The following is a 239,100-nucleotide window of genomic DNA, read 5'->3' as shown; positions in this document are numbered from 1 at the left end:
AGCAGGTTGTTTCATGAACTTGGGGAAAGAAGTTGTACAGAATAAAGGAAAGTGTGAAGGGGAGAACCGGTTCATTCTAGACTCCTTGTGTGGATAGGTGGAATTTCTATCTACTTCTCTTAAAATGACAGAATTCCTAATGAAAATGTTCATATTCAAGTTGTTGAATCTGGGGGGGAAATTAGCACTTTGAGTGAGATTTCTGAGTTTTTCCTATTTCCAGAACACCATCTTCTCAAGGTTGTGGAAGTCTTTCATAATCTACCATCTCGATGCGCTGAAGGTCTGTCCTGGCTGTTCCTGTGCAGGCTTTTCCCACGGTATCTCTTAGCTGTCTACACACCAGTCCTTCTCAAACCATTTTCCCAGTAATCTCCCCACTCCAGGACCCTTTTTAGATAATTTTTTCCTAATAGCCCTCACCATGAAATTGTTTTGACCTTTTTTTTTTAATTCGTAGAACATAAAACTCACCATTTTAAAGTCTACAATCAGTGACATTTAGCACATTCACAGTATTGGACAACCACCACCTTTATCTAGATGACAGCATTTTACTGCCCCCAGATAAAACCCTGTCCCCATGAAGCAGGAAGCAGTCGCTCCTCATTTCTCCCCCTTCCCCACCCCCCGCCCATCCCGGTCTGCTTTCTATCTCTGTGGGTTTGTCTGCTCTAGGCATTTCATGTAAAGGGAATCATACAACGTATGGCCTTTTGGGACTGGCTGCTTTCACTTAGCATCATGTTTTCAAGGTCCGTCCACTTTGTAGCATGAATCAGTACCTAATTCCTTTCTATGGCCAAGTAACATTTATGCATAGACCACATTTCATTTATCCATTCAGCTGTTGATGGATACTTGAGTTGTTTTCACCTTTTAGCCCTCGTGAATAGAGCTGCTATGAACTGCCGTGAAATTTTAATACCACACTGTACATCCACTGAGACATTGTACGTGTACCTATGCTTTACATGTCAAAAGAGTAATCGTTTTTTCATCCCCCCCCCAACAATTAGTTTTGCCCCATTGAGAACTGAAGCCCCACCTGGGAGGCAGTATTGGGAAGAGCCGCTGTCTTTTCCTTCCTACTGGTTGACTACTGCTGTCTTATCTTGGAGTGTCTTTTACTGTGCCCACTTCTGTGCCAAGAGCTGTAGTGATTACCGAAGTACCTTTCTGTCACCTGCAAGTGCTAAAATGTATATTTCAAAGACCTTTTTAGGTATGTATTGCATCATCTTTGCTTAGTTTATTGACTTGACCCCAGAATCTCCTAGAACCTGTTCCTTTAAAAAAAAAACCCGATTAGAGTTATTTGCCTCGTATAAAAGAACTTTTAAAAGGTGCAGGTATAAGACTTTCCTGGGTAATGGCTACCTTTGTGTGAAACCATTTCCTAAATTGTCTCCGCAGAGAATTTGAGAGCTAAACGACTCCTTTAAGAATCAGCTGCTAGAGCCCTGGTTCCTGACATTTTACAAAGAGAAATAATGAGGCCCGTCGAGGTTAAAGTGACTTGATCTGGCATGGGTCTCAGAGCAGGGACTAGAGCCTGGGCCTTTGGACTTGACCTCAGAGGATATCTTGCTAGTAACACCATCCCTCATTATTTGGGATTTAGAACCTTATTTCTTCGCTGACTGTGCTGTGACAACTACCTGGCCTGGCCACCTTCAGCCACTCTAGTTCACTCGCATTGACTTTGTTGAGGGAAAATGAGGATGTGTTATCCCTCCCCATCCCAGCAGTGTGTGCTCTTGAAGTTTGGGAAACCGGATTCCAAGCCTGCAAAGACTTTTTAAAGGAGGTTGCTTTTCCCTCCTCCAGCTTTATTGAGGTATAGTCAGTATATATTAAAAAGCACATGCAATTCATATATACAACTTGGTGAGTTCGGATATGTGCATACATTTGTGTTCCCATCTCCACAATCCAGGTGATAAACAGATCCATCATTTCCAGAAGTTTCCCCGTGTCCCTTTGGGGTTTGGGGGTTTTGTTCCCCAAAACTTCAGCTTTGCTCACATGCGTGTTACCGAACCAAACTCAGTTCCGCTCACCTGCGCGCAGTAAAGCCCATCTACTGACACCAGGTAGTGGTGAAGGAAAGTGCAGTGTTTATTGTAGGTGCCTAGCAAGGACTTCCGGACAGCTCATGCCCCCAGACCCCAGACTCTCCAATGGGGTTCAGGAAAGCGTTTTTAAAGCCCAGGTGATGGAGGGGCGTTCCAGGGTATGTGATCAGCTCGTACACGATTCTCTGATTGGGTGATGGTGTGGCAACGGGTGATGTCACAGGGGTTGACTCTCAATCCTTAGGCTCCAGGAGGCCTGCGGGCTCCATGCTTGTGGTCATCAAGTCTGGCGGGAGTTTTAGCATCTGTGAAACAACTCAGGGAATGTGCATCAGATATTCTTTTCCAGGTACTTCGGAGAGGAGCTTCAGCAGAGGAGATGGGGGAGGGGTCCGCCCCAGGAAGGCCCCACAGGGTCCTGCTCCGTTACACGCCTTTGAACCCAGTGGGGCCCTTTGTCTTGTTAGCACGTGGGGCCGAGGTTCTCCATCCTGGCTAATCTGTTCACCCTCTACTTTCAGGATGTGGACTTCACAATGTGGAAAACATAGTCAGCCGTGACTTTGAACGGGACTCTCTTTTCAAGCCTGGGGTAACCCGGTTCCGTGCGTGGGTGATTGAAACCCAAGGTGGCCACAGGTGTAAGTCATGGCTGTTTAGCCCCAGGTGTGAGCAGGAGCTCATGCACCCTGGGCTGGCTGGCATCTTCTGTTCTGTTGGTGCAACAAAGCAGATTTTCCTTCTACTTTCCGGGAGACCTTACAAGGTCAGCGTTCGCACCTGCTCCTGTCTGGGTCCACAGGGGCTGACATGGAAGAGGCAGACAAATGCTTCTAGAATGTTAGATGAAGTCACTTTACCTTCCCGTGGCAGACCATTCTCCAAAACAGCATGAACATTCCACACTGTGTCAAAGCTCACACTCTTCTGAGCCTGTATTCTCTGCCAATCCTGAGGGTACTTGGAATATTCCCAGTTTTACACATGAGGAAACTAAGGCTCAGAGAAGTTGAGTAACTTGCCCAAGGTGACACAGCTACTAAGGAATGGGGCCCAGATCCCAACCCAGCTCTGCCTGACTCAAGCTGCCCTTTACAGCCTCTATACACTGAATGTTTGTGTGTCTCCAACCCCCTCCCCCCCCCCCCAATTGATATGTTGAAACCTAACCCTCTGGGTGTTGGTATTAGGAGGTGGGACCTTTGGGAGGCGATTAGGTCATGAGGGTGGAGCCTTCGTGATAGGATTAGTGCCCTTATAAAAGGAACCTCAGCGTCCCCTCACCCCCTCCATCATGTGAGGACACAGCAAGAAGCTGGCCACCTACAAACCAGGACACATGCCCTTCACCAGACGCCAGATCTGCCGGCACCAGGTCTTGGCCTTCCCAGCCTCCAGCAGGGTGAGAAATAAGCATTTGTTGTTTTAGCCACGCAGTCTATGGTGCTTTTGCTAAAGCAGCCCAAACTAAGATAACAGGTCTCCTGGTGGAGTTTAACTCCTTATCCTCCTGGAAACAGAATAAGCCAACCCTCCCACTGAAGATGTTGATAGCTTTCAGTGATGTGGCTTGTGAGAAAGTTTCAGCAAGAACAGGTGGGTGGGTGGAGTTAGTGAAAGTCAGAAGGGTAGACTCAGGGCTCACACTTTATGATCTTCCGGCAAAGCATGATTTCTGTGTGTGCCCGTCGTCCTTTTGCCTTTCCAGGGATTTGCAGCTGCCAGCCAAAGATGTTCAGAGGACCACCTGTCGAGTCCTTAGTTTCTCAAGATGGTGACTCAGTCACACGTTTATATGGGTGGGTTATTTATCAACAGCTAAGTTTCCTCCGTGTGTTTTAAGTCTTCCACCTGACTTTTCTCTTAATTAGAAGTCATCCAAGCACCACGTATCATTTATTGCTTATTCTAGTTTGGTTTTGCCCTCTGTTTGGAGCTGGGGGGCTGGGTGGGAGGGGAGACAGAGGGCTGGTTCCTGGGCTGAGATGCGCATTTCTGATGTGTGGAGCTGCAGCCGCTGCACAGTGAGCCCTGTAGGAGGGGAGGCAGAAGTCTCCCTCCCAGCAGCAGCAGCATGAGGTAATAGAGACAAACAGATGGTTCTGGGGTGAGGGGGGCCAGGGCCAATGTTTTGTTGTTTCCTCGGGGAGTGTCACCCCCGGTGAGGCTGCACAGCTCCCCAAAGCCAACTGCATCACTAGCCTTAAAAGCTCCTTAAGCTCCGGCACTGTGTGACCTGCCAGGGGAAGACGCAGAACCAGCACACAGAGAGAGCCAGAACAGAGCGGCCACCGGGCACGATGGCCCAGGGATCCTGCCAGCTGGTCGCACACCCCAGGCTCTGCTGTCCCCTCCGAGGAACTCGTGTTCCCATTTGGGAAAGAGAGAGAGGGAGAGTGGTAATTTTCCATTTTCCTTCCCCGGGTGACTCAGAAGAAAGCAAAATCTGTTCCCAGCTTGTTTTACTACTGCTGTCATTTCTCTTGCTGAGCAGCACACATTGAAGGCTGGGGGAGATTCGTCCACACCCACTCCACCTCCTGATCTGGAGTTCTTTCTGCGATCTGCTTCCCTCTCCACCTTCAGAAGCCTTGCATCTTCAGGGGACCTGCTCGTTCGCCTGGAGATGCTGCCTCTCTGTCGCGTCACTTTATTTTAAATGGAAGTGCCCCTCCCCCTTGGTGGCCCAGGGATGGGCTGCCTTGTGGAATGTGCCACAAATCCACAAGAACACAACAGGCTGGGGAGATTCACAGGAGAGAGGTCATGCCTTCCAAAACACTCTCTTCGGGATAGTGTTTGCTTGGCAAACCTGGCCTTCCTCGGCTCCAGTAAGTGACTTGGGGAACGAGGACACAGTTCCTCGCCCCCACCGACCAGGACAGGCTATGTCTCCCTTGGGCCTAGAAGCATGCAGGTGTCAGGAACGCTCTACCACCTCACTGTCGGTGGCTGGTCAGGCACAAGGAGGAGACAGGAGACTCACTGGGTAAATCAGAGGGATCTTAGGAGGGAAATTGGCTGTGTGGCCTCCCACCCCATGTTGGGGAAGTGTCTGCAGGGAAATGAGGACTCCTACCCCCTCAGGAGGAGTCTGCTGAGTCCTGAAATTGGATGAAGGGCTCTTTCACTCCCCATGTCTCATCCATCACCAGGTCCTGCGGAGGGGACCTGGGTGCATCCTGGCTGCCACCACCCTGGTCCAGATCCCTGCTGCCTCCTGCCTCGGAAGTTCAACTGCATCCGACCTGATCTTTCTAAAGTACAGATCTCCTCCAGTTACTGCCTTGCTTGATGGGAGTTGAAAGGATAAAGCCTGAACTCCTGATTGCAGCTTTCCACCCTCCAGCACGCAGACTGCATCAGTTCCCAAATCGCAGGCTCCCTGATTTCTCCACACATGCCTACCTCTGGGCCACCGCATGGGCTGTTCCCCCTGCAGGGACACCCCACCTCTGACATCGCACCCTGCCCTCGGCAGCTTCAACCTTCTCACTTGCTCCAGTGTGACCCCACTCCCTTAGCATCTTAAGCATAACCCTGTCAGAACTCTGAATGTTCATTTCTTGCCTGTGTCCTGCAAAATGCTTTGAGCAACTTAAGGGCAGACCCAGGGCTGGATCACCATGATGTGTGTACTTCCTGCACCTAGCTTGGTGCCTGGCATTTGCCAAACTCAATGAAAATATCTTCATAATATTTTGAAAGCAAGTGGCATTGGGTCAAAGAAATAATTTTAGAAGGAAAAGAGAAGTAGCCATCTATTTCAAGAGTTGCCCCCCAAAATGCTCCAGACATACAGACTCTAGTCATAGATGTACCTATTGTTTTCTCTTTTTGTGAATGTCATCTTCCCAGCCAGAGTATTGCCAACCTGAGGGCAGGCCCCACCTTTGTCTTTTAAATAGTGGGGCTTATCACACTAAGGCAGAGGTTGACAACTTTTTCTATAACAAGCCAGATAGTAAATATTTGGGGCTTTGCAGGCCAGTCTCTGTTGCAACTACTCAGCTCTGAAGACTGAATACTATCAAGAGAGGATGTGATGCCTGGTGCTGCTGCAACCACATTGCAGCCATGAGGGGAAGACCTAAAGGATTACAGAAATGCCAGCCCAGACTCCAACTTTGCTGAGCTTCTGCACCAACCTTGGAAATACTCATCACCAACTTCTTGATAAAAGAGGACAGTTGGTGATATTTACACCAAACATTCTTCACTCACATCTGACAGATCCTAAATAACCTAAATGATGCTTTATTATTACATTATCATCTAAATAAATGTTCATTAGCACAAAGAGAAGGCAGCTTAATACATTTCCTCCTGCTGTGTCTTCCCAATCTTAAGTCTCTCCCCATTCACTTTCCAACCAAATGTGCAGAATCCTTGAGAAGTTTTGTGGTGAAACCTAGACTCCAGGGAACTGGGGGGTGCTGAGGAGCTCCAGCTGGGGAGCATCATCCTTCCTCACGTCCATCTTAGAGAAGCCCACGTGCTCCCTTCTGCATTTTAGATCCAAGAACTAGCTGGACACAGTATGGTGTGAGTGAGGGGTGAGATGACAGAACCTTCTCGCCCAAGAACAGTCAGGGAAGAGAACTGGAGCATTGCCTTGGTGTTGTGCCCCCTGGCCGGCATGCACACGTGGCCCATCTCACTGACCCCCCAAGGCCACCCTGTGCAGTGGGTCTAATTATCCCCATCCTGCAGTTGGGGCTTGTGCTCTGAACCTGCCAGTGGCTCTGCTCTGAATCCTTCATTGCCTTTTGGTTCACTCAGCATTCAGCAGAGAGCATCTCACATCCCCACCAGTCACAGCTGGGGCACCAACAGCACAAACAAGACAGCCTTGCACCTTCTGCCAGTGAGCATCTTCAGTTCCCCCACCTTCGTGGAGAAAGCAAACGCCAAGACCCAGGCACTTTCAGTGAGGCTGCCTGGAGCCGTAACAACCAGCCTTTGATTGTCTGCAGTAAATGGAGGAGGGGTGGTCCTTGTCGTTGCCATCAGTATTTCTTGAGCACCTACTATGTGCACAGCTCTATGTGGGGAGGATGGAGGCCATAAAGGCAACCAGGCTATGAGGCCACATTGGGCATCAAACAGTATAATACAATCATCTCTACCACACGCCGCGAGCCTGCCGTGGGCTAGCCCTGCATGCATGTGTCTCTGACCCTCACAGCAACCTTGCAGGTACGTGCCCTTGTGTTATTCTCGTGCTGGAGCCAGGGGAGTTAAGGCCGGAAGAACGGCAGTAACTAACGAAGGCCACATAGCTAACGACAGTAACACCTGGCCTCTGTGTGTGGATCTAGTGCAACGGGTCCCAAAGTCTGGTCCTTAGTCCTCCAGCATCAACATCACTTGGGACCTTGTTAGAAATGCAGGATCTTGGGCCCCAGACCCACTGAATCAGGGCCTCTGGGGAGGAGCCCACGATCTGTATTTGAACTATCACTCCAGGCTTCAAATTTGGGAACCACTGGGACATGAGGTATCATATGTACAAATGGTTTGAAGGCTGTAAAGCACTTATTTGTCCACAGGGTGCCTGAAAGACTTTTTGTGTAAGATTACTCAGGGAACTCTTTGTTGGTTTTTTCCAACTCATGTTCCATCTATGACAAACACAAATTTGAAACACCAGTTGTTCCTAAGATTTTGCGTAGAATTTCTGAATCTTACTATTTTGCTTATAAATTGACTATATTTTACAACCACTTTTGTTTTTAAAACGAACAAATAAAAAAATGCTTAAATTCCTTTAGGTACTTTAAGTGCACAAATGCAATTCATATATTTGATTTCTCCTTAAGCACTTTTCAGAACCTTCCCAAGTGAACCATGAATTCTCATACGTCTACTAAGTTGAACTTTTAAACACAGCAAGTCTTCACAGTAGCATACTGTTTGCAGACTCAGTAAAATTCTCTTATAACTTTCAAGGTAAAAATCTAACAACAATACAACAACATGACTACACTCAGCAGTTCTGAAAGGTGCATTTGAAAATACTTAAGATGGTCAGTTTTACGTTATGTGTATTTTACCACAATTGGAAAAATAATCTGGCAGTAATTGACTACCCAATGCATATAAGATTGGAATCGTGACGCCTTTCTCTTAGATGATTCCAAATTCTTGCAAATGTTTGAAAGGCTTAAAATACAAAATATAAATGGATTATTTTCCAATATAATACAGGATCAAAACAAGTAAAAACACATGACTTTGCTTTACCTCCTCATCCCTGTACTATACTAATTCTGGGGTGATACTGTGCTGTCATAAGCAAGCCCTTGCTCCCCATCACGTGCAGAACGCTGCAAATTGCTCTTGGCCAGGAAAGAGGAATTGATTTTTCCAGGGACCTCAGCTGAACCCTAATTGTAGTCCCTCTGCTGACAGAAGATTCCAGGTTCCGTTCACCCTCCACACAGGGCAGTGATCTCAAAGCCCAGATTCCCTGGACCCGCTGACAAATACCCTAATTTGCCCCCAAGTTGAATCTCCAGAGCCGCCCACTGAAATGGGTTACGTGTCTGCACTGCTTCCTTCCTGGCTGAACCCCTGCCACCTGCCAGGCTCAGGACTTTGACAGGGAACTTTCAGTGCAGCCCGCTGGTGCTGCACCCCCGGCTCTTATCACTCTTACCGTGTAGCATTCCAGAGAGGGACGTGGGCCGGGGGAGGTGAGGACAGGGAAGAAGGACGTCCCAGAAAGAAGTTAGGACTGGTCTACGGAGGATGCACCAGCAGGAGGAGGGAAAACGTGTGAGGTGAGGGGAATTGATTCTAGTCCAGTAAGGAAACTAGTAGCTGGACACCCTGCTTTCTCTCCCCCAACCCTCTGAGCCGCCTCGCCCCCCTGTTGGGTGCATCACATTTGAGATGCTCTTCTTCCGTCATCGGTGGAGGGTGTGGTGAGGCCAAAAATGGAGTGAGGATCCCCCTTCCTAACTGGGAACTGCCAGGCTGGAGGGGCTGAGAAGAGGCTGCACCGTGGGTGTCGGGCTTTCTCCATTCCGCTCTCTCTCCCTGGAGCCGGTAAGAGGCACTGGCCCTGCGGTGAGTTCAACCAAGTGGGGTGTCCCTTCTCGAATGTGAAAAAAAATGAGGGAAACACCTGGATCAAGTCCCCAGATGGCACTTCTCCGTGCCAGGTGGGTGACTCCCTCATGCCCATGGGGTTGGGGTGAGGGGAGCAGGTGGAGATCAGCGTCATCCCAGTTCTCCTGGACACCTGCTTCTGGTGAGGACAGCCGCCAAGCCTCTTTCACCGCGGGAGACATTTATGCGAGGTCCATGGGGAGACCCAGGAAAAGACGTGAGTGTTCCCAGCCTTGGCACATCTTGGAGATCGGCTGGTCTTGAAGGGGGGGGCTGCCTCATCCAAGAGGCTGAAAATATTTATATTTACAGCCTCATGGGGCCAATAGTAGAAGGTGGGGGGCTGAGCCTTCAGAAAAGCCTCGTCATTTAGTCCTCATGCTACTCTGCAGAGTGCATGCTGTTGTTATCAACCCACTTTACAGATGAAGAAACTGAGGCTCCGCGACCGGGCACTCCAGGTCTCAGGGTGGAAAGAAACAGACAGGTAGAGGAGGATGGCTTCCCCGGGGCATGGAGTGGGGCTGATTTTCGGTTGGTCACAGGTTCAGAGAGGCCGGGAGCCTCATGATGGTGTCCGATTCCCTCCCATGCCCTAGGGGGCAGCAGAGTGTCATAACGGACCGTGCTTTGAAGTGGACCAGACCCAAGTTCAAGTGAGGCTTCTGTTACTAACCAGCGTGGGCTGGTCATTTAACCTGGAGGCGGGGGTCTCCGTTTCCTGTGGGTGGATGGTGAGAAGAGGACCCCCTGGAGTGTGCTTACTCATCACCGCATCAGGAGCAGCACAGACCCTGGAGAGCTCACCTGCCCTGCCTCAAGGCTCAGTGTTGAAGGTCTAGTAACCTTCATAGCAGCCCAGTGCCCTCGCAACTGTGAGTATCCTGGGTCCCTGGAGGCACAGAGGAGCAAAGTGATGTCCTTGTGGTCACATGATCAGTTAAGTGGCACAGGCGGGATTTGAACCCAGGATTTCTAGCTGCACTGTAACCACCGCACCGTACCTGCCTCCGAAATCACTCACACGCAGCTTGACAGGCAGGATGCACCCCCCTGTTCACTGTTAGTACTGAAGGGTGGCACGCAAGTTCAACTGATGGCAGTGATCATTGCTGATCTTACGACATTATCTATAAGGTTCCAGGGGGAGGGAGGGTGCGCCCACCCCGGAGACACTTTGAACATCCTGCATGCAAGAAAGAAGTACTTAACCAGCGCCCAGCAGGCTGCAAGTTTCTAAGTGATTTATAAAAAGCCTGCTGAAGTCTACAGACTTCTAACAGGCGGAGGTGTGTTCTCCAGACTAAGAATAGCTGCTGAGGCCTGACGGGAGATGCTTTCTGGTGACATCAGAGCAGAGCAGCTTGAGGGGATATGGGTTTTCTCCAGCTTGGTACCAGCTGCTGGTACAGCCTCACTGCCTTTGCCCCTCAGAGGCCCGGGGAATGGGGAATTTGATGAATGGGTAGGAGGAACGGGGCTGGGTGACCCGCAATGTGGGGCTTCTGATCTGTCACTTCTCCACCTCCTCACAACCCCCAATGCTTGCTGGACGCTGGCCACCTGACCAGTAGGATGGGGACAGAAAGCAGAGGGCAGCAGGCGAGGGGGCAGGGTGGTCCGTACACCCGGCTTTGGGTTTAGATGCTTCCCGGGCAACAAGAGGGCACAGGTGCCTCCATCCTGCTCGCCCCCGGCCTCACCGGCACCTGAGGGGCCTCACGCCAGCCCACTGCGCCAGACCCTCAGGGGATTCTTATACACACCCGAGTGTGGGAACTCCTGCCATTTAAGGGAAGACCTCCAATTTGGAACTTGCTCCAGGCCCCAGCAGGTAATCGCTGACTGTTTCTGAAGTTAATAAATTCTGGGGAGAGAGTAAGTTCAAAGATTAAGTCAAACTAAGGTTAAATTATGGTCCCCCGCCAGGAGCTGTGAGCTTTTAGTGGAAGTATTAGAGGAGTTGGGAAGAGGGGAGGAGAGAGAAAGGAAAAGGGAACAGTTATTTAAAATACTCTTTAAAATTATGTCTTGCCATGTGCAGGCGCTCGTGCACAGTATGTTACTGGACGTTTGCATATTTATACATTATGCATATTTATTTTGCAGGGTTATGTGTCTAAAACTATAAGGACCATGCTTTATGGCCACTGGGGGATTTTTTAGAGTAATTGTGGCTGCACATGATGTTGACCTTGCACCCTGGCTCCACGAAACTTAGCCCTCCAAGCCTCAGTTTCCCCCCTTGCTACACTACAGTTTTGTCTTCTGACATCTAGGAGGGGCTGGAGAAATCATCTTTTAAAAACTCATAGCACCTGACTTTCAAAGAGCCCAAAGCATTCACCCACACGCTTCAAGGAAGGACAAAGGGAGAGTCATCCTTTTTAAAAAACGAAGGAAACACTAAAGCCAGAGAGTGACTTGCCCAAGGTCACACTGACTTTCCCCCCACATTCCTAAGGCTTCCTTTACCAGGATTGTCCCTATAGAGAGTGGCTCAGCCCGTGAGGCCCCCAAACGTTCCCTGCGTTAAAGAGGCGGAGGGGAGGTGACCGGCAGCCTTGGAGAAGCAGTAACACAGTGCCACCCGTGAGCCATCCCTGGGTGCACTGGACTGCAGCCCTCCAGACGGATGTGCCCCTCTCGTCTCTGGGATACGGGGTCAGTGAGCTGCGTCTTTCCGCACAGCTGCCAAGCGACTGGGCTCCGCGCAAGGTCACGCTACCAGGACTTGCCAAGAAAGCACGGTGGCACAGGTGCACCGGTGCATCCAGGTGGTCGAGGAATCACAGCACCACGTCCATGTGAGTTGTGGTCCTCCACCCTGGAGGTACCTTTTTAAAAACACCAACACCTAGGCGCCCACCCCCAAGGGATTCGGATTCCAGGCTTTCACCTCCCCAGGTCGGTGGCTCTAACCACAGCTAGGATGGAGACGTAGGCCTCCAACTTGATAGCGTATGGGAATCACCTGGGGGGTTAAAATTCTGATACCCACCCCCCGCCCCCAAGCCTGATTTAAATGGGGTCTTGGGTGTGGCCTGAGCATTGGAGGCTGTAAACACTCGCACGTGGTTCAGAAGTGCGACCGAGGTTCAGTCTGCACCTGGTCTCTCGGCCACCACCCCCCGCCCCCAGCAGCCAGGGCTGCCCTGCCGTTCCCAAGTCCCCCCCAAAGAGATGGTAGCCTCCTGTGGCTGTTTCTAAATCCTGCATCTCCAGAAAGTTCTGTTCTTGACTTCTGAATGTCAAGAAGCAGATCCAAAGCAACGAGGCTTCTGATCACGTTCCTGAACGGGAAATAAAGGCTCAACCTGCGTGGCGTAAAGATGTGCCCCACCCTGCCCTGCTGTGTGGACGGAGACAGAGGGGAGAGGGACTGTGCTGTCGTCCAGCCCTCAGGCCTGACCACGCATCTCTGCAGGGTCCTGGCTACTCAGCCCCCCCGGGGTGCATACCACAGGATCTGAGCCCATGCACCTCCCTGTGGATTTGGGGGCAGCCCTGGTGCTGTCTCACGTGTGCCCTCACATTTGGCCCTGGCCCCCCGGGTGACTGAGGCCCCCTGGGAGGGATGCCTCCTTCCGGGAGCCCCTGCTGCTGGGCCCCTCCCCCGCCCAGACTCTCCTGTTCCTGCTGACCAGCAAGGCCTGGGACCCCACAGAGGGGAGTTCACTCCTGTCTGAACCTGTCTCCCTCTCCCCAGAAATCCACAGGCCCTCCCCTCCCCCTGTGACAGCTGGTGGTTGGGCTTGAGGTCCAGGGCCTCTCTGTGCTCCCTGCCTCTCTGGGGTTTAGACCTACGTGACCTTGACCTCTCTGAGCTTCCTCTCTGGTGAAAATGAAAGGGTCGAGCCTGCCAATTCCGAGGGGCTCTTTAATCCCCCCCACCCCGAACCCCTCCTAACTCGGCTCCCGCCTGATGCAATGTGGGGAGGGAGGGGGTGCTCCTCCTTTCTCCCCCCAGCAGTCCCCCTGCCAGGTCAAAACACCAAACCAGGATTGTTGCCTGCCTGTGCGTACAGTGGGGACCCAGAAGCCCCCAAAGCACCTTTCTCTCCCACCCCCCACCCACCCCACCCTGGAGTCTCTTGGGCAGAAGGCATGCTTCCTCTGCTTAGAGAGCCTTGAAAGAGCAGCTGGGAAGCGGCCTGTCTTTCCTTCACATCCACATCTTCCTCCATGAAGGGCAGCGCCAGATCTGGTTCCTATCTCTGCTGTCTGCAGCCAGCCCTGGGAGGGCGGAGGAGACAGCTGAGGGTGGACATCTGGGAATCGTGCCCAGTCAGCGGGAGCAGCCCCGGGCGCTGCCGAGTCAGCACAGCCTGGGGAGGGGGTATGTGTGGCAGGGCACCTGGGCCCACCTCTTACCTCCACCCTCACCCCCACCCCACACCAGCCTGCCTCTGTCCTCTGTCTGCCCCAGCTGGCCCAGATGGTAGGTGCCTGCTGCATCCTGTCCCAAATGAGCCCCAAATTACCAACTGTGACGACTCTGAACCCCAGCATATGTTTATCACCCTGCCTGCCTGGCACTCAGTCAGTCCCTCTTGTACTTGCAGCCATCCCAGGACTGCGTGGAGGGAGGGAGGGAGGAGACAGCTGTGCCTGCCCCCACTCCCACCCCCTGGCTGGGGAGGTGCTAAGATGAACCAGGTGGCAGGATCCCAGCCAGTGGTACTGCCCTGCTGGTCAGTTCACGGTCCCCCAGGTGGCCGGCTCAGCATCCAAACCTAACCCTGTCACCTCCTAGCCATTTCACCCTTGCTGAATCCTCTCTATAAAGGTGGATTCAGCAAGAGTGAAATGGCTGAATAAAGCAATGAAACTGGGACATTTGTAGAGACATGGATGGACCTAGAGACTGTCGTACAGAGTGAAGTGAGTCAGAAAGAGAAAAACAATCATATATTAACACATATATGCGGGCTATAGAAAAATGGTACAGATCAACCCGTTTGCAAGGCAGAAATAGAGACACAGATGTAGAGAACAAACATGGACACCAAGTGGGGAAAGCAGGGAGGGTTGGGGGGAATGAATTGGGAGATTGGGATACCAAATTGTACACTCTAAATATATGCAGTTTATTGTCTGTTAACTGTATCTCAATAAAAGTTCTTTAAAAAATCATAAAAGATTGAAAGCAACGTTTTCAGAGTAAAAAAAAAAAAAAGATGAGATTGTGGACCCATTATACAGATGAGGACATCAAGGTTCAGAGCTACAAAGGAACCAACCCACGGCCACACCCCCCAGGGAGTGGCAGAGCCGGGATGCAACTCAGATCTGAATCCACCTCCTACAGCGCACCGTCACCCAAGGTTAGCTTCAAAGATCAGGGTGCCTCGGGTAAGAAAGGTTTGCTTAAAAGAAAACCAAAAGAACAACTTTAATTCAAAATGCAAACTGGGGATGATTCGTCTCTGATTCCATTCACACTAAAACCAAGAGACTAAGACATATGAGCCCAGCATAAGGAGCTTAGATGAGCTTAACAGAAAAACTGTTTCAGAGTCAAGACACGGGTGTAGCCATTTCTGGGGTTTCCTTCCCTGGATGTATTTTACAAGAGCACCACTGATTCCTACTTGTTCCAAGTGGTTTAGGTGTGGTCTTCTCTAAGTCGAAGGCCAAGCAAGATGGCACTTGGCGTCCTTGTAACTTTCTTAGGGTCAGTGGCCCCTAAATTAAGAAAAGTGTCTTGTTGCTCCCAGAACATTGCCAAGCCTTGGGAACGCAGCCGCCCCCCCCAAGCTAAGTGATGAGAGGGACAGGGGAGCAATACAGGTGAATTATAGGACCTCCATTTACACCACTTGGTATGTATACCCTGATTCTGCTTTACCATGCATTCTGAACACCTTGGTTTTCCCCAAAATAAAATGGGCATGTATTAGGTACCCACCAGTGTACCCATTAGTGATGGTCTCTTCCTATCTCTTTCCTTCCAGACTGTGAGGTCAGAGACTACCTCATTGCAGTGTCTGAATTCCTGGCACTCAGTAGTGAATGAGTGAATGAATGGACAGATGAACAAATGAATAGTAATAACAGCCTACTCTGTAGTGGTGTGCTGCGTTGTCTCAGACTGGCTTGCAAGAACTAGTTGTTAAACATTCAGGAATTTTGCAAGCCCATTGTTCATTACTGGTAGCTTGAAATTGACCATGGTGGCAGTATTTACACCAGGGAAACCAGCAATGTTGCAAAGCAGAGCTTCCCCTCTGCTTTCTCACTGGATAGCACTTCCTGTGTCAGGCACTGTTTTAAGCCCTTTACATATATGAATCCACGCTTAACCCTCACAAGCATTGTAAAGAAGGCACCATTATCATTCCCATTTTACAGATTTTGGAAACTGAGGCCCACGGAGGCAAAGCCACTTGCCCAAGCGTGGTTCGGTAGTCTGCTTCCCTTTCATGAATGAAGACCATCCTCACCATCTCTGGGCTCAGCTGCCCTTGGTGGCCTCACAGGTACCAGTCATTCTCACCGCAGCCACTGTTTTTAATCAGCTCCCCTGGGAGAAGAGAGGCAGTTGCCTGGTGACCAGAGTGTTTCCTAGCTCTCCAAAGGTCACGCTGAATGAGGGGGAGGATAAAGATTACCACACAGGGTGCCCCCTCTTCCCCGGCTCCAGACAGCAGATCCAATCAGCCCAGCCAGACCCCCATGCCGTGCTGCAGACCTCCCTGGTGCTCTGACGCTGTTAGCAGGATTGAATTAAAGGCCTGACGTCGTGGAGCAGCGGCTGCAGGCTCGTGTGCAGAGAGCCCTGCCGTGTGTGTGCATCACTGCCAGAGAAGGAGGCAAAACCCAGGCAGAGGGTGGGTGACCGCAGGGCCCCCACACCTCACAGGCACTCTGTCCAGCCAGTATTTGCCTCTGGTGGGTCCCTTTGGGACTACAGTTGGGGACAGTCGTGGACTCCCCAAAGCTCAGCTTAGAGGTTAACAGTCTCCCCAGGGGCTGTTCCAGCTCAAACATTCCAGATCTCTGTGGGCTTTCGTTTACCCCCCTGCATTGTCACCTCCTGTGTGTCTGTCTCCCACTCCTCCGGGACTCAATTCCTAAGAGCAGAAGTGTAGCTCCAAGCCCCAGGCAGGCCCCTGTACACCGCGGGCCCTTGATAAATGGGCGATGAATAAGAGAATGAACAAGCAAGTCCGCACGTTGTGCCTTCCTGCTGCCACAAGGAGCCCCTAATTATTCCTCCAAGCCCTGCCCTCAGGAATAAAGTCCCTGTGGTCATTACACTGGCTGGTGGAGGTGGCTCGTTTGGCGGCAGACTCAGGCGAGCGGATGGGGGCCCTGAGAAGGACTCTCGGAGGAGGTGATATTTATGCTGAGATCTGAGGAGCCCCTGCCACGGGAGAAGGGAGGGCAGGGGAGTTCCTGGCGGGAAGGGACCAGCAGAAATGCTTGTCTAGGAGCTGACAGCAGCGGCGGCCGGCGGGGCTTGAGATGAAGTTGACGGTGTAGATAGGTGATGGACTAAAGACCACCTCCCTTCACCCCATACACTGGGGGTCTCTCTGCGATCACTCGAGGGGCAGAGCAAGGCCATGTGCCCCCTCCCTGCCCCAGGGCACTGCCCCAGGGTTTCTACCCCTACCCACCTGCACTGTACCAGCTCTGAGAGCAGCCATGCCAAGGGGGAGGAGAGGCAGTCATGAGAACATCATTTTCTATCTCCCCAGCAAAAAGCCCCAGCATTTAATCCTTGGATAATTTAATATAATAAAATTCCAGGAACAGATATTTTAAGTCGGAACAAAATCGTGTCCAGCAGTTGTGGGTAATTCCCAAGGGGCCCAGGGCCCCCTTTCCTGATCCAGAGGCCAGTCTGGGTTTCTAGATTCCTTCTGACCTGACATGCAGTCTCCCAGGCAGCCTTCCAGTTTGCTTGCACCAGCTGATGCCCGCAGCCAGCATGTCCCCAGCTTGGCGAGCTCTCTGCACGGCCCCTGTGCGCAAGCTTTGAAAAGGCGCATTCTCGGTGCTGCCCCAGCTACCTGAGTGCCTCTACTGAGTGTGAACGAGAGCTGAAGTTCCAACCAGGACGGGGCTGAATCTGCTACTCCGGCAGGTTTCAGGAGTGCCCTAATGGCTCTGAACAGCACCCCTGCCCCTGGGAAGGGCTATGACCCTCAGCTTGGACCTGTGGTCTGCAGGTTTGGGTAGCTGGTTCTCAGCACTGCCTCCCCAGCACCCTGTGATGTGGATGCAGGTGGGGGGCTCAAGTCTCCGTGAACCCCCACCCAGCACTATCAACGGAGCCTGGCACCTAGGACAGACCCTGAATACATGCCAACCCTTGATGGCCACGTCACCAGGCACCGTGGAGCACAGTGGTCTGAGCTTGAGACAGGGAAAGTGTTGACTTTGAATTTCTGCCCTGGCTGTGTGACCTTTCTGAGAACCAGTTCCTCTGCTGTAAAGTGGACTGCCTTATGCTGTGTCCCAGGCCAGGCCCTTCTGATCGGCGTCTCATTGACTATAATTATCCCCATCTTAAGGAGGAGGAATCATGGTTAGACAGGTGGCAGGACGGACGAGGGTCACCCAGCCTGGTTACGGAACCCAACTCCTTCAGCCAGCTTCAGGCAAAACTTCTCCCAGAAGGACTGCATTCTCTCTGGCAGTTTGAAATGCTGCCTCCTGGGCCCTGCCTGAGTCAGAATCCCTGAATCTAAAGTTTGAGAACATCCCCACCCTAAGCAACTAGGCTGAGTGGCTAGGACGGGCCAGTCTTGTACGTGTATGTCCACTTCATCAGGGTGGGCTTTTCTGGAATAAGCCAAACAAAGCCCCCCCCCCCCCCCCCCCCCCGCCACTTGAGCATTCAAGTTGGATTATTATTATTATTATATTATCTTTATTGCTGTTCGCCATAGAGCTAATTAACGCTGTCCTTCTCCACTGTTCCCAGGGAGTTTCCCTCCTGTGATCTGGGAGGATGTGTAGTGGAACCGGGGTGGGGGTGGGCACGGAACCGCCATGGTCTGACCCGCCTACCTATACGCCAACTCTGCTCACACCTGCTTCTTCCCCGAGGCTGCAGGGGTGCAGAAGGGGTGAGGCGCGATGAGCACGGCCGCCGTCGTGGGGAAGGGGGACCCACGGTCCCCCTGCTCTGCCCACCCCCCTCCCCGCCGTTTCCGGCCCGGGGCGGGGCATTTCCCTCCCCCCCCCACCCCCCGCACCCCGGCGATGCGGGAAGCCGGCGGGCGCTAGGACCGTGGCGCTCCGCCCGCCGCCGCTATAAGAGGCCGCGCTCGCGCCCCACGCGGAACCCGCGGCTCAGACCGGTTCCGGGCGTCCCGACTTGTGTCGGACCCGAGGCCGGCCCGGCCCCTGCGCAGCCGACGCCGGCCCAGGGCCCGGGAGGGACGAGCGCCCCGGGGACCCCGCCGCGGGCACCATGGGCGCTACCCACTCCGCGTCCGCGGAGGTGCGGGAGCTCGAGGGCAAGACGGGCTGTGAGTATCCCGCGGGGACGGGGGCGGGGACCGCCGGCCGGCTGGCACGAGAGCCCCCAGCCCACGGCCACCCGCTCGGCTTCGGGCCACCGCGCGGTGTGACCTTGGGCTCGTCGCCGGCTCTCTCCGCGCCTCAGTCTCCCCTTCTTTCGAATGGGTCCCCGCCGGCCACTTTGCCGGCTGCGGTGATGCTGAGTAAGTGTCGCGGCCGCTCTGCCTCGGCGCTCTGGGAGTTGGCTGGGAACCCCCGAGCATTGGGACTGCGGACCCGGGAGGGAGCAGGGTCCGGGCTTCCCCCACAACCCGCCCAGGGCAGGGCAGGCGCCCGGGCCCGGGAGAGCGAGCGCCCCGGGAGGCTCAGCCGTTGTACGCGTCCTGCACCTGAAAGTCGTTTGGATTCGCGATGCGCAGGGGGAGGAAAGTTTTGAAGTCGATGGGAGCTGGCTGGGAACCCGAGTGAGCGGATGTCTGCGCCTCCCGGCTGTAAAACGGGTCCAGGTGGGGCTCCCTCCGTGGGTAACTGGGAGGATGAAGCGAGGCAGCGTCCGAAGAGCACACTTTGTTGGAGCCCGGCGACCTTCCTGGAGCTCGCCCGGACTCCCCGGCTCTTCAGAGGCTGCGCGCCCCGCATCCGCGCGGGGCAGGGCGCACCCGGAGGCCGGGCCGCGGGGCCGAGGTGACCGCAGGGAAGTGATGGCGGAAGCGCCTGACCGCCCAAGTCCAGCCGGGCTGGGAACTTGACCCTGGGCCCTGACCAGAGGGCGCCTTGTTCTACTACGGGCTGTGAAGCGGGTGGGGGGTGGGGGTGTAGACTGAAGACCGCTAGAGGCCAGGTGAGTGGGCAGACCGGCTTTGGCAATGGGCAGACCGGGTGTGAACCCTGCCAGCGCCACTTCCTGGCTGTGTGACCTTGGGCTAGTCACTTTACCTCTCTGAGTCTCGGTTTCCTTCTCTTCAGAATGGGGTTTCTGCTAGTATCTGGTAGATAGATGCTCAAAGAAACGGGAGCTGCATATGTCATATCCAGGCGGGAGCTGGCTCCTGGTGCCTGCTTCCAGTAGTGCAGACAGTCAGCGTCCATGGTTGATCAGCTGGAGGGAGCAGCCCAGACATTTGTGCGTGGGCTGAAAAATGACCCCTCCTGACTCCCAGTCTAAACACCTCTTTCCAGGAGAATTGCGTGCAAAGTACAGAAAGCCCCTGATTATTGGTGTCTGTCTACACATGCATGCATGTACAGACATGTATGCAGACACTTTCCTGTGTACAAATATAGAGCTATCTTCAACTGGAGGGAAAAAAAGGTGTGGTGCATATATATAATATGGAGTCTTTTTTAAAGAGGGGGAGTAAGAGTATATTTTTGTAAATGTTTTATTTGCATCAAAGAAGTAAGAGTAATGAATACTTATTGGGGGATTTGGTAGAAGAGATGAAGGAAGGAGTGAGCTTTTCACTGTTAACTTTTTTTTATTTTCGTTTTGAACCGTGTATGACTATTTCGCTTATTCAAAAAGTTTCATAAAGTCTAGTTCAACCCCAAGGCTTGTGTGAGAGAGGAGGTAGGATTCCCCTCACCTGACTTTCTTGGATTTCCCCTGTTTTCATTATTTTTTGAGTGCCCTCTGGATGCCTTGAATCTGGATGGTTGGAAGTGGGGGTTCTCTGAGGCTGAGATCTCTGCAGAAGGGGTGGCCTGGTCACTGGCTGCAGTCTCTCAGGCAGCCGCCACAGCAGGCACTCTTGGGGAATTCCATCTGGTTATGGGTTTGACAGGAGACAGAGCTGCAGAGCATACTGGGAATCTTGCCAGTCTCCTGGGTCCAGCCTCCCACAGGGGATGCTAGATGCTGGGTGTTCCATGCTTTGTTGCTTTCCTAGGTGTAGCTGATGTGGCTTCCCTTTTTGCTGTTCAGAACTCAGATTTCACACCCCAAAGAGGGAGAGGAGACAGAGGAGGTCAGGGAAGGAGTTCTGAGGTCAGACTAGAGGGGAGGATAATGCCTTCGTCATCTAAACTTTAAGTAGGTGGAAACTTCCCCCGAGTCCTGTGAAAGGGGTTGGCACAGTCTGAGCACTGTTACCTATTCAGACCCAGAGAGGCTGATATTCCTAAGGGGAGATGCACAGTATAAACAAATCAGCCCATAGGTGTCAAGTTCTGTGAACGAGATACAATCCAATGGCATGGGTGTTGTGGGAGGGGCAAGACAGCATTTCTTTAGGGTGGATCGGGAGGGCTTCTCAGAGGAGGTGATAATGGAATAGACCCAAATAAGAAGGAGCCTACTGCGTGAAGACCAGTAGGAAGTGCATTGGAGCAGAGGGTGCCACAAATGCAAAGGTCCTTTGGCAGGAACAAGTTGAGGACAATGAGTGAGGTTTGTATGAGATGAGGACACGGACATAGTCAGGGCTCATGTTGGGGCGGGGGCCAGAGTTAAGGGATCTTGCTATGTACGTAGCCTTGGGCGTCATTTATGCCGCGAGTGCCTTGGTTTCATGCACTGTAAAATCGGGATAGAAGTGGTACCTTCCTCTGAGTTGTTGGGAAGGATTGAGTGAGTGAATACACGTGAAGTATTTAGGAGAAGCACAAGTGTTTCGTATTAACAGCCATGCTTTAAATACATCGATAGGTCCTGGTTGCTCAGAGCCACAAGTGACTGAGAGTTAAGTCTTGGTCCCACTTCTTCACAGCTGCATGACCTTAAGCAAGTCGTTTCACCGCTCTGAGCATTAGTGACCCCACCTGAACCCCGGGGTCGCCGTATAGATTCAGTAAGATGATGTATGTATGTCAGGCAGTGCTTGACTTGGTATGGGAACATGAGCTCCCAGCATCCTGCGGGCTGGGTGGAGTGTTCCTATAAGAACCCTTGGGAAGCATCCCTGAGAAGGGGGAAGAGCCTAGGACCAGGGCAGCCAGAGAACAGGCTGTGTCCACGGGCTTGCTAGGCTTCCCCTGCCTCTCTGAGGACCAAGATGGTCCCCGATTTGAAGAGTCAGCCTGGTCCCTTTGCATGCACTCTCGGGGAATCCTGATGCTAATCCTCCAGGGAAGGCGGTACTCTGGCCATTTTACGGATAAGGAAACTGAGGCTCAGAGGGGTAAAGCAACTTGCCTGCCGTCCCACAGCTCATAAACAGAGGAGTAGGGGACCCCAGGATCCCCATTCACTGTCCTGCCAGCGCTTGTGTCTTCACTATGTTTGGTTGCCTCTCAGATTTCTAGGAACCCAGAAGGGGTAGGAACAGCCTGCCCATGTATTTTTCTTACCTCCAGGCCTTTGCACAATCTGTTCCCTGTGCCTGCAGCACCCTTGCCATCTCACGTAATTCGGCATTTGCATAATGGCAGTACTTCTGCAACCACCACCCAGGTGAAGATCGCGCACCTTTTCATCTTTGCCCTCTCTTTACGAAACTCACGCTCTTCGTCTGGAGCTCATCTTAGCTATTGTTTCCTTCCAGAAAGCCACCCCTAGCTCCCCTCCTTCCAACCTCTGTGTGTTAAATGCCCGTCCTCAGCCCTCCCGCAGCCCCTGCTTTCCCTCCCATAGAGCGCACATCACACCCTGTTGTCCTTGTCAGCTTTGTCACATGCCACCCCCTCGAAACTTGGAGCTCCCTGAGAGCGTGGAGGATGTGTCTTGTTCACCTTTGCACTCAGAGCACAAAAGGTTCATGTTTAGGGGGTGAAGGCCCTGGGGACTTTATAACCCAAGGCGTATCACCCAGGGGCAAGCATCCGGTATAAAATCTAGTGCCAGCCTCACCAAAAATAGGCCTGAGCGCAAGCTCGCCCACACAGGGCATCCTCGGGTCTGCACACCCACTTCTCCTTGCCTGTAAGTCTCATCGATCGATGTAAAACATAAACAAGTATTCCCAAACATCTTCTCTGCACCAGGAAAGCTAACTACCTAGATTGTTAAAATTCATATTAAAAATACAAGCAGTGAGAGAGTAAATTGACATATATACACTACCAAATGTAAACTAGATAGCTAGTGGGGAAGCTGCTGCATAACACAAGGAGATCTACTCGATGATGGGTGATGACCTAGAGGGGTGGGATGGGGAGGGTGGGAGGGAGGCTCAGGAGGGAGGGGATATGGGGATATATGTATAAATACAGCTGATTCACTTTGTTGTACAGCAGAAATTGGCACAACAGTGTAAAGCAAAAATACTCCAATTAAAAAAAAAAATTAAAAAACAAAACCCAAGTGAAAGCATCCTGGTTGTATGTCTGAGTGGTGAGCTGGCCTTTCTCCTCAGCAGGCGTGGCGTCAAGCCCAGTGTGTGTCCCAAGGTGTGACTTGGGCCCTGGACAGGAAGAAAGCCTCCTTAGGACTCACTCACTGGAGCGTGTTGCCTGTCACCACCTTGAGCTGGCCTGGAGGTGGCCCTTGCTTCCTGTCCTCCCCACCCCCACCCCCCCCCCCGTGTCTGCTCCTGGAATTGGAAAGGAAATAATAAGAGGAGGATTCTGGGAAAGGTGGAGGGGTCTATTTTTTCCTTCAGGCTCCAAAAGAGCTCCACAGGCACGTCTGTGTAGATGCCAAGAAGCTGCCAGAAGGAAGAAGAAAAAACAGTCTCCCAGATCTGGAGTTCAGACCTTGTGATGGTTGGAGCTAATGTTTATCGGGCGCGTGACATCTGTCAAATGCTGGGCTGAGCTATGAGGTTTCCCCGCAGTGGCTCATGGAGTCCTTCCAGGAACACTGTGGCCTTCCCATTCCAGAGATGGGGAAATCGAGGCAGAAAGAGAGGATGTGACTGCCCAAGGCCACAGGCCACTGAGAAGCAGAGGCGGGATTCAATTCCTGGTCTGATGCCCGGACCTCATGCTTTGGGAGGGGACCAGAGATGTGGGGGGCCTGTGTGGCCTGGGCTGGCTCCTCGGGGTGGCACTACATTTTCCACTGGAATCTCCCCGCTGGGCAGTACTCTTGGGTTATAAGCAGCTCCAGGCCACAGCCTCGGCCCCGCTTCACCACGTGCCACGTTCCCCAGTGCACCAGACGCCTTCCCTGCCCTCCTGAAGCTCGGAACCTTGAAGGGTAAGGGCGGTCTAGCTAGTACTGCTGTGTTCTTCCTGTTGTCACTAAGGCTTGTCAGGTCCTAAACGGCCGCCAAGGCCTACCTGGCTCCCTTCCCGTTTCCTCTGGAGTGGACTCTGGTTTTAATCTGGGATCCTCGGGGAGTCTCTGAGCCCCATAAAGTGGGGCACAGACTTGTGTCCATGTGGCTTTGGGAAATGTGGACCCTTAGCTTTCATGAGATTCTCAAAACAGTGAGGATGTATTCCACTGTATGTAAATCCGACCCCAATAAGAAAGTAATGATAAGAGCACTTAAATTGTTTTAGAAAAATGAAAAACGGTGGCTCCCTGCAAAGGGAGGAACAAACATGCCTAGAAGGACTGGTCCCCAAAGGCTGAGCTCTCGGGGAGCCCTGGGCACAGTGGTCAAGACCACAGCACCGGGGACCAAGTGGCCTCAGCTCTCCGGAGCCTTTTCTGCCTTGGTCGGGTGGGGTGTCCAGACCTCTGCCCACTCCCTGGGTGCTCGCAGCCTGGAAACGTGGAGAGGGTTGGGTAGCAAGCGAGCTAATTCCTGGGCACCCAAAGCACCCTCTGCTCTGGCCCACCCTGGTATTTTGCACCCTGTTGAGCTGACCTGGTTGTCCCACGTTAGTAGCTGCAGAGCAGGGCCTGGAGGCCGGGCCATCGTCAGGCTTGCCCTGTGCGGCGGTGCTGAGACGCCTGCCCCAGGACGCAGCCCTCTCTGAGCCCCCAGTTCCATCCCTTTGAAGATGTGGCAGTCAGCCAGATGGTCTTGGGCTGCGGATGAGCTAACGGCTGTTCTTTCTCGGGCCTTTTCCATCCATCATCTTCCCACCCTCCTAAGAGCCCAGTGGGACTTTTGTTACCCGTTTACAGATGAGGAAACTGAAGCTCAGATACGCAGGTGATGGCTGAGGGCCACTTAGATGCATATGTAGAACTGAATTGCTTTGCTGTACACCTGAAGCTAACATGATGTTATAAATCAGTTATACTTCAACAAAAACAAAGAAAACATAATTTAGAAAAAGGTCACTTAGATGCTATGTGGGGGACGAAAATTCAAAACCAGGGCTCTTTTTCCAGTGCAAAGAGAAACTGCCTCTCCCCTGTGATGTAATATAGATGGAAAGCGTGTGTCCCCAAGTCTGTGTTATCTGGGAGAGGCAACACTGCTGCCTCATGACCTTGTTAATGGTGTTCCACACAGTTGTTTACCAAGTTGGCAAGGGGAAAATCAGACCTCGAGGCAGATAGGATTAGCTCTGGGTGATGTGGAAAGTTCTAGAACTGTGTGCCCCCCCCACCCCCACCCCACCAAATCCCCCAGGGAGGGCAAGCTTGGTGGTGGGCAGTGTGAGGAATGTGGGGAGGGCTAAGAAGAAGAGGCCCCCCTCCATTTCCTGGGTCTGATGGTGTGGCTCGCGTCTGTTTCAGAAGAAGAAGTTGTGTTTTCTCTGCATGAAAGCAACTGACAATCCACTCCAAGACTTTCCAGCTCCAGGGATTAGTAGTAATTAGATCCCTTATGCATCTTTCTTTCTCGCCTCTCCCACCCCCACACTGGCAGGATAATTTTTTTGTGAGTTAATGGTCCCCAGAATGCAGCATGGAATTTAATCACCACTCGGATATGCCATACGGCCCAGTCCTAGGGACAGAATGCTTTGTGTGTTGATAAGATGCAGCTACTTTTGCAAAGCACTTCAGTATCTGTTATCTCAAGCCTGGGGAACAAGGCATTTTCAGCTCAGGAGTGCCCACTTGCTTTGGAAGATAAGGCAGGGCCTCCTTTGCCCAGGCTGGAGAGGCTGGGGAAGGTGACAGGAGCCTGGCACCCTGGTCCTGCCAGCCATCCTGTCGCCGGCTCCACCTTTATTATTAATTCATAAAACCAGAAGGTCAAGTGGGTGATTTCCGCTGGTGGTGGCGGCCACCTTAAGCACGAGGACAAAAAGGCCCTTTGTTGTCCCGGCCGTGTGACCTTTGTGGACAGGCAGGCTGTCAGAAGTCGGCCTTCTGTTCTTGGCACAGCCCCCTGGGAGGCAAGAGGGAGCAGTCAGGTCTCAGGGCCCAGGTACCTCCGGGAGGGAGGGCAGGTGGCCAGGCAGGAGACATCAGTATGGTTGGTGTGGCTCAGTCACACAGTGATGGAAAGAGAAGCGGGGGGATCCTTTCCCACCTCCTGAGCATCCACACCAGGGTCCCAGTGATCAAAGTACCCCGGGTGAGCACCCGGCACATCATAGGCCTCGCCCACGTGATACTTCTTAGGATTTCCCGTATCTTGTCCTCTCCTGCATCTGAGACCTCAGCCAGAGTCTCATGTGGGCACAGACTAGCCTTTCACCACCTTGGCCTTTACCAGCAGATAGACGTGGGCTCGAATCACGGCGCTATGATTTACTGTCTAAGCAAGAAACTTTGCCTCCCTGAGTCTCAGTTTCCTCATCTGTAAAATGGGAACCTGCTTTGAGGATTAAATGAGAATTTGAGTAAAGCTCTTCATATATCATAAGTGTTCAATAGTTGCTGGTAGGTGCGAATCATTTTGATTGTAAACCTTTCAATATATATGTTGGCCACATACCTTCTTTTTAAGGGCATTCTGTTCTTCCTTCAGTACTTCATGTCATTCTTGACACGTCTGCCGTCTTTGACATGCCTCAAGTTAATCACTATCTTGCCCTTGTGCCGATGATCAGGGACCTTAGCAGGCTTTTAATTTGTACCACTCTGAAGCATTTTTTATTTCTAAAACCTATATGTTGTTTTTTACTGTTGTCTTATGCAGACTCTGTTAATTCTTGCAACCATTCTTCCTTACAGATTCAGTTTCTGCTTATGTAACATACCTTTCCATAGAGTTTTCAGTGCATCTCTGTGAATTGTGAGCTTTGTCTGAAAGTGTCTTTATTTTGCCAGCCTATAGGAATGATCACTTGGCTGGGTATAAAATTTGAGGTTGCTGCATGTTTTCTCTCAGCACTGAGTTTTTGGTCTGTTTTTTGCTGATGAAAAGTCAGCTCTTTTGTCTAATTGATGTTTCTTTGTAGAAATCTGCTTTTTTCCTTTGTTTAAAAATATTTGTTGCCGTTGGGTTTTTTTGTTTTTAAATTATGCTTCATCTAGGTGTGGGTTTAATTTACCCTGCCTGGGAATGGTTTATGCTGTATTGTTCTAAAAACGACTCATGTCTTCCATCTTGAAAATGTAATCTCTCCCCTTTTCCTTATCTTCTTCCTCAGAATTCCTTTAGAAAGACAATGAACCGTGTCATTCTGTACCAAATGCCTCTTTACCTTTCTTTCCTATTTCCAGTCTTTTTGTTGCTCTCTCCTGTATTGAGTTGTTTCCTTAGGTCTGTCCTCCAATTCACTAATTCATTCTTAACTATTACATCTTTGCTGCCTTAACCCAACTTATTTCTTTTAATGTCACAGATTAAAAAAAAAATTTTTTTTTTGTAAGTTCTCTTTGGTTTTCAAATTCACTGCTTTTGTCACAGGGCACTGTTCTTACATTATTTGAAATAATTTAAAGCTTACTATATAGTCTGTGCTGTCTCATCTTCTTGGAGTTCAGTTCCATTTATTGTGTTTGCAGATTCTCCCACATGGTGGTCATTCGCTTGTGTACTTTGGTTCTTGACTCTGAGCTTCTCTTTGGGCTGTCTCCTCCTGGTTTTCACAGCCTTCTAACTAACTTCATTTGCAGATTCATGCCAAGGCTAAACCAAGTGGAGATGGGCTTAATTGAAGTCCCTCCCCTATGAGAGTACTCTGTGCCCAGGGCTATAGCAGTGCCTCACACAGTGCTTTGCTTTTGTTGTTCTGGGTACCTTAGGGCTTCCACTGATCCGGAAACACTTTCCATTCATTCCTAAACTTGGCTTTCCTGCACCCTGGAGGTTTGGATTTTTTTCTCATGCGTGACGCAGGCTGGAGTTTGGATTCATCACAGAGTCCTCCTCCTCTCCGCTGCTCCCTGCCACTCTTCTACAGAGTCAGCTTCCTTGCTGATTCTCTGGGGCAGCAGGGAACATTTTTCTGTCCCATCTTACATGGAGAGGGAGCCCTTTGTGCTGTAGCTTTTGATAGGAATCTCACTTCTAACCCATATGGACCCAAGGCCAGTGCTGTCACTCAGTGGGCTAGGAGCCCTGCCCTTAGCTTTCAGAGCCTGGAACCATTCTGGTACCCCTGGACCACGTCCCCTACTGGGTCTGAGTCCCCTCCTTGATTCTGGCACCTGGGGATTTCCTTTTCTTTCAAGCTTAGTGCTGTCTTAAATTTTTTTTCTAATTTTATCCAGTGCTTCATTAATTCATAGTGGAATGGAAAGTCTGTTAACCCTTTGTAGCAAGAGTGCTTTACCTAAATGTCCTACCATAATAAAGCCATCATCCTTTTGGTAAATCTGAAGCTGAAGATAATTCTGGAAGGATGTGGAAACCAGTTCCCTAGAGGCTCTGAAAGGTACCCAAATCTCCACTGATTAATTGTTGCTTTTCTCCCTTCCTCATATTTAGTCTTTTTATTAAAACGGAGACATCTTTCTCTCTTTAGTGATGTAAATGGTATGTATCCATTGTCCCAGGCACTTCTTAGTTTTGGCAGACAGCACAGCAAGTGGTCATGAGAATAGATTCTGGAGTCACAGACCCGGGTTCAAATCCCGGTTCTACCACTCATATCTGTGTGACCTTCAGCGAGTGACTTAACCTCTCTGAGACTCAGTTTCCTTACCTGTACAGTGGGTGTGATAACCACCAGGAGAGGCAGGCATCGTGATGAGGACTAAATAAGAGACGATAATGTGTGCCAAGCATTTGGCTTGGTTCCTGCATCTGAGTAAACGCTGACACACGGCGGCTATGATTCCTGCTCTAAGGCAAATGGGAAAGACAGAGCTTAGCCGTAGGAAGGTGAGTTGGATGCACAGAGCATGGTCTGTGTGATTTTGAGAGTCATGCTTACCCACTCTTGACAGCTTTCTGAGTTGTCTCGGCTCTCGTGAGAGGAGAATGTTTTCTGAAATCACGTCACTTCATTCTGTCCCAGAGTTCCCTCCAGTCCTGAGATTTGGACAATTCATTCTATGCAGGAAAAAAAAAATCCTAACAAAACCCTTGTTACCTAAAGTAAATGCCATCCCCAGGCTGTTATGGGCCTGGGGCAGCTCTTCCTGGGAATCCCTCAGCTTCTGCATTTACAAAGTGGGTTGAAGTTTGCGAGGAAAGGGTTTAAAGCTGCTGGAGGAAGGCCAGCAATTAATCTTGTTGTTGCTTCTGCTTTGGAGAATAGAATTGAGTTTGAGAACGGCTTTCTCAAGGCCAAGTGCACCCAGGTGCATCTTTGGATTATTTTAATTTCCCAGCAGCAAGACAGGCACGCGTGCTCTGTAACGTGTACACACCGAGCATGTGGCTTCCAAGGGGCAGGCAGGTGGAGGAGAGGAGCAGGGCATCCTGCACCGGGAAGCATCTTGTGTGCGCCAGGCGTGCGAGGGCGGGTCCCTTCCAGGCTGTGGAGGCCAGTCCCTCTGCTCTCCCTCCCCAGGTCCCAGCTTAGTCATTGCTTTGGCTGTAGCCCCAGGCGGCCCACAACGAGTTTCCCCTTCCCTGGGAGCGTGGAGGCAGCTGAAGAGCTGAGTAGGTACCACGAGATTATTGCTTTGGGGGCATAATAATAGCAGTCGTGGCAACTCCAGGATCTCATGCTCCTCCTGCCAGGTCCAGAGCTGAGTGTGTATATGATTTTTTTTTTTTCAATTGGGGCAGAAATCACATAACGTAAAATTTACCATCTTAACCATTATATTTTATTTTTTTAAATTATGTTTTTGGTCACACCATGCAGCTTGCAGGATCCTAGTTCCCTGACCAGGGATCGAACCCAGGCCCCCAGCAGTGGAAGCCCAGAGTCCTAACCACTGGACCACCAGGGAATTCGCCCATCTTAACCATTTTACAGCATACAATTCAGTGGCACTAAGTGTATTCACAGTGTTGTGCCATCCTCACCACTATATTTCCAGACCATCTTTAACCCCCCAAAAAGAAACTTCACACCCATCAGCAGTCACTCTAATCTCCCAACTCGCAGCCCCTGGCAACCACTAACCTACTTTCTGTCTCTCTGGGTTTGCTTACTTTGGGTGATTCATACAACAGGAAGCATATACAGTCGTGGCCTTGCGTCTCTGGCTTCTTTAACTTAATGTCGTGTTTTCAAGGTTCATCCAGGTTGTAGCAAATGTTGGTACTTCAGTCCGTCTTGTGGTGGAATGATGTTTCATTGGATGGAGATGCCGCATTTTGTTCATCTGTTCACAAGTGGATGGATGTGTGGGTTCCCACGTGTTGATGAGTGTGCATGTTGTGTGTGTAATTTGATTGATTTTCGTGGTACGAGTAGGCTCATGTGGGCGGTGCTGTTATTATCTCTGTATTACTGAGGAGGAAGTAACAGCCTCGGGAGACAGTTTAGTAAGAGGAGAAGCTGGGGGTTGAACCAGCAGCTCTCGGCGGCCATGGGGTTAGCTCACCTTTCTGTCTAGCCAGCTGTGCCACTGTGTTCCAGGACTTTGGCTGATGCCTGGGTTGAGTCCTGGTCAGTCTATTGGGACACAGCAAGCAGGAGAGCTTTGGGGGCCCCGGAAGCCTGCATCCAGCCTGGAACTCCTGGGGGGAACGGAGAGAGGCAGAGTGGCTCTGGGACATCCCTGGAGAAAGCCAGCATGCGTTCAGCCACCCTTGTTTCTCCCACGTGTGTGTTGAGTGCCTTTCGCTACCTGGACTGCTACACCTGCTGGCCTGTCAGCGGGTACCCAGCCCCATCCTCTGCATCTGCCCTCCATTCGGTTGCCAGGCACACGGGATCTTGTTCCGTGGCTTAGCATCCTCTGGAAACTTGAGGCAAAGTCTAAATGCCTTAGTCTGATGTGTGTGCCCCCTACCTCTGCCTGTGCCCCTGTACCTAGTCTGCCTTCCACCTGTGCTAAAGGGCTTGGGGCTCCCCAAGTTCTTCGCACTCTACTTCCACCAGCCCCTGGGATCCCATTGGGTGTAACCTCCCACCCCATCCCTGTGGACTGGAAGCCCCACTCCAGCCTCGGTGCTCCTTGGCAAGCGGCCACCACACTTAGGGTCCTGGATCACAGCGAGGTGAGGGCTCTGCCTTTTGCGTCTACATCCCTGGCATCTGGCATGTGCCCAGCAAACCAGAGGTGCTCAGTAAATCTCTCTTAATGAGCAGAGGGGGCACCTGTCGGGGGTTGAGCAGACAGAGGTGTGCCGTGGGGGAGTCCGTCAGGCCCCCACACCCCTGAGAGCAGCCCAGATTCTGGAAGGAAGGAGGAAATGGTATTCTTTATGCCCCTCGCCCAGGCTCAAACAGCCCTGACCACCCTGTAGCGGACGTGGGCAAATGTGGATCTTCCGTTTCCTCCCGAGTCACGTGAGGGAGGCTGGACCTTGGGGGGGGCCTGTTTCTCTGCCCCTAGTCTCCTCCTGCCCTCTTTCCTGAGTGTTGTCTCTGACCCACGGGTCTGTGCCACTCTCCTTCCCCAGGGACCCCTTGCTTAGCATAGCAGGGCGGCAGCCGGACTGTGAGGCTGGGGCCAGGCAGAGACCCCTTATCCACGAGCGGCCGCTCCTCACTCCTCCCCACCCCAGCCCCTGGCAACCACTCACCCACTTTCTGTGTCTGTAGATTTGCCTGTTCTGCGCATTTCATACAAATGGAATCACACAGGATGTGGCCTTTTGTGTCTGGTTTCTTTCCCTCAGCAGGACATGTTCAAGGTTCATCCAAGTTGTAGCATGTATCAGTACTTCATCCTTTTTCGTGGCTGAATAATATCCCATTGATGGATAGAACTTTTTTTTTTGTTAAATCAATGTTAATAAAATATTCTTTGTTTCCTTAAATATGTAGTTTTTTTTTTTTCATTTTCACCAAGAACTTTATTTATTTATTTATTTTGGGGGGGGTACACCAGGTTCAATCATCTGTCTTTATACACATATCCCCGTATTCCCTCCCTTCCTTGACTCCCACCCCCTCGAGTCCCCCCCACCCTCCCCGCCCCAGTCCTCTAAGGCATCTTCCATCCTCGAGTTGGGCTCCCTTTGTTATACAACAACTTCCCACTATTTTACAGCTGGTAGTATATATATGTCTGTGCTACTCTCTCGCTTCGTCTCAGGTTCCCCTTCACCCCCCGCCCCCTCCCATACCTCAAGTTCTCCAGTCCATTCTCTGTATCTGCATCCTTGTTCTTGTCACTGAGTTCATCAGTACCATTTTTAGATTCTGTATATGTGAGTTAGCATACAATATTTGTCCTTCTCTTTCTGACTTACTTCACTCTGTATGACAGATTGTAGTTCTATCCACCTCATTACATATAGCTCCATCTCATCCCTTTTTATAGCTGAGTAATATTCCATTGTATATATATGCCACATCTTCTGTATCCATTCATTTGTTGATGGGCATTTAGGTTGCTTCCATATAAACAAGCAAACTGAATGTGGGCAGAAAAAAACTATTTGTGCTGCCTGTCTTTTTTTCCCTTCCGGTTATGTGTGTGTGTGTATATATATATTTAAAGTATTCTACCATTTAAAAGGTTTTTTTGTTTATATATTTTTATTTTTGGCTGTCAGTTCTTAGTTGCTGCACGCGGTATCTTCATTGAGGCATGCGAGGTCTTTCATTGCGGTGCACGGGCTCTTCCTTGTGTCCTGTGGGCTTCTCTCTGGTTGCACCATGCAGATTTTCTCTTTTCTAGTTGTGGTGAGCAGCCTCCAGAGCACGTGGGCTCTGTAGTTTGCGGCACGCGGGCTCTCTAGTTGAGGTGCATGGGCTCAGTAGCTGTGACATGCAGGCTTACTTGCCCCGCGGCATGTGGGATCTTAGTTCCCTGACCAGGGATTGAACCCACATCCCCTGCATTGCAATGTGGATTCTTTACCACTGGACCACCAGGGAAGTCCCCTCTTCCAGTTATATTGAGATATAATTGGCATACAGCACTATATAAGTTTAAGGTATACAGCATAATGATTTACATACATCATGAAGCTTAGTTAACTTGCATCATTTCATATAGATACAAAACTAAAGAAATAGAAAAAAATTTTTTTTCTTGTGACGAGAACTCAGGATTTACTCTTAATAACTTTCATATATAACATATAGCAGTGTTATATTTATCGTACATTACACCCCAGTACTAATTTTTTTAGTTTAATTTTTAATTTCTATTGGAGTATAGTTGATTTATAATGTTGTGTTAGTGAAGAGGAAAATTAGAAACTTGCGCTCAGCTAAAAATAACTCCATGCTTGTTCTGCTTTTGTAAAATATGCTTGCTGCCCCGAGAAAAACAACAACAAAACGGGATGACCTAGCAACCCAATGTAACCATAAGATGTTTTGCTAAAAATGGAATGTTCTGCACCTGCTCTAGTAAATTTCTGTTTGGAAACTTCCATGCTCTGTAAACCAAGTAACCACTCTACCCATGCTAACTGTAAACATGTGCACTGACCCCTATAAAAGTAAAGCTCACCCTGAGCTCGGGGCGCAGAACTCTGGAGCATTAGCTGGTCTGGGGCTGCCGGCTTAATAAACCTGAGCTCTCTAACCCTCCGAGTATGGTGCTTGGTTTCTCGAGGGACCTATTTCTGCAGATTTCTGCAACGTTAGTTTCTGCTGTACAGCAATGTGATTCAGTTATACATGTATCAGTACATATATCAATTCTGTTTTTAGATTCTTTTCCCATGTAGGTTATTACAGAATATTGAGTAGAGTGCCCTGTGCTATACAGTAGGTCCTTGTTGATATATAGTGTGTATATGTTCATCCCATATTCCTAATTTATCCCCTGCTCACATTCCCGCTTTGGTAACCATCAGTTTGTTTCTGAAGTCTGTCTGTTTCTGTTTTTTAAGTAAGTTGGTTTGTATCATTTTTTTTAGATTCCACGTATAAGTGGTATCATGATATTTGTCTTTCTCTGTCTGACAACTGTAGTATGATAATCTCTAGGTCCATCTGTGTTGCTGCAAATGGCATTATTTCATTCTTTTTTTTTATGGCTGAGTATATTCCATTGTATATATGTACCGCAACTTTATCCTGTCCTTTGTCGGTGGACACTTAGGTTGCTTCCATGTCTTGGCTATTGTAAATAGTGCTGCAGTAAACATTGGGGTGCATGTATCTTTTCGAATTATGGTTTTCTGCAGAGTTATGCCCAGGAGTGGGATTTCTGGATCATATGGTAGTTGTATTTTTAGTGTTTTAAGGGACCCCCCCCCCCAGTTGTTTTCCATAGTGGCTGTATCAATTTACATTCCCACCAGCAGTGTGGGAGGGTTCCCTTTTCTCCACACCCTCTCCAGCATTTGCTGGTACTTTCTGCTGATGGTCATTCTGACGGGTGCGAGGTGATACCTCGTTGTAGTTTTGATTTGCATTTCTCTGATTAGGGACGTTGAGCAGCTTTTCATGTGCTTTTTGGCCATCTGTATGTCTTCTTTGGAAAAATGTCTGTTTAGATCTTCTGCCCATTTTTTGATTGGGTTGTTTGTTTGATATTGAGCTGCATGAGCTGTTTTTTTTAATCCATTCACCTGTGGATACACATCTGGGTTGTTTCCACCTTTTGGCTGTTGTACATAGTGCTCCTGTGAACATTAATTTATGGGTTTTTGTGTGGACGTATGTTTTCATTATCTTGGATAGATAGGAGCAGAATTTCTGGATCGTATGGTAAATCTATGTTTAATTTATTGAGGAATCACCCAACTGTTTTCCACAGCAGTTGTGCGATTTTCCATTCCCATCAGCAATGTCTGTTTCTCCACAGTGTTACCACGCTTGGTATTTTCTGTTTTAGTTTTCATTATAGCCGTTGAAGTTAAAACATTGTTAATTTAAGTAAGATCACACAGGTGGTCCCTGTTAATTGCAGAAAAGTTAAAGGACAAATAAGCAAAAATAAGGAGCCAGAGGAGGGAAATGTTCCGTCATTTCTACCATCTGGAACAATTTACTATTTTGTCGTAACCCTTTCCCAGTTTTTCTTGTGCACACACTTATATCAATATGAAGTTTCATGTGAATGAGATCTTTGTTGCCTGTTGGTTTCTCTGTGTGATGACATTCCATGAACAGTTTTCTATGTCCCGTGAGGTCTTAAACATATTTTTTCAGGCTGTGTAGGATGAACCAGGATTTATTTAACTAGTTTCCTGTGGCCCAGCATTTCCCCAATTTTTTACTGTTTGAAACAGGCAGCGATCATTACTCTTATCTGTTTTCTTGTTTTTTGGTTTTAAATTGATTGATTGATTGGCTGCGTTGGGTCTTCATTGCTGCGCGCAGGCTTTCTCTAGCTGCGGCGAGTGGGGGCTCCTCTCCATTGAGGTATGCGGACTTCTCAGTGCAGTGGCTTCTCTTGTTCGGGTGCACGGGCTTAGTAGCTCTGCAGCACGTGGGATCTTCCCAGACCAGGGCTTGAACCCGTGTGCCCTGCATTGGCGGGTGTATTCTTAACCACTGCACCACCAGGGAAGTCCCTCTTATCTGTTTATCTTTGTACACTTGTGTCGTTTCCTCAAGATTCATTCCTAGGGATCAAACTGCTGGTTCAGACCACATATACCAAGCACCATTCAGGACAAATATGATGCCAGGTGGAATAATTCTAAATTTTCAATGACCCGTAAATGGAATATAATTCTAGATTTTCTATTAGCCACATTAAAAAAAAAGTAAAGAAACAGGTGAAGTTAATTTTAATAATATGTTTTATTTAACCCATTATATCTAAAATATTATTTCAAATATAATTAATATAAAAAGTATTAAGACAGTTTATATTTTTTTCATAAGTCTTTGAAAGCCAGTATGTTTCTTTACACTTCAGCACATCTTAGCAGCTACATGTGGCTGGTGGCTCTGTATTGGGCAATGCAGGTATATACTTTTTTGTTTAAGCTTTTGATAGAAAGTGACAAGTCACCCCCTCCCTCAAGATTGGGCAGATTAAACTCCCACCAGCCCCATGGAAGGGTGTACATTTCCTTCAGGTTGAAATCTAATACCGAAAATAACAAAGGCGAAGAGGAGGCTCTGCCTCTCGTTCCCATGGCAACTGTGACCTCACAGGGGCCTGAAGAGAGGGCTCAGACTGAGGAGCAGCAAAACTGGAAAAGCTTCCATCCTAGGAACCCTTGAGGGGACAACAGACAGGGTCTTCCAGGGTGTGACATAGGCACAGGTGTATTAGGTGCTCATGAGACAGACCTTAAAAGGGGCTCAGGGTCAGCCTGGGGGACCAGAGCTGAGGGCACATGGAGCTTAGCTAAGTGCTGAGCTCTTGGCTCTGGGAATTTGGGTGTCAAAAAGAGGGGACCAGAGTTGGGGAGGTTGTCCTCCTAATTCCTCTGCTTTCAATCAAGCAGGACAGAAAGGTGTGTGTACACATGTGTAAGTATCATGTGTGCATACACTTTGCATGCAGTTAGCTGGAAACTCTTCGTTAGAGAAATCTGGTCTGTTTATTAGTTTAGACACCGTTTCCTGTCTGAGTGACTTCAGTCAAGTCTCAGTGTTTCCATCTCTAGATTGGGGAGAAAACTGTCCCTACTTGATAGGACTGATTGAGGATTATGTGAGCCAAGGCTCATCAAGAGTAGAGTCGAGCACAGTGCCCAGGACACAGCTTGATGACTGCCTATTGCTAATTAACAGCTATTGTTATTGATTATGTACTAACTCATTTTTTAATGTCTTTATTGAGATATAACTCACATCCCCGGCATTTCATCCATGTAAAGTGTACTCAGTTTGTAGTATAATCACAGAGTTGTGTCACAATCTAATTTTGGAACATTTTCATCCCCTCCTCAGAGAAACTCCTTTGCTCTTAGTGATTCCCTCTCTCCTTCCACAGCCCCAGACAACCACTGGTCTACTTTCTGTCTCTGTGGCTTTGCCTCTCTGCGCGTTTTGTATAAATGGAATCCTGCCAGACGTGGGCTTTGTGACCGGCCTCTCTCTCTTATTTCATGGAGTTGTTTTAGGAGCACGTGGTTGACTGTAATTTCTGATCATTATTTTGCAACAGATGAGTGTATTTTTTAAAAAATTTTATTGAAATATAGTTAATTTACAATGCTGTGTTAGTTTCAGGTGTATAGCAAAATGATTCCGTTATACATATGTATCTCTCTATTCTTTTTTAGATTCTTTTCCATTATAGGTTATTATAAAATAGTGAGGGTAGTTCCCTGTGCTATACAGTAGGACCTTATTGTTTATCTATTTTATATATAGTAGTGTTTGTATGTTAATCCCAAACTCCTGATTTCTCCCTCCTTCACCCCTTTCCCCTTTGGTAACCACAGATTTGTTTTCTGTGTCTGCGAGTCTGTTTCTATTTGGTAAATAAGTTCATTTGTATCTTTTTTTTTTTTTTAGATTCCACATGGTAAGTGATCTCCTGATAATCTGTCTTTCTCTGACTTCACTTAGTATGATCATCTCTAGGTCCATCCACATTGCTGCAGATGGCATCGGTATAATTTTTTGATCTGTGGGTCAGAGCTGAGAGCTCCAATTGGCAGTGTAATCTGACCACCCAAAGCGAGGCAGTCTGGGGTGTCAGTTCAACCGAAACTAAACCACATGTATGCTGCCAAACTAAGTTCAGATCGTGGGTCTGCCTCTTTCAAGCTTAGGGACCTTGAGCAAGTTCCTGATCTCCTCAGAGCCTCTGTGTGCTTGTCTGTAAAACGGGCATCATCTGTGGGTCAGAGGCTCATGGGGCGGATGAAATAAGCACACATGTGCCCAGGATGCGGTACTTGATTCACCGTTAACAATATTTTTGGGATCCCTCGGCTATCCCATGTGGGGTGTGTTGCGTGCTTACAGTAGTCATTACATGACTAATAAATATACGTTGTACGTTAGAGAAGATTTGGAAAACATACGTGAATCAAAGCAAAACAACCACAGTCTTTAATCTCAGCATTGAGAGATAATTGCTGTTATTTGGGGAAAACAAGGCAATTCTCTTTCATTACTTACATACATTTGTATATATTTAGATGTTTTCCCACGTGGGATCATGTTCTTTTCGTAGCAGGTTGTTTTTAGACAACATTATGTTGGGATGTATGTTCACATTACATACACAACTGTCACTTTTTAAGGCAGCATCTTGTTTTTTAATTGGCTAACCATACCAGAAAGTATTTAACTGATCTGCTTTTGGTGGGCACTGAGGTTGAGTACGGTTTGTACACTACTGTAGAGACTACAACAGTGAACACACTCACATACTTATCTTGTTGTATCCGTTGGATTTGTTCTTCAGGATAAATCCCTGCTAAGTAGAATTACTGAGCTTCTCAAATACATGTTTTATTGCGATATCACATACAGAAAAGTGCATCACTCATGAGCATACAGATGTGAAAACTTCCTGAGAACAGATATATGTAACCCACAGCTGTGTCGAGAAAGAAAACATTTCCAGTCCCCAGAAACCCTCTCATGCCCCATTCAAATTACTATCCCATCAAGGGCAACTGCTATCCTAACTTTTTTTTTTTTAATAAATTTATTTATTTATTTATTGGCTGCATTGGATCTTCGTTGCTACACACGGGCTTTCTCGTTGCAGTGAGCGGGGGCTACTCTTCATTGTGATGCACGAGCTCCTCATTGTGGTGGCTTCTCTTGTTGCAGAGCACAGGCTCTAGGCACGCAGTCTTCAGTAGTTGCAGCACATGGGCTCAATAGTTGTGGCTCATGGGCTCTAGAGTGCAGGTTCAATAGTTGTGGTGCACAGGCTTAATTACTCAGCAGCGTGTGAGATCTTCCTGGGCCAGGGATCGAACTGTGTCCCCTACTTTGGCAGGTGGATTCTTAACCACTGGGCCATCTAGGAAGTCCCCTAACTTTTTTAAAAAAAATTAAGACTGTTATTATGAGCCATTTTAGGTTCACAGCAAAACTCAGGGAAAGGTACAGAGATCACTCATGTACCCCTACCCCCACACAAGCACAGCCTCCCTCTCTATCAACATCCCCCGCCAGAGTGGGATACTTGTTACCACTGATGGACCGACACTGACACCTCATTACCCAGAGTCCATGGTTTACATGAGGGCTCTCTCTCGGTGCCCTACATTCTGATTTGGACAAATGTGTGATGACGTGTATCTAGAGTTACAGTATCATACGGCGTAGGCTCACCGCCTTAAACATTCTCTGTGCCTCAGCAGCTCATCCCTCCCCTGGTAACCGCTCACCTTGTTACTGTCTTAGTAGTTTTGCCTCTTCCAGAATGTCATGTAGTTAGAATCATACCGTATGTAGCCTTTCTATCCTGACTTAACACTGCAGATGAGTTTTGCCCATTTTTGAGCTTTATGTAAGTGGAATCATAAAGTATGTACTCTTTCACATCTGGCTTCTTCTGCTTGTTATTATGTTTTGTTTTGTTTTAAATTTATTTATTTATTTATTGGCTGCGCTGGGTCTTCGTTGCTGCACACAGGCTTTCTCTAGTTGCGGAGAATGGGCTACTCTTCATTGTGGTGCACGGGCTCCTCATTGTAGTGGCTTCTCTTGCTGCGGAGCACGGGCTCTAGGCACACGGGCTTCAGTAGCTGTGGCACGTGGGCTCAACAGTTGTGGCTCACAGGCTCTAGAGCGCAGGCTCAGTAGTTGCGCATGGGCTTAGTTGCTCCACAGCATGTGGGATCTTCCTGGAGCAGGTATTGAACCCGTGTCCCCTGCATTGGCAGGCAGATTCTTAACCTATGTGCCACCAGGGAAGCCCTTGTTATTACGTTTTGAAACTCACCCAGGTTATTGTCCGTACTATTTGTTCATGTTCACTGCTGTATACTGTTGCATTACTTGACTATACCGCACACTTCATCTGTTCTGCCATTGCGGGGCATTAGGGTAATTTCCATTTTAGGGCTCTTCAAATCATACTGCTGTGAAATCTTCTACGCATTTTCTGATGAGTGCAAATATGCGTTTCTGTTGGGTACATACCTAAGAGTGGAATGGCCAGACCTTGGAATGCACGAATGTCCGTGCTGACATACATGTGATGTAAATGGCTGTATTTTCCTCCAGAAAGGTGACAACTATCCCGATGAGTTACCTGACCTTTCCAAGTGTCAGTTTCTACATCTGTAATGTGGGATGCCGCCTCCTCCCAGGGTGTCGTGGGGAACAGATGAGCTAATGTGTGGAGGTATACACCACTCCCCCAGCATATAGCAGGCCTTCAGGATGGGTTGGTCATTGTAATGAGTATTTTCTAGCCGACAACAGCTTCTAGAAAGGCATGAGAATTCTGAGTTGCAGATTTTTTTTTTAATATTTATTTTAGCTGTGCCAGGTCTTAGTTACTGTATGCAGGATCTTTTGGGCATGTGAGATCTTTTTTTTTTTTTTTTAAGTTGCGATATGTGGGACCTTTTAGTTGCAGCATGCGGACTTCTTAGTTGCGGCATGCATGGTGGATCTAGTTTCCTGACCAGGGATTGAAGCCTGGCCCCCTGCATTGGGAGCGCAGAGTCTTACCACTGGACCTCCAGGGAAATCCCCTGAGTTGCAGATTCTTTTTTTTTTAAATTTTATTTTTTGGCTGTGTTGGGTCTTTGTTGCTGCTCACGGGCTTTTTCTAGTTGTGGCGAGTGGGGACTACTCTTTGTTGTGGTGCGTGGACTCCTCATTTTGGTGGCTTCTCTTGTTGCAGAGCACAGGCTCTAGGCACATGGGCTTCAGTAGTTGCAGCATGTGGGCTCAGTAGTTATGGCTCTCAGGCTCTAGAGTACAGGCTCAGTATTTGAGGCACATGGGCTTAGTTGCTCCGCAGCATGTGGGATTGTCCCGGCCCGGGGATCAAACCTGTGTCCCCTGCATTGGCAGGTGGATTCTTAACCACTGCGCCACCAGGGAAGCCCAAGTTGCAGATTCTTAAAGAGATCACAGCTCGATCCTGAGGCTGAAGAACAGACAAAACAAACAGAACATAAAGTGACCAGTTGGCCCCAGAAATTAGCTGCTTCTGGGACAGGAAGAGAAAAGATGCTTAAGGGATGAGAAATGCTGAGAGGATGATGGGGGGAGAGAGCCCTTCCCCAGCCCAGCCACTGTTTTGGAAAGTTTTGCCTGAACTGTACGTAGTCCCCAGGCACCAGACCTAAGGGCCTCGAGCACCAGGATATCCTGGGAAAAGAGGCAATGTTGTGTAGCGCTTAAGGGCAGGCTTTGGGGTTGGGGAGACTTGGCGTTGAATCCCAGCTCTACCAATCACAGCTGTGTGATCAGAGCACCCTACAAGCTGCACTTTTCAAATGATGCAACAGAGGGAAAAAGTATCTATTCACAGGGCTGTTTTGAAGAGGAAGTGAGAAGTACACGTAAGTGTTTGTTATTGTGCGTTTCATAAAATAAGCACTTATATGTGGGTGGGACCCCTTCTAAAGCCTGGAACCCACCAGGTCCAGTCCTAGCTGTGGAAGAAACAGGGCCTACCTGCCAAAAAGAGGAATTGAAAAAACAACTGTGCATAGATTTTCTAAAACAATTGGGGATGGGGAGAGGGGGACTTGGATGAAGGCAGTCAGAAGGTGCAATCTGCCAGTAATAAGATAAATCAATAACAGTGATGCAATGTACATGATAAACATAATTAACACCATTGTATGTTATACATGAAAATTAAGGGAATAAATCCTAACAGTTCTCATCGCAAGGAAAAAACTATTTTTTCTCTTTATTTCTTAAATTTTATTGGAGTAGTTGATTTCCAGTGTTGTGCTAGTTTCAGGTGTACAGCAAAGTGATTCAGTTATACATATACATATTTTTATTCTTTTTCAGACCCTTTTCTCACATAGGTTATCACAGAGTATTGAGTAGCATTCTCTGTGCTATGCAGTAGGTCCTTGCTGGTTATTTATCTTGTATATAGTGTGTGTATGTTAACCCCAAACTCCTGATTTATCCCTCCCCTGCTTTGGTAACCATAAGTTTGTTTTTGATATCTGTAAGTCTGTTTCTGTTTTGTAAATAAGTTCATTTGTGTCTTTTTGGGAGAGGCTGTGTTGGGTCTTCCTTGCTGTGTGTGGGCTTTCTTTAGTCATGGCGAGCGGCGGCTACCCTTTGTTGTGGTGTGCGGCCTTCTCTTGTTGCGGAGCACGGGCTCTAGGCATACAGGCTTCAGTAGTTGCGGCACATGGGCTCAGTAGTTGTGGCTCGCAGGCTCTGGAGCGGAGGCTCAGTAGTTGTGGTGCACGGGCTTAGTTGCTCCACGGCATGTGGGATCTTCCTCGACCAGGGATCAAAAACCCATATCCCCTGCACTGGCAGGCAGATTCTCAACCACTGTGCCACCAGGGAAGTCCTGTATCATTTTTGAAAAGTAGATTCCACATATGAGTGATATGGTATTTGTCTTTCTCTGTCTGACTTACTTCAGTTAGTGTGATAATCTCTAGTTGCAACCATGTTGCTGCAAATGGCATTATTTTATTTTTTATGGCTGAGTAATGTTCCATAGTCTGTATGTATCATGTCGTCTTTATGCTCATGTCGTCTTTATGCATTCTTCTGTTGGTGGACATCTAGGTTTCTCCATGTCCTGGCTATTGTAATAGTGCTGCAATGAACACTGGGGTGCATGCCTTTTCAAATTACGGTTTTCTCCAGATATATGCCCAGGAGTGGGATTCCTGGATCACGTGGTAGTTCTATTTTTAGTCTTCTGAGGAACCTCCATACTGTTTTCTGTAGCAACTGAACCAATTTACACTCCCACCAACAGTGTAGAAGGGTTCCCTTTTCTTCACACCCTCTCTAGCATTTATTGTTTTTAGACTTTTTGATGATGGCCATTCTGACTGGTGTGAGGTGATACCTCACTGTAGTTTAGATTTGTATTTCTCTGATCGTGATGTTGAGCATCTTTTCATGTGCTTTTTGGCCATCTGTATGTATTCTTTGGGGAAATGTCTATTTAGGTCTTCTGCCCATTTTTTGATTGGGTTTTTTTTTTTTTTTTTTGGTATAGAGATGCATTAGCTGTTCATATTTTGGAGATTAATCCCTTGTTGATTGCTTCATTTGCAAATATTTTCTCCCATTCTGTGGATTGTCTTTTCATTTTGTTTATGATTTCCTTTGCTGTGTGGAAGCTTTTAAGTTTAATTTGTTCTCATTTGTTTATTTTTGTTTTTATTTTCATTACTCTAGGAGGTGGATCAAAGGAGATATTACTGCGATTTATGTCAGAGAATGTTCTGACTATGTTTCCCTCTAAGAATTTTATAGAGTCTTGCCTTACATTTAGGTCATTAATCCATTTTGAGTTTATTTTGTGTATGATGTTAGAGCATGTTCTAATTTCATTTTTTTTTACATGTAGCTGTCCAGTTTTCCCAGAACCACTTATTGAAGAGACTGTCTTTTCTCCATTGTATATTTTTGTCTCCTTTGTTATAGAGTAATTGATCATAGGCGTGTGGGTTTGTTTCTGGGCTTTCTATCCTGTTCCAGTGATCTGTATTTCTGTTTTTGTGATCTGTATATACTGTTTTGATTACTGTAGCTTTGTAGTACAGTCTGAAGTCATGGAGCCTGATTCCTCCAGCTCTGTTTTCCTTTCTTAGAATTGCTTTAGCTATTTGGGGTCTTTTGTGTCTCCGTACAAATTTAAAAATCTTTTGTTCTAGTTCTGTGAAAAATGCCATTGGTAGCTTGATGGGGATTGCATTGAATCTATAGATTGCCTTGGGTAGTATAGTCATTTTGACAATATTCTTCTTCCAATCCAAGAACATGGATCTCTCCATCTGTTTGTATCATCTTTTATTTCTGTCGTCAGTATCTTATAGTTTTCTGAGTACAGGTCTTTTGCCTCCTTAGGTTTATTCCTAGGTGTTTTATTCTTTTTAATGTGATGGTAAATGGTATTGGTTCCTTGATTTCTCTTTCTTTCGTTGTTAGTGTATAGGAATGAAGAGATTTCTGTGTATTAATTTTGTATCCTGCAACTTTACTGAATTCATTGGTGAGCTCTGGTAGTTTCCTGGTAGCATCTAGCATCTTTAGGGGTTTCCTTTTTTTTCTAAAATTAATTAATTAATTTATTGGCTGTTTTGGGTCTTCGTTGCTGCCCCCAGGCTTTCTCTAGTTGTGGTGAGTGGGCTTCTCATTGCAGTGGCTTCTTTTGTTGCGGAACATGGGCTCTAGGCACACGGGCTTCAGTAGTTGTGGCACGTGGGCTCAGTAGTTGTGGCTTGCAGGCTCTAGAGCACAGGCTTAGTAGTTCTGGCACATGGGCTTACTTGCTCTGAGGCATGTGGAATCTTCCCGGTTCAGGGATCAAACCCGTGTACCCTGCACTGGCAGGTGGATTCTTAACCACTGCGCCACCAGGGAAGTCCTAGGATTTTCTATGTATAGTATCATGTCATCTGCAAGGAGTGACAGTTTTACTTCTTTTCCAATTTGGGTTCATTTTGTTTCTTTTTCTTCTCTGATTGCCATGGCTAGAACTTCCAAAATTATGTTGAATATAAGTAGTGACATTGGACATCCTTGTCTTGTTCCTGATCTTAGAGGGAATACTTTCAGCTTTTCACTGATGAGAATGATGTTTGCTGTGGGTTTGTCATATATGGCCTTTATTATGTTGAGGTAAGTTCCCTCTGTGTCCACCTTTTGGAGAGTTTTTATCATAAATGGGTGTTGGATTTTGTCAAAAGATTTTTCTGCATCTTTTGAGATGATTATGTGGTTTTTACTCTTCAGTTTCTTTAGTGTGGTGTATCACTCTGATTTGCAGATACTGAAGAATCCTTGCATACCTGGGATAAATCCCACTGTATCATGGTGTGTGATCCTTCTAATGTATTGTTGGATTCGGTTTGCTAGTATTTTGTTGAGGAGTTTTGCATCTGTGTTGATCAGTGATATTGGCCTGTAATTTTCTTTTTTTGGTGACATCTTTGCCTGGTTTTGGTATCGGGGTAATGATGGCCTCGTAGAATGAGCTTGAAAGTGTTCCTTCCTCTGCAATTTTTCGGAAGAATTTAAGAAGGATGAGTGTTAACTCTTCTCTAAATGTTTGATAGAATTGGCCTGTGAAGCCATCTGGTCCTGGACTTTTGTTTGTTGGAAGTTTTATCACTGTTTCAGTTTCAGTGCTTGTGATTGGTCTGTTCCTATTTTCTATTTCTTCCTGGTTCAGTCTTAGAAGGTTGTACCTTTCTAAGAATTTGTCCATTTCTTCTAGGTTGTCGATTTTATTGGTGTATAGTTGCTTGTAGTCGTCTCTTATGCTCTTTTGTATTTCTGTGGTGTCCGTTGTAACTTCTCCTTTTTCACTTATAATTTTATTTCAGTCCTCTCCCTTTTTTCTTGATGAGTCTGGCTGAAGCTTTATCAGTTGTGTTTCTGTTTTCACAGAACCAGCTTTTAGTTTCCTTGATCTTTGCTCTTGTTTTCTTCATCTCTATTTCATTTATTTCTGCTCTGATCTTTATGATTTCTTTCCTTCTAAGTTTGGATTTTGTTTGTCCTTCTTTCTCTAGTTGCTTAAGATGTAAGTTTAGCTTGTTTATTTGAGATTTTTCTTGTTTCCTGAGGTAAGGTTGTATTCCTTCTCAGAACTGCTCTTGCCGCATCCCATAGGTGTTTTAATTGTCATTTGTCTCTAGGTATTTTTTGATTTCCTTTTTGATTTCTTCAGTGATTAATTTTGCATCTGAGATGATGGACAGTCACTAAACTTATGGTGGTCATTGTTTCATGATGTATGTGAGTCAAATCGTTATGCTGGACATCTGAAACTTCTACAGTGCTGTACATCAGTTATATCTCAATCAGACTGGAGGGAAGAATGAAACAGTTGAGGTTATCTAAATACATTGCCCACAACAGCAATGATCAAAATTCTTTTTCTTTTCCTTCCACTTCTCGTTTTACCAGATTCCCTGTACGTCTTACTACAGGTCTCCCAGATCACCTCTGACACCAGCCTGAACCACTTTGCCTCTTCCCTCCTCCTCTGTCTCTTTTAATGTGACGCACGAAACCCCTTTCTCAGTGGGGAAGACACCCATCTCCAGGAGTGGGAGGGGAGGACGTCAGACAAGCAGGTGCGATCTCCTTAATGGGCTGAGGAAGGAGAAGGTGACCTGGTTCACGTTGGTCCTGTCCCAGGAGCTGTTATTAGTAGTAATTGTCTTATTGCTAAGGGGGCAGAGCTAATAACCCCAGAGCTGCGTTACCAGGAGGAGTGGCAAACCCTTTCTCTGCGTCTTCATCCCGAGCTCCGTTTTGCCTTGGTAGGTGACGGCCCTGAGAATGACTGGAACAGGAGGGTGGGGGTGAGGGTCCAGCCTCCCTCCTGGAGCTCTGAGTTCAGAGGTCAGTGATGCCTTTCTCACTTTTCTTTTCTGTTTTTTTCTCTCCTACTCCTTAGTCTCGTCAGACCAGATCGAGCAGCTCCACCGGAGGTTTAAGCACCTGAGTGGAGACCAGCCCACCATTCGGTAAGATTGGCAGCTGGGGTTGGGCGTCGGGCAGGGCCGTGGCCCTTGGGGGTGTGCCTTTCCATTTATCTACCCCCCGAGTGTTGGCTGCCTCTGCCAGAGCCCCTGGGTGGCCCCGTTTCCTGAGACAAACCTGTAGTTGTAATGCTTTTGGTCCCTTCTAGACAAGAGGTCCACGGCTGGGAGGGAAAGAACCCCACCTGGGGTTCTGGGGTCAGAAAATTATAACTGGAGGGAAGATGGGGGCGGGGACAAAGAGCTGGTCCGCCATCCCTACGTCACCCTGCCTGCCCTGGACCCCCAGACACATACGGCGGGCCTGTGGAAGGCCAGGATCACACCCTGTGCTGATGAATCGGTTGTGGTGCAGCTCTGCTCAGGCGCTTGGATGCTGTCACGGGGCCCCGGCTCTGGACTCTGCTTCCTCTAGTTGGTGGTTTCAGCCTCAGGCGAGATGGTGGGCGGCAGCCTCAGATTTCTGTCAGGGAAAATCACCATGTTACGTTGGGTTATTTAAGGAGAATCTCTGAGGAGCTGGGTGGGTTACTTTTTTGTGAGAAGGAATGCCTTGGACTGTGTGCCTTCTTCTAGGAGAGTGTGTTCAGTCTCAGGTGGCAGTTGTTATTTAGAACTAGGTTAGTGAGAGGTCCTAGTCAGTGAGTTGATCACAGAGTTGGAGAGGAAGCCTTGAGTTGAACTATAACAAGCAGTTTCCAATGTAAAGTGAATGCTGTTCTACCAGAGACTTTCTAACAGATGTAGTTGCCTAAAATAGACATTCAGAGTCTCAAGGTTACAGTCTTGGAACTTTAAAATAAACCGTTTAATGGTCCAGGAAAATGTCTTTTTTTCTCCCCCTTAGGTCAATTTTAAGTCTGTTTCCTAAGTTTTTTTGGAAAGCAACATGTAAATACTATCTGCTTTCTCTCATCTGTCTGTACAAAGACATGTTGTTCATCCAATGCATTGTATTCTCAGGGCATCTGTTTCCAGAGCTCAGAGTCTAGTGGTCTCAAGGTTCTGGTGGCCTCTGGTCTCAATTTGATTATCCAGGGCCGAGGTAAATTAAATCAGGACCGACGTCTTGAATTCTACATATCTCACCTCGCTAAGCCCGGTGAAGAGTCCAGCAAAAGGTCCCCTGGCTTCTCCTTGGCTCTGATGGGGTCACAGGCCCAGGGCTGAGCCAGTCACCATGGCCAGGGGTTGGAAATGCAAACTTTTTTTTTCCCCAGAGCTGTGGGTGAGCGGGGCTGGGTCATCTCTCAAGGGAGAGTGATTCCCCAGGGCAAGGTGGGACCAGGGAGCCGGTGTAGGTGGGAACACCTCAGTTGGGCAGGTCTCAGAGGATGGGACACCTGTGCACCTGGATTTTGGAAGATGGACGTGTCAAGGGCATCCCCCATTCCTTTAGGAGTTCACAGGCACACGCTCTGTGCCAGGTGGGCAGTACCTGTGCTGATAGGCAGGACCACCTCGCAGCTTACGGTAGGGGGTGTATGAAGGCGGGGCTGCCCTTCTCAAGATAATTTTCCAGCAAACGGTGCCCCCAACCCCTTCGCAGGCCACCTTGGGCTTCTCGTTGTTATGGGTCTGGGGTCTGTGGGTCTTGGCTTGGTGAGACGCTTCCTGTTCAAAGTCCACATGTGTTTTCAGACTTGGGGGAAACAGAGGCAAAACCCAGACTTGGGAAACGAATCGTATCTGCATCATCCGTATCCCTGGCTGGTTGGCTTTGGCTTAGTTGCTCTGTTTCTCTGAGCCTGTCTCCTCCGTCAGGTGAGTGTGGTCACTGGGGATCTGATTTGAGCATGAAAGACGAGCGGATGCGGATGCTTCTGCTCTGAGCTGGGTTCCTTGGCATTTGGCGTACAGGACCGTCTTCATTCCACCGTCGGTGAGGTCATGAGGACCCACCTGGAGCTGCCCCAGCAGTGGCCGTTGATTGCAGGGCTGGAGAGGAGGTGCAGAGCCCGGTGCTGTGTGAGCAGGGGGTGGCAGTGCGGGGGGGGGGGGGCCTCCCACTTTGAGGTTCCAGCATTGGAGCTTTGACTCTGTGGCCCAGTGGCCCCTCATGGGCCTTTGCAAGGATCTATTAAAACATTGAGCTCTGCTCTGGTTCTTTCTTTCTTTTGTTTTTTTTTTTAATGTTATTGAGGTATAATTGATTTACAGTGTTGTGCTGATTTCTGCTATACAGCAAAGTGGTTCGGTTACACACACATCTGTATATGTGTGTGTATATATATATTCTTTTTCATTTTCTTTTCCATTATGGTTTATTACAGATTATTGAATATAGTTATCTGTGCTATACCATAGGACCTCGTTGTTTATCCATTATTTTTTTATTGACGTATAGTTGATTTACAGTGTTGTGCTAATTTCTGCTATACAGAAAAAAGTGACTCAGTTATACACGTATATACATTCTTTCTTAATATTATTTTCCGTTATGGTTTATCCTAGGAGATTGGATGTAGTTGGTGGGAATGTAACCGACTTTTCTCCACACCCTCTCCAACGTGTGTTATTGGTAGACTTTTTAATGATGGCCATTCTGACTGATGTGAGATGGTACCTCATTGTAGTTTTGATTGGCATTCCCCGATAATTAGTGATGTTGAGCATCTTTTCATGTGCCTACTGGCCATCTGTATGTCTTCTTGGGAGAAATGTCTATTTAGGTCTTCTGCCCATTTTTTAATTGGGTTGTTTTTTTGTTTTTGAGTTGAATGAGCTGTTTGTATATTTTGGAGATTAAGCCCTTTTGGTCACATCATTTGCAAATATTTTCTCCCATTCTGTAAGTTTTTTTTTTTAATGGTTTCTTTTGCTGTGCAAAAGCTTATGTTTGATTAGTTCCAATTTATTTTTGTTTTTATTTCTATTGCCTTGGGAGACTGACCTAAGAAGACATTGGTATGATTTATATCAGAGAATGTTTTCCTTATGCTCTCTTCTAGGAGTTTTATGGTGTCATTTCTTATGTTTAAGTCTTTAAGCCATTTTGAGTTTATTTTTGTGTATGGCGAGAAGGTGTGTTCTAACTTCACTGATTTACATACAGCTGTTCAACTTTCCCAGCACCACTTGCTGAAGAGACTTTCTTTTTCCCCTCCACTTTGTATTCTTGCCTCCTTTATCGAAGGCTAATTGACCATAGGTGTGTGGATTTATTTCTGGGCTCTCTATTCGGTTCCATTGATCCTTATGTCTGTTTTTGTACCAGTGCCACACTATTTTGATTACTGTAGTATTGTCGGAAGTCTGGGAGAGTTATGCCTCCTGCTTTATTTTTTTCTCAGGATTGCTTTAGCAGTTCTGTGTCTCGCTGTTCCATGTACATTTTTGGATTATTCTAGTTCTGCAAAAAATGTCATGAAAATTTGATAGGGATTGCATTAAATCTGTAGATTGCTTTGGGCAGTAGTGCCATTTTAACAGTATTCTTCCAATCCAAGAGCATGGGATATCTTTCCATTTCTTTGAATCCTCTTTAATTTCCTTTAGTAATGTTTTATAGTTCTTAGTGTATAAGTCTTTGACCTCCTTAGTCAGGTTTATTCCTATGTATTTTTTTGTTGTTGCTGTGATTTTAAAAGGTATTGTTTTTTTACATTCCCTTTCTGATATTTCATTGCTAGTGTAAAGATAACTGATTTCTGAATTTAATGTTGTAGCAGCTACTTTGCTGAATTCATTTATCAGATCTAGTATTTTTTATGTGGAGTCTTTAGGGTTTTCTATATATAGTATCATGTCATTTGCATATGGTGACAATTTTACTTCTTCCCTTTCAATCATTCTGTATATAATAGTTTGCATCTGCTAACCCCAAACTCCCAATCCCTCCCTCCCAACCCCCTCCCTCTTGGCAACCACAAGTCTGTGGTCTATGTCTGTGAGTCTGTTTCTGCATTTTAGATAAGTATATTTGTGTCATATTTTCGATTCCACATATAAGTGATATCGTATGGTATTTGTGTCTTTCTGACTTACTTCACTTAGTATGATAATTTCTAGTTGCATCCATGTTGCTGCAAATGGCATTATTTCGTTCTTTTTTATGGCTGAATAGTATTCCATTGTATATATGTTCCATATCTTCTTTATCCATTTATCTGTTGATGGACATTTAGATTGTTTCCATGTCTTGGCTGTTGTGAATAGTCTACACTGGTTCTTTCCCAGCGTGCGTGTGCGTGCAAATCACCAGGAATTTTGTTAAAATGCAGGTTTCGAGTCACAGAACTGGGGTGGGGCCTGGGACTCTGCATTTATAACTAGCATGGGCAGTCTTGGTGAGGTTGGCCTTGCCTAGCACCCTGGGATGGCATGCAGTGGGCCCTCCAGGCTTGGGTGGGCAGAGGCTGCACCGCACCCCTGCCCAGGTGCTGAGGGGTCCGTGTGCCGCCTCCTACTTGCTCCGCCTCGTAGGTCAACCCAGGACTTGGGAAGGTGTGAACTGGTGACTCTGCCCACCACCCTGCACCCCACTTAGCCATCTCCTACGCACCCGTGCCCGGGAGCACCACGTGCATTGCCCTTTCCACCCCTGCCCTCGAGCAAGCCCGGACTATATCTCCCTGGAACCAGGGAGCAGCCCCTGCTCCCCAGCCCTCGAGGGCTCCCCAGTCAACGTCACATCCATGCTCTTTCGCCGGGGTCCACCAGGGTCTTCAGCTGCTGGGTTTTGCTTTGCCGAGATCTCAGTGTGGACACCGCCTCCTCCAAGACAGCCTCCTGCCCCCTCCTGGGGTGCCCCAGCCCAGCATCTAGAGCACAGAATTGTCACTGCACCCCTTCCCGCCACCTCGCCTAATAGTCGGCCCCTTGGGGACAGGAGCTGGGTCTTTTCCCCTGGCTCTAGTGCTGAGTCTCGGGCTTGTAAACAGGGTAGATGCTCTGGGAGTCGTTGAATGAATGAATGGACGAGAGAGCAAAGTGAGGAACGAGTGAGGGAGCCTCTTGACTGGAAGAGCTCTCTGCAGTGCGTCGAGCGTGGTATAGGTGAGACCCATTGTCATGAATAGTCCTCCCCTCACAGGGTTTACGTATTTCTGAGAAAAGAATTTATCTGGGGGCCTGGCACACGGGGACTGTTCACAGATATAAGCTATTATCGTTTCAGCACGTTTTGTGCTGCACAGTCTGTTACATCTGCCTTATACAACCCCACAGGGAGTGGTAGGAACCCCTGTCCTCCCCATTTGACACATGGGGAAGTGAGGCTCAGAGAGGTCACATACCTGACCCCTGGTCACACAGCTCACAAGTGGAGGAGCTGGGACGTGAACCTGGTGCTGAGATCCCTCTGTAAGGAAGCCGGGGCATGGCTTTGACTTACAAGTGTCCTGTGAGGACTTTAGTCTCCCTGCTCTGCTATCTGAGGACCCTCCACGCTTAATGTCCTGGGATGGGGGCGGGGGTGTCATCCCCAACACCACAGTCCCTGCTGCAGAGCCTGCAGTCTCTGCTGGGTGGGTAGTGTCAGCGACACGTGGGGACAGTCCAGCCCAGCCTGCAGGAAGGAGGTGACACCACATGACCACAGCACTTATGCAAACAGGCCTGCAGGAAGGGCCTCCTCCCAGCCTCCTGAAACTGCTTTGCCTAACCCTAACCACCCTCTGGGGCCTGGAGAAGGGTGATGGGGCAGCTTTTCCAGCACTCCTGGGCTTTCCTGCGCATCCTCCCTGGAGAAGGGTTGAGCGGCCCTGGACCGTGATCTGGTCCCGACTCTGCCAAGGGTTTCCTGTATGGCCCTAGACTGGGCCTTCAACCTCTCTGATCCCTGGGCACGTCCAGGGGAACGTCCAGGAGGCCCTGGGCCACGCTGGGGTTTCGGAGCGTAGAGAAGAGCTTCGTTTCTTTAGTGTCGAGATGTGTGAAAGCTGTCTGCTAGGGTCCCCGGAGAGAGGCCCGCAGCACCCCCGCCTGGGAGGGCTCTGGGGTGCATCCCCCCTCCGCCCCCTCCCTCGCTGCCGAGAGCTAGCTGGGGTCCCACAGGGGGACTTTGGAATACTTCCAGTGCAAAATGCAGGCTTTATCCATGGACGCGCAAGATTTGTAAGTTGCATTTAAAGTCTTAATGAAGAATTGGGTTTCTGAATTTGTGACTTTAATAAATTGAATACAGCTTCAAAAAAAAAAAGCTCACGAGGTAAAAACTGCCAACATTGACTTTAATTTTAACCCACCACTTCCTACCCGTGTTTGGTTGTGTCCCCTCTTTTTCTGAAAATCATGTAAGGACATCCAGGGGTGACTTTACCCTGAGGCTTTCAAAGCCAGCTTGTCAGGGCCCCACTCTGTATGGGTTCCCTACAAGGCCCAGCACCCATTTTTTAAAAAAAAATTCCTAATGTTACATTCTTTTTCCTTAAGAGAGCCCCCCAAATTATGTGTTTCAGGACCCGCCCCCCCCCCCCCCCATACCAATCCACCCTGATCACAAAGCACTTTGTTCTAAGGCCTCTTGATGAAAAGTGCTTGGATAGAAAATGTTCATCTGACTCGTGAATTGAGCACCTACTATGCAGAGACGTCTGTCCTCAAAAGCTTTTCTTCCAGCAGGGAAGACCCTCCATAGGCAAGCTCGTTGAACGATGCTGATTTTAGACAGTGAAGAAAATACAATAATGGCTTCTCGCACGTTTTCTTTCTTCAGTGCAGCCCCTTAAGCATCAGCTGTTTTCAGCAGCAGCCTTTGACTTTCTGATAGCACTCTGGCAGGCTCACCAACCCCCAGAAATAGATGCGATGGAATCCTTCAGACCTAGCGATGCCGAGTGCCTGATTAGATAGAGCTGCATTACAGAAATATTTTTAGATGCATCGAGCCACCACCTGTAGAGTGATTCTTGAGATGGACATGACCACAGACGTACACAGGGAAGGAAGAGTATGCAGTTGGCCACTGTCCAGCGCCACCAAAGCGCCGAGCAGTGTTCTGCTGGGCCAGAGCCCGTGGCACCAGCCAAAGTCCCAACCCCAGGGCTTGTTTTGCGTCCCTCGGCCGTGCCTCCCGCGGCTTTATCCAGTGAGAGGTTAGCTCGGGGTCAGGAGCTGCCACTAGTGGGTGCCAGGTGCTGGGCTGAATGCTCATGTGAGTGGTCTCGAGGGTCTTGGGGACCGTCCGAAGCTCATACTGTTATCCCATTTGACAGATCAGGAAAATGAGGCTAAGAAGGTTAAGGTCCCACAGCAGGGCTGGCTGTTGGAATAGCCAGAGCCCCGAACCGCTGTGATCACATCGCTTTTCTCCAAATTAAGTCACTTTTCAGTCCAGTCGCTTTGCTTTTCAACCTGTCAAATAGCTAAGGATTTACTTTTTTTTTAAAAAAAAGATGAGACGAAGCGAGAGAGTAGCACAGACATATATATACTACCAACTGTAAAGTAGATAGCCAGTGGGAAGTTGTTGTATAACAAAGGGAGTTCAACTCGAGGATGGAAGATGCCTTAGAGGACTGGGATGGGGAGGGTGGGGGGGAGTCAAGGGAGGGAGGGAATATGGGGATATGTGTATAAAAACAGATGATTGAACTTGGTGTACCCCCCCAAAAATAATAAATAAATAAATAAAAAATAAAAAAATAAAAAATAAAAAGTACTCACAACAGTGAAAGAGTTGAGGCCCCACGTAGGTCATGAGGCTGTTTTTCTGTTGGTATTTAACGTATTCCAGGAGTTAACCAGGCCTCCTATTAAAGCCTCAGCTAGGATGATGCACATTCACTTAAAAAGAAAAACCCACAGTTACTTGTAAAACTGCCCAGGAAACAGCAGGTGTGAGTGGCCCCAGGGCTCTCACACCTGCTCAGGTGAGCACGGAGGTGTCAGTTTGGTGTGAAAGGGTGCCCAGGTGTCCCCGGAGCAGAAAGAAGCTTCCTAAGTGGCCTTAGATTCATTGGTGGGGACTCAACATAAAAAAAAAAAATTAAAGAGTTTCTTTTCCCAAAATGATAAATACCGCACTCAGTCCTTGCTTTACAAAAACAGGTATCCGGACCTTCCGAGGCGGGTTCTAGTGCCGGGGACACCGAATGAGAAGTGAGGCTCCCTCTGCCCCTCGGAGGGGCTTCTGTTCAGGTGTGTGTGTGAGCGTAAGAGAGGTAACTAGCATATAAGCCAGCTCATTATGTATGGTGACAAAGGAAGGAAACGGGGCAGAGAGGGTGCGTCCCTTGGGACCTCTATGGGGAGAAGGACCTTGGAACAGGTGGTCTGCAAAGACCCCTCTGAGGTGGCCGCCTGGGGCTGAGAGCAGAATGGAGAGGAGGGGCTGGTGCATGGAGGGAAGCGGGAAGGGTGCTCCAGGCAGAGGTGGGACCGAGCTTCATCAGCCCCAGTGAGGAGAGGACTGGAGAGCTGGGGGCAGGTCACGGAGGCCCGCCTTGGCTGTAGGAAGGACCCGAAATAAAAGACTCAGTACCAGCTCGAAACACCTCCTGGATGTTAGCTGCCTAACTTGCATCCCTGGCCAACCGTCTCCTCTGAACTCCAGACTCAAGGAGCCACTGCCCGTCCCCTTGATGTCCCAAAGGCATCGCATGCTTCATGCGTCCCAAGGCGAGCCCCCCCCTCCCCCGCCATCGCCTTCCCAGACCTACCCCCTGGGTTATTGCAGCAGCCCCTCCCGCCACCCTGCCCAGGACCTGCTCGTGTTCTCACCGCTCCTCCCACGTGTAGACCCACAGTGATGGGCGGGACTCCAAAAATGGCACGTCTCTGCTAAGAATGTTCCACCCCACCGAGTAAAATAAAGTCAAAGCCGGCTGGTCAGGGCATGCCCTGCAGATCCCTGTGCCCCAGCACCCCTCCGACCTCCTGACCCTCTGCCTTTTACTCCTCCTGTTCCAGCCGTGTGGACATTCTTACTGTTCCCGCCTCAGGGCTCTAACACGCCCCGTTCCTTCTTTCTAGAACGCTTTTCCCCAGAGCAGGGTTTCCATTGGCACGTGGAGCTGGGTCGTTCTTGTTGGGGGGTGGGGGCGCTGTCACGTATGTTGTAGGATGTTGAACAGCATCCCTGTGACAACCAGGAGTGTCTCCAGGTGTTGCCAGGTGTCCCCTGGGGTTGAGCACTCACCTCCTGCAGCACTGTGCTCTCGTGTCACCTTCACTGTGAGGCTCTCCCTGACCAGCTCCCTGCCGCCTCCTCCATCCCCTCTGCTCGGTGTGTCTGCGAAGGGCTTGTCGCTGCCGGAGAGGCTCCACTATCGTTTCCCCCATTGGAAACCCAGGAGGGATGGTGTCTGTCCCATCATGGCTGAAGCCAGCCCCCAGAACAGGGCCTGCCACCTGGAAGGCGCTGGAATACCTGTCGCTCCCCCTGGAATGAGTGCGTGGCAGGTGTTGGGGGCGGCCAGGCCCAGGCGTGGAGCAGCTGCAGGAGGAGGGGGGGGTGTGCAGGGAGAATCACTTTGCTGACGATGCCCCAGCTTTTGAAAGAGGCTTTTGCCTGGGGGCTCGGGGACCAGGGCTGTCCTGCCAGAATCTTTTGTGCAGAGACACGTGGATGGGAGAACCTCCTGGTGCAAGTAGGGAACTCTTTTTCTTTTTTTTAAGCTCTTTGTTGGAATTTAATTGCTTTACACTATTGTGCCAGTTTTTGCTGTACAACAAAGTGAATCAGGTGTATTTATACATATGTCCCCATATCCCCTCCCTCCCGTGACTCTATCCCACCCTCTAAGTCATCACCCATCATCGAGTTGATCTCCCTGTGCTCTGCAGCAGCCTCCCACCAGCTGTTTTACAGTTGGTCGTGTATATACGTCAGTGCTGCTCTCTCACTTCGTCCCAGCTTCCCCTTCCCCCTCCACCCCGTGTCCTCAAGTCCGTTCTCTACATCTGCATCTCCACTCTTGCCCTGTCACTGGGTTCCTCAGGACCATTTCTTCAGATTCCATATATATGAGTTAGCATACGGTATTTGTTTTTCTCTTTCCGGCTTACTTTGCTCTGTATGACAGACTCTAGGTCCATCCACCTCACTACAAATAACTCAGTTTCATTCCGTTTTATGGCTGAGTAATATTCCACTGAATATATGTGCCACAGCTTCTTTATCCATTCATCTGTTGATGGGCATTTAGGTTGCTTCCATGTCCTGGCTATTGTAAATGGTGCTGCAGTGAACATTGTGGTACATGTTTCTTTTTTGGATTATGGTTTTCTCAGGGTATATGCCCAGGAGTGGGATTGCTGGGTAAGCAGGGAGTTTTTGACACTTCTCAAACACGAACTTGCGCACAGATCCTGCGGCTCGTGGTCAAATGCAGGTTCTGATTCAGCAGGTCGGGCCAGCCAAGACTCAGCATTTCTCACGAGCTCCCGCGTGATGCGGCTGCTGCACTGGTCCTCGGCACTGCCCGGGAAGACACGCGCCTCTGTGGGCCCCAGCTTCCCCACTGTTTAACCATCACACGCTGAGCACTAAGCCCCAGGAGGGGGTCCGGGAGTGTAGGGCAGGCGGCGCGCGGAGGAGAGAGCCCCGTGGCCTTCCTTGCTGTGGGAAGACCTGGACCAGCAGAGAGCAGGAGGCCAGGATTCCAGGCTGAGAACCCTCCCCAAACCCGCACAGAGAAATTTGCAGTTGAGCTGAGCCTCAAAGCCTCCGGAAACCAACCCACACCACAAGGCAGGAGGAAGTGCCCAGCCCACCCTCCTTTGTGGTTTTTTAGTCTTTCCTTCCTTTGTGGGCTGGACGCTTGTCTTGCCCTCTTTCTGGGTCCCGGATGGGGCCTCTCGGGGCTGGATGGGAGCAGATGCCCCCGTGAAGATCTCTCTCATCCTCTCTCTTTAAATTAAAACCTACAACTCAAAGGAAGTCGCGAGTGTGAGAGACTCGGGGTGGTGAAAGCCGGATTCGAAGCTCTTCTACTAGCTGTGTGACTACAGCTTAGTCACTTCACCTCTCTGGGCCTCATTTTCTTGCCTGTAAAATGGGGGTCATTGGTGTCACCCCTCATTGGGTTGTGGGGGGTGATTAAACATGGCTGAGCTCACAGAGTGCTCAGCCTGGCACGGAAAACACGAGGGGAACTCGAGGGCGGAAGTTTAAAACCCGCGGAAGGTGTGTGCCCCTGGACCCCTCCCCGCTGTCACCGGGGTAGCATCGCTGGACCGCTGGCCACCGTGTGTCGGCTCCGGCCCCCAAGGAGTGCCTCACCCCCAGCCCTGGGCTCAGGGTGAAGCAGAGCCATTCCCATGGGTGGTGGGGAGGGCTTTGGCTTAGCTGGTTTGACCAGCCCTGTGGGCACCTGGGGGCAGGAGGGGAGGAAGAAAAATGAGACTGAAACTGGCCTTCATCGGACTATTGAATCAGAACCTGCATTTTACCGTGATCCCCAGGATTTGTGAGCAAGTCATGTTTGAGAAGCACCAAGAATTCCCTATTTTTTTTTTTTTTTTCTGTTTGGCCACGCCACGTGGCTTGCAGGATCTTAGTTCCTCAACCAGGAACTGAACTCAGGCCCTAGCAGTGAAAGCACTGAGTCCTAACCACTGGATCAGCAGGGAAGTCCCAAGAATTCCCTACTTGCACCAGGTGGTTCTCCCATCCACATGCCTTGGCACTAAAGATCCTGGCAGGAAAGTCCTGGGCCCCCCAGACAAAGGCATCTTTCAATGCCTTAAACTGTGGTTAGCCTTTCCCAGGCTCCAGGCTCAAGCCCACTTGCTGAAAAGGCAGGTCAGCAAATATCTGGGAAGCCCACCCCGCTCCCCAGGACCAGACAGAGCTCAGGAGAAGCTGCTCCCGGGCTGGAGCTTCCGTGCACCGTGTAAGTCAGGGGCATCGTTCCTAGCGATAAGACGTTTCCTCACCTCTTTGCCTCGGTTTTCTCATCTGTAAGGTGGGAATGTGTTCCTACTTTGTAGGGTAATCATGTACAGCTCTCAACAGAGCAGTACCTGACACCTCGGGAGCAAGTAGAAGGTTAGCTGCTGCTGTTACAGTCACCACCATCATTTTTTTTAATATAAATTTATTTATTTATTTATTTATTGGATTTATTTTTTTATTGGCTGTGTTGGGTCTTTGTTGCTGCACACGGGCGTTCTCTTGTTGCAGCGAGCAGGGGCTACTCTTCATTGTGGTGCACGGGCTCCTCATTGTGGTGGCTTCTCTTGTTGTGGAACACAGGCTCTAGGCATGTGGGCTTCAGTAGTTGTGGCACACAGGCTCAACAGTTGTGGCTCACAGGCTCTAGAGCGCAGGCTCAATAGTTGTGGTGCACAGGCTTAGTTGCTCCGTGGCATATGGTATCTTCCTGGGGCAGGGCTCGAACCTGTGTCCCCTGCATTGGCAGGCAGATTCTTAACCACTGCGCCACCTAGGAAGTCCCTCACCATCATCATTTTAAAACAAAGAGCTCACTGCGCGTCAGGCATTACGCTAAGCACCTTACCTGCGTTTATCTCCTTTAATCATCTCATTAACCCCATGATACTGCCTGAATATTCCCACAATCCCCATTTTACAGATGAGAAATTGAGGCTCTGGGACATGCAGTGGCTCACCCAGAACCACTTCCCTGATTAGGGGCAAAGCCTGGACCGGACCTCAGATGTGCTTGACTTCACTTCCCCTTTGATACAGGTGGTGGTGCTTGGTCTGTACCCAGTTCACAGATGAGGAAACTGAGGCTTAGAGAGTCAGTAAGGTGCCTGTGGTGAGGACCAGTGTGATTCTAGCTTATAGAGAAAGGCAGCTGGGCTTCAGAGACACCCGCACAGACCTGCCAGGGGCTGTGAGGCCAGGACCTGGGGACACTGTGTGCCCAGCTCAGTTCCTAGCATCTGCCTCACCTCTGTCAGTAGGAGGTCAGGCCTCTTTTCTGTTGTTAATTTTCTCCTCCAGACACATGGTCGGGCTTCTCAAGGTCCTTCTGCCTCTCTCCTCCTCCTGAGATGTGCCATCTGCTCTCCCTCCCATGTCAGCCCAGGGTCCCTCTGGCCCTTTATGGGGTCTCATGGTGCCCGGGGGCCTGCTAGTGGGCCCCTTCTTGCCACCTTCATAAGCATGGGGACCGGGTGTCTCCCAGCCGCCCTAGAACCTGCAGCTTCCCCAGTTTTGGCTTCTGTTCCCTCCTGGGGAGTTAGCCAAACCCACTTCCCGGGTGTGTCCCCGAATGTGGTCCTTCCAGCAGCCCTGGGACAAAGCTCCTCTGAGGGCCCCTTCTAGGGCTCGGCAAAGGAGAGCGGGGTGGTGAGGCTCTCCAAGGATGTGTGGATGGAGAACTCCTGAGGGTGCTGAAGGGTGTGGATGCCTGGGAAAGCGGCTGAGCCTGGGGGCCAGGTGCCCCGCCAACACCCGCCGACCCTTCCGCTCAGCTGTTCCATCCGCACTCTGTTTTGAGCCCCCGCCCCGTTGTGCAATGTCTTGAGGACGTGGTGCTGTGGAGACGAGAGTCCTGTGCCTGTGCTCTCGGGCACCTGAAAGTCTCCATCCGTGGAGCCCTTGCTCCTCACCGGGCACCGTGCTGAGTGTGCATGTGTTGCATGCGTGGGGTGAAGTTCCAGACTTTCTTCCACTCCAGCACCCGACAGCCCTCTGAGGCTCCTGTGTGCAGAGGAGCAAGTGGAGGCTCAGAGAGGCTAAGTCACTTGTCTCAGGTGGCAGAGCTGGTAGAACCCAAGTCTGATTCCAGAGGCTGTGCCCACTTCACAGATGAGGAGACTGAGGCTGAGGAAGGGTTAGTAGTAGCCAGGAGCCCCGGCCAGTGAAAACCAGAGAGGGCTTGGGGGATCTTGTGCTAATTAGCTGCTGACTTCCTTTTCTTTCTCCCCAAACCCCCTCTTAAGCTGCATACGGTCAAGCTCTGGGTTTTCTGTCTGTTTCCTCCTGTGGCCACTGCCCACTCAGGAGGAGGAAGGGGAGGGCAGGGGCCCTTGCGACGCGACTGTCACATGTGTGGAGAAAAGTGACCAGGCCACTGAGATGATCTTTCACAGACTGAACACACCCGTGACCCCAAACCCAGAGCAAGAGCAGAAGAGCCCCAAGGGCCCCCTCATGCCCCCTCCTAGTCACCATCCCCAGAGAGAGCTGGCCGTGAACCTGACTCCGAGCGGCACAGGGTAGCACCTCACTTTCTGTTCTTTATATCGATGGAGCCATAGTGTAGCGGTTCTTTGCTTTTTGGTTTTGAAAAGTATTTTAGGGATATTTTTAAACAGCCTTATTGAGACATAATTCACATGTGATACATTCCGCCCACTTAAAGTCTCCAATCATAGAACATTTTTATCACCCCCAAAAGAAACCCTGTGCTTACTAGCCATCAGCTCTCCCCACGCCCCGCCCTTGGCACCCACCAGTCTACTTTTTGTCTTTGTGTATTTGCTTATTCTGTACATGTCATGTAAATGGAATCATACGCTATGTGGCCTTTTGTATCTGTCTTCTTTTACGTAGCATGGTGCTTTCAAGGTTCATCTGTGTTGTAGCCGGTGTCAGTGCTGCATTCCTTTTTATGGCCAAATAATGTTGCATTGCTGCAGGCCAGCTGCTCGGCGTGTGTCGCCTCCTTCAGAACGGGGCCCTGAGGAATCTAAAATGTTGGGGTCCCCTGACGCCAGTTCCTGAGTTTGGCCAGATGCTGAAAGCAAGCCAAGCTGGGAGTGCTGGGGGGTGGCAAGCGGCGGAAACAGCCCAGAGGTGGGGAGAACTCAGAGGCGTCCGGGCCCTGGGGGGTTCCTGCTTCTCCTCGCTGAGCCTCAGCCTCCCCATCTGTAAGGTGGGGGCAGGACAGGGGTCAGCTCTGTAAGAGCAGAACCTTCCAGCTCTGACGGTGCCTGACTCTCCGTGTATGTGGCACTTCCTCCTTCGCAGCATGTGTTGGTTCTCATTTCAAGTCCTGAATCTGAGGACCCCTGGACATTCTCATTTTCAGTGGCTAATATCCTTCCTCCTCCCCACACTGGGTGTGCCCCCTTGTTCCCCGGGATTACCAGCCTGTGCCCTGGGTCCCTTCCAAGGCCGCTGCCTGTTGAAGTCCATGGAGCAGAAGAAAAGGTGAGCAGGAAGCAGATTCCAAGAACAAAGGACGGCCTAATGGAGAAAGGTCAGGCCCGTGAGGGACTTAGCTGCCTCCACGCCTGCAAACCCACAGCCTCTAGGACCCAGCGACACCTGTGCCCAGCACCAGGGTGGCTGTATTTGAAATTCACCCCCTCCTGCAAGCATCTCTCTCTCTCTCTCTCTCTCTTTTTGGCTGTGGCATGCAGGATCTTAGTTCCCTGACCAGGGATTGAACCTGTGCCCCCTGCAGTGGAAGTGCTGAGTCTTAACCACTGGACCACCAGGGAAGTCCCTCTCTCTCTTTTTTTAAACAGCTTTACTGAGAAATAGTTCACATATCCTACCATTCACCCACTGAAATGTGCAATGCAGTGGCTTTTTGTGTGTCTACAGTTGTGCATCCATCACCACAGTCAATTTTACAACATTTTCATCATCCCCCAAAGAATCCCCGTACCGTTAGCCACCATTCCCCATCACTCCCAACCCCCCCAGCCCTGGCAACCACTCATCTACTTTCTGTCTCTATGGATTTATTTATTCTGGACATTTCATATAAATGAAATCATACAGTGTGTGGCCTTTTGTGTCTGGCTTCTTTCACATAGCACCGTGTCCTTAAGGTCCATCCATGTTGTAGCTTATATCTGTATTTCATTCCTTTTTATGGCTGAATAATATTCTGTTCTATGGATAGACCATATTTCTCCAGATATCTGTTGGCAGACACTGGGGGCATTTCTACTTTATGGCTGTTAGGAAGAATGCATCTGTGAATACTTATGGGCAAGTTTTTATGTGGATGAATATTTTCATTTCTCTGGGGACATACCCAGGTATATACCTAGGAGAGGACTCACTGGGTCACATGGTAACTCCATGTTTCTCACCCGGTGAGGACCTGCCACACTGTTTCCCAGATCTCCAAGCCAGCATCCTGCTGTTCCAGTTCCACAAGGGCCACCTCAGGGTTTCCCAGCCGGGGGTCTCTGACCCCTCGGAGTAGGGTGCACATCTTGTGTTGCTGCATCTTCCGGGGGTGGATGTCCAGGACATTTATCAGATTCACAGGGGCATCTCTGCTCCTCCAGACCCTCTGTGGTCCCACCAGTCCGAAGGTTGGAGGAGGAGAGAGGCCAGTATTCCAGTCCTGTCTCATCATTCTGGACTGTCCTCGTGGGGCCTGCTCAGGATGAAAAAGCACAGCTTGAGAAGTAAAGAATATGCTCTCTGACGTCTGTTTCTTTTCTCTTTTCCTTGTGCCTCTCCTCCTTGGGACTCAGGAAGGAGAACTTCAACAATGTCCCTGACCTGGAGCTCAACCCAATCCGATCCAAAATTGTCCGTGCCTTCTTCGACAACAGGTGGGCCCTCCTCCCAGAACTGCCGGTGGTGGGTGACTTTGGGGGAGCATTTTGCCCTTGTAACTTCTTGACTCACGTGCTCGGATCAGCCCCTTAAGCTGATGCAGAGAAGAGGGGGCTGTGTCGGGTAAGAGCTATGAGCACAGGTCTGGGGTCTGGCAGTTTTGGATTCATGGCTGGGTGACAGTTCACTTAATCTCTCTAGGCCTCTGTGTTAGTTAGCTATGGCTGCGTAACAACTTACCCCCAAACTTAGTTTGAAACAACACATTTTTATTATCTCATCATTTCTGTGGACCAGGGATCTAGGTTTTTGGGCTCAGGTAGGTCAGCTGGGGCTAAGGTCACCTGAAGGCTCAACAGGGAGAGGTTCTGCTTCCGAGCTCAAGCTCATGGCTAGGGGTATCTCATGGACCAGTCCCCAGGGTTACCATACCTGGCAGCTGGCTTCCCCCAGAGTAAGATGCACCAGTGAGAGAGGGAGAGAGAGATTGGGCACCTGAGATGGAGGACACCATCTTTTGGTAACTTCATCTTGCAGATAACATCTCATCACCTTTGCTGTACTGTCTTCATCAGAAGTGAGTCACTGGGTCACCCCACACTTGGAGAGGGGACTACATGGGGCATGAATACCAGGAGGCAGGATCACTGGGGCCCCTCTTGGAGGCTACCTCGCTTTCCTTATATATAGAATGGAGGTAATAATAGCACCTGCCTTGTGGGGTTGCTGTGAGGCTCTGCTGAGATGATGTATGTTAAAGAGCCAAGGCTGTCATTATTCTCAGCACCCTGGCTTACAGACGACGGAGAAACTGAGGTAGAGAGAGGCACCGTGGACAGTATCCCAAAGCTGAGTCTGAGACCAGACCTCACATCCCCAAACATCCAGTGTTGTCGGAGCTAAAAGACTCAAATGTCCGGATGGCGCTCACTGGGTCTGAGGCTTGATGAGGCGGGGGATGTGCCCTCCCCAGGCTGCTGAAACCTGTGGACAAACATACTGGGGACCCAGGCCTGGCACCCTGTTCCTGCAGAGATGACTGAGAAGCAGGGAGAGCTGGCAGAAGAAGGAAGGAACGGAACAGGCAGGTAGGGATCATATGATGGATGGGGACTCCTGGATGAGTTTCAAGTTGTGTGAGCCTGAACTGCCCAGCTCTGTTTCTGCCAGGCCAGTGGGGCCCTAGAGCAAGATGCTGGGTCTCACCTGTTCACAGGGTGGGGCTAGGGTGTCCTCAGGCTGTCCCAAAAAATGCAGAGGGCTTCCTCCAGGGCCTGCAGGGCGAGACCTGAAGAGAGAGTGCCCAGGAGTCAATTAGGCAAAGCAGAGAGAGAACAGAACTGCACATGCAAAGGCCCTGTGGCACAGAGAGTACAGGTGTGTGAGTGACAGAGAGGGGACCTGGCTGGAGCATGATAAGTGTGGGGTGGGCATGGGTGCATCATGCAGCCCTTAGACCAGCAAGAGGGGTCTTGACTTCAACCTAGGAGAAGCAACAGGGGGCACTGTTAGGCTTTAAGAGAGGTGTGGAGCGTGAAGCAGATTGGCACCTTGCAGAGGTCACTCTGGCTGCCAGTGAATTGTTGGGGATTGAGGCCTGGGTCCCCCAGGCAGGATCCAGGGCTCCTGAGTGGGGAAGGATTGCAGTGGGCAGCTTTGCGACACCTGGGAGTGGGTAACAGATGATGGAGGGAAGGTGAGAGAGCCGGTACCAGAGGAATCATCCCAGCAAATTGTCACATTTGCCAGAGAGGGAAGGTTTGAAGTCACGTGGTCAGTAGCGAAGATGGGAGTGGAATTCAGTGCGCCCCATCTCCTTTTTATTTTTATTTATTTAATTTTTATTTTATTTTAAAAAAAAATTTTATTGAAGTGTAGCTGATTTATAATGTTGCTAGTTTCAGGTGTACAGCAAAGTGAATCCGTTATGCATATACATATATCCACTCTTTTTTGGATTCTTTTCCCTTATAGGCCATTACAGAGTATTGAGTACAGTTCCTTGTGCTATACAGTAGGTCCTTACTAGTTATCTATTTTATATATAGTAGTGTGCATATATCCATTCTCATCTCCCAGTTTATCCCTCCCCACCCCTTTCCCCCAGTAACCATAAGTTTGTTTTCTACATCTATTTCTGTAACTCTGTTTCTGTTTTGTAGATAAGTTCACTTGTACCCCCTTTTTTTAGATTCCATATGTAAGCGATATATATTTGTCTTTCTCTAATTTACTTCACTCATTATGATAATTTCTAGGTTCATCCATGTTGCTGCAAATGGCATTATTTCCTTCTTTTTATGGCTGAATAATATTCCATTGTATATATGTACCACATCTTTATCCATTCCTCTGTTGATGGACATTTAGGTTGCTTCCATGTCCTGGCTATTGTAAACAGTGCTGCAATGGACACTGGAGTACATGTATCTTTTCGAACTACGGTTTTCTCTAGATATATGCCCAGGAGTGGAATTTCTGGATCATATGGTAGTTCTATTTTTAGTTTTTTAAGGAACCTTCATACTGTTTTCCATAGTGACTGTACCAATTTACATTCCCACCAACAGTGTGGGAGGATTCCCTTTTCTCCACACCCTCTCCAGCATTTATTCTTTGTAGATTTTTTGATGATAGCCATTCTGACTGGTGTGAAGGACTACCTCATTGTAGTTTTGATTTGCATTTCTTTAATAATTAGTGATGTTGAGCATCTTTTCATGTGCTTTTTAGCCGTCTGTATGTCTTCTTTGGAGAAATACCTATTTAGGTCTTCTGCCTATTTTTTGATTGGGTTTTTTTTTTTGATATTGAGCTGCATGAGCTGTTTGTATATTTTGGAGATTAATCCCTTCTTGGTTGCTTTGTTTGCAAATATTTTCTCCCATTCTGAGGATTTTTTCATTTTGTTTACGGTTTCCTTTGCTGTGCAGAAGCTTTCAACTTGATCGCAATTGTTCTTGTTTTTATTTTCATTGCTTTAGGAGGTGGATCAAAAAAGATCTTGCTGAGATTTGTGTCAAAGTGTGTTCTGCCTATGTTTTCCTCTAAGAGTTTTATAGTATCTGGCTTTACATTTAGGTCATTAATCCATTTTGAGTTTATTTTTGTAGATGGTGTTAGGGATTGTTCTCATTTCATTTGTTTACATGTAGCTGTCCAGTTTCCCCAACACCACTTATTGAAGAGACTGTCTTTTTTTTTTTTTTTGGCATATCAGTATTTTATTATCATCTGTTTTTCTGAATGATGTTTTTTTTTGGGGGGGGGGTACACCAAGTTCAATCATCTGTTTTGAAGAGACTATCTTGTATCCATTGTATATTCTTGTCTCCTTTGTTGTTGATTAGGTGACTGTAGGTGTATGGGTTTATCTCTGAGCTTTCTATCTTGTTCCATTGATCTATATTTCTGTTTTTGTGCCAGTACCATACTGTTTTGATTACTGTAGCCTTGTAGTATAGTCTCAAATCAGGGAGCCTGATTCCTCCAGCTCTGTTTTTCTTTCTCATGATTGCTTTGGCTATTTGGGGTCTTTTGTGTTTCCATAGAAATTTGTAAAATTTTTTGTTTTGTTTCTGTGAAAAATGCCATTGGTAATTTGATAGAGATCACATTAAATCTGTAGATTGCTTTGGGTAGTATAGTCATTTTCACAATATTGATTCTTCAGTCTAAGAACATGGTGTATCTCTCCATCTGTTTGTGTCGTCTTTGATTTCTTTCATCAGTATCTTATAGTTCTCTGAGTACAGGTCTTTTGCCTCCTTAGGTAGGTTTATTCCTAGATATTTTATTCTTTTTGATGTGATGGTAAAAGGGATTGTTTCCTTGATTTCTTTTTCTGATCTTTTGTTGTTAATGTATAGGAATGCAGGAGATTTCTGTGTATTAATTTTGTATCCCGCAAAATCTACCAAATTCGTTGATAAGCTCTAGTTAGTTTTCTGGTAGCATCTTTAGGATTTTCTGTGTATGGTATCATGTCATCTGCAAAGAGTGACATTTTTACTTCTTCTCCAATTTGGTTCCTTTTGTTTCTTTTTTTTCTCTCATTGTTGTGGCCAAGACTTCCAAAACTATGTTGAATAATAGTGGCAAGTGTGGACATCCTTGTCTTTTTCCTGATTTTAGAGGAAATGCTTTGTTTTTCACCATTGAGGATGATGTTTCCCGTGGGTTTGTCATACATGGCCTTTATTATGTTGAGGTAGGCTCCCTCTGTGCCCACTTTCTGGAGAGTTTTTATCATAAATGGGTGTTGGATTTTGTCAAAAGCTTTTCTGCATCTATTGAGATGTTTATATGGTTTTTATTCAATTTGTTGATATGGTGTATCACACCAATTGATTTGCGGCTATTGAAAAATCTTTGCATCCCTGGGATAAACCCCACTTGATCATGGTGTGTGATCCTTTTAATGTGTTGTTGGATTCAGTTTGCTAATATTCTGTTGAGGAGTTTTGCATCTATGTTTTTCAGTGATATTGGTGATACTCTAGTTTTCTTTGTTGTGTGATATCTTTGTCTGATTTTGGTATCAGGATGATGGTTGCCTCGTAGAATGAGCTTGGAAGTGTCCCTTCCTCTGCAGTATTTTTGGAAGAGTTTCAGAAGGGTAGGTGTTTAATTCTTCTCTAAATGTTTAATAGAATTCACTTGTGAAGCCATCTGGTCCTGGACTTTTGTTTGTTGGAAGATTTTTAATTGCTGTTTCAATTTCAGTACTTGTGATTGGTCTGTTCCTATTTTCTGTTTCTTCCTGGTTTGGTCTTGGAAGGTTGTACCTTTCTAAGAATCTGTCCATTTCTTCTAGGTTGCCCATTTTATTGGCATACAGTTGCTTATCGTAGTCTCTTATGATCCTTTGTATTTCTGTGGTGTCCATTGTAACTTCTCCTTTTTCATTTCTAATTTTATTGATTTGAGTCCTCTCCCTTTTTTCTTGAGTCTGGCTAAAGATTTATCAATTTTGTTTGTCTTCTCAAAGAACCAGCTTTTAGTTTCATTGATCTTTGTTATTTTTTTCTTTGTCTCTATTTCATTTATTTCTGCTGTGATCTTTATGATTTCTTTCCTTCTAACTAACTTTGGGTTTTGTTCTTCTTTCTCTATTTGCTTAAGGTGTAAGGTTATCTTATTTATTTGAGATTTTTCTTGTTTCTTGAGGTAAGATTGTATTGCTGTAAACTTCCCTCTTAGAACTGGTTTTGCTGCATCCCATAGGTTTTGGATCATCATGTTTTTGTTGTCATCTGTCTCTATGTATTTTTTGATTTCTTCTTTGATTTCTTCAGTGATCCATTGGTTATTTAGTAACATTGTTCAACTCCGTGTGTTTGTGTTTTTTACAGCTTTTTTTTCTTTTTTGTAGTTGATTTCTAATCTCATAGCCTTGTGGTTGGAAAAGATGCTTGATATGATTTCAGTTTTCTTAAATTTACCAAGACTTGATTTGTGACCCAAGACGTGATCTATTCTGGAGAATGTTCCATGTGTACTTCAGAAGAAAGTGTATTCTGCTGCTTTTGGATGGAATGTCTTATAAATCTCAATTAAGTCTATCTGGTCTAATGTGTCGTTTAAGGCTTGTGTTTTCTTATTAATTTTCTGTTTTGATGATCTGTGCATTGGTGTATTTGGGTGTTAAATTCCCCACTATTATTGTGTTACCTGTAGATTTCCCATTTTATGGCTTTTAGCATTTGCCTTATGTATTGAGGTGCTCCCATATTTGGTACATATATATTTACACTTGTTGTATCTTCTTCTTGGATTGATCCCTCAATCATTATGTCACGCCCTTCCTTGTCTCTTGTAACAGTCTTTATTTTAAAGTATATTTTGTCTGATATGAGTATTACTACTCCAACTTTCTTTTGATTTCCATTTGCATGGAATATCATTTTCCATCCCCTCACTTTCAGTCTGTATGTGTCCCTAGGTCTGAAGTGGGTCTCTTATAGACAGCGTATATACAGGTCTTGTTTCTGTATCTATTCAGCCAGTCTGAGTCTTTTGGTTGGAGCATTTAAGCCATTTACATTTAAGGTAATTATCAACATGTATGTTCCTATTGCCATTTTCTTCATTGTTTTGGGTTTGTTTTTATAGGTCTTTTTTCTTCCCTTCCTCTTTTCTTCTCTTCTCTTGTGGTTTGATGACCGTCTTCAGCATTGTGTTTGGGTTGCTTTTTCTTTATTGTGTGTGTATCTACCATAGTTTTTTGGTTTGCATTTCCCATGTGGTTTTGGTAGAGCAGTCTCTATATATACAAGGTTAAGTTGCTGGTCTCTTAATTTCAAATGCAGTTCCCACTTTCTGCATTTGTACTCTCCTCACAGTTGCTAGTTTTGATATCATATTTGTGTGTGGATGATTTCCTGCTTTTACTGTATGTTTGCCTTTACCAGTGAGGTTTCCCATTTGTGGTTTTCTTGTTTCTAGTTGTGGCCTCCCCCCAACCTAGAGAAGTTCTTTTAGCATTTGTTGTAAAGCTGGTTTGGTGGTGCTGAGTTCTCCTAGCTTTTGCTTGTCTGTAAAGCCTTTGATTTCTCTGTTGAATCTGAACGAGAGCCATGCTGGATAGATTATTCTTGGTTGTAGGTTTTTCTCTTTCATCACTTTAAATATATCATGCCACGCCCTTCTGGCCTGCAGAGTTTCTGCTGAAAAATCAGCCAATAACCTTATGGGGATTCCCTTGTATGTTATTTGTTGCTTTTCGCTTGTTGCTTTTCATGTTTTTCCTTTGTGTTTAGTTTTTGTTAGTTTGATTAATATGTGTCTCAGCATGTTCCTCCTTGGGTTTGCCCTGTGTGGGACTCTCTGTGCTCCCTGGATGTGGGTGACTGTTTCCTTTCCCGTTTTAGGGAAGTTTTCCAGAAGGTATCCAGAAGGTGGATGTTGAAACAAGCCTTCAGGTTCCTGAGGAGGGGAGGGTGGCGGGAAGGGGTGGCAAGGGCTGGGTGGCTGGGACCAAACCTCCTGGGCCTGGGAGACCCGGTGGGGGGCTTAAGGGCCATCCAGAGAGCTGAAGGAGCTTCCAGGGGGCGTCAAGCAGGGGAGCGACAGAGTCTGATTTGTTTTTTGCAAAGCTTATTCTGGCCACAAGTGGAGGCTAGACCAGGCTGTCCCAGGAGAGAAGAGGAGGGGTCCCAGAGAGAGCAGAGGAGTGAAACTGGTGATTGATTGGCTCTGATGGGGACAGAGATGAGGGATTCCTGGGCCTGCAGTGTGGGCGGCTCACAAAGCATGTGCCCTGGGGAATTGCCATCGGAAGATGACACAGGATAGTGAGCAGGAGGGGGAGGGCAGAGGCCAGTAAAGGGTGGTGAGGACCTCCCCTGTGGGTCCTGGGGCCTCAGCCTTGGGTAGCTGCTTAGAGACACAATGTGGAGAAAGGGAGGCCCCAGGTGATTCGGTGGGCGGTCCTGAGGTCACCAAGGCGGGGAGGATTAAGGAAAGGCTTTCCCAGCCTGGACCCATATGCTCCCCATGTGCTCAGTGCCTGTGCATCCTTCACCTCTCATCCTGTAAGTTCTGACAAGGAGATGGGGGAGGACTCGGAGGAGGGGCTGGAGACGCGATTTTCCTTTCAAGAAATACGAGCATCCACCTTGCTTCCTAAGATGTTTTGAACCGAGAAACTGGTCTTGGAGGGCAGTTTTGAGCCAGGTGCGTCCCTGCCTCCAAGGGCTCTCCGATCCTTACAGGGCCATCAGAGTTAAGGAAGAGAGAATACTGCTCTAAATCAGGCATCCTTGCAAATAGAATGCTCTTGTGTTGGGTTGCAGATTTGGATTAGCCCCTGTTCTTCTGTCCCCTGACCCTGGTCTTGGGTGCCTTGTTGTGCACATGGAGTGCAGTGCAGGTGGGTCTGGCTCCAGGTGCTGTGTCTGGGTTTCCTTGGCCTCTGCACTCTGGTCGCCTTTCGAGACCGTGATGCTGGCCCTTGGGGAGCTCCCAGGGACACTGGGATGGGAAGGGACGCCTCGCCTCTGAACTGGGTCCTGACGCTGAAGCAGCCAGGTCTCGACCTTCCCTGAGAAGGACACATACCTGGCCAGCCTGCCCCAAGGCCTAGCACGGATCCCCCGAGCTTGTCTTCATCCCTCTCACTGCAGCCTGAACCCGTTGAGAAGAACGTGCACCCCAGCCGCAGCGAAAAGTACCTCCAAGGAGCCCGGTAGCTCCCAGTGCTATTTTCATGCCTGTAAATTTGGTCTGTGCCCCTGACAGCAAGGACTCTGAGATTATTAAAAATCTGTCCAGAAGAGCAGAGGGAAAACTTTTTAAGAGAGAAGATTTCAAGGAAGATTGAGAGAAAACACTCAAAGACTGGGCTTCCTGAGTCCAGGGGCGATCTTGCCTTACCTCTCAGATTTGTGGTTTCACAGTCTACCTTCCCTGTTCCAGGCTTGCGAACCACCTCTTTTTGGAAGATCTCCTGGAATGGAGGGTTGGGAATAGCAAGATCTCTAAACTGTCACGTGTGGTGCACACTTCAGGGGCAGTATTCAAAAGGGAGTAGACGGGCCCCTAGAGAGAGAACTGCGAATGTATTCCTTTAAACGGAGATATGGTCCTGGGACCCAAGCGCATTTGACAAACACTGGCCATTGACCGTTAGTCATCCCAGGCCAGCGGAGAGCTGTCCCTTTGCAAGGACGCACAGTGAGGACCGGGGAGCCCTCAGCCCGCCAGCCCGCTGGCCTCCTGCCCCAGCAGAAGTCGGTTAGGTGATGAGGGCTGGGCAGCAGTGGTTCAGGAGCCCGTGTTTGGATGGAGTCGTGTCCAGGCTGTTTCCTCAGCTCTTCTTCCCTGCCAGGACCCGCCCCCCATGGTCTTGCGATGCACTCTCGGGCATTTGCTGAGTACCTGCTGTGTGCTAGGCGCGGCGCAGACCCAGCCTTGGGTACGCTCCCCGAGCCCCGCCTGGAACACGAGCCCTTTCTTGCCTCTTCAAAAGCACATCCATAGGGACAACCTCAGGACAGCGTGCCCTGATCTATTAGAAAACCAGCAGTCGTTGGTGAACTTTGCACTTTGGTAGAGAACAGATGACTCAGAGCTCCTCGCAAGTGTCACTGTGCTCGAGTTTCAAACAGCTGGTAGAGAGCAGAAGTCGGCAAACTGCTTCTCTAAAAGGCCAGAGAGTAAATATTTTAGGTTTTGTGGGCCACGTGGTCTCTGTCACAACTGCTCAACTCCGCCTCTGTAGCTTGAAAGCAGCCACGGATGCTGTGTAAATCAGCGGGCCTGGCCGTGTGCCAATAAAACTGTATTTATGGACGCTGAAATTTGAATTTCATGGAATTTCCACTTGTCATGAGATGCTATTCGTCTTTTTTCTCCCCCTAACATTTTTTTCCAACCACATTAAAACTCTTCTCAGCTTATGGGCTGTATAAAAATAGGCAGCAGGTGGGATTTGGCCCCCGGGCTGCAGTTTGCTGACCCCCTGATCTAAAGGAAAGGGGCAGGAGACGTACCTGGGTGAATGAGCGCCTCGGTTTCCCTGTGTTTGAGCGCCCAGCTCCGCGCACCGCAGCAGGCCCGGGCAGCCCTCCATCCCAGCGGGCAGCCCTCCATCCCAGCGGCTGTGCGGTTGCCTGTGTCTGTCCCCAGCCCCCCAGGTGGTGATTTCTGGTGGGGAGCGCTGGGCAGGGGCTGAGCTAAACCACCCAGGGGGCCGCGGTGCCCCCATCAGCACGTTGTTGGGAAACAGAACCCAGGGCTGGGACAGCCGCGGAGGTGAAGCGTGTGCCCGGGAGGGCTGGGTTCTTGAGGGCTGTTGGTAGCAGAAGGACAAAATTCTGCTTTTAATGCATTTCCGACACCCCTCGTCGCTCCTGTAGGAACCTGCGTAAGGGATCCAGTGGCCTGGCCGACGAGATCAACTTCGAGGACTTTCTGATCATCATGTCCTACTTCCGGCCCATCGACAGCACCATGGACGAGGAGCAGGTGCAGCTGTGCCGGAAAGAGAAGCTGCGATGTGGGTGTCCCGGGGCCCCTCGCCAGTGCGCGCCTGGCCGCTTGCGTGTCCCCGCGTCCTGCTGTGCCCCCGCCGGGGGAGGGTCGGGTCAGGGAGCACCCGCCCAGGCCTTGGGTAGGCTGGTCCCCATTTTCACAGCACAAAGGGTGGCGCTGGTACCTCCCTCTCCTCCAGGGCTGCTCCATGGTGGGCTCCTTGTTTACGCTTCTCAGCAGCTGGTGGTTTTCTGGGAATGGAAGGTGATGGGAAAGGATTAAGGCCCTTGGTTTGGACAGACATGGTGTAGTCTGGCCTCTTCACTGAGCAGCTGTGTGACCCTGAACCTGACGGTGGGGATGAGGACTGAATGTATCGGTGATTCTGACACTACGCTGAACGAGATCTCGGGGGTGCTTCCTGGAAGCTCCTTTCTTCCCTTCCCTGGCCCATGACCTGTTGCCATTGGCAGCTTCACGGGGCAGCCTCTGCGGGGCCCGTCCGTCCCGGAGGAGCCTCGGCCGGCCCTGGGCTCTGAGCGAATTTAGTTGGGATCTGGCCGTGGGCGGGCGGCCCAGGGTCCCAGGGTGGCGTGCGTCACACCTCCCTTCCCTGCGCACGGTCCCGTGGCTCCCGCACCCCTCTCCACCCTGCCCGAGGCAGCAGCAGGGAAACGTAAACGCGGGGCTGGGCTGTGCTGAGCTCGGGATGTGTCCTGGGGGCTGCTGGGGGCCGGGGGTGCCGCCCGGTGTTGGCCCAGCTTCCACATGGCTCCAGGGGCCATGTCAGGGGTCGCTGGGGCTGTGGGATTGGATGGACTCTGGTTCAACCCACCGGCTGCCCCTCCCTTAATGGGATGGCTGTGGGCAAATGCCTTAGCTTCTGCGAGGTGACAGGCTCGTCTGTGAAATGGGCTCAGGGCAGCCCTGCGCTCACGGGGTCGTGTGAGGATGAGGGGAGATGTTAGCACAGCGCCGGGCTGGACAGATGCCAGGGCCGAGGACTTCAGGCGCTTCAGGTTCCCTGAGGCTGAGCCGGGGGGTGGAGGGGTCACCTCCCCTTCAGCTCCTGGCTGTTGGGCTGCGGGATGCCGAGTGATGGCAGTAAAGGAACCTGTGATGTCACTAAGAGTGAAATAACCAGAGCAGGTGTGACTGCCCCTTGTACCATCAGGGGCCGGCTCAGTTCAGCCAGGAGCGGGCTGTAGGCAGCAGGGTCCATGACCTGCCACAGGCCCGGGAGGACAGCCTTCCTCTTGGGTATGCCAGGAATGACACTTCGAAGTAACACTGAGCTGGCTCCCTGTTACTGAGACGACCACGTCGTCGGCACTCGCAGCGTGCCAGGCGTTCGCTGGCCCTGGTCCACCAGCCTTCGCTCACCTGGCAACACCATGAGGCAGACGTGTGGTTATTCCCATTTTACAGATGGGGAAGCTGAGGCCCAGAGAAGTTAGGTCACTTGCTCAAGGTCACCCACCAGAAGTGGTCAGTCTGGCCCCGTGGCCTTTAGGTTTCCTTACTGGGGTCTTCTGCTCAGTTTGAGGGAGGGGAAGGTTGGGGGAGCGGGGGACCCGGGGCTCCCACCAGCTCGCCTGACTCAGCCCCTCTCTCCCCGCTGCCGCCTCCAGTTCTGTTCCACATGTACGACTCGGACAGCGACGGCCGCATCACCCTGGAAGAGTATCGAAATGTAAAGTATGCTCCCGCGCCCGGCGGGGCCCGGCGCCTCCCCTGCCCTGCGGCCTGGACGGAGGCCCGAGGTCATGGTGTGTCTGCCCCGCCCGGCAGGTGGTCGAGGAGCTGCTCTCGGGAAACCCCCACATCGAGAAGGAGTCGGCGCGCTCCATCGCCGACGGGGCCATGATGGAGGCGGCCAGCGTCTGCGTGGGGCAGATGGTGAGCGCTGCCTGGGCCGGGACCCCCGCGCCCCACCCTCCCCCTCCCGTGCTGACCCCGCCACGCCACGCTCTGGCCCACCCTGGTGATGGTCTGTTTCTGGAAGGCCCCAGAGGGCAGAGGCCACGCGTGTTCCGCTCGCCACTCTAACCGATGTGGCACAGAGCCCTGTTCAGACGCCTCTCACTGCTCCCCCGTCCCCCGGAAGACTGACCCGAGATCCCAACCCCTGGGGGGTCGTGCCACGCAGGGAAGGCTGGGCTTTGGGGGCCAGAGACCCCGCTGTGTAGCCTCCCTGGGCCCACGGGGAGCGCCTGGCACAGGGCGAGGCCCGGTCCGCGTGCAGCGCGGACTTGCTCTCACTTATTTGTTAATGAGGGGATCCGTGGCCTGGAGGGCAGAGGTCAGCAGGGAGCTCTCTTTAGGGCCCACGATCTGCGGTCCAGTGAGGAGCTGGGCGCAGCTGCGGGGGGCCATGTGTAGATGAAACAGAGGAGGTGAACCGGGCTGGGCCATCAGGGCTTGTGTGTGCTGACGAGGTTGGGAGGCGCCCCTGCTGGCAGAGACCAGAGAGGATTCCACCAGAGGCACTTACAAGGCTGCCACCATGGCCCAGGTGGAGGGCCGGGCTCCAGCTGTGATGGGGAGGAAGGTGGGTGGGACCACGTGAGCAGGAGCTGGACCACGGCCGGACACAGCTGAGGCCTGTCAGGGTCCCAGTGGCATGGAAGCGGCTGGGTCATTTTTGGGAACCGTGAGGTCAGGCCTGGGGTGATAGTCAGTGAGTCAGAGCAGGATTTCTCCGTCTGGCCGTGTTCACATGTGAGGCCGTCCTGGGGGTTGGGCAGCATCCCTGGCTTCCAGCCACTAGATGCCAGTCACACCCTCCATGTCGTGACAACCAAACGTGTCTCCAGACCTGGCCCACTGTCCCGGGGTGGGGGAGGGTTGCGAGATCAGCGCCAGTGCAGAACCACTGGCGCAGAGCACACAGGAACGAAGTCAGTGGAGTGGGGGCGGGCAGGTCGAGTGAGCGGTCACTGTCAGCTTTTATGAGCTCGGCTGGCGCTGTCGTCAGGGTAGGGGCTGGGGAAAGGGCCCCTGGCAGGTTTCCCCCGGAGGTTCCAGGTAGCCAGGTGCCCCTAGGATCTCCCATAGGGTGACCACACAGCGTGTGCAGGCATTGTGCATCACTTCATAAACCTGTAGCCTTGTTTAACTGGGGGGGAAACTGAGGCTCAGGGATCTAAAGAATTTTCTGGACGTTGGGGGCAGCGGTGCTTGGTAGACTTGCTCTTGCAGGGCCGCGTCCAGCCCAGCTGGCCCGACACAGGGGCTCTGAGCCGCCGGGAGCCGTGCAGGCAGGCACGTGACCGTCTCCGTGGACTTTGTTCCCTGAGGGTTTCGGGTGGGCCCCTGGGACCGTCCCCTCTGGCTCCTGTGTATTTACGGTGGCCGCGGCTCCAGACGCCATCGTGGCTTTGGGGTGACCCCAGCCCAGATGGAGGGGTGTTTTCCTGCTGGAACCTGCTGTTTGCGCCCAGGCCTGTCGTCAGGAGATGGGGGGTCCAGGCCTGCCCCCGGGGCCGGGGGGGCTGAGGTCACTTTAAGTGGCCTGTATATTCTCGCTCTGCTTCGGCGGCCCAGGGGGAGGCTGCTGGCTCTGGTGAAACCGCCCCACTCGGCGAATTAACCGCCGCAGAAAGGGCTGGTGAGCTGGGTGGGGGGCGCAGGGATCCCCGCGGGGTCGCCCCAGCCGCGTCCCGTTTGATTTAATGACGCCCCCTTTCGTTAACTTGCTCCCCGTCCCACTCCAGCTTCAGTCGGCGACAGTTTTCTTAATTTGCTGTAGTGAAATGGTTGGCCGCTGGCAGCTGCTCATCCGCACAGAAGCCGCACCCCCTGAGAGGCGTTCCCGGAGCCCGTGCCGGCTTCCCGGGTGCGCGTCCCCCTCGCCGCGTGCGGCTTTCTTTACTTAGGGGTCCCCTTTGTGCTCTTACAAGGTTTTCTCGTGTGATGGCCGACCAGGTAAACACCGAGGCACAGGGCGAGGGGCGGCCGTGTCAGTTCACAGCCTGCGGCCCCTGAGGATGTGTCACATTTCTGCCCGCGCCACCCGCCAAAGACAGAGGACGCCTGGCCCCACTGTAGTGGACTTCCAAAGCCGGCTGTTGACTGCGGCAGCGATCTCCTTCCAGAGCGTTTCTCTGCAAAGCCTTGTTGTGGCTGGAGGGGGGGGCAGCTCTGCTGGGGTCTCAGCCTGGGGTGCTGCCCTGACCCCCCCAGCCCCTCTGCGTGCCTTCCTTCCGCCGGGTGCCCACCCTCCAGCCTGGGTGTGGGGTCCGCGGGGCCTTGTCTGTAATTAGCTTTCCTCAGCTGCCCTGGGCATCCAGGGTTGGTGGCAGGGAGGGGGCAGACCCTCTGTGCCCCTGGGAGGAAAAAGCTGGCTCAAACCTTTTAAAAATTGGTACTTTTCATAAAATTAAAAAGTATATCCAGGGGACTTCCTTGGCAGTCCAGTGGTTAAGACGTCACCTTCCAGTGCAGGGGGTACGGGTTCGATCCCTGGTCGAGGAGCTAAGATCCCACATGCCTCGCAGCCAAAAAAGCAAAACATAAAACAGAAGAACTATTGTAACAAATTCAATGAAGACTTTAAAAATGGTCCACATGCCCCCCCCCCCAAAAAAAAGTATATCCAACATTAAATGAAGAACAGAACCCACCTCTGGGAACTGTTGTGAGATTTGCATCAGTTCATGGTGATAACATTTGTAAAGAACACATAGCAAACAGAGTGCCCGCTGGTGTTTATTTTATTTTTTTAATTTATTATTTACTTATTGGCTGTGTTGGGTCTTCGTTGCTACGCATGGGCTTTCTCTAGTTGCGGTGAGCGGGGGCTACTCTTTGTTGTGGAGTGAGGGTTTCTCATTGCGGTGGCTTCTCTTGTTGTGGAGCACGGGCTCTAGGCACGCAGGCTCAGTAGTTGTGGCTTGCCGGCTCTAGAGCACAGGCTCGGTGGTTGTGGCACACGGGTTTAGTTGCTCTGAGGCATGTGGGATCTTCCCAGCCCAGGGCTTGAACCCGTGTCCCCTGCATTGGCAGGCAGACACCTAACCACTGCACCACCAGGGAAGCCTTGCTGTTTTCTTAAATACACGAGTGGTGCAGAAAGAGAAGCGCATCTCTCCTGGCCCTCCTCGCATCAGCCCTGATCCTTTTCCCTAAAGAGAACTGCCCTTGATGGGGTTTTTCCCCACATAGACCAGTGTGTACATGTGTGTCTTTTAGTCCTGATTTGCACAAAACGGCGTTGAACTGCTGGGGTTTCCTCTCCCGGTGCTGACCCCCCGTGTCCACGGGGCAGGTGGCGGCTCTCTGGTGAGCATTGTAGGAAATAATCTGCAGACATCTTTCTGCTCCTTGTTTGTTTTTTTCCACCATATACATATCTTGGAGCCTCTTCCATATCGGCATGGCTGGATAGACCCCTGCTTCCTGGTAATCAGTAGCCCCGATGACCATGATTTATAAACGCTGGTCTCGTGTTGACGAGCAGTGGGATGTCAGCCTGGCCTTTGCTGTCACAGAGGGTGCTGGGGGCAGGGGTGAGGGCTGTGGGGACATGGTTGTGAGGGTCGCAGCATCGGGGTAGGGGTATCATGCGTTCTCCCGTGTGCGCAGAGACTGGCACTGCCCCTAACTCGGCAGGTGGGAGGCTCCCGGGCCACATGTTATCAGGGTGGCTCACTTGGCTCTTCCCCCCGTGTCTGGAGCACAGGTTAGCCCAGAACTGGTCTTACTGATTTGAGGAGGCAGGACCAGGAAATGGCAGGAGGTGTCTGTGGGTGGCTGTGGCGCTGGGAACTGGCGGGAGGTGGCTGTGCTGGGTCGGGGGAGCCCTGCCTCTGTGCGCACCCTCTTCCTTTCCCACCCTCGTCCTCCCTGAGGGGCGTGGTTGGGGCCCCGGTGAGCCTGCGCCACCTTCCGTCCCACCGTCAAGCCCGTGAAGGGGACGCTGGAGTTCAGGGCGACGGGCCTCGAGCTGGAGGCGGACCATCCCGAATGTTCTCCCCGTTCTCCTGATCCTAAACGGCCCCACCTTCCGTGCTGGGGGGGGGTCAGGGGAAGATGAAGAGTCTCCGGGCGGAAGCCACTCACTCACCGCACCCTGTGCTCTGTCCCCAGGAGCCTGATCAGGTGTATGAAGGGATCACCTTCGATGACTTCCTGAAGGTGGGTGCCTGGGGGTGGGGGTGGGCACCGGGGCTGCACTGGGGGCTCAAGGGGGCCCCTGCTGGTCAGGAGGTGACGTGCGTCTCCGTGGAAAGGGGGCAGGCCTGGGCATGGCCTTTAAAACAGTTTAAAGTGATTTTACTTATTGTTATTGGAAGGGTGATGATGGTCACACGGGGTCAGGACAACTTAGCAAGTTCAAAAGGGCCTGTGAGGAAAACCCCATTTTTCTCCCCTGCGAGTCCCTGGTCCCCCTGCTCAGAAGCACCCTGTTGACAGTTGGAACCAGGGTTCTGGCATGTTCTGTGCCTGCACGAGAGCCGCTCTTCTCAGAAGCACACACTGGTGGGCGCTGCCCGTGTGTGGCGCTGCCCCTGCTGGTCCCCCGGGCCTCGTGGTCAGTGCTGTGTGCCTGGCAGCCCACCTTCCGCCCCTGCGCGTGGACACCCAGGCCTCGCCAGCCCTCACCGCCTGCAGGACGGGGCCAGGGGCCCCTCGCTGCTCTCATAGGCAAGGAGTCGAGCCCCTTCCAGGAGGTGAGGAAGATGGGAGGTCGGGGGAATGAGACCCAGGGCGGCTCCCAGGCCAGCCGCCAGCTCCCCAGGGCCCCCGAGGGAAACAGGCCTGTGCCTGGGGTGGGGCCGGGGACGCGGGTGGCCCCGGCCCCAGGGAGCCGAGGGGCAGCTCAGCCGGGCACTCCCCTCAAAGTCCGCGCCCCCAGCCGGGCCAGTCGTGGCCCAAGGAAGGGGGCAGGTGGCACAGCCCCAGAGCTGAGGGAGAGACTGGAAGGGCCTGCTGGGCTGGAGGAGGGCAGGCACCTCCCTCCCTCAGAGACGCACCCCCTCCACACACACCCAGCCTGAGCAGGGCAGGTGGACCGGGCGGGAGACGTCAGAGTTGGCGTTTGTGCCACAGGTCACCTTGGCTTGCGCTGAGGCCTGCTCTCCAGAAAAGTGATGACGTCCGGTCAAGAACCAGAATAAGGAGTTAGATGATCAGGGAGCCAGCGAGGGTTAGGGAGGAGGGGTGGCTGCTTTAAGCCAGAAGATAGGATGAACTCCATTTTTGGCCCCAGAAACCAAGCTTCTTCCCCAGAGGGCTGCCCGCCCCCTCCCCTGCCTCTAGTGCTCCCACGCTCCCGTTGCCTCTGCACCGTGGGGGCTTTTCTTGACCAGCTGTCCCCTCCCACTCTCTGAGCCCCACCACAACCCTCTTGCCTCCTGGCATTTGGCAGAAATTACCCTGGGCATCCAGGTATCTTTTCCTGGGAACGTCTTGTCCACCTAACACAGAAAGCACCTGGGGGACTGTGGGCATGTGACCGTGGCAGGAAACATGCCGAGGCCTCCCTGCTGCTTGGGTGCCCACAGGGCTCTGCTTCCCCCAGCCTCATGGCTGTCCCTGGAGCTGGTGAGGGTGACAGCTTGAGGGTTTGAAGTTCTTACATAAGCAGGGAGACAGTGGCAAGTCACCGCCCACCACGTCCCTCCGTTCCTGTTCGCATCCTTCCCGCCATCTCTCCATCCGTGGTCCTCTTGGGCCCCAAGTGGCCAAGGAGCTGGGGAGCGCACAGTCCTGCCCGAGCCAGGGCTTCGTAGTGTGGCAGATATAGGGTCTGGTGGCCTGAGTGTCCACTAGGGCCCTGGCCAGGATGGACCGTGACGGCAGTGCTAGCAGCAGGTATGTGGCGATAGACGTGGCCTTTGGCAGAAATTACCTTTCCTGGGCATGAGCCTGTCCGTCTGGAACACGGTGACCTCCTACCCTATAGCTGGGAGGTTGTAAAGACCTAACTGTTGTGACCTTCTAATTGATGACGATGGCTTAACGAAACCTTACAATTGCACAGCCCTTCATAGTTTACAAACCGTTTCTGTGCCTGATTCCACTGGAGCCCCCACGACATTCCGTGAGTGGGCAACACATGTGGTGGTCTCGACATTTTTCTGGTGAAAAGAAGGTTTAATGGGGTTATGGAATTTGCATGAAAATCACAGAGCCTGAAGTGGTGGGTGGGATTCGAGTGACTTCAGCTAAGAGCTTGGATTCCATACTTAATAATAACTTGCTGTGACAATCCGGAGAGAATCCAAATGTCAGAGCCCAATTAACCAGCAAAAAGGCAGATGGAAGTTTTCTCCTCCACACTTCTCTCTGGATTCCCCCGGCAGGAGCATCTTGGCGGGTGGTGGCGGAGGAGGGCGGGTTGGGGAGGTGGTTCAGGACGCCGGCGGGGACGCCTGCTCACGCCGCTCCGTCCGTTCCAGATCTGGCAGGGAATAGACATCGAGACCAAGATGCACGTCCGCTTCCTTAACATGGAAACCATGGCCCTGTGCCACTGACCGCCCCTCCCCCACGAAGAACCCGCACTTGGACCCGGGCAGCAAGGCCCGCGGGGGCCCTTTTGCTACAGCTCTTGTAAATAGTCAACCCTCCTCGCTCATCTCGGTTTCCCGCAGGGTATGGTATGTGGGACTTTGCTGTTTTTATCTCTAATAAAAAAGAAAAAGGGTTTGTTAATGAAGGTGGCTCCTGTCTGTGCCTCACGTCCGTGCGCGTGGCCCGGCCACCTGGGGGCCCGAGGCTGGCCGCGAGGAGCAGGCGGCAGCGGCTAGTCTTCAAAGCCTGGTTTGCAAGAGGGGATTTTTTTCCCCTTCTTCTCTGGTTTATTTTGGGTTGAGTAAATAAGTGCCGTTATCCCCGCATAAGTGCTGGGAATTCATCTGCTTTCTCAAGCCTCAGCAGGAAAGTAAGGAAAAGCAGCTGCTCGCTCCCAGGGGCTGGGACTTGGGTGGTGGGACTTGGCGTCCTCCGTGTCACGACCAGATGTGCAGCCCCGAGGAGAAGACGCGAGGAGCCCTGAGCCTGGGCCAGCTGCGGTGACCGCCCGAGCGCGCCCCTCGTTGCCGGGGGCGCCGGCGGTCAGGGCCTGGCGGGGTCAGGCTGGGTGCGGCCGCGGCCCTTGCTCAGCCCCTCCCCCGGCCAGTGTAGCAGCAGGGGCGGGACCGCCCCAGGTGAGCATCTCCCGCACCTCCAGTTGTCACCTTCCAGCAGTGGGGGGGTTGAGGGGAGGAGGGAACAAAGGTCATTCATCTCGGTTGGTGGCTGTGGCCCGTGCGTCAGCAGAGGGCTGGCAGCCGGTGGTGCCCAGGCGACCTGCGGACTCGCTCGGGCCGACCCTCCATGGCTGTGGTCACTGGTCACTGTTTACGTGCCAGGCTTCCTCCGGTAGTTGCTTCCATCGGCACTCACTTGGGGGCACCTTCCTAGCCTTCCAGGAAAGCTCCCCTGATACTGTTCCCCGGGTAACTGGCTATTGCTATTCTGTGCATTCTTGAATTTGTAATTCACTTTTTGGTAAAGTAAGTGTGCTTTATCTTATACTCACATGTTGGGGTTCAGAATGCAGCAGGCACGCCCTGGAGCCTTCATCCAATGCCCCGTGCCCGATCTTCCCTTCCTTGAGGGGGTCCTTCCTCTGACATCCTCCCAGAGCTGTGTCGTGCACACACAAGCAGATACGCTGTTTAGGGCGAGGTTAATGTAGGTATTTAAAAGCCAAAACAGAGCAGCGAGGCGAGTTACGGGAAGTGTGAACAGGTAGCACAGAGGTCAGTGTTGAATAGCAGGCGTCCCGAGGGCGGCAGTGGAGCTGGGAAACTGTCATCATTTAGATGGTGAGAGCTGGCCGCGGGCATCCTGCCCTACTGAGCGCAAGGCAGGACTGGGCCGCCAGCCCCAGCCATGCCTGAGGAACGGCAGCCTCCACGATGCACAGACAGAGAGGCGGTCGGGGCAGCGCGGCACCATCTCTGGTAAGTAGCGGTTTGGTCACTTCCAGAGCTCTGCTTCTTTAACTTTTATTTTTTAAATTGAAGTATAGTTGATTTACAATGTTGTGCTAATTTCTGCTGCACAGCAAAGTGACTCAGTCATACATATATATACATTATTTTTTTAATATTCTTTTCCATTATGGTTTAGCCCAGGAGATTGGATATAGTTCCCTGTGCTACACAGTAGGATCTGCTTGTTATTTAGACTTGTGCTTAGTTCCACAAATGTATTAATTTTTTTTAAATTTATTTGTTTTGGCTGTGTTGGGTCCTTGTTGCTGCACATGGGCTTTCTCTAGTTGTGGAGAGCGGGGACTGCTCTTTGTTGCGGTAGGCGGGCTTCTCGTGGTGGTTTCTCTTGTTGCGGAGCATGGGTTCTAAGCATGTGGGCTCAGTAGTTGTGGTGCAGGGTCTTAGTTGCTCTGCAGCATGTGGGATCTTTCTGGATGAGGGATCGAACCCATGTCCCCTGCACTGGCAGGCGGATTCTTAACCACTGCGCCTCCAGGGAATTCCTCCACAAATGTTTTGATATTTTCAAAGCAGTAGGTCAGGGTGAAGGTCCAGGCCACTGCTTCTTACCCTCCAGGTACTGGCAATTGGGTGGGAAAGTGGGATGTGATCTCCCCCTCCTTCCTGTCCCCCCCTTCCCCTGCTGCTGGGATCGGTTGCTTACATCCCTGGTGCCTGGCTGCCAGCAGACGGAATCTAGAAAGTCCTGGTATTGGGAGAGCTGGTCCTGTTGAGGTGCTAGTTAGCTCTTCTCCAGGACAGGTCTCCAGTGAGACCCCTGGAGCCTGGCAGAAGTGTGCATCCCACCCCCGCTCCCCGTGCCGTGTCCTTCCCGGCCCTGCACAACAGCCAGGGACCCGCAGAGTCACAGAGCAGCAGGACTGCTGGTGTGGCCACCGTAGGCTGGATTTTCTGGAATTCTCCCAATTTGCTTCTGTTTTGTACTTCTCAACAAAGGCAGTTCATTAATATAAAGTGTTTTTTTTTTGTTGTTTTGTTTTTACAAATAATCAATCTGCCACCAGCCCCCCTGCCGAGCTTGGGAGACGTGGCCCGTGTGGGCACACAGCAAGCGTTTGCACTTGTTCAGACCACTGAGGGCTGGCCTCATGTCTTTAAAGCTTTGGGCCTTGGCTTACCTACACCACTAATTAGAATGAGATTTATTCACCCTGAGCCTGGTCCATGCTGCTCAAAAGTGAGCTGATTTGTTCACCATCACTGAGGATGCTGTCTGATCAGCAGGGTTGGGGCTCATTTCCACCAGAGCGTGGGCCAGAGTCCGCCTGGGGCTCCCCCGCCGGCTCCCAGGGCACTGTGTGTGTGATGTGGTGTTTTCACTCATTTGGTGGTTCAGGGGGTGATCAGGGTCGGCTCTTAGTTGGTACAGGCCTGCTCCTAGGCAGAGTGGTTCTTCCCAGTCTGCTGGCCTTTGATTAGAAAGAACAGGTTCACTGCTCTGGGCACGCCTCTCAGGATGGCTGTCTGGGCAGTGCGGTCTGCAGAGGCTGGAGGCTGGGAAACGGCTCCTGTTACCTGCTGGACCAGTGGACGTGCCCAGGAGGGGCTTTCTGGCTGCAGAGACCCTGCGCGAGTGTAGCAGCCTCTCCTCACATCTGAAGCAGCCCAACGCAGGTGATGTGTTTGTTCTAAAATAGGGACGTTGAGAAATCAACAGATGCACTTGTTTTACAGCTTTCCTTCTATTAGGAATTATACCCGTGCCTAACCAGTGCTAAGTTAAATATTTGAAGTCAGTGCTTCGAGGACCTCAGGCCGTGGTTGGAGGAGACGGAGCAGGGACAGTGTCCGCAGTCTGCGGGCTGAGGGTGAGGTCCCCTCTCTCCACCTATATCCCAGGAATCGGCCGAAAGCATATTACCAAGGGCAAAAGTTACCAGAACTCAGCTTTTGGCTGTTAAAAGAATACGGCAGTTTGACACAAACATGGCAATGTGGTAGGTGTACAAAAGGGCTGTGTAATGGAAATCTAATATGAGAAGCTCAGGGGAAACCTTCTGCAGCCACGTTAAACATGAATTATGGATAAGCGAATGGAGTAAGTAACAGCTTCCAATTTTGGCCAAGCACCCTCTGAGGGAACGCATTATTGCTAGACTTCACCAGAACAAGTGTTATTTTCTGATCCCAGGGACTGGAAAGATCTTGGTGCGCTTTGCTCATGGGAGGCAGGTCATGTATGGATCTGGTCCTTGTTGCTGAGCTGCTGAACCTGTCTCCGCTACCTGAGGTCCACCAGGCTGGAGCTGAACTGCAGACGGCACAGTGACTTACATAGGCTGATGGAGAGTTAAAAATACAAGTTGCCTTGGCAAGGGTTCTGCAAACACCAGCTTTGCAAGCTGTCCTCCCACACCGTGACCTTGGGAAGGCCTTGGAGAGTTGAGTGGGAGGAGCCGGGTGTCACTGTTGCCTTTGTCTCTGGGCTTCTCCAGAATCAGTGAACAAGTGCCAGCAGGGGTTCAGTGGTGGATGAACTTGGCCCCAGGACTGAGGACTCTGAAGGGCCCATGGTGGCTGCTCTTCTTTCCAGTCCCCATGTGGAACAGGTCAGCAAGGGACTAGGTTTCTGGTCGTTACCCCAGGAGTGGTCCACAGGGCAGCAGTAAGGTCAGAGGATGTGCTGTTCTCAGAGGAGCAGTTTATGGTTGCCGCATCCCTGACAAACAGGCAGCGTTTGTGCTGGCACCAGGCAAGGGGAGAGGAGATACAGGAGTGGGTGGAGGGGAGCCTGCCCTGCCCTCCTAGGGGAAAAAAGGTCCCCGGTGCAGAAACTCTGCTCGGAAGCCCCCGCCCACCATCAGAGGTGGAGAGCAGACTGGCGCCCACGTGGCACCAGCAGGAGCCCAGTGAGAGGAGCTGTGCCATCGCCCCTTCCAGGCAGCCTCTGTCCACATCACCGCGGGCCCCGCCGCCACAGCCAGGGAGCCATCTGGCCTGGCCGCGGGTGAGGCGGGCAGATCCCAGGTCTGCATGGCTGGGGGCACCGTGGCCGGGCGGCCAGCACCACACGCTCCCAGCTGCCGCAGCTGCTGCTCAGAGGAAAGTCGGAGTCGGGAAGGCTGGCCGGCCCCCGCCGCAGCCACTGTCACAGACCGGCCTGTCCTGACAGGCTGTGGACGGTCGTAACGAGAAGGCTGTGCCCCCTACCAGGAAGCGCTTCTCTCCAACGGTGAGCACAATTGGTTTGCAGTCGCCGGTGTCTGTCATCTGCACAGAGAATGGGACGCGCCGTCCCCTCAAATGTGGGGCCTCTGGTGCTGAGGAGGGGTACGGAGGAGGTACCTGGTGTGGTCAGCTTTCCCTCGGGAGGGGAAGGTGATGTCGGCCCTGGGATGTCTCTTCAAACGAATTGCTGCCTGGGCAGCGGCGGCACCAAGGCAGCACAGGGCCGCGATTGCAAAGCACAGTCTAGCGGCCACAGAGGACATTCTCAGGGGGGCCGTGGTTCCCTTGGAGAATCTGATGAAAGAGCCATACGTCCTCCCAGAAAATGCCCTTATGCAGTTTCACATATGGTTGTGTGGGTTTCTTGGATCCTGGGCTAAGAACCCCTCTAATAGTGGTTTTGGGAAAACCTATTCAACATGCCAGGTGAGATTTCCAGGGTGGGGGAGAGCTGGTAAAGTAGTATGCCAGGATGACAAGTAATTTCAGCAATAAATACACTTTAAAAATTTAATACCAGAACCAACATGGACATGTTATAAAGTAGAAAGCGAAAGTCATACAGTGGTTAAGGTAAGACAAAGATTTCTGGTGTCTGGCCCTCTGGCTCCCCCAGCGGGATATCCAAGTCTCTCTTGTCTTTAGGGGAGACCCGGGGCTGAGGCTGAAAAGCAGAAGAGCCACAAAAGGAAAGTAGATGCTACGTCAGCTAAGCACTCAGAACTTGCGAGGCTCCCACAAAATAGCCAGTGGAGACAGAGGTGAGGTTGGGATGAGCAGGAGGGGGTGGACGTGGGCCAAGATTTTTTTAAGCCACTGGTAACTGCTGGTTCATAAAAGAACTTTGATCCTTTCCCATCAGGGCGATTTCTGCCAGGATGTAAGGTTTACAGCAAAAAATGCTGACTGAGCTTGGCGTGCTTGGAGATGATAATTTGGGTCCAATAAACTCTCCTTCACAAAACTCAGGTGGTTTTCATGAATGGAAGATATTGTCAACAGGCTGGGACCAAAAACCCCACACTTGTAACATTTTACACTGGACCAGCAGTTGGCAGTGAATGAAAGTAGTTTAAAACTATTTTTACTTTCAGTAAAATTTTCTGGGTCTAATTTCTTTTGAACTCTTCCATTATCCTTAATTTCCTGCAAAGCTAGGAGGGAGAATGCATCTGCAAAATGAACTGTGGAATCAGACTGAAAGGGACTGCTTCTTAAAAGAGAAAATAAACTTTCCCCAGTGGTCCAGTTGCACTAAGTCTGTGAGAGGTGAAAACCGTCTAAAGCAAGGTCACTAGGGGGTCAGAGCGCCACACGGCGGTGAGCGTAAATAAAACACATACTGCATTTGCCAGCTGCAGACTGACTTCATTTATGAAGAAATGGGGTTTGCTGAAAGGAAGCAGAAAACTCTCCTGCCACAGCCACCTTCCCGGGAAGGCAGCCTGAGGGAAAGCAATGCTCTCGGGACTGTGGGCATGGTTCCCACTCTGGGCTCTCCCTCTGGCTCTGTCATCCTGTCTAGTTGGATGTGGATTTTTTATGACTGAGGATCTCAATCTGAAAAGCCTTCCAAAACCCTCACCACTCAAAAGTTCTAGGCCTCCGAGGAATGGTGTATTTCCCAACCGTTCGCACCCGTGAACAGCAGGAAAGTTTCACTTTGCTCTTGGATCAGAGGGGACATTACCCCCACGCTGAAGATACTGTTTGATTATGCCGTCTTTTTTCCCCTTATCAAGAGTTGTATATTTTGTCTTTTCAAAAAACTGCTTTTGGCTTTATGATCAACTTCACCACTTGTTGGTTTCCTAGTTCATTAATGTGTTTCTATCCTGATTTAACTCCTTTATACTTTGTTTAGGATCACTGTGATCTTTTTTAAGCTTTCTGGGGTGACAGCTTGGCACATTGATTTAAAGTCACGACGTCTCCCCACCCCATTCTTTCCTTGTCCCCTGAGTCTTGGTGTTCAGGGCTCCCACTGTCACCTTGGGCTAGAGAGTTCCTATTTTCCATTTTTCTTTCCCTCTTTGAAACCAAGTTAATTCAGGAGTGCCTGGAGCTTCCAGGTGTTTTTGTTTAGTTTTTTGTTAATTCTAATTGTATCACATTGGGATTGGGGCACTGGATTGGGCCTGTCTGGTATTGCTTTGTGTAACTGAGGTTTTCCTAGTGGCCTTTCATACATGGTCATTTTTTGTGCATGGTCCATGGGGTATTTGAAAAAGGACAGAATCCTATCTACATCGTGTCTAGCTTATAAGTTATACTAAATCCTCCAAATGCTTACATATTTTTATTGATTTGATCACCCACCATGTACATGGGTTTTGTTTCTCTGTGTGGTTCTATCAGCTTTTTGCTCTGATGTTTTGAAGGTAGCTTAGGTGGCTGCTGCTTACAATAGTCTAAATCAAGAGTAATGCAAGGGTTTGCCCTCTTAATCCTCTGGAAATGGAAGCTTTTTATGAACTGGTCTCTCGTGTTGCCCTAGTTTATCTCAGTGGTTTAACATGACGGATCCTCCGATGTCTCTCTCCTCTCATTCTCTACTCCAGAATCCATCATCTTCCACCCCACATGGAGGATGGCTGTGTATTCAATATGTAGAAAATGTGTTTGTATCGTGTGTCATAGACACAATAGGAAGCAAAACAGTTGTTAATGAAGTAATTGTATAAATATATAATTATAAACCATGTTAAAAGCTACCAGGAAAAAGTACTGTTCTCCCAGGTTGGGTGGTGGTGGTTGGGGGTAGTGGCAGAGAAGACAACCCAGAGTTGAGTTCCTAATCTCAGATCCAAGGGCTCAGTGGGTGTCGGGGCCTTGTAGGCTCAGAGACCAGCATTTCCAAAGGCCCCCAAAGAAGACAGGGTTTGGAGACTGGGAAGAGGGGGAGTGGGCTGCAGAAGGACCTTACATGAGAGCAGTAGCAAGGCCTGTGAGTAGTGTGCAGAACGATGTGGGGAGACCCCAGGGTGACCCTCATGAGACAGGTGGGGAGCAGAGGCAGGGCTAAGGGGGAGGAACACAGAGGAAGGCGGTACAAACTTGAGCCATCAGTGGCGGTACTCAAAGCCATGGGAGAGAGAACAGGGTAAGATGAAACGAGCCCTGACAAACGCAGCTGGAGAAACATGAACTGGCAAAGGAGAAAAGCAAAGGCAGTAGAGGAATGTGCGCGGCCACACGAGTGCGCCTGGGGCTGCTTTCTTCCCCCGACACCTAAAACCCAGTGTGGTGCGCCTCTGCAGCTCCAGACTTCACAGAGTTGCTGCTTCCCATGCGTCTCCTTGCTCCCAAGTGAGGCGATTCCCTAAACACTGTCGTAGGGAAAAGCAAGTGCCAGGTCGTAGCTGTAACCCGGTATGGTGTCACAGGACGAACGGCAGATGGGAACGGTGCTCTGAAAGGCCAGCCGGTCCACTGCAAACTCGTAGGCCTGGATCAGCCCCTGGTGTCTAGAGAGAGCACAGAGACGGTGGCGGGGTCAGTGTTGGTTCCCAGCCCCTGCCCCCCGTGACTTCTGTCTCTGCAGCAGGCATTTGCTTGACACAGGAGAGGGATTCATCGTGACAAACGTTTGTTTTGAGCCCACAGTGTGTCGGACACTCCAGATCCTGGGACTGGAGATAAACAGGTGAGCAGACAGATCTGATGGAGGGAATGGAGTGCTGGGAGGCACCTGGGTGAGCAGGGAGGCAGGCGGGGAAAGCTTCACGAAGAGTCACTCGGAAGCCAGGCCACCAGTAATAAGGGCCCCTGAGCCTCCTGCAAGGGCCTCCCCTCTGGCAGCTGTCACCCAGCAGGCTGAGCACGAGGACTGGGCTTTGCCACTGTCGCTAGGATTCTAACACCACAGGTCCCTGAGCCTTTTGTCTCGGGCTCTTGGCACGTGTGGCCCTCCCCGTGTCCCTACTGCCCCCCGCACCGTCCTGCTGAAGCGCCTGAAACAGGCACTCAGCAATTGTTATTGGCTAATATCACTCTGCCGCATCTACATGTATATTCCTGACTTCTGTGAAAAGAACAGCTGGGCCGAGGGTACGTCAGGTAGGGAACAGTGTGGCCTGGGGTGTTCTAATAGCCAAGCTAAGAGCGTCTCTTCGGCCCTCCTACAAACCCAGACCAACCCAACCCAAGCACTGACCTCCGGTGGGTGGCGAAGTTGTCTAGGTCAGCGTTGCGCACCACCCGCTCGTAGGGCACGTGCGCTGTGATGAGGCTGTGGCTGTTGAAGGAGAGGTGCCGCACGGGGTGTCTGGAACACACAGGGAGGGAACGCTCGTCAAGGTAGGTCCCACTGAAACTCAGCACATCCGACCTTTGCTACTGCGGTCCTGGAGGTTTGGAGCTGCAAGGGACTCTAGAAGCGTCTAAGCCAGGCTTTTCCCTTACAGAGGAGGCAACCAGGTCCCCAGAGGGGCAGTGTCTGGCCTCAGTTCCCAAAGCTAGCAGAAGCAAGGCCACTCGCCGAGCCTACTCCAGAAGCACGTCTCAAAGGCCCTGTGCTCCCTGGCTGATGCCCTAAACGTACTGGTACGCTGGGACATAAAAGATGAAACACCTGAGACAATTCAGACACACGTGCTGGAGAACAGCCCCATTTTGCCCCCCTGGCTGGCTGGCCTTGGATGAGTGACTCCAGCTCTGAGCCAGGCTCCCCAGCTGCAGGGCGTGTCGAGTGGTGCCCCACAAAGGGCCGCCAGTCCTGAAGTCAGAGGGCTACAAATGACACGTGTACTCTGGGTTGTGAAAACACACTCAGGAAGCTTTGGAACAAAATGGCTTGCAACCTATGTAGCAAGGGCTTTTGTTCATTCTACAAACTTTTTTCCAGTGGTGCACTGAGCCAGGAGACACAGGATAGAAAGATGTCTAATGCAAGCAGCTGCCTGCCATCAGAGATCCCCAGCTGTTAAGAAGGTGAGATCCATTCCCACAAAAAAATAGCATTTCTACAGCACGAGAGATGTTAAGCTACAAGATGAGACACAGAACTGAGCACTTGGGAAGAGCAACAGGAGACGTTGGCACAGACTGAAAAGGTCTGCCAGGCCCCAGGAGACGCTGGCCCATCAGCCAGGCCCTTTCAGAAGGGCAGAGGGTGGCATGGAGGGGATTGGGGGGGGGGGCATCCCTTCAGGCTGAGTTGCAGCTGCACTGGGGACAGGTGTCTTGGCCAGAACAGAGGATTCTCTCAAGAGTAATGAAAGTAAGGGAGCGCCTGAGTCCAGGGTCTGCGGCACCAGTTGAGAAAGTGTGGCTGGAGGACTTCGCTCAAGGCCCAGTGAGGCAGGAGGGATGGAAAACAAAGCCACAACGAGAACAGGGAAGGGAGAGGTCGGGGCTCAGTCCCAGGCTTGCAGCTGGCTGACTGCCAGTACCAGCGACAGAAAGGGGAGGTCAAGGGAGAGCTGGCTGAGGAGGGATGCGAGGACCTGGGGAATGTGGCCGAAGGGGCAGAAGGCTGAGCAACAGCAGGATCAGAGCTCAAGAGGGAGTCGGGATTGGCAGCGGGCAGGGCCGCGAGGACTCAAGTGAGTACCAGAATCCTGGCAGGAGATGGACGAGGCATCAGCCTTGCTTTGGTGACCTTCTCTGGGACAAGCCACTCTGCACTGGTGAGAACTGGATGTGCGTTTGCAAACGAGTCAGGAAGGCTGGGACAGGATGACAGTTCTGGGCACGACCTTACCCTGGCTTTACCTGAATGACCCGTCCAAGGGAGTGCAGCTTTTCAGGGAGAGAAAAATGATATCTGGAGAGCAGGCCTAGTGAACTAAAACAGAGCTGCTGGTGGCAGTCCATGGAGGCCTGGACTGCAGTGGAAGCTGTCCTAGAGGCCAGGTTGAAGCCAGGTCTTTAGAACAAATTAAAGGGTGTCCCTGAAGGCAGGTAAGAGAATTCAGACTTCCAAGGTGTGAGTTTTAGTTGCCTTTTGGCACCACCTGGTGGCAATTTGGTGCATCACCACGGCAGGCAGGGCTGGACAGAGCCAGGTGGCGTAGAGGGCACCCTGGGCTCTGGTCTGAGGAAGCTGCAGGCCCAAGCACTGGCTACTCCTGCCCTCGGAGAGAGAAACCAATTCCTCTTTTGACCTCAAACTAGACCCATGAGCAGTGTTTACATCATGCCTTGCAGTTAGTGGGGACACGTCTTGGTGTGTATCTGGCCTCCTGCCCTAGAACATCTTGTTAGAGCGGTGCTGAGGGACAGGCAGGGGTGGGAGGGACTCGTGGTCTGTCTCCCACAGACATGGGGGGGCTGGGGGGCCGTGAGCAAGGTGAGAGGGCCTTGGGTCAGCTCCAGCTGATCTCCAGGTGAGGCCACCTCTGCTTTAAAGGTTAGAAGCAAACTTGAAATGTTTTACCACTTAGGCCCCTTTAGTATCCATTTACCTACGTCTGTGAAGCCAGCTGCTGTGCTTGGGAGAATATCTCTCCCCTGAATTTTAGAGCTAAAGGTTAAAGTTACAAATGCTTCCTTAGTTGAAGCCTAATTACTTTTAGTCCAAAGTGCCCTTGTAAATGGTAAGGAAGGTCAAGACTCCCTGGAGTAGAGGATGGGGGGCCTGGGCCCAACCCACCTGGGGGCAGACGGACGACCTGCAGCGCCCCTACACGCTGTCTGGCCTGTCCCATTGTGGTCTCTACCTGAGCTGGTATGAGCTGTGGCAGTCTGAACAGTGGAACGGTGACCAGCTCCATTTCTGAGCCCATTCCCTCATCTGAGACGTGGGTATGACAGCAGCTGGCTGGTAGGGTTACAGTGAGGACCACGAGGTAACAGTGCCCGGCTCAGAGGCTGGCTAATACCGTCACTGCTGCTGCTGTGGTTCCTAGACGCACCCGAGGAACACCCGTACCTGGAGTGCACCTCCCACAGCTTCTGGTTCATCCGGTAATCCCACACAGAGACCAGGCCCTCCTCGCCCCCGCTGACAATCTTCCAGTCGTCCATCTGGACTGCGGAGACTCCACGTTGGTGGGCAGAGACGGACAGGGCGATCGTGTCAGTGCGGAGGTCGTGGATCCTCACCCTGTGGGCCCGAGGGGAGCACAGAGGTGAGCACTACGGCCTGGACTGACAATCCCGCCTCAGCCATGCTGCTCGGTGCACAGCAGCCCTACGAGACAACGTGAAACCCCTTCCGTTACAAACACCCAGACACTGATACTGAACTTTCACCTCCTCCTTAGTGTACTCTCACAGGAGGCCAAGAGGCACAAAAAATGAACTAATTTAGAGCACCCACAACCGCTGCAAGCACAGAGCAAAGACGACTCAGGACAAATACACCAGCTACCCTGCTGCTGGCTTCATGTGCTCCACAGGGGAGACGCCTGGCCTGGTGCCTCTGGGGGGACGCTGGCCCGAGAAGCCTGTCCAAAGGGTAAGTGTACTGCCCAGTGTGGCAGTTTTGTTGTTCGTGTAAAAGTCTGTTAAGAGCAAGATGTAAAACAGCTACATCTGCCTGCAAACCGAACCCTTACCTGGTGGGAAAACACCACTTTTCGGGTATTTAACTCAGCTTTTTTCATCCCCACCTTGCTGACATTTGGAAAGGGGACTGCACCTACGGCTGACTAAGCACAACAGCATCGTGGTCAGAGCATGTGGATACTGGGCAGTCACTTATCTCAAGTCTTGAGATAAGTACTTACCTTGTAATAATCAGAATTTCTTTAAGGATGTCTTTAAAAGCTACTTTTTGTACAAGTATATGCTGAATTTCCATATAAGCATAAATTAGACAATCAGAACTCTCTTATCCACTGGAAACATGAACACAGTTCCTGAAATAAGCCACAAGAGCTAAAATTGTGGCAACATTTCAGTGAAGGTGAATTTAACAGCCCCTATGGTGCACAGAGAGGAAGAGATGATCGCTGCCCTGAAAAGATGCCACCGGCGAGCAGGGAGCTGAACAAACATGTCTGGCACAAAACACGTGGAAAGACGGGATTATATCAAACATGTTCTAGGTCCTAAACTCTTACAGGTACAGGAGTGCCTATAAGAGTTTATAGCACAAATTATGTTCAGAGTTCTGAGAGGAAATTACTTGAACTGGAAATTCTATACCTAGCTTACCTACCAAGTTTGAGGGCATAATGAAGAGTTTTCTTTGCTTTTGTTTTTAACAGAAAAGGATTCAAAGTGAGCTACCCGTGGATGCTCTCAAAGAAAGTGATGTGGCAAAATATCAGAAGGACCATGAGGAGCCGACGCACAGGCCACAGAGTGATGTATGAAACAAACACTGGATGTAGCAGACAGCTTAGAAAGACCTAACACGTCACCTGGGTGGACAGAGCCATGAAAGAAGCTCAAATAGGTCACAAAGCAAAACTGAATATATGCTACACACAAAAGGCACATTTGCAGTTGACAAGGAAGAGAGGAGACAATTTTAATACCTGAAAAGGTAGATTTCAGAGCAAAAAGCATTAGCCTAAGAGTACTTCATAATGATGAGAAGGGTACAGTTTACTACATGCTTGATAAAACTTGCCAGGAAAAAAACAAAAAACTCCACATGATACCTGAAACTAATATAGAATTATAAATCAACTATATTTCAATTTAAAAAACCCACATAGACCTAATTTCTTTTCTGTAGGTAGATTCCCCCCTTTTTTTTTAATAATTTGGTTTCTTTCATCATTATACTCTACTCAGGTTTTCTGTTTCTTGAGTTATTTTAAATCTCCAAATTTTAAGACCTAGATGAATAAATGACTTCCCAGGAAAATAAGAATTATCAAAGCTGACCCCCAGGAGACAGAAAATCCAAACAGATCAAAGAACTCGGGGCAAGCTGGGAAAGCTGTCAAGGAGCAACCCGTCCCTGCAAAACAAGAACAAGCGAAAGGGGCCCAACCTGGAAGGAACAGCCCTCCCCGCAACCTGGGCTACATCCACTGAGCCACAGCACAGCAAAAAGAGGAAAGCTTCTGCCTCTTTACATGCAGCCAGCATTCTGTTATTACCCAAAACCTGACACTGCGAGCACGATAGAAGACAGCTACAGATCTGCACCAGTGCCAAGACCTGAATAAAATATCAACTAATAGAATTCACAGCAACATGTTACCAGCAAGTGGACTCCATCTAGGATGTCCATTCCTGTGGTCCACCACGCCACTATGACAAGAAACCCATAGCCAGGGTCACTTCCGTGGACGCTAAAGAGAGATTAGATTAAATAGGACACTTATTCCTAATGAAAAGTCTTAAAGAAAAAAAAAAATAGTAATCTACTTTTACCAATATTATTTAACATTATTTTAAAAAATCAGATACCATTAGATAAAAGAAGAAAATGAGAAGTGGACAAATTTATCATTAGGGTTGACAATCCAAGGTAATTCAGTAATAATTCAAATGTATTTTAATGTCAAAATCAATAACTATCCTTTGTACAAACAACCACTAGTTTTAAAAAATGTAATTGAAGAAAAGATCCCACTTAAATTAGAATTATAGGCAAAATACCCTGTAATAACTTGCTCAGTTTGGAGCACTACCATATACATTATACCAACATTAATTATAGAGGGCTCCAAGAGTTAAACAATTTAAAATATTCAGGATAGGAAGGCCTTTGTAAACATTTTTTTAAAAAACAAAAAAAGAAGTCAAGGTAAATGGAAAACTGGGGAAAATACACTGGAGAGACTGGCTGATTTCTTGAAAAAAAAAAAAAATCCTTCAAATTGATAGTAAAGATTGATAACCCATTATTAAACTGAGAGAAAAGATAAACAGTTCACAGGAAAAGAAATACTAACGGCTTTTAAACACATGGAAGATGTTCAAGTTCACTGGTAATGAGAGAAATTACACACTAAAACTATTGATACAATACAGTAATGTCACTTGTCTACCTGTCTCCCTAGCAAAGGTAAAGTTTGGTAGTCTCGGTTGTCTTTGGTCTCTGAGACCTTCCACACTGGTGAGCCCTGGATGGAGGAGGTAATTCTGTACGGCTGATGTGACCACTAGCCTCTCTCTGGGAAGTGATTTGGCAATATCCAACAAAAAAAATATACTTCACTTTGACCTAGCAATTCTGCTTCTAGGATTTTATATAGGCTATATTGTGTACATCCACACACATATATACAAGGCCATTAGCCACAGTACTTTTTCCGTAGCAAAGATGAGGCTTCTGTTTCAGGCACCCTGTTGACCCCTCCCACTGAAAATCACTTAATACTGCCGGATAAGATAGAAGTACATCCTTTTAAATGCACTGCTGAGCTCACAGAGTAAGCAACTTCCCTAGGGCCCACACAAAACCAGCCTGGAGAGCTTTGAGCTGCAGTTTTGGTTGCCTGTATGCTTGTGTGGTGGGAGTGAGGCTGTTGGCAGGTGCCAGTCTCAGGAAGCAATGGGACTGGCTCCTCCTGTACCACAGGGGCCAGACTGGAAGACTGGAGTCTACCCGAGGGGAGTACTGAGACCCTGCTTTATAAAAAAAAAAAGCAGTACAGACAAGAAAACATAATCCCTGAAAGTAAACTCATTAGGTAGGCTAGAAGCAGATTAGACAAAGCATTTGTAAATTAGAAAATCTGAAACGTTACCTAGAATGGAGCACGAAGAGAGAAACAGGTGAAAAATGTGAAAGAAGGGTTAGGATTAGGAGACAGGAAGGATGGAAGGGGATGCCCAAAAGAAATTCCAGAAGGAAAAAAATACAGTGTATGGCAAAGAAGCAATATTCAAAGTGTTAATTGCGGAAATTTTTCCGAAATGAAAGCTGGGCATACTCACACTCATGAGCACCAATCAGAATAAATTAAAATACACATCAAACAGTATCATAATAAAGTGGGAACCTGCAAAAGACAAAAGAGGTCTTAAAAGCAACCTGAGACCAAAAGACATTATGATAATTAGACCAACGGGAAAAATGAGAAACAGTATTTACATCGTCATGAATCTGAATGACTCAATGGGGAAGGCACGTCACCTAGCTCCATCAGCTGATGCCACGATGGTGCATCTGCACCGTGGAGACCTGCACAGGCATCAGAGGCTGAGGCAGAGCTACACACACGGAGGGCAGCCGTCGCCCTAACACGGCCACACACCAAGTGCCCTGGGCCCAGCTGTGTGACCCGGGGGGGCGGGGGGGATGCGTGGTGCACACATCTGCATGTAACACAGCCTCCGCTGAGGAAAGACAAGCCCCCAGGAGACAACCTCTCCCTACACATCCTTTTTTGTGCTTTTGAATTCAGTTTTAAAGGTGTAGGTTACCTGTTTAAAAAAAATTTAAAGATAAAATTCTGGAAGGACATACTTGAAGTGGTACAGCAGTTATCTTGGGGAAGAGTGTTAATGGAGGCATGAGGAGAAGAAAGGTGGCTTTCGCTTTTTATTCTAGACACTGCCATGTTGTTTAAGAAACAAGAACTCATTCCTGACTGGGAGGGGCACTCACAGGCCTTCACAAGTACTGGTCCTGCTGCTGCTTAAGTGGGCAGGGGAGGGGATGCCCAGGCTTTCTGTTCTTCTTTAAATTGTACACAACATACCTTATATACACTCCCATGTGGATGTTTTGTTTCAAATAAAACAGGGTTTTAGAAATCTATAGTCAGCACACAGAGGCGAGGTCCGTGGCTGCTTCTAAGCGTGCAGCAGCATGGAGGACCGAGAGGCGGTCTCCCGCCCCCCTTCCCAAGGAGGGGTCTGTGACCAGGAGCTGCAGAGCGAGCATGAAACGCACTGGAGACAAAGAGCTCCCCTGGTCAGCATTTAGAGACACTAATCTTCAGGCATTTGAGGGTGAGAGAAGAGAGAAAAGGTAAAGCTGCTGTGAAAGGAACGCTGCCTGGAGGCTACAGCTGCACTGCTTACTAATGGGAACTTGAAAAGGAAGGGGGGGTGGGAGAAATGTTTAGCTCGAGTACTTTTCAGTGCATATTTGGTTAATAAGGGTCTATTTTGTTCTGGTGATTTTCATAAAGAGCTCCTCTGTTGAATATTTATACTCCATAATTTACAGTTTGGCTGTTAAGGAGACAAAGGCAAACACAAATTTGGTCCAGAAGTTCAAAGTTTGCCATCTGTTTTCCTATTGTATTTAGATACCAGCATGGATGGCTCCAAACAAAATACACAGATACACCGAAAGATACAGCATTAGTGTACTGTATCACTAAGGAAAACAAAAATGGGCCAAAAACAGACTCGAACTTCTCCCCACAGGGAAAAAGGAAAAGCACTCGGAAGAATCTCCTTAGAGAGGCATCGTTCTGGTTTCTGGCTGACAGACGGAGATAGCAAACAGCACGGGGTGTGAAGTCCACACAAACCATTCACATTAAGAAATGCTGTCTGCCTCACACACCTGACAGCGCAGCCCCAATCTGAACAGCAGCGTTCCTTGGCAGAGCCCGTACCCTCAGCGCGCAAATCAAATGCCTGACGTGGGGAAACAGGTAGGACAGCAAACGGGCGCAAACATGCCAAGACAACTGATTCCAGGGACAAAAAGAAGCCAATAGTAGACGTGAATCCCCATCCAGCGTGTGTTTCATCAACTTTGCCCGTTGCAAAGAAAAAAATAATTGGTCTGAGAGCTGTAATTGTATTATGTTTAATATTCATGGTTGGGTTTGGAGGGCTGTTCCAACACTCCCCCTCCTCCAGCCCCTCTCTAATGAAAATCACACCATGGGAGTCGGCTAGAGCCCGCCAATTAAAACAAAAGACACCAGAACCTTCCAAAGACTCCAACAGAGGAGCATCCATCTGATGGGCAGGAAAACGTGCTGGAACCGAGAGGGAGGCACGCTCTGGTTGGTCCTGTGCTAAGAGCTCTGAATAACTTATTATAACACTTGCAGATGGAGCAAATGTAACATTTACGCCCCACTCACTCTCCCTAACAGCCGGCGGCAGCACCAGAAGCCACCACAACTTTATACTTGTCAGAGCGAGAAGCTCCGAGACTCTTTAATTAGGGGTCACAACTCAGAGCTTGCTTCCCATTGGTCTGGATTAAATGGTCCCGTATAATAATAAGGCAACTGTATCGATGGCAAAGATGAAGCCTATTCAGACTCTGGCTCGGCGGTTTCATTAAGAAGGACCTGACCTCCAGCTATATTTCTGTCCAGAAAATAAAGGTAACAAGCAAGACGGCATTAAAATGCAGTCTTTTCTTAAATGACCAAATTAATCAAGAAAACTCATTTCTTTTTTTAAGAAATCAATAACATGATTCTGTTTTATGTCACTGAACCAGGGCTATTAAAGAGGATTTTTAAATATAACCTTACATGCCAAAATCAGTAGCTATACCTGTAATATCTATACAGCACTGACAATGGCCTTTGGTGAGTGATTTCATTTTGAATAGCAACTAGAAAAACATTTTCAGGTAGAACTGCCCAGTTTAATCCAACTAGGCTGTGGTTAGAGCTCTATGTATTGAAAGCTCTACTCTAAAGTTTAGAGCTCTTTGTATATTGCCCATAAGGAATAATAAGCCCCTTGGACTGATCACCTGACCTTTCTGGACCTGTTTCCTTAGCGGGGCCAGCATTCAGTGGTCTTAAAGAGCTCTGCTGAGGACTTCCCTGGTGGCACAGTGGTTAAGACTCTGAGATCCCAATGCAGGGGGCCCAGGTTAGACCCCTGGTCAGGGAACTAGATCCCACATGCATGCCGCTAGCCGCGACTAAGACCAGGCGCAACCAAATAAATAAATAGCGAGCTCTGCTAGACTGAACATTCTGCGATCCTTACAAGCCAGCCCGTGACACGACCTGCAGACAAAAATGATGATGTATATAACACCAAAATAACAAGGCACACTGGAAACATGGAAACATTTAGCTTTCTTTAATATCCTTTTAAATTTTAATCAGATGAAGATACCTAGAATAACCTATTTTATGGTCAATTGATTTTCAACAGTGGTGCCAAGACATTTCAATGGAGAAAGAATAGTCTTTTCAACAGATGATGCTAGGACAGTGGATATCCACATGCAAAAAGAATGAGGCTGGACTCCCACCTCGCACCATATACAAAAATGAACTCCAAATGCATCACAGACCTCAGTGTAGGAGCCAAAACCATAACAATCCTTTTAAGTAAACACAGGAGTAAATCTTTGTGACTCTGGTCTAGGAAACGGCTTCTTCAATATACCAGTAGCACAAGCGACAAAGGAAAAATGTATAAATCAAACTTCATCAACATTAAAAACTTATGTGCTTCAAAGGACACTGTCAGGAGCATGAAAAGACAACCCACAGAATGGGGAGAAACATTTACAAGTCATATCCAGATTATGTGAACAACTCTCACAACTCAATAAACAAAAAGACAGCCTAATTAAAAATGGGCCAAGGATCTGAACAGACATTTATCCAAAGAGGCCAAAAAGCACATGAAAGGATGTTCAACATCACACCCTGAGGACAGCTATAATCAGAGACAGCAGCAGGTGCGGGTGAGGATGTGGAGAAACTGGAACCCCCATACACTGCTGGGGGGAGGAATGTACAGTCACTCTGGAAAAGAGTCCGGCAGTTCCTCAAACAGAGTTATATAAGCCAGCAATTCCACTCCTAGGTATACATCCAAGAGAAATGAAAACATATGTCTACACAAACATTTGTAGTTGAATGGTAGCAGCAGCATAATATTCATAATAACCAAAACATGAAAACAACCCAAATGTTGGCTGATGAATGAATAAGTGAATGTGGTATACTCATACAATGGAATATTACTTTGGCCATAAAAAGGAATTAAGTGGTGATTCAAGCTACAATACAGGTTTATCTTGGAAACATTATTCTAAGCGGAAGAAGCCAGTCACAAAAAGATCACATGTTCTATGATTCCATTTATATAAAATGTCCAAAAGAGAGCCACAGAGACAGGAAGTGCTTAGTGGTTGTCTAGAGCCAGAGGAGTCGGGGGACACAGAGAATGACTGCTAATGGGTGCAAGGTTTCTATCTGGGGTGATGAAAATGTTCTAAACCTGACTTAGTGATGGTTGCATAGCCTCGTGAACTTTACACTGGATTGTATGATTTAAGTTGATGAATTATAGGTATGTGAATCCTATCTCAAAGCTAAAATTTTAAAAAATCAATTTAAGATTACACGAGGAAAAAGCAGTGGGATTTGTTGGTTGCCTTAGCAACCCACCAACAACCTGATATATGCCCTTACTGCTAACTTTTTTTCTTTTCTTTTCACCCTGCCGCACAGCTTGCAAGATCTTAGTTCCCTGACCAGAGACTGAACCCGGGCCATGGCAGTGAAAGTGCAGAGTCCTAACCACTGGACCGCCACCCTTATCACCAACTCTTATTTTGATTCTCCCCAGCAGAGCATTCTCTAGTCTAGATTCCTGATTTCATTCATTAGAGAGGAATGAGCAGATGCCAGATGAGCAGACTGAGAGCAACAGAATAGGAAGGGATCCCATTTAATACAGCCCTCTACTGCCAACTAGAGAGTTGATTTAAATAACTTAAAGAGAGTAGGAGTTCTGATTCTGACCTAGAGTAAGCCCACTACGGCTCTGTCTTCTGCCGCTAAAACCAAAACCTCTGGACAAAACACAAGAAGCAAATACTTGAGGACCCTGCGGAGTGGACTCAATACAGCGGATTGTGGAGGAAGTGAACGTGGGGAAAGGATATTTTCTCTCACAGCCTTACCCCGAGTATGAGCTCCTGTAGCAGAGCTGTGTAGTGGTGTGGGAGCTAAAACTTTAACAGAAACACCCACTTTCTGAAGAACCAAGGAGAGAAGCCCCGAAGTCCCAACAATGTGGGTATGGGTCTTTGGCGGTTCTCCGCTCTCTTGTGTCTGTGGTTTTGTCCAAAGGCAGTCCCAGAGCTGCACAGCGGCAGGGATGCCAGCAGGTGAAACTCGGAGAGAAACCCCATCTTCTGGTCAGAAGCCCAGAGGAAAGGGGCCCTGAAAGCTAGGAAGCGTAGGGATGAAGAGAGTGGAGAACTGGAGACGAGGAGGCCCATGATCCGTGCGTGACCCCGCACGTGGCCCAGGCGCGGATGCAAAGCAGTGCAGCAAAGGCTCAAGTAAGATTTAAACCACTGCCATCTCAGACTAACCTCTGGGTGGTACACGTGCAGGACAGACTCAGAGAAGCACAGCAAAGGCTACGGAAATTGAACTGACACTAGAATCACCACCCAGGGAAAGCAAGACACAACTTGCAGTCTGCACCTAACCAGGGGGACTGCCTGCTGAAAACAAAACCAAAAGCAAAACTCAACATCCTCCAGAGGGTTATGTAACAGGATCCAAAGTGGACACAAAATGTCCAGGATGCATCCAAAATTACTTGACATACCCCCATCCCAAAAGCCCCAGGAAAATGTGACCGATTCTCAAGGGAAAAAAACGTCAACCCTAAAATAACCCAGACTTTAGGAATCATCAGCGATTTTAAAGCAGCTATTGTAACTATATTCCATGAGGTGAAGATGCAATGATAAGAAAGAAAAATTCTGAGCAGAGAGACAGAAACAATGGAAATTTTGAACCAAAAAGTATAAAATCTGAAATAAAAAAATTCACTGGATGGGCTCAATAGCAGAATGGAGATGACAGAGGAAAGAGTGAACCCAAAGTTAAATCAATAGATGTCTGCAACTTGAAGAATATGAGGCTTTGGAAAGAAAATGAATAGAGCTTCAGTGACCTGTGGGGTAATTCAAAAGGTCTGTCCTTCACATCACTGAAGTCCCACAGGAGAGGGGACAGGGATCAGTGTGGGAAAAAAATATTTGAAGAAATAATGGCCAAAAATTTCCCAAATTTGGTAGAAGCCATAAATGTACAGATTCTAAATATTCAGTGAACCCAAGACAACAGTTAAACTAAAATAACAACAATGAAAAAAAACCTCACAGTCATCTATTTCCTACAGACTTTATCTTGAAAACCCATTTAAGTTTCTCATAACTGCTCCAATTCCTAAGCTATGGATTTATTTTTGCCTTCTTGAACAAATACAGACTTTTATTTAATTGAAAACACCATCCAACGTAAGGAGCACCATTACTTTACATAATACTTTAACATGCTGCCAATTATTTGTAAGATGCTATTGTAAAAGAAGTCTCAATTTCACAGATGTGAAAATGTGAGGGAAAAAAAAGTGCATCTTAGAATACATGCAAAACATACAGAGTTAAGCCCTCTCTGAGCACTACACAGACATTGTGGTAATACACAAGTATCCAGTCCTGACACCGGGTGCACACCCTTCCTCCTCTAATGTTACTACTCTTTCTTCTCTGCTTAGCAGGAAAGGGCAACATATTCATTAAAAACCTCCTTGATCTATAGTGTTAAAACTCTTGTGCAGAGCCCCACCTATATAACCCCACTTTATAACCCTTCCCTCCCAACAAGGGAAAAGTACAGTCCAACAATAACTCAGTTCTCACCCTGATCATCCTCTTAATCTTATCAGACTCTACTCAACCTCTAGGGACCAGCTAGGTGAGCTATTTTTTCATTTTTAATTTAAGCCTGTATACACCCCCCCCCCCCCAAAAAAGCCCAACTCCTTATAAAATTCCACCCATGTTTTGCAAAGTTACTCAAGCTGATTTCCTTACTTTAATGAAACATTTTTATCTTAACCTTGGACAGTTTTATGTACCTTTAGAGTCCATTTCGTTCAAGTTGCTTATAAAGTATTGAGAATGCAATAGAAATTCAGTTTTTTAAATAAAAAAGGATGTTCCAAGGGTTTTAAACTGTATCTGTCATTAACTGATAGCCACATGGCTCACTTCATAGTATTTGCCCCCTTACTCCCACTTTTGAAATAAACATAAGCTGTACAAGCCTAGGCGTGCATCTCTAATGAGATCCTACTTACAACTATTAAGCTTTTGGAGAAAAACCCCACAAAACATGCCTGTATACAGTTAAGAGTCTAGAGTCCTTATTCCTTCCTTTTCCCAGATGTATAATATTTTAAGCCCCACGTTTCAAATTCATATTGCTAACACTGTTGATGTGATTCATAAAGAACAACCTCACACATGATGGTGAGCCTGACGTACCGGCAGTGGTCAAACAGCTGGACACAGAGCTGCAACTGGTCCTGATTAAATGCCACTTTGGAGAGCCCCCTCCCCAACTCCACGTCCCGAGTCTATGTCATCCATAAAGACAAAGGGTTTAAAAAACCCATAACTTTGGTTTACTAACAAAATGGATTTAACGTGGTCAGATCTGGCCTTCAGAATGACCAGAGAGCCCCTTCACATTGTGCATTCGGCTTCTCCTCTGGCAATGGGGACACAGGCAGGCAGCCCTGCTCCAGAGGAAAACATCAGCTTTTCCGAGTATGTACAGGTCTCCTCACTGACAGCAGGATGTGCAGCTGACAATGGTCCTGACAATGGGGCTGTACCTGTGCTTCTAGAGCTAATTAGGCTAAGTTATGCAGAGAGCAGAGGTCTCTTCTCTGGAACACCATTTTGGTTTCCTGGGAGCCCAGTTGCGGTTAAACACCTAAATGCTCATGCTGTCAACAAGCTCTGAAGCATAACTACAATCCCAATCCCTTCCATCTGGATGCCCCGCAGAGCCCTCTGCGTTTGCTCTCCTGGAAAGCCAGGAGCTGCTAAGTCCCTGCGGGGAGATCCTATCAGATAAGCTTGGAGCCTTTGTAGAGCTCAGTCAGAAACGAAAACGGCGAGTAAAACTACAAACTGACTTGTTTTGTCTGCTGTGCCACAAGTGGGGCCACTTACCAACCCTAGTTTTTTTGTTTGTTTGTTTTAAAGAGAAAAACTGCCTGGACATAAACCGAGGAGTTCAATTCTCAAGCATGAGAAGTATCAGCTGTCTCAGGAGGCCTTGAGGAAAAAAAGATCCGGCACTTTCTTTCCATGAAGCATCCTCACATTATCTTCTTGCTCTACGGGAGGGGGTAGCAGTAGTGAAGGTCAGAATTTGAAAATATTATCTGACAGAATAATTATTTTTGCAAGCTGCTGCACTGGTGCAACAGAGGTCTGGGGTTTGGCACAAAGGAGGACCCGCCTCACGATCTGATACCCCTGCTGAGCAGCCTGCCACCTGCAGCCCGGGGCCGGCTGGAGGGAGAGGGTGCCGGCCGAACCTGGCCTCCAGCCATGCTACCTCTCTCTTCAGGGCACTGGATCAGACACGACAGATAACCAGCCAAAAAAAAAAAAGAAAGAAAGGGAGAAGGAAAAGACAAGGGGGAGAGGGAACAGAAAGGAAAAAAACCTAAAATTTGGACTCGAGAGTCTTTTCAAGCACTCTAATCCTTTCATGCTGATGGGTCCTGGAGCGGCCGGAGCTGGCACTGGACCCTGTACCGGGAAAATCCGACTCCCTGAGCCAATACGTTAAAGGGAAGACTGCTAATCAGCTAAATAGAAACTGGAATCTGTTCACATGAAGTCTCTTTTCTCCCCCATCACCAGAGGGACACCATAGTGTTCTGAAACACACTCTTGACATCATTTGGCAGGCAAACCTATTTTGCTGAACATGATTCATCCCTTAGGTTATTGTTTTTAATATTAGAAAGTGAGCTTTTAAATGCCAAACAAATTTTACAGCAGGGGGACAAAAGATATTCCAAGTGGTCTCACTGGACCTTCCACCAACTGCGTCCACCAAATGGCCTAAAAGACAACCCTCCCATGGTGTTTCAGAAATGAGGCAGAGACGCAACTCCATCCAACTATCACCTAATACAAGACTTTGTTCTCCAGGTTCACAGGGTTGGTATTTATGGCACCAGGGCTGAACTCAGGTGCGCAGAGCTGTGGTGAGACATGAGGAGGGTGAGCCGTGGAGGAAATCAGCGAGCTCAGTGGAGGCTGAGCCCCCAGGCCTCCAGAAAAGCTGCTTGTGGCTACAAGATGCGACTCTACTGAGACCTACCTCCTGTCCATGTTGCCACTGACCATGAGGTTGGGAGGGCTGTCCCGGAGGTTGACACAGGTGAAGTCTCCAAGCGCGTTGCCCAGCTTCGAAAGGCAGCGTTCTGCTTCCAGGCTGTACACCAGGATCTGTGGGGGTGGGGTGGGGGAGAGAACATGTGGGTGTGCTTCAGGGGCAGTGGGCCCACACAAACACTTTCCCCCCAGCATCGCCCTGGGCACGGTCCCACCACCAGCTCTCCTTAGAGAAGAGGCTCTGCCACTTCATTTCCTGACCCCTTCCCGGTAACGACAGCGTAAGGACGTGGCTGTGAGAACGACAAAAGGAAGCACAAAAGAAAAGAAAGTCCAAAGAATTCCAGGCTAAGGTACAAACTCCTAGGGTACACAAAAAATGCCAAATGGGGAAACCAGGTATCCCAATTTCCTACCACAGAAAAACAAGCATAGAGACTAAGGGTCACTGAATGCTTCCGACTGGTTACTGGGGGAGGCTGACAAGAAGTCTGCAGGGACTCTCCAATTCTCCCCCTCTGTATTTACAGCACAGGAGGGGAAAGAGCCAACAGCACAAGCATCCAGGATGGTGAAGCTTGCGGAGTTAGCCACTAGATGATCCCTTCAGATTAAACTACAAAACACACGTCTTATTCCCAAACGTTAACGTGTTTCTAAATTGAGGTATAACTGATATTCCCCAGCATCCCTCTCCTCAGTCACACTCCGCGTGCTAATCATAGCAATTAGCATACTTCTGTTCCGTAAAGTATGGAGGCAAGTAAAGTATCCTCCATCTTTAGACAATGTATTCAATATACCCGAACACCGCCTTTCCTCTAGCAAAAAGGGAAAAAATGATGATTCATATGGAATCTTTCTGAAAGTTATTTAAGTCTTTTACTAAAAAAAACTTAGTAATTCAATTAATATTAATTGAATTGATTGAATGGAATGCTTGCCATGGGTAACTTTAAGTACTGAAGACAGTCTTTGCCCCCAAATTCACTGTTCAAAAGCCTCATTTACACACACACACACAAGCATACATTATATTCTGTTGATCATGTGGTTAAAATTAGTCACTGAACTCAAAAGTTTTAATGTTAATATTTTGTAGAGAGTTTCCTCTTAGCACACACACACGAAAATGATGTGCTGTTTTTTCTTGTTAACCTATACATTTATCAGTTATCAGTACACAGATCCTTATTTTAGCACTGAGAGGTTAATAAATTGACTCCACCTTGAAAATCGTTGATCTCACTGTCAACACATTTCTAACAATTGAATCTTTGGAAATTCCTAATAGCTAAAACAACACTATAATGTTAAATAACTACTGCTCACAGTATATGAAAGGAAAGAGGGCAATTTCAAAATGTAAAATGCCTCTTAATCCATAAAGACGATAGAGAACATTTTTTTTTCATGCAGTTGAAAATTAAAGTTTCTGAGAAAATTTCAACTCTAAAATATCCAAAATAAGATTATTCTTCCAAGTATGAGCATACATTATATTCTGTTGATTAAATCAAATAAATCAAATCTTCTATCTACAGTGAATATCCTAAAAATTGCATAAAAATCAGTTTTTGGAGAAAAAAAAAAAATCAGCAATCTCATGGTCTACCCTGAGAGTAATCCTCTGCACTTATCTACTACCACTATAGAGTTTTCAGTAGGGCTCTTGGGCTCAATCTCTTCTTGTTTTACTTCAAGTAAATAAGATAAGTAATACTTCAACATCTATAGCAAGAAGAAATGTCCGTGGTAAATATAAGTTTTAAAATCTGATACTCAGTCTGTTCCTGTATCTTTACTTTTTCTAGAAGTTCTTTTTTTGACAAGAGGATAGATCATTTCTGAATGAAACAGTGAGAGCTAATCCCTCTCCAAAAAGACTGCAAATTCATCATAAAGACGTGTAAGTTAGTAGTCAGGAGTCAAGTATTTTCTATAATGTTTAATAATTCAATGAATCAGAACTATCCAAAGAGTACCTTGACCATTACGTTTAGTTAAAGACCGCAGAGATTAGAAAACACATTACCCATCTCAGAGGCAGTTCTTCCCATGTTACGAGTCCCTAAACGACCTTTACCATCTTTCTCCCCCCTTCGCGCTCTCTCTCTTTTAATAAGGTTGAGCAAATGGGACTTCATTTTATCTGATTGCCACAGACTAGTGAGATTAATTATTCATGCTCACACTCTCCCTCTTGTTAAGACCATGCATTAGACTAATTTTTCTCTTTATTGCCCTAGTTGGGTGAGTCCCAGCCCACGGCCACTTGACTCTCTCTCAGAGGTGTATGGCAGATGCTGGCAAGAAGGAAAAAACGACCCGTAGCTAAAATCTTGGAGAAAATGTTCTTCACTAATGTGACCGCCAAATCAATAGATGTTGCTGGGGATTTTTTTCTTTTATGTACCATGTGTATATTACAAAAGGGCTTAAATAGAGATTACAGAGCAAATTTTTATAGGAATTGGGTGTTTCTTTAAGAATTATCTAGAATGACTGAACCGTAGTTTTACCTTTGTGAAACCATATTTTACAAAGGTAATTAACTGCAGGGGATGCAGTGTGTAGCCCTGGGACACTGCGGGGTCCACTCCTCTCTCTCTGGCTTCCAGGTAGATCTAAGAGGGCGTCACCTGGTGGAAGCAAGCAGTGTTTAAAAAGAACTTTTTGTTTTTTCCTTTTTGGAGATGTCTGAGTATTTTCACAAATCCTAGTCTTTCATTTTTGTCAATTATTCAGACCTCTCTGAAATTTCTAAAAAAAAAAAATCTGTTTTTTTCTGATTTCAAACATAATATATCTTGTAACAAGTTCTAACATCACAGAATTACATAATAAAAACTTGTAACCTTCTGGACATCCATCTCTCAGAAATAACCACTTTAGTGTGGTGTGCTCCAGGGACAAAGGGCAAGATAGACTCAAAGGGCCAATATTGCCAGAACAAAGAGCTACAGGACTCCTATCACTCTGTACTATGCAACAGTTGCAATGTCCCAAACTTTCCCAAGCAGCATGCCATGTCCCTTGCCCATCCCATATAAGGAAAGATATTTGCCCCATTTTTCTCCCGCTCAGCACACTAAAAGTATACATTCTCTGCCCAGTCAGCAGATAACTGCAGGTTCCCTGGCTATAAAAACAGGCAAGCAGCCCATGCTCAGAGTCGGCTTTCCCTGGCTACCAGGAAGTCAGCCCACTGTTCTAAACAGCGACCTTCTCTCTAATAAACTCTATCTTCCCTGCATTCTGCCTTGTGTCTGGAAATTCTTTTCCAACCCGCACTCGGACCACGACATTTAGTGTATACAGTTGTCCCTCAGTATCCATGGGGGTTTAGTTCTGTGACCCTTCAGATACCAAAGTCTGCCCACGCTCAAGTCCCTCATATAAAAGGGTGTAAGATTACTTATGCCACCTAATACAATGTAAATGTTATGTAGATAGTTACAGGTGCTCCGTAAATTCGTTTTGCTTTTTTTTTGGAATATTTTTGACCCGCGGTTGGTAGAATCCGTGGATTCAGAACCTGCGGATATGGAGGGCTGTGTACTGCTAGACTTTTTCTATACATGTCTGTCTGGTCTGTTGCGCTCTGTCTGTGAGCGTGTATAAAATCGTTCTTTTCTCTCAATGGGATTGTTGTTCTACAACTTGTTTTTCCTACTAAATAACATGGGCGTTCTTTCTTTGTCGGTATCTATACATAGATTTTGTTCTTTTTAAGGGCTGCACAGAATTTGTCCGTGGATACATGATTCCATATTGATGGATATTTGGGTTGTTTTTAAGTTTTTAGACAAAATAAATAATGCTGTAATTCTTTCAACAGCCAGTAAACAAAGGTTTATGACTCTTCTTCTGTGCAGCAGGCCCCGGAATGAACAGGGAGGGGGATGAATGTGCAAGAGTCTCGGCTGGCTGCCCGCTGAAATAATCCGCCTCTTCACCAGCTCGTGCGCGGCCACCAAGTGTCCTGCTCCTCCATTTGTGGGACTCGCCTCTCTAAGCGGAGCCACCTTACAGCCAGGCCCTGCTAGGTGGGGGTGTAACAGCAGGGGCAGCTGTGTAGAGTCCGGATGGAGGTGTGGCCACAGCCCCAACATCTGGGAAACAACAGCAATGTCCTGGTGCAGGCAGGCCCTGCCCCTTCCAGGTGTGACCTGGACCATTTAATGTGCCTAGGACTGGCTTTCCAACCAAACCATGAAGGAAAGGAATGAGAAATGGCTACTGTCCCTGCGGTGGGGTGAGCTCAAGGCAGGCCAACTTCCTCCTTCATCCAGTAAGAACTGGATTTAGCACTACAAACATTTCCTAAATCTGAGACTGCTGTTACCCTCATAATGAAACAGGAAGCACTGTATACAGAAATAGCTATGAAGAGATTATGCCTTGCAGTCCAAGACTTTTGGTCATGTGCTAATGACTGAAAAAAGGAACTCCATTTGTGTTTTCTTTGAGTTTACCAAAATAGTGAGTCTTCTTCACAATCCTATATGTTGTCTGCCAAAGGCATTAAACCACCAACAATGTCAGCCTGAGCAGTGGGCTCACCTCCTCAGGACCCCAGGCACTGCCTTTCCAAAGGGGTGAGGAGTGGTCAGAAGGCTTCCTTGCAAGACTATAGCTTTTTAAAGGGCACTGTGAATTAACGATAATTTGCCACCATCTTAAAAAAAAGGGAAGTGACAAAAAGAGAAAAGGTTAGGAGATGCTGTGCTGGACTGCAGCTAAGTAAAAGATAAAAGGCATGGAGAGGAAGATTTGGTTGAAATTCTTGGAGATGACAAAGTCTACCTACTTTCTTTTCTGATTTCTAACAACCCACCTCCATCACCACCACATATATTCTGCCCTTCGGAGGAGGTAAAGTCATGATAAGAAGCCAAATTCTAGAGAGTAAAGAAAATAATCCACGTGTTCTCTCCTCTTCCATCCCAATTAAGCTTATTTTGTGTTCTCTTTGAACCCTTAGCAGAGTTTATTCCCTCTTGTCAGTGCTGAAGGCATTTACCATCTACACACCCCATCTGGTGTCCTCAAGGTGCCATCTTAAACTATACATTTGCTTCCTCCAACTTTTCCCCAGACCTGTGGTTCTCAAACACTGGGGGGAAGGAGGGTCACCAAGGAGACTGTGATTTTAACAGGCCAGCTGAGCTTACCAAGTGCCATGCCACGTGTTGTAAAACACTGTCCTAGACTTAGACTATAAGTTCCTTGGGGCTGCAATCCTATCATTCATTCCTGCAGCACTGACTAAGGGCCAGCACATGCCGGGTACTCAGTAAGTGCTTGTAGATTAACTGACTGGTACACGTTTATCTGGCAAACCCAGGGCTTACCATGGTCTGGTACATAATAAATACTCAGATAGTCCTTGTTTTGCTTAACACATTCCCCCATTTCTGGATGTCTAATCTTACTGCTGGCCTGTACAAAAGAACCACTTCCTTGCTCTCAAGACAGAAGGTTCCACAGATCTCTCTCCACACTACCCAGATTCCAGAACTCCCAAACTGTATCCAGGCCCAAGGTTCCACCTCTGACAACACAGCACACTAGAATGTCTGGAAAACCATCCTGCTTAAAACACTGAGGATGGCTGGTTAAGATTCAGCCTGTTAAACATTGCTGCAAACATTCTGTTCAACTCCTAAGAAATCTGAGAAAGTCCAAGGAGCTGAAAATGAAGAGAGCACTACAACCAGAAAGGGAAGTAACACTCATGTCACAGGCTGCTCTGGGGACATCTACCAGTGTCAGGAGCCTGGAACACTGGGGAAATAGGAGGCAAGCTTTCCAGCCAGTGCCCAGCGGAGCCAGAACTGAGAGGGCTGCCTAAAGCTGGGCCCCTTGGACGGCCACGTACACCTGGCAAAAAGCAAGCTAGGAACAAAAAATCTACCCACTGGTGAAGAGAGCCTACCTGGCAACTTGTCTGTCTCAGGTTCAGCTCACGATGGAAAATGTTTGCCCTCGGGTCTGCAACGCTCACGCAGGTTGGGAGTTTGAAGTTATACTACCTGCAAGGCCAGAAGACCTCAGGCCTAGCTAGTAATTAAAGTATTTTCATGTTGGTAACATGCTTCCTGGTACCTGGCAGAATCTCCTTAGGATGAACACCCTCTCAACCCAGGTCCCGTAGGAGATCTACAAATCAAGATCAGCCAAATATGAGCTCACAATTTAAAAAAAATTTTTTTTCCCAAAGACAGAAACAACTCATCATAAGTGAGAGACAGAAAACAGAAGAATGAGGCTTCCAAGGATATCAGATGTTTATCAGATGAAGAAAAATATGCATGCTGGAAATGTTTACAGAAATAAAGGAGTGTGAGGGGTGAAAAGCAGCAAAGCTGATTAAGTAGGTCTGAAAAACAAAACAAATAGAATTTCTAGAAATTAAAAAAAAAAAAAAAATCAATGGATGAGTAACAATTAGAATCCAAGAGAGAATCTGTGAACTGGAAGACAGAGATGAAGAAATTATTCCAGACGCAGCACAGAGAGATGGAGATGGGAAAGGTGAGTGACTGGGGCAGCCCAGGAGGGAGAACAGGTTGGTCTAATACACGTCTAACCTGAGTTCTAGACAGAAACAACAGAGAGCATGAGAGGAAATTTCAACAAGACAATGGCTGAGAACTTTCTGCAACTGAAAGGAAAGAAGTACAAGAAAATCCTAAACAGGGATAATAAAACTGAATCCATATCTAGAGACAGAAGAGTGAAACCACAGAAAAGTAAAGACAAGGAAAAAGCAGCCAAAAGAAGAGAAAGAGTCCTAAATGGGAAAGACAAACAATTCCGTAGTATCAGTGGAAGTCAAAACCAACCATCTCTTCGAAGGTCTGAAAGAAAATACCTGTCATCTTGGAATTATAAAGCACTAGTAAAACCACCTTTCAAGAATGAGTATGCAGACCTCCCTGGTGGCACAGTGGTTAAGAATCCGCCTGCCAATGCAGGGGACACGGGTTCAAGCCCTGGTCTGGGAAGATCCCACATGCCTCGGAGCAGCTAAGCCTGTGCGCCATACCTGCAAGCCACAACTACTGAGCCTGCGTGCCACAACTACTGAAGACCGTGTGCCTAGAGCCGGTTCTCCACAACAACAGAAGCCACCACAATAAGAAGCCTGCGCACTGCGACGAAAGAGTAGCCCCCGCTCGCTGTAACTAGGGGAAGCCCAAGGGCAGCAATGAAGACCCAATGCAGCCATAAATTAATGGATTAAAAAAAAAAAGAATGAGTATGAAATAAAGATGTTCTGAGATAAAAATACAGAGAGCACTTGTGGCCAAGAGACCCTCACTAAAGAATATACATTTGGAAGACGTAAAATCATTCCAGAAAAAAAAGTCCGAAATGCTGGGAGGAACAGTGAGCAAAGGTTCAGGTAAATGTGCACAAAAGTACACAAAATACTGACTGTACACAACAACACCAGTGCTGATTTGGAGTTAAATAAATAGAACAAACTCTATCTAGTCCTTATTGTTCCAAACAGTCAAGTGCCATGCATCAGGGCAAAGTACCAGGAGCACAAAGATGCCAGGCGCATGGGGGACCTCCAGCATCATGGTCTGGAGTTAACAGATACTTTCTTGGATACCTGTACCACGTTTGGCACAAAGGATGGACTCAGAATATATACGATGAAAGAATGGATAAGTGCTACACATTTCTGCCTGTGTCAATTACAGGCAAATGGTATGTCAGCCTTACATTAAAGATATGCCCAGTGCACACAAGTGAACACATTAGGTCAATTTGCTTTCCACCAACAGTAACGTATTTAGCTGGTTCATAAGTGGGAGGTACAATTTTTTCCATAAAGAACTTGAAGTACAAGACTAGTAATGCTCACTTTAAAAAAAAAAAAAAAAGATACAAAGAAAAAAACCTCTCAGTCTTTGGGGTAGAATTTACTCATGTAAACGACCCAAGTTGCTCTTCTGATCCAACATAAACATGACCCACAAAAATGTGGTCAAAAATTTTACTACAAAAAATGCAGGGTCTGCACATCGATGTTCACATACAAAGCTAAGTGAACAGCCTCTATAGATTCACAGATGAGCTAAGATTTAAAAAAACAATGAGAAAGACAATTGGGGAGGGAGGGAGGGAGAGCTACTGAGAAAAGAGTAAATCATACACAAAACAGCCAATAAAAAATAAAAAAGCAGTTAATATACATGAATAATGGATGCCTGATTTAAAAGCAGTTTACTCCGATATGATGTAATTTTTGACAATCAGCCAGAGAGACTATTTTGTAAGTCCCTGCCAGAGATAAGTCAGCGCACAAGGCTTGGTAACGCGGCGCTATCGGTGAACATGTGGAAAATGACTTTCACCACCATCCCAAAGGTGACTCTCTGTTGGCAAACAAAAACTTGCCTCTCAGGTGCTTTTAGCAGCGGCAACCAGCAAGATGCAGGGCTGAAGAAATGGACCCCTGACACGAGCACAGCTCCCTGAAACGCAGCAGCCCCTCAACAGTTTCCATGACATGCTTCTGGCACAGTCCACCCTCACACGCAGCACAAAGGGAGAAGCAGCCTGGGCTGCTTTCATGTTTAAGTTTTAATTAGAGTGACAAGCCCACGAGGCCAAGATATTTCAGGGATGGGACGGTGTTGCTGAGCGTCGCCAGGCGCCGGGTAGACAAGGCCCGTGTGCTCCCCGCCACCACGTGCCAATGCACCTGCAACCCCCGCTGTTCCAGGACTGGACTCTGCCCGGGAAGGCACTGCCAATCACCGCAGACCGTGCCAAACGTGGGGCTTTGTGATGTGGGCAGATGTCTACAAAGGACCGGAGCGAGGCCAAACCAACACCTATTGCGACCTAAGCCTGAAAAAAACCCAGAGGGCAAGAGCACACTTGGGTGAAAATGCAGGCCAACATGATCCAATCTCTCCCCACCCCCACCCTCCCACATCCATAGGTGCTGGAAACAGTAAAGGAAGGCAGGAGTACTTTGTGCAGTGAGCGGAACATGGCTCTCTGCTTTGTTTCAGGATCTCTTTAGACAGTCTCTGTCTTCGTGCTGGAAGGATAAAAGGTATGACTAACAAAGAACGGATTAATGGGGTACGTAAAATGAACAGGAAAGTTCACTGTCAGAGCATTTAGTGCAATGAAGAGATTATAATTATTACCCAAATGTATAACTCAAAGCTGAAAATCCTCACGTTCTCCTTTCATGTTCCCAACAGGCCTCATCATAATAAAGAGCATGGACAGTTTCAGAGCACTTCACAAACACTAACTACATGTAACTAATTACAGTCCCCATGAGAAAGAGATTATTAAATCTACGTTATACAGGGAGGAAAACTGAGGCTGCAAACTATGAAATGAATTCTTCAAAATTAAAGACAACTTGGACATTATTTTTTAAATGGGAAGACTGCAAGTGAGATGCTGGTAGTGTAACAACACCTGTGAGCCTGTAGACTTCACACTGCATATGCAGTTCATGGTATTCTGTGGCTTGGGCAACTTTTCGTTTGGCCCTATAGACTGAACGAAGGCTTAGAAGTGGGTAAACAGGCAGAACGTGGCAACAATCAGATCACTGAAACAAATGACAGCTGATGGAGGAGCGTTGAAAACTGCAGTGAACTACTGGGGCCTTTGGTGTAGGGCACACCGTCCACCCCAGTCCCCTTCACACACTTAAGGGCGTAACGAGCTTCCACTATATGGTACTACGTGGTACCTGACAGTGTCGGCACAAACGTGCTCAGCAGTGTCTTGCACATGAAGAACACTACAAATATCAGCTGTTAATCATCATCACGATATTCCCTTCACACAAATCCTTTCAGAATATCACTCCATCTGATTCTCACAACCAGCAAAGGAAGACAGACACTACCGTCCATGTTTTATGCATAAAGAAACTGAGGCCTAAAATAATTTAAATAACTTGCCCCAAATTACAAAGGTAACAACAGCAGCTGAGGATGCACTAGGCAGAGCCCAGCTAATCTCATTTCTAGGTCAGTGTCTGCCACCATATGACAAGCCTCTTCCTGAGTCCTGGCAAAAATGGTTATAATAATGGCTAATATTTACAGTGTCCTCTTATGTGCAAAACACTGTGAGGATACATTCTCTCACCTGATCCCCACAATTCCGTAAGGTGGGTATCATGAGTTTACTCACTTCATATATGAGGAAGCAGAGGTGTAGGGCGCTCAAATCACTTACACAGTAATGAAGTTTTGGAACCAGAATTCAAACTGGGTGGGTGGACCTCCAAGCCCATGCGCTTTAAACCTCTACCCCAGGGTGCGCAAAGTGCGGCCCCCAGACCAGTAGCATCAGAAGCACCAGGCCCTCATTCCACATGCAGACCCTCAGGCCCCACCCCAGACTCACTGAATCAGAAGCCTTGGGGATGGAGGCTCAAGATCTGTATTTTTCTGATACTCCCTGGTATTTGGGAACCTCTGCACTATACCTACACTGCCTCCCAAGCCAAAAAAGAATTTCAAACATTAAAGCAGTGGTACTCAGCTCTAAATGCTCACTTCCTGTCTCCCAACTGATGATCTGGTTAAGAATAGCGCTGGGCAGTAACATGGCGATGTGAGAGGCAGACCCTGTGTACTGTAAGCACTGGGAAGGCATGTGTTCACTGAGAGCCGGGACAGGTGGTAAGGCTTCTTCTGATAAGCGGGACCCTGGATGGACCTTTCCTGAAAGGACATGGAGAGACAGGAGGGGAACAGGGAATGCTACTGCTAGTCAGGAATAAACATGGCATATTCTGGACTGCACAGGCTCCTTTCAGAGGTGCAAGGTGGAGAGCAGGAGCCTGACTCTCCAGGGTCTGGAAGGCCAGGCAGAAGGTGGGCACCAGGGCTGCACCCCAGTTCTCGGCACTCAGCCACTGCTCTGACAAAACCTGAAAAGGACCTTGAGGAGGTCCTGACAGGTGATACAAGAGCCCAAAGGTGGGGAAAGGGCAGAGGCAGGTGAGGGAGGGGGGCTGGGGAGTAAGTATTCTCATGTCATTTTCAACATACATTTTAAAGCTTATGAACATGAGGTAAGAGTTCACACCCTGGGACTTCCTAGGTGGCACAGTGATTAAGAATCCACCTGCCAATGCAGGGGACACGGGTTCAAGCCCTGCTCCAGGAAGATCCCACATGCTGCAGAGCAACTAAGCCCGTGCACCACAACTACTGAGCCCGTGTGCTGCAATTACTGAAGCCCACGTGCCTAGAGCCTGTGCTCCACAGCGAGAAGCCACCTCAATGAGGAGCCCGCACATGACAATGAAGAGTAGCCCCCTGCTCGCCACAACTAGAGAAAGCCCGTGTGCAGCAATGAAGACTTAATGCAGCCAATAAACAAATTAAATAAATAAATTTTTAAAAAAAAAGAGTTCACACCCTAAGGAAACTCACAGTGCAGAGAGGCCACCCAGGGAACAGGTGGACCCTGGACCAGAGGTCCTAGCCTAGAAAGATCCAAAGAAATCTGGGTATTGAATTTGGTCTTGGTTCCAGTCAGTTCCAATACGATGGACCGCCTGCAGCAGGAGAGGTGAGCTGAGGCTGGAACCCAGGTCACGGCAGAGCTGCTTCCTGCACGTGGCACAGCTCAGATGATCCCCACCTCACTGTGACACACTGTAAACCTCCCGAGTCCCTTAATCTGGAATGTGGTTGTTCAAATGTGGACTGAGCTGGGGTTTTCCTTGCCCATCTACAAAACTGGATTTACCCTGTAAATTAATAACACACAGAAGATGCTTAAGAGAGTAACTTTGCGTCCATTAGAAGAACTCATCTGCAACTCAATAATTGATAAGTTAATTATAAACCCACTCTCTAACACTGTGCCTTATAGACTGAAGTGCTGGGTAAATTAATAAATCATATTCATCTACGTACTGAATAAGAAGCAAAAGCCTTCTACTTTGTAGTATTTTTGTTAGTCTAGCTTAAGCATCTATGCGTACTTGAAAACAGTAAAATGTCTTAAATATTCTGAAATTCAAACTCACTCAGGCTATTTTCCATTTTCGTGTGCCCTCTTCTCCTACCCTCTACCAAACCAACACCATCTGTCTCAGCTGTCTGGATACTATATGTGGAAAGCCTGCAGCCTATTCTACAGTGTTACTGTTACTGGTTGTAGAGCAAAGGAAAACATTTCCAAAAGGGCCCCTTGCTCTTCATTAACTGAAAAACAAGCTGATTTTTAACCCTAACAAACCTAGTTGCTACTCATCTGGCATGAAGAAACCAAAGCCACACGTATTCAAAAGGTGAAATAAATGCAAAGATCAACTCCAAGTTCACACTCTCCCATCGGTATGGAACAGTAAACCAGGATGGAAATTCCACACAAATAATCAGGAAAGCCACTAGAAAAATTAGGCTCTAAATAAAATTCTAAGCTTAATTCAAAAGACAAATGAGAAAAAAGGAAATGATCATCATATATGTCAATATAATGGTCTTATACACTTGCTCAGCACTTCAAGAATACTGATCAATGTTTCTAGAAATTAGAAAACTATACAAATGTCACTGGTATACAAAAACTATGCCAGTGTGAGTGAAGACAAAAGATACTTTAAGACATAGTGCCAGGCAGTGGCGTGGGGCACGTGGGAATCATCATCCAAGGACCTACCAGAGACCACAAGAAAACACGGGGAGAAGATCACCTGCCGGCGAACTGATTGTTCCCATTGCGCGGAGAGGAGACCGAGGCCCCGTTAATCCGCGGATGTACCCCAGCTGCACTATTTATTTTGGTGGAAAATTTCAAACACCTACATGCCCCTCACTGGGAGTCAACTACTTGCAGTCACCCAGGGACCTCTGCACAGCGGGATGTCGTAACAGGGTAAGTGTCAGGAAGAATCAACATGGCCGAGTAGGAGGACGTGTGCTCACTCCCTCTTGCAAGAGCACTGGAATTACAACTAACTGCTGAGCAATCACCGACAGAAAGATACTGGAACTCACCAAAAAAAAACCACTCCACATTCAGAGACAAAGGAGAAGCCACAATGAGACGGCAGGAGGGGCGCAATCACGTTAAAATCAAATCCCATACATGCTGGATGGGTGACTCACAAGCTGCAGAACAGTTATGCCACAGAAGCCCACACACTAAAGTGAGGGTTCTGAGCCCCACGTCAGGCTTCCTAACCAGGGGGTCCAGCAACGGGAGGAGGAATCCCCAGAGAATCAGTCTCTGAAAGCCAGCGGGATTTGACTGCAGGACCTCCACAGGACTGGGGGAAACGGAGACTCCACTCTTGGAGGGCACACAAAAAGTGTGCTCACCAGGACCCAGGGGGAAGGAGCAGTGATCCCACTGGAGACTGAACCAGACCTACCTGCTGGTGTTGGAGGGTTGCCTGCAGAGGTGGGGGGCAGCTGTGGCTCACTGAGGAGACGGGGCACTGGCAGCAGGGGTTCTGAGAAGTGCTCATTGGCATGAGCCCTTCCAGAGTCCACCATTAGCCCCACCAAAGAGCCTGTACGCTCCAGTGCTGGGTGGCCTCAGGCCAAACGAACACCAGGGTGGGAACACAGCCCCACCCATTGGCAGACAAGCAGATTAAAGTGTCACTGAGCTCCGCCCACCAAATCAGATTAAAGTCTTACTGAGCTCCACCCACCCAGCCCTACCTACCATCAGTCCCTCCCATCAGGAAGCACCCATGAGCCTCCTAGATAGCTTCCTCCACAAGAGGGCAGACAGCAGTATCAAGCAGGATCAGCAGTATTTGGTTTTGTGGACCTGAAAACCACAGCCACAGAAAGACAGAGAAAATGAAAAAGCAGAGGACTTTGTACCAGGTGAAGGGACAAGATAAAATGCCAGAAAAACAACTAAATGAAGAGGAGATAGGCACCCTTACAGAAAGAGAATTCAGAATAATGATGGTGAAGATGATCCAGGACTTTGAAAAAAGACTGGATGCAAAGATGGAAAAGTTTACCAAAGACCTAGAAGAATTAAAGAGCAAACAAACAGAGATATGCAACACAATAACTGAAATGGAAAATACACTACAAGGAACCAATAGCAGATTAACTGAGGCGGAAGGGCAAATAAGTGACCTGGAAGACAGAATGGTGATAATCACTGAGGCAGAAAAGAATAAAGAAAAAAGAGTGAAAAGAACTGAAGACAGCCTAAGAGACCTCTGGGACAATGTTAAACGCACCAACGTTTGCATTATAGGGGTCCCAGAAGAAGAGAGAGAGAAAGGACCCGAGAAAATATTGGAAGGGATTATCGTTGAAAACTTCCCTAACATGGGAAAGGAAATAGCTACCCAAGTCCAGGAAGTGCAGAGAGTCCCAGGCAGGATAAGCCCAAGGAGAAACACACCAAGACATACAGTAGTCAAACCGACAAACATTAAAGACAGAGAAAAGTTATTAAAAGCAACAAGGGAAAAACGACAAATAACATACAAGGGAACTCCCATCAGGTTAACAGCTGATTTCTCAGCAGAAACTCTGCAAGCCAGAAGGGAGTGGCATGATATATTTCAAGTGATGAAGGGGAAGAACCTACAACCAAGAATACTCTACCCAGCAAGGATCTCATTCAGATTCGATGGAGACATCAAAAGCTTTACAGACAAGCAACAGCCAAGAGAATTCAGCACCACCAAACCAGCCCTACAACAAATGCTAAAGGAACTTCTCTAAGCAGGAAACATAAGAGAAGAAAAGGACCTACAGAAACAAAAACAAAACAATTACTAAAATGGGAATAGGAACATACATGTCGATAATTACCTTGAATGTAAATGGACTAAATGCACCAACCAAAAGACACAGACTGGCTGAATGGATACAAAAACAAGACCCATATATATGCTGTCTACAAGGGATCCACTTCAGACCTAGGGACACATACAGACTGAAAGGGAGGGGATGGAAAAAGATATCCCATGCAAATGGAAATCAAAAGAAAGCTGCAGTAGCGATACTCATATCACATAAAATAGACTTTAAAATAGCAAATGTTACAAGAGACAAGAAAGGACATTACATAAAGATCGAGGGATCCATCCAAGAAGAGGAGATAACAATTATAAATATCTATGCACCCAATATAGGAGCACCTCAATACATAAGGCAAATGCTAACAACTATGAAAGAGGAAATCGACAGTAACACAATCATAGTGGGGGACTTTAACACCCCACTGACATCAATGGACAGATCATCCACACAGAAAATTAATAAGGAAACACAAGCTTTAAATGACACAATAAATCAGCTGGATTTAACAGATATCTATAGGACATTACATCCAAAAACAGCAGATTACACATTCTTCTCAAGTGCACATGGAACATTCTCCAGGACAGATCACGTTTTGGCTCATAAATCAAGCCTTGGTAAATTCAAGGAAACTGAAATCGTATCAAGCATCTTTTCTGACCACAACACTGTAAGATTAGAAATCAATTACAGGAAAAAAACTGTAAAAATCACAAACACATGGAGGCTAAACAATACGCTACTGAATAACCAACAGATCACTGAAGAAATCAAAGAGGAAATCAAAAAATACCTAGAGACAAATGACAATGAAAACACAACGATCCAAAACCTATGGGATGCAGCAAAGGCAGTTCTAAGAGGGAAGTTTATAGCAATACAATCCTACCTCAAGAAACAAGAAAAATCCCAAATAAACAATCTAACCTTACACCTAAAGAAACTAGAGAAAGAAGAGCAAACAACACCCAAAGTTAGTAGACGCAGAGAAATCATAAAGATCAGAGCAGAAATAAATGAAATAGAGACAAAGAAAATAGCAAAACTCAATAAAACTAAAAGCTGGTTCTTTGAGAAGATAAATAAAATCAATAAACCTCTAGCAAGACTCATCAAGAAAAAGAGGGAGAGGACTCAAATCAATAAAATCAGAAATGAAACAGGAGAAGTTACAATGGACACCACAGAAACAAAAGGCACCATAAGAGATTACTACAAGCAACTATATACCAATAAAATGGACAACCTGGATGAAATGGACAGATTCTTAGAAAGGTATAACCTTCCAAGACTGAATCAGGAAGACACAGAAAATATAAACAGACCAATCACAAGGAATGAAACTGAAACTCTGATTAAAAATCTCCCAACAAACAAAAGTCCAGGACCAGATGGATTCACAGGTGATTTTATCAAACATTTAGAGAAGAGCTAACACCCATCCTTCTCAAACTCTTCCAAAACACTGCAGAGGAAGGAACACTCCCAAATTCATTTTATGAAGCCACCATCACCCTGATACCAAAACCAGACAAAGATACTACAAAAAAAGAAAACTACAGACCAATATTACTGATGAATTTAGATGCAAAAATCCTCAACAAAATACTAGCCAACAGAATCCAACAACACATTCAAAGGATCATACACCATGATCAAGTGGGGTTTATCCCTGGAATGCAAGGATTCTTCAATATACGCAAAGCAATCAATGTGATACACCATATTAACAAACTGAAGGATAAAAACCACATGATCATCTCAATAGATGCAGAAAAAGCTTTTGACAAACTTCAACACCCATTTATGATAAAAATTCTCCAGAAGGTGGGCATCGAGGGAACCTACCTCAACATAATAAAGGCCATATATGACAAACCCACAGCAAACATCATTCTCAATGGTGAAAAACTGCAAGCATTCCCTCTAAGATCAGGAACAAGACAAGGATGTCCACTCTCACCACTACTATTCAACATTGTTTTGGAAGTCCTTGCCACAGCAGAGAAGAGAAAGAAATAAAAGGAACGCAAATTGGAAAAGAAGAAGTAACACTGTCACTTTGCAGATGACATGATACTACACATAGAAAATCCTAAAGATGCCACCAGAAAACCACTTGAGCTAATCAATGAATTTAGTAAAGTTGCAGGATACAAAATTAACACAGAAATCTCTTGCATTTCTATACACCAACAATGAATGACCAGAAAGAGAAATTAAGGAAACAATCCCATTCACCATTGCAACTAAAAGAATAAAATACCTAGGAATAAACATAACCAAGGAGGTAAAAGACCTGTACTCAGAAAACTATAAGACACTAATGGAAGAAATCAAAGACGACACAAACAGATGGAGGGACATACCATGTTCTTGGATTGCAAGAATCAACATTGTGAAAATGACTATATTACCGAAAGCAATTTACAGATTCAATGCAATCCCGATCAAATTACCAATGGCATTTTTCACAGAACTAGAACAAGAAATTTTACAATTTGTATGGAAACACAAAAGACCCCAAATAGCCAAAGCAATCTTGAGAAGGAAAGACGGAGTTGGTGGAATCAGGTTTCCTGACTGCAGGCTATACTACAAGGCCACAGTGATCAAGACAGTATGGTTCCGGCACAAAAACTGAAATATAGATCAATGGAACAGGATAGAAAGCCCAGAGATAAACTACGGTCAACTAATCTATGACAAAGGAGGCAAGGATATACAATGGTGAAAAGGCAGCCTCTTCAATAAGTGGTGCTGGGAAAACTGGACAGCTACATGGAAAAGAATGAGATTAGAACACCTCCTAGCACCATACACAAAAATAAACTCAAAATGGATAAAAGACCTAAATGTAAGGCCAGACACTATAAAACTCCTAGAGGAAAACATAGGAAGAACACTCTTTGAGGTAAATCACAGCAAGATCTTTTTTGATCCATCCCCTAGAGTAATGGAAATAAAAACAAAAATGAATAAGTGGGACCTAATGAAACGTCAAAGCTTCTGCACAGCAAAGGAAACTATAAGCAAGATGAAAAGACAACCCTCAGAATGGGAGAAAATATTTGCAAACGAATCAACAAAGGATTAATCTCCAAAATATATCAACAGTTCATCCAGCTCAATATCAAAAAAACAAACAACCCAATCCAAAAATGGGCAGAAGACCTAAATAGGCATTTCTCCAAAGACATATGGATGGCCAAGAGGCACATGAAAAGCTGCTCAACATCACTAATTATGAGAGAAATGCAAATCAAAACTACCATGAGGTTATCACCTCACACTGGTTAGAATGGGCATCGTCAGAAAATCTACAAACAGTAAATGCTGGAGAGGGTGTGGAGAAAAGGGAACGCTCTTGCACTGCTGGTGGGAATGTAAATTGATACAGCCACTATGAAGAACAGTATGGAGGTTCCTTGCAAAACTAAAAATAGAACTACCATATGACCCAGCAATCCCAATGCTGGGCATATACCCAGAGAACACCATAATTCAAAAAGACACATGCACTCCAATGTTCATTGCAGCACTATTACAACAGCCAGGACATGGAAGCAACCTAAATGCCCATCAACAGATGAATGGATAAAGAAGATGTGGTACATACATACAATGGAATATTACTCAGCTGTAAAAAGCAATGAAACTGGGACATGTTTAGAGACATGGATGGACCTAGAGACTGTCATACAGAGTGAAGCGAGTCGGAAAGGGAAAAACAAATATTGTATATTAACACATATATGTGGACTATAGAAAAATGGTACAAATCAACCGGTTTGGAAGGCAGAAATAGAGACCCAGATGTAGAGAACAAACATATGGACACCAAGTGGGGAAAGCAGGGAGGGTTGGGGGGGGGGGGGGGGGGGGCGGGAATGAATTGGTAGATTGGGATACCAAATTGTACTCTAAATATATGCCGTTTATTGTAAAAAATAAAAAAATAAAAATATTTTTAAAAAAAGACAAAAGTCTCAGTACTCCACCAAAAAAAAAAACAAAAAACAAAAAAAGACATAGTGCCAGCCCTCTCTAATGAGGCTCTGCATCTCTACGTGACCATATACAAAGTGACTCGGCATTCACATTAACTTAATGCATTCATCCTGCAAGAAGCTAAGTTCCCCCAGCCCTTCCTATTCTACATTCATTCTTTCAAAACAACTCTGGGGAAAATGAATCCTATGAAGAACATGGACTGCTGTGACTGCAGGTATGGCTTTAGCACAGCTCCCACACCAGCCCATGGCACCTGTGCTCCAGCCCGCCTGGACCACCTCAGCGCTGCTTCCTCGTCCCCTGGAAACCCTCCTCCAGGCCCAGTGCCTCTGCCTGGACTGCCCCCTTGCCCAGGCTTTCCTGATGAACTCTGACCTGACTCCAAAGCTGGTAGGGATGGGGAGGTGAAGGAGGAACCTAACAAGTCCTGTTCCCAGGTATTCTCTCATTTCCAAATGGGAAGCCTGAGGCATGTAAGCAACTTGCCTAAGGCTTGTCTGACTCCACGTCCCCAAGGGTTATACCACTACCTGACTTAGCTAAAGATACTTTCCCCTATATTCACTTTTTATAACTTCATCACTCCCTCCCAGGAGTGGTTCAGGATCGCTGGAGATCCTGATGCACTCTTAGCTTCTACAAGAAGTGGCAGTGTTCTAAGAAATAGTTTTTGCAGAATCACCCATCATGGTTGTAGAGAATATCAGAGGTGGTCTAGTCCTCAAAGGTCTCTAAGTCAGAGACATGTCTTGAGAAGCCCTGGGGCTCTGTGGAGGCATTTCAAGGTTTTTCACAACATGTGAAAACTGTTCATGTTGAACAATACACTAGCAATTATATTACTGATACATTTTAATACTAAAACATGTACAAAATGCATACGAATGTTCAATCCTTATCTACGTATTTACTTGTATAATTTTTCATTACTCTGGAATTCAGCAAATTCACCATGAAGGTCTCCCTATGACCTCATGTCCATCTCAATACAGAGAAAACCACCTTTGCATTGCTAAGCTGCTGTTAAAGCCCACAAGGCAGTAAGCCCCGAGGTGGAAGTCATATTTGGCACATCCCTGTTTCCAGCACAGTCAGATATCCGGCATATAGTGTGTGCTCAGTAAGCAGCTAACAATGACAGCAACCTTAGCAACAAAAGTGGACACTTTGGTAGTCAACATCCCTCAACAACCCAGAAAACTGGTCTCCAAGAGTTATGTTCTTAAACTCCTCCAAGCAGAAAGTAAATAAATATGAAAAATGTTAAAGGTCGAAGGTGAAAGTTAAGAGGAAATGAGACATTTATTTGCTTTGTGAACTTTCAATTTCAAATTATTCATCCTGCTTGTAAAATACTAAGTTCTTATTTCTCCTGTGGAATGGAGCCTTGAACAAAAAGAAAGATGGATTTCATACTCCGGTACAGGTATGGATCCCGCAGGCTTTTGCAGACAGGTATTTCAACTTGTGACGAGTGCCAACAGTCAATCCACAGTCTTTTCACGTCCGCGTACAGGGAATGATTATCCTAAGAGACGTTAGCAATTATTTTCCAGCGTGATGTAAGCTGAGGCAGCAGCGCCAAGCCAGTGTCCTTGTCAAACACGCCCAGCCTTCTGGATTACTTCACTCACATCCCCCTGATTAGGATGCGCGCCGCGTGCGGCTGAACACAACCTGCTGCCGAATGCCAAGCACTTCAGAACTAAATTAGGAAATATGTCCAAATACAGAGAACGATGCTGAGAGCTGTAAGTGGGTCTCTCTCTTCCTTTATGAGGCATGAGACTCATCGTCAACATAATGCTCTTAAATGAGGCAATTCTATCTCCTAACCCTCCACCTCTGAGAGCAAACTTTAATTCAGGCAGCAAAAGAATTAATAAAGATGATATGGCATCATAAAAACGTTTTCATGGATGGAAGTATTTTTGACAGATTCAGGAAATATGAGATATAAAAACAAACTTTAAAGGGCTGTTTGGGCACTGAGGGCCACATTAACAGAGTTCACACCAATCTCTGCCCTGCAACATGATGAAGAGATGAGGAAGGATAACTGCTATTATATTTGTTTTCTTCTACAATCATATGCCACTTGACAATGACTGCCTTTAAGATCATTTATGCCACTGAAGTGTGAGAACGCAAGAATGCAATGCCAAACTTAAGGGTCCATTTTCATTTAAAATTAAAAGACCTTCAAGCAGCCCTTCTCACGACATACTCTGCCTAGCAAAACACAGGAATTGATGGAAAAGTAGCAAACAAGTTCCTGCCCAATCATTCCTGCCAGCAATAAGCATGGCCCTTAGGAGAAGTAACAGTAGAGCAATGGGTTCCTCAACCCACTTCAGAAGCCCTCAGCTCCTCAGTAGCCTCCAAGAATGGATCAGCTCAACACAACTTCACAGGTAAAGGAAAAAGTCTAAACCTAACTGCTTAAAGAATCAAGGAACGTGGGTGCTGGACAGGTGCTGGACAAACGTCAAATGTCCAACCCTCCTCATTTTACAAAAAAGAGGCAGGTGAGCCTACTGTCTTTAAAGAACCATGGTCTCTCCCTCAACTGGTAGCAAACAAGCCAAGAAGGGGCCCTTATCAGTGTGTGTTGTAGCTCCTTCCACCCCAACAGGGGTCTGATAAGGCTGTAAGTCCCACTGCACTGATTCTAGGTGAAGCATGTGATTCTAGATGAGGTCACTCATCCTCAAAACAGAGAGCTACAAAATAACTTAAATGAAGGCAGGACCAGACAGAGCTCTGCTTATTCCTTCTGGCCTCATTTTGTTGTGACCCTTCTGTAAGGCCTGTGAGAGGAAAGACGTTACGGAACTGCTAGGAGAATGAGATGCACTGCCATCCTCCACTTTCCACGCAACACCTACCCTAGAAGGCAACAGCTATCCAAATGAGGACGGCACAGCCCCCTATGACCCCACAAGTTTTCACTTAGAGGACCTAATGCTACAAATATAGTCATGTGGGCCAAGTGTTGTTCACAACAGCAAAGGACTGGAAGTAAGCGAACATCCATCAGCGGGGGTAGGGTAGCCACATTACTTAAGGTGCAAGTACAGGGTGCAATATCACAAAATCACAAAAAAATTGAAAACCCACCAGGAAGTTCCTTATTATAAGAAATGCTGGACTGATCTCCAAGAGATTCTGTTGCGTGAAAAAGCAAAATGCAGAAAAATATAGTCTTTTACCATTTATATTTTTTAGAAAGGGGACGGATGGGATGTATGCATAATCTGCTTACGCATGCATACAATACCTCCGGGAGGATGCACAGGACACTGGCAACACTGACTTAGCTCCAGGAAGAGAAACTTGGTGGCAGGTTGAAAAGAGTGGGAAGGAGGCATCCCACTGCACACTCTCCCTTTCACATTTTTTGATGTCTGAATCAGGTGAATGCATTACCTAGTCAAAAACTAATTTCTTTCTTTCAAGGACGTTTAAAGATCTGCTCTTTTAAGAAAGAGTGAAAAAAGATAATAGTCATTTTTTTCTACTTTATTTGGCCAAAGAAAATGCTGGCAAACCCAAGCGTGGCCCTTAACTCTGGCCTCTGAAATCCAAAATCCCTGCACCACAGGCAAACCAAGATGTACCAGAGCACTAACACTTTCTCTGATCCTTCCTACCAGAGCTGGAAATGACTGAATCAGCTGTCTTCACAAGCCTTTTCTTAAGATTAAATGGATAAATTTCTGCTAAGTTACTCGGTTTCATTTCCTTAGAAAACTATGTTTATTAACAGAGCTAGGACTTGACAAGTACCAGTCTGCTGAAATCTGTGTACAGTGCTGTTTTAATGCTCCAATGCTGGAACATGACCGGTGCTCTGTAACTCTCTGTGATGAATACGTGACCAGCTGGCTAGCAGATATGTGAATGGATGGGGGTTTGAACCATTACTGCTGATGCTCAGACAGCTGTGGTGCCTATAAAATGCTAATGTGATCATCATATGGTGCAAGGATATTCTCCAAGTAAACAAAAATAACACCGCTGGAATACCCCTACAGGTCTTGGAAATTTCAGTTCCTGACTAAAATTCTATATCAACATTTGGACTTCACGTCTGCTTTTACCACAGTTAATCAATAGTGGACTCTAGCTAGCCCCCAGTTCTATATCAGGTACAAACGAAGATAAACCAAACTCTGCATTCTCATAAAGCCTTCATCTGAATCCTAGACATACAAGTCAGAGGCACAGACACAAACTCCCAAGTGGATGCAAGCTCCAGGCAAATGCTACTGCTATCAGTCTCACACAACCTAGTACAAAATGTGCTACAGGCCGGACGGAGACCGACAGGACCAACATGTGGAACTCACAAGCAAGGTGACACGGAGCCCACACATGAGACTCTGAGAATTATGACAGTACATTATGGGATGGCAGGATGCTACTAAAATCTCACAGAGCCACCCATGACATGGCTTAATTCACATAGAAATGCTGGTTTTTCTAAGAAACAGAAAATACATTAGAGCAATCAGATGGAAAGTCCCACCTCTGCAAAAATCAGGAAAGTTTCACAGCTGAAGCCTGGCTTCCCTCACGTTCGAGTGGGTGGCGTTCATGTTGGAGAAACATCTCAATGCAGGGTTACCACCAGCACTACTAACAGCCACCCACCTGCCCACACAGTGTTTGAAGGTTTGGTGGTGTACTCACAAAATATTTGGATGACTAAATGCTACTGTCAGATTTCAAAGAGGTATTGAAACACATTCTTGTAGCAAATTTACTTCCACTCAATTTTAAAACACCAATGAAAAATACCTGCTAAAAAGTTATCAGAGGGACTATAAACTTTTAAAAATGAATTTTTATCAAATTAACATAAGAATCAGCTCTTTCTTATAACCAATGCTTTTTAATCGGGCTGGACATTTTGAGGCATCCAAAAAAGCGCCCACTTACATCAATATCTAACGGATGCTCCTAGTCCAGTTTTGTGCTGAGCTATCCCTTTAGCTGGTTTCTCAAATATATCCACTACGATCGTATCACTATAGAAATAGACCCACTCAGACAAGTCAAAGAGAAATATGACCTGTCAGATGAAAAATTTATTAAAAATATGAAAAATTTAAACCAGGCTAGTATTAAATACAACTATCACCTCACTACACTGAGAGCTCAAGAAATAAGTGAGATAATTTGAAATAAGTGAGAAACCTGAAAGCATGATGGATGAAAAATTAGAAAGCAAACAGTCTCTCTTCCCTCAACAAATGAGCCCACCAGGGATTGGAAAAGAAAGTGTTTTCAAAGGCTAAGAAAGGAGACTGACTTAGGAAACCAACTGCTGTCCCTTCCCCCTCCACTTCCCAGGAAAACAAAGCAAAGGAGCTCTATCACCACAGACTTTCCAGCTAAGATAATGCTGAGCACACCCCAGCAAAGCAGGCCAACCTGAACACAAAGGGACCCCTTCTCACAGTGAGATTATGATGAGCCACATGTATTTTCTACAGCTTTATTTATCTTCCTGGATGAAGAATATATAATTGGAATCCATGTTGCAAAACCAGTGAACACCTAGATAGGTATTTGACCTTACAGGTGACTATACATTGGAGAAACAAGATGTAAAAAATCACAACCAGAGGCTAGACTCAAACCATGAGTGCTAGAAAGAACAGGAAGCACACAGGGATCGTTAACTCTCCAATGCCAGGCACTATGCTTAAAGCTTTACACATGTTTTCATTTAATCCAATAATTCTATGAAGTAGATGCCGTTACAAACTCCCTTTTACAAATGAAGAAACTGAGGCATAATGAGGGTTAAGCAACCTGTTTAAAGTCACACAGGGTAGTGGGTGGTAGGGCTGGAACTGGAACGCAGATGTTGTACATCCAGAGCCTGGCTCTTTTCCAGTTCACAATACTGCTGCATGGAAAAGGGCCTCCTTCCTTAGGAGAAGGATGTCGTCAGAGGAGCCGCTGGCTCAGAGAAGTTCCTTCCCAGGGATTACATCCACTGCCAGCAGGGTCAAGAACCAGCAAATTGGAGGCAAATCAAAACAAAACAAACCTTTATCCCTCTCCCCCCAGATTCTATTGGAAGAGAAAGAGTTCTATAAGTCAGCTTTAAGACTAAGTACTTGGCCTACAGTCAGGATAGTAAAATACTAAGTAGTGATAAAATTGAATCGTCATACAAAGAATTTCAATTAAAACCTTGTCTCCTTGTTTCTAGCTCAAAGAGTATCAGAAGCACTTTTACATACTGTGGATAGGAATGTAAATTTTGATGCAACCCTTTTAGAAAGCAACTTGGCAATGTCCCTCAACCCTCTGACCAAGCAACATCATTGCTAGGAATTTATCCTAGAGATTTGCGACCTGCAACACGCACTAAAGCACTGTCTTTAACACCCCAAATAGAGAAAGCAACCTAAATGCCCGCTAGTGAGGAGGCTGGTTAAGCAGACTGTGGGCTGTAAGCATCGCTGCTAATCCAAGGAGACGGAACTGACAAGGAGTGCGCTCCAAGGTACATTACTGAATAAAAACGCTGGGCACACTACGATCTCATTTCAACAAAGATATGTTTTTTAGTGTATAAATGTACCTATATATGCATTAAAATTTTCTAGATGGATACCTAAAAACTGCTAACAGTTTCTTCTGTGGCATAGGGCTGGGGGAAGGGAAAAGAAAGAAAACAATTACTAATCATTTTATATCATTTTGAACTACTTGAATTTTTTTTAACCAGGCTGATATATATTGCCTGAACACATCTTTTAAAAATATATTAGAGATCTTTAATTTTTTAATTGCCTTCTAAAAAATAAAATCCATGTTCTTTTCTGTTAATTGTACATCTTGCTATTTTTGTACCTTGTTTCCTTCATACACCCATCCCAGACTCTTCACACCAAAAGCAGCCTGGTTGGCTGAGACATCTAGACATGTGACAGGCTGCCCGTAGACGTAATGGAGGGTTCTGGCAGAGTCTTCGGCTTTTAACAGGTATACCAGATCTCCAGCAGTGGCTACTGCCACAGGGTACCTTCCAGTATCTGGAACTATTTCAAGGTAGTCAACCTGTTAAAGGATAAGAGTCACTTTAGTCCCTCAGGTCTCACCTACAATTCATCCTGACTTGATCAAAAATACACAATTCCTCCTACACATCAATGAGAAGACCAGCAACCCAACATAAAAAGACGGGCCAAGGGCCAGTTCACACACTTCTTACACAAATGAAAAGATGCTCATCGTAAAAGAAACACAATACACTCCTAATAAGAGAAATAACAAGTGAAAATTCACCAAGAAACCATTTTCATCTGTCATATCAGTAAAGACCAATTAGTCTCATAAGACATGGGGCTGGAAGTGGAGGGGGGACAACCACATTTATGGATCCCATTTAAGGGTGGTGGGATATAATCTAGTCCAAAATCCGGGAACACTTAACACGTCAGATGCACATATGCTCTGACGCAGCAAGTCACTTCTAGGAATTTATTTGCAAATAAACTCACATTTATGCAAAACGATTGTGTACAAAGTTATCTGCTATAGCACTATCTGGTCATAGTTAAAAACTAGAAAACCTAAACATACCTTACTAAGGGACTAATTAAATAACTTACAGTATATCTATGTATGAAATACCATGCAGTCATAGAAAAAAGCACTAAGACATTCTTCATGAACTCATACAAATAGGATTATCTCTAAGATACATTTGGGGGAAAAAGGCAAGGAAGCAAGGTAACAGGACTCACAATGTGCTAATGTGTGTAAAGGTGGGGCAGAGGAAGCCTGTGACACAATTGGCTTGTATGTGCACAATTCTAACAATGGCTGCCTTCAGGGAGGAACATGAGTTCTGGGACAGAGTGGAAGGGAGTTTCTCACTGTAAACTTTATTGTATCTTTTAAATTCTGAACCACGAGGCTAGAATAACTATTCAAAAATAAAAGTTTTTATTTTTTTTTTTCAGGAGAAACTGAATACCTAACACAAAATTCATTCAGTTCCAAATTAGCCAAAATCACATTTTAACATTTGTGCAAATAGTAAAAACATATTGCTAAAAGGTTAAAAGCGTCCGAGTTATCTGCTTTCTCCTGGTTTCAACGTCATCCCCGGTAGGAGGCCAGTGCAAGCATTTTTTTTTTCTCTCACTGCAGGCATTTTTATGCCACAGTCCTCCGGCTGCATTCTTGCTACCACTTTCTCTAATCGGTACGGGTATGAGGAGCTCCCTTTAAGAATAATTTGCTTTCCTATATTCATAAGTGGCACGCTTCCCCACAGTGCAGTTCACATCTGGTTTTCACCTCCCTGAGTAAATTCTGAGAGTACAAAAGCAGAAGGTGAGCCACCTATGCAATTATGAAAATCCATGGGCCTTGACAAGAAGCCAAACGAGTTCAAAGGCTGAATCCTGAGAACTGTCCAGAAGTGCTTGAGAGAGTAAACATCTGGGTGACTCCGCTAATCCTCAGGCTTGACAGTGTGAGTGGCGGCGGCCCCCACAGCCCCAGCCGAGGGCCCATCACAACGGATGGCTGTTCTAGGCCAGCATTACAAACCGGGAACCCTGCCATTGTGATTCAGGGAGCTATTCGAGGAAGACAAAGATGGCCCAGCAACCCAGGCCAGGGGGTGTCTTTCCCAGATAGAGCGCGTTCTGAGGCAAGCCCTCATCCAGGGTGAGAATTAACACACAAAGAGTGTTATAACAAACCTCCAGCAACGGCTGCTTGATTCCTCTCGCCCATCCTAAAAATCACTTCTTGCTTTCCTAAAATCAACATCCTCAGTCTAGCCATTTAATTCACCTTCGTGTTGGATTTTTGACAGACCAAGAGGCTCAGACTGACTGGGGTTGTGCCATTTGCTGGGAACTATAAACTACCTCAAAAAGCTTCTGGTCAGTGCCAGGATGCCACCTTAGTGCCAAGGCCGGATTTGCACTTTCTGGAGGGACTCACATCTTAAGTAACTGTCTGAGCTCATATAATTATTGTTGATCTACAGTGCTCTTTAGGCAGAAACCGAATAACAAGCACTATGTAGTTTTGAGACCAAACAAAAATACGATACTTTCACATTTTTTCTAATAAAGTCCCAAGGAAGACAGCATCAGGTAGTTTTGGGAATACTACACCAGAACCACAAAGGCTGATCATTACAGGGACAAGCAGCTTACGGAGGTGAAGCAGTGACACCATGGCTTTTTAGTTATTCATGTCTAATAAGATTTTCACCAGGGGGAAAAAAGAGAGGAATAGAATTTGTTCCAGGTCAGGCCATCGATTCACTATTCAGTGCTGGCTTTACTGTTCACTCTCCTACTAGGCCAAAATCAAGTTTGCTTGAAATTAAATCCAAATTCACCATAGACAGATTTCAGCTCTTCCTTCTTACCACCAAAACTTTTCCCATCATACAAATGTAGAGGCTCACATACAACTGAACTCAGAAACAGGCACTATGTAATGAATTAGTAAGGTTAACTGAGCTTTGCACATGACGTCATGGAACATGGCTACCCAGTTAACACTGACTTAAATCTATTCTCACTCAAGAGTTACTCTTAACACCAAGTGAGAAAACCTTTGGATGTAGAAAATGTAGGATGGAAACCTTCTTTCCCACATGGCCTGGGATGGTACCACTGAACTCATTTTCACTTATGTATCAGGCCAGATCCTGATCTCAGATTTCCAGGGGGTGAATGTCCTGTTAATGTGAAGGAGGCTGAAGACCACAGTGATGAGAAACTGCAGCTCTGATGTCAGCCCTGAGGTCAGAATCACAACTTCTTATCTGGGCAAGTCAATTCACTGCTCTAAGCCTTTATTGGCTTCTTGGTAAATGAGGAAAATAAAACTACCTGTTTTGCCAGGCTGTTGTGAGATTTATGGACATAAGGCCCACAGAAAGCCCTGAATGAATGGGCACTGCCAATATCATTACTATCTGTTTATATCAGACCTCTAAGAATGAGAGATAAAATGACCAGACTAAAAGCTCACCAGTTTCTGAACTTCAAATTCTGCAGCTATTTGCCAATATCCCTCCTCATTGGGGCGTAACATTACGACATCAAAAGCAGAAGCTGTGGCAACAGTTGCATCTTCCTGGCTGAGGGCTAGTGCTTGTATTCTTGCATCATGCTCAAAACGATGAATAGGATACCTTCCAGTCCTTAGATCCCAAATATTAAGAAATCCTATGTAGAAAGAAATAATTCAGGTAACAATTTTAAATTCACTTGGTATGCACAATTATAAAAGAATCATCTAATATAAAGAAAATTTAAAAGATAAATAATAAATTGGTAAAAAAAATTGCATCACACATAACAAAGGGCCAATTTCCTTAATATATAAAGAGCTTCTAAGATTCAATAAGAAAAAAGCAACTGGAAAGTAAGCAAAGGACATATGCCTGCTATGCTGTTCATAGAAAAAGAAATGCAGTTGACATATAAACATTTAAAAATTATATAAATTCACTCATAAGAAAAATACAAATAAAAACTATAATAGGATACAATTTTTCATCAATCAAATTGAAAGACAAAAAATTTCATAAAACATTTTGTTGGTGAAGATATGGCAAAATAGGCTTTCTCTTAAATTGTAGATAGAAATGTAAACTATTTCACCTAACTCTGGAGGCAATTTGATAATATTTACCAAATTACAAATGTATAGGATAGTCACTACAATGTTTTTAATTATGTCAAAAGATTGGAAGCTATCTAAATGCCCACCAATAAAGAAATATTTAAATAATGGTACCTCCATAGTTTGGAGTTTAAATAAAATGAGCAACTGAAAGAGTCAGCCTTATATATGAGCTATATAAAATGATCAAAAAAATACTATTAAATGAAAAAAGTAAAGGACTGAATAGTGCTATAGTATGCTATATTACCTATGCGTTTTAAAAAATGTATACATAGGATCAAGATGGCAGAGCAGGAGGACGTTTGCTCACTCCCTCTTGCAAGAGCACCGGAATTACAACTAACAACTGAACAATGACCGACAGAAAGACACTGGAACTCACCAAAAAAGACACCTCACATCCAGAGACAAAGGAGAAGCCGCAATGAGACGGCAGGAGGGGCGCAATCACGTTAAAATCAAATCCCATATATGCTGGGTGGGTGACTCACAAGCTGGAGAACAGTTATACCGCAGAAGCCCACACACTAAAGTGGGGGTTCTGAGCCACACGTCAGGCTTCCTAACCTGGGAGTCCAGCAATGGGAGGAATCCCCAGAGAATCAGACATTGAGAACCAGTGGGATTTGATTGCAGGACCTCCACAGGACTGGGAGAAACAGAAACTACACTCTTGCAGGGCACACAAAAAAGTGTGCTCACCAGGACCCAGGGGGAAGGAGCAGTGATCCCACTGGAGACTGAACCAGACCTACCTGCTGGTGTTGGAGGGTTGCCTGCAGAGGTGGGGGGCAGCTGTGGCACTGGCGGCAGGGGTTCGGGGAAGTGTTCATTGGCATGAGCCCTTCCAGAGTCCACCATTAGCCCCACCAAAGAGCCTGTATGCTCCAGTGCTGGGTGGCCTCAGGCCAAACGAACACCAGGGTGGGAACACAGCCCCACCCATTGGCAGACAAGCAGATTAAAGTGTCACTGAGCTCCGCCCACCAAATCAGATTAAAGTCTTACTGAGCTCCACCCACCCAGCCCTACCTACCATCAGTCCCTCCCATCAGGAAGCACCCATGAGCCTCCTAGATAGCTTCCTCCACAAGAGGGCAGACAGCAGTATCAAGCAGGATCAGCAGTATTTGGTTTTGTGGACCTGAAAACCACAGCCACAGAAAGACAGAGAAAATGAAAAAGCAGAGGACTTTGTACCAGGTGAAGGGACAAGATAAAATGCCAGAAAAACAACTAAATGAAGAGGAGATAGGCACCCTTACAGAAAGAGAATTCAGAATAATGATGGTGAAGATGATCCAGGACTTTGAAAAAAGACTGGATGCAAAGATGGAAAAGTTTACCAAAGACCTAGAAGAATTAAAGAGCAAACAAACAGAGATATGCAACACAATAACTGAAATGGAAAATACACTACAAGGAACCAATAGCAGATTAACTGAGGCGGAAGGGCAAATAAGTGACCTGGAAGACAGAATGGTGATAATCACTGAGGCAGAAAAGAATAAAGAAAAAAGAGTGAAAAGAACTGAAGACAGCCTAAGAGACCTCTGGGACAATGTTAAACGCACCAACGTTTGCATTATAGGGGTCCCAGAAGAAGAGAGAGAGAAAGGACCCGAGAAAATATTGGAAGGGATTATCGTTGAAAACTTCCCTAACATGGGAAAGGAAATAGCTACCCAAGTCCAGGAAGTGCAGAGAGTCCCAGGCAGGATAAGCCCAAGGAGAAACACACCAAGACATACAGTAGTCAAACCGACAAACATTAAAGACAGAGAAAAGTTATTAAAAGCAACAAGGGAAAAACGACAAATAACATACAAGGGAACTCCCATCAGGTTAACAGCTGATTTCTCAGCAGAAACTCTGCAAGCCAGAAGGGAGTGGCATGATATATTTCAAGTGATGAAGGGGAAGAACCTACAACCAAGAATACTCTACCCAGCAAGGATCTCATTCAGATTCGATGGAGACATCAAAAGCTTTACAGACAAGCAACAGCCAAGAGAATTCAGCACCACCAAACCAGCCCTACAACAAATGCTAAAGGAACTTCTCTAAGCAGGAAACATAAGAGAAGAAAAGGACCTACAGAAACAAAAACAAAACAATTACTAAAATGGGAATAGGAACATACATGTCGATAATTACCTTGAATGTAAATGGACTAAATGCACCAACCAAAAGACACAGACTGGCTGAATGGATACAAAAACAAGACCCATATATATGCTGTCTACAAGGGATCCACTTCAGACCTAGGGACACATACAGACTGAAAGGGAGGGGATGGAAAAAGATATCCCATGCAAATGGAAATCAAAAGAAAGCTGCAGTAGCGATACTCATATCACATAAAATAGACTTTAAAATAACAAATGTTACAAGAGACAAGAAAGGACATTACATAAAGATCGAGGGATCCATCCAAGAAGAGGAGATAACAATTATAAATATCTATGCACCCAATATAGGAGCACCTCAATACATAAGGCAAATGCTAACAACTATGAAAGAGGAAATCGACAGTAACACAATCATAGTGGGGGACTTTAACACCCCACTGACATCAATGGACAGATCATCCACACAGAAAATTAATAAGGAAACACAAGCTTTAAATGACACAATAAATCAGCTGGATTTAACAGATATCTATAGGACATTACATCCAAAAACAGCAGATTACACATTCTTCTCAAGTGCACATGGAACATTCTCCAGGACAGATCACGTTTTGGCTCATAAATCAAGCCTTGGTAAATTCAAGGAAACTGAAATCGTATCAAGCATCTTTTCTGACCACAACACTGTAAGATTAGAAATCAATTACAGGAAAAAAACTGTAAAAATCACAAACACATGGAGGCTAAACAATACGCTACTGAATAACCAACAGATCACTGAAGAAATCAAAGAGGAAATCAAAAAATACCTAGAGACAAATGACAATGAAAACACAACGATCCAAAACCTATGGGATGCAGCAAAGGCAGTTCTAAGAGGGAAGTTTATAGCAATACAATCCTACCTCAAGAAACAAGAAAAATCCCAAATAAACAATCTAACCTTACACCTAAAGAAACTAGAGAAAGAAGAGCAAACAACACCCAAAGTTAGTAGACAAAGTGGGACATTTGTAGAGCCATGGATGGACCTAGAGACTGTCATACAGAGAGAAATGAGTCAGAAAGAGAAAAACAAATGTATATTATCACATGTATGTGGACTATAGAAAAATGGTACAAATCAACTGGTTTGCAAGGCAGAAATAGCGACACAGATGTAGAGAACAAACATATGGACACCAAGTGGGGAAAGCGGGGAGGGTTGGAGGGAATGAATTGGGAGATTAGGATACCAAATTGTACACTCTAAATATATGCTGTTTATTGTCTGCTAAAAAAAAATGTATACATACACACACACATATGTATACACGGACTATCCCAGAGGATACTTAAGAAAGTTAACAATGACTGGCCTCAAAGGAAAGAAACCAGGGAAAAGGGACAAGAGTGGGAGGGAGATATTCTGTACATCCCCTTATATATTCTGAAAATTTTCCCCCAAATTTTCTTTGCCAAAAAGATAAAATTTTAAAAAATGTTTTTATGAAAGAGATCTAAGAAGAATGGGAGGACATAATTGCTGAGTAGTTTTAACATATGGAGTTCTTAATTCATTCTCCTGTTTGTTCATTTATGTGACAATTTTTTTTTTTTTAGTTTTGTTAAAATATAATTGACATATAACATTACATAAGCTTCAGGTGTACAACAGAATGATTTGATTTATGCATATACTATAAAATGAAAGTTTAGTTAACATCCCCTCACATAGTTACAAATATCATTTTCCTTATGATGAGAACTTTTAAGATCTACTCTCTCAGCAATTTTCAAATACAAAACACGGTATTAACCATAGTCATCATGCTGTACATTACATCCCCAGAACTTATAAGTGGAAGTTTGTACCTTTTTGACCACCTTCGACCAATTCCTCTACCCCTAGCAACCACAAATCTGATCTGTTTCTATAAGGTTTTTCTTTTTTTAAAGATTCCACACATAAGTGAGACCACATAGTATCTGTGTTTTTTTCTGACATTTCACTTAGCATAATGCCCTCAAGATTCATCCATGTTGTTGCAAATGGCATGATTTCCTTCTTTATGGCTGAATAGTGTTCCACTATATACATATACCACATTTTCCTTATCCAATTATCTGTCAGTGGACACTCAGGTTGTTTTCATGTCTTGGCTATTGTGAGTAATGCTTCAGTGCACACGAGGGTGCAGATACCTCTTCAACGTAGTGATTTCGTTTCCTTCAGGTATACACCCAGAAGTGGAATTGCTGGATCACATGGTAGTTCTACTGTTAATTTTTTGAGGAACCTCCATATTGTCTTTCGTAGTGGCTCTACCAATTTACATGCCCACCAACAGTGCACGAGGGTTCCCTTTTCTCCACATCCTCACCATTTGTTATCTCATCTTTGATGACAGCTATTCTAAGAGGGGAAGTAACATATAACAAATTATTACTGAGCACTTGTTATATGCCAGGCACTGCCCTAGATGCTAGCAACATCTGAAAACAGCCATTAACCTACATTCTAAGAGGTTCTTATAAGTGTTCTACATCCTTCCTCACCACCACCTTCTTCTAGCCAGTTAGCAGAGGTGTTTCATTTTGCATAGTGTAAAACACAAGCTTGACTATCCCAGAGTTGTTAAAAACCATGATTTAGGGAATTCCCTGGTGGTCCACTGGTTAGGACTCCACGCTTCCACTGCCAGGGGCCCAGGTTCAATTCCTGTTTGGGGAACTAAGATCACACAAGTCGCACGGCACGGCCAAAACACCACGATTGACCTAGATACTATACACCCTTCTCCCAGCCCCTTGGATGCTGCTCCCCAGGTGGCTGCCTCTCACACATCAGCTGTGTCTCACCCTTCTCAAACTGTCTACAGCAATGATATCCAAGGGTGGTCCCTGGACAAGCAGCATCAGCATCACTTGGGGGCTTAATTAGAAATGCAGGTTCTTGGGCAGCAAACTCTGGGGATGTATGCCCAAGTTTGAGAACCAGCTGTCTGCAGGAACTTACACTTTTATATCAAAAATATAAACTTTTCTGTATTTGGAGTACCACTTATTCTTTTCTTGCCAAATAATTTCTTTTTACCATTCCCATCCACTAAGCTACTTTTTTTCCCCACAAAGATTTATGCAAGAAAATAATTACTTTCTGCATCATGCTGGATAATGTTCTGTTCCAATTCCAACTGATTTTACTTTTCAAAAATCACTGAAAATAACTGTGCACAGGTATCACAGTGTGTGGTTGTTTGAGTTCAAATTCAGCACCACTGCTGGCTAGCTAAAGGCCTTGGGCAAGTTGCTTAAAGCTGAGAGCTTGTTTTCTCATCTGTAAAACTGAAGATAACATTACCTACTACACAGGACTGTTGGGCAAGTTAAAGGAAATAAACCATACAAAATGCTGGAGACAGACCAATCAGTTTTACAGTTTTATGTATTCTATAGTGCCTGCCATGTTATAGAGCATATTTAATCTACTAATAACACTAATTTACTCTCTATTGCCCATCCATAAATCCAGTCCTACTTCCTATTACCTAAAACAGAAAAAGCTTTCACTCATTTCTCATCTTTTTGCAATCCCTCTTCCCATTTTTCTTGTCTTGTACTTTGTCCTTAAAGAGTAAATGCTTTGAACTTAGGATCTTAATATAAGGTATCATTCAACACTAAATAAATACAGCGATTCAGAAGAAAATAATACATGTGAATTGCTTTGCAAGCCTTTCAAACTGTCAGTGGGCTAAGTAGGTGATTACAAACAAAAGCAGAGCTTTCTTCAAGTTAAATATTGCTTTCGATGTAAAACACAGTGCACTCTTCTAGGAATTATGATAAACATGGTGGATAAGCAGACGGCAAAAGGCTCCATGACATTCCTCTGGCAAATATTTTGGCAAATTCTTTCCATCCTGACTCAGAAGAAATAGATACACTGCAGAAAACGCAATGGCTCTACACACTAAATAGGACAGGCATGTTCCAGGATGTGCCTCTTCCAACTAGGCCTGCACTGAATTTGTTTGCAGACATCACAATAAAACAGTAAAGCAATAGCTACTGCATGAAGCCTCCAAATGTGCAGACACTCATTCCTCTCCTTTAGCGCTTACTCCCGTCTTGGGAAGAGCATCATTATCTTTGTTTAACAGAAAATAAGAAACAGAAGCTCTGGACTTCCTAGATGACGCAGTGGTAAAGAATCCGCCTGCCAATGCAGGGGACACGGGTTTGAGCCCGGCTCTGGGAAGATTCCACATACCACGGAGCAACTAAGCCTGTGTGCCACAACTATTGAGCCTGTGCTCTAGAGCCCATGAGCCACAACTATTGAGCCCATGTGCCGCAACTACTGAAGCCTATGCACCTAGGGCCCATGCTCCACAACAAGAGAAGCCACTACAATGAGGAGCCCGTGCACCACAATGAAGAGTAGCCCCCGCTCACAGCAACTAGAGAAAGCCCGTGTGCAGCAACAAAGACCCAACGCAGCCAATAAATTAATTAATTAATTAAATTTTAAAAAAAGGATAGCCACATGTATATGTATAAATCTTCATTAAGGAAAAAAAAAAAAAAAGAAACATGCTCTGAGCGCTTCAACAATGGGTCCAAAGCCACTTGGCACGTGATGAGGCCGGGCTGGAAGTTAGCTAGAAAGTGCAGGATGAACGGCTGCATTTACAAGTGCATAAAATAACTATGAGTTCCATGAGTAATCGATGTAAACTCAACCTGTGTTCTGCCAAGTGTGGAAGTTATTCAACCACAGCTCACTCGAAGCACACATGGAGTTTATCCATAAACACATTTTTCATTATTAATCAAGTATTGGTTTTGTTGGCATCACTTCCCCAACAGAATTACATGCAATAAAATACCCTTTACCACAAGGTTGCAGAGCTATTCTAAGAAGGGTCTTTTTAGAAAATACATTCTAGGTGCCATCCATTTAATGGTCACATCCTTCTCTTCTGAATGCCTGTTGTGTCATGATCTCTGTCACCTTTCTCTACTTCAGCTATGCAGTGTATAACTCAGCCAGATCCACACTTGTCATCACTGCCACTATCGTTTGCACAGTCCTCAAGATCACTTTTAGGTGCATTAACATTTAGGGTTGTTGTGTCCTCTTGACGAAGTGACCCTGTGTCATATGAAATGTCCCTCTCTGTGTTACGTGCTTCACTCTGAAATCTACTTTGATACTGATACAGTCACTCCAACTTTCGCTTACTGTTAGCATGCTATGTGCTTTCTGTCCTTTCACTCTGTGTTTTTGTTTCATTTGTTCTTTGCTCCTTTTCCTCCTCTTTTTCTGCCTTCTTTTGGACTGAGTATTTGGATTAATTATGTGTTTACTTCATTTTAATTCCTTGTTGGTTTATTAGCCAAAACTCTTTGTGTTTATTTTAGTGGTTGCTTTAGGTTTTTAGCACACATCTGTAACTTACCAGGCTACCTTCAAGTATGCTACTTCACATTCCATTTCCTCCCTCCCAGCCTTTCTGCTATTGTTGCCATATTTTTTATTTCTACATGTTATAAACCCCACATACATTGTTATTATTTTTGCACAAGCAGGCAATTATCTTTTAAAGAGAAATAAGAAAAAAAGCCATTTATATTTACCCATGTAATTACTACTTCTACTGCTCTTCCCATATCACTTTTAACATTATTAAATCCTGCAGCTTTTGCAAGATGTGTAATTTCACTTTGCAAACGTGTTGTTGGCTATTTGACTCCAAAACATATGGGCAAGGTGAGCAGGAATTGACACAGCAGCTAACAGGAGGGATGCTTGAGAGAAAGCTAATTTTATAAAAGGTCACTTTATTAGTTAATATAGTTATATCATACTAATTTTACATCTTCAAAACTGCAGGGGCTTGAACAGTGAATACCTGAATTATAAGAATGTTTTATAATATTCTGGTGGATTATTAACCACGGTAACAAATACCTGGCCAAAAAGGAGTCAAATGCAACAATACATTCAACACGTATTTGAGCCCCTGCCCTGGGCCAGTCACTATTCTAAGCTCTGGGGAAACTGCAACAAAACGAAATAAAACAAAAAAGAAGTCCCTGACTGCACGCAGCTGACACTGTAGTGGCAGCACCAAGCCTCTTGTTTTGGGGCATACAGGAGGGATAGGGTCTCTATTCTCACAAAATTCACACTGCAGAGAGACATGTTATGGTCACAAAAATATAACGTAACAAAAATATAACCAATACATACAGAAAGTGCAATGGGACAATGGATAAGCTTAACTTTTTGTCCTGTTGTCTCACTATTTTAAGATTCCCATGAAGGAACAGCTAACTTTTGCAGACATTTCAAGTTGAACTGGGGCTACATACATTGCATAATATTAAAGAAGTAGTAGTTAATGCCTACCAAAGTCAAATAAATCCCCTTCCCAAACAGGTGATGATTTTAAAAATTTGGGGACTTCCATGGTGGTCCAGTGGGTAAGACCCCGTGCCCCCAGTGCAGGGGGCCCAGGTTCCATCCTTGATCGGGGAATTAGATCCCACATGCATGCCACAACTAAGAACCCAATGTCACAACTAAAGAGCCTGTGTGCTGCAACTAAGACCTGGCACAGCCAAAATAAATAAAACAAATATTTAAAAAAATATACATTAAGAAATTGATGTAAATTCATTTGAAAGGCCGAGTTTATCATACTGCAGACACAGCACTAATATGGATCTGGCTCCAAGTATTGGGTGGATTTCTGAAGTGGCAGAATTGTTTCCTTTTTCTGCTACATTTCCTATGGAGTGACTTCACAGAACTGAAAGTAGCTGAACATCAGTAAAGGTTTGCTGAATGTCTGTCTTATCTTTTAGCAACAGAACATTTGCTGAAGATGTTGTAAGAAACAAATCCACTGAAACTGGCTTAAATAAAAAAGGAAACAGCCTCAAAAGGAATGAGGTTATTTCATGGAACCAAGGGCAGGAAGTATAGCTAGACAGTAAAAGGGTTCAGAACCAGAAGTAGGAACACTTTCAGACCAAGGCAGGTCATTGTCATCATTCCCTGAACCAGGCATAAACAACCCTCAGAGCCGGCGCTGACGGCCCCGTTTGCCCCAACAGTAAAGCTGAGAGAAGAGCAAGTATCTTTCTCCCTGACAAAAACCTCAATGGCTGGGTAAAAGATGTTTACCTCTGAGCTAGTACTGGAATTGCAATACTTTCATTCATGAGAAAAATGAAAAGCAGGCAGACAAAAGAAACCGAGTCTCTCAAAAAATGTGGAAGACCACAATGAGTGAGGGCCACCGGCCCAATCAAGTAGACAGGAGTAGGGCTTGTCCCACTGCCCTCTGGGCTCAGGACCCTCCACCCTGACAAGCGGCAGCAGGGCTGCAGGAACCCCGAGTTCACCCTAGCCTAGGAACAGTCTTTAACGGTGACATGAGTAACGATGGCCAGTCTTTGGAGGAGACATAAAGCCTGCTCAGCAGCTGTGGATGGGCACCCATGCCAGTGTGCAGCATGCCCCTCCCACCTCCCACAGGAGGCCAGCCAGAGTGTGGTAATGAAACTGCACATAGTGGAAATGGGATCTAAATGAGTTTAAACTGATTTATGTTAGCTTCTGTAAAGATGACTCGATATCAGAAAAGTGCTACCACTGTGAAATAATGTCGACAACCCTTACGACCTCCGCCTAATGGTACTTGCACAGAATATTTATATTCCTCGTCCTGGGAACAAAGACCATGATGGATACCATTTTTGTTTTATTAGGGATGCATATTTAAATTAATCTGCTATTTGCCTAAACAATTAGCTGCTTCTGTTTGCATGCACAAAGCCAAAATTGCAATTAGGCTTCCATCAAAAAGATAAGTCCCAACTAAAACTGTCCCAGTGGAGTCATAAGAGCTCAGGGCAGAACTTCCCAAAATTACTTTTTAGCATAATGGTAATTATGTTAATTGCTTGAAAGGTAAATAACTGCTGAACTGGTTTTGGAAAAAGACAACTGGTAATATCCCTCCCTGCTGATCTTTTTCATGCACCATAAAATTTAAAACAGGTTAACAGTTTAGAAAATCATAGACTGGTCACTTATTGAACTACAGAGATTGCCTTGTGGTCTTTCGTGCTTTCTTGATTAGAACTTATTTTAGCTGTGAGCTCCTGTTCACTTGGGCTCACACAATAAACACCTGAGGCTTGGCGTCAGCTTCATAATAATTAAGTAGACAGGATCAATTAACTGCAGTTCAGAGACACTGAGTGAAGCTGACTATTCATAAAGACAGCTGGCAATCTCAGTTTCCACCATGTAAATAAACACTTGCCTATAAGAAACTAAGGAGTCAAAGGAAATTCTGCAATGAGAAAAAGCATTTTAACAGAAATTTAAAATACACCCATAGCACTCACTAAACGTGTACCGCTTTACTCATTAAGTCTACACAACATCACTATGAAATGTAAGCCAGAGATGTAGAGTGGCATAAAGTTTGAGAGGACAAAATAAGTTCTGCTTTCATGGGAGAAGAGGCCCGTAGGAGATTAAAACCAGTGCAAACAAGGATCATAAAGAAGGGCTAAATCATGGAAGGTCTTAAAAAGAAAAAACTGAATGAAACTTACCCTTCATCTAGAGGCTGCATCCACTGTGTATGTCATCCTCGACATCCCAGCTGAACAGAGCTCTAAAGCTGAACTCTGTTGCTGATGGCAGGAAAACAATACATATGAAGCCTCCTGGAAGCTGCATTCCAGACTGACAAGTAAAGGAATCTGAATGGGCCTGTGCACCAGTGAAGTGACTGGTTAGGGCATAAGCGAAGGAGTGACCAGACATAAGATCACCAAAGCAGAAACTGAGTCAACAAGGAGGAAAGATGAATGTATTTAGTAGTCTCAACTTCAAAGCAGAAAGAAAGAATATTCTAAAAAGAAGAATCAAAAATAGAGAGACAGCAAACTGAAAAGGAGGCAAGTGATACAGTGCAAGAATATGACAGTGTGACTAAACAGAAGCATTCACAGTTAGCCAAGTCAAAGGAAAAACACACTAATGGGGAAGAATCTGGACCAGCTCTTCTATTAGGCGAAGTGCAGAGAAGGCAGAAAATGCAAGAGACACATCACTGTGCACACAGCCACTAACTCCAGCCAATCTTCCCTGCAATATAACTAAGTGATATAAACATAGTATAGAATATATCTAGAAGAGTGTATCAGACACTGGGAGTGATCAACGAACCTAGAGAAGAGGCGGGGGTAACTGGGGGGAATCAGGACCCAGTGGTGGTAGGGAGAGAAAGAACAATTTTTACTTCTTGTTTTTTCTACATGTGATACAACATCAAACAATTTGTTATAATTTGTACACATATCTTTATAAATATTAATTTGATCAGTGATGAAATATCTTTATTTATCCCAATCACCAGTCACATAATTTTATAATCAATATTTAACATGAATACACGGAAATCAAATTAAACACAAGTTCTACTTCCGAGTCATTGATGGGTTAAAGTGAACTAAACTCCAAAGGAGTCCGTAACATCACCCGCACATCCCCCACCTCCCCCATCAGGCCGGCACAAGGCCTGGGCCAGGACTGACATTTGGTAAGTCTTAGCCTCCTTGTTCTTTTTCTTTTAAAAACTGTTTATTGCTAACAGGAAAATATGTCTATCTTCAAAAATAGCTGCACTCATATGTTGAGTGATATAACTGTATAGTATTTAGAAACCTGTGTAATTCAGAAACAAGGCTGGTAACTACTGCAGCTGAGGGACAGGGATATGGGGGCTCATACTATTCTCTCCACTTCCGCATACCTGGAATTTTCCACAATAAAAGGGTTTTTAAAAATAACTTGAAAGCCTATCCCTACCAGAAGTAAAAACATATTAACTTGTATTTTACAAATGTTTTCATGAGCTGCCCTGAAAACTGAGTGACTTCTCAATCAGAACGGATTTACAATCAAAGTTCTAGTGATGACATTTTACATCTTTTAGAAATCTCATTCCAAATCCTCAAAAGATCTGGGAACTACACTATCAATTTCCTTTTAGTAAAAGTATAAACGGCTCAAACAGAAAGGAGGAAAACCCCAAAGATTTAGATGATGGCAAAACTGCAGTCAGTTTTGGGTTACCTAATATCAAATGAGAACAGTGGAAATGAAACTTCAGCATTCAGATTCAAATGCTGATCCCAACACGTAGACAGGTTTTGCCAGGAGGACTCTGAATATCTGGGGGCTCTTTCATCTCCCTCCATGTCCCCACAGAGAAGGATCACAGCAACCCAATACAGCTTTCTCCCCTGAACCCAGATGCACTATCCATCTGCCTTTAAGACCTGTAATCTTCAGACTTTTCTGTTTACTCCCAAAATAATTTTGAAAAAGTAGGTCTCACTTTTACATTTCACATATAAAACCAACAAAAATTGTTTACCAAAAGTTTTAAGTAGTGGCAAAAGAGTAACTTCTGGCATATTTCTAAATATTGACATTTTAAAATAAAATACCTAACATCATTTTTTAAAAGTATTTTTTGGAAACAAAATACCATAAATTAGGTACTCATCATGACACATTAAAAAAAAAAAAAAGGAGGGGGGAATAGCCCAAAACCAATTAGCAAGATACAGAAAGTGTGTTGAGAATCCCTAATTGTGTAACCATCACTACAAGAACACAGGTTCTAATTTTGTTTAACCAGCCCCCAATTCATCCAGGCAACAGAAAATTCTCTTCTATCATTTAATTATAAAAGAATGGTATTAAATTGTTAAGAGAAAAGAAATCTAATCTTATTTAATAATTTAACTTTTTTTCATTTTGAAATATTTCAACTTACAGAAAGGTTACAGAAAATTATACAGAGTTACAGTATACCCTTTACCTGCCTTCCTCAAATGTTAACGTATGGATACATAACCACAGCAGCATGATCAAAGCCAGGAACCTAACACTGACTTTATCCCCATGTCACCAACTGTCCCACCAACACCCTTTTTCTGGTACAGGATTCCATCTAGAATTCCACATTGCATTTAATTATCACGGCTCCTCCTTTTTCTCCAATCTGGAACAATTCCTCAGTTTTTCTTCTTTCGTGCCCTTGACACTGGGAGAGTAGTGACCATTTATCTTGTAGGTCTGTCTCTCAGTTGTCTGATGTTTAGTTATGTTTAAATCAGGTTATGCATTTTATGGCAGAAATAGCACAGAACTGTTGTCCCTTTTCAGTGCATAGTATCAGAAGGAACATGACGTCAATTCCTCATTACTGGCAATGGTAACTTTCAACACTTGGTTAAGGTGGAATCTCTCAGGTTTCTCCACTGTAAAGTTACTATCTTTCTCTTGTGGAGAGAGAATTTGAGACCTTGCAAATACCCTGTTTCTTGTCATACTAATTTAGCATTCATTGGTGATGCTTGCCTGCAACGATTATTACTGTGGTAGTTGCCAAGTGTTCATTTTCTGTTTTCATCTATTCTATTCTCCATCTATTAAATGAAATGCTACTGTAAGGAAGAGCTGTTTCATCTCCCTCACTTATTCAACAACTTATTCACATCAGTATGGACTCATAGGTATTTACCTTATTCTCTAGCTTATAACCCATTACTATCATCGGAGCTTACTGTTCAAACTGTCCCTGATTTGGCTTTTGGGAGCTCCAGTTTGGTTTCATTGTCGTGTAAGTTAAAAATGTTTCTCCTGTATCTTTAAAAAAACAAAAAACAATCTTTATTTGGCCACACTGCAAGGCCTGCAGGATCTTAGTTCTCCAATCAGGGATTGAACCTGGGCCCACGGCACTGAAAGTGCAGAGTGCTAACCACTGGACTGCCAGGGAATTCCTTCCTGTATCTTTTTTGAACATCTTTACTTTCTGGCCCCACAAGATATTTCAGACTCCTCTTGTATTTGCCTGCCCTAGCCCCAGCTCCTTTTATTGAAGAATTAGTGATATTTAGAAACCAAAATCTGGGCACTAGCTGTGCTCAACGTTACTAGGGTCGCACAACATATTCTTATAACTCTTAGGAATTAGAATGAGCAAGTCTAGGTCTTCACCTCAAAGGTCATAAGTCAAGCTCTTAAAAATATGCAGAAAAGCCGTCCAAGGTCTTGGAATAGAGGGTTGGGGAGAACTGCTTATCCAGTAGTTCTTTTTAACTCTGCAAGGAAGGAGGAACAAATCAGAGTATACATGGCCACTGTTTCTGGCCAGACCTGCTGCCACCATGATCTCATATATGCAATATCCACTTCTTTGAATCCCTTTGGAAATAGGTCCAGGTTTATTCATGAAGAATTATAAAATGTAAAATTCAAAAAAATATTGAATTAAAAATTTAATTTAAGGAACAAACTTCAGTCATTAAATGCACTTCAGTGTCTATAGAGCCACCGGAGAAATTCCCTGCTCTTGATCATCTACTCAAATAAAGAACTAAGCAGGAAAGCAGCCTTGTCCTTCCAACCTAGCATGTCTCAGGGACACTGTCCGTTCCTGTCAAGCAAAAATAATAACAATAACTTTGCAAGAGTAGCATCAACTACGTTGCAAAAAATATTAAAATGGCGCTTTTTTGCCTTTTTAAAAATCAGTTTTATTGAGATATAATCTATATCGAAAAAATTCATCCACTTAAGTGCACAATTTGATGGAAAGAGACAAATATACACAGTCCTTCAGCCACCACCACAATCATAATATAGAATATTTCCTTCACCCCTTTGCAGTCTCCCTCCCCTAGTCCAAGTCCTTGGCAACTTGCACTAGGGGAGGGAGACTACTCACCTGCTTTCTGTCATTAGTTTTGCTTCTTCTAGAACTTAACATAAGCGGAATTACGTAGTGCTACCCTTTCGTGTCCGGCTGCTTTTCCACAGCATCGTGCTCTTAGGATTTATTGATGCTGCTGCATGTGCTGGTATTTTGTTCATTTTTATTGATGTGTAATATCCTGCTTGTGGATAGGTTTATTCATTCACCAGGTGATACATACTTGGCTGCTACCAGTTTGTAAGCTATCATAAATAAAAGTCTATAAATATTCAAGTACAAATTTTTGTGTGAACATGTGTTCTCATTCTCCTAGATAAATATATACAAGTGGGATTGCTGGGTCACATGGTGAGTTTGTTTTTCACTTTGTAAGAAACTGCCAAACTGCGTTCCAAACTGGTTTGTTCCCCTTTGCATTCCCACCCACAAGGAATAGGATTAGAAACTGATCCACAGTCTTACCAACACTTGGTAATATCAGTCTTTTTAAGCCACTGTAGCAGGTTTGTAATGGTATCTCAAAATTTCCATGACTTGCATTTCTCTAATGACGAATGATGCTGAGCATCTCTCCATGCATTTACTGTCCATTTGTATACTTTCTTTGGTGAAGGGTCTATTCAAATCCTTTAATTGGCTGCCAACTTTGAATTGTAAAAGTTCTTTATATATTCTGGAGGCATGTCATGTATCAGATATATGTTTTGCAAATATTTTCTGCCAGTCTCTGGCTTACTTTCTCATTTTATTAATGGTTCCTTTAATAAGCAAAGGTTCTTAATTTTGAGAAAGTCTAATCAATTATTTTTCTTTTATAACTTGTGCTTTTTGTATCCTAAGAAATCTCTGCCCAACTCAAGATCACAAAGATTTTTTTACATGTAGGTTTATAATCCATTTTCAGCTAACCTGTACGTCATGTTAAAGCAGAGGTTCACGGGTGGTGGTGAGAAGTCATAGAGATACCCACTTTTTTCAATATCATTTGTAGAAAAGATGATCATTTTTTCATTGAAGTACTTTGGCACCTTTGTAAAAAATCTGCGGCTGAGTCTTTATTCCAGATGTAATTTCATTCCACTGATCCATAGGTCTATCCTCATGCCAGTATCAACACTGTTTTGATTACTATCATTTATCAGTAAATCCTCCAATCAGGTAGAGTAAGTCCTCCAGCACTGCACTTTTTTTCAAGATTGTTCTTTCCTATTCTCAGCCCTACACATTTTCTTTTAGATTTTAAATTTTAGAACCAGCTTTTCAATTTCTACCCAAAAAGCCTATAGGGATTTTGACTGAAATTGGATTTAAGCTCTAGATACATAAAGGGAGCGCTGGCATCTTATTAACAGCATTCAATCTGCCAACCCATGAATATAACAATTCTTCCCATTTATCTGGGCTTTCCTGAAATTTTTCTCAGTAATATTTTATAGTCTTCAGCATATAGGTCTTAAATATATGTTGCTGAATTAATCCCCAACTATGTTATATTTTTGATGCAATATCAATTCCAGTTGTTTGTTAACTTGAATACAACAGATTTTTGCATACTGACCTCATAGCCAGTGATGTTGCTTAAGATATTAGTTCTAGTAAAAAACCTTTTTTTGATTGCTTAGGATTTTATCCACAGACAACTTATCCACAAACAATTTTATGTCCTCCCTATCTGGACACCTTTTATTTATTTTTCTTGCCTTACTGCCCTAAGTAGGACCTCCAGTACAATGCTGAACAATAGTAATGAAAGTGGACATTCTTGCCTTGTTTCTGATTTTAAAGGGAAAGCATTATCTTTTACCATTAAGTACAAAGTTAGCTCCAGGTTTTTCATAGATGCTCTTAAGCAGACTGAGAAAGTTAGCTAAGTTTTTAATAATGAATAAAAATTGGTTTTTGTCAAATTTTCCTCCTGTTCCATTGAGATGAAGATATGGTTTTTCTTTTATAGTCTGCTCACATGATGCATGATATTAATTGTAAACAGAATTAAAGTCACCTTGAGGACTTCCTAGGTGGCACAGTGGGTAAGAATCTGCCTGCCAATGCAGGGGACATGGGTTCGCTCCCTGCCCCAGGAAGATACCACATGCCACGGAGCAACTAAGCCCGTGCAAAACTAGTGAGCCTGTGCTCTAGAGCCCATGAGCCGCAACTATTGAGCCCATATGCCGCAACTACTGAAGCCCACGTGCCTGGATCCCGTGCTCTGCAACAAGAGAGGCCACCGCAATGAGAAGCCTGCGCACCACAAGGAGGAGTAGCCCCCGCTCGCCGCAACTAGAGAAAGCCCAAGTACACCAATGAAGACCTAACGCAGCCAATAAAATAAATAAATTTATAAAAAATAATAAAATAAAGTACACAATTCAATGTTTTAAAAAAAAAGAGACTAATGTGAGCAAGAAAATAAATAAAATGGTATTGGATTACAAAAAAATAAAAAAAAAAAAGTCACCTTGAATTCCTGGGATGAATCCTAACAAATATCAATCTGTAGTGTATTTGTCGTCATGTATTAGTTAATTTTTCTTCTTTATCTAGTCTTGACAGGTAATGCTGGCCTCATAAGCTGAGTAGAGAAGTGTTCCTCTTAGTCTATTTTACGGAATTGTGTAGAATTGGTATTATTTCTTCCTAAGTGTTTGGTAGAATTCACCGGTAAAGCCTTCTGGGCTTGTAGTTTGTGGAAACTTCTAAATTACAAATTCAATTTCTTTAATGGAAATAGAGCTATTCATGTTTTCTAGTTCTTATTTAGTGAACTTAGGTAGTTTGTCTTTCAAAAAAAAAATCAATTTAACCATTTTCTCTAACTGGTTGAATTTACTGGCATAAAGTTGTTCATAATATTTCATTGTAACTTTTTAATATTTACAGGATCTGTAATGATGTCTCCTCTTATATTCCAGATGTTGGTAATTCATTTCTTTCTTTTTTTCCTGATCAGTCTGGCTAGAGTTGTCATTTAGATCGATTTTTTCAAAGGAACAGTTGTCTATTTCACTGATTTTCCTCTATTGTTTCTCTATTCCACTTCATTGATTTCTGGTCTTATCTTTACTACTTTATTCCTTCTGCTTATTTTGTTTAACTTTCTCTTCTTTTTCTAGTTTAAGGTAAAAAGCTATACTGTTGATTTGAGGCTCTTTTCTAATATAAGCACTTAATGCTATAAATTTCCCTCTAAGCATTGCTTTAGCTACATCCCATACACTGATATACTGTTTCTAATTTTCATTCAGTTCAAAATATTTCCTAATTTTTTGTGTGATTTCCTCTTTGACTTATGGGTTATTCAGAAGTGCACTGTTTATTTTTTAAATATCTGGAGATCTTCCCTGCCCTAGCCCTGGAGTCTGCCATTACTCCAAGCAGCCTTGGGTCCTTTTAGTGAAGAGTGATATTTTCAAGATCTGAGTACAAGGTGTGCTTACTGCTACTGGACTATTGCTGCTTCTGCACCTTCTCAGCAAACAAAGCCAGGACATACGTGAACACATATGCATACAAACATACATACATCTTTATTCACTTATCAATCGATAATGAAAACCATGTATTCCACACCGACACCTCCTATTCCGATCCAGCCCCAGAGAGTTCACTCTGGCTATCCCCTATCCACAGCTGTACCTCCCTTCTCCAGTAATGAGAAAACTGGCTCCCATCATCCCCAACATACTCACCTGCTCAATCTCCCTGTATGCGGCCAACCTTTCAAACCCTCCAGGTCACTGTCCCCCTCAGACTCTCTGCTGCCCTGTCCCTGGCCCCACTGGGCTGCTTTCCTACTCCATGGGCCTGCCTAATGGCTCTGTGACTGAAAATACTGAATATAGTCCACAAATATATTTTTCCTGCTTTAATAGAGCCTAGGGTTTACAATGGAGTAAACTCTACAACTAAAATTGGAAGCACTGAAGAGGAAATTAAATTCACTGGCCTAAAATTAATTTTCTTCCCAAAAAATCATGCTTAGTTTTCATTATATAGATTTAAGAACTTGGACATTTCTCTAGTCTCAACTATCTCCCCAAAGCTATGTTGTACTATTTATTGCTCCTTTCTGTTTTAACCTCAACTGTAATAAGACAGGATAGTTACACTTTGAATTTATGCATCATGCTGTGTCTTACCAAAAATCACTGTTTAGTAAAACCACCCCCCCCAATAAACCAAAAGATTAACACCAAATCTTGTATCATAAATGCAATGTGCCACTGTTTTCTGCATGATGAAACTATTTCAAATTATTTTCACTAGTAACTTCAAAAATCTGTAGTTATCCTAGAAACTGATCATCTGCTAATGTATGCCTAAAGCATGAGGTCTTCCCTCTCCAGTGTTTCTTAAATCTGAGAGCTTGCAGACCTCTCAAGAATTCATCTATGGACCAGTCAGTGTGAAAAACAAAGCATTACAAGGTGTGTAGCTGATCATTTGGTGCCAACAGCCTGTGACTACAAAATGCAAATTCAAATAATGAGATCTCACAGTATGGTTCAGTTACAAGGTCAAAAGATCCAGATTCCTTTTTAAAATTACCATAAAAATACACAGATTTTTAAAAATTTCCTAGAGATCTCTCAACTCCCACCCAAGATTTTATCTGTGGAATGCTACTTGAGGAACACTGAACTACTATTTAGATACAATGCATATTAAGTCCAAAGCACATATAAGCAAGTGTAAAACAAATATAATTTCAAACTCCCCTCACTGAAGAATAGAAAAACCTTTAAAAAAAGCGTTTTTATTCAGCAACTTCCTCCATCACATAAACATAGTCTCTATGGCTTGTCTATGGAACAAAGTATAACACACTAGACCATTCCAGGTGGCAGTCAACTTTAAAGTTCAATGCCCTAAGAAATACTTCCTCAGTGCTGAAAGAACCACCTCAGTTCACAACTCTGCATTTCAATTTTTTTTTTTCTTTCTTTTTTTTTTTTTTTTTAAGAGCACAGGCACAGTAGTTGTGGAGCACAGGCTTAGTTGCTCCGCGGTATGTGGGATCTTCCTGGAGCAGGGTTCGAACCCATGTTCCCTGCATTGGCAGGCGGATTCTCAACCACTGCGCCACCTAGGAAGCCCTGCATTTCAATTTTTAATTCCACTCTGAATATCTTTAAAATGTGAGCATTCCCACTGTTAAGAAAATTGTTTAAATGTATCCTGTCTTTTAAAAGGACTCCACCTTGTATTTTTTTGGTTTTTTATCAGAAAGTTGTTTCATTTTGTTTTGTGTGCCAAGTGTCTGAATAAGACCTACGGGTAGGCAAAGGTTTCAGCCAAGAATTGCTTATTGAAACTTTTAAGAGAAAAATGACCAGAAAAGGCAGGCCTTGAAAAAACACAAAATTCTCCCCAATCCACAGTCAGGTGTCCTAGCCATCTCTTAAGCAATGCATTAGTAAGTTAACAGTCCACTTCTGAAACATCAGGAGAGAGGAGGAGATTGAATATTGCATTCCAAGGTTATGTTATTACATTGAAATGTCACCATCAACATGCAAACAAGAGACATAAGCAAAATTACTGAAGAACGGATTTTTTATTAAACATAAAATTACAAATAAAACTTTAGAAGCACCTAGTCTAACTAGACCCAGTAGCTAACTAAAACATGGTCCTACTGTTCACTGCTAAAAAGAAGCTTGGCGAGACCCACTCCCATCCACTGTATGCACGTCAGTAAATGAGAACTCACAGTCACTGTGGCCCAGGGCAGGCGTGGCCCAGGACAATAGAGCATGTGTGTGTCCAGACACCACACTGGGAGTGCTGCAGGAGTGGATAAGCCACTCTGCCTTGCTTGGTGGCACCACAGAAAGATGACTGTTGGCCGTCCCATCTAGGCTTCCACATGCTAAGATGCCTTGGGTCCTGTCTCTCCTCTCTCCACTTAGGGGGACAAATAAGAACTTCTTTGCACCTAAGAAGTGTGTAATCTCATTTCTCACCAAAGAGTGAGTTCTGGAGACAAAGTGAACAGGGAGCGGGTTTCGCGTACACTGCCATTCCCTAATGCTGTGGCTCGAGGCCAAAGGCAGGCAAGCATGGAGCAGATGGAGTCCTGGCAAGGTCTGCACTGTCCCTGCATTAGCAGCATCTGCTCATTACTCAGAACCTTCGCCTGCTTTATCTAATGCTCCAGGAAAAGCATTTTGATTTGATTCATTTCGGTACGGTAACGTGCAACACAATTAGTGGTAAAATCAAACTGGAGGATGGCCAGTGCTGACAATCGGAAACAAGGCAGAAGAAATATGAGGCCAGTGGGTTGGAATTCAAAAAATCACAACTGTGGATCATCTTGCCAAATCTCAACACCCCAGGTGGGTGTACAGTGTTCCCGCAGGGCAAGGAGGCTAAAAAAGGACGTGGGGATGACTTACTTCGTGGGGATGACTTCCTTTCTCCCAAAGCAGTTTCCAGCTCCCCCTCTGGACCTGACCCCTTCTGTGGAGATTATGTGTACAGACAGACAGACCACCAAGGGGGTCCCAACGGCTACAGAGCTTCCCTTTGACACAACCAGGGAGCCAAAGTTCATTAACTCATTTTATTATCTTATTCTTCTTCTCACAGTCACGAATTTCAGACCCCACAAGGTGAATCTCTTTTGCACCATGGCACTGCACAAGAAGTGCATGCTCGCTACTCCTAGGAAGGAGCAGTACAAAATGTGTGTCTGATTATTTCAATCTGTCTTTGCCCAGAAGTAGCTACTCATGAGTATGTTGGTACAAATACTACAGTGACAATCTGTTAAACTGAAGTGAGACCAAAGACAACGCCACTGAGGTGCGGGTGCGGGTAGGAATGAGAAGTTGTTTATCTCAGAAAGTAACAACTCCCATCAGACTGGTAAAACAAGCTGAGTGAGAGAGGAGCAAGAAAACACAAGAGCTGTTATCAAAGAAACAATCCTATTACTAAAAGGAATTTCAGCCAAATCAAAGATTTCGATGTAAACGATGCAGCCAAGGAAGTACTACAGATTTTACCCACAGAAAGGTAAAATGAAACCCTAAATAATAAGGCTGGCAAAGGTGATAATGTAAGTGTAAACAACTAGACAGGCCAACTGGACATAATGTAACATCCAGAAACAGACTAAAATACTAAAAGAGTTTCATATGCAAAAACTTGTAAAGGCAGCACCTCAAACCAGTGAGGCAGAGATGGGCTTTCTAACAAGAGATGCTGCAAAGAAAATCAGATTCATATACTATTCCAGGATGAACTCTATATTGGTCAAGATTCAAATATTATATAGATATGTAGATAAGCCATAACACTATCATCCAAAAGAATACAAATAACAAACGTTGGCGAGGATGTGGAGAAAAGGGAACCCTTATACACTGCTAGTGGGAAAGCAAATTGGTGCAGCCACTGTGGAAAATAGTCTGGAGGTTTCTCAAAAAACTAAAAACATAACTACCATATGACTAAGTAATTCCACTGCTGGGTATATATTCGAAAAAAATGAAAACACTAATTTGAACAGACACATACACCCCAATCTTCACAGCAGCATTATTTACAATAGCCAAGACATGGAAGCAACCTAACTGTCCATCAACAGATGAATGGATAAAGAAGATACGGTGTACACACACACACACACACAAATGGAATACTACTCAGCCATAAAAAAAAGAATGGAGGGACTTCACTGGTGGCACAGTAGTTAAGAATCCACCTGCCAATGCAGGGGACACAGGTTCAAGCCCATGCACCACAACTACTGAGCCTGTGCTCTAAAGCCTGCAAGCCACAACTACTGTAACCTGCACACCTAGAGCGTGACCTCCGCAACAAGAAAAGCTCCTGCAATGAGAAGCCAGTGCACCTCAATGAAGAGTAGCCCCTGTCTGCCACAACTAGAGAAAGCCTGTGCGCAGCAATGAAGACCCAACAAAGCCCAATAAATAAATAAAAATAAGTCTTAAAAAAAGAAAAAGGAATTTGGCCATGTGCAACAATGTGGATGGACTTAGACGATATTATGCTAAGTGAAATAAGTCAGAGAAAGACAAATACTTATGATTTCACTTATATGTAGAGTCTTAAAAATAAGCAAATGTAACAAAAAAGAAACAGACTCACAGAGAACGAACTAGCCGTTACCACTGGAAAAGGGAAAGGGGGAGGGGCAGATAAGGGCAGGGGTTTAAGAGGTACAAACTACTATGTATAAAATAAATAAGCTACAAGGATATATTGTAAAGCACAGGGAATACAGTCAGCATTTTATACTAACTATAAATGGAGTACAATCTTTAAAAATTGTGAATCGCTATGTTGTACACCTTAAATTTATATAGTATTGTACATCAACTATATCTCAGTAAAAAAAAAATTTTTTTTAAGCCCCAACATTAACAGAAGAAAAAAGAATTACAAGTAGCAGGTACACGTGAAAAAATTCAACCTCTCTCACACTAAAAGAAATGTAAGTTGTACAGCAACTTCCCACTAGCTATCTATTTTACAGCTGGTAGTGTAAATATGTCTATGCTACTCTCTCACCTCGCCCCAACTTCCCCTTTGCCCCTCACCGCAACAAAAGGAGATCAACTTCATGGGAGATGCCTTGGAGGGCCAGGACAGGGAGGGTGGGGGGGAGTCGCAGGAGGGAGGGGATATGGGGATATGTGTGTAGATGCAGCTGATTCACTTTGGTGTACCTCAAAGACAGGTACAAGAGTGTAAAGCAAATATATTCCAACAAAGAGTTTAAAAAAAAACAAAAAAAAGAAATGTAAGTTGGAACATTTGGATACCATTTCTTTTTTTTTTTTTTTTTAAACTGTTTTGCTGTCATTTATTAGTGCTATCATCTGTGTCACTTTTTAGTTTTTTTTTTGGGGGGGGTACACCAGGTTCAATCATCTGTTTTTATACACATATCCCCGTATTCCCTCCCTTCCTTGACTCCCACCCCCTCGAGTCCCCCCCACCCTCCCCGCCCCAGTCCTCTAAGGCATCTTCCATCCTCGAGTTGGACTCCCTTTGTTATACATCAACTTCCCACTGACTATTTTACAGTTGGTAGTATATATATGTCTGTGCTACTCTCTCGCTTCGTCTCAGTTTCCCCTTCAACCCCCGCCCCCTCCCATACCTCGAGTTCTCCAGTCCATTCTCTGTATCTGCATCCTTGTTCTTGTCACTGAGTTCATCAGTACCATTTTTAGGATACCATTTCTTATCAAAGTGACAGATACTCAACAATTTGAAACATACTTTGCTGAGAAAATGGGCACACCTTCATACCCTGCTGGTAAGAGTGCAAAATAATATAACCTCATTTTCATTCACTTTTTGACCCAGACATTTTTGTAGGAAATAATTCACATGAAATATCATATGTACAAGACTTTTCGCTATAACACTGTAATAGCAAAGCAGAAACAACACAGCTGTTCCTCAATAAAGGACTGTATAAATAAACCACAGCACTTGTACACAATGGAATACCATAACAAAGGAGCATCTTCTCCGTACAATGACACAGGTAACCTTTCAAGCTATGTCATTAACGAGATGTAGGTATTCCCAGGTTTCTTATCCCATTATTTACAATAGCCAAGATATGGATACAACCCAAATGCCCATCAATGGATGAAAGGATACAAAAGACATGGTATATATACACAATAAAATATTATTCAGCCACAAGGAGAAGGAAATCCTGCCATTTTCAACAACATGGATGGACTTAGAACATATTATGCTAAGTGAGATAAATCAGAGAAAGACAAGTAATGTATGGCATCACCTACATGTGAAATCTAAAAAAGTCAAACCTGTTTAAAAACACAGAGTAAAACGGTGGATACCAGGGTGTGGCGGGCAGGAGGGATAAGACTGATGGTGTTTAAAGGTACAAACTTGCAACAAGTGGTAAATAAGCCACAGGGTTCTAATGTATAGTATAACACAGATAACAACATAGTACTATAATTATGTAATGTGATAATGTGTCACTACGATGGCAGTCATATTACAATATATAAATGTATCAAAGTAACACACTGTACACCTTAATCTTACACACAATGTTACATGTCAAATTTATTCAATTAAAAAGATAAGCCATTAAGTGGAAAAAGCCAAGGTATGGAATAACATAAAGTAGTATGCTATCTTTTGTTTAAAAAGGGGGTGGGGACCTAGGGTCTGTCATACAGAGTGAAGTAAGCCAGAAAGAGAAAAACAAATACCGTATGCTAACACATATATATGGAATCTAGAAAAATGATACTGATGAACCCAGTGGCAGGGTAGGAATAGAGATGCAGACGTAGAGAACGGACTTGAGGACACCATGGGGAGGGGAAGCTGGGACGCAGTGAGAGAGTAGCATTGACATATACACACTACCAAATGTAAAATAGATGGCTAGTGGGAAGCTACTACAGAGCACAGGGAGATCAGCTTGATGCTCTGTGAAGACCTAAAGAGGTGGGATAGGGAGGGTGCGAGGGAGGCTCAAGAGGGACGGGATATGGGGATATATGTATACACGTGGCTGATTCACTTTGCTGTACAGCAGAAACTGACACAATACTGTAAAGCAATAATACCCCAATAAAGATTAAAAAAGGGGGGAGAATGAGGAATGAGAATAGATATTAATACTTACTTGTACTTACAATAAAGAAATGCTGGAAGGATAGACAACTAAAAAATATGGTTACTTTAGAATGGAGTGGACAAAAGTAGGTAGAAGCAAGACTTCACAATGTATAACTGTTTATATTAGTTTGACCTTACATCCCTTAAAATGTATTATTTAGTCAAATACATTAAATTACAAACCTCACTCACTTATGGATTAAAAAATTAAAATCACATATACACATACACACATAACTACTATCTAGAAGAATAAACCATAAACAAAGTCCACTGAAGAATAAGTGACAAATTGAAAAAATATTTAAAATCAATGACAAGGGTTATTTCCTTAGCCCTTTACTTCCAACCACAGAAGATAACAACCCCAAGAAAATGGGGAAACAATTTGCAGAGAAATAAATACAAACAACTAATAACACAATGAAAAGATGTTCATATACGCTTATATGAAGAAAGGCAAACAAAAACAACAGTGAAATACCATGTCCACCTATCAGACAAGCATGAGGAAGCAGTCAGCCTCCTACACTTCTGGTGAGACTATAAACTAGTGAAACCTTTTTGGAGGTCAATCTGGCAATATTTATCAAAATGTAAAGCATCTGTAGCCTCCGACCTGATAATTACTAGTAATTTACCCTGTGGATATACCTGCATTAAGTCCATCACGATACTTGTTCAAGGATATTTCTTTGCAGCACTGTTTTTAATAACAACAACAAAAAACCAATCCACATGTGCATCGCTAAGGGTCTAATAAACAAATTATAGCACAGCCACATAATGCAGTACTACACAGGCTGAAAAAGAACAGCATTTACCTATAAGTGCTAATATGGAAAGATCCCGAGACGTGTCATTAGGTGAAAAAGCAACACGCAGAAGAGTATATAGTAAATCGTGAGAGGAACTAGAAGTAGGGGAACAGGAGGAACACTTCAAATTCTTTTTGGATACATCTTCTTTCACATTTTATACTTTTGTGCTTTGCATTTTAGCTATGAATTTTTTTTAAACAAGTATTTAAAGTACATCATGGCAATTATTTGCCAAGTATTTACTGAAAAAAGAAGCTTCACTAGTATATCTGCAAGATTTCCTAACTTTCCTGTGCAACAACAGGGATGAGGGAGACGAAGACAATTCTAGCTGACACCCTGAAACCAGCAGTGCATCTGCATGTCACCCAAAGCTGCCCTTTCCAGCTCACAAGAGATGGCACGTGAGGGTGCAAACAAATCAGACGCACCTTTTCATAAGTGTCTCTGTGGAGTATTACATAAATAGCATCACACCCCGGCCTAGGAGACACAACCACAGTTCTGGATTCACTACTGATGAATGATTCAACCTCAAGGAAATCACTCAGTGGGCTTCTCTCCACCTCAGTTTCCCGATCTGAAGAAGAATGTGTATGCGGCAGGGAGAGGCAATTGGATGGTTCTAAAACTGTATGTTTCTAACTTAGAAGTACTGCAACCTTTGCACAGCTGTTTGAAAAAAACCTCACTGATAATGTGGCATGTAGGAAACACACTCAAGCTGCTCTTATGTTATCTATCCAGGATGTCAACAAACACACATGCACTATGATATACCCCAGAGACAGCTTAGGTGAATTTCTACAGCCTGAGAGGAAAATTCATCAACAGTGTCTGACTAATGTCAAACCAAAAACACAGGGTTCATGTTGTTAAAGTAACAAAATGAAAATATTTAATATTTCAGCCCTGATTTTTACTTTTCTAAATGGCATGTGGATATAAAATTCCCCATTAGCTCCTTTGCTACAGTTTTGTCCCGCTGGGCCACCTCTGGAGATCTACAACCATGCCTGACATCAACACTAACATCCTGAAATACCCTGTGGTCCAACTTGCAGGCAAGTGGGGAGACAGAGCTTTTGGAGATTTAGACGTTACAACATAATGGAAGTCATGAGCATGAGAGGTAGTACACGATAGCATGGCCACCGAAATCACTAGACTCTTGTTACCCAGTTCTGTGAATCCACAGTTGCCCACACACAAAAAGAAACCTATCAGTACCAGAGAGACAACATGTTACCATAAATTATCTCATACGGTATGTCGGTGCAGGAAAAGGTAGGCTCCGACTTCTATTTTTCTATTTCCATATTTGTCAATAGATTATCTCTGTCTATCCTCTTTTCACTGTTCCCTTTGGATCAAACAGAGACTAAAGGAAAAGTAGGCCAAGTATATTTAATATTTAACACCAAACAACTTATTTGCTTAAGATGGCTTGGCCAGCCTCGTGTCTGGCACTGAAACCCAGCCCTACAGTTCCAGTAGGAATTAAACATCAGTTTGAAAGGGTGCTGTGTTCCAATGCCTACTAATGCATTGAGGGTTACTGGCCAACTTCCTCACATAAAGGCAAGAGTGAGTGTATGTGTGTGAACATGTGTGTGTGCCCACGTGTATGTATGGAGGGATTACAGTGGGGAGCCGGCCACAGCTGCTTAATTTTTGTCAAGCTGTTTTTTCTTAACAGGGAGGAGGGCTGTGGTTACTCACCATCCTCATAAGCCGCTACCGCCAGCGAGCTGTTTATCCTCACAAAGGAGACATATGGCTGCATTCCAGGCTCGTCCTCCTCATACTCTGACTCCAAGAAGGGGGCTGTGTAGTCCCAGGTGCGGGTGTCCCACACCCTCACGTCCCCTGATGTATATCTGGAAAAGAAGGACACACTTGGTTCCAAATGGGGAGTGAAGAGCAGGACCACAGGAGAGAAAGGGGGGGCCTTAAAAAGACAGGGGAGTAAGACTGGCCACTGTGGAACCACTCCCGCAATGCTGTTCACACAGTCACTCCAACAGGAGGAAATGGTAACTTGGTAACAGAAAGGCTGAGAACACGTTTCCTGTTCTCACAGCACAACTGTGACCATTTCAAATGAGAATACTGTAATACAAAATTGGGCAGCAAGATCTCCTTGTTTTTCCTTTCCAACTATTATAACCAATCTGCTACCTCAACTCCTCCCAGTAAAGGGATGACTAGCAGAAATGGTAGAAGCCACACTATTTACACACTCGAAAGACAGAGAGGGAACTGCTAAGGACTAATCGTCTTACAGGCGCAAGCTTTCTAATACCTCATCCATGCATCAGATTTGACTGATTAAAGTCCCTAAAGACTAATTGATTTGCTGAAACAATTAAATCTTGCCTTTAGCAGCCAGACAGTGCTGCCTTCTCATGAAAAGCTCTTGCTGAAATGCATGACACTCCCCGGTTCTGCCCACTTAGAGAATAGGCGCACTCACTCTCTCCTATTACTCCTGCCACTCCAACAAACGACTCTCTCCATCAAAGCCGAGGCAGGGCCAGAACTTGCCCAGGCACCAGGCCCCAAGGATAATGGAATTGCCAGAAGATGAGGTGGTGTGCTGCCTGCCACCGAGGTATTTACACTAAGTTCCTCACATCTGCTACAGAGGGTTTGATTCAACACGTAAAGAAACAGGGTAAGAGTTTCATGACAAACCTACACAAACACAAAGACAGGCAGACAGCTGTAAAGGTGTTCAGTCTTCCTGAGGCCAAGCTGTAGTTCCTTCTTTGATCTCACATTACAGAATCAACCAAGGCAACTCCGAGATTTACTTAATTACTGAAGTAGTTACAAATCAATTTCTCATGTGTGGTTTCTGAATAAAGAAGCTGAGACTATTCTGATTCAGGAATGCTTCATTTTGTTAAATGTCGCAGTTGTTTCCCTCAAAGTATTAGTTGACAGCAAATACATTATGAATTCAAAGGCCATTCTGTCACACACATTCTCTAGGTTGCAGCACTGGGCTCTCCCCATGTAGAACGGCGCCTAGAGAGTATACTTGTAGTGTAAGGAGGCAAATAGGAGAGACGTGCTTTCTAAAATTGGACTAATGGGCCTCTGACCACTGATCCTCCAGTGAATAGACACACTCACTCCAGGAGCGTCATTACGCCTGGAGATACACAAGCAGAGGCAGATATTGATATTGCCACGGCCAAAGCACGGCCACCGGCTCCCAGGCCCTCCAGGCAGCGCTCCAGGTCACCCTCAATGAGGAAACCTCCACAAGAGCACCCCCCGCAACTGCACCAAAACTAGCAGGCTCATCCTGACACCCTAAAAATGACTTGAGCATTCTGAGGAGTAAGGCCACATGCTTAGCCAACAGAGACACTCAACAGAGATAACATGTTTGAATTTCTAGACTGTGTACGATTAGATTCTTAGGGTTAAATTCTATGTGAAAGGAACCCGGCCAATTCAGAAAAGAAGGGCAAGGAGGATGGCAACATCTTTCAGAAAAACAGAGAAGGTAAGTGAAAGAGGGAACTCAAGAGGTCAAAGGGCTCAGGAACTTTGAGAGAAATAAGTACACAAGCCAGGAAAATGTATTTCCTTTCCATCAGTCTTGGTCATTCTGTTTCTTATGGCCTGTGCATGGGACCACACCAGCCGTCTTCACGTAGTCCTTTGTGGTGCCCCCACAGGGGGTACAGAGGACAGGATCTGGGTGGCCTGAGCGCCACCATCCACAGGCTCCCTTTACACAAGGAGTTCCAAGGTAAAACAACAACAATCAAAACGAAACTGGAAAAACTACTGAACCACACAACCATGAGCCATGAAATACAATTTCTCTCTCTCTTTTGGGGAAAGAGGAGAGAGGGAGGGCAGAGGTCACACAGGCGCATCTAGGCGGGTGAGTCAAAAATTATCCACACTCTGGCTGTGCAGCCAACAGAAGGTTTAATATAACCACAGTGCGGATAATTTCTGACTCACCCTCATATTAACATCTAAAAGGCTCCTGACCAGCTTTTCCTTCCATGAGGTCGTCCCTTTCCTGCTCCAACTCTAGCGGCCTAAAATTAAACACGTGCTCACCTCAAAAAGCCTCAGCCCATGACCAGACTGACCTGTTTTGAGTCCCTGATCTTGTCAGTGACTGCATCCACCCCAGGTCACTGGTGCAAAACTAAGGGACTCCTCAACACCTCCTTTGCCACCACCCACAATGCTATACGTGCAGTCACCACGCCCTTCCCGCTCTTCTCGTTGCCAGGCTGCCACTGGGTCCAGCTCCCTCATCACCTCCCAGCCGCCCCACGGCAGCCTCCCCACTCCTGAGCCTCGCCCACCGTCAGCCAGCCCTGTACCTGCCCAGCCCTCAAAAACACCCGACTACGTGATCGCTCTCCCCTTCTTCCTCCTCCTCCACACTAGACCCCAGGCCCTATCACCTACTGTGACAGCGGCCTAGACGTTCATCTCGCAGCAGCTGTGTGTGTGCATGTATAGTCAGCTGACTGTTCACCTCCCCTACGAACCCACGTGCTTCTAAGGCCAGGGGTTGGGTCTTGCTCACCGAGAATAGCACTTGACACCTAGGAAGCCCTCTGTAAATCCTGAGACCTTAACACCACACTGAACGAAGCTTTAACTACCAGCCAGGCACTGAAAATCCTCCACAAACTGGCCTCCACCCTTTTCCCAGCCTCATTCTCTCCTCTTGCTTAGCATGAGCTGGCCTCTAGCCAGGCCTGCCATCACTGGCTTCCACACCATGGGTGTCTCTGCACCTTGGCTCCCATCATCCACCTTTCTGAAGCCACTTCGCTCATGACTCAGCCGGGTGGGTCAGCCTTGGCTACACATCAGAATCACCTGGGATGCTTTTAAAATGTCCAATACCCAAGGGCACACCGGATCAATGAAATCTGACTCTCTGGGGGTGGAACCAGACAACAGTGCTTCCACCGTACCACCAAGACTGAGAACCATCCACCTCGCTTAACCCTACCAATGTCTCAAGGTCTAGCCCAGGCCCTCCTCCTCCAAGAAGCCTCTCTGACTCAACTCCTGTGCCCCTGGATCTGAAGAAATGGTGCTCACTGCTACAGCCCACGTCTCCTCAACCTGACCGTGAAGCCCCCGTGAAGGCGCTACCTCAATGCCACAGCCTCCGTCACAGTGCCTTACACACAGCTCAAAGAAGGGGTCCGCAGGTAACAACCCAACTGGTGTGAGTGGCATCTCCTTTTCTTTCTGCTGCCACCTTCCAGTGCCAACGACCAGGGAAACACCCAGAAAACACGCATCGAGATGCATCAGATTTCTAGCATTTACTTCCAAACTGATTAAAACCTCTCTATAAAACAAAAAAAAAGCTAAGTGATTTTGGTAAACATGAAATTTTCTGTATATATCTGTTTAAGTCAACTCCATTCTTCATGGCCAAAGAGCATGATAACAGCATAAATGTTTTGCTGAAAAATAACTCAAGAGGCAAATATAAAAGACTCGGTGTCTCCTTTATGATAGGAACAGACAATATCCTATTTCAGCAGGTACTACGTGATGACTCAGCATTAGGCTCTAAAATCTAACATGTGAAACAACCACGGCAGTGGCACTCATACTCTGTGTTAATGAACTCCTGCTAAAGAAACAGACATTTTCACGAGGATCAAACACTGGTTGGGGCAGAGGGACCTGGACCAAACTCTAAATGTGATCTAAAAGTGCTTAACAACATTGGGCAGGAGACGCAAGAACAGAGCTGGAAGGGAGGTAGGGAGAAGGGCTGATTTTCCTCCAGAGCTCCAGATGTCTTTGTGGCTGCCTAATGACAATTACGCTCAACCAATTAAGACACCACTATGACAGTTGCATTGTCAGTGAGCCTTTGGACCCCAATGTTGATGGCTCTCTAATTAGTGTCTGTGCAAAGTACAACTGTGACTAATATATTAGCTGATGTAAGAACACTAAAGAAAAACTAAGGAAGAAAGAAGCCTCTTCCAAACGAGTAAGGACATCCCAGCCCATGGCACGGACCAGTGAAGCTGTATGCTTTTCCCAGTCGTTTTTATGCTTGGCAAGGTTGAATTTACCTCCAAATAAATAGGTCAGAGACCACAGCTGATTTTTTGTTGAAAGAATGGGAATAGAGCCTCTTTCAAGCTCAGTACACCAGAGCAATTGCCAATTTAACATGATTTACCACTGAAGAGCTTTCATTAACTAGTACGTTTCCAGCAACAGACTAGTTATTTGGACTAAGAGATCTGAAGGAAAAGGAGGATATGTTGTACAGCTAAAAACAACCTTTAACCTTTCTTCCTGTCTAAATAGCCAAGCTGCGGGGGTCAGGAAGATGGTTCCATTTTACTTTCAGGTGCCAGTGCTTATTTTCTAAAAAAAATTTTTCAAGGCTTTTCATAACAACCTGGGGCATTGTTTTAAGAATCTGGAAGTAAGGTTAAGTGACTTACCCAAGGTCACAAGAAACATTTTAGTGGCACAGCTGGGATCAAACCGGGTGCCCAAGCTTTTCTCTAACTGCTGCTTTAGCCAACAAGTCACTCTGCCTCCTCCAATGACAGTGTCTTTAAACAAATACGGCTTTTAAGAACCACCCCCATTTAAGTGCAACATAAGGAATTTACTGTTTTCAATACTATGACTCAGGCTTGCGGGACACAGCCCCTGACCCTAATTCATCAATTCTATTACTACAGCTCAGCTGGAAGGCAAGAAGCCAACAACAAAAAAGCTCAATATGCTGGCAAGGGGCGTGAGACTGGGCAGATGCAAAGGTGCCGCCCACACATGCTTCACAGGTGATGCGGGAGCACGTACGGAATGGTTGGTAAAACTTCACCCTCTACAGGAGCATACTCATGTGGCCACCCCCAAACAAAGTCACAAGTTTATTCTGATCAAGCACTCACAGCTGCCAAAAGGAGCCTTGCTGTGAGGCCTCGGGCCAGGAACAGCAAATGGTTTCATTTGTGTGTCAAATCCAACAAATCAGCAGTGGCTACTCATGGCCCTGTGTTGAGAAGGATTGTGAAGTGTATCCCATCCAACTCACCAGAGAAACAAATGCTGTAACGGATTTTTCATGCCCATCGTTGGTTTGGGAATGAGGCGCTGCAGCACCTGTGCAAGCTATTTGCATCCTTACTCCAAACAAAACTGTGCCTGGTCGACTCCTAGTCATCCCTTCCAGACTCAACTGAGAAGTCACTTCTCAGGAGAAAGCCCGCCTGATTCGGAGCCTACACTAGGTGCCTCTCCCCAGTCGGTGTGTCATGGGGCCCACTCTTCCCCTATCCTAATCTCTCTCACACTGTCCTGTAGCCACCTGTAACTGTATCCCTTCGGCCTGTGAGCAAGGGATGTGTATCCCTCCCCTGAGCAAGGAATGTGTCTACAGTATTCATCTGTGCTTAGTACATGCTGAACGAATGAATCCGACAAACTTAGAAGATGGAAGTGGTTTAAAGCCTACAAAGCAATTAGGCAGAGGCCCCTAGAAGTGCAGTGCCCACATTTCAAGAAATGTTTATGCCCTTAACATGCAGAGGTTTTAGGAACTAGTCACACACTCCATACTTTCTTTAGTCATACCAAAGATGACAAATCAATGAAAGCAAGAGTATTTACTGTTTTCTATGAAGCATGACTGTGTTGTATTATGCAATTAACAAAATGAACTCAATCCCACGGTGCAGTTGTTCTGTGGAAATGCACTACTACAAACATCAAGTGCAGCTTAAGATGCATCAATTGAAAAATAATGAACATCTTAATGGACCTTACGAGATCCATGCACTACACACTTAAAACTGTTTTCCATACATCTTGGTTAATCACAATCCATAGAGCCAGAGTCAATGACGATTACGCAGAGTTACTGTGGCTGTGGCCCTTCCCTTTATTCCTTGGAGAACCAGAGACGGATAAATGCAGTCACGAGTTCACCAGTATTTATTACGGAGACTCTGGAGATCCTTCAGTACGGATATAACAAATGCACAGCTCTCCTCTGGTCTCTTATCCGTATCTTACCTCAGACTTATGTACCAGAAAAGCATGTATACCTCACAGCAGAAAATACATACATAAAAGTACTTAGAAAAAGAGGTCCCTAACGGGTGATGATTGAATTCCTTATGGGAAACAGTCCAACGTCACAATAAGCAGCAGCACAAAATCTATATAAGGCAAGGCTGAAAGGAAAACTGCCAAGAAAAAAAATTGTTTTAAAGGAGAAAGAAAGCAAGTCCTTAGTAAGTATAAATACAGGGTGACATTTATCTAATGCAATTTTTAATCACCAATCTGTATTTACAAAGCATCTATCATCTCCAGAGCCTCAAAGTAATCCTAGGTATTATCCATTTTTACATATTCACATGAAGACAGCAGAGTTTTAGAAACACCATCCCTGAGGTCTTCAGCTCCTGAATAGAAAGCATTTAAAAATCCAGGGCAAATACACACTATTTCAGATCAAAGCTATATTTTGGCATGGCACGTGGTCAATACAAAGGCATATTTTTAATTACTGGGAAAAGTGGAGAAAAAATGGCTGAAAGCAAGATATTTCAAGATACCTTAGACACATGCCTATGTGTGAACTATTATTTTCCAACAGTTCTTAATTATAAACAATAACATTCCAATAAAAGTGTCAATAGGCAAAGTGAACCAACCAGAGATTCAGACACCAAGTTTTACATATATAAACTGGAAGCTCAAAATTTTGCTTCATGTTTATGGAAGTCTTGACTGACTGTCCAGGTTGTGTGGACACACAGAGCTTTAGTAAGGATAAAAGCCAGAACGACAGCCAGAGGTCACTTGGCTGCTAGAGATGTGTGGGTAGTTTTGCTCTGTGTCTTACTTGCCTCAAAGGAAATGGAGATGGAGGAAATGCAGGACACCAAATAGGATGACTGAGTACTTTTTAGGGAAAGAAGACAGCTAACACTTGGTGATATTAAACAATCCAGTCTTCCCTCCAACCATACTTGGCAGAGGAGAAACATGGATACACAGTCACTGTTCCTTCCAGTAAAGGTGGGAACTGTACCCTAAAAGGCAGATCACCACAGTAGACAATGGGGGGGGGGGGATTTAGGAGTGTTGAGAAAAATCTTGACACAAAGAAGGGGCTTGATAATTTGTTTTAAACCAAAAGGGGGGAAGATAATCCTCTAACGTGAAAAGTGTGCTTTTTTATATAAACTGAAATGCAACTGAAACGCTTCAGACTATGAATCTTAAGTAACAGTGAGGAGGGAGTTTATTGCAAAACACCACCATACTCCTGGGCATCTGATAAAAGCTTCTGGTGAGCTAATAGCTTAATGGTTAGCGGAGCTGGCACAAGGCCTCCAATGAGCCCCCACTTGACTTTCTCCTACTAGTTTTACCTGAGATGCTCTCCTTCACTAGATGGCAGTAAAGCAAATACATTTCTGGCACATTATACCCAGACCTACATCTCCCGTTATAATGTGACCTTTCTGAATTCCTGATGTCATCTATTTTCAACACCTTTAACTCCCAGAGTGCAACTGTGGAGAAAGAGGACAGTCTAGGCCTCACAAAACAGGACAGGGATGCCATCGTAGCCTCACCCCTTCTAGTCTTTTCCCTCAGTGATAAACATATAATTTGAGAGACATTCTAAAATTCTCAGAGCTCTCACCACAAAGAAACAAAATAAAGAAACAAACACCATGCTTCTAATTTTTTATTATCAACCAACTTTCCAGATAACACCTCTCCTTCTAAATCCAAGGAAGGCACACACTAAACCTCAATGCATTTTAGGAATGCTACCAGATCACAGAGAAAACGCAGACAGAGGCTGACCTCTGAGAGAAAGAGACAGGTGGCTTATCGCACAGAGATTGGTGGCTTCTCAGCACAAATTATTCTCAGGTTAAAGAAATGGGAAATTTTAACTGTAAAAAAAAAAATCAAAGTAAAGGTTGTATTTGAATTACATACGTAGTCACAAGAACTTCCTGTGAATTGAAGGAACTTCCACTTACCTGGCCAACAAAGAAAACAACTGTTTCTGGTATTGTCTGGGATATACTGCATATCACTGCTAAGTGGCCACATGACACCACAGAAAGGCACGAGGAAGGACCCGAGTAGGAGTCTCGTGAAGTCAACGCTGCAGTAAGGAGGCTCAGAGAGTGCAAGGTCTCAGGAGTGTGAAGAGTTTTCCTTCTAACACACTTTCCCCAGAGTTTCCTCTGTGCTGGGACTGGTGTTAGGCTCTGAGGTTACAAACATGCTTAATGCATGGCCCCACCATGTTAAGAGGAGTACAGTCAGCAAGGCCAAACTCTTGCTATTTATGGCACTGACTGAAAAAAGTAAGGTGAACTCAGGAGAGCAGGTTTGAGGGATGGTTTAGAGACTTCAAGGCAGAAAGCTAAATGGGAAAGAAGCTGAGGATTATAAAGGCATTTTAAAATATTTTTTTTTTTGGCCGCGCCACACGGCATGCAGGATCGAACCCGTGCCCCCTGCAGTGGAAGCACAGGAGTCTTAACCACTGGACCGTCAGGGAAGTCCCTAAATAATTTCTTAATCTGGAAAAGATAAAAATCCATCTGCCTAAATCCAGTAATTGCAATATGTATTAAAAAAACAGATGGAAAAATAAACAGTATACACCAAAAACCACAACAGGAGCTGTTTTAGCATGCTGGGATTTAGACGGATTTCTCTTCTCCACTTTCTAACAGTTTTGCAAAGACGACCTGGTTTTACTACTGTTTTTATTTTTAAGAGAAAAGAAGATCCATACATGTCATAAAAGAAACCAAAATGACACCCTAACAACAGACAAGCCATCAGAGTAGCGAGCGAGGGCTGCAGAGGGCAGTGCTGCGGCCCGGCTCTCCGCGTGCCCCGCAGAAGCACAGCAGGGCAGACAGGGTGCGCGTGCCAGCCCCACTCACTGGACCCCACTGAGCCTCAGCTACCTCACGCAGAATGAGCGCTTCTGAACAGAATCTCTCAAGTTCCTTCCGGGTTTCTAACTGCATGATTCTAGGTTGCAAAAGACTAAGAAATCAGAGAACAGACAAAAGAAATTAGGAATTCCTCCAGTGTCCCGCACAGCGTGTAGTATACAGGTGAGGGGAAGGGAGTCTATTCAATGTTAACACTTTTTTCAGACTAAGAGAATGTAACAGTACTACAGGACACGTAATGAAATATTAATCTCCTCTAGTTTTAAAAGATGCTTACAAATCAACTGGAAAGAAAATACATGGCTGTAAAGTTAAAAAGTAAAATAACAATATAAGATAAAAATGTTTAGGTGAAGCCTCAAGGCTGCGTGATTAGCTGCCCTATAAGCTGCAGGTAATCACTTCTCTGGGGGTGTGAGAATGGTAGATGCTGGGGTAGGCGGCAGAGAGGGTTAATAGGCTAGCGCACCATGGAACCCATGGGAGGAGGCAAGACTTGAGTTGGGCCTTCAAGAATGGGGACTGGATTTCTTTTGGGGTGATGAAAATGTTCTAGAATTCAGTAATGGTGGGCAGTTACACAACCTTGTGAATATACTAAAAATCATGGACTTACACCATTTAAAACGGTGGATTTTATGGTATATAAATTGCATCTCAAGTTAAAAAAAAAAAAAAAAAAAACATGGTCAGAGGTAACTAGAACAGTGTGGAAGGAAAAACCCAAAGGTACCCTGGGAAGCGTAATGAGGAACAAGGGAGGCTGTAAACAAATTTCAAAACGCTCCAAATATCAGGAAAAGGTAACTGGAACATTATGACCCACGAGATAGGAAGGGATGAAAACACTCATGGACAAGAGTGAAAGATCAAAAGCTTTGAGAATAATGTCTGTTTCCTCTGCTGGAAAAACAAGCCTCGGGTAAGAGGCGTCCAGGTCCTGTTCGCCTGACAGGGACTCTGGTGTCTCAGAGCTTATGAGTGAATGAGCATTTGAAGGGTACTCCGGTTGTGTGTGGAAAGAAGAGTAAGGCAGGACCAAGACTGGGTGAACTGTAATACAAATGAGTCTAAGCCTAAGCAATGCAACTCCAAACACTTACACCGAGGACTGCAAAGCTGGGAAGACGCTGGGAAAAGATTCTGCAACAGAATCTTTGTTAACTATATAAAATAGATTTAACAGGTTTAAATGCAAAAATGTTACATGGGTTATAGCTGCAGATACATAAAAGTACACCTCTGAAAAGATTCTACTTGTGTAAAATAGAGAAAAAGGAAGAGAAGGAGAAAAATAGGAGAAACACAAGAGAAGTAAAAGAAAGAAATGGTGAGGTGGCCACTGTCTCTTTAAGAAGCTCCTTGGAGAGACATAACTGCAGAAAGCCTGGTGAATACAACATTGATTGGGAATGAGGTAACCACAAACACCGCCGTCTCAAATGAAAAGGGATTCAAGATCTGACCCAGAAAACAAGCATCGTAACCACCAGATAAAATCTTAATGATAAACACAAGATGCTCTATATACAAGCAAGATTGAAGTATCTGACGCTAGGCCATAAACGTAAGGTTCTCTTAGAAAGAGGGGCCATGAGAAGCCTCTCTGACCCACAGATCAAGTTTCATCTTATCGATCCATGAAACCCTGCCACCGCTTTGCTCTGTGCTGGCATAATCTGTAATGTCGAGCAGGCCTCAAGGGAACAGAGAGGCAGGAAAAGAAGGACTGGCATCTGGACTTGTGGCCAGACTGCCTTTTGCGAGGTCCGCGTCCAGATAAGAAATTCATAATTGGCTTTTGAGATTCCTTTATTTCTAATTCCTTTTATGACTCTTTCAGTCCAATCTCAACAGTCTGTCCTCAAAGGCCTCTGACACACCAGGAGACCCCGTTAAGCTAGAATGATCCCAGTCCCTTCGGGAGTTTTTCAGGAATCTCAGAATTAGCAGGTGTAAAGGGTCTTACTTAGCATGACCTCTCAGGCCCATACTTGGGTGATGAGGGGCAGAAGCCTAGAGCCACAATGGTAACTGGATGGACAGATTTCTAGATTTTTTTTTTTTTTAAGCTCTTTATTGGAATATAATTGCATAGATTTCTCATCCATTAATTTTTCTAAAAGTAATAGTTCTATAACACCTCCAACAAGGGCATTAACCTCAAAATCATGGCCAGTAAAACACCAGCTAAAGGAAAGTGTTCCTCCTGAGGTATATCTTGTTTGAAGCAAAATGCTTTTATGTAGGTACTACGAACCACCAAGAATTAAAATAATCTGACTCTTGGAAATTTCACTTAAGGAATGCTTCTGAAGGAAAGAATTTTCTTCAAAGAAAAAGGCTCTGCTACTACTAAGTTGTTAAGCCCAAAGTTTGCTCTCATTTGTTCCTCCAGGTAGAAACCTCTTTTGGGTGGCTCACTCCAAAATCAATCCAGATGCAGAAGTTTACGTGTCCTGGTCTCTATGGCATTAAGTACACAATGTGAGACTGCAGTTCAAGACATCTTGTTAATCCAAAAGGAAAGTTATCTCATTATATGTTAAAGAAACATATAAAAACATCTCTATAATAAAATATGAAGAATTCATGAAAGTAGTTTTTGTAACAGAAGCCAAAAGAAATTTACATAAGATAAAATAAAATTTCTTGGCAATGGAGACAAATAAGTCTATTTCAGGACAAGTTAACTGCAAATACGAACTGTGTGGTGGGGAAGGAAGATTATCTGTGGCCACAGCCCTTTCTCATAACAAAGGCTTCAGAACAAGAGATCAAAAATAGGACCTGTTTCTGCCAACACTTATTCTTGCTTGACTTTTTTATGTCTTCATAAAATACAAACTGTTTGCCTGAATGAAAACCTAATATAACACGCCACAAGAGTGATCTAAAAGCTTGAAGGATATATTGAGAGAAATGGATTACAGAGCAGCTCCACACCACTCGCTTCTCATGACTGACTTCAGAGGCCTCAACTACTGGAGGATAGAGAGTCATGGAGGTTGTGGGTCTCTACGTGGGCTAAAAGTGAGAAGGCACGACTCCCAAGGGAGAATAAGGTGGCTGGGACACAGAGGGTGGTCCATGAAAAGTGAAAGACCTTAGGATGAAGAGTATTAGGTGAAAAACTGTTTTTGCTTACCCAGCAATGACAACGCCATCATGAGAATGTACATCACATAAAACTGCGTCAGGAATGTGTTCCAGCTCACTCACGGCGCCTTTGCGATTCTGCGTAAGAAAAGGGGGTGCAGTTTATACTATTCTCAGGATAGCTGGGAGACAAAGCATTTCGCTTTCACCTACATTCCATGGAGGGTTTTTTTTGTTTTTTGTTGTTGTTGTTGTTGTTGTTTTACAGCACAGACTATGATGTCCATAGTCATCAAGACATTCAAAAGGACACAGATGACAACTAGTATGTTAAGCTATTAACATTTATGAGTTACACACACACTGAACTAGTGGGCACGGGATGTGTGAGATGCTGCCCCTGTCCTCAGCGGATTACAGGATGTAAACCACTTCACTCTGCAGTAGACTGCTAGTGAAGACACGTATAAGTGTATTAAAAAAGTTCAGTTCAAAGGACAGAAAGCAGTTAATGGTATTTTACCTGTGAACATCCCTTATAAATGCTCTCAGAATAAAATGAAAATGTACAACAAGATAAAAATCAGGATGGAGAGAAGACATTATTTCTGACTGAGAGGTCAGAGGTTCATGGATACGGTATTTAAAGGAAACCCTAAAACTCATAACATAGTTGTTCCTGAGGAGGGAACTAGGTGGCAGGTGGAAAGAGGTGAAAGGGAGATGCATTTTTCAGTATATGCCCTTTTATGACTTTCGACTATTGCATCACGATTGTTTGACTCAAAATATACATAAATAAAATAATTATTTTAAAAATAAAAGTAAAGGGAATCTGGAAGAATAGAAAGTATTTACATGTAGGATGTTGGGAAGGGCGGGTCAGTTAAGCCAAAAAGCTAGCATGAACAAAGGTATTGTATAACAAAGGGAGTTCAACTCGAGGATGGAAGACGCCTTAGAGGACTGGGACAGGGAGGGTGGGGGGGACTCGAGGGAGGGTGGGGGGGGGAGTCGAGGGGGGGGGAGTCAAGGGAGGGAGGGAAAATGGGGATGTGTGTATAAAAACAGATGATTGAACTTGGTGTACCCCCCCAAAAAATAATTAATAAATAAATTAAAAAAAAACAAAAACAAAAATACCAAGCCATCAAAAAATAGATATACTGTACATAACTGAATCGCTCTGTACACCTGAAACAGTGCTGTAAGTCAATTATACTTCAATTAAAAAAAAAAAATACCAAGCCATCCATAACTTCAACTCTGCTGTACCAGCACCAGGATTGGAAAGGGTGTGTGTGAGTGGCAAGCATAGTTCTCAGCACACAGCAAGTTTTCAATAAAGGGTAGTTACTATTACTATCTATATGAGAAGACAGATGATGGCATCTGTTCCACTGAAACCAGCATTCATGAAGCAGCCGTACTCCAGGCACTGTGCGAGGGGATGTGCATGACCACCTCACTGAACTTGAGGACTGCGTCCAAGGCCGAAGGACACAACTGGGCACACCCAAGTGGCGCTGTCCTGCTAGTGGAGAGGTGGGGGTGGAAGGGAAGGACTCAAGAGTCAGGTGTGTGAGGGCCACAGCCAAATGGACAACAGCAAAGCTCTTTTGAGTGACCAGGTACTGAAAGGAAGGGGCCTGTGTGCACATGGCCTCCACTAAGTTCTGTCCCGTGGCTTTCTCCCCGTCATGGGCTGCAAGCCCACACCAGTACTCTGGACTAGAGAGATCCTAGAATGCCCAGGTGTATGCAAACACCAGAACAAGGAACACCATTTCCACGCTGGCTCTTAACTGCAGATTCAGGTAAGTTTGTGCATTCCCAGGTCGTCCCCTGTGTGGAAGTACTGAGAGTGCTGGGGTCCCTTCTCAGCTTCCCCAGACACTGACGTAGGAGATGCCAAACCAAATCACCTTCCCAGCCCATCCTGAGGCCGACCATGAATAGCACCAAACCACAGCATCTGCGGGGCAAGGCCCAAGCTACCTGAGCAGCAGCCACGGGCCACACCCTGTGGGAGGAGCGTTAGATGTATTATTAGACAGTCACCCTCAGTGTGGCCCAAAGAGGCAGCTACTCTCAGCTGCACTTTAGAGATGAGAAAACAGAGGCACACAAAGGGAAAGCATCTTGCTCTGCACTACCTTTCATGTTTTCATAAGGATTCCTTTCATTCCAGAATCACGAGAACCCCATCACTACAGTTAATGCGAGAGCTGTCACTTGACATTTTACTTCTGTAGTCCTCATAGGTAACAGAGCAGGAAATGGGCCAGAGACACGCTGAAGAGAAGCCTCCCTCCGGTCTGCCTGCAGTTTGACTCTAGTTCATTCAAGCAACAACCTCTTATTGAGCACTTACCAAACACAAGGCTTTGTGCTTGTTAGAGAGAAACAATAAGCAGATGTTCAGTTAAATTGTATGTAGTCTGTATACAGGCATTAAGTGCCAGATGCTATGAGGCAGGTCTTTAAACACCTTCACTTCTACCCCCTCCAGCCTGGATGAGGAGGGTGTACCTGCTTCGCTCCCTCGCTTTCCCTTACCAAAGAGGAAACAAAGAACTCAGCTGCTGTTTTCTCTCTTAGGATCTGACATCTACGAATTTGAGCCAGGGTACACGGAGTATCTCCAGCTCTCATGTTCACAAATCTCAAAAGCATCCCTCCTTTCCAGACTGAAAAGGGATGCATAAAAGGAGGGATGCCCTAGCAAATGCCTCACTCTCAAGCTTTCCTTAAGTCACAGCCCCTCTCGCCAGGGTCAGACCCTCTGCTTCTCAGCCCCCAGCCTGCCTAAGCAGCTTTGGCAAACCCTATACCTGGTCTCACCTACATCTTGCACACAGACCTAACCAAGCAAACAGGCAAGAGGGGGAAGGGGGCCCTCCACGTGAGTTCATTACCTGGTGTGGATACACACAGTGGGGCCAGCAGGATTTTTACTTAGTGGTGGTGTCTTCATGACCTAAGAATGGCTATGCGAATTCTCTTTAGAAAGGTGGTTCTCAACCAGGGACAATTTTGCCCTCAGGGGACATTTGACTTGTCTGAAGCCTTGATAGTCAGGGCTGAGGAGAGGAAGAGAATGCTTCTGGCATGTACTGGGAAGAGGCTGGAGATGCTGCAGAAGATCCTCCAACGCCCAGGACAGCCCTCACCAAAAAGGATCCGGTCCCAGATGGCACTAGTGCTGGGCTGAGAAGCCCCGAAGTAGAGGAACACTGCTCTCATTAACTTTGTTAGGAACTGTGACGCTGCCCAGATCAAGAGTATCGGTCACTAATCAGGTTATGAGGCGACTGGAGACAGCCATGCACATAGGCAATATGTCACCATCAGTAATGAGCAAAAGCTTGTTAATCTCAAAGGCTATTAGGATTGACCTTTACAGGAGAGGAAAGAGAATACAGTTCTGTCCCTTCCTTCCAAATGAATATCCAGCTACTCAGGTGGAAAGAAATGGCCACCACTCTGCTGTCTCATCATGCCTCAAACAGCTTTATGTAACACTGTTCTTGACAGTTATTTCCTACAGAAACACTTCACTGTACAAATTCATAGCTGTGATCTAATATTTCTGTAGAGATTTTGAAGTGATAAATATTATGGAAGCAAGCCAACAGGTTATGTGAGGGAAGAGAAGACAGGACTTAGAGATGCTTAATAATCTCCCTCTTACATTTACTGGAACATTTTCAGCCTCTCTTTTGTATTCAGGGGGTGCTTTCTCGGTCCATCCAGGGAGATGGTGACAGTGCAAGGGGCCTGCGCTGAGCACTACTCCAAAGACCCTCACCACCAGAGGGGAGGTGACTGGCACCTCAGTCTCACCCCTCTTCGCCTGGAGGACAACAGGATGCTCTCAAATAGTGCGGCTGAAAACGCAGGCAGACACTAACGGGCAACAAAAGGGGCAAGAAATCACCAACAGCTGAAGGCACGCTCACCATACTCCGCTCTTCGCTTTTGGCAGTTAACCTCAGGCTGAAATTGGAGGGGCTCCAGTGTTTAATCCCAGGCTTGGATTCCTGTGTCCTTGCAGGCTATTCCCCTATACGTAATGATATTGGCCACCGCCTACCTTCCAGCTGGTTCTTAACATGTGTTCCCTGGCTCGGCACTCTTGGAAGATGAGCTTCCAGCAAGAATAATCGGAGATGCTGCTCTCAGGAAGGTGCCCTTCCTGCTGGCACAGCCTGTACCACAGCACTTCATCTTCTGCAATCACCTTCCACGTCTTGCTTACCTAAAACAGCCAAAGTGACACAAATGTCAAATTCTGCAATTAGAGAAGTCCCTTGTCATCCAAAAATCAATCAACACCTTTATTACTGCCCTGGGTTTATGGCAGTATAAAACGTCTCATTAACAAAACACTCCAAGGCAAAAAAAATACACACAAATGTTTCCTGTTTTATCTTTCAAGATTTCAAAATTGTTGTACTACCATCTAATATCACATTTTAGGCTACTTCATTAAATTATTCTATACACACAAATGTATAAAATATAAAGAGAAAAAATACACAAATACAGAAAAGGCAAAAAAACACAATAACATTTTAATAGATATAAAATCGTACACAGCCTTTCAGAACAAAGTATTGGTACTTTACCAACAGGCACTTGTATTTCCGTCTTATAGAGCTAGAGACCAATGACCTCTGATGTAAAAAGCTGTAATAAAATAAATATCCATAACCTAAAATGTCTGGTCGTATGAGAAATTCAAATTTATATTATGTGTGAAAACTTAGATTTTAAATGTGTATATTAAAAAAATATTTAACAGAAAACTCAAGCTATTAACTAAGATGGTAAGAGCTGATATAGACAAATTCATGTTATGTCTGGACTGAAGTTCAAATCCCAACAGTATCCAGAGGAAATGGCCATTTTAACTGTTAGTGCTTTGTCTTCCAACCCTAACTTTGGGGAATGATGGATTTACTTCATCATGGGATAATGTACAAAGCTGGGCAGACTGCAAAAGATGGACTCTGCTGGCAAAATTAAAAACTGATCCAGCAGATCAACAAGATCTGGGGTCTGCAACACATTCTGCTTGCTGCCCACCCAAAGGCTGAGCCTCACTTCTAATAAAGTAAGAGTCGTGTGCTCCTTAACACTTGCTTGGGGCCACTTCAAGGTGTTGAATACTCAGACAAGAAGAGAGGCCATGAGACAAAGTAAGAGAGAGAGCACACAGCGTGTGTATGGCAGACTCATTACAGAAGAGTGCCTCATCTGATGAAGTACTGATAGGGAGTTAACTTTTGGGACTACAGAGTAAAAACCTCCAAAAATCTGCTCCTCCGAAAATTGTCAAAATCACTTTTTCAGCACTCTAGAAATTAACTAAAGGCTTGCAACATGCTTGAGGAACATTTATTGAAGAAAAATGGCTGAATCTTGATAAGAATAGCAACCTTTGTGTTGTTTACACATGCGTTAATCCCATCCTTGTCCTCCAGCTCCATGGTAGCCTTGAAAACCAACAGCCTCCAACTACAGTAGCTGTAAAAACCAGCAGTCTAGCAGCTCCTGGAGAGGCCAAATGTGTTTAGAGCCCTCCAAAAGTACCATCCCCAGAGAACTGTCACTACTTGGCCTGTCTGGCAGCTTGCTAGAAAGCTCTGGTTCTCAAGGCTTGTCTGTATCTGATCTGACTTACATCTAACTCTGTCCTATATCCAGGGCAACTGTCAGAAAAAATAAGGGACAACTGTTAAACAGTGCAGCTGCCTGATGTGGCACTACCAACTAGGGTTGAAAGGAGGCTGATGGAGAGGCTTAAAAGGAAAACCTGGGGAACAGGATATCCCATCATAAATATGTTCAAAATACCAAAGGAAAGCATGTCCAAAGAAATAAACTTATGAGTAAATGTCTCACAAAGTAAAGACTATTGATAAAGAGATATAAATTATTTTTAAAAGATTCAAATAGAAGTTTTACAGTTGGAAAGTAAAATAACTGAAACAAAAAATTCACTAGAGGGGGCTTAACAACAGATTTGAGCTAGCAGAAGAATCAGAAAACTCAAGGTCAATTAAGATTTTCCAGACTGAGAAAGAAAAACAACCAACCAATCAATCAAAAGGAAAAAAAACAAAAAATGAACAAAATTAACAGAGCCTCAGAGACCGACGGGACACCATCCAAGTGGACCAACATAGGCATTACAGAAGCCTCAGATGGGAAGGAAAGAGAGAAAGGAGTAGAAAGAATATCTGAAGAAATAACAGCAACTCCCCAAATTTGATGGAAACATTAATTTGCATATCAAAGAAGCTCAACATACTCAACATACGAAGAATAAACTCAAAGAGACTCACACCTCGACACATCACAGTCAAACTGCTGAAAGCCAATGACAGAATCTTGAAAGCATCTAGAGAAAAAGACTCATGCACAAAGTACTCTGTACTTCTCACCAGAGATCATGGAGGTCAGAAAGCAGTGGGATAGCATATTCAAACTGCTGTAAAGAGACTGCCAATAAATCTATATCCAGCAAAACTATCCTTCAAAAATAAAAGGAGAAATTAAGATACTCCCAGATAAACAAAAACAAGAGAATTCATCAGTAGCAGATTTGCCCTACAAGAAATACTGAAGGTAGTCCTTTAGGTTGAAATAAAGGACATTAGACAGTAACTCAGTCCACACGAGGAAATAAAGTACACCAGGTAAAGGTCACTACAAAGGTAAATGTAAAAGACAGTATAAATGTATTTTTACTTGCATCTCTTTCCTTCTGATTAAAAAGACACTGCCTAAAACTGTGATGGGCTTATAAGGACAGAATTTGTAAGCAATAATAGTACAAAGAAAGGAGAGGGAACACAGTTATACTGGAGCAGTTTGGTTATACTACTGAAATTGTTATTAGCAAAACTAGGTTGTTTTAAGATGTTCGTTATAATCCCCAGGGCAACCATTAAGAAAATAACCCCAAAATATGGTACAAGAAACAAGGGAATTAGAATGGTATGCTAGAAAAATATCCAACACAAAAGAAGATAGTAATATAAGAAAAGAGAAACAAGAAAGACTTAACAGGGCTTCCCTGGTGGCGCAGTGGTTAAGAATCCATCTGCCAATGCAAGGGACACAGGTTCAATCCCTGGGCTGGAAAGATCCCATACGCTGCAAAGCAACTAAGCGCGTGCGCCACAACTACTGAGCCTGTGCTCTAGAGCCAACAAGCTGCAACTACTGAAGCCCGCGCACCTAGAGCCTGTGCTCCGCAACAAGAAGCCACCGCAATGAGAAGCCCACGCACTGCAATGAAGAGTAGCCCCCACTCTCCACAACTAGAGAGAGCCCGTGTGCAGCAATGAAGACCCAATGCAGCCAATAAATAAATTTATTTTTTAAAGAAAGCCATAACTCATATACTGACAGCTCCCTAAATGGCTGAAGGCAGCCATCACGTTTCCCTTAGTCATTTCTTCACTGGTCTAAACACTACCCATTTCCCTCAACTAACTGTCATAGGACTAGCTCCCATACCCATTATCTCTGAAATGTACCCTAGTATTCACGCATCTACAGCGTCCCGCTTCAAATGTGGTACTCGGGACTAAACAATACCCCAGATGTAGACTGTCAAGTGCCATCAACAGAAGGATTTTTATCAGATACTAATTTGCTACTTCACTTGAAGATACATCATCACGATTACAGCACGTACGGTCCAGAGCTTCTGGAGTCTGTTTATTAAATATTTAAGGCAGACAAAAAGGTTTATGTTACAAACACCCATGGACAAACCACCCTGCTGAAGAAATATTACCAATAAGCTTAAAACTATGCATCTCTCCGTGTCCACATCCTTTTCTCCCCAAAAGTAATCTCAATTTGGTATTTATCAATCTTCGGAGTCTTTTAAACACAAAATGCAATTAAAGAAAAAAAAGTCCCCATTTCTTACTCTCACACTATTATGTTTTAAGCTTAAATTCTTCATTTGGCTATGCCAGGTCTTAGCTGCAGCATGCAAAGTCTTCACTGCAGCATGCGGGATCTTCTTTCTTGACCAGGGATTGAACCCAGGCCCCCACACTGAGAGCATGCAGTTTTAGCCACTGGACCACCAGGGAAGTCCCTAAACTTAAATTCTTAACTTTCTAAACTTTCTATCCATTTTAAATCCCAGCTCACTGCACATACCCATCCCCAGCATTCTATATCATCTTCGCATCTCAATTCTGTCATCCATTATACGTATACTACTTTTCCTTTACATAAGTCATCTGCAAAATGCAGTCTGTGGGCTTTCATGTCTTAATTATTTTAAAAAATTAACCAGGATGGGGCTGAGGACAGAGCCCGTGGCAAACCACTAGAGCCTTCCCCCTAGGCCAACATGGATCCATTAAGCAGCCCACCCTGGGCACAGCCACAGCATCAGTTACAAATCCACTTAACCACACTGTCATCCCACACTTCTCCATCTCAGCCATAAGGGCATCAGGGAAACAAACCCTCATCTGATCACAAGTAGTCAGGCAATAAAGAAAGGGATAATGACTCAATAACACTGGAGTTCCAGTTGTGACTAGACAGAACACCACAGTTTTGTTTTTGGCATGTTCGGTCCACAGCTGAGCCTGTCCATGACACTGGGTGGTGTCTGTCCATCTGTCCGTGCCAAAGGGAGTCTCAGCACGAGGCAATCATGAAGCACAGATAGGGACAGACCAACGTCAGCTGTGATGGAGGCAGGCTACAACTTAAATAGCTCCAGAGCAGAGTATTTCTCCTACAGGCCCCTGGAATTCAAGGTTACATGAAGTATAAGATGAGGGTGAACACACAGACACCCTCACGGTTTCTCAAAGGCACACAGTGCTAGCTAAACACACAGCAGTTTAATCCCTGGGATACATCAGCCCTCTTTTGCAAAAATTATAAAATGTAAATTTTGTACAAATTATGAAATGTAACTACTAGATGAAAGACTCAGAGTAACTAAGTCAATTTCACTACACAGAGCAGCACTTCCCCAAGCATATTCAGTAGAACACCAGCTCCTTAGGGTATGCATAAGTTACTTTAAAAAAGGATTCCACGGTCACACAAGTTTGGTTTGGTCACACAGAACACTAGTTTAAACAAAATTAAGCAGGACTCCTCACCGCAGAACTTCTCAGAGCTTTTAACAGACTGACATGTGTTGCATATCTCTAAGAAGGAGGTATAAGAAACAGCATTCCTCGAATGCACCTGACTCCAGAACTTTTCTTACGAGGAGCGTCTCAAAGCCTAGTGCCCTCAAAAAACACCTTGGAGAACACTGATACATATGGGTATTGGTCAGCCGATTAAAACATATGTTGGGCGCTAACTGCATGCTGGACACTAAGGTCAGCAATTCTCATCTGCTTTCCACCTCAACCTGTCTAACTAACACCTTTCACAGGTGGGTGACATCCCACAGATGTGCCCAGATTGGGTACCGCCTCCTCAGGCTGGGGAAGCTAGAGGGAAAAGTTCCAGTCTCTGCCCTTACAGTCAAGTTAGATCACAAGACTGGCCCCCAACGGGGGATCATCTTTATAACTCTGCTGTCCAAAAATGAGCTACCAGGTTGAACTTAGAAGGAACCAGTGAATCATCAGCCTTTCAGGAGAATCCAAATTCAATGCTCAGTGATTACAAACTAGAATATCCCAGTTAAATTGAACTTTCTGGATGAGTTTTCATGAGTACTAAACTGTACAGATTTTAGCCACTTTAAAACAGAGAAAGACTTTCCAAAGAGCTCTCAAATATGTCAGACCTTAAAAACCTTAGAAGCCAAGTACATTTTTTATATCAGCTTCAAAGAAAATGCCAAGTCGGTCTTAAATAACACAATCTGAAATCTGTACAACGGGGTTATGGGATGAAAACCTGAGAACAGAACGTTGATGCTTCAGTGCATCCTCCCCACCGCTAACCCCTAAACCACAGGGCTTCTTCTGTAGAAAACAATACTCAGGATAAAGTTTAAATCCTGGATAACAAACGATAAAGCTCTTTGAGGGATTTATAAAAGCTAGAGGTGAGAATTACTTCCAAGAAGGGATCAGGATTGTACCTACAATTAGGTATTAAACACAGAAATGTGCCAACAATTTCTTTAGCAAACTATAAAGGGAGGGTTGCCTTTTTATTCTTCTTTTAAAGGAGAACAAAAATGACAGGCTTTAAGAATTTCTTTTAATCCTGAAGGGGGGGAAAAAAAAAGATCAACAAGACCCAGTTAAACTTTAACAAGTAAATTTTAAAGCGTCTCACCAAAAGGAAATCTAATTGTTTTGATTCCTTAAGTTACATTAAATCTAGAAAGTTTACAAGCCTGAATTTTCCAAAGGCCTAATGGTCTTTCTTTACTACACCAGGACTGGAACGGCCCTGCCCAGTAAAAGCCCCAGCGAGTGAGCCTCAGCTGCAAGAATTTGCTAATAAAAGTGTCTCCAGCATTTTGGTTTATAGCACCACTATGAATTGCAGCATTAAAAAAAAAAAAAAAAAAAGGCAAAAAAAACCAGCCCTTGGCTCAAAAACTAGCTTTATTAACTCTGCCTAGATTAGAGTTACCAGTGAGGCCCCACAACAGGGGGAAAAGTGTCATTGTTCCACTCATGCAAGGATATACGAAGTCTACCTGGGAGAACACACCATATACAGACAGCTACATATAGATTTATCTAACTTCCCTCCCATCCACTCTTGAACCCACTCACTCTTGCTCCCACCACATCACTGACCTCCAACTGGTAAATCTAGTAGTCACTTCACAGATCTCCTCTCACTTGACTAACAGCTTACTCCCTTTGATTACCTTCACCTCCTTGAAAACCTCTCTCTCTTGGTTCAGAGGACGTTGCCGTTGGGTTTCTTCCCACCTCACAGGTACCACCTTCTCAGCTCCCTTATCATCTAATCACTGTGCTGTGCCAGGGCTCAATCCCCCAATATCCTCTATCTACACTTGCTTCCCTGATGGTCTCGTTCAGTTTCCTGGCTTTAAATACCATCCATGTGCTGCCAGCTTCCAAACCCACACCTTCAGTCCTGAGTTCAACCCAGAACTCATTTGCAGCCTCACATCCAAGTACTGATCTTCGCCCCAAACTTGCTCATCCCACCATTTTCCCCTCATCAGTAATGGCAACCTCATTTACCCAGCTGCTCAGGCCAAACATCCTGGAGTCCTGCTGACTCCTCTTTCTCTCCCCACACCCAACCCATCAGCAACCCTGACTCCACCCACTTCCATCCGCACATCCTAGTCCAAACCACATGTGCTCTTGGTAGCCTTCAAACTGGTCTCCTTGCTGCCAGCCTTGTTCCCTGGCGTATTCTTCACATGGCAGCCAAAACGATTCCATTTTATAAGTTAGACCTTGTCACTCCTGATTAAAACACCTCAATGGCTTCCCATCTCATTCAGAATACAAGTTCAAGTTCTGTTAACAGATTAAGTGCCTTTCAAATTTGAACCATCTCCTCTTCTCTTAGCCCTGTCTGCCATTACATCCCTGTATTAGTTTCTTATTGATATTCTAACAACTTACCACAAACTTATGGCTTAAAATAACACACATTTATTCTCTTACAGTTCTGGAGGCCAGAAGTCTAAAATCAAGGTCCAGTGCTTAGGGAAGCACGTCCACTGCAGAGGGCACTGGTTCAATCCCTGGCAGGGGAACTAAGATCCCACAAGCTGCACAGCATGGCCAAAAATAATAAAAAAAATAAAAATCAAGGTGTTGGCAGCAGGGTTGCAGGAGGCTTCAGGAGAAGCCTTTCTTACCTTTTCCAGCTTTGAGAGGCCACCTACAGTCCTTGGCTTGTGGCCCCGTCCTCCATTTTCAAAGCCAGCAACATAGCATCTCCTCTCCTCTCTGACCTCCTGTCACCCTCTAAGAAGCTTTGTAATCACACTGAACCCACCTGGCTACTCCAAAAATCACTCTGTGTAAAGATTCTTAACTTGCACCTGCAAAGGTCCTTTTACCATAAAAGGTAACATACTCACAGGTTGAGGATTAAGACATGAACATCTCTGGGAGGCCATTATTCAGTTACCACCACCTAGCCACTCTGACCTTCCTGCTGTTCCTCAAACACAACAGGTGCACTCACCTCAAGGCCTTTGCACCTGCTACTCGCCTCTGCCAGAGACTTGCCCAGCTTCCTGCTTCCCTCCTTCAGGTCTCTGCTGAAAAGGCACCTTCTCTGTGAAGTCTTCCCCAGATGCTTAAAAGTGCAACCCCAATATCACCTCTGATGTCTCATTTTTCGCCATAGCACTTACATACATCTGATATATTCTATATTTAATGATGTATTTACTGTACATAATATAAAGCTTTCTAAAAGGCAGGGGTTTTCATATTTTGTTCACTGCTATACTCACTGTCTAGAACAGCACATGGCACATAGTAGACCCTCTGAAAGTGAATAAGAATAAGTCTCTTTTAAGTCCAACACTTAAAAAAACTGACTGTTTTAATTTTCAAAGGTCAGCTCCTAGCATGTGCTGCCCTCAGGAGGCTCTGACTTTTTGTTTTGTTTTGGCTACATTGGTTCTTCGTTGTGGCATGTGGGCTTTCTCTAGTTGCAGGAAGTGGGGGCTACTCTTCGTTGTGGTGTGCAGGCTTCTCATTGTGTTGGCTTCTCTTGTTGCAGAGCACGGGCTCTACGCATTCAGGCTTTAATAGTTCCAGCACGTGGGCGTCAATAGTTGTGGCACATGGGCTTAGTTGCTCCATGGCATGTGGGATCTTCCCAGACCAGAAATCGAACCCATGTCCCCTGCAATGGCAGGAGGATTCTTAACCACTGCGCCACCAGGGAAGTCCCAGGCTCTGACTTTCTTACTCAAATATCATCTCTTGCTTTCTGATTTTTTTTCTCTATTAAATTTTAATGTGGAAAATTTCAACCACACAAAAATGGAACAGTATAAAAACCCCCAAGTCCCCACCACTCTGTTCAAATGATTATCAATACTTTGCCATTCTTGTTTCAGCTAGCTCCCCATCTTTTTTCTGCAGCTGCTTTGCTTTTCCCTAATCCCTTTCAGAGGGAGCAGCCATTGCAACCTGGCAAGTTACAAGGGAACTCCTGTGGATGCTTGGGTGTCAGGCATGCACATAACTCCCTGAGAGAAGTCTAGGGGCAAAGGTAGAAGTTAAGAACTAAGGGAACCCTTCAGCAACTACAGGTCCTCAGAATCACTTCTGCTCTGAAAAATCAACTCAGCACTCTTGGCTCTGGATTTCCGACTTTTAAAAATGTCATTAAGATCTGTAGTCAGAAAAACTCAGATTTTAGTTTCTCCTATTTGGACATCTGGGAAGATCATAAGATCACATTTTCCTTGAAACTCGAAATATCATAATCTAGTAGACTGGACTTTAGTTCCAGAATTACTTATTTCGGTAACACCTACTTCTTGCTTGCCAATTTTATCATGAATCTTAAATTCTTAATCTCTCCATCTTCCCTTTTCCTTTATTACATTCTTTAAGCACATTTTTCTACCTTTTATTTTAAAAGCATGGCCTTGTTGCCTTGCAGCTCAATTTCTAAAATTACACATTAGGAAACACACATAACTAAAATACATGTTAAAACTGAAAATAAAAACATAAAATTATAGAGATGGAAAACAAATTCAAGGTTGCCAGGGGTTAGGGAAGAGGAAAGCTATGGCTACAAAAGAGCAGCAGGATTCTTGCGATGAAAGTTCTGTATCTTGAGTGTGTGGTCACTCAAATCTACACACATGATAAAACTGCAGAGAACTAAATCACACACAAATAAGTGCGTGTTAAACTGGTGAAATCTGAATAAGCTCTATGGACTCTGCAAATGTCAGTTCCTGAGTCTGATGCTGTGCGAAAGTTCTGCAAGACATTACCAATGGAGGAAACTGGGAGAAGGGTACACAGAACTTCTTGCACTATTTTCTGCAACCTCCTATGATTTTATCATTACTTTTAAAGTTTTTTAAACGAACATTGGTAAATACTTAGAAACTTTTACTCCTTGGAATTGCTCATGCTGTAATATAACATCACACTTACTTTTCTCATAAAAACCAAGCAGTTTTGTAATTTTGAAACTGACAGTTTGGTCATTGCTATCCATTTTAAAATATTACCCTTTAAAGTGCTTAGAAATCCTGTGAGCATTCACATACACACAAAAGAACATAAAATTATAAGCAGCAAAATGATAAACTTCTCAACGAGCTGCCCCACGCATAACCGCTTACTAAAGGCCACACTGTTGAGACATCTCAGCGTGAAACTCTCCCACGGAGATACTAAATCCCTTGAGGGACGAGTATGGATAGCAAGGAGCTAGGAGGTCGGCGCCCAGAGTAAACAGGATCACAAACTAACACGGGACTTTAGTTTTGAAGCATAAAGCCTCACAAAGCAGAGAAGAGAGGGGCTGCAGAAAGGAGACAAAGTCAGAGCCAAATCAATTCTCCAAGCGTAGTCTGTGGCATAATGAGATCTCAGAAGTCCTCCCCAATCAGGGTTCCTTACTGTTAGTGAGTTACCAATTTGGCATAAAGATCTAAGCAAACAGGTTTTCTCCAAGGGCACACATACAGTTCATGGTGCCAATTCCACATAAATGGCCCAACCAATTTCACTGAAATCCCAAGGCGGCTAGATTAAAAGAGAACCAGAGAGAAAGAGCTAGACAGAGAAAGCAAGCCCCCTCTAAAATAAAATCATAAAGCAGCAGGACATTCCATGCAACAGAAGGCCTTTTTCCCTGTTTCAAAAATAAAAACACCATGAGAAACAAATGAAAATGCTACTTATTTTTATCACTTTGTGGTTTTATTTTAATGCTTGAAGAAAACAAAGCCAAGACTATAAACTACTGGCCATCCATTGTCATTTCATGCAAAAGTTCTACGAAAAAAATTCTGGCTTCAAAGATCAGAGCCACCTCAGGGGCTCTGTTTACGGATATTTTCTATTCTTATATGTGTACTCTAAAAACCAGGTTCAACAACGACAACAACAAAAACCCAAATCCAACTGGTCCAAAAGGGAAGAATTCTGGTGGACAATTGGACTACTGTGTTGCAAATTACACTGTTCACACCTGCAGAATAATCTCACCAGCATAACCAATCTACCTTGGAATGCAGCCCCACTGTACCAAAAGAGGGAATCTCTTCTTCCACCAGATCCTATCTTTCACTGATAAACTCTTTGGATGTGAAAACCAGCAGCAGATGTGAAACCACATGGCCCTCTACAAAGCAGGAGAGCAAAAAGCAATGTTAAAAGAAATGATTCCTTAAACAGCAGCTCCCTATCAAGAATTAAGATTTTATCATCCAAGGCTGACTTTGTGGAAAGCTAGCTATTAGACCCTGTTCCAAGACTTCGGCTGACAGCATCAGGCTGAAATCCAGGAACTGGACCCGTTTAGCTACGCCCTTGTTTTCAACTCTTGGGAACAGGGCCAACGTGTAAAGTTAGAATATAACAAATCCAATATCCAAGGGAAAGAAGAAGACAATGTAGGTACTCTTACTTAATGCAATCAATAGGCTCTGAGCAGGGTTTACACTTCAAACATTTTTATTTTGTGAATTTTAGCCTCTGAATAATTTCTTTCTAAAGATTTCCACACTCTGCATTAAAAAATACTTACCAACACCCCCCCTTAACTGATGCTATGGCAATCAAAAATACGGAAAACTTTCTCACATTCATATTTAAGCAGAAAAACAATTTTAATTAAGCAAAATGTTTCATAATAGGGTAATAGGGAAATAGGATAAAACCATAATAGGGAAATAGAGTAAAACCAGAAACTCTCTAAATTGTCACATATTTTGTGTCACTTCACTGAACTGCCATAGAGTTAGCCAGCTCCAGAGTCTAAGTTTGGCTACAGTTTTCACCACTCTCAAACTGCCTTAATACTTTTAACTTCATATTCATGGTGGTGCTTTGGATTTTTAGTGTATAGTTCCCCTACCAATTTCACTGAATTCTTTCTCCTGAAGGTGCAGAAACGTGTGTCAGCTGCATCAGAGGATCCAGGGATGGGAAATGGTAATCACTAAACAAATTACTTCTTTGGTTGTTACGGGCAATAGATTCTCCAGTGCCTTCTGGGGAACACAGTTGTCCGTGAAAAGCCAAACGGTCAGCAATCACATACGCATTTAACTTACGAGAGATCAGACCCTCTTCACCAAGAGGAAGAGAATGAGAGACTAATTTTAATGGCATAAATGCCTGCCCCTTAACGCATGGCCAAAGCCACACTGGCATCACCTGGTAGAAATGCAGACTACTGGGCCACACCCCAGACCTCCTGAATCTGAATTTGCATTTTATCAAGATCCCTGTGATTCATGCACACAAAAAAGTCCGGCCTAGACTGTATCTCCCACCATCCCACTCCATGGGCGTGTGCCCCAGAGCAGGCGTGAGACGGGTGACACCGATCTGCAATTCCCTGGGTGGGCTCAGCTCTCACATGCCTCTCGCCTCACTGAGAGGAATTCTAGTGTCTGAAGCGCAATTTGGACTATACAGTGGAACATGACTTCGCTGTCTTGTCCCCAGGCTGACCCTCAGGTCCCAACCTAAGGACTGGCTTGACTGAACCAACGCCTCCCAACTTTGCATTAGAAACGGTGAGGACATTAACAGCTCTGGCGAGCCCAGTAAAGGCGAGCACAGCCTCGAGCACGCAGCCACAGGTCAGCCGTAACTCAGACTGCAGGAGGAACAAAGCTCTGGGGCAGACAGTCACAAAAAGATAAACACTAGGTGGGGGCAGAGGGGAAGCTGGGACGGAGTGAGAGAGCAGCACTGACATACACACACTACCAGATGTAAAACAGACGGCTGGTGGGAGGCTGCTGCACAACACAGGGACGTCAACTGAATGACTGGTGATGACTTAGAGCGATGGGATAGGGAGGGTGGGAGGGAGTCGCCGGAGGGAGGGAATATGGGCATATATGTGTAAACACAGCTGATTCACTCTGCTGTACAGCAGAAACTGGCACAACAGTGCAAAGCAATTATACTCCAATACAGAACTTAAAAAAGAAAAAAAGATAAACACTTGTGGTGATATGGAACACAACTGTTTAAGTTCAAGGTTGCTTTCCTTCAAGTAAAGCTGCTATCCAATTCACTAATTCTTTAAATTCTGTCATTCTGTAGAGTAAATTTCTGTTACGGAGGAGCTTCCCATACTTGAATTACACACGTAGTAAAGCTTGACCATCCATTATTGACAGCTTACCTGTGCGCACCTTCCTAGTTCTTTCCGGTCCAGATACTGAAATATATTGATTGCCAACTCATAAGGCAATTGGATATCAAAGAAGGGCACATCATCCATTTCATTCTGAGGAGGAAAAAAGAAAAGAAATAAGCTTAAGATTCTGAGATATGAAAATGCTCATATTTACAGGCCCTTTAAATTACCAGCAATAGCCTCAGGTGGTGACAAGAGACACAATGCTGATTCCCAGGAGAAGCAAAGCATTCTCACTATTCTGTGGTGCACAGTCACAGAACGCATTCAAAGCTTGATGGCCACTCTCAGTTCTCCGATCCCCACAAGCTTACCCTCCTTGCACTCACTTATAAACTCCCGAGACAATTTCCCGTAATGCTTCAAAAAGGAGAAACAGGGGTGCCATCTCACAACCTGGGGTACGCCACAGGAATCATGCAAAGGTTTGTGGAAAGCCTCTCAGCTTCTAAGGAAAGGTGAGTGGCAGGCAGCCAAGAAAGAGCCTTGAATCAGGGAGGCCACTGGATCTCCCAGGACAACTGCTACTGCCCCCCAACTTGGAGGGGGATGAGTGCCCACAGCAGAGAAACACTGACCTAGGTCACTGCAGTGTTTTCATCAGGAAGACGGGGATAGGGCTGTGAATGTGAGCAAAAAGTAAATCAAGTGCTGCTCTTGAGTAAGGCGAGCACATCTCCCCTTGGCCAAAGGAGAAGCACACGGTTTCCTAATGCACTCGGGGGCTTGCGCTGGTTAACCTGAGTGAGCCAGTGCAAACAAAGCAGTTCTTCTTCGGTGTCATTTATTAATGCAGAGAAATTAGAGCCGCCTGCCTTTGGATAAGCAATTAGGGATGAGGTAACAGGCTTTATTTGAGAGATAAGGCTGTCATGACGATCCTGGTAGCACAAAGAAATATGAGTATGAAACAGAAAAAAGGCCAAGTGTGCACATGTATCCCTCTGCCTGTTCCTGAATCCACCTGCCAAAGCTCACTTTGGTGCATGTTCCTATAAAGCTGGGAAAAGCAGTGTTCTTCACCCCAAAAAACTTGCTTAATAAAATTCATTTTTAATAAGCTTTGGCTGACATCAGTGACTTACTGGTTGCAAGCAAATTATTAATTCACCACTCAAAAACAACAGTTGTATACTGTAAGCCTGCATGAAAAGAGTCTCAGCATTTTTAAGGGACTGTGAGCACTGACTTAAACCCCACCATGATTCAGAGTGAAGATTTTTCTGGAATCATGTTTCCATTCATGTAGGAGTCTCAGGGCTAAAAGATAACCAAGGGCATAAGAAGGTAATGTATTCAACTGCAAAAACAGTGCAGCGCTAAGCGCAAAGGCCAAGATGGACCTCTAAAGGAAAAAAGAGGAAGAGTTGACAGTTCTCGGTGGGTAAAGAAGGAACAGAATGTTAAATCAGGACAGAAGTGCTGGCTGTACAGGAAACAGGAAAAAAAATCTGTACGTGTAACTGGAAAACAAATGGGTCGTTGCCTAAAACAATAATGGAAAAATCATTGGTCTAATGTCAGGCTAGGTCCCCTCCTACAGCTAACTGGCTTTACTCACCAAGAAAGAGAGGTGTCACTTTCTCTCTGCCCAGATCCAACTTGGGACTCTTCATCAAAGAGGGAGTCGAGGAAAGTCGCACACAGTACAAAACTATCATTCACAGCCCTGGACTTCCTTTTGCTTTCTCTTTGGATTATTTGACTGTGGTGAGGTGGAGAAGTCTACCTTGGCCACTCAGTAAAGAAACAAGAGAAAATGTTCCCTGTCCTCATACAAGCAGAATAAAGGCAAAGAAAAGTCTGCACTCATGCAAACTGAACTCATAATTAGCTTTTTTTTCCCACTGCCAGAGACGTGCCAGGCATTGCTTTCTTCAATCGGTCCCTTTGGGACTCCCTATAAACTGGTGTCTGTACTTGACACCACTGTGATGAAGCATGAGAAATCATCTCTGTTTTTAATTTTGCTGGTGCAGAAAGCCACAATTCTGGTCGCAGGTGCTGTCTCCGTTTTGCCTATTCAGTTGGCCAGTTCCCTATTCTCATCCTAGAAAATAATGCCTCTGCCTTAGCCTATTCCAAACTCTGCCACCATTCTCCTTCATCCCAATCCCCATGACCTCTGGGATGCAGCACAGCATGGAGGTTAGAGCACAGATTCCAACTGATCAGCATGGTTCTGCCATCTGACTAGACATGAGACCTGGCTAAATGCATATGATTCTCAGCTTCCTCATCTATAAAACAGATATTAACATACCTATTACGTTATTCATAGGGCAGTTATGAGAATAAAATGAAATAATACATAGAAAGGTCTTGGCAAAAGTACCAAGGCTAAGCATGCAATAATTGTTAATATTACTATTTTCTTTCCTTGAGTGGCATTCCAGGTCCCTTTTTTCCCTTCAACAAATATTTGTTGATTAGGTCCACATTCCACGTTGCCCCCACCTCAGCTTGTTGTTTACACAGAAAGTTGTCTCCCCTTGTCACGCGATAAGCAGATGACAGTTGATGACAGTGGAAAGAGATGTGCAGCAGAGGCTGTCATTCAGAAGTCTGAACACTCAAAGTATCCACACAAGAAGAGCTTTTCTAAGGGGGCTTTTAAAAAAGAATCATCCATTTTCTGGTACAAATCAACCGGTTTGCAAGGCAGAAATAGAGACCCAGATGTAGAGAACAAACATATGGACACCAAGTAGGGAAAGCGGGGAGGGTTGGAGGGGAATGAATTGGGAGAGAAAAAAAAAAACTAAATTGTACACTCTAAATATATGCAGTTTATTGTCTGTTAACTGTACCTCAATAAAATTTCTTTAAGAAAAAAAAATAATCATCCATTTTAAAAGGTTATACCATAGTAATAACTACAGAAGGATCTGCTCTGGTGCACAGTGAATGAAAAGGAGGCAGCCAGCAGGGTGCGAATGACCAGTCCAGGGTGGTAGGGCTCCCACACCAACAAACTATCAGAGACGCCATGCTGGTCTCACTGTTAACACACGGTTGTGATGGTTCTTGATCATTTATGAGTTCTGGAGGGCAACAACTGCTTCAAAGCACTGATTTATAATTATGTAAACACCAACATCACAAGCCAAATTTTTTTTTTTTTTTAAATCACTGTGCTCTTAGAATTGCATCTAAACTGCAAAATGATGGTCAATCCCAAACAGATCAAGTCCTAGACTCTTATGTAAACAACCTTCCCTGTTGCTACCACTGGCTGGGAATGGCAGGAAAAGAAAAAGAAACCAATATACTAAAGGAAGGTCCACATCTTAAGAAATATGTAGACCCACAAGGTCAGGAGACCAAATGCTGAAGTTTCATCTTGCACACTTAGAAACTTTCTGGCAAGACATTCCATCATTGGCTCTTACAGTGGAGGATATAGAGGGTCACTCAGATTTCCCCCTCTGGGTCCACGACAGTTACTCCCCGAGATGCCCAGAATGCTGCCTGCCACTGGCTCACAGCTGCGTCCCTTGCCAGGCACTGCCCTGGGCCAAAAAGCTGCCTCATTCCAGGTTACACTCCCTCCTCAAGGGCAGTGTGCATCCAGCGACTACTCAACAGCTGAGTATAAAGGCCTCAATAGGGGACCCCTCAGAAAAGCCAACCCACGAAACCACCTACATACAAATCTCTATCTCAGAGTCTGCATCAAGAAAAATCTTACCTTTATTCCCAAATAATCCTGTGTTCAACACATTTCCAAGGTTCTTATGCACAACTCCAAAGACATCAGTCTAGGTAACCTACTTCCCTTTCTGCTAAGGAGGCAACATTGGAATGCAGGTAAGTTACAGCAATGTTATTATACCAAAAAAGACAAAAAACTAGAGCAGCTTCAAGGTTAAGTAAATCACTCACAAACTTCACTTTGTTATCATTAGCAACATATCACTTGGGGAACACCTTACGAAGGTTGAGAGTTATGAGCGTGTTTGATCCTGTGGCTGAAAATGCAGTTCTTTTATAGGTACAGCCTAACTTGACAGGGATGCGGAGCCACATCCTGGACAGAGGCTGCAGCCAGAAACCACATATACCTTAACAGCAGCAGCAAGAAGGTCCTAAGCACTCATTTGGTACTTCCCACGGTTCATGAATATAAGTAAACAAAAACAAAACAATCAGCAACAAAAACAACTACTTGCTACTAGTGTGTAGAGAAAGACCTTGCCATGTAAAAGGTGCTATCCCTCTAGGCTATGTTGAAGCATACAGCCACCCAAAAAATCATGGGCCTCATTAACCAGCTATATCTATACTAACTTAAACACAGAAATGGACAAGTTGGCAGTTGAGAAACTAAGATATTCCAAGAAGAAAAGAGACATCTGAAATATTGATATAGGAAACTTGGTCATACTATAAAAATGTCAGTATGACTACAATGTTTAGAGAATAACTTAGAATGGCCAAATTTATGCTACAGAAGACCAGTAAATTTAAAGTATTAACATGCCCTCAAAGTTAAAGAAAAACACCTTTTGGACAACAATACAACTTGAGTTTAAGTTGTTTTTAGTGGCTGAGATATTGATTCTCTATCCACTATTGGTGACTCTTCTCCTGTATTACACATCAAAATCATCTGTGGAGTTGCGTGAGAGTGAGTGAGTGAGTTTTAAACCAAAAGCCCAGGGTCTCACTCAGACCTACTGTCCCAAATTCCCAGGGGTGGGGCTCAAGCAACTCCTCCTCAGGAACCTTCATGCAAACCAAAAGTTGAGAACCACAACCCTAACTTATCAAGATATAAAAAGCAATCCTTTCCCAATGAAGCCAAAAAAAAAGCCACCACAAAGGGGTCATGTTACTTTGTTAATTCAAAGTCGGTGAATACTAGATTTTCCCAAAGTCTACTGGACTTACTCCAAAAATGCTAAAAGAAATTGCAAATAGATACATCCCCAGGGAGGCTGATTTGTACTCTTATGTGCTAATGTAAGACTAATTCTGTAAATGGATTGGTTTTGTGCCTTACTGTTAGAAATTTAATCTGTCTTCTCTTGTTTAGTAGAAGGAAGGATAATTACTAAGAGCCAAATCAGTAAAAAGTGAAGAAACTGACTTAAGGTTTGTTCCCAGTGTACATCTCCAGGGCAAACAACATGAAAGATCTCTCCAGATGGTGTTTTAAGAAACTGAGAAAAGCACCTCAAGTTCAAACAATAGATATATAGCATTTCTGCTAAATCTGTCACTGAAAGGAGACTGTTTTCTACAGGAATTTCTCTCAACTTTCCACATACTGCTAAAGAGTAGAGTAGACCCACACAATCTCAATCAGAAGAAATAGATGAGTTCCAGTTACACCTGCATTTTCTTTAAGAAAAATAAAATTGGTTGAAGAGGGGAAAAAAAGGTCTGAAACACTGTCAAGATAAACAAGCACTCATTTACATTCCCAAATGTGTCTCAAAACACATGTTTTTATACAAAAGGAAAAAAAATTACAGAAATCCACCAAAATGTTAACAGCTGTAGCCACTGAGCAGTGACATTACAAGAGATTTTTGTTTTCGTCTTTCTATTCTTCTGAATTTCCTCAATATATTTACAATGACCATGTGATATTTTCACAAAGAAAAGCAATACTTTTTTAAGATAAGGTGTTTTATGTTCAAAACACTATCTGAATTCAGGGCCATGCCAGGTGCTGGGGGCAGGGAGGTACTGTTAACAAATGTATAAGAAATGATGTCAACATTCAGAAAGCTAAAATCTTTTATAGAGATAAATCACTGTCACATTAAAATGGAATAAAAACTGTAATCTACAAAAGGCAATAGAGATAGTCCCCCAAGGTATTCCCAAGTTCATCAGTAAGCCAGCTATTTAGAATTTGGAAATCATTCCTTCGAAGCAACAATGCTATAAAGCGTGGTTAAGCTCCCAAGCAGTTCACAGAAAGCCAATTTATCTTTTAACATCTAACCTAATCCCTTGCCTTGCTATGAGAAAGAACAAAAGGTATTCAATAAATTTTTGCTGATCACATACATGGATGATATAACTGAACTTTAACACCACAATATCTAACAGGTACCTTGCACTGCATACAGTTACATGCACATTAAATGTCCATGGGATTTGATTTTTTTGTTAATGGGCTTCCCAACTTCAAGAGCTATTATCATTCACCGCCTACTGGTATGATTCCCCTGGGCACTGTGACAAGGGGTAGACACACAAAAAAGCAATCTAAACGGCTGGGGTAGCGAGAACTGGGGCAATCCCAGGAGGCTGGGCAATGGAAGAAGCTAGGGAGGCAGAAAAGGCTGGACCTCTGCTTTCAAGGTTCCCTTTTAGTCTAAACTGGGATACAACTTTTCTCTCCAGAAAGCAGAGAAATCAGGAGGAGGAGGGGAAGCTCCCTTGTCAAAAGCTTTAGGTCCCAGAGGGACCTCTGTGGCTATGGTTTGTTTGCGGAAAGAGTTTCACATCAACGGTCTCAAATACTCCAAGCACATTCGTACCAATCAGAATCAGCTACATAATTTGTAGAGCCCAGTGGAAAACAGAAATGTGGGGCCCCTTGTTTAATACTAAGAATTTCAAGATGGGGACTTCCCTGGTGGCACAGTGGTTAAGAATCCGCCTGCCAATGCAGGGGACACAGGTTCGAGCCCTGGTTTAGGAAGATTCCGCATGCCGTGGAGCAACTAAGCCCGCACGCCACAACTACTGAGCCCTCGCACAACTACTGAGCCCATGAGTTGCAACTACTTAAGTCTGCACTCTCTAGGGCCTGCGTGCCGCAACTACCAAAGCCAGCGTGCCTAGAGCTCAGGCTCCACAAGAGAAGCCACCCACTGAGAAGTCCACACACCACAATAAAGAGTAGCTCCTGCTTGCCACAACTACAGAAAGCCGGTGCACAGCAACAAAGACCCAATGCAAAATAAATAAAAAAGTAAAAACTTTAAAAAAAAAATTTCAAGATGGCAACACAGAGCATTAAACCAAGCCCAGGGTGCTTCTGAGCCTGGGGCCCTATGTGACCACACAGGTCACCCGGGGCCCACGAGGCCAGCTGGCCCTGGCCTCCACAGAACCTTCGCGCTTGCCGTTCTCTGGCTAGAATAATGCCCTCCCCCAAAGCTCTGCACGCTTGCTCCCTCACCTCTTCCATAAGCGTGACCTTCCCAGGAAGGCCTTCTTGGATAGCACTATTTCCAGTACATACACACTCTATCCCTTCCACCTGCTTTATTTTTCTCCAGAGCATCTATTATCTGACAATTATTTGTTCACTGTCCACCTCCCTCCTGCCCAGAATGTGGGCTTTATAAGAGCATGGATTTTTATGACTTGTTCACTGCTGTAGCCTTGGTGCCTAGAAGAGTGCCTGATACCAAGAAGCTACTTAATGAGTATCTGAGGAGTGAATGAATGGAGCCCAGGCTGCTTCAAGCAGCAGAACCATTCAACAGATGCCCTAAGTTACAACTTGTTCTAGTGTAGACAGAGACCATTTCAAAACGTGCCCAAGTAGACACCTGCTCATTCATAAACAGGAAAAAATGAATGGCACTGACAAGAGAACATTTTAGTTGGAGTAAGGGAGAAGGCAGAGAACCTTAAGCTGGAGGGATCAGGGGAGAGTTAACACAGGAACAAGAATCAAGTTAAGCCTTAAAAAGGAAGGCAAAGGACAAAAAGAAGAAGGAAAGTCACTCCAGGTAAGCCAACGCATGAGTTCACACTTGACTCGGTTGCCTTCTCATTTTGTATTAGTGAGCTTCCTTGCTTGCTTCTAACTTTAAAAAAAGAGGAAAGTTAAGTCATCAAATTGAACTTGTTGACAACACAAATGTAGGCTCTGACAAATTAAATATTGACAAAGTGAGCAATAAATATTGGCCAAGAGTATTAAAACTTTTATCAGGCCTGAAAACCCAAATCATAAGCCTCTGAATGTTCACAGGGGTTCTAAGCACCACAGAGCCTCCGTATGAGGTTGCTGCTGGAAGCAGCAGTTCTGCCCCTGTTATTTCAAGTTCACAAATGCAGATGGGACCCCTACTGCACTGAGTACCATAGGTGGGGGTACAAGAGGAAGACAAAAGACTCTTCCCTCCAGGGATTCCAATTCAAGGGCGGGGGGGGGGGGGGGGGGGGGGGGGCTGAGGCAAGAGGCTTACCAGGGATAAGTCTTAGCAAAGAGGAAGTGAGACAGTATAATGAACTCTTCTGCAACACTAATGATAATAAAAGCACCATCTTTACTTTATTGGCTACTTACTGTAAGTCAGGTTTGGTGCTAAGAATGTCCCATACCTTCTTTCACCACCTCTACACTAGATGATACCAGCATTGACCCCATTTGATAAGGCAGGGTAACTGAACCTGCCCAAGGTCAAACTCGTCAGCAGCAGAGACTGAATATGAAATCAGCTCTGCCTGATTCCAGAGCCTGGACTTGTAACCAGAGCCTGAACTTGTAACCAGAGCTGTCCTGCTCCACTAATGTTACCCTTTTAGTTAAAAGGAGCAAAACTAGCCTTCTGAGGTCAGGGACTGTGTCCATTCTCCTGATTACTAATTCCCCAGCGTGCAGCTGACCCATAAACACGGTGGATGAACAGAAAACGCCCACATTCTTACAGTTAGTGCTGCTTCAGACACTTGCGCACTTAAAATGGCCATCTGTTGTTTCTGCCCAACATCCACTCCCTCTTTTCTTTCAGGAAACCACCCCACCCTTCATCAACATGGCTTAGGTGGGGCTGACCCCACTCTTATCTCCAGAAGCAGGCAGTGAATATGAGCCCAGCCAACTTGTGTCAGTGACTGGTTCGAGGATGGACCCATGACCCAGTCTGAACTAATGGAAATTTAAGTTGATGACTTCTGCTGCATAAAAGAGATGTTCTCTTTCCCCTGGGTTGCAAAGCTCACAGAATATAAGACTATAGTTGCTGGCAGTCATTTTATCCCAAATTGGGGAGCACCTGTCTATGAATAAAGCCAACAAAAGGAAAGCAGGACCAAGAGATGCAGAGATTTCTACAGAGAAAAAAAAATGTTAACTACTGAGGTAACAGATGTTAACTTATTGTGGTAATCATTTTGCAATATATACATGTCAAGTCAGGTTGCTGTACCTGTTAAACTTACACAGTGTTCTATGTCAATTACATCTCAGTAAAACTGGCATGGGGGGGAAGATAAAAAAAGAGACAGAGAGATGCCTAGTTACATTATAAAAGCACCCAGGGGACCTCCCTGGTGGTGCAGTGGTTAAGAATCCATCTGCCAATGCAGGGGACATGGGTTCGATCCCTGGTCTGGGACGAGTCCATATGCCACAGAGCAACTGTGCCCGTGCACCACAACTACTGAGCCCACATGCTACAACTGCTAAAACCCGTGCACCTAGAGCTTGTGCTTTGCAACAAGAGAAGCCACCACAATGAGAAGCCCGCAACGAAGAGGAGTCCCCGCCCGCCACAACTAGAGAAAGCCCGAGCACAGCAACAAAGTCTCAACACAGCCTAAAAACAAGTAAAATAAATTTTAATAAATAAATAAAAGCACTTAATAAATAAATAAATAAAAGCACCCAGAACAAGGACCACCACCTGGAATTTTCACTTACATGAATCAACAGATTCCAGTTTGGTTTTTTAAGCCCGTTTGAGTTGGGTGCCGATGGCTTGCAGCCCAGAGTCCCTACATCACCTAAACAGAGATGGGACCAAGCAACTGGATTTCACAACCACCACAGTGAAGAAAACAGCAGCATACTTGCAATTGCACTCCAGTGGCTCCACTACCTGCGAGAAACCTGTTTACTGAAAAAGGGAAAAAAGACAAAGTGCCTACTGCCTCTAAAATTCTATCCAGGGCTGTATCATTTCTTTCACTAACTCAATCATGTACCACGAAGACAATGTAGGTGTCCCTAACTCATCACCTAAAACAGATGGTTTCTAAGCACTATTACTGAAAGCTTCAAAAGAGAAGACAAGGCTCAACGGGAGTCATTTCTAAGTCTTCATTTCAGCTGGACTTGTCCATCAAAGGTCTGGCCTGTACCCGGCCACATGACACTATAAGGTGACACTGTTAAATGTCCCCATCAAGAGGCAATTTCACTCCTAACTGCTAATGTACCAGTTGTTCTTGCTCTAGTGATGATACTGAAGATTGAAGGGAAAGAGACTGCACCAATACTACAACAGGATATGCTGGTATAACAGAGGGCGCCAAAGGTGGGGAAAAAGGGGGAAGAGGGGGTTTTAGGAGGTGGTACCAGCTTTTTATTTCCCTTTCATGTCAACTGGATGAGCCTGTCAGAATCTCTGGGGAGGCCCAAATGGAACTAAATCTTCCTTTTCAAGAGTCACCCACAGATCAAAGGTTTCTTGGGAAGACAAAAGGCAAAGATCATAAACTCATGGCTCAAGGCAGATCTAGTGGATGGACACGTGTTGTTTTCTATTAGTTACAAAAACTAAAAACGGGAACAGTTTTTGTGGTAGATTGTTATATGGACTAGTCCCCTAATTTGTCCATGCCTCTCTGTAGTCAAGCATCTGGGTATCTGACTCTGGGTGTGGCCATATGAATTGCTTTGGTCCATGAGACAACAACAAACATGGCCTAGGGAGAGACTTCAAAAGCACTTGGGGGTTGGCACTTGCCTTTTCACTGCTCTCATAACTCTGATAAGGCCCACCCAGGGCTAACCTGCTGGATGATGAGACACACACACACACACACACACCCCTCAGAAGCGGAGCTGCCTCGATGACAGGAGTTAACCTCAGACAGGTACATGAGCCCACCCATGTCCAGCCCAACCCCCACCCTGCAAGACAGTGAGCTAAATAAATCTTGGTTGTCTTAAGCCAAAATTTTGAGGGGTTTTTTGGCAGCAAAAACTGATAGAGTTCACATAAAAATACATAATCAAAATTGGGGGGGGGGAATAAAACCTAGATTCTGCAACACGAGGACCACTTCCTACATGGCAACAACCAGCTGACCTGGGCAGAGGCGGCCGCTTTCAGCCCAGCCATAGCATATATTTTCCAACGTGTCACTATCATCTCATCCATACTGGGTCAAGTTCTGGTGCCACATGTCATCTCAGCTGGGTGGTGGTTTATTTATGGCAAAGAAGAAAGTGAAATACTATATTCCACATACTCCAGTTACTATGAAAAGTGAAAAAACCAGTACAACCACTTTGGAAAACATTCAGTATCTAAGGCTGAACATACACATACCTTGTAACCCAGCAATTCCACTCCTAAGCAAATGCCCAAGTGTGTAGAAGCCGTACAAAATGTTCACAGCAGTACTATTCCTGACAGCCCCAAACTGGCTATTAACAAGCTAGTTATCAATAATGCCCATCAACAGTAGAATTAGTAAGATGTGGCACATCCATAGGGATAAATCTCATACATGCTATGTGCAAGAACCCAGACATAAAAGTACACGCTGTATGCTTCTACTTACATAGTTCAAAATCAGATAAAATTAAAAGAAGGCATTAGAAGTCAGGTGAGTGGCTACCCTTGGGTGGAATGGCACACACGGGGGTTCTGAAAAGCCGGTAATGCTGCTCTGTAACCTGGCTATATACATGGATGTGCACACTCTTGGAAATACATCAAGATGTACATTTACGGTCTGCACATTTCAAAACAGGTTTTTTTGTTTTTTTTTTTAAAGTAGGGAAACAAGACCAAGAGGAGGGCAGTGCTTCAAGAAAAATGGTTAAGTATCCTTCTTTAGGGATATCATGAAGACAATTTCTACAGTTTACTACTTAAGGTGACACAAAGAACGGTAGCTGTTATGAAACAAATCATTACAAAAGCATGACTGGAATCTGGAGAAAACAACACCTGATGAACTAGGGAAAAAAAGGATCAAATGAGTAACACATAGTGTACTTCACTCATTTGCATTTCCTGCCTGCCCTCTGTGGGCTTTGGGACTTACAAGCCCTGAAATACCTTTTCTATAAAGGATGCCATCACTTCTCAGACTGAAGATACTGGGCGGGTCCCTTAAACAATTACTTTCCTAAACCTCATCTGCCAAATGGGGCTAATGCTGGCCACTGGTGAGGGTCACTGGGAGAACTGAAGAGGACAGTGTCTCTAAACCATGACTTAAGACAATACCAAGGAGACAAGCACGAAATGAATTATTACTACTTTATTTTTTATTTATTGCAGCGTTACTAATGATTGCTAAGTACAAAAAGCAAACGAAAAAAACAAAATCACTAGCAGTGCTCCAAAGGTTGGATGCTGTTCACAGTAGTGTAGAGCCTACTAGAACCTAACATGGCGATTCTGAAGGGAGCAGAAGGATCGGGGCATATACTCCAGGGCAGGCTTTTCCTTTTCTTAAAAAATATTTATTTATTTATACGGGGATATGTGTATAAAAACAGATGATTGAACTTGGTGTACCCCCCCAAAATAATAAATTAATTAAATTTAAAAAAATAAAATAAAACAAACAAAAAAATTTATTTATTTAGGTTGCACCAGGTCTTAGTTGTGGCATGCAAACTCAGTTGCAGCATACATGTAGGATCTAGTTCCCTGACCAGGGATTGAACCCAAGCCCCCTGCATTGGGAGCATGGAGTCTCACCCCTAGGCTTTTTCTAACTATAAGTGAAACTGAGATCCTGAAGTCATTGGATCCTCCAGTAAGCAGGCCGCTTCCATTTTTAGGATACTTCAGTTAGGGCTCCACTATTATTGGTATCAATGCCTATGCCTCAGGAGTGTTAGGACTGGAAAGCTTTGAGAATCAAGACCTAAAACCAAAAGAAGCTGCACAGCTGAGAATAATGTCTCGGACTCACCTGATTATCCCACTCACCAGATTTCTGGGCCCCTGCTCTGGAAACTGATGCAGCAGGTCTGGGAAGGGCCAGAACCTATATTTTAGGAGGCCTAATGTGATTGTTACAGCTAGTCAAGCTTAGGGATGAAATTTAAAGTCCAACATATCTGGATTCAAATTCAATCCCAAGAACCTGTCAGCTGGGTAACCCTGGGCAGGTTACAAAAACCTGCATTTCATTTTTAAAAGGAGACTAATGATACCTACCTCCCAGGATTGTTGCGACTCCTGAAGACAATGCCACATTCAGTGGATCTGTGAGGCCCCAAATGTGCCTTTGTCCTAATAACCCACACTCCTGTTTCTCTTTAACCCCAAGAGCTGGTCTTGCCTCAGCCTACAACTTTACTTTTGTGGGAATAACTTCTGCATAGATCCAGACTGGCCTGAACAACTTATCAGGTGCTAAGTCACCTTCCCAAAGCACTGAAAAATTTTTTTAGACGTCAGACTTCCTCAGGGATGACCCACTTCTTACAGACGTGCACATGATGCCAGTATGAGTTTTCACATGTAAGAGCTAACACAGAGAATGTTTGTAATGCACACATACATGTACACACACAGAGAGAGGTTATATCTAACCTTAGAGATAAGCAGAGCACACAACCAGAAACTTTGTGAAAACTTAGAGCTACTGTTATTTGAATATAACTACCTATTATGTTGAATAATCCATTTGTTCTGGAAACAGCTTAGCAATTACAGAATTACTCCCAACCCAGAAGCCATAGATGCTGCCTTTGAGCCCAATTTAAGTCAAGTCGTTAAAACCTGCTGCCTAGTCCCAACTCTTACACAGGTGATCTTGACTGTGCCAACTTTGGGAAAGAGGCTTTTTTTTTTTTTTTTTTTTAAGAGAGGGTCCCTGGCTTCCTCCAGATTCTGTAATGAATTCATGCTCCAAATTGGGCACGGAGGTTCTTATCAAAATATTTTTTTCTGCTTTAACTTAAGTAATACATGCACAGTTAGAAAAACATGAGTTGTACAAACTCGACAGAAAAAGTTAAAATTCCCTCCTATTCACGTCGTGGGTTCTCCTCCCCACAGACAACCTTGTGAAAAGTTTAGGAACTCTTCTGGATCAGGATTTCTCCGTCTCATACTCACTGACATTTGGGGCCAGATAATTTTTTGTGGGTGCTGTCCTGTACACTATAGAATGTTCACGAACATCCCTGGTCCCTACCCATTAGATGCAGCACCCACCCCTTGCCCCAACTGCGACATCCAAAAATGTCCGCAGACACTGCCAAAACGGGGGGGGGGGGGGGGGGAATCGCCCCCAGTTGGGAACCAGAGCTTCCAAAGATACTCAATGCACGCACACAGGACTCTATTCATGTCCCCACCCCCACTCCGGTGGCACGCAGTTACTTTCCAACTCATTAGGCGGTTTGTACCGGGGCGGGGGCCAGCCCTTGCCTCCGAGGGAGGCGATGGCCACTCACCAGGTCCCGGATGAGCTGGTCCACCAGCTGCTCTCCGCCCCCGGCAGCCTCGCGGGCCGGAGGGGAGCGGGAACGGCTCGCCGCCTCCTGCCTCTCGGCCCGGGTCGCCCGCGCCGCCGGGGGCCGCCCCGCGCCCTCCAGAAGGCCCTGGGCCAGCGCCAGGTACCCCGAGGCCTGCGGCTCGCCGCGCCCAGGGACCACCTCGGGCCGCCGCGGCCGCCGTTCCGCAGCCTCGGGCCTCCGCCGCTTCCTCAGCGCCTGGGCCTGCGCCAGCTCCTCCTGCCAGCGCCGGCGGAACTCGTCCAGACTGTGGTCACCCATCGCCAGCGCTCCCGGCCCGCCGCGTCCCCGTCGGCCCGCCGGGTGCCACGGGACGGTCCCTCCAAGGGAAGCGTCCGCCGCCGCCGCCGGAAACGGCCGCCACCGCCTCACTCGGGTTCCGGGTGGGCGGCGCCACCCCGCCCCCAGTGCGCCCCTCGGGCTGTCCCGGGCGCTTGTGGCTTGCCGCAAGCCCGACCCGGGTCTGTGCCCTGCCCCTGCCCCCAGCTTCTCAACTTCGCGGCTTGTGGCTTTTGCCAAGAGCAGACTGTGCACCGAGCCCTGTTTTTTTCATGCAAACATGCATTGTGCAACTACTATGTGCCAGGCGCTGAGAATTCAGCATTTGAATCTGCAGCAACAAAAATAATCCCTTTCCTCTTGGGGTGTGCGTTCAAGTGAGGGGGTGGGAAAGAGGCGAACGTTCAACAAAAGCAGATGAACGTTTGAATCCGTGGGAGGTGTTGTGAAGAAGCTAAGACAAGGTGAGGTAATAAAACAAGGCGAGGGACGGGAACGGGAGGATTACTTTTAGAAGGATGGTCAGAGAATGGACCGTCTGCTTTGTCATGTGAACTAAAAGCTAAATGAGGAGAGAAACCTGCCGGGAAGATCAGATCTCGGAAGAGTTCTTTCCAGAAGGAACTACACGTGAGAGGGCTGTGGGATTGGAAAGAAAGAGGCATACAATCGCATACCAACTTCTAAGGGCTTTGTATCTGATGTTCGCTCCTCAGGGACTGTTCTCCCCACCTTGACCTGGTTAACTCCAATATATCTTTCCTATCTGAGCTCTTCTCCCAAACCCGCCCCCCGCCGCAAATCAGGTCTCCCTGCTCTTCATTTTTACAGCATCCCATACTTATAGCACAGAATACAATTTGTAATTTTTTATTTGTGTGATCGTTTACTGACATCTCCTTTCCCTACTGCACTGTCAATTCTAAGCTTGGAAGCCAGTGATTAGTAGGAGCTCAATAAATATTTACTTAATAACAACCCTTAAAGTGAGAACTACTGTCTCCACTTTACAGATAAACAGCCACAAATCACACAGCTGGTAATTCGCAGACCCAGGATTCTAATCCTCTTTCTTACTCCATACATGACCTATTAATTATCAAAATCATAGAGCCCACACATCTAAACCAGATAGGAACCATTTGGCTGCACCTCTGGTTACTGTGTGTGTGTGTGTGTATGTTTTCAGATTCAGTGATATCACCAGCATGATTGACAGCCTGGGTGCCAGAGTTGGATCTAGGTGGGAATCCCAGCACCTTCATTTGCTCAGATCCTTTTTCTTCCAGCAGTCCAACTTCTAGGAATTTATCCAAGAGAAGGAAAGTGAGTTCAAAGAATACCTTCAAGGATGTTCACTGAAGCATGGTTTATAGTACTGAAAATCAGAAACAGTCTAACTAGTTGACAGTAGGGCATTGGTTAACTCAATTATGCCCCATTAGAATGTAAGAAAGATCCTAGCTGGGTTGTCAGCTTCATGAGAGCAGAGGCCTGAGCTATTTGTTCATTGCTGTGTCTTCAGGGCTCAAAACAGTGTCCAGCATAGTACTACAAATAACGAATGAATAAATGAAACTGTGCAGCTATTGAATTACACTGAAGAAAACTTAACCATATGAAAATATTCACAATATAGCAAAGTCAGGATAACCATATTTACGGCATGATCCCAATCGTGTCTCTTAAAGACAGTGTATGCATTACAAAGGATATACACCCAAATCTTACCAAAAGAGATCTCTAGAGAGAACAGACTTATGGGTAATTTAGTGTTATTTTTCTTTATCTGTATATTCTAATTTGCTACAATAAATGTTGCCCTAGCCTAAGTTCCCCCAGAAAGCAAAGCCTGAGACCTGGGCTTGCAGGCAGCTAGTTATTTGTAGGAGTGATTGCAGAGAATAAGCATAGGGGACCGAGAAGACTGAAACAGGAAAGGAGGGACTCTTTCGAGATCTGATCTTCCCCTGGTGGTTTCTCTCCTCATTTAGGTAATCCAAAGAGCATTCTTGAGTTGGTCCTGTTGTGGGCAACTTACACCCAATCTCACTAAGACCTTCTAAGCAGCCTTGAAGATTGTTCTCCCAAGAAATAAGAGCTGGAAGGGAACATTTATACATTGGCTCACCCTCCATTAGAGAAAGGTTAAACAATGGGTTCTTCATGATCTCTCACTTCCAGGTTGAATGTAAGTAAAACAGATTCCCATGGATGCCTCACACCAAGGCAGTAAATATACCCTGGGGCAAAAAGCAAGAGATACTCTGTGCAGCTAACAGGAGGGACTGTCAGGTTACCCTTGCACAAAGTCAGTTGCTACAGCCATGACTAAAGTAAACAGCGAATCAAAGGGATGTAGTACAGGGCATTAGAAGTGCTCAGTAAGCACTGTGTGTAATAAAGATAAAATGAGCTATGTTCCCCCATTCAGCTAACATCCCACATCATGCTAGATGCTTTCCATATGAATTCCAAAGGTCAAACTTGGTTTTTTTTAATCTGCTTGTGGGTCAGTAGCCAAAAAAGGCTCTTTTGATCATCTCTAGGATTTATGGAGCATCTAACACTTGAAAAGCAAACCAGAAAGTTTTAAATGCCTAATTTTGATGGTCAAAAAAATCAGTTTCCTCTTGCCCCTTTAAAAAAATTTTAAGGGGCAATGAGGGCAGGTTAATGGGGCCATTAGTCATCCAGGGAAAATGGCAAAAGGGGGGAGAAATATGCCAAGAGGAAGGAAAACACTGTCCTTTTCTCAGTATTGCCTACCATTCACTAATATTATGTTGATTTTATATCTTCCCAATAAAATAGCAAATCCCTGGGCCTCTGTATTCTCAAATGAAAAATAAAAGGTAAAGATATCCCGGGACTTCCTAGGTGGCGCAGTGGTTAATAAACCACCTGCCAATGTACGGGACACAGGTTCAACTCCTGGGCCAGGAAGATCCCACATGCCGTGGAGCAACTAAGCCCGTGCGCCACAACTACTGAGCCTGCGCTCTAGAGCCCGTGAGCCATAAGTATTGAGCCCATGTGCCACAACTACTGAAGCCTGCACATCTACAGCCTTACCAACTGTGAGGCTGGGAAGATGCCACAGAATTCCTAGCATCCGTGAGGTACACAGCACATGTGTTATATGACTGATCTTTAAGACCTGCATTAATATGGTCTTGGCAGTTAGAGGTTATGTGTAACCTATCCTCCGTGCACGTCTGGTGCTTCATCAGCCCCACCTTTCCCCCTATCAAGAGTGTTCCTGGGACTTCCTAGGTGGCGCATTGGGTAAGAATCCGCCTGCCAATGCAGGGGACACGGGTTCAAGCCCTGCCCCAGGAAGATACCACATGCTGCGGAGCAACTAAGCCCGTGCACCACAACTATTGAGCCTGCACTCTAGAGCCCGTGAGCCACAACTATTGAGCCCATGTGCCACAAATGCTGAATCCCACGCACCTAGAGCCCATGCTCTGCAACGAGAGGCCACAGCAGTGAGAAGCCCAAGCACAACGAAGAGTAGCCCCTGCTCGCCGCAACTAGAGAAAGCCTGCACATAGCAACAAAGACCCAACACAGCAAATAAATAAATACATAAATAAATAAATACATTAAAAAAAAAAGAGTGTTCCTTGAAGGTTCAATCCTTTAGAGATCTTCAGCTGCGAACAACAGATACCAAATCTTGATAACTTAAGCATAAAGTAATTGAACTCGGAGAAATAAAGGAAAGGAGGAAAAACTAGACCCTTGGAATGCCCCGAACCAGATCAGATTCAGAGATGTCATCATAGGAAGTCATGAACCATCCGTTTTGGTTGTACTCACCACCTGTCTTCCATCTTCTGGGATTCAAAATCCCAGAGTTCTGCCCCTGGACCAGCATCACCTGGGACCTTGTTACTAATGCAAACTCTCAGGCCAGACTACTGAATCAGAAACTCTGGGGGTGCAACCCCAGCACTCTGTGTTTTAACCCTCCAGGTGACTGATGCACAATCCAGTTTGAGAACCACTATCCCAGAGAATCCCAGAGGATCACTGGAATGGCCTGGTTTGCATCTCATTCTAGGCCTTGACTGGGGACCAGGGATTACAATGGGCTGGATTCCCAGGACCACATGAGGTAAGAAGCAGAGTTCCCCAAAACAGAGGAAGGGGGAAGGGATCCTGGACCAAAATAAGACATCTATAAAGGAAGAAGACTCTGGGAAGTCAGTCTTAGTGCTTCCCAGGCCTTCCCATCTCCTCTGCCTGTGGTCAAGATGTTGTGTGCTCCCCTCCAAACCCCAGCTCTGCCAGAGCCCCAAAAAGATGGCTGAGAAATGTCCATCACCCTTCCCCAAGCACCTCCTGCCTCACTCCTCCCCCTCAGAGCACTTGCACACTGGGACGACAGGAGTTCAAGAACGTCTTCACTGCAGCGTCAGGGAGGTCTCAAAAAAGTGGTTACAGTGAGGGACAATAGCAGAGAACATTAACTTGCTCTCATGTACAAGGTAAGAGGGTTTATCAGTCTCCCATTGCTGCTGCAACAAATTAATAACACACAAAGTGACTTAAAAACAACACGCAATTATTCTCTTACAGTTCTAGAAGCCAGAAGTCCAAAGCCATTGCACTGGGCTGAAATCAACGTGCCAGCAGGGCACTGCTTCCTCAGAGGCTTGAGAGAAGAATCTGTTTTCTTGCCTTTTCCAGCTTCTAGAACACACACTCCTGGCATTCCTTGGCTTGTGGCGTCTTCCTCCATCTTCAAAGCCAGCAGCATAGCGTCTTCCTTCCATCATCACACTGCCTTCCGACTCTGTGTTCAGATCTCCCTCTGCCTCCCTCTTGTAAGGATTCCTGTGATTACATAAGGCCCAGCTGGGTAATCCAGGCTCCTCTCCCCATCTCAAGATCCTTAATTTACTCACTATTTTTTTTTTTCTTTTTTGGTGGCTGAGCGGCATGCAGGATCTTAGTTCCCCAGCCAGGGATGGAACCTGTGCCCCCTGCAGTGGAAGCATGGAATTTCAACCACTGGACCACCAGGGAAGTCCCTCAAGATCCTTACTTTACTCACATCAGCAAAAATCTTTTTGCCAAGGTAACATTCACAGGTGCCAGGGATTAGGACCTGGCTATCTTTGAGGGCCATTGTTCAGCCTACAGCAGAAGGCCTTCAGTGACCACAGATTCAAAGGCCTTCAGGTGACTCCACGAAATGAAAATGAGGCAAGTGGACCAGGTGTGGACTGTGGCAAAAATGGAGTGTGGATGCCCATCTAGGAGGGGAACCAAAACTCTGCACCACCCACTGTTGGATCTTAATCCAAATCTTCTAAACACCAGTATCTTGATTTTTAATTACTAGCAACAAATTCTGATTTTTAGAGAATAAAGATTTTATTTAGCCTCCAAACCCAACAGTAGTCATTCTCCAGCGATCTATCCATTAGGGCAAAACTCCCTTCCACTTAACATTGAGGTCCCTCCTTAGCTCTTGAGCAGGATTGAGGAATCACACCTCATTTGGGGTCACTGATGAGTGAAAAACACCAGGAGAGTCACATGAAATTAACAGAAGGAAATGACTGTGATTTCAAAGTATACTGTTTAGAAACATTAACAAAAACATCAGGATTTTACAAGCAGCAATTTCGATTATCAACATGACCCCGACGTATGCATCGCTACAGGCATTACTGCCCTCTGTTGCTGTTTTATGCCTTCATAATTAGCAAAATAGAAAATTCCTTGGGTGGGGGTACAACTTTAGTCTTAAAGAAAAACGAAAGCAAGAAACAATTTGCTTATCCTTGAGAATTCTCCCATCAATAATTCCATTTTTTAAAATGCTGCACAGACGGGATTCAGCGTCAGCTGCCAGTTGCAGACTTAATCATTCAGAAGGAGGTTGTCCCATATGGACACCACTCCCCATCTCTCCCTCTGTCCTCAGTCTCCTCTTGCTTTCATTGAAGCCCTTAACCCCTTTCACCTCCCCAGCCTGGTTCCAAAGCCTCTCCCTCTGTAAGTGTTACTCTCCCCCAGAGAAGGAACAGGTTCTATCTGTGGGTTCATTTCATTTGTCTTGAAAATCCAGCTCCACCTGAGGCTCATCAGAGATGCTCTGTTAGGGAGGAGGCCATGCTTTTGGTCCGCAGGGTGGGTGCTCTCACTCCAGCTCAGACTCAGACTCCAAGAACTGATTTTCTCTCCTGCCTATTCAAGAAGCAACACACCAAGGCAAGCTTGGGTTTTTTTCTGGAGCCATCCTGGTCTGGGTTCACAGGAAGAGATTCTTGTTAGCATGGATTGACTCCGTTAAGACAAGAACCCTGATGTCATTTTTTCAATTCCAAATCCTCCCTCCCACCTGTTTCTTTGCAACCCCAACCAAGTTTTTCCTGTCTCAGCAAATGACACAACTATCCTGATGCTGCAGCCAAGAACCTGGTTCTCCACCCCCCTTCCTCTCACATCAAGTCCTGACAGTTCTACCTTCACAGTATATCTTGAGTCTGTCCACTTCTCCTCCTCTGCCACCTTCCTAGTCCAAGTAGAGTTGCCAGATAAAATACAGATATCCAGTTAAACTGGAATTTCAGATAGGCAATGATTATTTTTAGTATAAATATGCCTGTGCAAAATTTGAATTTCAGGTAAGCAAAGAATAACTTTTTAGTATAAGTATGTCCTATCAAATGTGGGACATACTTATACTTTAAAAAATTATTTGCTTATCTGAAATTCCAATTTAACTAGGTGCCCTTTGTTTTTATTTGCTAAATCTGACAGCCCAAAATCCAGGGCACCGTCAACACACCTGGAATATCTCCTCACTGGTCTCCCTACCTCCACTCTGGCTCCTAGAAATGAATCACAGCCAACAGAGAGCTTTTGAAAAAGTGAATCGGGGACTTCCCTGATTGCCCAGTGGTTAAGACTCTGTATTTCCAGTGCTGGGGGTGGGGCTCAGGTTTGATCCCTGGTCGGGGAACTAAGATCCAGCATCCTGCTATGAGACCAAAAAAAGAAAAGGTGAATCAGATCAGCACACTCCCCTGCTGAAAACACTTCAAGGTGCCTCACCTGTTCTTGAAATAACAAAACCATTTTTAAAAACAGTTTCATTGAGATAAAATGCACATACTGTACAATTCACCCATTTAAAGTGCACAATTCAGGAATTCCCCAACGGTCCAGTGGTTAGGACTCGGTGCTTTCACTGCCAGGGCCGGGGGTCAGTCCCTGGTCAGGGGACTAAGATCCTACAAGCTGCACAGCACAGCCAAAAATAATAATAATAAAGTGCACAATTCAATGGCTTTTAGAATATTCGCAGATGCACATAACCATCCCCACATTTTAGAACATCACCACCCAAAAAAATAATACCCCACTCCCTTTACCCATCACCCCTAAACCTCTCCTGGGCAACCACAATTCTATTTTCTGTATAGATGTCTCTGTTCTGGACAGTTCATAGAAATGGAATGATATACATCGTCCGTTGTGACTGGCTTCTTTCACTTAGCATAGTGTTTTCAAGGTTCATCCATGGTGCAGCATGTCAGTACTCATTCATTTTTATGGCTGAATAATATTCCATTTTTGAATGGAACACATCTTGGTTATCCGTTCATCCATTGATGGACATTGGGTTGTTTCCACCCTTTGGCTCTTATGAATAACACTGCTATAAACATTCATGTTTTTATGTAGACATGTTTTCATTTCTCTGGGGTATATACTGAAGAATAGCATCGCTGGATTACATCATTTTTAATCCTGTTGAATCATTTGAGGAACTGTCACATGATTTTTTTCCGAGTGGCTGCATCACTTACATTCCCACCAGCAGTGTATGATAGTTCAATGTATATTTTACACCTTCCCATTCAAACCTATCTGTGGTCTGAAGAAGCTATGCCCTTTTCTACCTTGGGGTGGAGGGGGGCTTTGGACACACTTCAGTTGTCCTAAAATACTCCTCCCACATCACTCCTCAGTGCAGCTGACCCCATCCACCCTTCAGCTCTGGGCTTACATGTGACCTCCTCAGACAAGGCATCCCTAAGTGCCTCATCTAAGTAATGCATCCACACACAATTTTCTCTATCACTGAAATTGACCTCTACCTTACCAGTTAAGTTGTTTTCTGTATTATTCACTTGTTTGTGTGTCTCCCCCATCAGAATGTAGCCTCCCTGAGGGTGGGACCATCTCTATCTTGTTCATTCTTGTGTTCGCAGCTTGGTTCCTAGAATGTGCTGGATAATTGTCATTGGTTGGTTGGTTGGTCGGTTGGATGAATGAATGAGTGAGCAAATGAATCCATGGGTGATGAAGCTAAGAGAAGGCAGAAGGTGTTTCTGAGGTTTGCGACCACACATAGTAGATGCTCAATAAATATCTGTGTTACTGATGAGGCTGCAAGTAATAAAGATATGCACAACTGTGCGCGCGCGCGTGCACACACACACACAACGTAAGAGAAAGATGAACTCACGCCTTTAAGAAAGAAGTGAGGGACATCATTGAAAATCTCATAAATCTCAACACAAGTGCTCATATAGGAGACAGAAAGGGTTGCTTGTTCTATTCCACTTTGCAATCTGCAAGGCATGCGTCTCCTCTCCTTTCTGTTTTATAGAAAAATCACCCTGAGCACTTTGGTGCACTGAGCACTTTGGAACTCTAATTACAGGTGACACACAAATGGAAAGAAAAATAGGAAATCAAACAATGGAGCCAATAAATTGCAATTTATATGGGCACTTAATAGCAGCAAAGTGCCCTAAACCACTCAGAATTTCCTCAAAGCGCTTTGCAGATGGACATCACAGGAGCTGTCGCGAGGATGAAGTCGAGAATGTCTCATAATGCGCCCGAGTTTCTTGGTGACACGGCAGTGCTATGAATCTTAATGTCCATTTTCACAATATTTCTCCAAGGTCAATGCCATGTAAGACCTTCTGAAGTCTGACTCTAGCTCACCTCTGTAGTCTGATTTCTCAACTCTTTCCCTCCTCAGTCACTAAGCTCTAATCATCTCAATCTCTTATAGCTTTCCACTCCGTCACTGTCCTATCCCCTCTCACCTGCATCTGCCTACCTCCTATCAGGTTTCATTTTAGAGTCACCTCCTCCAAGAAGCCTTCCTTTCTTTCTCCCTTCTCCATGCTGGGTTAGATTCTGTATTAGTTAAGATTCTTAGGTTGACTTCTGATTCTGCATGTAAAAAACCTGGAAGTCTCCACTCTGTACTAACAACAAGTAAAAAGCTCAGCAGACTGAAAAATCATCAACTCTTCTCAGATCCATAAGAGAGATGATGACAGAGCAAACCACTGCTCCCAAGATTGGTGAAAGAGGTGAACACAGGGAGTCCAGCTTACTGAAGAAGCAGAGACTCGCGAGCAGAGCAGCGCTGGGGCTGTAATTGATGAATTGCCTAAGGTTCAGTGTGGACAAACCTGAGAGTTTAAGAGCCCCAGGGGTACCCAGTCACTGAGGGGCCCCACACTTTTGTGAGTTTTTCCCCCGAAAGTTCAACCGAGTTCTCACAATAAATATGAGAAGTTCCAGCAAGGAGAGGGGAAAGGAACCATTTTGAGATACACCAGAGTATTCTGTTTTTCTTAACCAGGCCTGCCATCAGGAGAAACTAGTTAACCAGAGGGTAATCTGTTGGGGCATTATCAGAACCTAAGTGACCTGGGGGGAAGGGAAATGTCCAGATCCCATCAGCTCCAGCCCCCACATGGGAAAAGGGAAGAAAGAGAGACGATATAAATTACTAACATCAGAAGGGAAAGGGGGATATTGCTACAGGTCCCATGGACATTAAAAGGATAATACAAGAATATTATGAACAACTCTATGCCCACAAATTTGATAACCTGGATGAGAGAGACCAATTCCTCGAAAGATACCATTTGCTAAAACCCACACGAGAAGAAATAGATGATCTGAATAGGCTTACAACTATTAAAGAAATTGAATCAATAGTTAATAACCTTCTAAAACAGAAAGCACCCAGCCCAGACGTGTTCACTACTGACTTCTATCAAGCATTTAAGGGATAAATTATACAAATTCTCCACAATCTATTTCAGAGGATAGATGCAGAGCGAATACTTCCTAACTCATTCTATGAGGCCAGCATTACCCTAACACCCTAACAAAGACATTGTTAGAAAACTACAGACTAATCTCTCTCATGAACATAGATGAACATAGATGCAAATAGTCTCAATAAAATATTAGCAAATCAAATCCACCAGTGAACAGAAAGAATTATATATTGTGACTGTGATATTGATTTTTAAGAAAGACATATCAATATATTTGGTCATTCAGATGACCAAATATATTTCTCATACATATTTGGTTTTCCTCTTTGGTTCCTGGATCACAGCTCCCAAAACCTTTGGAATTTCCTAAGTGTTGAGAATGGTCAAGGTATGTTTTGTTATGTTAATGAGGTGACTTTTGGAAAGCACCTAAGGATGTGCTGGTTGCCCAGGTAGAACCAACTGTGTGATTAGAGGTTTGGAACTTTCAGTCCTACCCCCTGACCTCTGGGTTAAGGAGACGATCTGGCGATTTGATTCAATCACCAAGCACCAATGATTTTACCAATCATGCCTATCCAATGAAGCCTCCATGAAAATCCAAAAGGATGGGGTTCGGAGAGCTTCTGGGCTGCTGAACGTGTGGAGATGTGGGGCGAGTGCTGTGCTTAGAGAGGGCACACTCTCTCCCCTCATACCTTGCCCTTTGCATCTCTTCCATCTGGCTGGTCCTGAGTTACATCCTTTCATAATAAACCAGTAACATGTTTCTCTGAGTTCTGTGAGCCACTCTAGCAAATTAATCAAACCTGAGGAGGAGGTCACAAGAACCTCTGATTTAAAGCCAGTGGGTCAGAAGTACAGGTAACAACCCAGGCTTTCGACTGGCATCTGAAGTAAGGTGGGGAGCAGTCTTGTAGGACTGAACCCTTAACCTGTGGACTCGGATGCTCTCTCCAGGTAGAGAGCGTCAGAATTGACTTGAATTGCAGGATACCCTGCTGGTGTCTGGATAATTGCTTGTTGGTAGGGAGAACCCTCCCCGCCTATGTTAGAACTGGATCCAGGAACCCAAAAGAATGACCAAGTAAGATGTATCCCAGATATACAAGGCTGGTTCAATACTCAAAAATCAGTGAAGGCATGCCACGGAGCATCTAAGCCCGTGCGCCACAACTACGGAGCCTGCACTCTACAGCCTGCGACCCACAACTACTGAAGCCCACGTGCCTAGAGCCTGTGCTCCGCAACAAGAGAAGCCACCACAGTGAGATCATGCACCACAATGAAGAGCAGCCCCTGCTCGCCACAACTAGAGAAAGCCCGTGTGCAGCAACAAAGACCCAACACAGCCAATAAATAAATTAATTTTAAAAAATCAATTAAGGCAATTCATCACATCAGCAGGCTAAAAAAGAAAAATCTAATGATTATATCGGTAGATGCAGAAAAAAATTTGACAAAATCCAACACCTGTTCATGATAAAACCTCTCAGTAAACTAAGAAAAGAGGGGAACTTCCTCCAATTGATAAAGAATATCTCCAAAAAACCTGTAGCATCATCCTTAATGGTGAGAAATTAGAAGCTTTCCAATTAAGATCAGGAATAAGGCAAAGATACCCCCTCTCACCACTCCTTTTCATCATACTGGAAGATTCTTAGGTTGAAAGAAACAGAAACCCAACTTAAAATGACTTTAGTTAAAAAGAGAATCTGTTTTTGCTCTGGGAAGTTCAAGGGTAAACTCAGGCTTCAGATCTCTCTTACTGCTTGTTGTCTTCCTCTCTCTCTCTCTCTCTCTCTCTCTCTCTCTCTCGCTCTCTCTCTCGCTCTTCCTCCTTCCTTCTCTCTCTCTCTCCCTCTTTTTCTTTGCTGGCCTCACTTTCTTCTATTGCACTTGAGGATAAGCATTGCTAGAGCATTAGCTGGCATAAAGGAAAAAGAATTAACGCATGTACGGCAATCCCTGACCCCACCTAGTATGGAATTTGAAAACAACTGGCAGGCAGTGTGTCGAGGAAGGAGAAAACCCAAAGACTTTGACTTCCATTCTAAGTCACCCAGGAACTAGCTCTGTGATCTTGGGCAAGTCACCTGACCTCTATCATCCCCACTTTCCTCATCAGCAAAATATACAAAATAACCTAGACTATCAGTTTTCACACTTGAACGAGTTTTAGAAACACAGGGCTCCGGGCCCAACTGCAGAGTGCCTGACTGACTGGGTCTGGGTAAAGCTGGAAAATTTGCACTGCCAATAAGTTTTCAGGCAATCCTATTGCTGCCGGTCCAAGGCCCCACTCTTTGGGATGATTTTCTGGGGATTTTCTCAAATCTGAGATTCTGTGGATCTAAAAGCTGCAGGGATAAGTAAAGGAAAAGATTAAAATCGATAAAAGGTTTTCAGATTTGGAATCATGATTGATGAGGGATTTTTATTGCTGTTAATTTGATTTCTTTTACCGTGCTAAAATATACATAACATAAAATCTACCATCTTAACCATTGTTTTGTTTGGTCGAGCTGCACGGCTTGTAGAGTCTTAGTTCCCCAACCAGGGACAGAATCCGGCCCTGGCAGTGAGATCGCTGAGTGCTAACCGCTGAACCACCAGGGAATTCCCCCGTCTTAACCATTTTTAAGTGTGCAATTGAGTGGCATTAAGTACATTCACATTATTGTAACGATGGCCACCATCCATCTTCAGAACTTTTTCATCATCCCCAAATGAAACTGTACCCATTAAACACTAAATACCCATCTCCCTTCCCCCCAGCCCCAGGCAACCACCATTCTACTGTCTGTCTCTATGGGTTTGACTACTCTAAAAAGCTCATATAAGTGGAATCACACAGTATTTGTCTTTTTGTGTCTGCCTTATCTCACTTAGCATGTTTTCGAGACATTCATATTGTAGTATCAGAATTTCCTTCCTGAATTTTCAATGCTGAATACTATTCCCTTGTAGGGATAGACCACATTTTGTTCACCCACTCAACCATCCATAATATGGTTGTCTTTTGACCTAGACGTCAGGACCTTCATTTCAACAAAGGTGAAAGATTTAACATGGTTATTGTAGGGTTTCCTAGGAAGCCAATCTGAGATGGAGATTAGCATACAGGGGTTTGTTAGGGACACCCTTGAGATTGTCACCTGGTGGAGGGGGGGAGAAAGAAGCAGGATTAGGCATAGGGAGAAGTTGAGCTATGATGTGGTCCCCATGACAGGCAGCTCTGCACCTTAGTTGTTTTCCCTCTGTGTATGTCTGTGTCCAAATTTTCCTCTTCTTATAAGGACATTATTCATTGGATTAGGACATCCTCTAATCCTGTATGGGTTCCTCTTAACTTGTTTATATGTACAAAGACTCTATCTTCAACTAAGTTTGCATTCACAGCTTCCAGATGGAGACAAACTTTGGAGGACACTATTCAACCCAGTACACATGTGATATCTGGAGCTGTGGCAGCCATCTTATAGCCCTGAGGCAACAAGCCTGAGGACCAAAACCAAAATACTGAGGACTGTGGACCAGAAGCAAAGGCGTAGCCTGATCCTTAATGAAATAGTTGCACCACAAACCCATCCCTGAGCTTGTCTTCCTCCAGACCAGGGGTTGACACACTTTTTCTGTCAAGGGCAAGATAGTAATATTTTACCCTTTGCAGGCCATATGATTTCTGTTGCAACTATTCAACTCTGCTTTTGCAGCAGAAATGTAGCCAGAAAAAATACGTAAATGAATGATCATGACTGTATTCCAATACAATTATTACAAAAACAGGCAGCAGACTGATTGGCTCACATACCACAGTTTGCCAATCCCTGCTCTGGACTCGTTGTCAAGTAAATAATAAAATCCCTTATGATTTAAGTCTCTATACCAACTGCTATATCTAGAACAGGGTTTCTCACACCTGGCCCTATTGACATTTGGAGCCAGATAATTCTTTGCTGTCTGAGCAGTGTAGGACATAAAGTAGCATCCCAAGCTTCTACCCGTTAGATGCTAGCGGCACCCTTCCGTCGTGACAACTGAAAAACACCTCCAGATTTTGCCAGATGTCTCCTGGGGAGCAAAATTGTCCTTAGTTGAGAACCCCTGATCTAGAATAAATTGCTAGAAAGGGAATCACCAGGTCACAGGACATGTGAATTGCCCACTTTTCCAGGTCTGCCAAATTGTTCTCTAGTATTTATCCTCATTTACACTCTCATCAGTATAATTTCAAGTCTAGTGATTCACTTGTTTAAACTAAGCTCCGTTGCCTTCAATAAAGTGATTATTGCCTGAGCAAAGGACAATACTGTCAATTTTCACAGCAGGAGGGCAAGTTTAATCAACCCTATCTCTTGTGACTCCAGTAATCAAGGCATTAGGTTTTATTTAAGTAAGCTCTACCCTTTACACTTAAAGTACTGATGAGACTATAATTATGGGCTGGTTAATCTTTTCTCTCCTGCTGTGGACATTCATCTGCTGTTCTCTCTTTATTTACAACAAAAATATCCTTTAGGGAGAAGTAGTGAATGAATAATTAGGAGATCCCTGGAGGAGCTACCCCATCTTTCCAGGTATCAGAGATGAGTGCTGTCCTGCTCCAGGTCTATTGAATGCAGGGGACTTCTCTAGGAATAACTGTGATGTAATTGAATATTGGACTCACTGAAATATGAATCCTCATTTTCCCAGTGGGTTTGGGTCAGGGTCCCTGTTCTGTTTCTTAAGTGGATGCTTAATAATCCTGATACATCAACAAGGACCATAAGAAATATTTATTGAGTGCCAAGCCCTTTGCTGAACACTTGATACATTCTTTCTTTTAATCCTCACAACAAGCCAATGAGGTAGGTGCTTTGATTATTATTCCCATTTTACAGATAGGAAAGTGGGGGCTAATAGAGATGAAAAATATGCCCAAGGCAAGGCCCAAACACTGCATGGTGGGGCTAGGGTTCAAACCCAGGTTTCTCTGGCACAGGGTGTCAAACCACTGTGCTATAACTCTGATTTTGATTCAAGAACTCTGTTGTTCACCAGGCCAACTCCTGGCATCAAATCTGGCCCTGGCTTTAATACATGGCTTCAGGAAACACAGCTGTTTGGAGGAGGCAACAGCTGTTTAGTCATTTACCACTTCACCAAGCCACAGGAATTAAAACACCATAAGGTAAGGCTCAGTTGGTCTCAAACACCAGGATAGGTAATTATCGTTTTAATTAAAGAAAAGAAACACCCCCCCCAGAAGTAAGTCAGAAAGAGAAAAACAAATAGCATATATTAATGCATATACAAGAGTGAGTCAAAAATTATCCGCAATCCGGTTATATTAATATTTCAAGAAATTCTACAGCCAGAGTGTGGACAAGTTGACTCACTCTTGTATATAGAATCTAGAAAAATGGTACTGATGAACCTAGTTGGTAGGGCAGGAATAGAGATGCAGGCGTAGACAACGGACTTGTGGACACGGGGTGGCGGGGAAGGGGAGGGTGGGACGAAGTGGGAGAGTAGCATTGACATATATATACTATCATATATCTACCAAAATAGATAGCTACTGGGAAGCTGCTGCATAGCACAGGGAAATCAGCTCAGTGCTTTGTGATGACCTAGAGGGGTGGGATGGAGAGGCTGGGAGGGAGGCTCAAGAGGGAGGGGATATATGTATACATTGTAAATATATTGAGGAAATTCAGAAGAATAGAAAGACGAAAACAAAAATCTCTTGTAATGTCACTGCTCAGTGGCTACAGCTGTTAACATTTTGGTGGACTTCTGTCATTTTTTTTTTCTTTTGTATAAATAAGAACGTGTTTTGAGACACATTTGGGAATGTAAATGAGTGCCTGTTTATCTGGACAGTGTTTCAGACCTTTTTTTCCCCTCTTCAACCAATTTTATTTTTCTTAAAGAAAATGCAGGTTTAACTGGAACTCATCTATTTCTTCTGATTGAGATTGTGTGGGTCTACTCTACTCTTTAGCAGTATGTGGAAAGTTGAGAGAAATTCCTGTAGAAAAGTCTCCTTTCAGTGACAGATTTAGCAGAAATGCTATATATCTATTGTTTGAACTTGAGGTGCTTTTCTCAGTTTCTTAAAACACCATCTGGAGAGATCTTTCATGTTGTTTGCCCTGGAGATTCACTTTGTTGTACAGCAGAAACTACAACACAACATTGTAAAGCAATTATAATCCAATAAAGATATAAAAAGAAAAGAAACACCACCCCTCCCCCAATACACACACACTTCCTGTTCAAAACACTAGAGTTTTGATTTCTATAGAAGGTAGGGGAATGGTTTGTGGCAAGAATTTTTTTGTGTTATTGATACCCATTCATCACCACCTATGTTTTAAAGTGGGAAAGACAAGCCAGGATGGTTACCATTCATTCATTCTTTCCCCCCCCTCCCTTCCTTCCTTCCTTCCTTCCTTCCTTCCTTCCTTCCTTCCTTCCGACAAATAATTAGTGAACACCTGCCATGTGCTAAACCCAGTTTTAAGCACTGGGGTACCATAGGAAGTCCTCATGGACTAGAAAAATCTTATTTTTTTATGAGAAAATGCTTGAACATTCTTGCAATTGGTAGGGGAAGTGTTCTCTGAAGAAATGTATCAACTGGATTTCAGGAACTATTTCTCAAAAGAATCCCCTGAAACTCCTCCTCCCTTAAAGATCTCCAACAGGAAACGAAGGAGGAGGAAGGGAAACGTGAACAGTCCTGGAAAAATGTCCACACGCGTGACAGGCAATAAAAGTGGCCACAGTCTGGTGACTATCTGCTTCCAGGTTCCCTTTTAGGGCATTTTTTCCCCCTCTCATTCTCTCTGTATAGGGCTGCCACAACAAAGCGCCACACACTGGGGGGCTTCAACATCAGAAGGTTATTTTCTCACAGTTCTGGAGGCCAGAAGTCCAAGACCAAGGTGTCTGCAGGGTGGGTTTTTTCTGAGGCCTCTCTTCTTGGCCATGTGCCCACGGTGTCTCTTCCTCTTCTTATAAGACCAGTCATATTGGATTGGGGACCTGCTCTAACCACCTCATTTTAACGTAATTACCTCGTTAAAGGCCTTGTCTGCAACTACAGTCACATTCTGAGGTCCTAGGGCTTAGTACTTCCACACAGGAATTTTAGGGGGACACAGTTCAGCCTGTAACAGACTCCTTCCCTCTTCCCAAGTCCCCAGTGGTGACATAATGCGAAAGAACACTATCTCTGGGGTCAGACATCTGTATGACCTAGGACAAATTATTTAAATATTCTGCCTCAGTTTGCTCATTCGAAATAAAGGACTAGGACTTCCTAGGTGGCGCAGTGGTTAAGAATCTGCCTGCCAATGCAGGGGATACTGGTTCGGTCCCTGCTCCAGGAAGATCTCACACGCCAAGAAGCAACTAAGCCCCATGCGCCAAAACTATTGAGCCTGAGCTCTAGAGCCTGTGAGCCACAACTACTGAGCCTGTGTGCTGCAAATACTGAAGCCCACGTGCCTAGAGCCTGTGCTCTGCAACAAGAGAAGCCACCACAATGAGAAGCCCACGCACTGCAACGAAGAGTAGCCCCCACTCACTGCAACTAGAGAAAGCCTGTGTGCAGCAACAAAGACCCACTGCAGCCAATAAATAAATAAATTTTAAGAAATGACTAATAATCATACCTGTCCTATTACATAGGGTCGTTAAATGAATTGATACGTCTAAGGCACTTAGAACAGTGCCTGGCACCAGCTAAACTCCATGTAAGTGTTTACTAAATTAAACATTAAAATCTAAAACTCATTTTTACTAAAGTGTTAGGAGAGTGTTACATGTCACTCTCCCAAAGAATTTGCTTTTTCTAGACAATACTCAACATCAGTGACAGAATTGCCAGTACACAATCAGGGAACCATATATATTTGAGGGTGCGGTCCCTCCAACATTCTTCAAAGTACACTGTTTAGCGAGTAAGTGATCTACTTTAAAATAGCAACAGTAGTCAACATTTATTGGTATGATCTTATTTAATGCTGTGAGGTAGGTACTGTTATTATTCCCAATTTACAGCTGAGGAAACGGAGGCTCCAAAAAGCCTCATCTCAAGGCCAAGTTCCCCAGTTAGTGGATGGTGGGCCCACTCTAAGGTGAGCCAGTTAGGGACTGTCACCTGCAGAGTGTTGGCGGGAGAGAAGGAGGTTTTCTCTTTTCCTCCACTTTTCCATCACCTCCTCTTCTTCTCCCTCTGCTGAATAACATGTCCCCAGTCCCCATGGCCAAGGCTGCACTCTCTCTGCTACAGAAAACATCCAAGCTGCTGGGACACGACCCAGCGCCACCTCACGAGCCCGGCATTTCGAGGGGCAGGCTTCCAAACAGGGTAATAATCGTCCCATTAAAATTAATGTCCATGAAGTGAGCCGTTAAAAGCGTGCAGATTAAAAAGAGGAGGGGGGAGGGAATTGTTCAATTTAAATCCAAAGGGCTTTTTAAATAGACACTGTATCTTCATACTTGGAACGATACACCGGGCAATGGATCAGGTCCCCTCTGCAAAGACTAGAGGGGATTAAGGAGGTGAGTCCCAGGAGAATGGGGAAGTGGTTCTGGCCAGAAGCGAAGGGAACCAAGGTTTATCCAGGGCTCGATGCATGCCAGGTGCTTGGCATACATTTCTCCCATTTAATCTCTGCCCCAGTCCTGGGAGGGAGGTATTATTATTCCCAGATTACAGGGGGCAGTATAAAACCATGGTTAAGAGCTTAAAGGCTGCGGCAGACTGCCCTAATCTAGATCCAGGTTTATTCCTCACTAACTCTGTGATCTCCCGGAAGGAGGCCTTACCTCCTTGTGCCTCAGTTTCCTCATCTGTAAAACAGGATAGTAATAGCACACTCTCAGCACCCTAGAACTGGGAAACTCACTTTAAGCAGTGTAGACAGGGGCCTTAGCCCAGTAACCTACACAGAAGGCACTCAGTAAGTGTTGACCATTATCAAGGAAAGGAGAATTGGGACTGGGTGGATCTAAAGAGCCGCCAAAATCACATAGCAGAGCTGGGCTCTGAGCTCTGACCATGCTGCAGGCCAAGGGGAAATCTCTTCATGATAACTCCTAACCCAAACTAAGTTCATAGTCTTGAAGACTCTCTCCCAAGTGACCAAAGGACTCCTCAGGCCTTGGCAACACCCCGACCCACCATGGGAAGAAGAGCTGACTCATCAGGACCCAGAAGGCAGGCTTGGAGCCACATCCAGGTCCCCCCAGTTCTCTGAATCCCCATGGATTCAAGATGGATGAAGATCTCATTCTCCCCCAAAGAATCCTGAGAGCACCTTCGCCCATCTGTACCTAAGCCAGCAGGGACAACTCCAGATTTTGTAGTCTGGAGGGACGTAGGGGCAGCTCTCAGATTGGAAAAAAAAAAAAAAAGCTGAAGTCCCCTGCCGGCGGCCCCCATCCCCGACCCCGCGGACCCCTTAGAGTCTCCATTGTGTATTACATCGCGATCACTGCTAGAAACCAACCCCGGCAGGAAAGTAATATTGACAAACGACACATAAAAATAAGTTTCCTTCTGGAAAAACCCCTTGTGAGGGTCTTTCGGGTGGAGGCGCGGTGAGCCTGGAACAGCCGAGACTAAGGGCCGACCTCCACACCCTCTTCCTGCTTCCATCAAGGTTTCCAGTGGCGCTGGGGGCGCTTTAGGTCTGGAGGCTTAACTCAGATGGGAGTGGGGGTGTGTGTCGGGTGTGTTCACACCGCAGCCTACAGGTGCGGAGTCAGACCTGAAAGTGGGCAAGTTGCGTTGAATCTGGCCCTCTCATAAGATTTTACATCAACTTACTTCCCCCAAACAAAACAATAGCTTCGGAACATTTTTTGAATAATGCAGCCGAATTCGACATCGGCTCTATCCAGAACAGCAAACAAACCTGATCCCCTCGCCAAATCGGAACGGGAGCTGAATTCAGGAAAAAGAGAAGGAGAAAACCTCTCCTGGCGCTCTCCGCCTCCACGAGGGTCTCCTGAGACCCCCTCAAGCCCGAGACCCCAGCGGCCGGGTGCCTTCAGCCGTCCCAGCGCCGCGCGCTCCTCCTCTCCCAACCCGCGCGCCCCCTCGCTGCCGGCGCCGCTAGGGTTAAAAGTTACCTCTCGGTTTCTTCTGCCTGCAGCCCCCCCCCCCACCCCCGGGGCCGGATGATGTAACCCCCCTCCCCGCGCCCTCCCCGCCCCCCTCCACCATGTGACACTTTAATTAATAATAGCGCCGTCAGCACAACAAACGCACAACACAAGGAGAAACTTGGTGTCCAGGGGAGGCCCCCGGCGACAGGAGCGCGGCGGAGGCAGGCGCAGGGGCCGGAGGGAGAGGAGGCGAGGGGCGGCCCGACGCGGGGAGGGAGCGAGGCGAGCGGTCATGTGCCCGTGCCCCCTGCACCGCGGCCGCGGCCCCCCGGCCGTGTGCGCCTGCAGCGCGGGCCGCCTGGGTCTGCGCTCGTCCGCCGCGCAGCTCACGGCCGCCCGGCTCAAGGCGCTCGGCGACGAGCTGCACCAGCGCACCATGTGGCGGCGCCGCGCGCGGAGCCGGAGGGCGCCGGCGCCCGGCGCGCTCCCCACCTACTGGCCCTGGCTGTGCGCGGCCGCGCAGGTGGCGGCGCTGGCGGCCTGGCTGCTCGGCAGGCGGAACTTGTAGGAACCCGGGGCTTCTTGGTGGGGCCGGAGCCGAGACCCAGCCGGAGCGAGCAACAGGTACGCGGGCGGGCGAGTGAGCGCCGGGGCGCGGCGGCTGGGGACTGGAGACGTGAGGCTGGCATGGGAGCGCGAGAGCTCCAAGTTTGGCGTTCTTCTCTTCCCATCTCCTTATTTCTCTGCTTCCTTCTCTCGCAAGGATCCCCGTCACCCGCCTAGGCAGCCCCCATCTCTCCTTCCAAGGACCACCGTTTCTGCCCCTTCTCTCTGACTCCTCAAGCGCATCTTGCCACTCTCTCCATCGGGGTGGCTTTGGGAGGACTTTAGCCCCCATAAGCCCCACCAGCCCCTCAAGCAAACACACAGCGCAAGTAGAAAGTGTGCTTGCTCTGAGAACAGTTACAAGCCACACCAAAGAATTATAATCTATCGAGGTTTCAAGACGAGTCCTCAGTCCTCTTCCAGCCGCCTGCCTCTCCTAAGTCGCCACCGTCTCCATCACCTCCGCTCCAAACCACCTTCTCCCTAAGTGCCACTTCTTCAGTTTCAGTTGCCCGTCCTCCGGCGCCCTGGGCACATCTCGCGACTTCCTCCTCCTCCAGGATTCTGGCCGGCTCCGTCTTTCTCCCTAAAACTTTGCACTTTTCTTCCGCTCTGGCAACTTCATCTCTCCTCCAGCGAGGTGTCCCGTTTAAGGAGCTTGGCCTCCTCTTTACCAAACGGAGGGAGCTGAGATGAAGGAGATGCCCCCAAGTAAGCTGGAATCCGAGGCTCTTAGGGAAACTCCAAGGGGAAGCCTTAATGAAAGAGCATTAACTGAGCTTTTTCTGGGTGCTAGGCCTTGTTGAGGGAGGGAATGTTTGAGAGCCTGCAGTATGCTAGGCACTGCGTGGTGGTGGTGGTGGTGGTGGTGGTGGTGGGGAGTGAGTATTGAGCGCCTAGTGTGTTTGGTACCAGTGGGAGAAGGGTACTGAGCACCTACTGTGCGCTAGGTCCTTGGGGTTGGGTAATTACTGAGCATCAGCTGTGCGCCTGACACTGTGCTAAGGCACTTTCCAGGAGCAAGGGTGTAAGGACTGTCTTTTCAGATTCTGGAATAGAGAAGAGAGCTGCAGAGAATGGGGGTGGAGAGAATCAGGCTGAGCCCACCAAAGATGGGTCTAGGGCCGGAAGGTGAAGGTCGAGGGTGAGAAAGCCAGCCCTGGGATGCCGGGGCCCAAAGAAACCGAGCGCTCGGGTCGCCGCCGAGCCCCGCGGTGCGCCAACACCCTGGGAGGCTGGAGCGGGGCCCGCAGAGAGAGGCGGCAGCCGGAGCGTGGGGGGTGGCAGCGCACGGGGAGCTGCGGGGGTGCGCGAGGTGTGAGCCGGGAGCGTGGGCGACAGATGTCGCGTGGGCCGGCGCAGCCTGGGCGCTGGCGAAGAGAGGTGCGCGCCTCGGGGGCGCTCTTTGCCCGGCTCCCCGGAGATCCCATCCGCTTCTCTTCCCGGAAGGGAGGACCGGGGCTGCCCTCGGCCGCAGGAGACCGGGCTTGGGCTGCCGAATCCTCGGGGATTACAAATCCAAAATTTTGGATGGGGCACGGGGGGCGGGGGGGGGGGGGGAAGGGGAGAAAAAGGGAGCCAAGCAAGAGACGCGAAGCCCAAATTGTGTTATTTAGGGAAAGGCGGAGAGAAGGTGGGAGAGGAGGCAAAGAAAAAAATGGGCGGCGAGACGAGGAAAGTCGGGGCAGCTGGAGAAAAAGACAAACTTCCTGGAGAACAAGATAGTGGGAACGTGGATTGGAAAAATGGGAAGCGCGAGGAATCCAGTAGAAATGGGGAGGAGGGCTAGGACATCGCTTCCTCCAGTTTTGGAGTCCAGGCGAGGCTGGGGAAGCGCTCCCTTTTCAGGACAAGACAGTGCGGGATGCTGGGTGTCGCACCCACGGGGCGGAGAGCGCCCAGCCAGAGCCCGACTATGTGCGTGCGTCGGGGCTGGGGGTGCTCCCGGGGCCCTCGGGAGGAGGCTGCCGCCCGGGAGGTGGCCCGAGACCTGCGCGGGGGCGCGCGGGGTGGACGGAGCGCGCCCCTCTGCCCTCGGGCGCGGGGGCGGACCCACGAGACAAGGAAGGCGGACGCCGAGGAGTTTCGTTGGTGCGGCGTCCGCAGAGTTTTATTTCCCCCTCCTCACTCTGCTCCTGCCCCGGAGTCCCATGCTACCTCCCGACTCCAGGCCACGTCCTCAGCACACCCCTGGGTTCTCTTCCCGCCTGCCGTCCCGTCCGGGCGTCCCCAGCAGCCACACCCATTAGGGTTCTCCCTAAAGGGCTTTCGGGTGCCCTGACACCAGGATGCCCGGCACGGTTTTTCTGCAGCGCTGCACCTCACTCCCTCGGATTGCCGGTAGAATGCTAGAATGTATATACCACTACCTTCCCCGGGTTCGCCGTACTGGGTCTACCAGGCTCGGCCCCTATCCCAAGGACTTGCCTTCTCTCCCTGCTACCTACAATCCAGGCCTTTCTTGTGCTTTTGGCTTAACTGGGGGAAACCACCTTTTCCCAACCCCGGCTAAGTTAGGAAGAAGGGAAAGAAAATCCCCTGGAGAAAGTCAGTTTGTTGAGTTCTGTGTGTGGTCCTCTCCACATTTCCTACCCCAGAGGAGAAATGGGAATGCTCACTGGGTACCTTAGGGGTTTGGAGTGGCCTGAATCAGCCATCTAGGGCAGACCATTCTCTTAGGCTTTAAAGGCCCGTTTAGCTATATGCACGACAGCAGTTTCAACAGACTTGTTTTGAGCCTCTACTGTGAGCTAGCAATACTTTTCTCAGAAGTCATCATTAAACAAACAAACAAACAAACAAACATCCAACCCCCCCTCCGAGACTCAGCTTTCCCATATGTAAAATGAGGACAGTAATAGCACTTAAATGCATAGGTGTTGTCAAGAGGGTAAAATGAAGGCGTATAGAGAAAGCTCTAAAACAGTGCCTGGTGCATTAGAAGTGGGTATAAATGTGAACTATCATCACAACTATGATTGTGCATTTAATATCTTTTTTTCCGGAAGTAGACAACATTTTGCCGTTGTCATTGCTGGTGATTCCACACTAACCCTGTTTGCCATTTTGGGGAATCAGGGCCACATGGGCCAGGACAGTACAGTGGTTAAGAGCATGGATTTAGGGATCAGATGAAACTGGATTTAAGTCCCAGCCCAAGAACTTTCTGGCAGTGTGACCTTGGGTGAGAACCATAACCTCTCTGAGCCTTTGTCTGTAAACCTATCTGTATCTCTATCAGGGTTGTTGGGAGGTTGATAGGGCATCCATTTCAAACACCCAGTGCAGTGCCTGGCACTTAGTTCAGTCGTCAGAGGATGCTATGAAATGGTTAATGCCATACTTATTGTTTCAAAGGGGAAACTGAGGCAGAGAGCATCCTCCTGAGTCATCCCAAAAGCATCAGTGGTAACGTCAGAACTGACATTAGAGTTTGTCTTTGAGGGCCTGCAGCATACAGCCCCTCAGATGACTTGAGGGATGCAGGGGAGGAGAATTTACCAGGCAGCAAGCAGAGGGGATGGTGAGCCTCGAATTCCTGCACTAGAGAGATTCCCTTTCTGAGAGAGCCTTGGGGGAGGAGGCTCCTTGGAGGCTGGGGAGGCCAGGAGGAGATTGTGATTTAACCAGTCACTGCTCGAAGATACAGGAGAGGGAACAAAAGATGCTTTATGGTGAGCGCTGGCTGGCTGAGGCATGGGAGGGAGGAGAAGTGCCTTGGGAGGGGGTGGGGAGGGAAAGAGAAGGAGGATTCTGGCTGGGAGAGGGGGCTAGGGGTGGGTAGAACCTTGCGTTAGGACTAAGGAGAAGGGGAGAAAGGGGAACTCTGTGCACCTAAGAGGCGATGTGGTCAGTGGCAAGGAAGATAATGGGCCAGCAGGAGCCTGCTGTAATGAATTAATGACGGTCTGGCCTGCCCACCAGACATGCTAACTGGTTCTTGGCAGGTACTTTGGGGATTAAGTGGTTAAACCTGGAGGCACATCCCTCAGGCCTTCCTCCTAGACTGCTGGCACCCCTGCCAGGATTACTTTTAGAGTTTGAAAGCCTAGGCAAGAAAGGAAAGGACCGAGCAGAAGGGAAGGAGACAGCTATTGGGGAGGAAACCACCCCCTCCGGAAGGGGCCAGATGTGTAGGACTGTGGCAGCCTTCCTGCCTGCCACATGGTCCCTATCTGGAGTCACTCGCTTGCCTACTGAGAGGCCAAGGCACAAGTGATTGAGCTGTGGATGCAAAAACAGCCACACCCAGGAATAGTTAAATACACCCCCAGATGTGGGCTGGGTGGATTTGGCAACCGCACCTCTGGTTTTTGAAAAGTCAGCTTTGCACACCTACATTGGGGGCAGGGAGCAGTGGAGTGGGGGCTTCTGTTTCCCTTCTGATCTTCACTATGTGTGAACATGTGAACTGCCTACCCCACCGAGTCAGAAGCCCATGGCACTTTACTTGTCACGTAGTAGATACAAAATAACTATGATGAATGCAGGAATCATTCAGAAACTGTGCAAGACAAGCATTCCTATTTCCCAAATTCAGCTTCTTTCACTTATTCACCTATTAATTATTGAGTTCCTACTGTGTGCAGAGCATGGTGCACATAGGAAGGACCAAGACATAGAAGCCCCTACTCTCCTGGAGCCTAGACTTCAGTAGGAAGAGACAGATGATAAGTCACTAAAGATTGTTCTGGATACAATTGCTGTGTAACCAGTTATTCCAAAACTTAGTGGCTTAAAACAAGTATTCGATGAGGCTCATACATTCTGTGGGTTAGAAATTCAGACAAGGTGTCACAGGGATGACCTGTCTCTGTTCCAGGCTGACTGGGGGCTGCAGTCATGGTGCCGGGATCTTCATTTATAGGCCTGGCTATTGATGCTGGGTGCCAGCTGGGACTGCCAATCATAGCATCTACACTCAGCCTCCACTTGTGGCCTGGGTCTCCCCATACCATGGCAGCCTCGTGGTAGATAGATTCTGACCTGGTGGTTTAGAGGTCCAAAGGTAAACATCGCTGGGGGTCAGATGGAAGAAGCTGCTTTGCCTTTTTTGACCCAGCTTCAGAAATCACTTTGGTTAAATGCAAGCCACTAGATCTGGCCCAGATTTAAGGGGAGTGGCAAGGTTCTAGAAGAGCAAATGGGAGAGAAGATATTGTTGTGGCCATCTCTGGAGTATGCAATCTAACGTGGAGATAATTTCAGAAAGTGCTGAGGGCTCTGAAGGTAACATATGAAGCTAATGTACAGGCAGACCTTGGAGATATTGCGGATTTGGTTCTAGACCACTGCAGTAAGGCGAGTCATGAATTTTTTTGGTTTCCCAGCACATTTTTAAAAGTTAGGTTTACATTTAGGACTTTCCTGGTGGCACAGTGGTTAAGAATCCGCCTGCCAATGCAGGGGACACGGGTTCGATCCCTGCTCTGAGGAGATCCCATATACCAAGGAGCAACTAAGCCCATGAGCCACAACTATTGAGCAAATGTGCCGCAACTCCTGAAGCCCACACGCCTAGAGCCCGTACTCCGCAACAAGGGAAGCCACCACAATAAGCCCACGCACCACAATGAAGAGTAGTCCCCGCTCGCCACAACTAGAGAAAGCCTGCGTGCAGCAATGAAGACCCAACACAGCCAATCAATCAATCAATCAATTTATCCAAAAAAAAGTTAGGTTTACATTATACTGTAGTCTTCAGTGTGCAGTTGTATTATGTCTTGAAAAACAGTGTACACACCTCAAGTAAAAAATACCTTATTGCTAAAAAATGCTAACCATCATCTAAACCTTCCATAAATCAAAATCTTTTTGCAATAATCACATCAAAGATCACAGATCACAGATCACCTTAACAAATATAATAATGATGAAAGGGTTTGAAACATTGTCAGAATTACCCAGATGTGACACAGAGATACAAAGTGAGCAAATGCTGTTGGAAAAATGGCGTCAACAGACTTGCTCAATGCAGGGTTGCCACAAACCTTCCATTTGTAAAAAAACAAATATCTCTGAGGTACGCCTGTCACAGAGAGAGCTTGGGGCACTCCTTACCTGCAGTGGCTGGACACGGCCACTTTGAACAGGAACCAGTGACTTGAGTGACCGGAAGGAGCCAGCCATGTGCGTACCTGGAAGAAAGGAGTTCTGGGGAGGTGAGACTTTGCACTGTGTGTTTGAGGAAAAGAAAAGCGAGCAGTGGGCTAAGACCATGTGAACTTGGGGGAGAGGAAGTCAGAGGATAGGCAGGGGCTAAAATCAGGCTGTGGTAGGGAGGCTGAGTTTTGTTGTAAAGGGATTCAAAAGTGCCGATAGGACATGAAGAGGTGCTTTATAAAAGGGGAGTTAGATGTGATGCAGTAAAGGGGGCTACATTCCATCCTCATGTGTCTGCAAATATGAACCTAGCACCAGCTCAGTGGTAGGCACCAGGATGCAGGGATGCAGAGATAAGTCCCAGCCCCTGGCCTCAGATGCTCCTAGACCTCAGGGGCAGGAGACCCCAGCTCTGACCCCCACCCAAGCCTCCTCTAGTTGAAGTGAACTGGCTCACCTCCCGCCAGGGTCTGAGAGATTCTGGTCCCTGTGCCAGCTCACTGATGCCCAGCCCTCACCACCCTCAGAACGTTGTGGGTACTGGCTGGATTTCCATTCAGTTGTGTATTGTCTCTCTTCCCTCCTTCCTGCTCAAAACTGGCGCCCCTACTATTGGGTGGAGGATGTCTGTTTTAGGCCAGGTCAGTAAGATGTGTCCTTTTCGTACTGCTGTACACCCAGAAAAAGAGAGGGCTCCTTTACCCGCCTGTAGATAGAAAACCGGCTGCTCCACAGAATGTTGCCATCTTTGAACTTTTGCTCTACAGGCCACGGACTTGGGCAAGATGGAATTAAATAGCTTTGGGAAACTCTATGTAATATTCCTTTTTTAAAAAATAGCTTTTTTCCTGATTACAAAAAATATTACACGTTCATTATCAAATACTTGGAAAATACTGAATAAAAGAACATTTTAGTTGATTGTTTTTATCTCACTACCCATTGTTAACATTTTGATAGGTTTTTCTTTTTACACTTAAAGAATGTGCTGAAGGGACTTCCCTGGTGGTCCAGTGGTTAAAACTCCACGCTTCCACTGCAGGGGGCACGGGTTCGATCCCAGGTCAGGGAACTAGAGCCCACATGCCATATGGTGCAGCCAAAAAAAAAAAAAAAAAAAAAGCACTGAGAGGTATTTTAACAAATAGAATCCCTCTAAACACATTCTCTGTAATCTGACTTTGCCATTATATCATGGACATTTCTCCACGCTTTATGGTATTTTCTGTGACACGCTTTTTAGAAGTTGCTCAGTATTTCTCTGTTTGGCTCTTCCATCATTTACCTTCTCACACGGCTATTATTGGACATTTAGATTGTTTCCAATGTGATGCAGAACGTCCTTGGGTGTAACTCTTTGGGTGCATCACAGAGATTTTCTTAAGAATGCCCACAAGTGGAACTTTGATATCAAAAGTGTATGTAAATGTTCTTTTATTATAAAGGTTGTCTAAAGAGTATAAAATCTTATAGTTTCTAGGTAAACTCTGCCTTTTGTTCCCATTTCTCATTTATGTCACTGGCCACTAATGTGGTTATCAGCTTGGCTCTGGAGCTGGCTGTTAAGCAACCTCAGCTACATCGGTGTTGTCTTTTTATGGAATATTCTTTGTGGACTGTACCTCTAGCCGCTGTTGGAGTGCATGAGTGCGATGACCCTGGACATGCCCATTCCAACTTCAGGGAAAAGCACCGAGTTATAGCAATGTCACTAAGAGTTCGGAGAGCTTCTCTGCCTGCCTGGCTGTACCTGTCACTGTGGTACAGCCGTGTACCATGTGCATCTGATACTCGTGGACTCGGCACACGGTACTATAGGATGCTCACATATTAATGGTGGGGAAACTTAAAGTGATCTTGGAGGGGTCTTCAGGAGGTGGGAATGTGTCAGGGGCCATGGGATAGATTTAAGAAGAGGTACCATTTTCAAAGACAGCCCAGATTGAAAACGTTTTAGCATGTTGGCATACCATGGGGCCTCATTCTTGATTCAGAAAATTTAACTGCTGGTAACTGTTTAATTCACCCAGATTTTATGCCAAAGTAGGACAGCTTGGTGGAAAGTGACATGAACTTAGGAGTCAGGCTGACTTTCAGATCTGGTTCTGATCTGCCATTTCCCAGTTATATGACCTTAGGCATGTCCCTCTACCTTCTGAGCACTATAAGGCATGTCAGTGATGTTCAGCAAAGGGTAAATGATAGTGCAGGATATTTGTTGTTCTTTTTTTTTTTCCTTCGAGCAGCACGTGGGATCTTAGTTCCCCAACCAGGGATTGAACCCATGCCCCCTCCCGGGGAAGCGCAGAGCCTTAACCACTGGACTGCCAGGGTAGTCTCGTGTTGTTCTTATTTGGTGTAAATTTCAGTCCACAGGCCCATATTCAGAGTATGGTGGGAAAGCTTAGGGGACTTTTCTGAGCCTTTTGCACAAAGCGTTTGCTAATCCTGCCCCCTCCCCAACTCTGCAGATCACCAACAGCCATCTTAAGCCACTGCAGTAGGGTGGGGGAAACCTGCAGGACAGGACTCCCCAGCCAGGGGGACACTAGCCTCCAGGTCCTGTGAGGGCCCCAATCCTGGCTATTTTGCCCACCAGTGTATCCTAGCACCTGGCATGGTGACCAGCACAGAGCAGGCATTCACTAACTACTGAATGAATGGATGGATGGATGGATGGATGAGTAAATGAATGAATGAATTTGGGAGAGGCTCAGGGAATTGGGGACCATCCCCGAAATGAGACATAAAATTGGCTGACTTCATACTCCTCTATTCGCCTCCCCCCCCACCTTCAGAGAGAAATCATAGCTTTGATCCAAGTCTCAAAAGATCTATGACCTAAAGAGATCACAGTTCTAGAAACATAGCCAGAGCTAGACAGGAAAACCACCTGACCCAACTCCCTCGCCTTATAGATGAGGAAACTGAGGCACAGAGAGCTTCTGAGGATGAAGATGAGGTGGGCTTACATGCCAGCTGTCTCTAAGAATGTCTTAGTGTCCAGGCAGAGGTTGAAACCGCGTGGTTTCCTGGCTGAAACTGGCCTGCCATTGAGCTTTATTTGACTCGCATGTCCCCCCCCCCCCACTTAAAATCAGGCACTTTCATACAGAAGACCACACTTCCAGTTTTTCTTGAAAAAAATGGAAAGATATGACAATACCAAATCCTATGTGGCAGCAAAAGGCTGGAGATGAGTGTCAGAAACCTCTTTAGATGGGACACAACTCTCCAATGACTCTGGCCCCTCCTGGGCACATATTACTGGGGCCATTGCATTTAAATTTACGACCCCTGGGGGACTTCCCAGGTAGCAAAGTAGTTAAGACTGAGCTCCCATTGCAGAGGGCCAGAGTTCGATCCCTGGTCAGGGAACTGGATCCCATATGCATGCCACAACTAAGGAGCCTGCCTGCCACAACTAAGACCTGGTGCAACCAACCAAATAAATAAATAAATAGTTAAAAAAATAAATAAGTAAATTTATGACCCCTGATTTCAGAGACCACCCTGCCAGACCTCCCTTGATGCATAGACACACCCACACGTGTATCCTGTTTTAAATAAATGAGATCATACTATTCATGCTCTTTTGTAATCTGCTTTTTCTCCAGTAAAAATAGGTTGCTGAGATGTTCCCATGTCAACAGAGGTTTTCATCATCTTTTTTTATGGCTGCATGGTGTTCCGTGGCTTGGATAGACCATGATTTCCTTATTTGGTCACATCCCTAGGGAGATTTACACTGTTTCCCATTTTCTGATAGTTCATAAATGAGGTTTAGTGAACATTCTTATTTGGACAACTTTGAAAAAAAAAGGCAAAACAGAAAGTGAAGTTTCTAGAGGTGAACTTGTTGGGTGAAAGAATGTGTGTGTTACAACATGTGATACGTAAGGCAAGATTACTCTAAAAGGGTGTGTCCGTTTGATTTGGTGTCAGGTCTGTGCTGTGCTATCCCTAACTTCTCAGTGCGTATGCTTCTGGACATCAAGTGAGTTTGGCATTCAAGGCCCCCCTGCCAGAACTTCATAGTGAGTGGAGCTTTGAGGTCTCTCCACAGACTTTATATAATCAGTAATTATTTACTCACAGCATTGATAACTCTTCACAGATAACAGGGGCAATAGTTAGACAGGCAAGATAGATAGGCAGAGGGAGGCAAACACTTCTTCCAGGAGTTGCCAAATGGCCTCTTCC

General features: G+C 45.9%; 3 protein-coding genes across 3 annotated transcripts; 2 read left to right on the top strand and 1 right to left on the bottom strand.

Annotated features, from left to right (window-relative positions):
• The first annotated feature begins 18,599 nt into the window (after nucleotides 1–18,599).
• Nucleotides 18,600–81,335, top strand: TESC (tescalcin). Its single transcript, XM_057746311.1, has 8 exons — nucleotides 18,600–18,682; nucleotides 46,309–46,378; nucleotides 62,699–62,779; nucleotides 72,644–72,783; nucleotides 74,390–74,451; nucleotides 74,550–74,657; nucleotides 78,849–78,896; nucleotides 81,164–81,335. Exons 1-8 carry the CDS (start codon nucleotides 18,625–18,627, stop codon nucleotides 81,239–81,241), a joined length of 645 nt encoding a protein of 214 aa, XP_057602294.1. The 5' UTR covers nucleotides 18,600–18,624; the 3' UTR covers nucleotides 81,242–81,335.
• A 5,097-nt stretch (nucleotides 81,336–86,432) lies between these two features.
• On the bottom strand, nucleotides 86,433–208,062 carry FBXW8 (F-box and WD repeat domain containing 8). The gene is made up of 11 exons (XM_057744593.1): nucleotides 207,668–208,062; nucleotides 193,291–193,395; nucleotides 180,059–180,223; nucleotides 176,012–176,100; nucleotides 163,586–163,743; nucleotides 134,783–134,979; nucleotides 131,624–131,830; nucleotides 105,907–106,034; nucleotides 92,811–92,984; nucleotides 90,093–90,203; nucleotides 86,433–89,403 (listed from the first exon to the last, which is right to left on the bottom strand). The coding sequence occupies exons 1-11, from the start codon at nucleotides 207,986–207,988 to the stop codon at nucleotides 89,259–89,261; spliced, it is 1,800 nt and encodes a 599-aa protein (XP_057600576.1). The 5' UTR covers nucleotides 207,989–208,062; the 3' UTR covers nucleotides 86,433–89,258.
• Nucleotides 208,063–228,481: 20,419 nt separating this feature from the next.
• On the top strand, nucleotides 228,482–228,757 carry HRK (harakiri, BCL2 interacting protein). The gene has a single exon (XM_057743966.1). It carries the CDS (start codon nucleotides 228,482–228,484, stop codon nucleotides 228,755–228,757), a length of 276 nt encoding a protein of 91 aa, XP_057599949.1.
• The last annotated feature ends 10,343 nt before the right edge of the window (nucleotides 228,758–239,100 follow it).

Source organism: Hippopotamus amphibius, chromosome 8 (genome assembly GCF_030028045.1).
Source record: "Hippopotamus amphibius kiboko isolate mHipAmp2 chromosome 8, mHipAmp2.hap2, whole genome shotgun sequence".
Classification (NCBI taxonomy): Eukaryota; Metazoa; Chordata; class Mammalia; order Artiodactyla; family Hippopotamidae; genus Hippopotamus; species Hippopotamus amphibius.
The sequence above is the reverse complement of the archived record's forward strand: the minus strand, read 5'-3'. Positions and strand labels throughout refer to the sequence as shown.

Coding starts and splice junctions, on each gene's coding strand:
- TESC (XM_057746311.1), top strand. CDS start 18,625: ATGGGCGCTACCCACTCCGCGTCCGCGGAGGTGCGGGAGCTCGAGGGC. Junction 62,780..72,643: donor CGTGCCTTCTTCGACAACAG/GTGGGCCCTCCT, acceptor TCGCTCCTGTAG/GAACCTGCGTAAGGGATCCA. Junction 74,452..74,549: donor CCCTGGAAGAGTATCGAAAT/GTAAAGTATGCT, acceptor CCCGCCCGGCAG/GTGGTCGAGGAGCTGCTCTC.
- FBXW8 (XM_057744593.1), bottom strand. CDS start 207,988: ATGGGTGACCACAGTCTGGACGAGTTCCGCCGGCGCTGGCAGGAGGAG. Junction 176,101..180,058: donor TGTTAAGAACCAGCTGGAAG/GTAGGCGGTGGC, acceptor TTTCTTACGCAG/AATCGCAAAGGCGCCGTGAG. Junction 90,204..92,810: donor CTGTGGGAGGTGCACTCCAG/GTACGGGTGTTC, acceptor TGTGTGTTCCAG/ACACCCCGTGCGGCACCTCT.
- HRK (XM_057743966.1), top strand. CDS start 228,482: ATGTGCCCGTGCCCCCTGCACCGCGGCCGCGGCCCCCCGGCCGTGTGC.